At 33.9% G+C, this 288,358-nt stretch overlaps 12 protein-coding genes and 1 non-coding gene across 18 annotated transcripts in view; 8 read left to right on the plus strand and 5 right to left on the minus strand.

The window, feature by feature from the left end:
• Positions 1–530: 530 nt before the first annotated feature.
• LOC111054373 (BTB/POZ domain-containing protein 7) lies at positions 531–75,348 on the minus strand. The gene is made up of 14 exons (XM_039432853.1): positions 75,094–75,348; positions 62,660–62,883; positions 61,704–61,833; positions 59,704–59,939; positions 58,781–58,963; positions 39,648–39,938; positions 24,759–24,894; positions 23,467–23,669; positions 20,186–20,373; positions 15,418–15,758; positions 12,277–12,567; positions 10,527–10,794; positions 7,034–7,294; positions 531–5,331 (listed from the first exon to the last, which is right to left on the minus strand). Exons 2-13 carry the CDS (start codon positions 62,857–62,859, stop codon positions 7,053–7,055), a joined length of 2,709 nt encoding a protein of 902 aa, XP_039288787.1. The 5' UTR covers positions 62,860–62,883; positions 75,094–75,348; the 3' UTR covers positions 531–5,331; positions 7,034–7,052.
• Positions 30,521–30,604, plus strand: Trnal-cag. Its single transcript has one exon. It is a non-coding gene; the product is annotated as a tRNA-Leu (tRNA).
• LOC120352211 lies at positions 64,358–69,613 on the plus strand. Its single transcript, XM_039431949.1, has 2 exons — positions 64,358–64,864; positions 68,235–69,613. Exons 1-2 carry the CDS (start codon positions 64,750–64,752, stop codon positions 69,611–69,613), a joined length of 1,494 nt encoding a protein of 497 aa, XP_039287883.1. The 5' UTR covers positions 64,358–64,749.
• A 7,900-nt stretch (positions 75,349–83,248) lies between the features above and the next one.
• On the plus strand, positions 83,249–85,647 carry LOC120352427 (kinesin-like protein KIF3A). The gene has a single exon (XM_039432854.1). The coding sequence runs from the start codon at positions 83,355–83,357 to the stop codon at positions 85,290–85,292; it is 1,938 nt and encodes a 645-aa protein (XP_039288788.1). The 5' UTR covers positions 83,249–83,354; the 3' UTR covers positions 85,293–85,647.
• Positions 85,648–85,922: 275 nt separating this feature from the next.
• Positions 85,923–100,133, minus strand: LOC120352428 (target of rapamycin complex 2 subunit MAPKAP1-like). Its single transcript, XM_039432855.1, has 8 exons — positions 100,016–100,133; positions 98,903–99,045; positions 92,948–93,111; positions 92,008–92,172; positions 91,343–91,395; positions 90,727–90,873; positions 87,836–87,989; positions 85,923–86,732 (listed from the first exon to the last, which is right to left on the minus strand). Exons 1-8 carry the CDS (start codon positions 100,086–100,088, stop codon positions 86,522–86,524), a joined length of 1,110 nt encoding a protein of 369 aa, XP_039288789.1. The 5' UTR covers positions 100,089–100,133; the 3' UTR covers positions 85,923–86,521.
• A 6,413-nt stretch (positions 100,134–106,546) lies between these two features.
• LOC111051205 (TRMT1-like protein) lies at positions 106,547–116,028 on the plus strand. Its single transcript, XM_022337660.2, has 6 exons — positions 106,547–107,008; positions 110,123–110,392; positions 112,427–112,639; positions 113,439–113,626; positions 114,097–114,286; positions 115,596–116,028. The coding sequence occupies exons 1-6, from the start codon at positions 106,875–106,877 to the stop codon at positions 115,954–115,956; spliced, it is 1,356 nt and encodes a 451-aa protein (XP_022193352.2). The 5' UTR covers positions 106,547–106,874; the 3' UTR covers positions 115,957–116,028.
• Positions 116,029–116,890: 862 nt separating this feature from the next.
• LOC111051203 (heat shock factor 2-binding protein) lies at positions 116,891–126,891 on the minus strand. 2 transcript variants are annotated; one of them, XM_039432857.1, is made up of 6 exons: positions 126,641–126,891; positions 124,713–124,896; positions 123,221–123,489; positions 120,818–121,074; positions 119,477–119,681; positions 116,891–118,734 (listed from the first exon to the last, which is right to left on the minus strand). In XM_039432857.1, the coding sequence occupies exons 1-6, from the start codon at positions 126,698–126,700 to the stop codon at positions 118,291–118,293; spliced, it is 1,419 nt and encodes a 472-aa protein (XP_039288791.1). In that variant the 5' UTR covers positions 126,701–126,891; the 3' UTR covers positions 116,891–118,290. The 2 variants fall into 2 exon arrangements, with proteins under 2 accessions (XP_039288791.1, XP_039288792.1); XM_039432858.1 differs by lacking the exon at positions 126,641–126,891 and adding an exon at positions 126,030–126,205.
• A 1,690-nt stretch (positions 126,892–128,581) lies between these two features.
• Positions 128,582–164,964, plus strand: LOC111051204 (gelsolin). Of its 3 annotated transcripts, none has more exons than XM_039432859.1 (11): positions 128,582–129,150; positions 153,533–153,718; positions 156,735–156,809; positions 157,459–157,533; positions 158,968–159,091; positions 160,358–160,473; positions 161,047–161,224; positions 162,202–162,323; positions 163,019–163,117; positions 163,602–163,739; positions 164,588–164,964. In XM_039432859.1, the coding sequence occupies exons 2-11, from the start codon at positions 153,533–153,535 to the stop codon at positions 164,696–164,698; spliced, it is 1,224 nt and encodes a 407-aa protein (XP_039288793.1). In that variant the 5' UTR covers positions 128,582–129,150; the 3' UTR covers positions 164,699–164,964. The 3 variants fall into 3 exon arrangements, with proteins under 3 accessions (XP_039288793.1, XP_039288794.1, XP_039288795.1); XM_039432860.1 differs by lacking the exon at positions 128,582–129,150 and adding an exon at positions 134,574–134,780; XM_039432861.1 differs by lacking the exon at positions 128,582–129,150 and adding an exon at positions 134,690–135,040.
• Positions 164,965–165,409: 445 nt separating this feature from the next.
• On the plus strand, positions 165,410–175,804 carry LOC111051213 (gelsolin, cytoplasmic). The gene is made up of 9 exons (XM_022337668.2): positions 165,410–165,866; positions 168,241–168,485; positions 169,354–169,492; positions 170,109–170,197; positions 170,658–170,780; positions 171,705–171,953; positions 172,514–172,624; positions 173,592–173,711; positions 175,044–175,804. The coding sequence occupies exons 1-9, from the start codon at positions 165,836–165,838 to the stop codon at positions 175,557–175,559; spliced, it is 1,623 nt and encodes a 540-aa protein (XP_022193360.2). The 5' UTR covers positions 165,410–165,835; the 3' UTR covers positions 175,560–175,804.
• Positions 175,805–177,988: 2,184 nt separating this feature from the next.
• Positions 177,989–228,414, plus strand: LOC111051212 (putative transcription factor capicua). Of its 3 annotated transcripts, XM_039432863.1 has the most exons (26): positions 178,049–178,129; positions 178,373–178,423; positions 182,661–184,183; positions 187,385–187,560; positions 189,520–189,634; positions 190,691–190,897; positions 191,645–191,769; positions 193,119–193,356; positions 195,180–195,543; positions 196,947–197,141; positions 198,041–198,563; positions 199,330–199,634; positions 200,397–200,576; positions 202,204–202,443; positions 203,939–204,028; positions 206,075–206,488; positions 208,442–209,150; positions 211,054–211,183; positions 211,817–211,917; positions 212,486–212,580; positions 213,156–213,303; positions 214,180–214,435; positions 214,950–215,233; positions 219,971–220,278; positions 221,570–221,699; positions 224,123–228,414. In XM_039432863.1, the coding sequence occupies exons 3-26, from the start codon at positions 183,105–183,107 to the stop codon at positions 224,179–224,181; spliced, it is 6,471 nt and encodes a 2,156-aa protein (XP_039288797.1). In that variant the 5' UTR covers positions 178,049–178,129; positions 178,373–178,423; positions 182,661–183,104; the 3' UTR covers positions 224,182–228,414. The 3 variants fall into 3 exon arrangements, with proteins under 3 accessions (XP_039288798.1, XP_039288796.1, XP_039288797.1); XM_039432864.1 differs by lacking the exon at positions 178,373–178,423 and having other exon boundaries at positions 177,989–178,129; XM_039432862.1 differs by lacking the exon at positions 178,373–178,423 and having other exon boundaries at positions 178,037–178,335.
• Positions 228,415–237,162: 8,748 nt separating this feature from the next.
• LOC111051202 (ATP synthase subunit b, mitochondrial) lies at positions 237,163–244,425 on the minus strand. Its single transcript, XM_022337653.2, has 5 exons — positions 244,254–244,425; positions 242,799–243,083; positions 241,222–241,385; positions 239,264–239,452; positions 237,163–237,581 (listed from the first exon to the last, which is right to left on the minus strand). The coding sequence occupies exons 1-5, from the start codon at positions 244,279–244,281 to the stop codon at positions 237,405–237,407; spliced, it is 843 nt and encodes a 280-aa protein (XP_022193345.1). The 5' UTR covers positions 244,282–244,425; the 3' UTR covers positions 237,163–237,404.
• A 2,079-nt stretch (positions 244,426–246,504) lies between these two features.
• LOC111051201 (mitochondrial carnitine/acylcarnitine carrier protein) lies at positions 246,505–271,782 on the minus strand. The gene is made up of 5 exons (XM_039432866.1): positions 271,265–271,782; positions 262,840–262,954; positions 254,612–254,814; positions 252,184–252,484; positions 246,505–248,361 (listed from the first exon to the last, which is right to left on the minus strand). The coding sequence occupies exons 1-5, from the start codon at positions 271,361–271,363 to the stop codon at positions 248,174–248,176; spliced, it is 906 nt and encodes a 301-aa protein (XP_039288800.1). The 5' UTR covers positions 271,364–271,782; the 3' UTR covers positions 246,505–248,173.
• Positions 271,783–274,627: 2,845 nt separating this feature from the next.
• LOC111051961 (zinc finger protein 846) overlaps positions 274,628–288,358 on the plus strand; it is a 15,486-nt gene continuing 1,755 nt past the window's right edge. The window contains exons 1-4 of the mRNA XM_039431950.1: positions 274,628–275,605; positions 277,595–277,663; positions 280,221–280,370; positions 286,869–288,358. The exon at positions 286,869–288,358 is cut by the window's right edge and continues 1,755 nt beyond it. Coding sequence (XP_039287884.1) covers positions 274,628–275,605; positions 277,595–277,663; positions 280,221–280,370; positions 286,869–288,128 — 2,457 coding nt within the window. The 3' untranslated portion in view covers positions 288,129–288,358. The remainder of the gene's footprint in view (positions 275,606–277,594; positions 277,664–280,220; positions 280,371–286,868) is intronic.

Below are 288,358 nucleotides of genomic sequence, written 5' to 3' on the forward strand. Positions count from 1 at the left end.
TTATAGTGTAAGGACCTTGAGTTCCAAATTTCAAGTCATTCTGTTATTTGGTAGATGAGATATCGTGTACACAGACATACATACACTCTTACACACACACACACACAGACCAATTCTCAAAAACCACTTTTTTGGACTCAGGGGAACTTGAAATGTATAGAAATTTAGAAATTGGGGTACCTTAATTTTTTTAGAAATCAATACTTTCCTTACATATAGTAATAGGGCAAGGAAAGTAAAAAGTGAGTAAAGGAGTAAAGTACTCAAAATAAGGCTGCTGGTCAAGACTACAGAAGTAAAAAAGTAATATTATCTTGCCCCTGCTTCTCTCACAGGAAAGATACACTCATGTCAGTTTATAGAGCTCACTATTTGATAGAGATAACTATCCAGGGTGGATTTGGAAGAATCCAAAACAACTTATTACAACAAAACAACACATTGATCACTGGTAGATACTGGCACAGTATACATATAACCTATTCTATGATACTGGCAATTACGTACACAAAATAAGTTAAACACCATCATAGCAAAAAACTATAACTTTTAATAATATTTATACAGTAGTTGTTTCAACTTTGAGTACATACAATTTCCCCATTTTTTATTTTATAATTATAAGTACAGTACTTCAAAAACCTGATACTATGGTGATAATTTACATCATGAACACACAGCCCAGAACACATAACACTCATTTACTCCTGTTAATTTATATTTGTACAATAATAGTTAACACTGCGGACCTGAAAGAAAACTACCCTTTGCTCGACCGTCATGCGAAAACAAAATTATCAACTCTACAAGTAAATCTAGGTCTATGAATATTAGTAGATATTGGCTAAAGATTCTCATGCAATCTCTGGCTGTTTACTATAGTTTCATACAGATTCGTTTATTCGCATAGCCGTCAATGGAAAATAGAAATTTATTCAATATCTGATAATACTTTGTACTGTTTACAACGTAGTAATATATGTTCAAAACGATAAACACGAGCCAGTTACATAGGATTCAATTTGGAAAGATATGTACTTCTGATTAATCCTACCTATAGTCACCTTCCCTTTCCTATACACGCTAATTTTATTGCATTCTATAACATCGGAATAGTTATGCTAATAGATTGGCAAACATTATCTAAACAAGTTGATTGGCAAGTGTACAACTAATAAAGAATGTAATAAGGCATTTGAGAAGGAATAGGAAAATAATACAAGGATATTTTCATATTGGGATCAATGAAACGGAATAGATAAATTGAATTTACAGAAATTGATGAATTATTTGGAAAGCGAAATGATATTCAGTAAAGTCGGCCACTAACGATATTGCAGTCATGTCCTGCAGCATTGTACAAGTTTCTACGATTCTTTGTTAATCATTTTTTCGTTGCTGCTCTATTTAAGGTTGAATTATTTTGGCTCAATGTCATGAATGACAATCATATGGTTTTTTAATGTTAGAAACTGTTGAAGTCGTTTCGACGGATGTAAACATCGTATCGATAGTGTGTTCTTTCAGGTCTGGTTTGCCTGTACAAGCCTGCTTGACATGCCTGCAGTATTCATAGTCACCGGACTAAAAAAATATTGAATTTTGAATTCAATTATTATTAAATTCAACTGAATCTTAAATTCATCTTTGTGTAGATTCTAAGCTTTTTTGAAAATATGCTGTATTTAAAAACTAATATTATTATGAAAGACAAAAATATTACGCATTATGAGTATTCATCCATTATAGTACCAAACTTTATTTCCAAACAGTACTCACAGACTATGTCAAAAATTCTCAAATTTTCAAGAAAAAATTAAGAATCTGAGTCGTATAAGAAAATATATGCTGTGTTCAGCACGTGGGGAGTGAATTATTACTTTAATCAGCCGAGAGTTGAACTCTCGTGTTTGGAGTTGTGAATATTGTTGTAAAAGAGCGAAAAATTTGATACTTTATTGAAACTTATTGTGCAAAATTACAAGGATGAGCAATTTAAAGAGACTAAAGTAATCATATGAGTAGGGAGGCCTAATTAATCAAAGGCAAGGAAGATAAAATCATGGAAGACATAATATTCTTGTAAAATGTGAATGTTTTTTTAGGGAAAATTTTATCAAAAGAGGGATGATGATTGATGACTGAGTATATTGAATACTACTAAACAAAATAATTGTGTACTTTTTGAAAATAAAATCTAATATGTTATGACATGAAAAGAAAAGAGCATTAAAAGAATTTCATGAGTTGGTCATAGACAAACTGATTTAAGCCTTTTATAAATAAATAATAGTAAATAAGGGAAAAAGCATTATGAAAATATAGATTTTAACAATTTACATTTTTAATTTAACAATATAGAATACAAAAATAATATCAATTTTACGAGTATTATAATATGATTAGGAGGTACAAACAGATTTCTATTTGCTATAGTTTGAGTTATTTAAAATAAAACCTATTTGCAATCAATTTAAAATCATTAAGCATTTCAATAAAAAATATATCTAAAAAGAATAGCTATTAACAAGAAATGGTTCATAATACTGAAATACCAGAATAAATTCGAGAATGTCATTTACAATAAAAGAACTGTTCCAATATTCTGCAAAATTCAGATTAATATTTTTATAATTCTCTTCAGATTTTCAATTCTCTTCATTTTTAATAAATTCAGACCTCAATCAACTAATCGAGCGAAAAATCCTTGAGAAGAGGTTGAATTCAAAAAATGGAGGAGATTAACCCATGTGAATGCGACGGATAATTGTCGTACAATAGTAATATTATTACAGTAATTCAAAACAGTACATATTGTACTCTAAAACTGTACAGTTGATGATATGAAATTATTATAAAAACAGATAGCCTACTGCAAATATATAACTGTTTACTATTATATTATTTTGTTTACTGGTTACTATTTACCAAGAGTTTTATGACATAAATCAAGGTACAGAATATGAAATCCAACTCAATGACTGGCGGATAACAGAGAATAATAATTAATCGAGTTAGAGTACGCTGCAGTGACATTCTTTTTTAACAGTCAGCATTCCTTATGAATAAAAACACTTCCCATCTTACAAATGCTAAAGCTGCGTTTACATCAAAGTTATTAACAAAATGGTAATAACTTAATCCTTATAGATTCTATTAGATTAAACGGAACTTGAATCTATAAAAATTGAGTTATTAACATTTTGTTAATAATTTTGGTGTAAACTCAGCTTTACAGTTTGAAGTGAATTTCAATACATCACAAAGTTCAGTTTAGTAGTACTTGAATTGTTATCAACAAACTCATCATTTTTCTACCCTTTACAAAATAATTGCAGAATATTGATACAGTGCATTGTTTGAGATATAAAACTGAAAAACAATGTAAATAAATGAATCTGAATGGCGTATTTTCCCAAGTGTAAAACAATAAACTCTAAAAAATATTTCACAACAAACAAATAACTTGAAACAATCAAAGCAACAGTTACTCGACACAACACCGAAAGCATTCATAAATAAAAAATCTTTTAAAAACTCACATTTTCAAATACACACAGACATTGATAGTAGAATCAAAATAATATATTGCAAGGTAGTAACAAAAAAATATAATTGTGATGTTTGTTAGAAAAAATGTTAATATCATCTGGAGCTAATATTGTACATTATATAAAATAATAGAGTATATAAATAGTAACAAAGTGATAAGTTTTAATCACAGGATTTTTTTGAGATAGACAATTACCAGAATCTATCGCAGATAATCATAGATGTAGACTATATAAATTGCAGGGAATGGAGTTTTTTTACTTTACTTATTAATAATCATCAATTTGAGAATTTGATTTTAGATTGAGAAAAATTGATGTGAATTTGTGACATTTTATTTATTTTTAATAATAATTGTGAGGAATGATATCATTCTTCTTTGGAGCATATTAGAATGAGATGTAAAAATATGATGTAATGTTTGTACAACGCTAATATTTACAAATTATACTGTATAATATTAGCCTCATGAATGACAACCGTAGCGTAGAGGATTTTTTAAAGTCAATTGCATTTCATAACTAATGATCAGAAACTGCTATTCAATTTAGTTTATCTAATGAATTATTTAAATAAAGTAACGATATCACTATAAAATCGAATTGAAGTTTCAAGTATTTTAGCAGCAGTAAGATTGAGATGTAGTGCACTGCACTCCCGATCCTCCACATGCTGCCAACTCAATCAATACAACTATTGCAACATGTAACTTGAATTTCTTTCAATATTGCTCGAGATGCAGAATTTAATTCTTCATATTACCGAGTTTTTATAGGATAGAACAACAGTTTAAATTTTTGAGGTACCATAGCGATAGCTCAACTAAATCTATTTATTTCTCAACAGAACAGTAAACAATATTAGAGCTCTATAGTTTAGATATATAATCAGTTATGAAAAAAATGAGAAGTAATGCATCAGGCAAAGTATAATAAATACGGTGTAAATAATGGGTAGTTTATTAAATTATTATTCAAAATATACGAAATTTGATAGAATAGTTATAAAAAAAGTTCTATCTAAAATGTAGGAAATCACTTCAAACTTGAAAGTTGAGATTTCACGTGACAGCACCAGAGGGGTACAAGCTTATCACACACTCGCATCATCAATAAATACAGAAGCACATATTCACACACTCTATTTCCTCCATATTATAGTAGCCTGGTCAGAATGAAAAACGTTTCAAAATATTTTAATGATAAATTTAAAAATTCTGGACAAACATTGGAATTTGAATAAAAATTTGAAAATGAAACTCGTGCAATAATAATTTAAAAATCAACAAATCTTTCAACCACCAAACTAACAATTCAGCTTCCTTTCAGAGTAACAAATGTGCATTTCCGCGTTAATTCAAAAGCCCAGGCTCAAATGACACATGACATATTCTAACGTTCTCTGAATACCGGTACAATCACAGCATAATCTAGTATAACATATATTTCCATTTTTTATTACCTACTTACATTTAGGTATAATTTCCTTTAATTTAAATTATATCAATAGTCGTGATGACAATGATGATAATGACATTGATGATAATAATTATAATAACATTACATAATGATCAACTTTGTTTTTTATACATTGTTATTTATTACACACATTTATGTTTATTTACAATACCGTTGTAATATAGTAATAGATTTGTCACGATCAATAATATTAAGTACAAACATGACGAGTTCCTTTCAAGTTCAACGAATTTAATAATGGTCCTCAACAGATTAAAACACTCACGCGAAATGGCAGTTGATAATGCAGCTTTACAGCAACCTGCAACAAGCAAATATTTTGTTTCTGGACAAATAGATCAATTATTAACAAATATCTATAGCATCTTGAATATATATTAATCTTATAAATTCATTTCATTTCAACATGAACTATGTGAGACTATTAATCCAGTAAACGACAAATCAACATTATAGAACTTGCCGCTTTACAAGCGAAATAATACTACTGTATATTTATACTACAATCCAAGGTAATTGGAATATTGTATTTCAAGTACCTTACTTAATTGAAATGTTGTATTCTATGTGCCTTGCTTTGTAACACTCAGCAGCTTCCCATGTGCCCAGCTGATAATAATCACCTTTCATAATATCAAGATTGATGATTGTCTTTACCAGAGTATGAATCACAGTTTGGAGAAGTAATCCAAATGGACAATAAAATTTATACTGTATTGGTATTTTACTGTATAACAGGTAATATGAAATGACATCAGAAAACCCTAAAATCTAGTTCAAGCATAGTTCCACGAGAACACGCCCATCATACCTTCCTTCATCCTACTCTATCATACCTTCATACCAACCTTCCCTTCACTTTTTCTTATACCTTTCTTACCCTCTCAAGGAGAGCGGTTTCCCGGTCGTGTGTTGATGGGAAGGATATTTTTTATCCTTTCCAGTGTCGACAATTATTTGTTGAAAAACCACCGAATCATGTAGTTACATTACAATATTATATTATCGTTATTCAAATTGCATTCAATCTTCATCCTGATTAATAATTTCTCATACTTTGTAAAATTATTTGAATAAACAACTATACTGCCAATTAATGTAAATAAGTGTATAATAAGTGTATACGCCAGTGTATATTGTAACATACATGAATAAACAACTCTAATCTAATCAAAGGATTGAAGACATAAACAACCATAGCTCGAAAAAATTTCAAACCTCCTCTATTTTTGCACCAAAGATCCGAAATTAGTACTGTACCTATATTATAATTTGATTATATCAAATTACACATTAAATGTATTTTTCTTTCTTATTTATATTATGTTTACTTCTATTTCAATTCATTTGAATATTCATTCTTATTTTATTAATTTATTTCTGTATTGGTTTTATATTGAAAATTATATCAATATTCGCTGTCAGCACTCAAACTTCGGTTTTGCAGGCAGCGCATAATGTGTTATTTTGATTGACAAAGTTACTTTTCGTGTTTCTTTTATGAAATTTGATATAATCAAATGTAATTTGATATAATCAAATGTAATTTGATATAATCAAATTATAATATAGGTACAGTACTAATTTCGGATCTTTGGTGCAAAAATAGAGGAGGTTTGAAATTTTTTCGAGCTATGGTTGTTTATGTCTTCAATCCTTTGATTAGATTAGAGTTGTTTATTCATGTATGTAACAATATACACTGGCGTATACACTTATTTACATTAATTGGCAGTATAGTTGTTTAATCAAATAATTTTACAAAGTATGAGAAATTATTAATCAGGAAAATTAACTTCTTATTTCTGTATTGGTTTTATATTGAAAATTATATCGATATTCGCTGTCAGCACTCAAACTTCGGTTTTGCAGGCAGCGCATAATGTGTTATTTTGATTAACAAAGTTACTTTTCGTGTATAGTTCAGGATTGGTTATTATTTTGCTTAACTTTGTATTAAGGAATATTATTTGTATTATTATGACATAATATGATTTATGTACCTCAGCAGGTGTTGGACTGCTATATGAATCGTTGAGGCGGCTGCAGCGGGTGCGGGTGGTGGGGCCGATGGTAGGGGTGCGTGGTGCGGTGGTGGTAGTGGTGTGCTGGTCCGTCTCCCAGGTCCAACTCCAGTTGGTCCAACTGCTCCTGCAGGCCCCCCACTCCGCCACCGCCCCCCACTCCTCCCCCCTGCCCCACTGCCGCTGTTGCCATGGCAACGTCCGGCATTATGTCCGACAGACCTACGCCGCCTTCGCCTCCTTCAACACCAACACAAAAACAAACATCACTCACCAGTCACCACCTACTACCATACACAAAATATAGCTCAAGTCACTAACTTCCTTCTACTTTATGCTAGTACTATCTAAAAAGTGTTTTCCGGATTGGAAACATGGGTGCTTTCTGCTGGAGATATGCAAAAACTGAGAGTTTTTGAAATAAAAGTGGTGAGACGAATCTTGGGCCCTGTTTTTGAGAATGGTCTCTGAAGAGGAAGAAAAAATTTTGAAATAGAGGAGTTCTTAAACAATGACGACATTGTGCGGTCAATAAAATCTGACAGAATAAGATGGATGGGGCATATGTTGAGAATGGGAGATGGAAGAATGGTGAAATGTATATGGAAGGAGAAAATATATAACAGAAGAAGAAAAGGTCGACCAAGAAATAGGTGGATGTGGAACGTGATCTTAGGACGCTTGGAGTTCGTAACTGGAGGAGGCAGGCCGAGGATCGAGACGGATGGAGATCCTGTGTGAGGGAGGCCAAGGGTTGTAAAGACCTGTAGAGCTGAGGAGTGAGTAAGGACTTGAAGCAGATTTGAAGTAGCCTCATTTGGTGCCGGTTGTACAAAAGCCGGTTAAATTTTAACCGTGATTAATTCCATGAAAAATTCCAAAAAAGCCTTCTCTGATTGGTTCTCGTAAAACTCGTAATCACGTTTAAAATTTAACCGGCTTTTGTGCAACCGGGCCTTAGATAACAAGAGTGGTATCTCTATAAGTGAATGAATCTGAGGTACAGTATGATAGGCCTTAAATTTCATTTATTTATTCATTACAGTACCTTATTTTTTCAATAAGTACCTACTATCACTTGCGGAAAGGACAAACAGGCTCAAGCCCAAAACTGTCAAAAATAAATTCAAAAATACAGGTTATGAGTCACATTCTTGCATGAACAATGTACACCAAAAAACCAAGAAAACAAACGAATTTTGAATTTATAAATAGTCATATTCATTGTAAATAGCGAGCCTGGTTACAGTCTATGATTCAATACTCTATTTAAGGCTGTGCAACAGGCTAAAAAACGTGTGAATGATCACCAGTATAAAGGTTTTCTAGCCTGTTGTACAGCCTTAAAGCAAATGATCGTTATGAAGGAATAGTAAGATAGATATTGTTATAAATAATGTTGGTAAAGGGTGTTGAAATGACTGTGTAACAGTTTGGGAATCCTTCGTTTTTGAACCTTATATGTCCCCCTCCACTAGGAAATACCAAAAGATGGAGTAACGCAAACGGGTGATTCTAGTGGAATATGATACCATGAACCCTTATACCTAAGCGAAACAATGAAGTTGGTGAAAAATTACTTTTTTGAAGTCAAGGAAATTTGTTTACAGATGTACCTAAAAGCGTAAAGCGAGAGCGTATGATTCAGTGGATAGGCAAGGTTTGTGGCAGGAAATGGAAAATTTTGGGATTGAGAAAGAACATATTGGCATAATAAAGGAGATGTATAGGGGATATAAGTGCAGAGTAAGAACACAAAATGGTTATACAGACGAGTTTGAAGTAAGGAATGGGCTAAAACAGGGAAGTATTCTATCACCAGCCTTGTTCAATGTAGTTATGGAAGGAATGAATAGACAAGTGAGAGAGGAAGTAGGAGAACGGGATAAGAAAATGATATTTGCGGATGATATGATGATTTGGGGAGAAACAGTTGAGGATGTACAGATGCAGTTGGATGCTTGGAGCAGGGTTATGGAGAAATATGGTCTGAAAATAAGCAGGGAAAAGAGTGAGGTAATGGTTTTTGGAAGGGATGACAATTTTGCCGGAGATATCAGATTGAATGGAGAACCCCTGAAAAATGTTGGAAGTTTCAGGTACTTGGGCAGTGAAATTGCAGATGATGGGAGAATAAACCACGAGATAACTAGAAGATTACAAAAGGGGGGAATTTCTACCAAACAGTGAAACATTTGATTTGGGATGGAAAAGTACCAGAAAAGGCAAAGATTATGATGTACAAGATGTATTACGTACCCATCATATTATACGGAGCCGAGACATGGACGATGACGGAATGAGGATTGAAGGGAGGAGACCAAGAGGACGACCGCGACGACGATGGACAGACTCAGTGGCCAACGAAGTGGAGAAGAGAGGACACCGATGGCGGCAGGTGGAGGACGAGCGATGGTGGGAGGACCGAACAAGATGGAGAGGCATTGTAAACACCCAGACCCGGCACTAGCTGGAACGGGACCCGGATATGTATGTATGTATGTATGTATGTATGTATGTACCTAAAACCTATTCAAGATGGAAAAGACTACTTAGGGCCAGACCACATTAAGCGTTTTCTCAGTTTTTTTCAGTCAGCAGGGCAGGAAGCTCTCCAATTGGCTGATTGGGTTGGCGCTTGGAAAACGCTTATTATGGACTGGCCCTTAATCTTGGAATAGAAAAAAGATAGCATAAGCCATAAGAAGATGTCTTATGTTATCTTTTCTTTATGGTCTCGGTTAGTAGAGGATTGAACAACCCACAGTGTGATTCTAGTGATATGAACATTTGAAAGACATTGTCGATCAAAAACTAAAAACCATTAACATTTTTTCCGAATAATTTTACTGGTTTTGGAAACAAATGCAGTAGGCTACTCATATGACATGGAGTTGAATTAGGTTTCTTTACTCATTCTATTTAAAATTTAACTCATCTAACATTTGATAATGATTTATTCATTTTACTGTCTCTACACAGAACCTCGCTAAAGTCTGCTGTTCAGGCTGTAAATGGGAATTACACGGAATAATCAATAGAATCAACACTTGTACTTCACTTGTCCTATAGTGTATGGTAACCCATCTTCAAAGAACCCATATAAATCTGAATATAGTCCAACACCTTCTGCTTCAAAAGAACATAAAAGGCTACAGAAATTAAAAGTAAAACTAAGAAATTTTAAATAAACATAAACTAACTGTATATTTTACATTATTAAATTCTAATTTAATAATGCATAGTTTCATCAAGCACATACACATGTTCATCATCAGCGAGAGGCTTTCAACATAAATAAACAACCGATAACAAGAAATAAACCACTGGAAAATTATAATGATAGACATTTTTTCTAATTTAAAAGTTCTTTCGTACGAATCAACTATAAATTAAAATAGATGAGGTGACTGTGCTGGTGTACTACACTTGAAAAGGGGTGACTATATTTAATTGTTGTAGTGTAACTTACCTGGATCGGAGACCATTGCGACTCCGCAACAGTCGTTGCCGGTGCGAGTGTGTGCGTGTGAGTGCGAGTGATAGAGGTCGCCGCCCTCGGTGATGATGGCGGGCAGAGGGTGGGAGGTGGGGACAGGAAGGCGGCCACCGCCCCCCGTGGGCCCGGGCGAGGGGCGGCGCGAGTAGCCGCCTCTCATCAGAGTGCCGCCTCCACCACCCCCAACCGCCTCGTCTTCCTCTGAGCAATAGCAGGCAGTGTTCTCCAGCAGATCCGCCACCTTCAAAACACCAATCATCAGTTGGAGCAACCAATCACTTACAAGAATAATAAATTATTACTAATATTAAACACTCAACGGAACAGGCACATCACATCAATCTAACAATTCAAAATTCTAGTTGATTTTGAAATTATTTTTTTGGACTTGAAATTGTGTGTGAATCAAAGTATATAAAATCTTCATAACATTTAGACTGTTCATCTAAAATTACGGTTTAGAGCAGTCTTGAGCGAATGCCTGTTGTTTTTACTTGGATTGTACCTATTGTCTAAGGATAGAAAAACTATTAACCTATATAAATTTTTATAGCTACTTACATAGAATCGGAGACAACTGATACAACTAATACTTACGCTATCTTTTCTCTATGGTAGTATCTTCAACTATGATAAAATACTTTGTTCATCAAATTCCATGTATGTTGAACCACTTTCTAAAATAATTGAAAGAAATTAATTTTTTTAAATATTGGTATTTTGCAATAATGATATGATTTGAAGTACCTATATCATATGATTTCATATATAGAGTAAATTATTTTTTTATAAATTGCATTGATATAATGCATTTGAATGCAGCATGTAAAGCTGCATACAGACTTGAGCTCCACGAACACGCGCATTTCACTTTTCCTCAGCTGATTATATTTGTATTTGTACAGAAAAACAGTACGTACAGATATAATAAGCGTAGCACCAGCTGATGAAAAGTGAAATGCGCGTGTTTGTGGCGCTCAAGTCTGTATGCATCTTTAGATTCAACTTTGTGACGCCAAAACTATTGAACTATAGAATTGAATTAAATTTATTGTTTCACAAATGAAATTACAGATTTATAAAACATAATTAAATAATGTTCAAATTTCAAGTAGATAAAATCTATGATAATAAGATGAAACTAATAATGAAAGGTTGAAGTACCTTTAAACTACCTAATAAGGAAAAGGTTGAGTGTACTCGCATATGTAAGCTTTTCCCTTTATTATTTGAGTACAGTAGCTTATTATTAATTCATAAACCTAGCATCAGTTCAAGTTTTTTACTATCAAGTTTAGGTTCACTATCAAATTAAGTTTAGGGTTTGTACTATTCAAATCAAATCATTTATTTCGCCATTTAAAAAAACAATCACAAATAAAGAGCAAATCAAATATGATGAACAATAAATTTAAACAAAATACAAGTGTTAACTTAAAAATAAGAAAATAATAATACAAAATCATAAATATATCTTTACGTATGTAAATATAATTTACGTATTATATATGGCATCACCAGCAAAAGAATAAACTTTGCCCGCTGGTGACCGTTGCAAATCGGTCATTCTCATATATTCTCATATCATTAAATGAATTTAAGTTTGAAATTGATAATGTAGAATTTTTAAATGCTGATATTTTTGTTGTATTTTTTGAGGAATTAAATTTGATTTGATCTGACCTTTAAACTACCTAATAAGGAAGGAAACAGTTGAGTGTACCTGATCGGGTAGATTGAACTCGCGCACGACCCTGAGCCGAATCTGCCGGTTGATCTCGTGGCGCGAGGAGAGCGGCAGCGCCAGGGCGCGCTGGCAGCCGGGCGCGCGGCGTAGCTTGTGTTCGCGCCGGAGCAGCGCCGCCATTGTTGCCGAGTCGGGCGCCGCAATGGCCGACGCTACCACATCCACCCCCGCACCCACGCCTCCGCCACACTTCTCCTCCACCATGTACAGTGTGTCCGGGATGTCAGCCATGTAGCGCGCTCGCCGCAAACGCAGGCGCAGTTCCACCTTACAAAGCAATTCATATTTCTAATTAGTTTAGTTTATTCTTCGCCACAGTCTATTGACTTTTTGACTACTATTGACTGTATGCTAACGTCATCTGTCTGTTAGCATATTTCTGCTCTAGTCTGAATACGGGGGTTTAATTTTTTCTCAGTCTGTGTGCATACGACAGCCTATTTAGTTTAGTTTTCGTTAAAAAAACACTACAAAATCAAACAATGCTTGGTAGTATTTGACACGTCAGTATATATCCAAAGATAAAATTGAAATTCTAAGTGCACACTCAGAAATAAGAACACAACTTATGCTGCTGTGAGCGTTCGCCTTTAAAGTAGAATTTTTTATAATGGGTCGACTGAATAGACTAGAATCTATAGTGAGGTCCACGTTATAATGGCAGTGGAGAAAGATGGGATAACAGGGTTGCTGATTCTCTATATTTGACTCCATTTTGCCACAGACTGTACTAAAACACAGCCATCCATATTGGATAGCTGTAACTCAAATCATCCAATTACATTTGATCTAATATAAGTTTTTTTATGAAAAAAGTCGAATATATTTAAATTTATCAATAAAACATCACTTTGCATAATTTGAATCAAAACTTTCATAAATGAGATCAGAATTTTATTCTCACACACACCTGAAATCTTGGCGGCTAATTTTAAAAACTCTGATACAATAATTCTGAATGATTGAATAAATAAATAAATACAACAATCTAAACTTCAAATCGACAGAAATTAAGTATTCTTTTTCAATTTATCTTTAAAATAATAGCAAAATAGAAATCCTATTTATAATAAAATAACTCTGAAATAACCTTACACCGGTAGGCTAACTGGAGCATGCTTGTGTGGATGATCAAAGTTATCTACTTAAAAATGTCATTTCAGATATAATTCGTGTTTCTCAAACGGTAGTATCTGAAACATTATTTTATTTATTCAAAAATATTTTTTAAACCAATTGTACGACTTGTTTACTCAAGTATTTTGTTGGAATGAAAAAAATATATGGCGGCTGAAGATTGTTTGTTTACATCTGCACAGTCACTATCAAAAGTAAAAATAAAATATTTCTGGCAAACTGAAAATATTGCAAAGCTAGAAACGGATAGTGCTATCTGTTTTGTCGAATGATAGAAAAGGATAGCAACACTATTGTCAATCAAATACTGCCATTATAACGTGGACTAGCACTCAGTCCACGCTGTACAATTCTTACTATACAAATAAGATTACACAGCTTACTCAAATACAAGCACTTGATTAAAAATTACTTAGAACCAATGTACCTACAATGTATTCTAGGTACCTTACTTGGAACTAGCAATAATTGCTATAGTGAGGTCCACGTTATAATGGTAGTGGAGAAAGATAAAAAAACAACGTTGCCGATCCTTTGTCTTGTCAATGACTTCTACAGACGGTAGCTGATACAGGTTTATTGATATAATATTAACAGTTCATTCTCGTTTAAAATAATCAATTATATTTTATTAAACAATAAATTATATTTTTCAATAATTTCATAATCAAGATTAAAATTTAATATGTATCTCTTTTTTTAGTCAAATTTTCAATAATTTCATAATCAAGATTAAAATTTAATATGTATCTCTTTTTTTAGTCAAATTTCAAGTCTTAAATTTTTGTCAACAAATTCTAAAGGTTTGAGAACAAAATTTTTATTTTGAAAGTGATTTTTCGATGAAGAAATTTCAGAATGATGATCACGAATATATTCCAACCTGAAAGTGTTTATTGTGCATTGGGTGAATGGATTTTGGATTTTCAATTTGAAGCTCAGATATTGCAGGCCGGACACAGCAATGTCTCCCGGCTACATAGGCCAAAAGTTATTGACTCTGAATGTTTCTAATTTTTTTATTGACCTATGATTGCATATGCATATATATATAAATATATATATATATATATATATATATATATATATTATATATATATATATATATATATATATATATATATATATATATATAAATATATAATCAAGATGAAATATTTTGCTGATTAATTATTAATTCTACATTGTTAAAAGACGATCTGGCAACAGAGCAAAGCGAGAAAAGATAGCGCTATCTCCTTTTTTGAATGATAGACAAGGATAGCAATACCATTGCCAATCAAACATTTCCATTATAACGTGGGCCTCACTATAGCTTTTATTCAATCGTCCTAATGTGTTTCATTCGGGGATTGAACAAAAGCTTATAATTATATCTCTGTTTAAACTGAAATGGTAGGCCTACATATGAGCCCATAATTATTATTCATTCAATAATTGGTTGATTAAATAAAAGTTAGCAATTATTGTTGATTCCAAGCAATTTTGAAGCAAATAACTCATCTTCCAGAAAAGTACCAAAGGCTTACTCCCAAAACGGTTCCAATTATAATTTATACGACAGTCCAAATGTAGCCAGGTTATGTGTCACTTTGACAATTCAATTCAATTTATTTATTTATTTCACACACATACAAGTTTGATACATATTAACAAAGAGAATACATGCAACCATCATATATGTTTAAGGAGGAGGTCCATCTATGTTTAAGAAGTAGCATACAAGGTAAAACCTGTGCCTAGACCTAAATTGCAGAAAATATTTATTCAATATAAACTAAGAGCTTACAACCAAATTAAGAACAAGGATTCATGGAATTTACACACAAAATATAAATTTGTAGATTAGTAAATGATAAAATTAGATAGAAGTTAGTAGCACACAATAATTATACTATGATAAAAACATAAAACAAGAAACAGTAGGTGACTAGGAGATTTTTTCTCCAAATTTATTTGACATGAATGAATGCCACAAACCTCCTGCACGAGTCGATCTTCGAGCAGCGTCTTGATCTCCTCGTAGTAGGGCATGAAGAGGCGCGGGCGCACAAAGAGGCCGCCACTGTTGGGCTGGGCGGGGCGCACCCAGGCGGGGCGCTGGTCGGCGCCACCACCAATCATGTGCGACGGTGGCGTCGACACTAGGCCGCGCCGGATGGCCTGCGCCAGCGTGTCCGAATGCGCCGGCGCCACGTGGTCCATGCGCACCAGAGGCAGCAGCTCTGACAGGATTTCACGCAGCTCCACGTCACTCAGGTCACGCTTCTTCACGCCTTTGCGTGCCACAGAGTGCGCCGTGTGGTTCAACAGGTTCGGCTCTGCACACACACACACACACACACAACATAATATTACATAATAGTGACACATTTTATGGATAGAATATCATCGACAAAAATGCTTCAAGTATTTTGAAAAATGTCAAGTTATTGAGGATTTAATTGGTGATCATTGAGCTGTAACATTGACAATATTCGCGCTAACCTAGATAATAATAATAGAAACTCTTGTCAAGATTAATATAAAATTGATTTGGACAAACTTAATAATTTCCTCTTGTCTCACGATTGAGGTGATGTTTTATTTAGTAATAATGTTGACTTGAAAATTAGAAATTAATTATTAATAATAATTTATTATTAGTTAAAATTTGATACGTTTTTCAAAGTATTTGCATATTATATTGAATGTTCAAAAGTGAGAGTCGATTCCAAAATAAAATCAATGAATGTAAAGAGACTTAGACCATGGATAAGTGATTGTCCATGTGAAGCAATCCACTAATCCACTCGCGTGATAAATTATTTAAAATAATGAAAACAAACCCTGAAAACTCAAGGATAAAAAATGACTTCAAAACTTTTTCTATACAATAATAAAAAATTGGATTGAAATTGTAAATATTTAATGCCTCCACGACAAAATTGGCTTGTTTTGAATAAACTGTGTGGAAATCCGAAAAAATCTAGACCCTAGAAGAATTAAAAATAGAACACAGGGATGAAATTGTAATTGATGCAAAAACATTATCAAATCTTTTTTCTGTAAGCATTGGCAGAGACGTTGCTAACAATTCTAATGGTGGAGATGATAACAACAAGTACTATCATAATACCTCCAAGGAAACAAACCAGCAAAACTCTATATTTCTTGAACCTGTTACCTATGATGAACTCTTAGTTTACATTAGAGGATCAGGAAATGGTATTGGAAATGAGGGGATGACTGTATATCTTCTGGATTATTGAAGAATTGGCCCATTCTAGTTGATATTTTCAATATATTGTAGTCTCTCTATTCAGGGATATTTCTTTCTAATCCAGCCAAAAGATCATTTTTCAGAAAACAGCCATGAAAGAATTTTTCTCGTCGGTTTAATATGTATTTTCGGGCGCTGAATTCGAATCTGATATTTGCTGACACGCCATTAGCGAATAGTGAATAATTTGGGTAGGACTCTGGATCTTGTATTAAGTAACATCCACGTTGAAGTTGTCAGGAGTGATGATTCCCTCCTCCCTGAAGACGGCTATCATCCTGCATTATTTTTTGAGGCCTCATATTCAGATTCTGGGACTGATAACAGCTGATACCCAGGAATTTCGTTATAATTATCCTAAGGGAGACTATCTCAAACTCTACTGTGGATTGAGAGACCGCTGTTGGGACTCTTTATTCGGTTGTGTTGATGTCGACTCGGCTGTGGATGAATTTTACAAAATACTGTACTCACACTTGGATGATTGTATTCCGAAGATTAAAGTGAAAGAGCGCAATCCTAAATATCCTCCTTGGTTCTCTGCAGATATAGTATCTGATCTAAAGATGAAGAATAAATGTTCAAGGAAGAGGAAAGTTTCACCTCACCACGACAATCTTTTTAAAACTTTGAGAGCATCCTTGAAGACTAGAATTTCTTCAGCATATAATAACTATATACATTCCATTCAATCTGGTCTGTGTGGTAACGTGAGAAATGTTTGGAGATACGTAAATTGCAAGAGAAAGACATCCTTTGTGGAGTCGACTATGACGCTGAATGAGGAGTCCTACATTGGTTCTCATATTGTGGATGGATTTGCACGTTACTTCGAGTCTGTTCATGAGGCTGATACACCTGTTGCACCTGGAGCATGCGGGAGTGGTCCGGGGACCTCTGGCGGCCTGGGATTGAGTGTGGGCATTGGTGATGTTTCTTCTGATGAGTTCCTATCTGCTATAGCGGGATTAAAATCTGGTTGCTCTGAGGCCCCGACTACTTGATTCCCACATTTATTGTTAAGGGTTGTGCAGCAGTTCTTCTTGAACCTTTCAAGTTTATTTTCAATCTAGCTATAAAAACTTCTAAATTCCCTGAAAAATGGAAGATTGCTCGAATAACCCCGGTTTTCAAGTCGGGGAAAAGAACAGACAAGGAATTACAGACCTATATCTATTTTGAACTGTTTTTCCAAAATTTTTGAAAAAATACTACATGCAATTATATTTGGACAGGTCAAGAGAGTTATTGCGGAGGAGCAACATGGTTTCTTACCAGGGCGTTCCACTGTAACTAATCTAATGGTATTCAGCAATGAAGTGGCCACAGTGTTGGACGGTGGGGGAAGGGCTGATGCCATATACAGATCTTTCTAAGGCATTTGATACAATAAATTACAGATTGTTAGTTAATAAACTCAGAGTAATGGGTTTCTGTAATAACTTAGTCAAACTTCTGGAGAGTTACTTGCATTTGAGATTGCAATATGTTATGATACATAATCATAAATCTGATTCCTTCTATTGTTCATCTGGCGTGCCACAGGGCTCTAGTTTTGGGCCACTACTTTTTCTATTATTTATCAACGATCTTCCTTCATTTATTAAAAATTCGTCATGCCTCATGTACGCTGACGATGTTAAACTATTCAGAGAAATAAAGAATGTCAATAATTGCATTAGACTTCAGAGGGATGTTGATAGTTTATTAATCTGGTGTGAAACTAATAAACTGAGAATAAATGTGGCCAGGTGCAAAATTATTAGTTTCACTCGACAGTTGGCTCTTTTTGGAAATATATATATAATATTGGTGGCACCCCTTTGGAAGAGATGAAAACTTTTAAGGATCTCGGTATAGTGTTTACCTGTGATTTTACTTTTAATTGTAATGTGGACTTATGCAGATGAGCTAATCAGCAGATGGGTTTCATCTTAAAGACATGCTCACCATTTATTGATGTTGCCCCTCTCTTATTCTTATACAAGTCACTATTTAGAAATCTCCTAGAATATGCCTCTGAGATCTGGAGTCCATATTGCATTGGCCAAATTCTCATTCTGGAGCGTTTACAAGCAAATTTCTGAGATATATGAACAAGAAGATTACAAGAAGTTTACTGTCTACTGTCCATTTGATTTCCCAACTGATACACTGAGGTGTGTATTTGGAATTGTAACATTAAAATCAAGGATGGGTGTCAGATCCCTTATTTTCCTTTACAATTTACTAAACAATGAAATAGATTCTGCTTATTTACGTTCTAAACTTAATATCTACATTTCATCCATAGCTCGTCGTTCTTCATTTTCTTTTCTTGTAACACGCTCCAGACAGATTCATTATAACTCTCCAATTAATAGAATCCAGAGACTTTTCAATCTCTTTTCTGGGCGCCTAGACGTCTTTGGGTGCTCTCGTGGCAGATTCCGCAACACTCTGAAAGGCTTAATTTAGGATAGATATTTATGGCCAGGTTTCCGTATGACATTTTTCTTTTTTTTATGACATTTTTTCTCCTCAGTGCCCACATGATTCTTTGTTCTGTATTGCATGGTTTGTGCTCATGTAAGATATTGTAAGTGCATATTTTTACACCTCTCATATTTTCTCTTGGAAAGTAGTTTCAGCAATAAATATAAGATAGGATTTTTTTATAAAAAAAACATATTTCTATTGTTAAGAGGCTTTTTTGTTATTTAATTTATTTTGTTCTTATTTTATTTTACTCTTGTTTTATTCTTAGCTTGTTATTTATTTTAAATCTAATTTTTGAATGAAGAATGTTGTAATGTTTCAAGGAGACATATAAGGGTTTAACCTGTTGTCACCATATATGTATTTATGCAAATAAATAAATAAATTAGTGGTGGTATTTTCACCACTAAAACTCCCCAAAACCCCTGAATTTTGGGACTTTTATTTCAAAAACCTCGGGGTTTTCGAGAAAAAGCATTCTCTACAAAATTGAAGAAAGAAAATAAAATGTTCAATAAATTTAGTGGTCGCGCAGGACTCTACGATTACCGGTTTTGGAACTACGGATTTTCAAAACAAGGGCATTTTTCAAGGTTTTTTAAAAATTCTGGAAACTCACTACTTACTATACTTACTCACTCTTCAACTCATTTAATCGTCCTCTTCATCGTGTGATTTGTGCACTACAAAGTGAATTATTCTTTCACAAACTGCAATTTTACTCAATTGAAATTATTTAACTCCTTCACTAGTGTTTAGAAACGAATCAATAGATGAATTCAAGTAACGACTCAAGTCAAATTCAAAACTGTAGGCCTACCTCTGTCCTCCATTCTTCTAATGAGATGGTATTCGCCTCATTTATTAATGAATTCAACAAACAACATAATTCTAATTGAATACTGTAGGCCTACCTTTGTCCTCCATTCTTCTAATGAGGTGGTATTCGCCCCATTTATGAATGAATTCAACAAACAACATAATTCTGATTGAATACTGTAGGCCTACCTCTGTCCTCCATTCTTCTGATGAGGTGGTATTCGCCCCACTTGAGCACAGCCTGCAGTATCTCGAGTTCGCTGGCCTGTAGGAAGTGCGATTGCAGGGCGTCGATCAGATGCGTCTTGTCCAACTGGTACAGCACATTCAACTGCACCACTGACGAGAATTCTTCGCGGAGGTAGTGTCTCGCTTGCCTGCAAACACAACCAATAATAATTGAATATTAATAGTTAGATTGAGAGGTGAATTTGAACGAAAAAAAATATTGTCCACGAATGCAAAAACTTGAAAACTGAACAATTTACTAAAAAAATAACTCTGCATTCACTGCATCACAATAATTTTAATTTGATAGGCTAGACTTTGATACACTTTCAATGAACAGCAATAATAATGCATTTTATTATTGTAATAATATTATATAAATAGAAATATAAATCTCAGTATCCTTTTGAAATTATTTTGTCACAACATGTGCCCGACATGTTGTGATAAAATAATTTAAAAGGGTACTGAGATTTATATTTTTATTTACATTAAAGCCCTAAAGTAGCCCTAAAGAAAAAAATAATATTATATTATTTGTTAGTGAACCATTTTCATTTTCGAAATTAAAATTAAAATATGAAAGTTTATTGCTAATCTTTCATTGTTTCAATGTATACTCAAGTGCAATATTCCATTGAAATCTTTATCTAATCTCTAAATTCGACAGGTTCATTATGAAAATTTGGATTCTTAGAGTTAAGAGTGGAGACAATCTTATTTCGGGCTCAGTTATTCATTTTTGAACATGACCTTACTTTAGCAAATCTAATCAAATAAATGCCTGAAACGAAGATGTTCAAGACTGAAGATTTTTTTCTCTTTTCCATACCATAAAAGGTGTGAGTTTCAATCAATAAACGAGTACGTAAGTTGTAGCTTGTTAAGCTCTCTCATGATAGGTGCATCTTTCAATGAGTATAAGCATAGAGAAGAGATATCATAGAAATATATCCCATGGTACGGGGCAGTTAGGTTAGGTTATGTTTAAAATGACACTGTTAACTCAAGCCGATAGTCCACTTGGTTATTTTTCGTGAATCCATGTGAAAGTGGTAGTCTCTCATACTGTTCCGTTCTTACACTCTCATCCGGCCTACAGGATTCAAGATTCTTTATTGCCAGAACAACTTTACATTGTATAAGCACGTCAAAATAATAAACAATAATATATAAAACTTATGAAATAAAATAGAAATGAATAATCATATAAAATATTATATAAAATAAGAACATAATAGAAATCATACAAAATATGAAAATATTTAAACCTTTTTAAACAACAATAACATTTTGTCTTAGTCTTTGAAACAAACTACAATTCATATTAATAATTAATAAGTTATTAAAGTTATTTATTTAGTTTAGTGTTACCAAAAATTAAATGGTACATGTTGCATCATGGCATTTAATATATTGAATACAGAAGATACTCATCTACCGAATAGAACACCTCTGTCAATTTATTTTTTACAATGTTTTTGAATTCATATATCGGCAGCTCTCTAATTTCTAAAGAAAGATTGTTATAAATTTTGGCTTGTTGAAAAATATGGCTATCTCTTGTCTTGGAGAGTCATATTTGTGGCAGTGATAGATCATTACCACGTCGGGTAGAGTAAGAATGATTGGCTCCCAGACGCGGAAAAGACTCTATATTCATTTCAACATATAGCAAGGTATGAAGAAGGAAACGTTAGAATTTTCAGACTTCGGAAACTTTCTTTACAAGACTTCTGTTTTTCAAGTTAAAGACACTCTCACTGCCTTTTTTTGCCAAATAGAAACTTTTGTTGCATGACAAGAGTTGCCCCAGAGACGAATTCCATAGGAGATGAGGGATTGGAAAAGTCCATAATACACAAGTAACAAAGATTCAGTATTCAAAGATAACTAGTCTTCTAAGAAGAAAAACAACTCTGGAGAGTATCCTGCACAAACTCAGGATATGAGGCTCCCAACCCAATCTTCTCTCCAATGTAAATCCCAACAGTTTGACATTCTTGACACTAGTATCCTCAGGGGGGCCCCTAAGGGAGAAAAAAGCCTTACTCTCATTAATGACTAGATAAATTGATTCAAACCACTATTTTGTAGAGTTAAGGGCTCCCAACACCTTAGATTTTTTCATAATTTTGGTAAGAGGATATCAATGTCGTGTCATCAGCATATAAAACAGACTTTATCACCTTACAAATGTTGGAATGTTACAATACAGAAACAAAAATAAGAAAAAGGCCCAAAACAGAACCTTGTGGGACACCTGCCACAAGATCTCTAAAGCCAGAACATTTACTATCAATAACAACCCTTTGCTTCCGATCAGATAGGTATGATTTTATCAGCTTCAGCTCATTCTCTCGCACTCCATAGAAGTAGAGCTTATCATAAAGGATATCAAAGGGTGAACAATCGAAAGCTTTGGTGAGATAAATTAAGGCCGCTGCTACTATGTTTTTATTTTCAAAGTTTTGGAGGACAAAATCAACAATTTTTCCAATTGCCATGACAGTACTGTGGTTGGGACGAAAGCGATGTTGATGTTCATACAATAAGTCATTATTTACAAAGTATTCGTATAATTGCAAGACTAGACAAGATTCAATAACTTTCCCAAGAATAGGGACAATAGCAATGGGTCTGAAATTTTCTGGTTTACTCGAGTCACCCTTCTTAGAAATTGGAGTGATATTTGTGTATTTGGAGCATTTAGGAAAAACACTGACATTAAGCACTTTGTTTATTATGAAAGTCATTGGATCTATCAGACTGTCACTAAATGCTTTTACTGTGAAATTAGAGAGACCAAAAACATCTTCACTCTTCGAGAGGCTTAGATTAGCCATAACCTGCTTTACTTGTTTACAATTGACTGATTTCCATTTGAAACCTGAGGTAGGAATAGGATTATGAAAGTTCACCAATAGGTCAGAATGTTGCACTTCTTAATTTTCCAAGCCGATTTTACATTGAGAAGATTTTACTGTCAGAGACACATTGACAAAATAATCATTGAGATCTTCGGGAGTAATTAAAATTTCATTACTAGGTTAGCTGGTTCCAGACTCTTTCTTGACAATTTTCCATGCCATTTTACATCTATTTTTTGCCAATCTGATCAAATTATCATAATTATAACACAGTAATAATAGACTTTAGTCTAAATTAATCGGCTTGAGTTGACAAAATTTGGAACATAAACTACCTATACCATGGGATATCTACTCTATGGTATAAGTTACCTGTGAACCCAGGCAGATCCATGAGGTTGACTGCCCCACCGGAGCACACCAGGCAGCGACTCAAGGTTGAGCCATTCTAGGATGACATCCTCGCAGCCCTGAGACACGATGTCAAGCTCCAGGAATCGACCGATCTGATACAGCTCCATCGCCTCCTCCAGGGGACTCGGTCGCGCTCTCCCTGTATTCGTGAGGGCTTCCACCTGAAAGTTCACCATTTCACCCAAATTAAAAAACAATCTTCCAAATAAAAAACAAATAAAATTAGGGTAAATTTATGGTTTTGTGAAAGCAATACTTTCCTTACCTACGGTAGGAAGGAAAGGGAACTAAAACAATCTTGGAATGATATTTCTTCTTAAATACTTCACACATAACAATGTATTACATAAAATGTTTTACAACTATTGTGCCAGTCTATCTATCGACTTCTAGTTAACGTAATACTGCATATACTATCAAAATATTATCCGATTGAATTTAATACATAATATATGTTCTAGAATTGTTGCATTATGAAATAAAAACCAATAGGTTTTCCACAATAAAATTATATTAAATAGGTTTATTGACAAATATTCAAGTAGAAAAGACAACATATTGTGTTTTATTTTATATAAATTAGAAATAAAAGTTGAAACAGTATATAATAATACTTCAATAGGTTTATTTGATACAATGTTTGTAATAATCAAGTAGAAAAGAACCGTAATTGTAATGCTTTCAATAACAGTTATAATATATTGAAACTATTAATAATTACTATACCCGTCAGATTTTTATCGATCAAGGTGAAATGATCTCTTGATTAGTTCATAAGACAAGAAGATTACAAATTTATGTTTTGGAGAAAGTGTTTAGAAGTTATCAAATAAGTACATCTACAAATAATTATAATTATACTGTATATTGAAGAGTATAATTGCTCAATAAAGCAAAAATCTGCTATTGAGCTGATTGAGGTGTTTATTCATTTATTTAATTATGGAGACAACAGGTAACCCCATTTTTTGAGCCAGAAAAAGTTACAAAATGGGTTCAACAATTTTACATTGAATTAATTTCAATTAATTAATTAGTGAAACCTCTCCAATTAATTCAACTCTTGATTATAGTATTTTACGTCACATGGACCGGAAGGGCCCGTTTGCAGGGCAAGAATGATGTTTCTAGTCGAGGTGTTAGCCGAGTTATGTGACGTAAAATACTATGACTTATTTATTAACTTTTTACCCAGTAGTTCACTCGATAACAATTTATTCACTTTGAATATTGTAAAAAGACTGAATTACCTCGCCAAGACTTCCAGCACTACTTCCGCAGCCGCTTCCTCGCAGAATGAGTGAGAGGTCGACTGTGTCCAGGTATATGGCATGCAGCAGGACTCTGGCATACCGTTTCGGTATCACGCTTTCATCTAATACGATTCTGAAACACACAACTCAAACATTACAATCTAAATGATTCAATTCAACCAATCCAATTGATAAAGGAAGGAATTGGCTTTTACATGTACGGGATACGAGATACGCATTTGACGCATCATAAAGTCTGAACTACTTAACTGTTTAACATGAAATTTGCATAAAGATTCTGAATTTTCCGAGAAAGGTTATAGGTCTATTTTAATTTTTATTAATCAATAAATTCTAATCTTAATATATAGAACAATTTTATTGAATTTATAACACAAGATTTACGTAAATTATAAAAGCTCAATCAAATAGATTCTTCACTGAGTGGACTCGTTGAGCAGATGATAATGCGCGGGACTTGCAAGTGAAATATTTACATCCAAGTCAATTTTTCGCTGCGATTTTTGACTTAAATGAAGATTGTCCACGTAATTTTGACAAAATAATAAATCATTTTTGTATTAATTATTATTAAAAGAAAATCCAAATTAAATGCTGTAAATCTGGAATTATTTGTTCCCGGGCTGACAAATAATTTTGAATAGTAGCACTCATCGAATTTCCATCTAGCTATAGCTGTTTACCCTGTTGTCAATATTTACAGTAGCAGAAGTCTTCGGGGTGATTTACAGCATTTAATTTGGATTTTCGTTTGATAATAATAATAATTAATTCATTAGCATTTGAATAAATGCAATATCTCAGTAATTTCCATCTGTAATTTTTGTTTTTTTTCAATACATTTTTCTATTGTAAATTTTTAGATGTCAAGTACATTTGATAGGATAATAATCTGAATTTTCATGGTGAAAAAAAACTATAATTCAATCTATGAGTTCTTCACAGACGCTTGCGGAACGCGGGTTACACCTGCTTGTAGAATAATATATTTCTTCAATTTCTTGATTGACACATTCGACACTATTTATAGCATTAAGAACAATGTAAAATATTATTAAATCAGTAGAAATTTGCACTACCATGCATAACAGTTTTTATGGAGGGAAGGGCCTTAAATGTATATAAATGGTTACTCATCAAGTATTAAGGCTTCCACTCAATAGAAGTTTAAAAAATAATTTTTCACTATTTATAACTATTAGCTATGTTATTGATTAGTATACAAAATCAGTGATATGTACTTGATTGAAATACGGTAATTATAAAAAGGTTTTTATGTGTCTGAAAATTATGTATCATATTTTATAATTTATTGAATTTCTCATCAATAGTTGAATTGATAAATTTTCAACGTTTCAAGTTTCAGGAACATTTTAATTAAAATTTAATCACAGTAATATTTTGAAGATTTGAGAGAAGTTCTTCACTGCTTATAGGCGATTCAAGTGTGAGTTACCCGTTGTCAAAGAGATAGTTTGGACTCTTAAACAAACCGTTGCTAAGGAAAAAGACTGTGAAATTCTTATAGATCTAAAACATCATCTTACATTTACGAGTATATCAATGAAATAATTGATTTCTTTGAGAATATTTTTTTCAAGTTCTGCACACTCAAATCATCATATTTTAGTATTTATTTAGATCAAATATTTTTTTTGGACAGCCAAAGCGGAAAGTCTCACAAAGTATGCATAGTACCATGTCTGTAGCCTACTTAAATAGACAAACTTGAAGTGCAATTTGAATTATTACCTAGAGTTACATTAGATTTTTATAAAGTTGTAATTTAAAAATTCATATATATATATATATTATATATATATTTAAATTCTTGTAATCAACATCATAGTTTAGTTAGAATGTAGTAGGCTATACAACATGATTGGTCACAGCATCTTCACCTTTTTTATTGTGTTAAGCTCATTCAATATTTTATTATTTCACGCAAATTGAAAACAATTTCAGTAAACCTAAACACCAAACTTATAAGTAACTAATCCTAAACACCCAAGTTTTCCAAGTTATAGGCTACGTACTATAAATAACGTAGTAGTCTACTATCTAACAGACACTAAACAACCATATATGTATATATATATATGGTTGTTTAGTGTTACTTATAAGTAACTAATCCTAAACACCCAAGTTTTCCAAGTTATAGGCTTGTTATAAGTAGTAGACTTCTACGTTATTTATAGTACGTAGCCTATAACTTGGAAAACTTGGGTGTTTAGGATTAGTTACTTATAAGTTTGGTGTTTAGGTTTACTGAAATTGTTTTCAATTTGCGTGAAATAATAAAATATTGAATGAGCTTAACACAATAAAAAAGGTTAAGATGCTGTGACCAATCATGTTGTATAGCCTACTACATTCTAACTAAACTATGATGTTGATTACAAGAATTTAAAAGGGGTAAGTGAACATGTAAAGTAAAGCACATAATCAAGTATTTTATGTGCTTCATTCACTGTAAACATTGTATTTAAATAATTGTATTAATGATTTGACTAATGTAATAATTCTAAATAAATTTGATTAGTTTTATTGTTATAAACAATAACATAACCTAAAAATGTGGCACAACTTATAAAGGCCAACCAGCTAGGCCTTGGGATTTTTAGGGAATCTAAAAATATGGCAAGCAGCCTGCCTATTCACTGTAATGTTCACAGTCAGGAGCAAACCATGTGTGTTCCAAACCATTTTCATTTGTGATCGAAATCAGACTATACACATTTTCATATAAACATTTTTAATGTGAAATCGCAGACTGTAAAACTTCCAGCATATGCTGTGAAAGTAGACTTATATTGAAAAAATATAATTGAAAATTTTAGGTAAGAATTCAAGAAGCACTTAAACTTTCTCTTCAACTAGGCTTACTGTAGCAGCTCACAGACATGGTACTATTGCACTACTTCGTCAGATTTTCCGCTTTGGCTGTCAAAAAAATTCATTGATCTAAATAAATACTGAAAATTGATGATTTGAGTGTGTAGAGCTTGAAAAAAATATTCTCAACTCTTAGAGATCAATTATTTCATTGATATAGTCGTTGACCGAGCGAAGTGAGGTTTTGCATTTCTCTTTATGTTTATATGTTTATATTAATTTATGTTCCGCATTTACAGCGAAACGCAGCAATAGATTTTCATGAAATTTGACAGGTATGTTCCTTTTTGAATTTCGCGTCGACGTATACATAAGGTTTTTTTTTAATTTTGCATTCTAAGGATAATACAAAAGGAAAAGGAGTCTCCTTTGAACGCCAATATTACCGTGAAAATCAGACTTTGGAATTATTCATCATGAATCAGCTGTCGAGTGGATTATAAATTGCATGCAATGTATATCTCAATGTAACTTGGTGAAAATCAGCTATCGTGAGGACCATTAACTCGATAACTCGAAGTAGCATATTATTTTCTCCCGACTTTTCTCTGCTTTCAACTCGGTAAGCTTTTGTTGATACAACATGTTGTTTACAGCAAATTATTGTCGATACAACAACCCAAACAGCCACTAGTTGTTTACACACCGATATGCCGTCAAGCACTGCCGTTAATGATTTGGAGATTATTCAAAATAAGTTATTGAGGTATCTTTATTTCTAGAAGTATAATACATTTTGTCCAATAGCTTTTTCCACTGAAACTTCGAGGTCAACATTTAAAGTCCAAAAAGTAAAAACCAGAAGATCCATTAGAGCATTAATGTTATTATAATATGAAATTCTAAATAATATTATATGTATGCCAGATTTCATCAATTTAAATAGCCTACCGTTTGTCAGAACCGCTCACCATTTCAATTCCTACCTAAATAGAACAATATACTAAACCCATTCATTGACCCCCCCCATGCTATGACCGCTACAATACATTCAAATATCTTGTGAAAAATGATGCTGCTCAATTGATGATTGGATTATTATTTTTGAGCTCTACTAACTCTTCATTTTTCAATTGTTTCTTCTTTCTTTGTATATACATATTTTTCATACCCCTTCACTAACTTTCCTGAATCTAACTCAAATATCGTTCTCTTCTAATCTTATTAGTTATACTGAATCGATGTGAATATTTAATGAAGTACGATATTATTTTCTTTTGTTTTCCTTTTTAATTGTAAGTTATTATTACTTTACACCGATACGTTAGGACAGGACATAATTCACTCTGATGGACACTATTAGAGGAGGCTGTGGTTTTTAACTGCGCGAGGTCTACTGTTCACAGAACTACTAGTAAATGTAAGGTGATGTTTCAGACCCATTTGAATAACACAGTCTATTTCCTTAGCAACAGTTTGTTCAGAGTCCAAACAGTCTCGTTGCAAACGGGTGACGTCATCACTTACATCGCCTATTGTCAAAGACACCATGTAGTCCAGTCACTATATACATTGGTGCATGCAATTTATATTGTAGTTCTGATTTTTCAATATATTATTTGGGTACATAAGAGAAGTCCAGAACCAATTTCTTCATGCAAAATTTCCTTGTGCTAGATACAGAGTGGCCCAAAAACCTCGTATTTTCGGCTCATTTTCCAGTTTTCAGCTATTTCTGCCAAATCTCGTAATCGGAAAGAAAAATTTGCTCTTGCCTTTTTTTCTAGAATATGAAATTTTTAATGAAATGAGATCATTCGGAACTCTTCTCCAATGAGTACTGAGTTATCATTTTTCAAAAATTAGTGAAATTTGAAGAAAAAAATCAATTTTGATGAATTTTAGTTTTTGATTAACAATATCTTCCGATTGTTACCATCTAGATGTATAATTCAAAATCCCTCTAGGCGTAATACTATAGAATATAGAAATTGGTCATTTTTTGTGTATTGAAATATGGGCTATAGTACACTCAAGAATAAATTTTCCACTTTTCGACCGAATTTGACTTATGATGCATGATTTTAGACCGCCTTGACGAGCTGAGAAGAATTAAGTGTAGCACGATGAAATCTGAGCATTGTGTCAGAAGTGTTTGAAATTTTGATCCTTGTGGTGTCCTTAAGCGCGCCTCTCCACAAGGAAATACTGAAATGAAGTGCATCTAACGGGTGATTCTAATAGAACATAATCTTATGAACCTATGTCATTGTGCGAAATATCAACGTGAAGACTATGTAGTTGGTGATGATGGTTGAAGCTGAAAATTAGGTGCTTTTCACAATACAAGGAGCATTGTTGTCAGGTGTACCTAGAAATCTGTATGAGATAGAGCGCTCTACCTGATCACATGATCTCAGATTGTAGAGCACAAAAATACGCCTAGAGGGATTTTGAATTATACATCTAGATGGTAACAATCGGAAGATATTGTTGATCAAAAATTAAAATTCATCAAAATTGATTTTTTCTTCAAATTTCACTAATTTTTGAAAAATGATAACTCAGTACTCATTGGAGAAGAGTTCCGAATGATCTCATTTCATTAAAAATTTCATATTCTAGAAAAAAAGGCAAGAGCAAATTTTTCTTTCCGATTACGAGATTTGGCAGAAATAGCTGAAAACTGGAGAATGAGCCGAAAATACGAGGTTTTTGGGCCACTCTGTATCTATCACAAGGAAATTTTGCATGAAGATATTGGTTCTCGACTTCTCTTATGTACCCAAATAATATTATTGAAAAATCAGAACTACAATATAAATTGCAAGCACACCCCTTTTTTATGTCTATATTGACTGCACTAATGTCATGAATCTAAATTTGAGAACTACTTGCCAAGTGTCAGGATGGCCGAGCGGTCTAAGGCGCTGCGTTCAGGTCGCAGTCCACTTCTGTGGGCGTGGGTTCGAATCCCACTTCTGACAATATTTTTTTGCCAAGCAAGAATGATATTATTAATAGTATTTTATATTTTCTATATTTTTTAGTGGTATCTTGCTTCTGATAGATATATTTTTGGTAATTGTGGATTATTTTTTTAATTGAATTTTTTCTAGTCAAATAATAGAAAATTGATATAAAGATAATTATGGTAATTAGAGATCAAACGTTTTTAGAATATACTTACTATTCGGTGATTTAATATGGGCGATATATACATTTTTTAATAACAAATATTATTTGTTGGAGAAAAAAAAATACAGGAACATGAACTGTGTTCTAGCTGTTTGATATGCAGTACAGTTTGGCCAAAGCCAACAGTTTGTATAGTTACTTGGAAACATATATCCCGGGGTGATTGATAGGTCCATCAATACCTAAAAAATATACAGGGTGATTCACATAAGGTGTAACAATAGGTAACTTGTTGACCGTTCATTTTACAGAGAACTTTAAATGTGCAACTTCCCTTCTTTTTTGACATTTTACGACATGCCATTTTGAATTGAAAATTTGGCCAGCATCTTCCAAAATGGAGGACAAGTTTATTTTTTTAAATGGCAACCTCCATTTTTATGATATTTTTGGATTTTACATAGAATTTCAAGACATTTTTACTCTTCTAAGCAAATAAGAAATAATAAATAGGAACCAATTTGGTTTTCAGACACAGAAAAGTACTGAAGATGCATTGATTGATTTCACCAATACTATTTCCCATAACCTAAATTCCAATTATAAGACCATTGCTGTTTTCTTAGATATTAAAAAAGCTTTTGATACCGTTCCTCATAGCTCTCTTTTCAATAAACTTGAAAAATATGGTTTCAGGGGAATATTTTTAGAGCTAATGAAAAGCTACTTAAGAGACAGAACTCAGACCTTAACTATTGATGGATGCACTGATACCTCTGGAATGACATCCTATGGCTTGCCACAGGGCACAGTGTTGTCTCCAATATTGTTTATTATATATGTGAATGATCTACTGAGCCTGAAGCTGAAAAATTCCAAAACTATATCGTTTGCAGATGACACTGCCGCTATTTTCTATGGAAAATCATGGACTGGGGTACATCAAATTGCTGAACGAAAATGTTTGCTTATAAAAAAGTGGCTGGACAGAAATACATTGAGCTTGAATGTTGCTAAAACCAATTACATCACTTTTGCATTAAACAGATCTGGTAAACCTGAAGAAAATTTAAATTTGAAACTCCACATAAACTGCAATCAAAACTCAATCAACTGTAATTGTCCGGATATAAAAGAAGTCAATAGCACTAAATACCTAGGTGTTCTCATCGATGACCATTTGAAATTGGACATCCACATAAAATTCATCTGCAATATAATAAGATACCTTTACTTCAAATTCTATGATGCGAAAAAAATTCTGAGTCAAAGTCAGCTGAAAATGGTATACTATGCTCTGGTTCAATCTATATGGGATAACCGTGTGGAGGGGCTGTTATAACTCAAGGAAGTGGAAGAACTTTTCTTATGTCAAGAATTGATCATCAAAACTATTCTAAATAAACCTAGACTTTTCCCAACCAGTTTGACTTTTCAAGAATTCGATGTTCTCACAATTAGGCAATTATGTATTTTGAATGTAGTAAAATTTATTATTAAGCATAAAACTGATTTCCCTCTTACAAATAACTCTGCCAACAGCCTATACAACTTAAGACCTACAGCAAATAAATATTTAATTTACAATACAAACATAGAAACCATCAGAAGACTTATACACCTAAGCAGTAAAATCATTCAATACAATCCCCGAACAGTATATTGAATGTGCGAAAATAACTAAAAACTAAAACAGGATATTAACACCTGGATCAAATGCAATTCTTCTCTCTATGAATTGTTTCTCTTCTAAGTTTACTCTTCTGACTTGTGTGCTTGTTTATTCTGCAATCCTTTGTAATTCATCTAGTATTACAATTTTTTTTAACACCTGGTCCTATCGGTTTCTTTTTTCCATCCTTCCCTTATTATTCTTCCCCCATCCCATCCTTTCATATCTACAGTCTATTTACTTTTCCTGATACCTTATTCACCTTCTCAAGGATTGAAGGTTTTCCTAGTACATGGATATCTATAGTTGGAAAACCCCTTCAATATTTCATCCTTTTTTGCACCACTTTCTTTTTATTTTGTTTTAATGTGAATTGTTGTTGTTGTTGTTGTTTGCATGTATTCATTTTGTTATTCTCTGTATTTAATATGTATGTGTTTAAAAATAAATTGAATCGAATTGAATTGAAATGTCATTTTTTGATAAACCCAACGGTTTACGAGCTGGAGGACATTTTTTTATTCTTATCATGAAGCCAATAAAATAGTGTTTTTCAATGATTAACCACCGGTATATCAAAAACCATTAATCCGACAGCCAACTTTAAATGGGGAACTTCCCTTCTTTTTTGTGACTATTCACGACATGCCATTTTACATTGAAAATTTGGTCGCAATCTTCCAAAATGGAGGACAAGTTTATTTATTTGAATGGCAACCCTCATTTTTATGATTTTTTGGATTCTACGTAAAATTCAAAGGCATTTTTACTCTTGTCATTTTTTTTATAAACCTAACCGTTTAGGATGTACAGCCATAATAAGCCACACATAATCATATGGATATTGCATTACTGGCTTATTATTGCTGTACATCCTAAACGGTTAGGTTTATCAAAAATTACATAAAATTCAATGTAGAATCCAAAAATATAATAAAAAATGGGGTTTGCCATTAAAAAAATAAAGTTGTCCTCCATTTGGAAGATTGCGACCAAATTTTCAATGTAAAATGGCATGTCGTGAATAGTCACAAAAAAGAAGGGAAGTTCCCCATTTAAAGTTGGCTGTCGGATTAATGGTTTTTGATATACCGGTGGTTAATCATTGAAAAACACTATTTTATTGGCTTCATGATAAGAATACAAAAATGCCCTCCAGCTCGTAAACCGTTGGGTTTATCAAAAAATGACAAGAGTAAAATATGTCTTAAAATTCTATGTAGAATCCAAAAATATCATAAAAATGGGGGTTATGGGAACTGCCGTAAATAGGTCAGAAGATAAGGCCGGTCATTCAACTATTCATAGTGCCTCTCATTCTACTACAGCGTCAGGCGCTCTCTCTCCTGCCGACCTTCAAGCTATCGCACTTATTGTGAAACAGATGATACACTCAGAGATTTCTCCCTCTTTCAAAGAAGACTTCAATTCAATAAAAGACTCTATGGAATTTATATCAAACGAATTTGACAACTTTAAAAAAGAAATCATTTTGTATAAAAAGGAAATACAAAATCTTAAGAGTGAAATTAGTGTATTGAAGGCTGAAAATGAAACATTGAAAACTGAAGTTTGTAATATGCAAGAGTATTCTCGTAGAGATAATTTGGTCGTAACAGGGATCACCGAGACGCCTAATGAGTCTGTCTTCCAGATTTTCAATAGCATTTCTTCGGTAATCAATAGTGATATAACGGCCCAAAGCCTGAGTACTGCACATAGACTGCCGTCGAGAGTCAAGGGCAGTATTAGGCCTATTGTGTTTCGTTTTCTGCGTCGACAAGACAAGGAAGCTTGGCATTCCAGTTTCAGATCATCTGCTATTAAAGATAATAGAGGCCCGGGAATATCATCGAAATGCATTTCGCAGGCTCTTCCTGAGAGCAGGGTGCTCGCTTTCCAACATCATTCGCCATCGGTCATGCAACTTTTCCGAGAAGTTAAAAAATGCGCAATGGAAAAGAAATATGATTTTGTATGGATTCGGGACAGCAACGTTCTAGTGAAAAAGGATGAAGCGAGCAAGAGTGTGGTGGTGATAAAAAATGAAAGCGATATTTCAAAGCTGTAAGGTAATCATAATCACTGGTAACTCAACCTTTTATTTCTATAAGTTTGTAATGGATATTTGTGATTTACTTGATGACTTAGAAAATATGAATAGTAATGAATCAATTAATCTATGTGATTTGAACGAAGTGAAAGCTTTTTTTTGCAATGATTCGAATTTAAAACTTTTTCATTTAAATATTAGGAGTATAAGGAAAAATTTTGATGAATTGTGTATTTTGTTGTCTGGTCTTGATGTCGCGTTTGATATTATAGTATTAACTGAGTCTTGGCTCACACACGATATAACTGGATTTGATATCTCTGGCTATAACAAAATCATAAAGCCAACAAAATTTAATAAATGTGATGGCATTGTAGTATACATAAAGAATGAACTTAATTATAATATTTTGGAAGTAGATATAGATTATGCCAATGTTTTGAATTTCAAATTAGTGTATGATGAATTGGAGTTTTATTGCACAGCTTTATATAGGTCACCAGAAACTGATGTAGCGTGTTTTGTGGATGCTCTAGAGATTTTTCTGAATGAGACAGCACATTTCGAAAATAGGTTAATTGTTGGTGACTCTAATATTGATATTCTTGATAAAAATTTGTCTCTTGTGGGTAATAGATTTTGGATAATCTTCTTGAATATGGCTTTATAAATTATCTCTATGGCAGTACTAGATGTACTGTTTTAAGTGAATCGTGTATCGATCAGATCTTTTTGAAAAGTAAGCATTGTCTATTCAAATCAGCTATATATAATTGTGCAATCACAGATCACAATGCAGTGATGTGTTGTGTAGAACGTAAGAGCCGGTTGTCATATGGCAGAGATGTTGAATCTGATTCCCAGGATGTTCAGGCTTTATTATTTAATGAAGATGTTTTTCAATCAAAAATTAAAACAGAAACATGGAACGATGTTCTTCAGGAGAACGATCCCAGACTAGCTTTCTCTTTGTTTTATGATAGACTTCGTTCATTATTTGACTCTGCAAAAACTGTTAGGAGAAGGATTAGTAATAATACAAAGAAAATCAACCTTGGGTGACTAATGGTATTCTTCGATGTATGAGGCGAAGAGACAAAATGTCTCTTAAGGTTCGTAAACAACCATTTAATGTACAGCTGATGGATTGTTTTAAATCATATAATCGAACACTGAAGTCGGCATTGCGAACTCTAAAGGAACAGTATTTCAAGAATAAATTAGTTGAATGTGGAAATAATCTAAGGGCTGTATGGAAGGTTGTGAATGAAGCCACAGATACCCCTTGTAAAACTAATTGTTCTATTAAAGAGTTGGTTACCAAGGATAATCGCATTTTGAGATCTTATCAAGTAAATGAAATAGCAGAGGAGCTTAATGAACATTTTGTGAGTGTTGGTAGAAGAATTTCTGAAAAAATTACTAAGGTAAAGGACAAGATTTTTAGGGAAAAAACTAATAGATTGTTTTGTAATTCGTTTTTCTTTTTTCCTGTCATAGCAGAGGAAATTGATATGTGTATTAAAAACTTGAAGAAAGGGGTAGCACCAGGATTTGATGGAATTTTTTCTAAATGTCTGAGTTCAAATTCTCGCATAATTTCAGTTCCTCTGGCTCATGTAATAAATTTATGCTTTTTGAATGGTGTTTTCCCCGACGAGTTGAAAAAGGCCACTGTTATTCCTTTGCATAAGAATGGTAACAAAAGTGATCCAGGGAACTATCGCCCAATTTCTCTGCTTTCATGTTTGTCAAAGGTGATTGAGAAATGTGTTAAGACTCGTTTGGTCGAATTCTTGGAAAAATATGAAATTTTATCTAATTGCCAATTTGGTTTTCGTAAGGGTGTAAGTACTTCTGATGCAGTATATAATGTTACTAAGAGAATTATTGAAACACTGGACAGGGAAGAAAAATGTATAGCTGTGTTTTTAGATCTCCAGAAGGCTTTTGATACAGTGGACCACAATATTTTATTTAGAAAGTTAGAAGGTATTGGAATTAGAGGTGTTGCATTGGGTTTCTTCAAAAGCTATCTCAGTTGTAGATCACAGGTGGTTAGTGTTGATGGTATAATGAGCTCAGAATTAGAAATTACGATGGGTGTGCCACAGGGAACAGTTCTGGGTCCAATATTATTTTTGATTTACATTAATGACTTACTCAAGATAGAGCTTGAGAGCTGTTCTTTGTTTTCTTTTGCTGACGACACTGTTGCTATTTTCTGTGCATCAAAATGGGAAGATGTTTTTTGTAGAGCTAATGAGGGTTTGAAAGTTATAAAAAACTGGTTAGATTTCAACTTAGTTAGTTTGAATATAGCAAAAACTACTGCAGTGTCATTTTCTTTGACCTCAGCAGGTCAGCCAGATAACCAGGGGAGTTTGGCTTTTCATGAAACTGGATGCGATGATAATAGTTGTCTATGTCCTATAATAATATTTAAGAACAGCACCAAATACTTGGGAATAATCATTGATAAGCATTTGAAATGGAGAGACCATATTTCATATTTATGTTCTAGGTTGAGGAAGACGCTGTATAAGTTTGTTCAACTGAGAAATATTTTTACAGTTGAGCAAATTAAAATGGTTTTCTTTGCGCTTGTGCAGTCAGTTGTGCGATATGGTATAATTGGCTGGGGTGGTTGTGGTGTTACCGTTCTTAAGCCTCTTATAGTATTGTATAAGAAAATTATTAAAATATGCTTGAAAAAACCGGTTAGATATCCAACAAATTTGCTCTATAAAGAATTTAATGTTCTCAGTATTGAGCACTTGTATGATCTTGACCTAGCTAGTTTTGTCTATTCGTGGCCCAATAGATTCCCTATAGCCCCTCATGGCGGCTATGTTACTCGTAGACAATCTGAGAGATTTTTGCTAGAACCACCTTGTAGAACAGCGGCTGCCAGTGCTCATGCAGCGTATTATGGTCCTAGACTTTTAAACCGTCTGTTGCTTGAAGTTTCTGGAGCATCCCAATGTATACCAATTTGTTATTATTCTTTCACTTTCAAAACTTTTAGGCAGTATCTTCGACACTACTTATTAGGGAGACAAAATGAAGACTAATTTTGATTTATTTCTCAAATCTGTTTGTAAATCTCAATTCTATTCTTAAAATACATATCTTACTTAGTATAACAGAGCAGAAGAGAATTTGTTGTTTTATTTTTAAATATTGGTGATCTTTATCTTTGATGTAGAACATATAGTTGAATCTCAATTAGGCCTATACTGATTACAAGAGCAACATTTGTATGAAAATAGCATAAGAGAATGGAATTTTCTTTTTTTCTTGATATTGTAATGTAAAATTATAAAATCTAATTATGTTATTAATATTACGATGTATATTAGTATCTTATGCTATCCAACATTCTAGAGATACACCATCCCTCATCACAAGCTTTGCTTAAAGAGGGATGCAACAATATTATTTAGAATATGATATTTTATATTCATTATTTTATAAAGAATTTGTATTTTATGTTTGTAAGTATGAATTGTATATTAATTTTTTGTTGACATTAATAAATTGAATTGAAATTGAATTGAATATTGGCTTCATGATAAGAATACAAAAATGCCCTCCAGCTCGTAAACCGTTGGGTTCATCAAAAAAATGACAAGAGTAAAATATGTCTTAAAATTCTATGTAGAATCCAAAAATATCATAAAAATGGCGGTTGACATTTAAAAAAATAAAGTTGTTCTCCATTTCGGAAGATGGCGGCCAAATTTTCAATTTAAAATGGCATGTCGTAAAATGTCATAAAAAATAAGGGAAGTTACACATTTAAAGTTCTCTGTGAAATGAACGGTTAACAAGTTAGCTATTATTACACCTTATGTGAATCACCCTGTATAAATGAGGTATTTTATTGGTCTACAATTCCTTACGCGAAGATATATCCTGATAAATATATTTCTGCCGTCTATACGTTGACGAAAAAATATATATACGTCGACGCGCAATTCAAAAAAGATTATACCTGTCAAATTTCATGAAAATGTACTGCCGCGTTTTGCCGTGAATGCAGAACATATAAACATACAAACACATGAATATAAATAAATAAATTCATAAAGAGAACTAAAACCGTCGACTTGAATCTTAGACCTCACTTCGCTCGGTCAACTAAGCATTTTAAGGGCCGGTTTCCGAGCTCGGGATCTATAAGTTCTGGACTTACAGAGTCAAGGACTAAAATAAGATCTCGGGTCTAAATTGACTTTCTGAGTCACGATTTTATCTTCTTAACTCCGGAGTCTATTGAGTTCTCAACTTATTTGAGTCCAGGACTTTAACGCGGTAAACATGAGGGAAATTCACAATATTTTGCAGTTGTATTGTTGTCATGATAGCAAAACGGAAACAGCTGATTGCAGCAGGATAATTCAAATGAGCATGTTCTCCAAACTATTTTGTAAAATTCGTTTCGATTTCTTTGTAGGCCTATTCAAAGCAAAACTTAACCTTTTGAAAAATGAATGAAGAAACACATTTTCATTTTACGTTAATATGCTATTATTGATCATTGATCCTAACCAGTGATTTTGGAATAAAAATTTCATTAGGCTATTGAGTTTGAAAACGTATTTGTTTTGAAAAATACTGGAGTAATAATTTATTATTGTTATTATTATTATTAATATGTTGAATATGACGTTGATTAATAACATTCAGATTGGAATATAAATTCCAAGGCAATTCTTGTATTATTTTGCTTGAAAAGTTTTTAGGTTATGTCACAGTCGTAAAATGAGGTTAGTTTTTTAATACAATTTTATTCCAAAGTGAACTTGCAAACTATAATGAATTTAGATGGACTAATCCAAATAATTTGGGTATTCCATGACATCTATTTGGCTTTTTATCTACTCCAAAACAATAACTTATTTGTGTTTGCTCAGTTAAGTCTAGAATTTGAATTTAAACCCTACCCCAGTCAAGGGTTTAAAATCACGCTGTTTTAAGTACTGGACTTAACGATTTTTGATAAATCCTTGACTCGGAAAGAGGTGAGAATCTAATTCAAGTCCTGGACTTATAAGCCCTTCACTCAGAAAGCGAAATTATAAACTCCAGGGTCTAAGATGATCTCTAAACCCGAGCTCGGAAACCGGGCCTAAATGTTGATTGGTGAATAGGTCTAGTTTACCTGGTAGGAATGTGTAGAGCACGTTCGGTGTGCTCCTCGCCAGAGCGCGTGCGCCGCTGTATGAGGTTGCGGAAGAAGGGTGACCTTGCGCTGAGGATGGCCTTGTGGCAGGGTAGCTCCAGCTTCGGCCGGAAGCCGTACTCGGAGCTGCCCGAGTCAGGCCTATGGCTGCTACTGCTGCTGCTGCTGTGGTGGGGGTAATCACCCCCGCCCCCGCCGCCGCTCACTGCCCCCGCGTCCGACGTGAACACCAGCGCTGCGTCCGCGTAGTCACCCGTGTCCAGGAGGTACCTGCAGCAAACATTACAATTATAACTATTCCATATTCACTTTTCCTTTTTAGGGCCACGGATTATTGAAACACAACATATATTAGGTATCCAGTAGGTACCGGAAGCAAATAATTCACATCAATTACAACAATGACATAATATACACTTTTATTTCTAGGGATACTAATATACTAGAGACACAATATACTAGAGACCCCCGGGGTTGAAGAACTCGCTCACGAACTGTTGAATTGATCTCCGAGATATTTTACAAGTATGATATTACAGTTGTAGGTTCCATGGAGATCCTATTCCAATATTGAAAAATACTTTCTATCGCTTCAAAACTTTTGTCTGCCATCTTGGATCCGTCATATGAATCCAACTTCATTTTTTCAAATGGGAAGATGGTCATGTGATACATGATTTCTACAAAGAATTTCAAAGGAAAATTAATCGATATCTCAAACCGCTTCAATGATCTCAATATTTGAAGATACTAATAAATGATGCAAACATGAAATGAATGAGTACCTATACATTCAATAATCAACTGTTAGTGAACACTAGTAGCTTCTACTCACAAATTTAACACTTTGAACAGAAAAAAAATTGTCATAACAACTGCTATCACAAGTAGTATTAATTACGTGTATGCTACAGACAGGCAGACAGAAGTTAACGGAAGCGAGTTAATATAGAACTTATAAATTAATGTTGTGTATTATTCAGCTGAAATTATGTGTCGGCGCATAAAGTCTGTCTATATATATATATATATATATATATATATATATATATAATTTATATATATATTAAAACAGGAGACACGATATAAATAGATTGAAAACCAGATCTCTGTTGAGCATAGTTTCCAATACCTCAAATGAGGAATCTTGTGCCACCAAGCCAATATCATCTGCATACACAAATTTCTGTGCTCCTGTGATAGGGAGATCGGCGGTATACACATTAAAGAGCATCGGGGATAGCACGGAGCCCTGAGGTAGTCCATTCTGTATTCTCCTCACAGAGCTTTCCATACCACCATGTACCACCCTCAGCGTTCTATTCGATAGCAGGGATCGTATGAGGTTGACAGTTGCTCTACATTTCAATATCCGTGTAAGTTTTAGCAGCAGTGCACTGTGCCAGACTGTGTCATAGGCCGAGCTAAGGTCAAGAAATACTGCCCCTGACTTCAGCTTCCTCTCAAAACCATGCTCTATGTAGGTTGTGATGGACAGCACTTGTTCTTCACAGCCTCGGCCTTCCCTAAATCCTGCCTGTTCCTGTGGAAGACACTCTTCTACTCTTCCGATAATCCTGGACAGCAGGACATGCTCAAAAAGCTTATAGATGACAGATAGGAGTGATAATGGTCTGTAGCTCTTTGGGTCACTAGGCTCCTTTCCTGGCTTCAGAATGGCAACAACTTTTGCTCTCTTCCATACCACTGGTGTTTTGGATTGCTCCATAACAATTGTGAAGAGGTTAGTTAGCCAGTGTATGGCCTTGGATCCCAGGTTCCTTATGAATTCAGGAAGGATGCCATCAACTCCAGCAGCTCTGCCCAGCTTGATGTTTTTGATTGCAGCTAACACCTCACTATGGTTCACTGGACTCACAAAGCCAGATCTTTCAGTACATCTACGCAATTCTCTTCTCAGATGTCGCTTCATATGCAGTGAGTCTCTGTGTGGTACATTGATATTGCTAACCTCACATATGGTGTCAGCTAATACATCCGGTGAGACTGTTGCATGGGTTGTGGTCACTTTCGCTGCTCCCAGTCTTCTAAGAAGATTCCATGATACTACTAGAATGAGTAAAATTCATGCTCTCCATTGCAGCCACCCATCTGCTGCGACTCTCCTCATCCAGTTTTCGCATTAACTGGTTGGCAGTCTCATCACTGTGTGAATTCCTGTATTCTTTGAGGAGGTCACTACATTCCTTACTCCAGCAGGGAATGTAACTCTTCCTATGACCTCTTGGCATTGATCTTTTAGCCGCCAAATAAATCAGTTTGGTGAATCTATCATAATTCTCAATAGACACTGGGATTCTGCTAACAGTCTTTTCTATCACTTCTGTAAAGTGGGCCCGTCCGCTCTACGTAGATTCCATCTTGGCATTTCTCGATTTTGGATAGATGGCAGCACCAATCCAAGTTCAATGACTGCGACACTATGCTGGGTTCTTGGAAAGCGGGATTCTATTGTTCTCTCAGTCATCAGTGGCCTACCATTCTCAGAGCATGTCACAAAACAGAGTTCTGGTGATGATGTTATTCTCCAGCGTGCAGAATGGAAAGTAGGGCTCTGTTTTGCATCAAAGACCAGGAAGCAGCCAGCTCCCTCCATCCACTGCTCCAACTCTGCTCCATCAGCATTGGCATGACTATACCCCCACAGTGGACTGTGTGAATTGAAATCTCCTGCATATATACATGGGTGTTCTGCAGCCGGTAATAGAGGAGTGCTCCACCTTTCTGAGGGAGGCTTGTAGACATTAAAAATTGTTGTGTGTCCATATTTTATCCCAATGGAAAGGCAGTTTCCATCCACATCTGTAAATAGCATGGCCTTGTCCTGGGTGATATAAAATGTAGCAAGACCATGCTTGTCATGAAGAAGAAAATTAATCAAAGAATACCCTGGGATTTTTAGCCTGCTCTCGGCATTTGTAGCAACATGTGTCTCTTGAAGGAGTATTACATCTATTTTGAGGTCCCTCATCATCTCTCCACATATTTCAGCCTTTGATCTAGAAATTCCTTCAATGTTGAGCTGAGCAACTCTTAGATTATTATGCCTGATTTCAAGCAGAGTATTGTCATTATAATTTTGGGATAGCTGTGTTGACAACGATAGCTGTGTCAACACAACGGAAACATTAAAGAAATAGCATGGAATTAATTCCATAATAAAATCAAAACAATTTTTCTCTTATGCACTTTCAATTTCATTTTTATTTCGCTAACGCTCGTTCAATTATCAAGTACTCCTCATTTTATTACAACACAACTAGTTTGAACTCTTCATGAGCCATTTTCAAGTGTAATAAAATAAAGAGTACTTGATAATATTTATTGTGTTTCTATAACAATTGAAAATGAAAATGAAATTCATTCTCATTTTGCATAACAAAATTTTTACAAATACTCTCTATCTTAGAATTAAACTGGCAGCAATTGTGTATAGGCGCTGCCAGTGTCATGAATCTTAGTTACATAAATTAAATACTATTTAGTTGCTATTTTAAAAACTTAAGCAAAGTATTATAGGGCCATTGCGTGTATATTCATGTGTAAACAATAATAAAACATAATTTAGAAAAACAAAACAAAAGCGCAGTGCTATTAAGTTTGATAATAATGAAATAATACTCCTATATTGATTAAGTATGAACTAAGGTGAAAAATGTAAATAACTAATTAAAAGAAAAATCAATAAATTTAGAAATTGACCGAAACATACATGAATTTTATTAGCTGAGTTGTGTAATGGGTTCTCAGGAGAGAATTGAAAAAAAATCTATTTCTTGGTTCTGAAATAGCCAGTCATTCACTATGGGTGAAAATTCTTTCAAAGTTCTACTTCTTCTACCAGCATGTGGGATGGTGTTGAAAAGTTTTGGACCTAGGTATAAGAAAGATTTTGAAGTAAAAAACTAAAATTTATTCTAGGTAGTCTTGATACTAGGTCCAATCTTCTTTTGGAAAAGCTGGGCCTGAAAACCCCATCGTTTCCACTTCGCTAAAAGAAAATTCTCAAGACTTTGAAAACAAAAAAGTGGCGAAGAGGGAGAATACGTAGTCTCTTGTACAAATGAAACGAAGGCTCTCTTCGAGTTTTGAATAATATTAGTCTGATAAAATGTTTTTGTAGTTTGTGCAGTGGACTAAAGTGCACTTTTGCTGCTCCTCCCCAACATACAATACCGTATTCTAGTTTTGAATTTATTAAACCATAATATACTGTACGTAGTGTATTTGTATCACAAAAATCCCTCAAGTGATACAAAGATATTTATAAGAGGCAAAACGCTGAAAAATGCAACTTTTAAACCACCCTCATCCCCTTAGCACATGAGTTAGGAATGGGGACTTTTGATATGTTCTCCTCCTAACTAGTCTCAACAAAGCAACAAAGCCAAACATTTTGTTTAAAATATTCCCTCCAAATTCCTATGTCAATTGGTCTATTGTTGCAAAATTGGAGATTTCATACTCAACACTAAAGCTGCTGCAAAAGGTATAGGGAAATCCGTAAAAGTATGAAATTATACATCAAATTGAAGAGAATTTGATGCTCTATAAGTTCATAATCAGCATTGATTTTTCTCATCGATTTTTAAAAAGTTATGAGAGCAAAAATAAAAAAAAATTGGTGTCAAACATGTTTTTTTTCAAGAATGTCATACCTAAGAGCGGATATCTCGAAAACTAGAGGAGATATGAAAAAAGTTGTAGATGAATATTGTAGGTAATTATGTAAGCTTTAATTAGTTATATGACAGTCAAGTCCTTAAGATACATAGTTTCTGAGTTTTAAGCGAGAAACTAGAAAATGGTACCTTTAAACCACCCCCACCCCCTTAGCACAGGGGGTAGGGGTGGGGACTTTTGATATGTTTACCTCCTTACTACCCTAAACAGAACTGCGGGTTCAAAAATTGTCTTCCTAACTTTTCCCTCTATAACCTTTCCCTGACTGGACTAAGAGTAGATTTCATAAAAATAGTCCATTTGAGGATGAAACAGCAGAGTGCCTCCTCAACAAATTTTACTGGCTCATAATGAATGAAAAGTGAGATAGTTATTTTAGTTATTTGTTGACTTTATATGAAGTGAAATGGAAAAAACATGCATTTAGCGATTTTTCGCAAAGTTGAAAAAAATTACCAATTTTCGACGAGCTATAACTCGCTTCCTATTGGAGATAGAAAAACGTTTAGGGGATGAAAATTGTAGAGAATTTAATGCTCATCAAAAAAGGATTGAGCGAAAATATTGATTGAACAATTGGTTTTGGAGATATAGTGGAAAAAAACTGAAAAATAACGAAAATCTCGTGGTTTTCAGGCTGCTAAAAGTTATGCCTTCAGAAATTTTGGTGGGAAACCATTGATTACCCTTACTGGTACACAAATGGACCGATTAAAACAATAAAATCAATTACCTTACCTAATTTGTTTTTTGGTCGGGGAGCATTATAATGAATATTTGACTGGGCTTATCTCATTGAATAACTTGGCGCTTTAAAAGCTTCACTTTGAATTAATTTTACTGAGAATCTGAATTTCAAGATAAATCTTTGTAAAAACCACACCGGTGAAATTCCTGTACAACTCGGTAATAAACATTATAGACTCATTTTGAATCTTTATCATTATTTGTTTTTTTTTTTCATTATTTTGGTGAAAGGAATTCGCCCGATAATTTGGGAGATTCCTATTGAACAATCACTCACTATATTCACTCATTTTTCCTGATATCCTTAGCTATTGAAAAATATCTTCTAATGAAACTCTATTTCTCTAATGAACTCTATTGAATGTGAAGGTTATATTGAGCCGATTCAATTGTATTTTTTATCACAGCATGGGTTAGCAATCCTACACGTGGGGATTTTACTACAAATCATCTCGTTAATCAGGCAAAAGTGGAAAATAAACAAAGCAGATAGCGCTATCCTTTTCCTGCTCCGCAACGTTGCCGGATCGTTTTTTAATAATGCAGGAATATAATTAATTAACAAAATATTCAATCTCAATTATGATAATTAGGGAGCAATTTCTGTATTTTTATATCTGGTTATTTAAATATTTATATATAACTGGATATTTATGTTCAATGGATCTCGAAAACGGCTCTAATGATTTTCACGAAATTTGGAACATAGTAGGTTTATGATATAAAAATTCAATAGCACTAGGTAAAAAACTTGCTGAACGACACTAAAAGGATAATTCATCCTTGTGTGAAACAGCTGTGGATAGTAAAAAAGTGAGTGAGCGAGTGAGTATGTGAAAAATCAAAATATCGCATCCCCGAAATTCATAAGATGACATAATAGCCAGCTGTGAAATATAAACACGATCATTTTAGAGAACTGTTTAGTTCTAATCGGGCAGCCGATGGGTTCAGATCATTTGCTATCGCTCCGTAGAAAGAAAGTTTGCTAACAATTTAACGCCAGCCGCCTGCCGTAAACTATCAATAACCTGGCTTAACCTAAAATAATTCTAATTTATCTAGTTTTCGGAAGTATTCTATTAGTGTTTCACAGTAAAAGTGGTCAAATTACACTCTTGAGCAATGGCAGACATGTGTTTCAAATGTAATAAGCCCGGTTTAATCGCGAAAGATTGTGTTAAGTGCCCGGATTGTGCCACGACTTTTCATAGGAGCTGCCTCGGAAACAAAGTTTCCAAAAATGGGAAATGGGATTGCAATAAATGCTCGTCGAAAGATAACCCATCAACACCGTCATCGGACTGTAACAAGGTAGACGACAACAAATCCATTCTTTGTGCAATCGCCGAGTTCAGAGAAGAAAATAAAACTAACTGGGAATCAAACAATTCAAGGTGGGACACGAATGAAAAGAAACTTGAACAAGTGCAGGATGACATTAAGAAAACCAACCAAGAAATCAATCTAATTAAAGAACAGTTTGCGGCCGTTACAAGCAAGTGTGAAAGCGCGTGTCAATCGGTTGAACAAATGCTCCAAGAGAACACTCAACTTAAATTGGAGCTAGCACACGTGAAAGACGACTTGAAAGACTTGCAGCAACATACACGTAAAAATAATATCCTTGTGTCAGGTGTACCCTTATCGAAGGGGGAGGATATGTTTGCTGTGTTAGATTCTGTCGCTAGAGAAATTGACGTCAACTTCAACGTTAGTGACATATCAGCAGCCACCTCCAATAGTTGTCAATTTCACTTCACGCATCACGAAATCGTACTGGTTGACCGCCAGGGGATTAAAAGGTTCGCTTACAGCTAACAAACTCAACACAAATTTCCCAAATACTCCAGTGTACTTAAGCGAGCATCTTACTCCAAAGACACGTTCACTATTCAATGCAGCGAGACAGCTAATCAAGGAGAGGAAACTTCTTTCAGTTTGGACCAAGGACTGTAAAGTTATGGCGAAGGCAGCCACAGGTGAACGACCAATTCGAATCCTAAATTTGGAACAAATTTCTAAAATTTGTAAAAAAAATGCAGACACAACCACCCACACTCCAGCGGATCCGATAAACGAGACTTCCCAATAAACGAAACATTCTATTAGTCAATTGATCTTATGAAATTGTGTTAATAGAACATTCTGTCTACACGTTATATTAGATATAAATTCATTCTTCCCTCTTTTGAAATGTTTATTATGGCCAAATTGACACGAGAGACAAGGCATGCAATCAACCAAAATAGGTAAGGCCATGTGATAACATATTATTATTTTTTTTTTCTTATCTTAACGAAGCTACATTATTTACAAGCATATAATAGTAGGCAAGAACTATATAATAACTAACATAAAATGTTGATATTAGGAGAAAAGGATAATCATATTTTATTGTTCAATATCTTAAAATTGAAAATTCTCGTTATACTAACTCCGTACTGTTCGAATTCTAGCAGCCATTCAGTGTCGATTTTGCACTACTTGTATCTTATCCTAAAGTATATCTGACTTCCTAGAGATTTGAAACTGTTTTCGTTCAGCAACTTATCAATAACTAATAGATACCGATAACCAACACATTGTGTCAAATTGGTTTTCAGATCTTTAAAGAATAATAACTGAATAAAAGCAATAAAGATAAGCTCCTAGCTTGAAGGGTACGAAACAGCTAAGATGAAAGATTAGGAGAATTAATATTTAGATCAACATTACGCTACCTACGTTTCCAAAACTGGAAAACGACAAATTTGAAAATATCATGAAGATATTGAAGCAAGCCTAACTTTTCGAATTAACAGTAGTAACTGATTTAATATATAGGGTATTGTATTAATCTATCTGATAAATAAGGGTGCTCTAATCTAGAAGCTTGAAAACACCTCCGTAATTTGATCGCATAATCAGAAAGAAAGGTACACTATTGTATTATCATTATCATCCACTAGAGATGTGTAGTTCGCGAACGAACTAGTTCAAATGAACTACTCCAGAGTGTGAACTATTCACATCAGTCGGTCGTTCAGGCGAACTACAGTTCAGTTTGGCTTGGCTTGGTACTGGGTAAAATCAAAATGTCGTAGCTATGATACGTACTACGCAGAGTCGCAGACTATAACACACAGTTCATAGTTCACCTAGTTCACCACAGTTCATAGTTCAATAGCTCCTTTGGTCATAATTGGTTTTATTATATGTCTGAACTATTAGCTCAGCTGACATTCCGATAGTTCAATAGTTCCTTTGGTACTAATTGATTTGTATGTCTGAACTATTCTGAACTAGCTGGCGTTCGTCACCACTTGCCATTGCAGTTGCCTGCTGTAAGATAATATTATTAGAGAGAGATAATATCTATAGGACATTTATAGAAATCCAACAAGAAGAAGACGACAGACAATCAGAAACATCTTCAGGTAAGTCTTATTTAAATCCTATTAATAGTTTATTAAAATTACATAGCAACAAGTTTGGTAAGAGGGAGTTTGCCATAGGAAAACTATTTAATGGCCTATTTTATAGCCGAATCAACTTAACTGGTAAATATCATTGTGTCATGATAGGGATGATGATGATAATGACATCAGCTGATCAAGGCTTCCGTAATGTTTTATAAAAGCAAAAAAGACATACATAAAATGCAAAGTAGGTACCTACTGTACTGTTAATGCATATGGAATAAGGTTAGGTTTAAATTATCATTTCAGCAAGTTATTTTGGAGATCTGCAAAAAGTAGAAACCAATACGAATCTGGAAAAACAAACAATTCAAAGATATTGTTTCAAATGGACTGTTGAATAGAATAAAAGATAAATTAGAACTATAGATAATTGGACCTCTGGAACTAGGTTAAGTTTGTATTATCATTCAAACATGATTATTTTCATGTTATCTAGTTTCAAATTGATATTTTAATAGAATAAAATATAAATTCATTCAATCTGTATAGAAAGTAACTATTTTATATGATAGGCCCACTATTTTGTATGTAATTGCATTTCTCACCAAACTAATTTATAAAATTGATTGGTAGTAGTGTTATTAGAATGGTAAGTTACGGTAAGAATGGTAGTTTATCTTTAGACTTACTAATTTTGTACTAGATTATTGTATCCTGTCTTCTAAATAAGATCCACAAAATATTTATACTTTATAAAAAATTTAATGGCATTCTATTGGTTTATTTTTCAGATTATGTCTTCTAGGCGCTCTAGTGATATATGGTACCACTTTATTGATAAGGCGGCCAACCGTGCAGAATGCAAATACTGCAAGAGTGTCCTCAGTATAGCAGCAGGGTCTCTTGGAAATTTACGGAGGCACTTGAAAACAAAGCATCCAACAATACCAATTGAGAGGACTCCTAGCAGCACTCCATCCCAGGTTAGGGCTGGGACATCTACATCATGTGAACGCTCCCGTTCACCTTCTACATCATCCACTGATATTACGGTATCTGATTCACATGTAGAGTCTACAGCTTCTACATCCATGGACAATCTACATCCTTCTAGACCACAACACTTACAACAGCATGGTAATCAATCCTCACTCACAGATTTTATTACTATTGCAAAGCCAATGTCTGTGAAGAGAAGTCAAGCAATTGATATTCAATTGCTAAAAATGATATGCAAAGAGTATCATCCATTTAGTTTAGTTGAAGATCGTGAGTTTAAAGAATTTGTCACAATGCTAAATCCGAGTTATAAACTCCCAAGCCGAAAAACATTATCGGAAAGTCTGCTGCCACAACTCTATTCAAATTTGGTGGCAGATGTGAAAAAGAAACTGGCAGATTCACTAGCTGTAGCTCTGACAACTGATGGTTGGACTTCAATCAATAATGAAAGTTTCATTGCGATAACAGCACATTATATTAATAGTGATTCCAAGCTATGCAGTAGTTTGTTAGGTGTCTTTGAATTCCATGCAAGGCACACGGCTGAAAACCTAGCAGAAATCATTAAGGATAAATGCCAGGAATGGGAAATTTCAGAAAAAGTGGTTGTCATTGTAACTGACAATGCTGCAAATATAGTTGCAGCAGTAAATACAAACTGGAAGCACATACCTTGCTATGCGCATACACTTAATTTAGTGGTGAAATCAAGTATTTCACCAATTTTTTCAATTGTTGAAAAATGCAAAACACTAGTCCAATTATTTAAAAAAAGTAGCCATGCTTTGTCAAAACTCCATGAAACCCAAAAGCAGATGGGTTTACCAGAGCTGAAACTCATTCAAGATGTGCCAACAAGGTGGAATTCCACCTATGACATGCTCAAAAGAATTGTGAGTAACAAAGAGCCAATGTTATCCACACTAGCAGTTCTAGGGTATGATGGGGTTAAGCTTTCTGCTGAAGAGTGGAATATTGTACAACATGCAATTGATATTTTGGAAGTTTTTGATGAAGTAACAAAAGAACTCAGCTCAGAGCAAAGTGTTACTTTGTCAAAAACTATGGTCCTATCACGTAATTTATACAATTTGGTAAGTAGAATGTTACAAAGTCAGAATTTGCCATCCCTTGTAAAGGAAATGTGCAATAAGCTTATAAAGGAGGTAAATGACAGGCTTATTGCCAAGGAACAGGTTTTTATCCCTGAAAGCACATTGCTAGACCCCCGATTCAAAAAGTCTGCTTTTAAAAACTCGAGTAAATTTGATGCTGTGTATCAGGCATTGGTGGGAAAAATTCAGGCACAAATGAATACTCCCCATTAGTGTGATCCCCTGCCACAAATGCCCAAGCCTAGCAGTTCAAAAATATGGGCTGAGTTTGATAAGGAGACTGATATTTTGAGGGCCAGACAAAACCCAAGAGCTGCCAGCATAGTAGAAATAGACAAATATTTGGCAGAACCACTGTTGGATAGAAATGCTGATCCCCTCATTTGGTGGCAGCAAAGAAAATTGATATATCCAAATATCTATAAGTTAATGGTGGAAAGGTTGTGCATACCTGCAAGCTCAGTTCCTTGTGAACGGATTTTCTCAAAGGCAGGTCAAGTATTAGTAGAAAGAAGAAGCCGTTTGAAAGGGACCAAAGTATCAAAAATGCTCTTCATTCAATACAATTCTTGAATAAGATATAATTTTGATTCGATTTCAATGCTAGTAGGCCTACCATAATTTTATATTTTGAAAGTTTAGATATAAAGTTTAGTTTATTGTATGTGAAAATCAATATTCTGTTTGTTCCATATTTTGTATTAACATTTGACATTTGAAAGTATAAATGATATAAAATTCATATAGCATTAATACAATTTTTCATAATAGTAAGGAATCATGATAATTTTTTGTAAGTTTGGATTATATTAGAAATAGAGTTGAGTTTATTGTATGTAAAAATTAATATTATGTTTGTTTGCTTATATTGCTGGTTTTTGTGAAAGTATAAATAATTAATTTAACAATAAATAATTTTCTGTTAGTGAGGAATCATGATTGTTATTCTTTCAATTCCTAACCAACAGTCCCAGTTTCGATGACATGTCTGTTTCTTATAAACTTATATCTATTTTAACTTGTTAAAATGTTTCATTATCAACTTATCTTTAGTTTAATAATAATAAGTGGAAGCTATTTCGACTTGTTAACTTGATCTAGTCTAGAGTTGCAACAATGCAGTGCAATGCAGCTAAACTGCTAAATGTAGTCCAATCACACATTAATTTAAAAATGTGAACTAGATAGTTCAATTGAACTAGTTCCTTAAACTAGTTCACTTTAGTGAACGAACTAAGGAGAGATAGTTATGTTCAATGAACTACTTTGCCCATCTCTATCATCCACCCAACGCTTCTATGATCAGAACTCACAGTTATTATAGCGTCTTTCACTTGCTATCAACGTAGCTTACCTCTCAAGTCAACTGAAGCAGGAGCAATAAATTATTGACGATGCTATAACACAATATAACATTCTACTAATCTGTCTGTTATCTTCATTGATAATCAACAGAAGCATCAACTCCTCGTACTACAAAAATCATCTATCTCTACTACCCCTTAGGAATGCATAGATTATAAGAGACTACTATATTGTTATAATGTTAGCTTATATTTATATTCATAGTTAATGTTTTTCCTTGCATTTCACAGTGTCTCACCAGCAATTCAACATTAATATTTCAAAAGTTAGGTACTTATATTCATTATGATTGGTATTACTCGCTAGTTGCTGGTTATTATCAATAATTAATAATAATTTATAGTTAGTTAACTCAGTCCAAAATATGACCTAATTTTCTTTTCTTTTCTTTTTTTTCCTTTTTCAAACATACCTCAGAATCGGTCTCTTTTGTTTATTCTCCTTTTACTATAGTAAAATATTATTTGTTTACATTCTATAATAATATAAATTATAATGTAAATAATTGAGTAATATAAAGGGCCATAATTAATGCTGTGATCGGTTATATGGTATAGTATATAAATATAGTACATACATGCTAGATTTAATAGTATTTGATAATCACAAGTACATTTCCTTCCAATATGACAAAGAGGTTCATCGTTGTTCTTGTTTTCCTTTGTAGTCTTGGATAGATTTTGTTTTTTTTTTTGTGATCTTAACAAGTAGTTTTTTTTCTTTTTTTTATAGGGCATGCCTTGTCTCTTGTATGGGATAAAAATGAAGTTAGCAGGCGGTATGGCTTGACACTACATAGAAGTAGAATTACATAATGTGTGATTTTATGGAGCCAATTGATGTTGCTCCTATTAACTGTACAGTTTGTGCAGATATCAGTGATTTTTCTCTGAATTTTCCCTCTTCTCAATCTATAGGGAACAGTGACCGTGCGGATTTCTCTGTTATCCATATGAACATAAGAAGCTATAAAAAAATATTGACGAATTTATAATTATTTTACAGTCTTAAGCATTAGTTTAGCTGTATTATATTGACTGAGGCTTGGCTGTCTGATGAGAGTGACCTTTTAGAATTACCAGGGTATAAGCTCCACAGATCCTATAATAGTATTAACCATTGTGACGGGGTGGTTGTATACATAGACAGTGAGCTCACGTCAACTTGCAGGGAACTCCGGCTGGGTGGTGTGGCCACTTGCCTGTCCATTTGCTTTGACTGGGAAGGAACTTCTTGTGAACTTCTTGCTGTGTATCGAAGCCCTAACTCTAACTTACCTCTATTCATGAACGCGCTAGATAACCATTTTAAAGAAACAGAAACCAATAGAGGAGTGCAAATCCTAGTCGGGGACATAAACTGTGACACCCTGAACATTACTCCAGGCTCGCTAGAAGAAAAATACATTGACATTTTGAATGAATCAGGATTGACAGCCTGTATAGATAAGGTTACCAGACCAGCCAGTGGAACGTGTATCGACCACTGTTTTATTAAAATACCCCATTCCTTCGATGCTTCCACAACAATTGTTCAAACTGCTGTGACAGATCACTACGCCATTTGTCTAAAAATAATATCAAATAGAAAAACGTTACCTACTAAAAAGCAAGAGTATTTTTTTAAAGACAATTGACAGGGGATCAATAATGCTATTTCATTGCAGAATTGGGACCTAATCACTGAAGAGAATGATGTGAATGTGGCTACTCGCCATTTCTCCGAAACTATTCAAAAAACAATAGATGATAATACTAAAAAAATATTGGTCACTGCAAAAAATAGCAAATTAAAGCCATGGATTAGTATGGGACTAATACAATCTATCAGATATCGAGATAAACTAAAAAGAAATTAAATAGACAACCTTTCAACATAAACTTGAAAAATGAATTCCTCCAATATAGAAATACACTTCATTCTCTGATAAAACAAGCAAAATTCATTTATTATAAAAACAAAATCGATGATGTTTCAAACAATCCTAAAAAATTCTGGTCAACTGTTAACGAAATATCCGGTAGATCTACACAAAAACTTACCTTCCCTGTCAATGAATTCATCAAAGATGGAGAGTCTACTGAGCAAAAGAGTGCTTCTGAAGTTAGCAACAATTTCAATAAGTACTTTGCCTCTGTTGGAAAGCACCTGGCTGACTCCATTACAGCTTTGGGTGATCCAGAGGTACTTGACTCCAATCATGCTGTCGAGTCTTTGTTTGAGCTCCGATCTGTTACACAAGAGGAGATCAGACGGGTGGTTGGTAGCATGAGAGGAAATAGCGCCCCTGGTCACGATCGCATACCAGCTAGACTTATTAAAGATAACATCCACTCACTAATACGTCCTATTCAGCATTTAATAAATTTGAGTTTACTAACAGGGTAATTCCCAGACACTCTCAAAATATCGAAGGTAATCCCAATTTATAAATCCGGTGCAAAAAATGACTACTCCAATTACCGTCCTATTTCGCTACTCCCCATAACTTCAAAAATTCTGGAAAAATGTGTTAAGATACAGCTAATGCAGTATTTGAGTCAATACAATATTCTAACTACCTCTCAATATGGTTTCCAAAAATCAAAAAATTCATCTGATGTGTTCTTTGATTTATCAAAACATATTGCAGATAAAACAAAGGAGAAAAATAAATTAATAATAACTTATCTAGACTTAGCAAAAGCCTTTGACTCAGTTGACAGGGAAAAATTAGTCATAAAACTAGACATGTTGGGTATTAAACAAACTGCTTTGAAGTGGTTCAAGAGCTACCTGCTCGACAGAGAACAATATGTTCAAATCAACGATGTCAGGAGTGAGTTGGAGAAAGTAAATTATGGTGTTGTGCAGGGGAGTACTCTTGGACCAATTCTTTTCCTTATCCACATTAACAATCTTTCTCAGTTGAACATTAATAGTAAACTTTTCTTATTTGCGGACGACACAGCAGTTGTTTCTACCGGAAAAAATTGGGAAGAGGCTTATAATAATGCAACAACTGATGTAGCTAGAATTAAAAAATGGTTTGATCACAACTGCTTAACAGTGAATACAAGAAAGACCAAATACATGCCTATTGTCACCCGAAACCAGCAAGATCCAGGGCCTAGAGTATTTGAACTTCACTCATGTCAAGATTCAACTTCCATTGGCTGTAGTTGTGAAGTTCTAGAGCAAGTTGACCAGTACAAGTATCTGGGCATAACATTTGATCGCGCCTTCAGCTGGGGTCCCCATGTACAACTTGTCAAAAAGCGACTTAGAAGGCTACTATATGCTTTCTCTCAGCTAAGCCAAGTTTTAAGTAAAAAGCATTGCAAGTCAGTGTACTTTGCTTATATTAAGTCCATCATTCAATATGGCATTCTTATTTGGGGGGGACTGCCTGCTACCCTTTTGGAGCCACTTGCGGTGTCGCAGCGGCAAATAATCAAAACTATTCTTAAGAAAGAGTACCGCTATCCAACCATTCAGTTATTCACTGGATTTCCGGTGCTGAACATAAGACAACTCTACGTAAAATCTTTATTAATTTATCTCAGAAACAATAATTTTAACATTTTAACAGAAATAATTCATACTTATCCAACAAGATACAGAGTAAACTATGGCTTTGCGACGCCCCAAGTGGTCCACGGGCTTGAGTTGAGAACACCTTTCTACCTAGCCCAAATGGTACACAGGAACTTACCTTTTGAGATAAGGAATATGCAGGAATGCAGTGTTACTGTATACAAACGAAGGATTGAGAGGTGGCTATACTGTATGGGCTGGGAAATGACAGAAAGTCTGCTTCGGTCAGTATACTTGCATTGAATTAATTTGTTTATTTCCCGGAATTCTTCTTTTTCTTGGCTCTATCAGTGAGAATCTTAATACTCCTTCTTCTTCTTCTTCTTATGTAATAAATTGGCACCTTTGTACTGATATCTTTTGAGGATCCGCCGATCACTGTTCCTACATAATATATCTTCAATTTCTTTATTTTTCTTTCCCCATTTTTTTAAGATTTAGAAGTATTATTAACATGTTGTTGCTAAGAAAAATTCAATATGTTTTGTTTGATATTATTACTTATATTTCATTCAAATTTACTTTTTTATTGATCTTTTACTCTTATCTTTGTTATGGATTTAAAACTATAATTTACAGTACCATATGTTTTGGTATTATGATATGTTATTAATGTGTTTTATTCAGCTATCAAGTTTGTGAAATGTTGCTATTTCTGTACTAGACAATCATGCAGGCCATTTAAGGCCATAAATTGATAAAACGCAATAGATCTAGAACCAGTAGGTAACCTGGAACTCACCCCTACACACAGACGTATAGTCTTGTAGGGGTATTCTAGTAATAATAATACTATCAATTTTATTGTATAGTGCATTTTAAAGAATAAAGAATTTTGAATTGAATTGTGTTCTGTTTATTAATAAATGAAAATAACGAGCGAATCTCGGTGTCCCGATATTTTATTATTAAATCGATAAAATATATTTTTTCTTGACGAACAAAATATAATTGATCATTTTAAACAAGAATTGCAGTTTATATTTCATCAAATTCACTAGCATTAGATATCCTATACTATTAAACGAGCAATTTCTGTTTATATGTTTAGATAGATGTTTATATGTTTTTATTTCACCGGATATCGAAAACGGCTCTAGCGATTCTCACGAAATTCAGAACAATGTTTATAATATAAAAATTCGATTGCACTAGGTCTCATCCCTGAGAAAACTCGCTGAAGGACATTAAAGGGATTTATTCATCCTTGGAAAAACAGCTGTGAGCGAGTGCATGTGTGTGGAACTGAGACAACATTATGACTCAGCTGTTGAACTTTCGTAATCATCCAATCAGGAACTTAGTGCCGGTTGTACAAAAGCCGGTTAAATTTAAATCCTGATTAATTTCAGTAGAACCAATCAGATAAGCTATCTTTTTGGAATGGTCTTTGATTTGGTTCACGTGAAATTAATCAGGATTAAATTTTAACAAACTATTGTGAGAGAAATGTTTGCTTTGGGAATTGGATAGAACCTTTCTGTATGAACTAAATATATATTATAATTTCTTCGTTCGTAATACGTGCCCCGATATTTTTGTATAGAGAGCGGTTGTAAGGCAACGCTGTCTGTTCTCATATCTTCCTCCTATCTACCATTATAACTCATATCTTCTTCCTATCTACCATTATAACTCATATTCTTCCTCCTATCTACCATTATATCTCATATCTTCCTCCTATCTACCATTATAAGAGAGAGTAAGGTTGTGTTTGTTCGTGTGTTCATTTGTTCGCATCAAAACATGTCAACTTGTGGATTGCATACCGGAAAAACGGGAATGATTTAGATCTCCAAATTTTGCACAAGATTCTAAAAATATCAATCTCGTGCACCTGGAAGCCCAAATTTCAATTTTCCTTCTGGATTTTAATGCTCAAACTTCATTCATGCTACCGTACATGAAGTTCCATTTACGTCATAGGCTACATTGTCATTGTTGTAGCCAGAAGTGTGTTTTTTTTATGAGGAGGTTTTATAATGCTGTTACAAGACTATTATTTTCGAACGGAGGCGTGTAGCGTAACGGTAAAACGCTCGCTTTCGGAGCGACGGTTCCTCGGTTCGAATCCAGATTCTTCCCATTTTTTTTTTGTTATTAATTTCTTCCCTCGAAACGTATTATTAACAATTACTTTTTGAAGGAATTTGTTTTCATTACAATTGAACTGCGATTTTATCAAATAACTATTTTTAATGTAAAAGTTTGCCACCAGTACAAATGAAATGGACATAGTCTTTTCATGCTGTAGACCTATCATTGAATTTAATATGAAAAACATGAATTGATCACAATAAAATAAGTAATAATTCATATGTTTCAATTATAATGTACTATCAGACACAAATTCGCAGTGAAACGAATATTTTAGGTATTTTGTTTGGAATTGGGAAAACAAAAGGCTGCCTGATTCAAATTGAGGAGGATCTAATCGATACTAAAATTTATTGATGTATTGAAAAAAATCAATATGATTCTGTGAGGTTTTCAAGTATTATGTCTTCTACAGTTATCTATACTATAATAAAGGAAAGAACTGGCTTATACACGTAAGGAATAGGGAATTATGTTTGACGCATCATCACGTCTGAACTACTCAACTGATTAATTTGAAATTTTCATTTGAGATTCTTAATTAACCGAGGATGGTTATATGCCTATTTTCAGTTCTTCAAGATTTCATTACGTCAAGTTTTCGATTTGTCATGCTTCCAGTTGTTGTATAGAAGCAGCTGAACATTTCTTTTAAAAGGGACATTAGATGATAGGTATGATTGGGGATCCTATTCGAATAAAGTTAACTGATTTTCTGTCGCATCGAAATTTTGTTCCGCCATTTTGAATTCAACTTCATTTTTTTAAATTGGAAGGTAATATGGTCATATGACAAAGTTAGAAGACAGAAAACTTACGTTGGTCATATGATACAGCATTTAGAGAGAAAATGAATGGTGAAAACCGCACCGATTTCTCAAACCGTTCAAAAGTTATTCTCATTCAAAGATACTTATAACTCATATTTTCCTCCTATCTACCATTAAAACGTGGTCCTCACTATTGTGAGCAACTTGATCCTGTCTGTCACTTTAGGAGTACGTCCTACATCATGATTACCATATTGAGATGCTTCGATATTTTTGGTTCAATTACATCAAGGGAATCCAAATATTCTTATAGAATAATGTAGCTTTCTCACCTTAGATCGGTTTCTAATGGATTAGGTGTCCCGAACTCTTCGCCGAGCCGCCTCAGCAGGTTCAAGTCAATGTTTCCATCGCGAGGGCTGATGTCACCGGTGTACAAGTACCTCAGCAGAGCAGAAAACATTTCCACATCTACTCCTGGTGTTCTCAGCTCCAAACATATTCGTGCCCCGTACCTAAAAAACGAATCAAGTCGTCAGTATAAATTGAATTTACAGCGCTCTTAGGCTATTTTAGCATAACGGTTTAACCGAACGATTGGTCATCCAACATGTCTCTCCCTTTATCACGGTCAAGCGAGTTCTACTGTACTTCAACATTCAAATTAACCTTACCAAGGTCTATAGAAAGAGGTGCGGGTCTCTCTTGGCACGCGGCCATTTCGTTGCCTGTTGAAAAGTTTGTTTACTTGTTGTTAGCCTGAGCTGATAAACAGCTAACGTGTTATTAGTATAAAAAATATAGCCTAGTATTATATTTCAGTTCTGCAAGGGAACTAAGAAATTGCTGTTTGAAACAAAGAACACTTTACTTTTAAGAAATATATTAAGATCGAATAATGACAATTGATATATGTGTTTTTGTTCTTATTTCAAATTATTGTGTTGCGCTGCAGACAGTATCGATGTTATGAACAGTAATGCGGACTAGACTCAAACAATTTTGTCTTTATCTAAATTACAATACTTTAATTACTTACTTGATGTAGAGGGCAGTTTATTTTTAAAAAGTTTGTAAAATTTATTTGTTTTTTATGGTGGGAATATAAAATTCATTAGTAATGTAGTATATTTTAATATAATAACATATTATGGGATAGATATATTGAGTCTCGCTTCAAAATTTACATTGGTGTCATGACCTCTATCTATAGAACTTGAACTTGACCTCATTCAGATAATGTTGTATGACTGACCCGGGGCATCCGGCGAGCAGATCGCGAAAGTAGGGACAGCGCGCGGAGAGCAGCGCCCGGTGCACGGGAAAGCAGGCGCCGCGGAAGATGAGGTCGACATCGGTGCAGTACTTGAAGTCGTACAGAGTGGACAGGTCCTGCTTGAAGGTGGCGGCCGGCGGGCGGGCCAGCTCTGCCTGCATTGACAGGTCCTTCAGTGCTGCCAGCGCCTCGTACTCTTCCAGCAGCGCTGCGATCTAATCGCCAACAACAACACATCACATTCAACCATAACAATACAATAACATTATATACAACCTAATAACAGATTGTTAGGTTAATAATCCTATAATATTAATCTAGCAATTCATGTTTAAATGTTTAGATGTTTATATGTTTGTATTTCACCGGATCTCGAGAACGGCTCTAACGATTCTCACGAATTTTGGAACATAGTAGGTTTATGATATAAAAATTTGATTGGGCTACGTCTCATCCCTAGGAAACAGCTGAGACTTTCGTCGTCTGTGGATAATGGAAGTTAGTGAGCGAGTGCATCTGTGGAAAATCAAAATATCTCATCCCCAAAATTCAAAAGCTGACGTATAGCACGCTGTAAAATATAAACACGACCTAAACGATGAACAAACCTCAAGGGTTTGAAAAATCAAATTATTCATAAATTAATGAAAAATAATAACATATTCTCGCGATGTTTTCAAATTCATCATAATTTTCAAAGTTAATCATTATTTTACAGTTTAAAGTGATGAGTGTTATTTTTTAATTCAATTTGGTCTGTAAACAATCTAAATTAGAACTTTTCTGTTTTCAAATGTTTAAGACTGAAAATTGGACCTGAATTCAAGTGTGTGGAACATAACCTACTATTTGGACTATTTATAGTGTATAAATCAAAATTCGGGGAAGAAACAGTTTTGGGCTGTGCCTGTTAGTCCTTCCCCAACCATTTTAAAGAATTGTGTTTTGTTTAACAATAAATAAATAACGAGCGAAGCTCGGTGCCGCGATATTTAGCTTAATAACAGGTTAGGTTAGTATGTTATTGTAAAACAATAAAGTAAGTAAAAGTTAAGTAAGACACAGCCTTAGCGAACTAGGCCTAGTATAATAAAATAATTATTATTATAGAAATCACTGATACACTTTTTATATATAAACACACCTAGTGACATTTTCAAGTGTCATGGCATGGAGTGCTCGAAACTAGTTGTGTTATAAAATTATAATTCAAGTAGCCCTATAAAAATACTTAATAATATATAATAACATTTCAAGGAATCAGTTGATGAAACAATGCTCTCTATAAATTTGTAAGGATTATACGTCATTTATGACAATAAAGAAACTTAAGATGTATTCTTATTAATTGAGAACATACACTTCAACATAGATATAACATGCTTGACACTTGAAACAGATTGATGGATGTATTTGAATATTCATTTATTTTATGATGTACCATTGCTATAATCAAGCCAATTCACAAAAGGTTTGTGTCTCTCTTCCAATTTATAATACAGTCATAATGTAGGTTGTACATTAGTACAACTATTTGTCGTAGGCTTATAACACTCTTCAAATGGAAATTAAAATAATCTGTGATAGGAAATGCTAGAAGAAAATATTTTTTAAAGAATAAAATATCGGTTAGGGTGAAGACAATGGAGAGCATTACATAAAATGAACTGAGTAAACAAAGTCAGTATGCAATGAAGATTGAGATATTGAACAACTTATTCTTCCATGGAACAGCATTTCTACTAGAAGTTTTTCTACTTTTATTCCTCACTTTGAATTTCAATCTTCCAGCCGTAATATTGGAGGTTGATTTATTCAATTTATATGCAGTGCTTGATTTATCATATTATTGAAAATCCTGTAATAGCTTTCAAGGGGTCCATCCAAGCGTTTATAATATGAATTATTGTACTCCACATCATAACTTATGAAATGTTGAAGCAAAATCACTTGTGTCTGAAACAGATTTGAATACTGACCTCCAAGGCACTCCAATCAGACACAACATCGCGAATGACTCGACCATGGTCACACGCTTTCGATGAACGTCTTCTACGGATAAATTTCTTTCGGAGCGTAGCAAACCCAGTTTTAATTTTCTTGCGATCCCTAAAAACCACAATAATATTACACATTATTTTAGATAGATTTGTCATTAACAGAGTGGATCTCAAGGTCTATAGAAAGAGGTCTAATGTTACTTATGAAGCGACCATACCGAAGCTATTTCGACGACAAATTTCAAAATCATATTTAAACTCTGTAAACAAGTTAGCTTCAATATGGCAGTTCTGCAATGCATGTAGGATCATGTCTTAACGTCTTTCTATAGACCTTGGTTGATCTGAACCGTAATACACAATCAAAGGATTTCTTCAAGTTTTCTACACTCAAAACTCACCTATTTACTTAATTATTGGATGAAGCAAACAAATACAATACATTCATAGAAGAAGAAGCAGGAATCTCTTCAAAGCTTCTTCTAGTTGCTAATTCTATCTCATGAATAGTTCAAATACCTTTGTAGTCTATGACATTATGTCCAATTTCTAATCACACCAAATCATAAATATTGAAAATTGTATTTAGAGCTATCAATTTCATTTTTTGGAAAGGTTGATAATATACTCGAAAAACAAACATAAAATTCACAGAATAAAGGATAGAAAATATAAACATTTTGAAAAAAAATGTGACATTTACTCAAATTTAGCAGCTAGGCCTTTACTTTTACTTTCACTTAATCACTAAATTGTTTGTAGGTACTATACATTGCTCATCATGGTCTTAATTTCCATCTAAATTTGTGATTTTTGATTTATTGGTGTATTTTTAAAAGACTGAAATATTAAGAATTGAACCAAGCAAAACCACAAACAGTGGAAAATACTAAATTGATAAATAGTAAGTCATCTATTGCAGTTCCTGCACCAACCTGACAACAACAGCCAACTGGTCAGACGTGTTGGAGGGCAGAATGGGTGACTGCGCATGCGCATGATGGTGATGGTGGTGGGGAGAGAGATCTCCGGGGGGTGTGGAAGCCGCCGCTCCCATCCTGTCTGTCATACGCTCATCGCCCGGCCAGCAGCTCCTCTGAAGTGCGCATGGAATCAACGCACCTAATATGTTCATAACCTCATCTTAACCATCTTGAAGCTGCAACACACAACAACATCATTAGATATAAACAATACATTTAACAAACTGATATTAGTTGAAATTTCTTTTAGATAAGAGCCTTATAATAAAGCGTTTCAGCTGTCGCACCAATTTGCAACTTTCGGTGAAGCACGGAGATGGGTAATGACCCCAAAATTTATTAGGCTATTGCTACTAACAACTGCTCTAGTACCTGGGTTTCCCATGATAGTTGAGCAGGTTTATTTCCGAAAAAGTAAATTTTCTTTATATCTGCAATAAATTTTATATTGTATATTGAGCATTAGCCAGATTGGAGAGTGAGAAAACAGTTATTATGGAGTGTCATGCTTATTATCAGTCAGTCATGACTCATGAGATCATATTTTATGGGGAGACTATTTAGAATAATGGAATCTTTATCATACAATGTCTGGCAGGTTATTTGACAAACAACGAGGAAACATCAATTACATTCTTTTAAATATTTATTATTTTCTATCACTATTGTATAGTATATCTTCATCTTTCTTATCCTCTTCTCCTCCTTCATGATCCACTAATTCTTATTTCTCTCATATGCTACTCCTTCTTCTTCTTTTTCTCTTCCTCCTCGTAGAAGAAGAAGAAGAAGAAGAAGATTTCTCCCTTCTTCTTCCACTGTCTAATCTTCTTCATGTTCTACCACTTCTTATTTCTATCTTGCTACTCCTTCCCATTCTTCTCTTTCTTCAATGAGAAGAAGAAAAAATAAAAAGAAGAAGGAGAAGAAGAGGAAGAATAGAATGATGGAGAAGAGGAGAAGAAAAAGAAGAAGATGAGTAGATGATAAGAATAAAATGACGATTTTGAGTAGAAGAAGAAGAATAAATAATAGAACATGATGACAAAAAGATAATAGTAAGAAGCAGAAGAAGGAGAAAAAGAAGAAGAGCTACAACATGATGATGAAGAAAAATAAGTAGGAGATGAAGAGAATAAGATAACATGAGAAAAGAAGAAGAAGCTGATGTATTACTATTATTACATTCATTTAAACTACATAAGTCACCCAATCCATAATATTTGGTGAAGCTGAATTTTTGCAGGATGTTAGTATACATAATTAATAGCCTGGAATCACAATATACTCATTTTTCTCTCACTTGCTCTATAAGGTCAACTTTTGTAAAGATATCCAATACTCCAGAATCATTACCCGAAAAATGTTGCGTTTTCGGAACTAATTATCAAAACTGCCCTTTTTCACTATCTCGTAACTGGACTATTATTAACTAATGAGCTGTTTAACATGCATTTGAACATGAAGATTCTGAATTTATCACTTTTATACCCTGGCCACCATGGGCGCCGACTTATCAAAATCTTTGGGTGGGCTCATTGGTTAGGGGTCTGGGGAGGGGTTTTTTCCATATAATTGATCAGAATTTTTTGTGGACTCAGCCCCCCCAAAATATTTTTTGGGTGGGCTCCACAGCCTACCTACCTACCCAGACCTTATGGAATCGGCATCAGTGCTGGTCACTTTTTTGAAAACTGAGTATCCTACCATTATAATATAATGGAGAACTTCGTTTCTCTGATACCTTTTTGGCTATTGCATTTTGTGTTTCACACAGAAAGGACTTGTCACGGTTGATTATAAGAATCGTTCAATGGTGGGTGTTGAGCTTTGAAAATGCTGCTTTTGTTTATTGAAGCCCCGCTTATGCTGGGGGTGCTACAGGCTGGTTGTTGTCTTGTTGAAGACAGTCTGCTGTTTGTCCTCTTTCTGGATGGTTGATTGTGTTGTGATAGTTTCGTGTTTGCCGTCTTGGTCTCGAGCAATTGACTAAAAGTGAAGAGACTAAGTTACTCGCCAATGTGAATAATCGAGCTTCCGCGATGTCATTTACAGTGTGCTCTTACAAAGGCTGCACAAACAGTGCAGCAAAAATCAAAGGACTGAAGATGTTCCGTTTTTCCAAATCTTTATCAGAAATTTGGATACGTCATACAGGTAAGAAAATTTCATAATTCTCATAATAATATACCGGATGTTTCATGAGTGAGTTTACCAAGTAAGTGTATATTTTAGGAGCAAGTGACCAAGGGAGCAAGAATCTATTCATATCGCTATATTTGATTGAAACTAATACACTGCACATAGGTTGTAAACTTGAAAGAATTTTGAAAATGCTCTCCACTCACTTCAATTAATTTTTTACATCATTTTACAATGTTGAGAGATTTATAAGTAGACCTTTACACTTAGAACAATCTGCATGTATTCTAATTCTCTAGTAATGATTAGCCTTCAATTCTAGCATTTATATTTAGTTGTTAGCCTCTAATTATTCTTAAACTTCAAGGAGCTGCTAGAAAAAACTCAATGTAAAATAATTTGACAAATTTATGACTGAACTTAAGTTTGTGGCCTAAGCCCGACTTAAATAAAACACTGATGTCTCTCTTGAATGCTTGCTACCATCGGACTCCCCAATGCTTAATGCCCCCAAACAGAAAACTCTAACGGTGTAACATCCGGGTTGTGGGCATATTGTTCCATTCAATTAACCTTGGTAAACTCACACAGAAAACTCACGCAATTCATTAGATGTCAATTAAAGGAAGAAACTTTGTAATCAGAAATCAGACCCATGTTTTCCATTTCGCCAATCAACATTCAATATCATTATTTTATAACAATAATAAACATCATCAACATAATGCAATGCTAATTTTAAGATCTGTTTACCAAGATTAATAATAAATTTGGAGACACATTAGAGCTCGTTTCACTTTCATTGCACTTAATAAAATTATTATTTATTTTATTGTTATAACATATTAATATTTATTATCACGTAATATCATGAAACTTGAGTAGTTTTTTTTTAGTTTATGAATTTCCTACTGGACTGACTGCTAAAAAAAGTATCAGAAAAGAAGAGAAATGAACATCATAACTTGATATTTGACCGAGCGAAGTGAGGTCTAAGATTCATGTCGACGGTTAGGCATTTCTCTTAATGTTTACATGTTAGAATGTTTACATGTTTAAATGTTCAAATGTTTATAAGTTGCGCATTTACGGCGAAACGCGGTAATAGATTTTCATGAAATTTGACAGGTATGTTCCTTTTTAATTGCGCGTCGATGTATATACAAGGTTTTTGAAATTTTGCATTTCAAGGATAATATGAAAGGTAAAAGGAGCCTCCTTCATAAGTCGATATTACAGTAAAAGTCAGATTAAAGAATTATTCATCATAAATCAGCTGACAAGTGATTACACAGATGTGTGGAGAAGCCAGTCTATTGCTGTATTTCCATAAGGTCTATAGTTTCAATCAGGTGGATGAGAATACTGCGTGAGGTCTACTGTTCACAAAACTGCTAGTAGTTCTGTGAACAGTAGACCTCGCACAGTTATACACCAACTATTCATTTGATCAGATCATGCTTACACAAGATTTAATTATCATATAACGCTCTCCGGAATTTAGCGCGAGAAAACCAGAAGACATCTAGGCGCCCAGACGAGCTGTTATAAGTTCTTTGCATCCTATTTATTAGGATACAATTTATAGTCATGCAATTTATAGTCTTCACAGCTGTTAATTTTTTACCAAGTTACATTGAGATATTGAATTGCATGCTTCATGGCATGCAATTTATAGTCAACTCGACAGCTGATTTATGATGAATAATTCTATAGTCTGATTTTTACTCAAATATTGACGTATGAAGAAGGCTCCTTTTTCCTTTATATTATCCTTGAAATGCAAAATTTCCAAAAACCTTGTATATATGTCGACGCGCAATTTAAAAGGAACATACCTGTCAAATTTCATGAAAATCTTTAACCGCATTTCGCCGTAAATGCGCAACATAAAAACATTTAAACATTGAGAGAAATTCCAAAACCGTCGACTTGAATCTTAGACCTCACTTCGCTCGGTCAACTAGTCCGTTAGTCAATTACAATCATAATATCGGGGACCGAGCTTCGCTCTGGAGTACTGAAGCATAAAAAATGCATTATGAAAGAATAAATTATAATAACATTCATACAGAAATGTTCTATCTAATAAAATTTATCTTTATTTTTCTCGAGCAACTTTGTAAGTCTTCTTCTACAAAAGTACATAGCTTTCAAGTACCACCAACAACTACAATATTTATCTTAATTTTTTTTTATAAATTCACTTTTGAACTCTTAGATCTTCCAGAATGCTCGATAATGTGAGGGCATACCGATTTGGAGATAGAGAACTATCATTAATTTGATACTACGAGAAGAGATACTCTATAAGGAATTAATAGATTTAATCACAGAATTAATATAGCAAATTATTATAGAAGATTTCTCTGATTTAATTTGGCAACATTTGAAAAGATGAATGGCTTCAAAGGTTTTCTACTGCAGTTTTTTATTCAAATTTTTAATTTTTAAGGTTGTCATCCTTTCGTAGTCTTTCAAACAGGCATTCAACCAATCCACTTGTCTTAGAGAATTATCATTTTTTTAGAAGGAATATAAATATTGTAGGGTACTTATAGTATGAATTCATAATCATACGTAGCCTATACTTTTCAATTAATGATTCATTTTTATTAAAAACATTATTATCGGATCATGAAGAGTTTGTTTTCCTTTTCACAAATAAAAAATAAAGAATGAGAGTTTAACAATAAGAGAACAAGTATCATTTGAGAATTCCTCTCACAAATTATAAATGAGAAATATGTGTTTCACAATACGAGAGCAAGTATTCAATACAATTCTCAATTATTGAATTTCTAGAAAAATTGAAGATAAAAATTGTATGAATTGTATGAGATGTTGATGGGACTTGAAAGTTATTTACTTTTTGAGAAAAATACTTACAAAGTTGCTCAATTTAACATTAAAAAGATAGGAAGAATAGATATTTAGAGCACCAATGACGTCACACCGATCATCTGACTCTGATCATTAAAATATTGAGATGCGCGTGGCCAGTACCTTCTATTCTAGGTACCTGGGTACCTAAATAATTTAGATCAAATATGTTAAAGTGACAGAGTTATATTTCATTTCAAATAGGATCCTTAATGAAACCTACTGTCAAATTATTCTTGTAAGAGAAATATTTATGTTTTTATAATTTTCATACACTCTGTAGCCTATAATTAAAAGTTGCCGGTTTCAAAGATTACAATATAATAGTTCTTCAGTGAGTTCTCCAACCCAGGGGGTCACTAGTATTTATCACTACTTTAATGTTATAAGAAATTCCTCACGTCGTGGCAGAGAGAATATAGTGTTATGGAGCCTACATGTGTAAATTGTAAATCATCAATATGTTGATGTCCTTTCATCCAATATGTATCTTTTTTTCCAGGAAATTCTGATTTGATTGGACTATCTCCAACAAAATTGAACAAGCTAAAGAGAGTCTGTGAGCAGCATTTTCGAGAATCGGATATTCTGCCAAGTGGCCGATTGATGAATGGCGCTGTTCCATTGTGCTACGTTGCACCAGAAGTAATACCTGGCCCTTCACACCCACCACTTGTTCCAGAATCCCCTACACCGACTCTTAATAGATCATCATCCACTCCCCGAAAATATAGAAATATTAGTGCATTGGGTAATCCTCCCGTCTCGCCATCACCAACTTCTCCATCACTCAGCACCCCATCTGGCAAGTTTTGGGTGAATAATGTATCACCATCGCCAAAGCTGAAGTCGGTGAATAGAGCTTTATTTGGTTCATCGAATAAGAGTTTGGAAGAGAAAGTGAAAGTGTTGTCAACGAAGGTTGCAGTCTTGAGAAATAAGTTAGCTAGTAAGAGAGCAACTATTTACAGGTTGAAGAAGCAATTGAAACAAAAAAGGGTTTCTGACTCTCAAAAATTTGCTTTGTTGAATTTCCCCCTCCGAAGTGAAGAAGCTGCTATCGTGTGGAGAATGCAGAAGCATAAAAAAAATCAACCATGGTCGAAAAAGGAGAAGATGATCAGCACAACTCTCTATTTGGTTTCTCCTGCAGCCTATAAGTTTCTCAAACAAATTATGATTTTTCCAGGCATCAGCACTATAAAAGCTTGGATTTCTGAGAAAAACTCCTATAGAACTGGTTTCAACAAAGATCTAATGGAGAGGATCAGAGCGAAGGCTCGGTGCATGTCATCAAAAGAAAAGTCATGTGTTCTTATGTTTGATGATATGGCTATCAAACAGGCCTTGGAGTACTCGACAAACTTGGATATCATAGAAGGATATCAAGATATAGGAAATTATGGCCGTGATTGTCATTTAGGCAAGCAAGCAACAGTTTTTATGATTCGGGGCCTCTATTATCAATGGAAGTTACCAGTTGGTTATTTCATAACTGAGAAAGGACTGTCAGGCGATAAAACTAAAACTCTGTTGCTTGATTGTGTAACGTTTCTCGAAAATGCAGGTCTTGATGTTAGAGCTGTTGTTTGCGACCAGTGTACCACTAATCGTAGTGCATACAAGCAGCTTGGAGTAAGTCCTGCACGGCCATATTTTGAAATGAGTGGAGGACGAGTTGTCCATGCACTTTTCGATGTTCCTCATCTTGTGAAATCAGTTCGAAACAACCTCCTCACACATGATTTTATAATGGATAACAGAGTTATATCATTCAGAGACATCGAGGAGATGTATGCAATTGATTCCAGCAGTGGGTCAACGAGAGCTGCTCACCAGTTGACACCAAGTCATATCTGGCCGAATAGTTTCCAAAAATGAAGGTTTCGCTTGCAACACAAATTTTCAGTCATACAACAGCAGCTGCTTTGAAAACTGTGGTAGCAACTGGTCAATTGAGAAGTGAGACAGCATTGGATACAGCTGAATTTATTGTGCACATGAATTCCCTCTTTGATGCCCTTAACAGTAAGAAGAAATTATCGAGAAATCCAGACAATTCTGCTCTAAGCAAAGACAATGTTCATGTAAACAGTATTTTGAAGACATCATTAGGGATATTCCAAAAACTCGAAAAAATCAATGCAAAAAAAAGAGGCCACCGTGCTTTGAAGGATTTTTGTTAACAATAAACTCAGTGTTGTCTCTAATCGATGCTGAGGGAGTGGAATACCTACTCACTTCTCGATTGAATCAGGACCCAATCGAGAACTTATTCTCGTCAATTAGACAAAGGGGTGGATGGAATAGGAATCCAACAGTTCGGGTTTTCAGAGGATCTCTGAGACTATTCAATTTGAAGTATTTGATGGAGCCACCTAGGACATCAAGTTATACTTTGGATGAAGATGAGATACTTATCATTGACCAAAATGAAAAGATGGAAGGAATAGTTCCGGAAACTCTAGAAGATGTTCAGTCAGTGGAAACCATGTCAATTGGATCTTCCAATGAATCTTCTTCATGCTCGGAAACTGATGAGACATCCAGGAGCCTCCCAGGAATAGACAACTTCGAAGCAACCACGTTAGAGAGCTGTTCACAAACGTATTTTGCTGGGTACTTGGCTTACAGATGCTATCGGAAATACGTTTGTGAAAAATGTCTCAACTCACAATGTGATATGAACTCCAATCTATCTAGCGCTGAAGAACTTCTAATTATGAATAGGACGTTTTCTAGTATGAGACTGCAAGAAGGAGGTGGGTTGAAAGCACCATCGAAAGCTTTCAATGAAATAGTCAGCCACTCATTGAAAATGTACAAGGCTTTTTTCAAAAAAATCTCATTCAAGAATAATGTAGTTGCACGACTAATGAAAATCACCATCAAGAAAATCGATTTTTCAGATATTGATGATGAGTGTCGAAAACACTACATGTTCACCTTGAAATTGCTCTTCAGAGTATTGATTTTCAAGCAGTGTCGGTGGGTAACATCATCCTGTAAGAAGTCATCCATTGAAAAAATGAAAGTTTTGCAAAATATTTGAGGCTTTGGCATCTATGATTAGAACATTTTCATTATTTGGTTACAACCTTGGTAACCAAGCCCAGGTTGTAAAGTTTCGACCCTCAGGAGAGGGCGGGGTAATTGGGTGTCATCCAGCTTTAGCCTAACTCTACCCTGTTAGATTGACAGCTCATCCCTGGGTAGGGCCAACACAATTTGAAAATGTTCTCATCTGCAATCATAATGTCTATTGCTGCAACATTAGAAATCTAGGTCTCCAGCATGTAAAAATTGTATAAATAGTGAAATAAATAAATAGACGTTTATTGTAATATATGTATATACATAACTTGAGTTATATCATAAGAAAGTAATATTATATCAAAGAAAGGGAAGTTTGTCATGATAAGTTAGGAATTGGAAAAATTGTAATATAAGTAGAAGTAGAACAAGTAGGACTAAAAATGCACCTGCCAAAATTTGTTAATTTGAATTACTCAAGTTCCTGTATAAATTGTAGTATATGTATATACATAAAACAAGTAGCATTAGAAATGAACATATGAGAGTTTTATAAATTTGAACTAATAAGTTATCATGTGTAAATTGTAATATATTATGCATGTATGTAAACAAGTAGCACTAAAGATGTACATATCAAATTTTGAATGAATTGGAATTATCGATTGATTATTATGTAAATTATTGTAATATTGTTATATTTGTATATTCATATAAAGAGTAGCACTAGAAATGAACATATGAGAATAAATTACATAAATTTGAATTAATAAGTTGTCATATAAATTGTAATACAGTATATGCATTATACTTAAAAAATGTATGTAGCACTAAAAATGTACATATCAAATTTATATGGATGGAAAATGATTAATTATTATATGAATTGTAATATATGTATATACGTAACACAGCCGCAAGCCGGTCCCTAGCCCGGGCCCAATCTTTGCGGTTGGGGAATGTGGAGGGGTTGTACTTAAATTTATGGAATTCAACTTTCAATATTTTGATGTGATTCAGTTCATGTACAGATTTAGAATATAATTTGAAATTACTAGACTGCATAAACCTGTGGCACTAAGAGATGATTACCATGATTTTATTTTATAACTTCAAATCTCACATCAAAAAATCTATTAATCTAATATTTTGATGAGAATTTTTTTCACTGGGGATGATGCCCACGTCATGGTTTGTATAAGGGTGATGAGACTGATGATGATGATAATGATGAGAGCCGTGACCTGATATGTGTGAACATTCTTATGTTCTCCTGGGTCCCCAAAAACAAATAGAGACTTTTTCAGAGATTCGACCGTATTTCATAACAAAGCTTACCAGACCTTTTTTTGAACAAAGACAATTTTTGGATAGAACATGTTTTTTTCAAAAGAGGACTGGTTGTCTGTCCAGTCTGAAACCTGGAAGAAATTGTTAGTTTAACTTCAACAATAAGAATATAACAATAGTTAACACTCACACTTCCTCCTACTCCATCACCTCCTTCTTCCCCTTCATCTTCTTCTCCTTCTTCTTCTTCTTCTTCTTATTCTTCTTTTTCTTCCTCTTCTTCTCCTTCCTCTTCTTCTTCTTCTACTACTACTACTTCTTCTCCTTCTCCTCCTCTTCCTTCAGCTCCTCCTCCTCCATTTTTATCTTCATTTTATTCATCTCCATCTTATTCTTCTTCTGCTATTTCTTCGTGTCTTCTTATTCTTCTTTTTCTTCTAGGAGGAGGAAGAAGAGGAGGAGAAAAAGAAGAAACAAAGAAATAGCAGAAGAAGAATAAGGAGAAGAAGAAGAAAATGAAGATGAGAATGGAGGAGGAAGAGAACGAGAAGAAGATGAAGAGCTGAGAATAATAGTGGAAGAAGAAGTGAGAAGAAGGATAATAATTATGAGAGGGAAAGAAAATGATCAGAAGTTCTTCTTTTTCTTCTCTTTCTTCTCCTTATCTGTCATATCCCATCAACTCCTCCTTCTCTTATTATTATTATCATTATTATCATCATCTCATCCTACTCTTTTCTACTCATGATCATCAAATAATATTTTCTTCTTATTTTTCTCATTATTCTTATCATCCTCCTTTTCTTCTCCTATCATATTAAAGAACTTATCATATCAACAGATTATAGAAAAATAGAAATTATATATACTCATAATTCAGCTCTAGAGTTGTCAGAGCAGAAAGCTACATATCACAAAGGAATGAAATTGTTTGTCTTTTATAATAGGCCACTAATTGGCCTTTGGTTGTGCTTGCAATATTATTCTTGAGGCTTCCTCAGAAATGAGTTGAAAGCCTGGCAGGCTGCCAGATGCAGCTATAAAAAACCGGATCAAAAGATTGACACTCTCCTTCCATATTCCCATGCCAGCCCACTTTTCTCCTTCCACTCATTACAAGCCGTTACAAGCGACTGTTGACATGCTTATGCAATCTGGTGGGACAATGCAGAACTAACTTATGCTAACTTATGCGTGATATTATAAATGCACTACGTTGTTATTCTCAATATAGGAGTTTTCTCTGATTTAACATACTGATATTAGTTGAAATTTCTTTTAGATGAGAGCCTTATAATAAAGCGTTTCAGCTGTCGCACCAATTTGCAACTTTCGGTGAAGCACGGAGATGGGTAATGACCCCAAAATTTATTAGGCTATTGCTACTAACAACTGCTCTAGTACCTGGGTTTCCCATGATAACTTAGTTGAGCAGGTTTATTTCCGAAAAAGTAAATTTTCTTTATATCTGCAATAAATTTTATATTGTATATTGAGCATTAGCCAGATTGGAGAGTGAGAAAACAGTTATTATGGAGTGTCATGCTTATTATCAGTCAGTCATGACTCATGAGATCATATTTTATGGGGAGACTATTTAGAATAATGGAATCTTTATCATACAATGTCTGGCAGGTTATTTGACAAACAACGAGGAAACATCAATTACATTCTTTTAAATAGATGTTTAGCTATCAGTTTTAGCTTGAGGTCGATGTTTAGCTTTCAGTTAAGTTGCGCTCGCGACGGCAGGCAAACTGTTAGGGGTTGGCGTTAGGGAATCAGCTGATAATCGGAGAGCTTCCTGTAAGTACTACTAGTATAAAAAAAGCGTCTCATATCCCTTAGATCGATATTCAGTACGACGACATCTAATGTTTTTTATCATTGCCAGCTGGCCGCACCGATCACAGGGCATTTGGTGGGGATGACAAGCTGTTCAGTTATATAAAAGTGGCCCCCAACCCTTTTCAGGGTCTTATGATAATTATAAGATCGGTGGTTTAAAAAATCAACATCGTATTTACATGCTGACAGACAATAATATTACAATACGACTACTTTTAAAGATACTATAAAAACTAGAAACAATAATAGAACCTATACAGAAAATTTAAATACCGGTATTATATGAAATGGATTAAAAATAAAGTACCGTAAAATTTGGGGCTTTACCAAACAACAGCAGCAAGCCCGATAGCATCAGCAAAAGCCTATGCATATCTTCAACAAGTATGTATCAAAAATCGTTATATGTTATAATCCATAATAAATGTTCCCGTTAATAGGAACGTAGGAAATGATGGAAATAATAGGAATGATGGAAAGTAGGCCTATAATGTTATCGCTTTATAATGAATTAAATAGATTGGATTAAATATTTAATATGAACTAACGAATAATTGTAATTTAAACAATTTTTTAATTCAAAGATAGATTTATTTGTAATAATTTAGATGAGCAGTCATAACCATCATTGACAATGCTGGAATTGCAAATAAGGATTATTATATTAAAATATGCTGGATGACAAAAATAACAAAAATATGGAAAAATGATAAACCTTTTCAACATTTTATAAATTGATGAAAAGTGTAATATTATAGTATATATTATAGATATGAGAAAATGATTTGAAACTTTTTATCATGTGAACATACAGAAACGATAATTAGAAATGTAGACTTGGGGGTCAATAAGGAATCATTATTTACAAGTTTTATAAAATGAGTTAGGCTATACTTTAACCGTGTTACAAGTGTCAAAATATATTTTTAAAATAACCTAATGATTGTATTTTGATAAGAAAAAAATGTTAATTCTAAAACCTACATACAAAGTAAAACCATTTCTAAGTTAGCCTAAATATAAATCAATAGGCTCATTCCATTACATCTTAGATCTTTATTGCAAACTATTAACATTTCAATATATTGCACAGAAGAATATTGGATTTTTCTACGTTTAAAGACATAAAAACGACAATGATCACTATTCACATAAACAAAGTTATCACAAAATAAATTGAATCTACCAACCATGTAAACCGTGATGTAAACACCCAGTACAGAAGACCGCCATGTTTACATTACTACACTTTGAATATTATTCAAAAACATCATTACAGATGAACTAAACTGTGAGGAAGAATCACATATTATTAAACCTTCTACTACAAAATGTCTACGTAAAACAACAGCACGAAAAAACTGTCAACAATAATCGTAATTTATCAGTTTCTCTACATTTCTACAAGACAGACATTACAGCACAGCTGTCTGAATATTTGTCGTTTTCATTTTATTGAAGATGACTGTACTTTCATATGGAACTAAGTGGTGATGAAAAATTGTCAAAATATAAAAAACTATGATTAATTATCCATTAAAAAAGTATTTTAAGTCTTTGAAAATCATTTTTAAATCAACTTTATGATATTTTCACTTTTACATAGAATGGCGAATTAACAGCGGGAAATACAAAAATTCACGCAAGTTACTGTACATAAAACCTCAACAAGATATAGGTATGTCATTTTTTCATCTATATATAATGATAATAATTTACTGATGAATAATTCAAAATTGAAAAATTAGAATGTATTCTTTGTTAAAAAAATTAAACAAAAGTATTTATTTGTTTTCAAAATACAGTAATTCAAAAGTAAGCCTAAGTTTTTATTGAGATTTTTGGATTGATAAACTGACATACATTAGCTCAAATCTATCCTAAAGTTTTAATCATATTATAGCTCATTCACTCAACAATTAATTTTTTTCATTTGAACTATTTAAATATTTTACAAATAAATTTATACGGTAGGTATGTACTGTACGGCATAAGATACTGCCTATTTATATAGGTAGGTACCGTACCTAATAAAATAGGCTACGGTACCTATATTATTGCAGTAGACTATAATTAGCCTATTGTGCCGGTACGGTTTTTACTTTCCTTGCCCTATTACCATAGGTAAGGAAAGTATTGCTTTCCGAAAAAAATTAAGGTACCCCAATTTCTAAATTTCTATATGTTTCAAGGTCCCCTGATTCCAAAAAACTGGTTTTTGGGTATGGTCTGTATGTGTGTGTGTGTGTGTGTGGTGTGTGTGTGTGTGTGTGTGTGTGTTGTGTGTGTGTGTGTGTGGTGTGTGTGTGTGTATATGTATGTGCGTCTGTGTACACGATATCTCATCTCCCAATTAACGGAATGACTTGAAATTTGGAACTTATAAGGTCCTTACCCTATAATGATCCGACACGAACAATTTCGATCAAATGCAATTCAAGATGGCGAAAATGTTGTCCAAAACAGGGTTTTTCGTTATTTTCTCGGAAACGGCTCCAACGATTTTGATCAAATTCATACCTAAAATAGTCATCGATAAGCTCTATCAACTGCCACAAGTCCCATATCTGTAAAAATTTCAGGAGCTCCGCCCCATTAATGCAGATAGATTCCCAATTAACAGGCTTCAGATACAATTGAAACAAAAAAAATCAAGTGGAGTAGATTGAGCATGAAAAACGCTACAATTAATGTTCAGTAACATTTTCACCTAAAATTGAAAATAAGCTTTAAATTCGAGAAAATGTGATTATTCAATTGCAAATTATTGTTGATTCTATTAAATCATTCACTATGAAGAGATAGCAGACCTCATGTGTGTCTCCAGCGTTATTGCCCTGTCACCAGCTGGCTCAAATCTTTGAATAGTAGCATGATTGTTACAATAATAATCCATCCACATGTTACTGTACCTACTGCATTTTTGTGGACTTTGAAAATATCAGATGTGCATTGATTAGTTGATACCATCATATTACAGTCTCTGCCTAAAAATAAAGCCTGTTTATAGTTTGATAGAGCAATTAGATCTACTATTTTCCGGAACAAAAATGAATAGTCTTTTCAAGAGCTTATCTACAATTAAAATTGTGAATCGAGATATTCTTACTATTCAAACAAGGTCCAGATATGAAGGAGTAATTTATACTCCACCAACAAAATCACGACCATTCAAGGTGAGAATCAAATGTGCCAATATCCTTCTATTTATCACTTACGGTACCGTACCTACTTACTTCACTATTGTATTTTTTTATAATTTGATTAGGTACTGTATAACTTACTATTTATCAACCGTATTCATCTTATTTTTACAAGCTCAATGGTACTTCAATTGCATGTAATATAAAATATAAAGCCTACCTAAAAGAAAATTCAATCTTGAATAGCTATAATAACACAGATAAAATCACAAGGTAGCCATTTGATAACAAAAAACTTGATGAGTAACGTATTTCCTTTAAAGTACTAAATTATTAAAATTAATTCGTTGTTGATTATCCATCTTGTTATCACTATTATTTATTAGGCTACTATTAAATTTTGTAAAACTTTAAAGCGAAAAAACACTCACATTCTTTGATGTGGCAACGTTCATTTTGTGCTGGTATTGCACATTTTCAAGCCAAAGTCAGAGTGGGCGTGAAGGTGAGTCTCAATACATTAGGAGGTTCCTAATGTAATGAGGAGCCTTTGCCCCTCCACCCCCACTCTGACCAAATTTCACCCTCATAACTTTAAACACTTCAGTTTCTGTTTGGCTTGAAAATGTGCAATACCAGCACGAAACGGACGTCGCCACATCAAAGAATGCGTGAGTGTTTTTTAACTTTAAAGTTTTACAAAATTTAATAGTAATATTAAAATTAGCTAAAAATTGTAGTATTAAAGTAAATAAGAGACATCAAGTTGTAATTAAAAGGATTTAAATCTATCTGGAATTTTAATATACTTGAAGAATATAATAATGAATGAAATAATAAACTTTACAGGAAAAGGTTGCAATCTTTACAGCAATGACTGTTATAGCAATGGCTTATCCAGCATGGTTTCTCAGCAATGTAAAGAATATGACAACCGACTACAGAGTTGACGAAATAGAAGAGGATTAATTCAAAACCAACTATAACTAACCTATTTCAACTCTTTTTTCTGTCAGTTGGTAATAATTGTAAATCCCTACATATTGTTCATTTATTGCAAATAAACTTGTAATTTTTCACTTAGTTTTCTATTGCTAATGTAAAATGTAATGCTGCAGCCATATGTTGGCCCTGTCTGGTAATTCCGTGGTGATAAACCACCCATCCACACACTGGCGTTGTTCGATATACGCCTTCAAAGGACCAACATGTAGATGCAGCATAAAGATGCGATTCTGTGTCGAAACGCGTCTCTATAAACAGGTGTGTCGAGATGCGTGCGGTTATAATAAAGCAGGCAGCTCAAGACGCGTAGTTGGAGACGCCGCGGTTATTATAGCATATTAGTCCAGTCACTATATAGATTGGTGCATGCAATTTATATTGTATTTCTGATTTTTTAATATATTATTTGGGTACCGTACATAAGGCTGCCGATAGAGACGAATGGAGAGCCTTTTGGAAGGTGGTCAAGGCTCTGAATGAGCTGTAGCGCCAAGGAGTAAGTAGTAAGTAGGTATTTGGGTAGATAAGAGAAGTCCAGAACCAATTTCTTCATCAAAATTTCCTTGTGCTAGCTAGATACAGAGTGGCCCAAAAAACTCGTATTTTCAGCTATTTCTACTAAATCTCGTAATCGGATAGAAAGATTTGCTGACGCCTTTTTTTGGATCATGAAATTCTAAATAAAATGAGATCATTCGGAACTCTCTATCTCCAATGAGTACTGATTTATGATTTTTCAAAAATGAGTGAAATTTGAAGGAAAAATCAATTTTGATGAGTTTTAGTTTTTGATCAACAATATCTTCCGATTGTCACCATTTAGATGTATGATTGAAAATCCCTCTGGGCGTATTTTTGTGCTCTACAATCTGAGATTAGGTAGAGTGCTCTATCTCATATAGATTTCCAGGTACACCTGACAACAATGCTCCTTGTATTGTGAAAAACACCTAATTTTCAGCTTCAACCATCATCACCAACTACATTGTCCTCACATTGATATTTTTCACAATGACATAAGTTCATGAGATTATGTTCTAGAGAATCACCCGTTACATGCACTTTATTTCAGTATTTCCTAGTGGAGAGGCGAGCTTAAGGACATCTCAAGGATCAAAATTTCAAACACATAACTTTTGACACAATGCTCAGAATTCATCGCAATACACTTCATTCTTTTCCGCTTTTCAAGGCGGTTCCGAATGATCTCATTTTATTCAGAATTTTATAATCTAAAAAAGGCAATAGCAAATTTTTCGTCCGATTACGAGATTTGGCTGAAATAGCTGAAAACTGGAAAATGAACCTGAAATACGAGTTTTTTGGGCCACTCTGTATCCAGCACAAGAAAATTTTGCATGAAGAAATTGGTTCTGGACTTCTCTTATGTACCCAAATAGTATATTAAAAAATCATAACTACAGTATAAATTGCAAGCACACCCCCTTTTTTATGTTTTATTGACTTTATATAACCTATGAATTCATTAGATTTCCATGTTGTATGAATATTATGGCGGCAGATTAATAAGAAGTGTTGACTACTAAATTCCTTTTACGATTCATATTCAATGAATTATAGGTTATGTGTTTAAACCGCGGCGGCTCTAGCCACGCGTCTCGAGACGCCGCTAAGGAATTGCACCTTTAGAATGTAGGGGTTTGGGTAATATCCTGTTGACGGGTAATTTTTTTTATCTGCCATTTCATCGATACAATAAATGTAGGTGTATATATTTTCTAGACATCGATTTTCTTTGTAAAATATTAACAAATCTTTCATTTGCCTTAATTCGATTAAATATTCCTGGTATAACAAAAACGTTATATTATTAAATTATATTACAGGGTTGATGGTATTAGACAATAATATTATTAACAATTATTAATTTGCTGATTTTCTAAAAATCAAGAAAAGAAATAGAGAATTAGGACTCGTACAATTACTAATTCATAAATTTAGTAAACCATACTTTACTTATTATCATTCATATCCTAATAAATTATCAAGGATTTACATCCTACAAATTAGGAAGGAACATCTGGTGCAATTGGAAGCTCAAAAAGTAACACAATTCTTTATTTTTTCAAATGTTTTACTGGAAAACAAATTGGCAATAACAATCATTATTATTAAAATAGTACAGATTAAGGAAAGTAATAATTATTCACATACAAAACAATATAATCATAATTTTTTCTTGATTCACAAAAAAATACAATCATATTATTATTCATGATTGATAAAATAAGTTTACTAGATTACTAACTAGGAGTCCACTTTTGAAAACAACTTTCAAGGTGAAAAACTCTGACCCTTTTTCAAAGGAACATACCGTAAGTCGTCAACTGAAAGTAGGCCTACCTGCTAAAATATACGATTCATTTTGAAAAAGGAACTATTCAATTTTAAAAGTTGAAACAGTTTACTAGAATACATTATTACACAAGGTATATGCACACAATGGCAGTGACATTTAACGCTATAATAGCACTTCAAAAAGAATAAAGTCAACCGATTTGATACTTTGATATTTTAGTACCGTATACAAAAGCTACAATGATTAAATCAAAGAAATAAATGAGATGATGAGAAAGTCTGAGTTAAATTGATTTACTAAGCATATATTTCAAATATATTAATCTTTTTGGAGGATTCCTACAACTTTAAACTTAATGACAACTATTGGACAAAACTACTTAGCTATTTGGATTTTTTATTAAAAATGAACGAGACAAAGTTGTTTACAAATTCCATAGCTAATAAAATATTTCCTGATTTTAAATAAAAAGTGTTGTTCAAAATGGAATATTGATGCCAGATTGTTTATTAAATGATATAAAAAAACTTTCAGCATTTATAATATTTCTTATAATCATGATTGAAACTCAACAAATCTAGTTTCGCACTATTGAAGACATTTCTGTACAGTATTAAAAATTTGGTAGAGGAGCCTAAAACACACATGCATGTGCTCGAAGTGATCTTGATATAGAATTCGGCCATTATCTAGATGATAGGTAGTTTGTTAGCACAAATAAACTATTATGAACATTATTTAAATAAGTATTGTTAGTACACCACTAGCCAATGTGAGGTAGCCTATTCCTTTCATAAGAAATATTTTCTTAGCGTGGATAAGAGTGAAGTCAAAATTTAGATGAAACAGTTTCTTAGATTGTGTATAAATCAAGGTTTCTTGCTGAATTGAAAGTAGATTATTTTATGCGAATATCTCACAAGCAATTAATATCAAGTACAGGAACAGTATTAGGTAAAACTATAATAATATTAGCCTATCAAATGGTTGAGTCTGAAATTTTGAAAATTTAAACTGTATCATTACACCGTCAAAACCTGAGGTTTTATTCTATAACTCGGAATAATTGAAAGTTACATCCGATTGCAACTTCAAATTTTTAAAATTTTGTAACTTTTCAGACTGTAAGCAGAATAAATTAAGTTTAAGGCTGTGCAAAGGCTAAAAATAAACTTTCTATTGGTGATATTTTTCAAAGTTTTTCGTTTTGTATATCATTCAGCTATCAAAGTGAAAAAGTTTTCACAGAAAACATTTTTTTACGATCATTACTTTTCGAGATATGAGCGCCCGAAGTTTAAATTTTTGGGACAGAACATTTCAAATTCGGTAAAAGATAAATCCATGAGATTTAGAGGCTAAATTCTTCATGATATTGTTGATGTAGTAAAATAAAAACTTTCTGAAAATATAGATTTTTAAGGAAGTTATTCAATTTACCAAAAATAAATCAACTAAAAGTTATTTTTGGTAATTTTTAGTAAATTGAATAACTTTCTATAAATTGATATTTTCAGAAGATTTTTGCTTTACTACATCAACAAAACCATGAAGAACCTACCCTCTAGATGTCATGGATTTATCTCTTATCGAATTTGAAATTTTCTGCCCCGAAAATTTAAACTTTAGGCGCTCATATCTCAAAAAGTAATGATCGGAAAAAAATATTTTCCTGAGAAAACTTTTTCATTTTGACAGCTTGGTGATATACAAATCGAAAAACTTTGAAAAATATCACCAGTAGAAAGTGTATTTTTAGCCTTTGCACAGCCTTAAAATGAATTCGACTATTTTTAAAATATAGACCACACAATTATAATAATCTAATCTATTTTCACAAAATGTTCACTATTTTCTATATTTTGAATAATGAATTAAAAAATTCAAGAAGCTAATAAAATTGGCTCAACGCCTATTGACATTTTCTTTTGAAAATTGAATATTTGAATTAGTAGTCAATAATCGATGTCGTATATTCTCAGGAGATACCACATGGCGCAAAATTATTAATTATAGGGTCTAGCAAAGTACCCAAATTTTTCAAACGTCAGAATGGTTTAGTACCTCGAAAACCAGAGTACTTATATTCCAGACAAATCTTATATTCTATTCAATTTTGATTTAATAAATACGAGAAAAAGGGCCAATAAAGTTTTATGAAATTAATTTCATATTTCGACTTAATCTTCTAATCAATACAATTTATTAAAAATTGCTGTCATTTGAGAATGACAGCGCTATGTACAAGGGGAATTAATAATTGGATTAAATTATTCACAAAGGCATGTCATCATAATATTACAATTTTTGATAGAAATAAAGGTGATATGATAGGAGATTTTATCTTGAGCACTTGCTTATGAAACTATTTGAATGTAATTACGTTGATAGTAGGCTATATGTATTTTTGAGTGAATATTCATGTTCAAAAATCAACTTTGCCAAAGTGGTATCTCTCTGACACAGAAACGTTTATAAGAGCACGGGTGATATTGGAACTCTAACCAAATGAAAAATACTAGTACTGTGATATAAAAAGATTACAATTATTTGAAATAAAAACAATCACATTCGATCAAATTTAAAACTGCTTCAAAATGTTTCAATAAAATCAAACAGAAATAAGATAGATAAATGATGATTGTGTTGTGTTGAAGGGTTCTCAACACCATACCACATGGCGCAAAATTATTAATTATAGGGTCTAGCAAAGTACCCAAATTTTTCAAACGTCAGAATGGTTTAGTACCTCGAAAACCAGAGTACTTATATTCCAGACAAATCTTATATTCTATTCAATTTTGATTTAATAAATACGAGAAAAAGGGCCAATAAAGTTTTATGAAATTAACAAAAAAATTAATCACAACACGATTGTGTTGTGAGCTGTGATTTGTAATGAATAATTCTCTGTGATAAAAAACCTCAACTGTTTTTTAGCTCAAATTTAAAAGAGTAAACACAAGGATTCCGGGCTGATAACATGTCTAACAAATTCTCATTAGCTGAGCTGAAAAACGAGGAAATAGAAAATGTGAGGGTTGTCATAAGAGTTCGACCATTGAGTTTTAAAGAGCAAGAATGTGGATATGCTAATATCACAACTGTCAACAGTTACAGTGGTCAAATTTTTGTAAGAAACCCACAGGCTGGTCCAAGTGACACACCCAGGACATTCGTATTCGATACAGTCTTCGATATTGATTCAAAGCAGCTAGATGTGTACAACGTGACAGCGCGCCCTATTGTGGAGAAAGTGCTTGCTGGCTATAATGGAACCATATTCGCCTACGGACAGACGGGCACCGGAAAGACGTACACCATGGAGGGTAACAGGAGTGAGCCTGAGGAGAAGGGCATCATACCCAACTCGTTCGCCCACATTTTCGGCCATATCGCTAAATCTAACGAAGGCACCAGATTTCTAGTTAGAGTATCTTATTTTGAAATTTACAATGAGGAAATCAGAGATCTGCTGTCAAAAAATCCGACGGCACGATTGGACGTTAAAGAGAGACCGGATGTGGGTGTTTATATAAAAGACCTGTCAACTTTCGTAGTGAACAATGCTGATGATATGGACCGCATCATGACACTTGGCAATAAAAATCGCGTTGTTGGTGCCACGGCCATGAACACCCATAGCTCAAGATCTCATGCTATATTCAATATAACTATTGAAACTATTCAAAAAGATACAGATGGGAAGGAACATGTCAAGATGGGACGACTGCATCTTGTTGATCTAGCTGGCTGTGAAAGGCAGAGTAAAACTGAGGCCACCGGACAGAGGCTGAAAGAAGGCACCAAAATCAATTTGTCGCTGTCCACTCTTGGCAATGTCATCTCAGCCTTGGTCGATGGTAAATGCACGCATATACCTTACAGGAACTCTAAGTTGACGCGAATTCTACAAGATTCGCTTGGTGGAAATTCAAAAACAGTTATGTGTGCAACAGTGGGCCCAGCTGCCTATAACTACGACGAGACAATCAGCACGTTGCGCTATGCCAGTAGAGCCAAGAAAATATGCAATAAGGCGCGCATCAACGAAGATCCAAAAGATGCGTTGCTTCGTCAGTTTCAAGCTGAAATTGAACATTTACGTAAGCAGCTCGAAGAAGGTGTATTTGATGCTGAATTGGACGATGATGTAAATATTGAGGAGAAACTTAAATTGAAGAACGCTCTACAGATTAACCAAGCTGAAGATGTCAGTGAAAAAGAAGAGGAAGAATTGGCTTTGGCTATGACCGAGCATAAACAACTGCAAGAAAAGTTGGAAAGTTTGGAGAAGAAAATACTGGTCGGTGGGGAAAATCTCTTGGACAAAGCTGAAGAACAAGAGAAACTTTTGGAAGAATCAGCCAAAGAATTGGAAAAACGCAAAACTGAAGAGGAAATGTTGAAACAGAGACTGGAACAGAAATCGGCAGAGCATATCGACATCGAGGAGAAGTATTCGAGTCTGCAGGAGGAAGCGGTGGGCATTTCGCGGAAGCTGAAGCGGCTGCAGGGTTTGATCCGGGACGCTCAGGTTGAGCAGAAGGACGTCTGCGCCGAGAACCAGAGAGAGATGGAAGGTCTGCTGGACAACGTGCGACAGCTCAACAAGGAGTTGGGTCTGCAGGAGGCCCTCCTCAAAATGTACATTCCCGAAAAGTATAAGGAACTTATCCAGAGACATTCACATTGGAATGAGGACATTGGAGAGTGGCAACTGAAGTGTGTGGCCTACACTGGAAACAACATGCGCAAGTCAGCCAATGAGAGAACTTCGGCTCAGAGTCAAGAGGTTTTCCAGCCAGATCTATCCTCTGTGTATCTAACTTACGACGACTACGCAACTAGTCATTCCAAAAATAAGATGCGAGCAAAATCTAGCAATTCCAATCGATCTGTTAATGCGATTCTTCAGTAGTTCTGCTCTGCACTTCGAGATATTCAACAAATATGCAATATTCTAGTCAACAAAAATGCATGAATGATCATTCTTATCTGATGTACATAGATAATATCTATTTTGTGCCTTAGAATTATGACGAATTCGAAAACACTGAATTACAGTAGAATTTGCATAATTCTTAGGGTGGAAAAATAAAAGTGGTTCCAGACAGAATGATCAACAACTCTCATATGGAAATAAAGAATCAAATTTAGTTAGGTTGTACCTACAATCTATTCAGTATTACGTTTTGTAATACTGTATCGTTAGTGTTTTGTAGGATTAGCACACGATTAACTTGAATAATGATATCAAAAGAATTGAAGGCTTTGAAAATGATAACGGTTATCAAACTGCAATGGAAATGATCGGTCGGTGTTGCCAGAAGATGACTTTGTTGATTACTGTATATTTAATTCCTTTCAATCAACCCACAATAAAAAATGGAGAATTATCAAAACTAATAGCGACAATGTGATTGTTTCAAATTAATGCCAATGCTTATGAATAAATTCCTAATAGCAACAAATGTTTATGACTATAAAAAAGTTGGAAAGAGAATGAATGAATAAAGTGAGTGGTTTGGAGAGGTGTCAGTAGTCTTTATACCATTAATTATACCGTATTTCTATAGTATTTGGAGAATAAACTGTTTTCAACGCATAGTAATCAATAATTGAGTAGCGATATTACAACATAGAAACAAAGAAGGGACGTTTTAGTAATTCTGGCAGTTCCTGATGACTGATGTACGATCATTTATTTCATTGATGACAGAAATTCTTTATCAAAGATATCAATGAATTAAAGCAAATGTGATTATTCCAATAAATAATAATACGTGTTGAAAGAAAAATGCTCGATTGAAGATATGAAAAATGAGAATCTGCTGTACGATAAGTGGTTTTAACAATTACTTTTTACTGAAGTTATCGATGAATAGTAGCAAATATGAATGATTCAATGATGATAACGATTTGCTATGATTATCATAATGGTTTCAATAAATAAATAATGAATAAAATAAAATGAAAAAAAACTGAGTATCTGCTGTACAATGCGTTTTTCCAAGGTGCGATAGTGGGAAGTTTGATAGTTTGAAAAACTAACCGATAAAATCGTTACAGCAATGCTAGTAAGTTGAAATGAAGAAGATATGACAATGTGTAGGATAGTTGAGAGTAATAGCTAATGACTAGCTCTAATCATCTGGGAACTAGACTGTGCGGAAAGCTCTTCTTGCGATGCGACTTGTGCTCCCTGAGAGCGAGGTACTCTTTTCTGCGGGCTGACGAGGGCCTCAGGTCGAGGATGTGATTGACCTTCTGCACGATCTCCTTGGCCGTGCGTTGCTCCACCTCGAAGTCGTGGTGCTTAAACACGGGTCCCTCCCCCGTCATCTGATCGTACACTAGCCTGTCCAATTACAATTGCAGCTGTTTTAGGAGCGCCAACAGTAAATATGTTTTTCTAACCAACGATATGAAAATAACACCATGCATCATATTATTAAAAACGTATATGGATTCCACCAATCAACACAACTTTTTCAACTGCACGGCATTTATACTTATGAAAATATAATTGGACTCAAATTTTTAGCAGTGAAAATATAACCTATTTTTTGGAAATTTAACTACTGTATTTATAAAATTTGGGAGTTGGGCAGTTTTGGACAAGGCCTGTTGCTCTTGCTCATTCATCTTCTTCTGTCATTACAGCTCGATGTGAGCTTTAGCCTCTCTTACTAGAGCCCTCCACACATCAAGGCCACATGCCTTTTGTCCCCATCCTCCACTTCATCTCTCCATCGGTTGCGTGGCCTCCCTTGCCGTCTTCTACCCTCCATCCTGGACTTATAAATTGATTTTGACATTCGATGGTCAGCCATTCTCTCTACATGACCAGCCCAGCGCAATCTTTGTGATTTTCACAAAGCTCAGTCATACTATAGATTATGATTTGTGATTGTATTGATGAATAAATGAATAATTAACTTAATCTAATTTTTGTTTCAAAGATGAGCTTTGAACAATAAAATATGCGGAAAGTCACTGCACGGCAGAGCAACAGGTAAGAGGTACTGAGGTCGCTACAGAAATAGGAATTAGTCTCATGTTGCTGCTTGTTATTGGCATGATACTAACTATATCAAGATAAAAATAAAAATGCTAAGTCAACCTACTTTAAAATATAATTTGTGAGATATATCTTTGTTCAATAGGTACCTACAGATTTTAAGCGAGTAGAACGACTTTTCTAGTGAAAATAGTTCAAAACGTCATAAGAATACGCATATTGCACACCATATATCTGGATTCTCAAATATCAGTATCAGAGACCGTGTCCGTTACAGTGAAAATATTCCATCCATTGTTTCTTATGAGACTATTCCCACTCAGCCGGCCGAGCGAGTCATGGAAAGAATATTTTCATTAAACCGAACTCGAACAGGACACTGATACTGATATGTGCGAATAAATCTTTAAAATAAAAGCGTTGTTGAATTACTTTCTCACCTAAAGTTTGATTTATTTGACTTGGTCTCAGTAAGATCACACGCCACTATTGAGTCCATATGATATCGGGCCGCTTTTTGTTGCGCCCATTTAAACCTGGCACTTGAACGCTGATTTACAGCCGGATAAAATTCCACTTTCTCTCCAGATATACCTTAAACAATTCCAAAATAGATTATTAATCAAAATAGTACAATAATCCAATTATTGTTCGGTTCTCTCAGCCAATGGTGTGAAGTCCATTAATTCTATCTGAACTATCCAGTTTTAGTTTATGAGATTCTTGGAAGTGAAAATATAACAACTTTTAGAAAATTCACTATACAAAACTTGAATTGCAGCATAGCTATAATGGAGTAGAGTGATACCAGATTCAAGAAAAAGCATATGAAGTAATTTTGTGAAGGAGTGAAAAAAGAGTAGATCATTCTGATAGAATCATCATAAAAACGGCAACAGTGAGCTCCTATTCTAGTAAGAAATTACATTGTTTATAAAGCCCCGTACTGTAAACTAAGGTTTGCACGGACTTTATTGTGGCATGAGAAGTAAAACCTCATTTTTGAAATAAATGTGTAAGTGACAACATTAAAAATACATTACATTAATACATTAGAGTATCAACATCACTTGTTCTATAGCAATATATTTGTCAAAAAATGAATAAACAATATACGATAATGATCTGGAAAAACAAACATTAATCATAGAGTATTATCATAGAAAAACAATAGCGTAAGTAGATATCCCATGGTATAGGACATTTATGTCGTAACTTTTACTGTTATCTCAAGCCGATTACTGTTGATTATTATCGAATTTTACTGTTTTGTTGGGGGTGAGAGTGTATGAACGGCACAATATGAGAGACTACCAGTGTCACACAGCTTCACGGGAAAGAACTACATGAACTATCGGCTTGAGATAATAGTAAAAGTTGCGACATAAACGCCCTATACCATGGGATATCTACTTATGCTATTGTTTCTCTATAGTATTATTGACTAATAAATAATTTTTTTTCAAGTAGTGTATCAAAAAGTAATAGCAGGTCTATTCCAAACATAAACAATAAACAATAGTATATTTCGCACCTAGGGCCGAAAATATATTTACTAGTAGTTCTGTGAACAGTAAGTTACATTGACCTGTTGTTATATTTTCTCATAAATTAATAAATAATTTATCAATTTAAAATGTCTCAAAATATCCTAAATAAACAAAGTGCTTTCTGTCCTATCGTACCGTGGCGTGTCGTCCCGGAATGTGAGTGTGAGCGCTGTTATCAGTTCTGGCTGCCGTCGATACGCCAATCCAATTAACCCATCAGAGAACACTCTGTGTTGTTGTGTTGGCGAGAAATCGGTGTGTTGAAATTAACAAAATAAACTACCATAATGCTGATTTCCTACAAACTTCATTTCTCACTTTTCATAATTTTAGAAATCAATTTCTTTTCAATAATATTTGTTGCAATTTTAATCATCAGATTAAAAAAGAAAAATGTAAAAAATCTAGTGTGGCGCACTCACACAACTTTCCTTGCCGTTATGAAAACTGATCAACTGACGCTAGTGTTCACGCGCATCTAAAGTCTAATCTAAGATCGAAGATCTAAGCCAGCTGGTGACAGGACAATAACGCTGCAGACACATGAAGTCTGCTATCTCTTCATAGAGAATGATTTAATAGAATCAACCCTTGCCAACAGTTTGCCAATTGAATAATCTTATTTTCTCGAACTTCGAGTTTATTTTCAATTTTAAGTGAAAATGTTACTGAACATTAATTGTAGAGATTTTTATATTCAATCTTTTTCACTTGAAATTTTTTGTTTAAATTGTAACTGAAGCCTGATAATTGGGAATCTAAAATCAAACTTTGCATAGATGGGGCGGAGCTCCTGAAATTTTTACAGATATATGACTTGTGGCAGTTGATAGAGCTTATCAATGACTTTTAGGTATAAATTTGATCAAAATCGTTGGAGCCGTTTTCGAGAAAATCGCGAAAATCCCTGTTTTTGACAACATATTCGGCATTTTAGCCGCCATCTTGAATTGCATTTGATCGAAATTGTTCGTGTCGGATCCTTATACTATAAGGACCTTGAGTTCCAAATTTCAAGTCATTCCGTTAATTGGGAGATGAGATATCGTGTACACAGACGCACATACACTCATACATACACACACACACACACAGACCAATACCCAAAAACCACTTTTTTGGACTCATGGGACCTTGAAACGTTTAGAAATTTGGAAATTGGGGTACCTTAATTTGTTTCGGAAAGCAATACTTTCCTTACCTATCAATAACTCCAAACTAGAATCATGGCCTCAGCTTATGGAAAGACAAAGTTAGTAGACAATACTGTCTACTATCGTTGATGGAAAGATACATTTTCAAGATGTTCGATGTTTTTGAACGGGTAGTATTATACTCCACAAGATGTTCGATGTTTTTGAACGGGTAGTATTATAGCATAGAGAAACAATAGCGTAAGTTTAAACAATAGTGCTATCGTTTTTCTATGATTATAGTCCACTGGACAGCTGATTTATGATGAATAATTCTATAGTCTGATTTTTACGGTAATATTGGTGTTCGAAGGAAACTCCTTTTTCTGTTGTATTATCCTTCAAATGCAAAATTTTAAAAAAACCTTATGTATACGTCGACGCAAAATTCAAAAAGGAACATACCTGTCAAATTTCATGAAAATATATTGCTGCGTTCCGCTGTTAATGCGCAACATATAAACATATAAACATTCAAACATAAAGAGAAATGCAAAACCGTCGACTTGAATCTTAGACCTCACTTCTCTCGGTCAATAAATCATGCAATGCACTATAATTAAACTATAGTAAGTGGATTATTCTCACCTAAATGCACTAAGTTTCTCCTAACAGTACCTAATATATACACTTGAAACGATTGGAACAGAGTAGCGTCAATAGCATTCATGTCCCCCTGCACACGCTCCATATACCCTCCATCAGTTTGTTGGTTATTTTCGTTGAACGCTTTACCTAAAACACATTCAAAACATTTATTAGTAATAATCAAAATTAATCGAAGTCAGATAAAACAAATAGTTTAAAAAACCAACACATTGACAAATATAAATTAAATTTCATGAGATCTAACAAAATTAGATCAAACGTAGAACAACAACACGTTGAAAAATATAAATTGCTCTGACTAAAATTATAAATAATCGTAATAGTGATTTTGACAAATGTCTTTCATGGACATCAGAACATCACTCAAGAGTTTGTCAAGCGATTGAAAGCCAAAACTTTAGCACAAAACTCATGGCTTCTGTCTACTCTTGCTAAGACTGAATTGAATAAATGTATTCCTATTAAATTATTATTTTGTGTCCTCCAACTATTCCCACGTGATACTGTAGTACGGTACGGAACTAAATACATTTCCATTTTGCATCATTGGAGTTTTTAATCAAGAATGACAAATGAGTGTTGAATAAACTATTACCTTTGGCTAGAGATGAACTACTGGCATCATCACACTTATCTACCAGTATGTGTCTGTAAAAAACAAAACATCAACTCAAATTCTTTCATTTCAATTTTGAAAAAAGCTTGATAATTTTTTAGAATGAGAATTGTAAAATGTTTTCAAAGATCTCACACAATATAAATTACATGATTTTTATTTAAATTTTATATTAGACTGGTAAAATTTGCAAAGCAAACTACTGTAATGGAAAAAATCATAAGCTAAAACAGATTGCTTGCACAGTTCTCAATACAATTTTTACAATATTGTCTATTCTGTAAAATTTCCTGAAATGATTTTAAAGATAATATTTTGATTATGGAAACTTATATAATTGTATTAATTTTTCATGGAAACTCAAGCGGCCCATAGACCTGCAATATTATTGTAGAATATAGTACCTTCTTACACAGATGAATAGAAAAGTAGGCTACACAACTGTAGTAAATACGTGATAGGTACTGCGATCAGCAGTGGCCGCACATTTTTACTCCGGGTTGACTGTTGTTATAAGTACGTACTATATTGTAGAAAATATTGCAAGTATATTTCGTGCTTTATGATATTGAAAGTATGTTACTGTATTATGAAAATCATTGGAGAATTTATATAATAGAAGTTTGTATAACAGATATACTTACGTGGTAGATAGTCTTTCATGCCTAGCATGACTTTGGTCATTTTCTACAAGAGCTAAAATCTTAAATCCAAATTTAGCGACAGTCTCTTTGGGCTCCAAACAAGGAAAGGCGAAATCGACCTCTCCGTCGTCCTCTGCCATGTACAGACTGTAATTCTCAACGCTCCTGTAACACAACAGCAATGACATACATCAACATGCAACTCCAATTCACTCAAAATTAGAATTTATTCCACCCTCCGCACGGACAAAGCGTTCAAGGAGGAAATACATTCATTTAGTCGTAGTTTAGGTCCATAGATTCTTGCCTGAGATTCTTGTGCCTTCATTATAATTATTAAAAGAAAGTATAGCAGTTATTTAATTCTGAATGCATTAATATGGCATACAATATTTCAGTTGATGTATAAAGTATTGAAGCTTATCTAATATTGTGGTAGATTCATAAATAAAATGAAAAATATACAAGCTTGGCACAACCATTAATTACAAGATTTTAAGATTTTTTTAATTGAGGATGATGCCCAGATAAGATCGATGCTTGTGAATGGGTGATAGAATCGGAGTATAACGGAATAGTTATTGATTATTCTCCTTTCTATTGTTATTAATAATAGAAGTTAATGATAATAGAAACGAGTACGGAAGAATAAAGAGCGTTTATTGAAACTATCAAACTACATGTTTACGGTACAAGCGGCTGGAGGAGACTGAGCGGCTCAAAGAGCGCTGAATGCATAACAACAAGGAAGCTTTGGAAAAATAGCAGGCAGCAGTTCAATTGTTTTTTTTTTTACATAATTGGTATATTAACTATTACATTTAAAACTCAAGTTCAAGTGTAAAAGTTATATTTTAACACCTTTTTCTAGCAAATTATTTTTTATGAAAACTGTTGCTGTTCAATAATAAATATTCTGTTTGAATCTGGATATACTCACTTAAAGACAACATCTGGATACTCTGATGAACACTGCCAGGATATAAGTCCAATGAGGTCTTGTATTTTAGCATAGCTGACAACTTGCACCACCAGAGGATAGTTGTTATCTTCTAGCATTGGTAGGTAGATTAGGAACTTCTTAGTAGCAATGCCAACCTGTGTCTGCAAAGAAATTCGACAATAATTCGAAATCATAACATACCATTAAAAGCTTGAAACCAATGTACCTAGAATACATTCTATTCTAGGTAGGCTACATCGTTGGAAATTTTACTACACCACTGAGCTTAATTTGAACGAATGAATTTAAATTTTCTAATGGATCAATTTTATAATCAATAATTAATATTAAACGAAAGTCTAATGTATCAAAGTAATTATTAAACGAAAACTTTTATAGTTATTTTAAAACATTGAAATTATGTAAGAACACATAATATATACACTACAATAATACTAACACAACTCATATACAATAAAAACATTTCCATAAAACTGACATAAGTAAGAGTAAATAGTTGTGGAAACAAGCTATTGAAATATTGGTAAGAAGGTATTGAGTATTTGAGTATTTCAAATACTTGAAATAGGAAGTCAGATGAAAGATTAGATTTGGCTGTTTGTAGATTCCAAAGAAACTGAAATTATTTTAAACAGGTATCTAGAATTAGATTATTTCAACAAATATGAAATATTATGTCCTTGGGGTCCTGCAGTTCACATTACTGATATGAATGGGCAATATGAATAAAGTTGAGCATTTGCTCATACTTCTAAAATATGGAGCATTTGCTTCATTTTCTATGAATAAACGTGAGCAAAACCTTCTGCTCATGCTCATCAAAAAAATAGTTTGAGCATTTGCTCAAAAGTAAAAGCTTATACTCAAAATTGTATGAATAAACTAGAGAATTTGCTCAACTTTTGAAGCAAATGCTTCGAAAAAAGTGGGTCTAGTCTAGAGCAGCTTATCATCTTTTGCTCATAGTGAAATGGCTCAACTAATTCGTATGAGGAAGAGGAAACTATACCAGATACGATCACAACCAATAGTTGAGAACTATAAAACTCTTTTTAGATTCAACCATGATATACATGGTGATTCTTAATTATGGTAAAATAATTTAATACGTAATAGTAGAGGTAAAAATAAGAAAAAAGTTCTTATAAACACATATCCATGAACGCTTCATTAGCGAGCTATACAGAGTGAAAGATTTCGCCCGGAATTCAGTTCCTCTGGTGAAATACACCGATGCTGAATTGTTTGGGGACTAGTTTTTAAAAAACTTATGCTGGATTCATATGGAAAAATATCTGAAAAATTGAATAAAACTAGTCTGGAAGCTGTAGTGTGAGTAGTTTTTGTGGAAAAAGTTGAAATACGCAAAAAATCTAACTAGAAAAACACAGACTTCTACGTTTGATGCTCAATAACTTTCTTTAATGACCAGTAAACAAATAAATTTTCGTGATAAAAATTGTAGAGAATTTTATTCTGAAAAGAATTATGTAAGCTGTATAAACTAAATTTGAATAAAATATGTAGTAAATTACATAAAAAAAGCTGTTTTATGAGGAGAGAACTTTTTGTGTAGTTGAGAAGTTGATATTGTGGTAATTAAATGAAAAAGACTAAGAAATTGTCAAAAAACCACTGATTTATTGATAATTAGAAAGACCGGTTTCGGTTATTACACCATTGTCAATCTCTGATAAGAGTTTATCACGTAAGAGTTTATCAAGTATATAAACTCTTATCAGAGATTGACAATGGTGTAATAACCGAAACCGGTCTTTCTAATTATCAATAAATCAGTGGTTTTTTGACAATTTCTTAGTCTTTTTCATTCAAGAGGAGAGAACTAATAACTCATAGGTTTGATTGCAAATAAAACATGGATTTAAATAACAGCTGTTCCAAAACAGCTGATTTATTTAGTTCTAAATAAGAAAATATTCAAAAGAAATTATCAGCTGAAAATTATTTTAAGAAATATTTTAGCTCACTGTTGAACAAAACAACAAACTGTAAGTTAGGACTACTGTAACCGCGCTGTTTCTTATTTAATCTATTGAACAGTTATTTGTAACCATTTCACTTTGCTTTTGTGTTAAGTGTTAACTTTTTTAAAAATGACAGGTAATTTTAGACATTATTCAAACTCCGAATTAGCTGACATGCATTTAATGTATGGAATAGGACACTGTAATAGTACTGAAGCAAGACGTTTGTATCACGAGAACTTTCCTAACCGAGTATGTCCAAGTTCAAGGTTTTTTGCCACTATTCATAAACGTCTGTCTGAAACAGGTTCTTTGATATCCAAAGAGCACATTTATGCAGGCAGACCCCGATCTATGACTTTTGAGTTAGAAGAACAAGTTCTCAATGAAATTTATGAACATCCAGAGAAGAGCACGAGAGAATTGTCAGTGCAGTTTAATGTCAATCAATCTATTATTTGGAGGATACTAAAAGAGCAACAATTACATCCATACCACCTCCAGAAAGTTCATACTCTATTGCCACGAGACTGTATTCCTCGTGCTGGTATTTGCCAATGGTTTTTAGAAAAACTTGTTAACCAAACTTTTTAACAACCGTTTTATTTATCGACGAGGCACACTTTACAAGAACACCTATCGTTAACGTCCACAACCAACATATTTGGGCATATGAGAATCCTCATGCCATCAATCCTAATCATCCACAACATCAGTTTTCATTAAACATTTGGGCAGGAATCATAGGAGAATATCTACTTCTGTTCGAGCTTCCTCCCAGGCTTAATGGCATAATCTACTTAAACTTTTTGAGAGAGGAGCTATTGAAGAGAGAGGATCTTACTTGAAGATGTACCTCTTCAGTTGCGCCAAAACATTTGGTTTATGCATGATGGAGCTCCAGCACACTTCAGTGTTGCTGTTCGTGAACACCTGAATCACAGCTTTCCAAATCAATGGATAGGCCGAGGTGAGCCAGTACCATGGCCAGCTAGTTCACCAGACTTAAATCCTTTGGATTTTTATGTTTGAGGACACTTGAAAACCTTAGTATACAATACTCCGATTGATACCATTGAAGAACTCCTATTAAGGATTTTGAACGGAATAGAAATGATAAAGCAGACTCTTGGAATATTTGAACGGGTCCGACAATCGATGGGAAGACGTCTGAACATATGCATTAAGAACAACGGAGGTCACTTTGAACATCATCTTTAGTCTTTTGGTATAAGTTCAATGTCAATTAGATATGTTACTTTCATATAAAAATAAAACTTTTCATAAAAAACCGAATATTTTATTTGCAATCAGCTACAACCTATGAGTTATTAGTTCTCTCCTCATAAAACAGCAAATTTTTGTGGTGTAATGCACTACATAAGAATACATTTTATTCAACTTTTATTCAAATTTAGTTTACACAGCTTACATAATTATTTTCAGAATAGAATTCTCTACAATTTTTTTTGCGAAAAAATATTTGTTTACTGGTCATTAAAGAAAGTTATTGGGCATCAAACGTAGAAGTCTGTGTTTTTCTAGTTAGATTTTTTGCATATTTCAACTTTTTTTCTCAAATACTACTCACACTACAGCTTCCAGACTAGTTTTATTCAATTTTTCAGATATTTTTCCATATGAATCCAGCATAAGTTTTTTAAAAACTAGTCCCCAAAAAATTCAGCATCGGTATATTTCACCAGAGGAACTGAATTCCGGGCGAAATCTTTCACTCTGTATAGCTCGCTAATGAAGCGTTTATGGATATATGTTTATAAGAACTTATTTTCACCTCTACTATTACGTATTAAATTATTTTACCATAATTAATAATCACCATGTATATCACCATTATCCCTACAAAACAATAAATACAAAAGATAGAACTATATAAAGATAGCCATCACAAAATAGGAAATAGGCATTTAAAAAGATGAGAGTGTAGACGATTATAAGAAGGCTATTGATATTACAAGAATATGCTGATGATTATTATTGAGATGACATTTTTTCACGCTATTATTTCAAAATTCTAAACTCAACTAACCTAAAACTCTATTCATAAATAGGAAACAGAGCATACGAAACACAAGCGGTGCCCCCTACTTGCATATTTAGCGCTTCCGTGAGCTATAAAAACAAAGTAAGGCTACAAAAGCGAATCAGCTGATGAAAAATCTTTAAAATACGTGAGCATTTGCTCCAGAGTTCAGGAGCATAAGGTAAAGCTTATTCATAAAAAAATGAGCAAATGCTTTTGCTTCTACCTTTTGTTCATGAGCAAAACCTTATGCTCCATGCTCTGGTTTTATTCATATGGGCCAATGTCTCAGTAGCTTCCTATTTCAGTGTCTATTTGGAATACATATAGTTAGAACTCTAGACTAAACAATGTAACGTTTTTATGATAAATCATTTTTCAGGCTGTGGAAATATTTTCTATACTCTAATAGATATTGGAATTGAATTGATATGAGTGTTATCCTTATTTGTTTTTCTAACTTGATTTATATGAGACTTCTAAACAATTTAAAAATATAAAAGATCACACAATAATATTAGTTTTATTCATAAAATTTCACGATCCAGTAAATATAATTGTGATAACTATATTCTGGTTTAGAATAATCTTATTTAAAATAGTATCAGTGTAGTTCTTCATTGTGTTATCTAAGTGTTACTAGTAGTTCTGCGAACAGTAGACCTCGCTCATGAATACAACTTTCAATCTAATGAGAAGGGCCAGTACAGTAAGTACAGTATATATATTATGAAGATTTAGCAATGTCATCTATTATTTTCTCCATTGAAAGTGCTAGAGACACTGTTTCCAGGGACACCGGATTTATCAAGGAGGTACCCTTACATCAAATACATACCTTTTAAATGAAAAAAGAATGAGAAATTGTCAAAAAACCAGATTTATTGATACTTAGAAAGACCGGTTTCGGTACTTAACACAAAAAACAGATTTATTGATACTTAGAAAGACCGGTTTCGGTAATTACACCGAAATCGGTCTTTCTAAGTATCAATAAATCTGGTTTTTTGACAATTTCTCAGTCTTGTTTCATTTAAAAGGTATGTATTTGATATAAGGGTACCTCCTTGATAAGTCCGGTGTAACCACGGTCTAACCGACTCGGTCACCATGTGCTCGTAACAATATATGCGAAAAAGTATGAAAATGAATTGCTGTATCTTCAAAGACACATCCTTTCTGGATGGAGGTTAGTTTGCCGTTTTTTAAATATTACAAGAAAACAGAGGTCTTATCAAAAATCGTTACACATACGTTTCTACGCCTTGTTTCAAAGAACTTGCATACCAAATTTCATCCAAATCGGACAATAACTGCGACTGTAACTGCGGTACAAACAAACAAACAGACAAAAGCCGATCGAGTCGAAACTAAGACCTCAGCTTCGCTTCGGTCAATAAATGCATTCAATTTACGGATTTGCAAAGAAAATTGTTTCAGGAATGCTAAATAGTGCATCAAGTTTTCGGATCAAAATTTTCCTGATTTATCTGAAATTTAGATTTTTGGATAGGCCTAATTGTTTATAATTTTGTGAGATTTAGTTATTCATGATATCTATCTATGATTGAAGATTTGTTTGCTTTTTGAAGTGTAAATTGTTATTTTTATAAGTGATAGTAGCTTAACCTACATTTTGATTTGGACTGTAGTATAAATTTGAAAAGGGACCGTTTTGGGCATAAGCATGTTGTGCCTTGTCACGTAAGTGTAATAATATTGTACATGACTGAATGAATAAATTAAATATAATTAAATTAAATGGAGAAAAATTGACACTGCAAAAGTAATAATGAAACTAAAATTGCGCGAATAATGCAGGGTTAAGAGCGCAGATTATTTAATTTTATAATGCAAAAAAGAGTTAAGATGACTAAATTTTGATTGAATTTGATTACTCACTCTTCCATCAAACTTGGCATAGATTTGAAGTGGATGCACAAAGGGGTTCTTTGCCAACTGCTCACTCAACAGACTTTTCAGTTGACAGTTTTTTCTCTTTTCCCGGAAATCTTTCCTTTTGAACAATTCAGCTTTCTCTTCATCTGAAAAGTTTAAATGGATTTGATAGGCAATTGAAAAACAAACAAAAAAAAAAAAAAACTACAGGATATTCAGGTTTAGGAACATTTATTTTATATTTTTATTCAATTTTAAACCTCCTACATTTCTAGGACAAGGGACACGACATACTCTAAAGATCTAAGTATATAGTCGATAATTATAAAAATTCAATAAGTAACTGATTGTTTTTCAATGTATAAAAAGGATTTAAACAAATGAAAAGAGAAATAAGCAGAAAGAAATAACAAGTGAGGAGTATTATTTTTTCAAATACTGTCTTAAGAGTTTTCTAAAGTCTGTGCTTTATAGGTTATACCTATATAAAATATTTATATATTGAGTAGCAGTTTAATATTTGCACCATCGAAGAAATATATATATTTTTTTACACTAGATTCGGATCTTTAAATATAGTTTGTCTTTTCATCCAATAAGTGAATGCACAAACTAAAGTCCGTTATAAGTTTAAAGGAATAATTATTTATGCAAAATCTTATTTAAAATATCTATTTTATAATGACAATTTTTGTATTAGAAAATCAAGTTTTAAAAGAGTGTACTGAAAAGGCGACTTTACTCAGAACACTTTTACGAAGACATGGCAGACTATTTAGACTACCATGGCCCGGTTGCACAAATGCCGGTTAAATTTTAATCGTGGCTAATTTCACGAGAACCACTTAGAAAGGCTTTTCTGAAAAGACGGCATCTCTGATTGGTTCACGATTAAAATTTAAACGGATTTTGTGCAACCGGCACTATGTCGGTGTCAAAGTGACTAAATAAAATGAATGTCGACAGCCTAACCTGGCTGGTTCAGGTCTGGATTAACTAGTAGTTCTTTATGGTTAGTAAAATTGAAGAATTTATAATTCAGTTGGACATGAGCATTTTAGTGGCTTTTATATATGAAAAACTATTTTATTTTGATCCAAATTCAGTTTTATTCACCTGTTATACAGACATGAGGCTTTTCCCATTTGACATGGCGAACACTCGAAGCCTTTTTCCTTTCCTCATCCATCTTTTTAAGCCTGACTGCAGTATTTGACCGGAACCGACCATACTCCATATCTGTAAGTAGAAAATAGTGTAAAAATAATATACAGTCAGTTAAAAATATGGTAAACATGTTTTAATAGCATACCATTCATTAATAATTTACAATTAGAACATTTTATACATGCACATTTTAACCATGATGCTCTGTAAATGTTTCTGATTATTTTAAGAATATGTGCCAGAGTTCCTCAATTTATTCAGAATCATAATCAAGAATTAATAACCTTAGTTGCTTGAAGCAGCCTTGCAGACAATGAAATTAAACTCATAATGAAGGTTCTAACCTTATTCATAAGCTCAGTAGCATAAAGTCTCATACTACCTAATAAAATTAACTCATGATCAAAATTCTACTTATAATATTAATTAAGGTTGAGAGACATTGCCTAATGAACTCACAATAAAATTCCACATTCCATTTTAAGAATATGTGCCAGAGTTCCTTAATTTATTCAGAATCATAATCAAGAATTAATAACCTTAGTTGCTTGAAGCAGCCTTGCAGACAATGAAATTAAACTCATAATGAAGGTTCTAACCTTATTCATAAGCTCAGTAGCATAAAGTCTCATACTACCTAATAAAATTAACTCATGATCAAAATTCTACTTATAATATTAATTAAGGTTGAGAGACATTGCCTAATGAACTCACAATAAAATCTCTAAAAAACAATCAAAATTATAACCAATCTTCATTAACTCATCCTACCTTCTGTGACAGAAACAATAAACTTTGAAATGAATCTTGTACAGTACATGTAAATTTGAGTTTGATTTATGCCAATCACAGTAGAGATAGGGAAGAAACAGAGAGAGTGAGTAAGAAGGGGGACTGCTACACTCATAAAAATTACTACCACATTAGAATAGAATATAAACTCAAGAAATTATAATAGATAACACTCACCTCCATGTTTTCCAACTTGGAAGGTAGAAGAATATGCACAGATGTTTTCTGTATAAGTAGGCTACACCTCCAACTGCTTCCTTGAATACAGAGTGTATAACTCCAGACTAGAAATCAGCTTTTATAGTCTGGAACTGGAAGCTGTTTACTTCACTCACACCGGAGAAACTGAAAGCTGTTTGAGCCACTTTCACTTTACTCTAACCGAAGAAACTGTTGTGGAGGCCAAACAACTTTCTGTCTCAACACAAAAATGTCTAGCCTACAGCAAAGAGTGAAATTATCCTTATTTTTTGTTCAATCTTGACAAATGAGGTGTCAATGGATTCGTTATTAGATTTACTGGGAAAAGTTATTCTTGTAATTTTTTTGTAAAATTAACGGTTTCCTAGTTATTCAAGAAATAAAAAAACTGGATCTAGTTTTCCCATGAGATCCTTATTTTCTGTTCAATCTTGACAAATGGGGTGTCAATGGATTTGTTATTAGATTTACTGGAAAAAGTTACTCTTGTAGATTTTTTGTAAAATTAACGGTTTCTTAGTTATTCAAGAAATAAAAAAACTGGATCTAGTTTTTCCATGAGATCCTTATTTTCTGTTCAATCTTGACAAATGGGGTGTCAATGGATTTGTTATTAGATTTACTGGAAAAAGTTACTCTTGTAGATTTTTTGTAAAATTAACGGTTCCTAGTTATTCAAGAAATAAAAAAACTGGATCTAGTTTTCCCATGAGATCCTTATTTTCTGTTCAATCTTGACAAATGGGGTGTCAATGGATTTGTTATTAGATTTACTGGAAAAAGTTACTCTTGTAGATTTTTTGTAAAATTAACGGTTTCTTAGTTATTCAAGAAATAAAAAAACTGGATCTAGTTTTTCCATGAGATCCTTATTTTCTGTTCAATCTTGACAAATGGGGTGTCAATGGATTTGTTATTAGATTTACTGGAAAAAGTTACTCTTGTAGATTTTTTGTAAAATTAACGGTTCCTAGTTATTCAAGAAATAAAAAAACTGGATCTAGTTTTTCCATGAGATCCTTATTTTCTGTTCAATCTTGACAAATGGGGTGTCAATGGATTTGTTATTAGATTTACTGGAAAAAGTTACTCTTGTAGATTTTTTGTAAAATTAACGGTTTCTTAGTTATTCAAGAAATAAAAAAACTGGATCTAGTTTTCCCATGAGATCCTTATTTTCTGTTCAATCTTGACAAATGGGGTGTCAATGGATTTGTTATTAGATTTACTGGAAAAAGTTACTCTTGTAAATTTTTTGTAAAATTAATGGTTTCTTAGTTATTCAAGAAATTGAAAAAAGCTGGATCTAGTTTTCCCATGAGATCCTTATTTTCTGTTCAATCTTGACAAATGGGGTGTCAATGGATTTGTTATTAGATTTACTGGAAAAAGTTACTCTTGTAGATTTTTTGTAAAATTAACGGTTTCTTAGTTATTCAAGAAATAAAAAAAAGCTGGATCCAGTTTTCCCATGAGATCCTTATTTTCTGTTCAATCTTGACAAATGGGGTGTCAATGGATTCATTATTAGATTTACTGGAAAAAGTTACTCTTGTAGATTTTTTGTAAAATTAACGGTTTCCTAGTTATTCAAGAAATAAAAAAAAGCTGGATCTAGTTTTTTTCCAAAAAAGTGGGAAATCTTCATTTGAGGTTTATTGTGAGATTAGGGGTATGGCTAGGTTAAGTTAGTTCAGATTACATTGGGTTGGGCAAGGTTAGAACCAAGAATCAGCTTTGGGGCAGATTTGGGGGCAGCTTTGGGGCAGGTTTGAGCCAGCTTTTCTCCAGAACTCTCACTTTACCCCTACTTCGGAATTTGGCCGATATACTAAACCATTAAATTAAACACCATGATGTGTTTTTTATGCTATTGTTTCTCTATGATGTTACAAATTACTTTAGTCTGAGTACCGTGTATAATTATCTTCAAACAACCAATCCAATCAGCTCTAGGGCTTCAGTGAGTCTGGTTGAATTTCATTCAGTTTATAATTTGGTTAGTGGAAAACTTTTTAAAAAACACTGAAAAACTTTATTTTATAAAACAATCCACATTTGGCTAAACCACTCTAAGCTTAATCTTGAATTCTTTCTCTAAATGGATTTTCCAACAAGTAGCCAGACTGCAGTAGGCCTACATGTAAATCACTTATGTTAGCCAATCCTTTTTTTTTAATTTATTGAATAAATGATGCAGTAACCTAACTACAGTATTTTAAAAGAAAAGATGAAATTCATAAATATCTCACAATAGGGAATAAGGTCTAAATATATGTAGCCTATTCAGTACCCATACTTCTAATATTATTCAAGTATTCTAATGATAGAACAAAGAAATTAATAAAAGTTACTAGCCTATTATTAATAAATTAAATTTTCTATTTTAAAATAATATTTTCAACTTTAGTAACTTAGTCCACATTAAACTTACCTCACGATGAGAATCATTGAGAAACAAAATTCTGTCACAATATAATAGATATCACTAACCAAAAAGTATATTTTGCATTATCCCAATCGCAATTATAATTACATTTTAATACATTACATGAAAAAATAGTAGCCTGTGAAATAATACTCCATAAGAAGCTGTTTCTGTTGCAAAATGCAAAAAATGTAGTATGTACTTTACACTTACATTATTATTATTCATAACATAACCTATAAACGTAATGCTATTATATTGATAACATATTATTAAATTTTCTAAAGAAATAATAAATATGTACGTATTATATTTTATTAGAAAATATTATATTATCTGGAAAATATTATATTACTTCCATTTTTATTTTTGGTGCAATCGCAAATCATATATGAATATAATTGAAAAAGAACGACAGACCAGGTCCAAAAGTATTCTATTCCCAAATTTTGATAATGAGAAACAAGTCCAAAAAGATCAGCCAAGTTGTTTCTAATGTTTAAGGTTCAAGTCCAAAATTTCCATCCAAAATTAATATATAATGAGCTATGAATAACCCTAAGTGGGCTAATTAGTCCATATCATTCCAGAAAATAAGTCAGACTTGAACCATTTCTCAATCACAAACCCATTACCAGTACTCCCACTTTGGCGCTGATATTTTGAGTTCCAGATATTTCCAATTCCGCCATCTGACAAACAAATAATTTGAGTTCCAGATCCAGATACTCCCAATTCCGCCTAGCAACATATTTCGAGTTCCGGATATTTCCAATTCCGCTGTCTGACAAATATTCGGAGTTCCACCCAACAACAGTTTTCAAGCATAGGACATTTTAACATTGATATTTTGAGTTCCAGATATTTCCAATTCCGCGGCCCCCCGTTTTCTGTGATTATGAACAAAAATTTTATCAATAGAATAATAACATTTATAACTGAACGACATCCCAAACCATAATTATGCACATCCACACTGATACACCAACTATTTATTTGATCAGATCATGTTTACACAAGATTTAATTATCATTTATAACACTTTCCGGAATTTAGAGCGAGAAAACCAGAAGACATCTAGGCGCCCAGACAAGCTGTTATAAGTTCTTTGCATCCTATTATTTATAGTGCATAAAAATTGCATTCAATGAGGCATGCAATTTATAGTCTACACAGCTGCTGATTTTTTACCAAGTTACATTGAGATATTGAATTGCATGCATCAATGCATGCGATTTATAATCCACTCGACAGCTGATTCATGATGAATAATTCTATAGTCTGACTTTTACTCTAATATTGGCGTATGGAGGAGGCTCCTTTTTCCTTTTATATTATCTTTGAAATGCAAAATTTCAAAGAACCTTTTATATACGTCGATGCACATTTTAAAAAGGAACATACCTGTCAAATTTCATGAAAATCTATTACTGTGTTTCGCCATAAATGCGCAACATATGAACATTTAAACATCAAGAGAAATGCCAAACCCTCGACTTGAATCTTAGACCTCACTTTGCTCGGCCAAAAAGGTAGGGTTTCAATTTTTTTTATGCTTACCCATCAGTATCAATATTTTCACATTTGAAAGACAAATTTAATAGGTGATTGAAATTAAAATAAAAAATCTGGTGTTGCGCACTCACACACATTGCCGTTATGAAAATTGATCACCTGACGCTAGTGTTCACGCGCATTTCAAGTCTACTATTCTAAGATCTGAGCCAGCTGGTGACAGGACTATAACGCTGGAGACACACAAAGTCTGCTATCTCTTCATAGTGAATGATTTAATAGAATCAACAGTTGCCAACAGTTTGCAATTGAATAATCACATTTTCTCGAATTTCGAGCTTATTTCCATTTTTAGGTGAAAATGTTACTGAACATTGATTGCAGTGATTTTCATGCTCAATCTTTACCACTCAATTTTTTTTCAAAATTATATATCTGAAAACTGATAATTGGGAATCTAAAATCAAACTTTGCATAGATGGGGTGAAGCTCCTGAAATTTTCACAGGTATAGGACTTGTGGCAGTTGATAGAGCTTATTAACTACTATTATGGGTATAAATTTAATCAAAATCGTTGGAACCTTTTTCGGGAAAAACCCTGTCACGAAAACATTTTTGTCATTTTAGCCGCCATCTTGAATTGCATTTTATTGAAATTGTTTGTGTCGGATAATTATAGTGTAAGGACCTCAAGTTACAAATTTCAAGTCATTTCGTTGATTGGGAGACGAGATATCGTGTACATACACACACTCACACACACACATACGGACCAATACCCAAAAACCACTTTTTTGGACTCGGGAGACCTTAAAACATATAGAAATCGGGGTACCTTAATTTTTTTCGGAAAGCAATATTTTCCTTACCTATGGTAATAGGGCAAGGAAAGTAAAAATGATTAAATGAACTGAATAATGCCGAAGAAATTATAATATTCTTAATTGAAGAAAAATAATTTAAGAATAGTTGAGAAATATTTATATCAGATGGAAAGATTATCACGAAACTGGATAAATCATCAAATGGGATACAAATTCAAACGTGAACTGAGTTCATTAACTTAAGTGAGTTTTTGATCTAGGAGAAAACAAATAACAGTTTTTAAGTGTAAATTATGATTCAACTGTGAATTGTGAATCAACTAGAACAGGTGACATCAGATATTTGTGGATGAGAAAACTGCGTGAGGTCTACTGTTCACAGAACTACTAGATAATCAACAAAACATTTCATCTTAATTATATAAATTCATTATGTAATAAGTTAATTGAAAAATATAATTTCTTGCTTAAAAAAATATAATTGATTATTTTAAACAAGAATGAACAGTAACTTAATATTACATCAATTAACCTGTATCAGCTACCAACTTTAGAAGGCATTGACAACACAGAGCAAGGACGTTCCTCCTTGAGACAGATGTTTAGCAACGTTGTTATCCTATCTTTCTCCAATGCCATTAAAACGTGGGTCTCACTATAGGTTATGTTACCGTTTCAAAGTATTCTTAGGTAACGGTGACGTCGGTGACCGTTGCCGACTAGTACTCGGTATGTTAAGTTGCGATGATCTATTGGTAATGTCGGCTGGCTCGCGTGGTATGTGGCGTGTTTACTGTGTTACCGGGTTTGTAGTTTTGATTGGGTTTGGGTTGTGTGATAATTTTTTTACTGATAATATCCAAAAGCTCTGAATGCCATACTTAATATTGCAAGTGTAATATTGGATGAACAAGATTTTTAAATGTTGAATATTAGTGGACTAAGTTGTTGTGTTTTTTATTCCATTTGAGGTATCTCTATGGTTATGTGTGAGTTACTCATAGCCTATTAAACCTGAACTACTAATCCATTGTATATTATTCTGAAATGGCAAAAACGGCTTTCAATTCAAAATTTTTTGATGAAGTTCAAGAAGCAGGTGTAAAACTTTGCGTTTCCTTAAGTGTCAACTCTCCTCGCAAAGCTGAACTTTTCTACGATAAGAATCTTACTCTTGCAAGGTGGGCTACTTTTCTTATGTAATTGTTGGTAAATGTATTGTTGGGCTTTTTGCTAAGGTTTATGGAAACTATTTAATTTTAACAAATTTTCTTTTTTTACTTATTTACATTATGCTCAATGGGAATGGCCATTTTCAAACGTGGGTACCGATTGACGTCCAACATTGAGGCTTTCATTACATTCAGCCACTAGTATCATCCGCCATTGGATCGTCAGAGAGCAACCATTGGCGCCCGACGTTGAAGCAGTCTGGAACTAGTGAGACACCAGAATAGGCTGCCGGGTTCACCCACTACCTCCGTAAACAAAGCCATAGTGCATTATCTGGTCACGTCAGCACAGGTACCGTAGGGCTCCTAAACCAATAACAATTTGTTGATTTCAGCTGATCTTTATCAGCTAGTGTTTTTATTGGTGTAGAAGCCCTACCTCTGCTGACGCTACCATCAACCACCTGACATGCACTATGGCTTTGTTGACGGAGGTAGTGGCTTACGCCCCAAGTATCACTCAGCAGGGTCTCCATAATCTGGTTGTCGGCTGCCGGATATTTCACCATATGGTGAAATGAGCATATTAAGACCTAATGCCCCCCGACTTACTTGGAGACTTGGTGACCCACTGGTTGCCAAGAGCGGTGACCAAAAGTAATTGGCTAACTTGGAATTTGCTGACTCCATGTTAAACTGCCGTATGAATCAAAACTGCTCTGATCATATGGTATTGATTCATATGGCAAGTCAGCGAATTCCGAGTTAGCCAATAATTCTATCAACCCCATTCAACCACTGGTCTCAGCAATGAGATTTTAGCGAACAGGCTGGTGTCTCAATGATTCAATGATCTTTATTTGAGCCAGAGTATATCAGTACATAAGCCAGGTCATATACAAAATTCATTATAAAGATTCAATGATATTTATTTGAGCCAGAGTACATCATTACATGAGCCAGGTCATATACAAAATACATTATAAATAAAATACAATGTAACAGTAGTCAAACACAATATCCAAACAACTTGGGTTGCAAGCCCGACAGCCTACTCTCGTGTTTTCCACTTGGCCATCAAAGCTTGCTTTCTGATGACCCACTGGTGACCGAATGTTGCCTTAGTGGCGGCAGACCAGTGTAAAAACGCTTCATGTGGCTTGGCCCATATTGTCTCGACTCCCTGAATGTTCTCCGATTGGCTACTTCTCACTGTCAACTGATTCTCAGCCAATCAGAGGTCAATTCTGAGTGACGATAGTGTTGGCCGACAATCGGTAAGTATTAGAATGACCATTTATTATCAGGGTTATTCTAATAAGTTATAATAGACCAGTTTTTAAATAGTTAATTAAGTACCAATTCATAATAAACAATCATACCAATGGTTCTAGAAAGTATTACATCAAGAATCAAGAAACCAGTGGGTCGCAAGAGGGCAACCATTGGAGGACGAATGTAAAGGAACTTCCAACACCTGTGAAACATCAGAATTAGTGGCCGGGCTGTAATCCGAGTGAGACACCAGTTAGTCGCCAAAATCTGGTCAAAATTATTTTGAATAACTTGGGCAACCAGACCAGACAGTCGGTGGTTCTCTCTGTCTCTTGGGTTAATTGAAGAGGGGGCTCTTTTTGCCTCAACTTCGCCCACAACACTAGTAATATTTTTGAGTGTTTTAAATAAAGGAAATTCTGTCTATCTATCACCAGTAATTATTTTAAAAACAGGGCAGCCGTCGCAGAGCTAGACATACAAAATAAGGCTGCCAACTGGCTGAAACAACAATGCGCGGTGGCGGAGTTAGCAACCACTCTTACTGCTCGACCACATTGTCATATCTAAATCCCCTAGTACATTAGGACCCCAGGCTGAATCATCAGTGAGACACAAAATGTCCAAACTAGCAGCTACGTGGCATTATTTATTATTGTGTTTATTTGACTGTTTTGTGGGTGAGGCAGCGTTCTTCCTCATTCCTAGTGTCTCACTGGTGTTACCAATTAAACACTTGGATATAAATGGTGTCTGACTAGTAACCCAGTATGGTATCCTAATTTAATAGGGGCTTCAGGCTGAGGGACAGGTTTTGGGAAATTTTTGTTATTGACATTTTTTATGCTATCAAATCAAAAAATAAACAGAATTTATAAAAAATATTATTAATTATTGAGACATGAGCGCCCAAGTTGATTTTTTTGATAACTTGATAGTATTCAAATCCAAAAACTTTGAAGTTATACAACCTCAAATTGTTGGCAATAAATATACTGCTTGAATGAGTGAAGTGAAGTCCCAGTAACTGGTCTGTGGACACTTTGTAGCCTTGCTGACTCTGCTCATCCAACGGAGGTTAAACTCATGGGATTTGTCATTGCCACATTGATGAAGTTTGTACAGTACAAGCTGGTATGAGTTATTTATTTGCTGCGTAGACTAAGAGCCCTTCTTGGCTGGAAAGACCTGGTAATCGTGTACTTTGGCCTCTTCGATTCCCATCCTTGGTAGTTTTCTGCTTTGGAACATGAAGAGCGGGCCGCAACAGTGAGTTCATGCTTCAGAAGATAGCCTTGAGAAGATAGAGAGTGATCACCTCAGTGAGGCTTCGTGTCAACCTTCGTTCACTATTCACTAACACGTCCTATGATTCTTTACCCTACACTGAAGCCATATATCCAGTTGGTCATGGATAAAAAAGATGAATTTGATTTTTTTTAAATTTTCTTTGACTATTGATTGTCTATTCTGGATTGATATGAATAAGCCTATTTAATAATGTGGTCATGATATAGAATATTCTGTTTGTTATAATAATTGGTTGCAAGTGTGTATAAACAACAATAATAATTTGATTCTAATAACTTATATCAAGTGACTTTGTAAAACTTACCATCAGGTGATAAATATTGATGTTTAAGTTAAATTATTTCATGGTCTTAAAAACTGGCCCAATTTCTTAAAAGCAATTCATTGCTGAAGGTAGTTACAGGCCTAACATCGTAGGAATAATAATGATTATTTATTGCTGAGGTTTTAAATACAATAAAGATGATACAGCATAATGATTATGTTGATGTCAATTGGTTTCCTTTTTCTATATAATTTATACTCTTCATTTTGCAGGTTACTCATAGCAAACACGTTATTTGAATATGTGAAAAGTGGAGATTCCGTGCTGAAGCCTGTCAAGTGCTTGGAAGCTATAGGTAGCATTGGAGCAGCTAGTCTAATATGGAAAAAATACGTGGCTGGCATACATGTCACTGTGAATGCTACAAATACGACGTCTTTGGAAGTGATCAACCAGAATGCAATAAAAAATGACATCGTGCTCGACAAGATAACTAATGAAGATCCATGTGCACTGATGTACAATGAAGATTTCAATTTTGTGTAAGTAGATATCGGCAATTGATTTTAAATTTAGAGTTTCTTCTTCTTTTTTATGTTTGCCCCGTTATGCCTCACCGCGTCGGGGTAGCCTCAGACCACTGCCTCCAGTTGTCCCGATCCACAGCCAGCCTGCGCATTTTCCCTACTTTCTTTCCTCTCTCCTCTCCCAATCTTCTTATATGCTCATCATATGAGTGCATGAGACGCTCTCATGTTTGCATATTGTTTTACTTTTCTTTCATCATCCATCCTCTGTAGATAACCCCAATCATCCTTATTGTTTCTTATCTATAACTTTATATCTTTCATTCCAATTATCCTTTCCAATTTTCCTTATATCTTATATCTTTCATTCCAATTTCCTCCCTGATCCGTTCGTTTCTTATCCTAACTCTCAATGCTCTTCCAGCCGTCCTTCTATGGCATTTCATTGCAACTGCCCTAACTCTACTCATATGTTGATTAAGAGTTTAACAACTCAAATGTTAGCTTCTCTGTTTTTGTTATAATTAAAAGAAGCTCTTGCTCCAATAAAATCTGTATCAATTCAGCTTCTTTGGTTTCTAATAAGCCAAACAGTTCTGAGTTCCGAATAATCACATTCTCATCATGGACAATAAATTATCCAGGGTTGGACAGGGAGGTATGAATGATTTGAAATAGCAGTTACTCACTTATTTTTAAATGAAACTCAATTTTTATTTTTTAGGGTGTACCTTGGATGAAAAATAACCTTGGGAAAAATTAAAACATTGATTATGTATGTAAAATAACATCTGTTAAATGTTGTCCAGTTTTGTCCATACACTCCTGTAGACGTTGTGAGAAATTGTCTGTACTCCTCTGAAGCATTGCACGTGGTACCGCTCGAATTTATTGTGTTATTGTTTTACCCAAGGCTTCAAGGGTTTGTGGTTTGTTTATGTATACACGTGCTTTTAGGTAGCCCCAACAAACTAATTATTGGCCCTTATTTCTTTCAAGAAAACGGTCAAACCGTCACTGTTAATATGGATCGTTACCTAATGATGCTGCATTAATTTTTTCTGCCACAATTGAGAAGACGACGTATCAACGTCAATACTGTATGGTTTCAACAATATGGGGCAACATGCCATACATCGAGAGCAGCTATGGAATTTCTACGACATACCTTCCCTGGACGCTTCATTTCGTTGCATGGATGAGTGGAGTAGCCTTCTCGGTCTCCGGACCTATCACCTTGTGACTATTTTTTATTGGGCTACCTAAAAGCACGTGTATACATAAACCACGAACCCTTGAAGCCCTGAGTGAAACAATAATACAAGAAATTGGAGCGGTACCACGTGCAATGCTTCAGAGGACTATGGACAACTTCTCACAACGTCTCCAGGAGTGTATGGACAAAAATGGATAGCATTCAACAGATGTTATTTTTCGTACATAATCAATGTTTTAATCTTTTACCCTTTAATTTTTATAATGGCAACATCCAAGGTACACACTAAAAAAATAAATTTTGAGTTTCCTGCCCAACCCTGTAATACTGAAGCTGAAACAGTATTTTTACAGTTATTGAAAAGTTTTGAATAATTTCTGATTCACTTCAAATCATGCATAATTAAGAACGTATCTCTGTGGGGATATCTTAGAGGCAAGGTGCACCGTACAAGTCCTGCAACAACCAAATAACTAAGGAAAAACTTTAAAACTTGATCACTCTTATTCAACAAGATTTGCAACACTCTCATGTCTCACTCCAGAATTCCCTTAACAGGCTGGGCATTTTGATTATAGGAATATGAATCACACGATTAATACATGCAATCTCTTTTTCTATAAGAAATGTACTCTGGTTCTATTCGTAAAAATGACATTTCTCTGTTTTATGCGCTACTCTGTACTATCAGTGCAAATATTTAACATTCAAGCAATTTATATTTAAAAAAAAATTATGAATGCATCTTAAGAGTGTTGATTTGCAGTTACAGTTAATTCACTTTGATGTTAATTTCAGTTAATTTTATAATAAATTTCTTAATTTAACTGCAGGTACTTGGACTGCCACACGTCTGCTTCTCATTACTTTGATGCAGTGTTCAAGAATGTGCCCAGAGATGGCATTGTTGCAATCACCACAAAAGACGATCCGTCGCTGCAAACTCTGAATCCAGATGGAGCATTGCGAAATTACCATGGTCTTATTGGACGTACATCTTATATCAACGAGCTAGGCGTTAGACTCGTTATAGCAGCAATGGCGAGGTTGGTAAGTTGGTTGTGTTTTAGTAGAAAAGTATTAACAGTTCAGTTTTTTTTCTGCAGATTTTATACACACACAAGTTACTCCTTTATATACAACACACCGTGATACATCGTATATGTTTAGGAGGAGCACATACAATGATGTGACAAAGTCCAAATTAGTTGCGAGTGGATAATAAGACAATTAAGCGGCAAGAAATTCCAAACGTCTAATAATACACAAATCATATGAATGATTTGATTTATGACGTATTCGTGGATGATGAGTTGGGTAATAATACAAAAAATGCGAGACGGATTGGGAATTGAACCAATAACCAGTGTAGCGATGATAGACCACTAGACTTTGCCGACTTACCTCATTGGTAATGGTTTTATGTCATTAATAGTCCAAACTTTAAAATATTTGTTAATATGATTTTTCTGAAGTGTACGTCTGTTATTTTGAAACTGTGTTTATATATAAGGTTGGTAAATAATTACGTAATTTGCATTGTTTTACTGTTTTATTGGTCAAGTTTTGTACTGTTTTATTGGTCTAGTTGAGATTTAACGTGCCAACAGAATAAGGCTACAATATAAATTGAAAATACTGTACCCAAATTTCACACCATCTTGATCGCACATCTCTGTTATCTAGGTATTCTTCATTACTTAATGTGAATGCTCTGTTCTTAAGTGATGTGATACACAAGCTAGCAGAAGATTTTGATCATTAAAGGAAGCGAAACCCGTCATTAATAATATTCTATTTCTACTCACTTGTCTGTGATTTTACTTGGTAATTTTTTTTCTGCAGATCAGCTTCGAAATATCGTAAAGGAATCGATGTCCAGTTGTGTGGATTCTTCAAAAATACCTTCCTGATAATTGTGAAAGCAATTAAAGGGGCTCAAAATGCAGACAACTCGCTGAGAAAGATATGCAAATTGGCGCATTGTAACATGTGCGAAGAAAGAGCTTTTTATCCCTCAACAAACGAATTTGGTAAGCAATATTAATTAACTACTTCAACTTTTTTAAATATCACTGGTTTGCCTTACGATTCAATTCTGTGATCTTATGTGCTTCTCCAGCACTCGTCTTCTTATTGTATCCAGAACGCTCAAGTTCTGTTTTAGTTTCTATCATATTTGTCCCACATTTTCTTCTCTTCTGCTACCTCCCATCATTCTGGTAATTGTTTATCGATAATCTTTATCATCGATGTATCCTTCTTGATATTGTTTTCACAATAAAGTTAACGATTCCAATTTTTATATCATCATTCAGTTTTGGAGGCCCATTCACGGCTTAAAAAATGATATATTCAGGCAAAGTGGAACTTTCCCGTAAGTGACTCACAACAAGCCATACGAATTTCCTTTTTTTACTTGATTACATCATATTCCTATCATTATTGAACGTTCTAAATTAATTACCATTCAACTTTGTTATGAACTATGGTCTTTTTTTAGGCGATCCAAGAACATTACTAAGTTGCGATTGCTCATCGAAGCATAACAGCAATCTTGCCGTAGTTTTGGGACCAGTATGGAGTGGTGAAATATTCAAAGCGTCTCTTATAAAAATGATGATCAAGAGTGAAGCGTTTAGTAGCAACAAAGCTGTGATTGAGTTTCTTCTTACGCTGTTGGAGGAATCTATGTAAGTACCGTACGGTAGTATATTATCTCTTTCCATCCCATTCACAATATACTATAGAAAAGTGTTTATAATGCGACTTTCATTCATAATGACAACTGACTAATGCTCTTTTTTTGTAAATTCATCTGTGAGAAATTTATTGTCTTTTCAACAGACCCTTGCAAATGTCATTTGCAAGAAATTTTGCTCTGTCAATAAATTTGATAAGAGAACTAACTGTTCTTGAAATCATTGAATATTAATTAAGAAATATTAAACAATAACTGAATATTAATGTGCAAAGGAATAATTCAATGAATATTTCTGTTACATCATATAAGGTTGTTAATTATGCATTTAACTTATAAACTGTTTGGCGTGGCTCACACCGGATGATATTTCCCAGACAATATCACCCACGCGATACGCCTAGGAAAATACTTGAAATGAAAAGGGAGGCGATGAAAATGATTCCCACCGGCGCAATTTGCAGTTTCTCAGAACATGATAAATCGTGCTGCTTGCTGTCGATCCTAGTAAATATTGCTTATGATTACTTCTAAGTTCATCATAAACTGACAGCATTCTCTTTAAATAACATACATGCTCCTCATTCAACGAATGCTGACTTGAACTCATCATACTTGTGACAGAAGTCACAAATCTGTTCAGGATTCAGAAATTATGGCTCATCGGTCCCCTCTACCTACATTCCTACCGTGTCGATTTATCGCTTGCTGTACGAACCCACGTGCGATTTATCTTGTCGATATTTCCTCGGCAATTTCACGCCTGGGAAATATTGCACTGGTATGAACCCCGCTTAACATTCTCCTTTTTGAGATTCCAAACTTCGGCATAATTTCAGCTGATTTATGGAGTATTGTATGGTGTTATTATCATTCAATCATGATCAATCACTCGATAAAATGTTTTCTAAAATATTTTAGAAACTAACAATTTTGTTTAATGTATTAGTATTATATTAGGGCCCCATTACACTGTCATAATTATGTAGTATCATTCATAAGTGGTCCCTGTCTAGTTTTGGAGCTTGATACAAGTCGTTCGATGAGCTAGATACTACATGTGATAATACTCATTAATGTGTAATTATTGACAAACAGCCAATTAAAATTTTTCCAATTTTGTATTTATAAAACGTCGAACGGCACTAGAATAAATAATATACAGTACGTTAAAAACATTGTGACAAAGGCTAGATTCTACATTATAAATTCATCAAGTGAAAGATAAAGTGCAACATTTTCAATGTAATAATACTTTACATTATTTTGTTAGAAAAAGTGATTATTTTTGGTAATTTTAGGTTCATTGAAGCACCTACATCAAAACCTTCTGCAAAAATAGAAGAAAATTCCAATACCGAAGACGAACCACCGACGAAAATGAAGAAAAGCAATAGTGGGGGTGATAGAGCAGTGTTGTGTGGTGAAAATGGTCCCTCAAATAAAAGTGAAACTGAAAGTGAAGGCGATGTCACACCGCCATTCTACTATAATCTGGTCAGGCTGTCAGCACATAGTTCATTGAATTTGAAAAATATGAAGAAAATAGTTCTCGCATTAAGAAATGCTGGCTTCAAGGCAAGTAGAACTCATTTTTGCAAGGAATCAGTGCGTACTAATGCCATCAAGGAACAAATAGTTAAAGTAATTGAAAATTGTTGAAATTAGTGTGTAATTTTTATAATGAATTGTGTTGCTTTATCTTATAAAAGTTTTTCTAATTTTTGACAGTTATTTTGTGTTTATTTATTTTTACCCTTCGAAGTATTAGTATATTCTGCTTATTTCGTTTATCAGAATAAACCAGTGTATATTCTGTTTTTCAGTAGTGTGACTATTCAGCCTTAATGCATTAATAAGTGAACTATGATACAAATATCTAATAACTTTGTGAGATAGATAATAATTATTGGATTAGTTCTCTTTTTGAAACCTTTTAAATACATTTCCTCGCTAAGCTATAGCTTGGTCATTACACGAAGTCAATTGCTAATAATCAATATTGCAGCGCCACTGTAAATTTTCAAAAGGCATGAGTGTTGGAGTAAATATTATGTCTAATTACTTTGCTATTTCTTATCCAAGATATTTTTTGACGGAGATGGTTGGTAATTAAGAAGTAACACTGAAACCGAGTAGTTTGAATGTTCAGGATTAGATCATCTATAAATAATTTAATAAAGGAAAGAGTTGTCTTAAATACGTACAGGATAGGAAATACACGAATGGCGCATCATCACGTCTGAACTACTCAACTGATTAAATTTTGCATATAGATTTTTAATTTACTGTGGATGGTTATAGGCCTATTTTAAATTCTTCAAGATTTCAGTAGGTAAAGTTTTCAGTTTGTCAAGTTTTTGATTAGACCCTGGCGGAGCACGGGTTAGCTGCTAGTTATAAATAAAATCCATTGATAGGCCTGACTCGTTTTTTGCCAATGACATCTGATGTCACAAGTTTACGATTTGTACGGGAGTATCGATGTGAAGTGTGTTTGAATTTGTGTGTTAAATTTCTTTAAAAAAGCATACATTTTGGTTTTCAATAACAATTGAAGGAATAGGCTATTGAATAAAAAATAGAAGCTACGAGCTCAAGTTAAGTTATTTAATAACCTCCAGTTGAAAAAACATACAACAAAATTGCACACTAATACCATATTGGTATTTAAAATAAGCATTATATTTCTATCTTATAATAATTTGAAAATACACAATATTATCACTCATAGATCCTTACTGTAAAACATATATATTGGATTTTAAATCGAAGCTGATGCATTTAAGGATAACATATTTCCGAAGCTAGATGAAGTAATTATTATTGACTTTGGACTGGTTTCCTTTTCTCTAGCATTCTCCTTGAGAAGATTCTATGACATTAGTATATAGAATTATTTATAAGAAAAAGGATATCAGTTTGTCTAGCTGACTACTTTCCAGATGTTATTAGCATTTTGTTCTAAATCCAATTCCAAACCTGTGTTGCCATCAATTTATATGTTCATTGTTTTTTATCTACGATTTTTGTAATTTGTAATCAGTTTATGGCTATGGAAAGGAAACCATCTTTCTATGGTATTTGTTTTCAAACTTCATTGTTAAGCAATATACATGGAGATTGATTATACTTATACAAAGATTGAAAGGACTAAAGTCCTATCTATTCATTATTTGTCAATTAATCGATTTATCTTCAAAAAAATATTATACTTAATCACTACTTACAAAAAATAATAAAAAAAACTGAAAAAATCACAATATACATAATACTTCTCGTTCGAAATACGTTTTTGAAATTTCCACCTTGAAACCTGGAAAGTTTTTGAACTCGTCAACAAACATAAGACGAAATAATGTTATGGAAATGGTAACAAGGGATTTTTAATTTAATTAAAAATGTGACGCCCATCTCATTTTGAAATCTACTTCATTATTTTAAGTTTTTTTTCTAGAAAAGCTAGTTAGATTCAAACATTCAGAACATTACCTCAGGAAATTCCAACAAGTCGTAGGTACTGCTGTTAGGATTTAATTACATTAATAATAATGTATTGTATACTTTTTAATTTAATTTTATCATTTTAGAATGTCAGTAATTTATGAGATAATAATAATTAGAGTTTCCAACTTTCCAGTGTTGCTTCTTTAAAGATCATTCAGTTGGTACCAACCTTTTTACTTTGGAAGTAATTCTTCGATTGGCCAACTCAAATTTTTCTATCTAAAAACGAATTATCATGCAAAAAAAAATCACATCCATAAACTGACTAGAGTTAAAATAATTAACACGGTTCTTCAAGATTGATAGAATTATTGTAAAGTTGACACTGAATATTAAACAGATAGCATAGTAAGTACTTTAATAACATTTAACTAGTGTGACTAGTGTTGAGATATTGTGAAAGGTTAATGTGGATTAACTAAATTCTTTATGATGATGGCTGAGTGGAGATGAATTTTTATTCATATTCAGATGGGAGAAACGAAATGTTTAAAAGGTGTTTGTGATAGGAGAATGTGATTTCTGCTGTTGCTCGTGCTGACCAAGATTGTGTTGTTGATGGGGATTTTGTTGTTGTTGAGTATTTTGTTGCTGTTGCAGAATATTCTGTTGTTGCTGCTGCTGTTGTTGATTCTGTTGCTGTTGCTGCAACTGCTGTTGTTGACTCTGCTGCTGTTGTTGTTGTTGACTGGTTTGTTGACGATTGAGAGCGCTGTCAACACTGGACTGTTGTGACTGCTGCGACTGTTGCTGCTGTTGTTGCGAGTAGTTTTGCACCATGAAGCAGTCGTCGTAAGATATTTTTTCTTGACTGGTTGTTTTTTCGGTGAGCTTCTGCAGGGCTGATTCCAGATTGGTGACAACGTCTTGGGCCACCACCCGTATTTCAGCATCGCCTGTAATTGTCAGCTCACGAATCGTTTCCAGCGGAATCTGAAACATATATATTTTTTATTGTTTATAGAAAAATAAAATTATGTTTTTCATTACTAAAAATTAGTTTCTATATCATGAGAAATCAAGCCGTTTCAGATGCACTATCATTAATTTAAATATTTCCATCTCAGAATAACTTTTTCTTTCTTTTCAATTTGCTCTGAAAAAATCATCTCCACAATTTATTTGTCGTAGTCTTCTTGAATATTACTTGTTTTAGGATATACTTGATAAAGTAGGATTTTCAAGTTATCCTCATGTTTACAATTTTAACTAAGCTCAGGAAGCTGACAAAACCACTGGTTTATTAAAAATTTTGAGATTCTAGTTTCAATCCAACTTGCTCTTAGCTTAACCTACTCTCAATTTAACTTGCTTTCATTCTTCTACTGTATTGCCTAATAATCCCCAAACTTCGTTCATTTTATACTAAAAAAATCTTTAATGAAATTCGATCGATCGTCACTCAAACCAGTACAGTGATATTAATTTTCCAACAGTATCAGATTTAAATACTTTTTTTAAATTAAAGTCAGGTTTCAAGGCAGTGGACAATCTTCAGCGTACAGGAAATTGCTCTCTTTCTGAGAAAATGAGGTTCGATAAATTGAAATAGGTCCTCAAAATGAATCATTTACGAAGCATTCAAGTGTTGTAAAAGTGAAAATGTAATACAGTACAGTATTAGGTTATTGAGGAACAGTTCAAGTAGTATACAAATTTGAGAATTAGTTTTTACCTGCTGCAATATGTTTTGCAGTACTTTGAGAGAGGTGATTTCATAGCTGATGGACTGGAGCAGCCGGAGAGACATGAGTTTGAGCTCCGGGGTGCGGTCCGAATGGATGTGTCTGTGCATAGTCACCAGCAGCGACTGTTGGTCTTGCAGCATCAGCAATCCGTTCTGATTGATGCTCAGATTGTAGAGGGTCATCAGCAGTATCCTGAATTTACAATACATTTATCATTGTTAGAACAACAACAAAAATATTGTTCGTTTTCCTCTTCTTCATCAATCAAATTGCCACATTCTTGCATAAATTAGCTTTTAAAACCTACCAATCTGCAACTTTAAAAAAGTAATTCTATGCAATCTGTCAAATCTTTCAACTAGAAAAAACTTAGCTCCACAGCTTGTGAAACGGGCTGCAGTCCTTCTCAGTCTGAAAAGAGGAGGTTTTTTTTATGGCTGGCTATTTTTGTAACTATAGAAATCAAAGATACAGTGTTCTCTCTCAGCCACATGCCACTTTTATCACTAGAAACTTGACACTGTTGTAGTGCTAACTAGATGGACCATCCATTTTAATTTAATTTTCAGTATGTGTAGAGCAACTCACGGTACAATGATGCAGCTTTTTTTGAATCAACTCAATATTTATACCAATTCAAATTGAAACTCATTGTCTTACCTAATTCAATTATTGAGGATGCTCATTGCTTATCAAAGAGTTATTTGTCAATGATTGATGATTCATTTACTTCTATAACAAAAGGTCTGTTTTCCTATCGCTTTATTCGTATTGACATATTGTTGAAGCTGTTGTGTCTATGAACCCACTACCATCGTCAATGGTAACAGTGTAACAGTTCACATTTTGCAACTCAATTATTGTTATAACGGTTCAGCTACATTCGTGTTGGATCGTTTAATTTGGATACATTTAACTTGAATCGAGTTGGATATTTGAACTTGAGAAACTACTACTATTGCTTAGAACAAGGTAGGTCGTTTTCACACTTACCGATTGTCGACCGACATTCAAAATTGTACTACGATTGGCTAGTAATTAGCTTAGGTAGGTCGTTTTCATCACCAAGGTAGGTAGTTTTCACTCTTACCGTTTGTCGACCGATATTCAAAATTTTACTCCGATTAGCTAAGAATTAGCCAATCAGAAGACAGTTCTGAGTGTCGGCTGATAAATGTATGCCGACAATAGGTTAGTATGATATATAGTACTGCCGTAAGCGGTTACTATCCAAGCGGTTATTTGTGAGATAGTCAGAGTATACAGAAATTTTAATAATTTCTGTCAAATAATTTTTAAACCAATTGTTGGCGAAAATCGATGCGTACCTCTTCAAAGTGTCGCCGGAGACAGGCGGGATGTGCGGTAGGATGTTGAGCACCTGATCGAGCAGCTCCCTGCCGTACTTGTTGCCGGTGAGGAATTGGCGTCCATCGGTGGAGGCAGCGATGTTGGCCACTGTGCCGCCCAGCGACAGAATGAACTGCATCTCGTCCGTCTTCTGGTCGGGGAACTCGCGGTTGTACGTCTCAAGAAACGACACCAGAGTGCCACTCACAATCGAGCAGAAGTCCGGCAATTTATTCTGTCAAAATTATTCTTCTCTGAATATTGTCTCAATTTTTTCTTGCACTAACTTACAATACTATTATTTTATATTTTTGTTAGAGTGGTAGTGTAATATGAAATTAGTAACTGTTCTGAAAAATTGCAGTACGGGAAGCTATTTTTCACAGTATTTATGTATTTATGGAGATAACAGGTTACTTCTTATGTGTCTCCTTCACAAATACAGCAATACAAGATCATTATACAATAATAAGCAGTGGAAACTATTATCGACAAGTCCTTAATTTATGAAGAAAATTATGTGACATTTTGTCAGTCTCTATTCATGAACTAAGACAAAGTCGCATGAGTGCTCTCACATTTAGAAATATGAAGACTGAAGAAAATCATACGTATGAAAAATAAGTAACAATTTTCAGTTTTTTATATTAAAAAGAAACTTGATTCCACTAGTAATTGATGTCTTGATAGGCTGCCAGAAACCATGATGACACTGTATAACCATCTGAAAATGATTGGTATTATACAGAGTGAGTCATATGTATGGGAATCCTTCAATAAATTGGAGACTGTTGTTGATATAATACTGTAACTTTCAGGATAAGTTATTGGTCAAATATTCTACCTTTTGACGAACAACTGAATTTCAACCTCTCATAAGGGGGTTAAACTTAGGGGTTGTAACCCGAATATTTCAAACGTAAACACACATTGTGTGTTACATAATTTTAAAGTCCTTTTTAAAAAAAGAAAGCTGGCATCGATAAAAATGGTCTATGATACTTGTATCCAAAATGGCGGCTGATTGAAGTACTAGTTTTTAAGGAAATGAGGGGTTGTAACTCAAATATGTTGAATGTAAACACCCATTGTATGATACATCATTTTAAAAGCCTTTTCAAAACGAGAAAGATGACATCAATAAAAATGTTCTATGATACTTTTATCCAAAATGGCGGCTGATTGAACTTTATCAATTTTTTATTTAAAAACTAAAACTTCAATCAGCCGCCATTTTGGATAAAAGTATTATAGAGTATTTTTATCGATGCCATCTTTCTTTTTTTAAAAATGCCTTAAAAATGAAGTACCACACAATGGGTGTTAACATTTAAAATATTTGAGTTACAACCCCTCATTTTCCTTAAAAACTAATACATCAATCAAGCGACATTTTGAATACAAGTATCATAGAACATTTTAATTGATGTCATCTTTATTGGTTTAAAAAGGCCTTTAAAATAATGTACCACACAATGGGTGTTTACATCTAAAATATTCGAGTTACAACCCCTAAGTAACACCCTTATGAGTGGTTGAAATTCAGTTGTACTTCGAAAGGTAGAGTATATGACCAATAACTCATCCTGAAAGTTACAGTATTATATCTACAACAGTCTCCTATTTATTGAAGGGTTCCCATACATATGACTCACTCTGTATAATATAAAAAAACTAAACCGTTTGAGTTTAAAAGGGGTCGTACTGTAAAAATTTACGCCTAATTAGTAGTTGGTTTCTCGATAGACTTTATTGGATAGTTTTTCGATTTCTAAAATATTTCACTAATAGACACCAGTTTGTAAGTTGTTGGCAGACAGAATACCATTTACAGATGCAGGACTACTATTTACTACCTATTGAGACATGAGAGTGTTTACACCAGAGTTCAAAAGGGGTCTCACTGTAGAAAATGTACGTCTAATTAGAAGTTGATTTCTCGATAGACTCTATTGGATAGTTTTTCGATCTCTAAAATAGTTCACTATTAGACAGACGTTTCTTTTATAAGTTATCCACAGAAAAATGATATTTTCTATTGAGACAGAAGAGAGCTTACACTTTTTAGACAGATACATTTATAATTAGACAGAATACTATTTACACAGACAAAACTACTATTTAGACAGAGGAAAATGTACATCTAATTAGAAATTGATTTCTAGGTAGACTCTATTGGATGACAGAACTAATATTTAATATTTAGACAGAGGGAAATGTACATCTAATTAGAAATTGATTTCTAGGTAGTCTCTATTGGAATGATTTGTCGATCTCCATAATAGTTCACTATTAGACAAGCTGTTCACATACAGAATAAGCTACTATCTACATCTGCACAGACAGAACTACTATTAACTTAGAGAGAGAAGAGTGCTTACACCAGCCAAAAGCAGTTCGACGACCGGCGGAATGCGGGACGCCTTCCAGACGAGCGTGCCCATGATGGAGCCGAGAGTGGTGCAGTAGGAGGTCTGGTGCTGCAGCTGGTTGCGCAACTTGAAGATCTCGCTCTGCAGCTTGCCAATATGCTCCTGCTGGCTCTCCCACTCGCGCTGCAGGTTCGCGTACTTGGTCTTCAACGCTTCCAACTCTGACACGCCTTCAGTCATTGTCGAGTCGTACCATCTAAGGCCGGGCAGATCTACAGCTGCAGTAATAATAACGTGTCAGAATCGTTATTCAAAAATAAAATTACATATAAAAAGCAATTTGTAGTACAGTATTTGAAGAATGCATGGGCAGTGCTCACTCAAGGCTGTGCAAAGGCTAAAAATAAACTTTCTACTAGTGATATTTTTCAAAGTTTTTCGATTTGTATACTATCAAGCTATCAAAATAGAAAAGTTTTCTCAGGAAAACATCTTTTTCCGATCATTACTTTTAGAGATATGAGTGCCTAAAGTTTAAATTTTTGGGACAGAACATTTCAAATTCGGTAAGAGATGAATCCATGAGATTTAGCGGATAGATTCTTCATGGTATGTTGATGTAGTAAAACAATTTTTTTCGAAAATATCAATTTTTGAGAAAGTTATTAAAAAATAAGTTATTTTTGGTAATTTTTAGTAAATTGAATAACTTTCTCAAAAATTGATATTTTCGGAAAAATCTTGTTTTATTAGATCAACAATATAATGACAAATCTATCCTCTAAATCTCATGGATTCATCTCTTACCGAATGTGAAATGTTCTGTCACAAAAATTTAAACTTTAGGCACTCATATATCTAAAGGTAATGATCGGAAAAAAATGTTTTCCTGAGAAAACGTTTTAATTTTGATAGCTTGATAGTATACAAATCGAAAAACTTTGAAAAATATCACCAGTAGAATGTTTATTTTTAGCCTTTGCACAGCCTTAAGCTGGGTTTAGACCAAAAGATTCTATTAGATTGAACTGAACTTGACACATATATGTTCATCATGTGTATAAGATATATTCAATCTAATAGAATCTATAAGGATTGAGTTATTAACATTTTGTTATTAACTTTGGTGTACACGCAGCTTTAGAGCTCTCAAGGAGTGATACACCCCTTTAGTGTAAAACGTAAGCTAGGAATGACACCAGAGTGCCACTCACAATCGAGCAGAAGTCCGTTAATTCAAATCTTAGTTTTTTAACGATATGAATTGCTAAAAATTGATATTGTTGAATGGCAGTATTCATCAATCAAATTTCACACGGTTCGACCCAAAAATCAAAACTTCAATAATATATTTTTCAATTTATAATCATATTCATCCAAGATGCAACTTGTTGCATAGTTTTCATCTTAGTCAACTGTTCATTGATTTGGCAACAAAAACAGTATGATTGTATTTTGTAATTTTGTTGCATTCTTATCCTAATACTATAAATGCGAATACCTTTCTTTGCTCCATTCAAGAACGGCGCTATGAGAAACTCTAAATTTTCTCGAATGGTTTGCGTCTCGTGTTGGAGTCTCGCCAAGTCGGGAGCGATGCCCACATTTGTGGGTGGCGTGTTCAAGTCAGTTATCAGTCCTCTTAGGTTTTCGGCCACGTTATTCAGAGTCCCATTCACTTCGTTCTGTTGAGCCAGAGACAAATGATTACTACAATAATTACATGATTAGAAGGTATCCATGGTACCAATTAATTATAAATATTTCTGAACAATTAAAATAAAAATTTCAATTACCTATCTAATAAATATGATGTATGTATATTATTTTGACTTTTAATACAATATTTAAAAACCTAAAAGTAATATCTTACTCGAAGAAACGAATGATCGCTCAATCTATGCGTTTTTTCTATAGCTTACTTTACATTTTTCAAACTCTAGTTGTAGTTTAAGGCTAATCGACTTTGAATTGATGTTATATATAATTTAAAATAGAACACCATTATTGGTATCCTATAAATGGACATCACCAGCGGTGTCCTATACATGGACGCCATCAGTGGTATCATTCTTTCAAGTGATACGTCAGTGAGCGGACTGGCATTCCGAGTGAAACACCAGCTGGCCCACAAAACCAGGTGTCCTGGCTGTGTCTCAGTCTAATGAACGCAATAAGAAATCCTACCCAACGTCTCCTCACTCGGACACTTCTCAAATGAAGGAAATGAGTACACATATTTGAATGAAGCCGGAATTAGTGTTCTAATGTATATGGGTCTTAGAAGTCCTTAATCCTAGAAAACTATAAATTAAAATTAAATGTTTAATATCAATAACAATAAACTTAATTTGTGTATTGTAAATTAAATTTTAAAATGATAGGCTACAGCCTTTTAATGTTAAAAAAATAAATGAGTAAAATGACTGTAGGCCTACTTTAAAGCTAAAACATAACCTTTAGTGCATTCACAACTAAAATATTTATTCAAAAATCAAAATAAAATTAATTTATCAATTTTGAAATATTGTCGTTCTTGGCTTAGTTGCGGACTACAATTCCCTTAAGGGAAGAATATTTTACTTTCCTTACTAAAATCTCACATATGAATATTCACAATTCAGAATAACCAAAAAGGTTATATTTTTGTTATTAATTTAATTATTAGCTTGTTTGAAATATTAAAATTTCTCCTTATACAAAATTCTAAAATATTTTAACAATTTTCTTTTTTTTAATTACTTGATAAAATTAAATAAACAATTATTGATGGCTTTATCTCTTAATTAATAGATAATAATAAATGCATTTATCTCACATTAATATTTTGATCTTGATATTTTCACTTGGAATTTAGTTTCGTTAACCGATAAGATTTTAAACTGTAAATATCAAAATATACATATGATTAAAATATGAATTATAACTATAAAAATAATATGTTCATCAAGCAAAACAGTCAATCATAACTAGTACAGTATGATAACAAGAAATGAGCTACAGCATGTATCAAAACCAGCAACATCTCAGAGTCTCTTCGGCTTTGTCAACACTGCTATATAATACACCTAGACATCTTGCATTCACAGTATTGATTTCTTGGTAGCGAGAATGTTAACTACAATATACAATTCACAATTCATAAATAAAATATTAATGATTATAAACATGAATACATTACACATATCAAACTCTCGCGTAACTTGTTTACATTTCGAAAAACATAACCACACTTTTTTCTTCTTTTTAAAAAACGAAACAGATTCTTTTGTTACGATTAATAGCGTTTAAGAGCTTGTTTTTCATCCAAAACCTTTCAAAACGCATTCTTTAATAATATATTTTTCAATGTTGATGGTTTTTCATCAATTATAGCAAAAACGTGTATAGATAACAAAACAGACAACTTTCAAATAGAAATGTACTTACCAAGAATTCATCCGATCTTTCCTGTATTTCGTTGTTCGTCTCCATATTGTTTTCCTGCATCTGAGTGCTACCAGATAACTTTGTAAAACTGTAAACTTTCAATTCGTTCGTTTTAGCACAAAGCTTAATATTCAAGAAATTCAGAAATTAAAAATAATGCAATATAAAATTCGCGCCAATCCTCTGCGATATTGACCCGTTGCTCTGATTGCTGGCCCCTTCAGTTTTTCATGAGCAAGTGATGCAGGGCTGCCACTACACCAACGCCAAATATCTCCTTCGGCATTATTGGTCTTAATAGAATAAAGTAATATTTTTTCATGAGTGTGTTTCCTATTTTTGAAGTTTACGCAGCTTTATATTACAATTTTGAAAGTTAAAAACTCAAATCTTATTTTATGTGATGATAAGCTTCCAGATTTTGGGTCTAAAGCAGCGTTTATATGTTATAGTTATATTTTCTACTGAGTCAGGCATGCCAGAGGCCTTCAAGAAGGCTCCCTGTTTTTAAAAAGTAAAAGTATTGCAAGGTTCAAACGGTCGCAAAAAAATATTTCCTTGAATCATTACTATATTAACTAATTTAAAGCGTTAAATGAAGCCATTTGAAAAATTTAACTCAATTTTAAACATTCTGTGATATAGAAATGAGTTGAAGGGATCAGAGCAATCATTTTGATAAGTAATCATTAGAAAATTGTTACAGAATACATAGTTGTTGCATGTTACAGAATGTTGAAAAAATAGCCCTCTTTTAAAACTTATCTTTAGAAAATTATCTTAACTGTATATCTATCAATCAAATTTAAAATAGATTGGATAACAAATATCATCCTATTAAAAAGTGATTGTACTGATAAATAAAATTAATCTCCAAACTTATTTTCTTTCTGAAAAACAGAACTACCTACAGCATCAATCAAAGCTTGGTCTTGGTAGTATTTTATGCACATCAGATATTGAAATAGTAAGTATATTGTTGAAATAGATTATAATTCAAATTGGCTATAAACTGTTCTAATAACCCATTCTTCATAATTACATTTTAGCCCATAAAGTTCTTAAAATGCTCTTTTCAAACACACTCAAATATGTTTTATTACCTAGTTAGCTAGGAATATCTTTTTTTAAATTCAAATCTACCTCATATTATTCTAATCTAAGACTAATCAAAATTAATCATATTAATCAGAAGAACTGAAAAAATTATAGTAGTAATGATATTATCTACTGTAAAAACAAATCAGGCAAAAAATGTACAACTACAAAATAAAATATAACTATTTTGCTTCTATTCACTATAGAATACACTTCTCTTTTATTGGTTCACGTTATAATGGCAGTGGCGAAGAACAGCGTTGCCGATACTCTGCCTTGGCACTGCCTTCTATAGAGGATAGCAGATATCGGTATATCTGAAATATGTAATATTAACTGTTAATTCTTGTTCGAAAATATCAATTATACTTCATTCGTCAAGAAAATATATCTTTCAATGATTATATAACACATTATCATAATTGAAAATGATTATTTTGTTGATTAATTATATTACTACATTGTTTGAAAACGATCTGGCAACGTTGCGGAACTAGAGAAGGATAGCGCTATCTGCTTTGTTGGATGATAGACAAAGATAGCAACACCAATGTTAATAAAATACTGTCATTATAACATGAACCTCACTATAGGATTGAATATTTTAATTAGATACCTATTCCATATTAACTGAGCTTGTTGATTTTATTTTCTGTCCCTTTGGTTCATTCCATTAGGTTCCTTACGCTCATGCTCATTCTTCCTCCCTCAATGAACCTTTTCATCAATATAAACATCAATATGTTGTGATATTAATTTTTACAGTAAACGGTACATTATTTGAACAATTATTTCATCGTATTTTGTGTCGAAGCATTAACTATCTTTTGCCTACTTCAGTTCTCTATTTGTCTTTTCCTCAATTCGCTTTACTTTTATCACAATAGCATTCTTGTCTACTTGTATACTCATGTTTACACTATTATTATTATTGCTTTTTTACTTATCTTTTCAAACATCCATTTCAGATTCTAATAATTCATTCTTACTTTTATCATTATTACGTCACACTCTTTTCGTACATTCTATCTCTCCTGGGAACTGCATTCATCTTCCTCCTCATTTATATTTTCTTTCTTCAAGCGACAAGGGCGAGTCAAAGGTCTTCCATTATTATCAACTATTTATCAACGCTGCTTCTCTGAAATTCACAGTAAACTGTTGTATTCTTGACGTATCGTTACCATAAAAAGCAAGACCAGTTTCTGAGATCAGCCTAAACCGCACTCTGGACATCATTGCTTTATGCCAAACTGCTAGTTGTTATCGCGTCTTTCTTTTTTATTAATCCTTGAGCATCATTCTCAGTCAGTTACATTCGTGCTACATTAGTTGGCTAGAGAACATCACCAAGTCAAGTAAGCAGCCATTTCCGTCGTGATTCCAACTTTGGATACATTTACATCAACACAGTGAGTTAGTTCTCCATTCCATGTCGGATTCAAGTTTTTATTTATGTAGCAATTTTCATCAATTAATTCATTTGAACCATTTATGGCTACCATGTTTTTTCTTGCACGAACATTGTCTCTTAAATCCTTTTGAAAACTATTGCCAAGTATTGCTAAGTATCCAACTCGAACATTCAAAATTAAATGTAGGATTCCACATTCCACATTATGGCCCGGTTGCACAAAAACCGGTTAAATTTTAATTATGATTAATGTCACGAGAACCAATCAGATAAGATGGCTTCTCTGATTGGTTCTCGTGGAATTAATCACGGTTAAAATTTAACCGGCTTTTGTACAACCGAGCCTATAGGTGGTAAAAATACATATGAGAGATGAAATCATTTCTTGCGGTTCATGTTATGAAAAGTACTGATTATCACCATCAATAGACAACATTTTGTAGGAGAATTATTTACCAAGGCTTTACCGTATGCAATACGACTCTATTATTATAGAAAAATCTTTGGAATTTTCTCATCCTATTGGTATAAATATTTTTAATTTTGAATTAATTTAATCAAGAATTAGTAATTATTATGGCATTTTAGAATCCGATGAATCTGTTGTGTGGTAGCTCTGTATTAGGCGCTATTCGTAACACTACTTAGTTATGAAAATCTCTATAAAGATTCGGATTAAAACCCTGATAACTCAAATTAAGTGATCTTTGACAAGGTCCATAGAAACTGAATACATTCAATAATATAGTTTTATCAAAATACAAGACTGACTCTTCAACACTACCTCTAAAAGGCGTAATTATTCCCATATTCGTTCCACCTTTCCGTAGCACGTACTTTTCAAGACAAACTGATGGCTTTCCTGTTCATGATATTACGTATAAAATAATTAACTCGTTTCGATAAACTGTTAACTGTTTCTGTTTATACTATTTCTTTTCAACAGTTAACTTGTTTATACATTACTGAATTACAGAACCAATAATTGTATTTGTTCTATCTGGTTTACTCATTGTAAAATGAAATTGAGAATTAGAAGTAGTTTGTATTAGAGAGTTAAATAGTATTAGAGGTTCGTTTTGTACAGGTTAAACTGAAAATTAATATGAAAACTTCACAAGAATAGCGGCTGTAGAAACTCGATAAGACAAAACCTTCTCACCTTAAATACCACTATAAGTCACATGTTTACCAATTGCTGCTTAAGATTTGTTTTATTGAGGTTCGACTGTATTTGTCATAGAATATTGTAGAATAGCTGCTCTGATCGCAACATTATTTTTTATTTCAATTTATTATTATTGAACACGTTACAATATTTTTTCATTGGTGCACCTTTTGTATATAAGATGGAGGTTGATTGTGATTAAGCTCACACATAATTTTACTCTCATGCACATATGCTTATAATACATCAAGATAATCGAGAGCCGAAGGATACTGCTATTACATAACATGTATACTCATCAGATGCATTGCTATGATAAAAATGATATAGACGCCTATTTGCTTGCAGTAGCTGATAGATTGGGCATCGGGTTGAGGAAGTAACGATAGATCTTATCTCTCATCAACGATCTCCATGCAATCAATAGGAAAAGCAGTTGAGAAATTGTACGCTATATGTGCTTCACCATTAGGATAGACTTTATTCCGTAGGGTTTTGAAATCGTATAGGCTTTCTATAGCTATGCATATCTACTATACAATTAAAATTAGTAGCCTGATGATATTAGTTCATTCTAATTTTTCTAAAAGACCTTCTCTGATTGGTTCTCGTAGAATTAATCACGAATAGAAATTTAAAATCAGTCGAATAAAAATGAGGGATACGAACAGTCTTATCGGACCGTCCAATCCTCAAAACGTGATAAATTTGATGAACGAAACAGTTTTTTGAGTAGGATCATATTTGAATTCGCGCTTAGTTTTCCTCCCTCTCCAACTTTTCATGAATGATGATAGATCTATTTTCCATTATTAAATCTGTATATAAAATATTTTTTCACATGGTATTTTTTTCATAGAATCCAATGATATAGTATGAAGTATAATATTAATGAGACATCTTGAAACTAATACTCATGCTCCAGAAGTGCACTAAATCAACTTCAAACCAACCAAGGGCTATGCAGCCAGTTATATTTTTGTGTCAAGCTGATAGATTAATGTTCATTTCTTTATTGACTTTAGGTTATACAAACAGCTCTATCTGCTTTAGGTCACTTATTGTGAGGAAATGACTTCTTAAATGTGGACAATGAGCGATTCTGGAAAGTATCTTGCAAATATTACAATAAGAATTATATGGCTAAGTTCAGGAGTTGAATCAATCTGATCGATCCATGTCAGAAAACACTAAGAGTTGAAGGAAATTTGAAAAATAGAAATGTGATCTATGTCAGAGAGCACTGAGGACAGTCTATGATTTTTAGAAAATTTCCTGGAAATTTTCTCGGAAGCAGAATGACGACTTTTCCCTTGACTATTGAAATTGGAATGGATGTGCAGTCAAATCGGGGGATAACCAATCGATTCCAAGGATGGAGAGGCAAATTGCTCGTTTCCTTTTCGTTTCTATTTCCGTTAATTGCCTCTTCTTCTTCTTGATTTCCGATCTGCTCATAGATTACTTGTTTAATTTTTTGAACAGTTCAGAGGAGACGGATGGTGACAATAACTTCACTGATATCTCTCGTTTATCGTATCTGCGGTTCGTTCTATTCGTTGCTTTAGCCTTGTCTGTTCAAACATCTGTCAAACCTCCTCTTTCAGTTTATTTCTGCTATCACTGTTTCTTAGAAACACTGCAACTTTATCTCGTCATAGAAACTGAAAACAACTATTAAGATGAGGCCTATATTATATACTTCAAGAATTTGTAAACAATAATACATTATCGGAGTTACTTCAATATCTATTTAAAACGAATTTCATGGATAAAGAGAGTTGATGGCTATAAAATGTAACGGATCATAAAATTGTTGTGAAATAGGCTACTTCCTCGATTTGAGCTATAGAATCCGTATCCCTGAGCCATTTACATTTATTCGAATTCTAGTAAAGTGGGCTATTATGCAATCGCTAAATTGGTGATAAGAATTAAAAAATACTTGATTCCCCTTTGCAAGAATTACTCAAAAGATGCACCCCTTGATAAAGTAGCGCTATATGAGCGAAGGGTTGGTCTCCAGCATCTGCGTTAAGTTTAATTTATTACAAAGCATAAGTCCTACAGAATTTAAATTTTTTGTTACAGAGAGGGGAGTTCTATTAGATTTCTAAATTAGACTCTTCTTGCTTCAGGGATGCTCTTTTATATCACAGAGAAAGCTTACCTTCGCTTATACTTTCTACTTTCTATGCTTACTTCTAGAGCTGAATTAGAAACGAAAGAAGTTGGAACCATGTTCCAGGGAGAGATGAGTGAGAGAAATTATTGTTGAATAGAGGTCTTAGTGCAAATCCAAGAACTCGGAAACTGCCAAGAATATCCACTAATATTATTATAGAATGATTATAATATATAATGATAATAATGATAATAATAATAAAAATAATAAAAATAATAATGATAATAATATGATTCCAAGACTTGATCAGAGTTTTTAACATTATACATACTACTATCATTTTATCTCTTTTTTTTACTATCATTTTGCATGTTGCTGGTAGAGTGCAATTCACTTGAAACTGTCAGCTGTGCTTGAAAATGAATAATAACAACAATGCTGACAGTATGTAGTGAACCTCACTGTAGAGTATTGTTGTTGATTGATGCGAGTGTAAACGTGATTCTCCAATTTGGCTTTCCTATTCACATGCATATTCAAAGTGCTAACAGAATGCTAGATGCTTGCTTGTCTTGTCTTGAAACTGTGTTGTGACGAAATAGCGAAATCGTATTTCGTTCATGTTCTTCTCTGTCCTCTTCACTCCTCTTCAGCACTGTTCTGCCTATCCATTTTATTATTTTTTGTTCTCCCGATTTATTTGGCATTTACTCTTTCTTCCCCATGTTCTTCTACTAAGGTAATTTTCTGCACCTCCTCTCAATCCTTTTTGATTTTATTTTATGTATGTCTATCCTCCGTTTGCGTTAGGTACTATTTCCTTTTGTTTCTACTACTTGCTACTTCTTCTCTCATCTTCGTTTTCTTCTCTCACTTCTTTTTTCTCCGCCCCTCATTTATCTGATCTCGTCATTTCTAGTTCTACTTCACCCCTGCTGTTTCTACTTATTTTCATTAAAATCATCTTTTCATTCTCAATTTTCTTCAGTCATTTCACCTCTTCTTCCTTTTCTGGAATTTTTTATCTAATTATTGTTCCTTTATTTTTGTTCTTCTCCTCATTACTTCTAGTTTTTCTCTAGTCCTCTTTCATTTTATTCTCCTACTTTTTTATTAAATTTATTCTTATTATCATTCATTTCCCTTCATCTTTCTTCAATCCTATCCTTCTCTTCCTCCTCGGAAATTTTTCATTTAATTGTTCATTTTCTTTTTATTTTCATTTTTTTTGTAGTTAACAGTTCTCCTTGCTGCCTTCACTAAGTTTCTCCTTTTTATTCCTTCCTATTGTTATCATTCTTTTCCTATTCTATTCTTTCTCCTCTCTCAGGTTCTCCATAATCATTTTTATGTTTCTCATAATCTTCCTCCTTCTCTTTTTCACTCTTTTTCATCACTTCTCTTTCTTCCCTCCTCCATCTCACATCACCTCTCCTTCCCTGAATTATATTATGCACTTTTTCTGATTATTTAAAAAGTTAACACTTTTTCCTGCTGCCTCCACATTACTTTACCTTCTATTTCTCCCTCATGCTCTCATTCTCTCCTTCTTTATTCTTTCTCTTCTCTAAGGTTCTCCGAAATCATTTTCATTTTACTCTTCAATTTCCCTTTCCATTATAAACTGGTTGTCCATTTTCCTCCTAATAACCTTTCTCCTTCTGCTCTTTTTTATTACATCTCATTATTTCCTCCTTCCTCTCCCATCACCTCCTCTCCTCATCCGTCACTTATTCTTTTTTAAATGTTATTCATCTTTTTTCTTTCATATTATTTTCTCCTGTATCATAATGTCCTCCATACTATCTCCTTCATCACACCATTCTATCGCTGCTTCAATCCTGCCATACTATTTCCTCTATCCTATCTCCTTTATTCTATCCCCTCTATCCTCTCTCCTTTATTCTATCTCCTTCATTCAATCTCCTCTATTCTATCTTCTCCATTATAATCTCCTACATTCAATCTCTTTCTATCCCTGCAGTATTCTTAGCCTCATCATCATCTTCTTCTTCCGCTGTTGTCAGCTAGGCTAGACTGCACCTTGACACGGAAACCCCGGCAGGCTATCAGTCAACCCAATTCAAATCAGCGCCACTCCACCACAGCTGGTTGTTAGGCCTAGTGATAATAATGATCCCACCATAGCATAGTCATTGGCCCTTCCATCGAACGCATGACTGATCCAATGTCATCATCTGCAATCGCGACGTCTTTAATGCCTCTTCTTGCAACGTCTTGGCTCAGTATTGTGTCTGGTGTCACTCGAGTTGGACCGCAGCTATTCGTCAGACTATTAGTACCTATTGATCTTCTGCGAGTAATAGATTAACAGGTTAGTTATTTATTTATTGTATTGCTTTTGTCTGTGGAAAGACTCTTAAGTTGGAGTTTATTAGTTTTTCAAAGTAAATTACTGGTTCATAGGTCCATTGATAAAAAGTAGCCTATTCTCCCAGTATTGATAACAGTTTTGTAGTATTGGTGGATAGTATATCTTCTAGTATTGCAAAATCTGGTGTCACTCGAGTTGGATCACAGCTATTCGTCACACTACCTACTAATATTGTTCTTCTGCGAGTAATAGAATAACAGGTTAGTTATTTATTTATTGTATGGCTTTTGTTCGTGGAGAGACTCGGGCGTTGGCGTCTATACTCTGTACAAAACTACTTTTTACTTGGATGAACATGCGCAGCAGAGAAAGCATACAGCGGGAGGGATATAGAGGCGAGATGTTGCCGTTTTGAAGCGGCCAGAGATCTCCATCTTCTAGTGTTCATGACTGTTCATGTGCTCATGCTACACATGCGAAGTTTCCTGTCTGAAAGCAGTCTGACGACTGACAAATTGGCAACTGCGCTTCTCCCTATGACTCTATTAATCACTGTAATTGGCTGATCTCCCTCCATTTCACTGCACTGCATATTCCTCTAAGTTTGAAGTAATTTTGTAGTTTTTCAAAGTGCATTACTGGTTAGTAGATCCAATGATAAGAAGTATCCACCCAGTATTGATGACGGTTTTATAGTATTGGCGAATAGTATCTTCTATTATTGCGAAAACATTTCCACAGGTTTCTTCTACTTTCCGGCAGTCGCTTTGTTGTAAAAAGTACAACAGTTGATCAATTTTCAGTAATAAAAGCGTAATTTCACTTCAAGGGATTTGGGGTTATCACATTATACTTCAACTATATTTCCACCTACCACAACATCTCTTGTGCATCTCAGGCAAAAGTTGGAAAAAATGTCTGTAACAGTAAAGCCTGCCATGCTGACTGCTGAGGCGTTTTCCTTTCAAACATTGCAAACTTCACGTACCGGTATTCTGTTTATGAAAGAAATTGTGTGTGGTTTATAAACTTAGTAAATTTCAATAGGAGAAATAGTTCGCAATTGAGATTAATTGACCGAGCGAAGTGAGGTCTAAGATTCAAGTCGATGGTTTGGCATTTCTTTTAATGTTTATATATTGTTTATATGTTGCGCATTTACGGCGAAACACGGTAATAGATTTTCATGAAATTTGACAGGTATGTTCCTTTTTAAATTACGCGTCGACGTATATACAAGGTTTTTGGAAATTTTGCATTTCAAGGATAATATAAAAGGAAAAAGGAGCCTCCTTCATACGCCAATATTAGAGTGAAAATCAGACTATAGAATTATTCATCATAAATCAGCTGTTTAGTGAACTATAATACTACCCGTTCAAAAATATTGAACATCTTGAAAATGTATCTTTCCATCAACGTTGTAGCCAGTTGCAGCCAGACCTGATAACAGCGCTCACACTCACATTCCGGGACGACACCTCACGGTACGATAGGACAGAAAGCTCTATGTTTATTTAGGATTCTTTCTAGACATTTCAAATTCATAAATTATTTATTAATTTTTGAGAAAACATAACAACAAGTCAATGTAACTTACTGAGCGCGAGGTCTACTGTTTACAGAGCTACTAGTTAGAAGTAATTTACATATATATTTCATTAAAATAACTAAATATTGTAAAAAGTACAAGACTCAACCAAACGTGCTATTCTAATTAACTTGACTATACCGGAAGGTTAATAAGATAATTTGGTGGTTGAAGGAATGGGACAGAGAAATTGAAGTATATCCAAAACAGAATATTGAAATTGATTGTTTCTCAAATGTTAATACTTTTGTTTTCTGTAAAGCCGTGTCCTCACTGAACCAATGTTCGACATTTGTTTGACACATGTTCGGCAAACATGTTTGTCGAACATTTGTTCAGTGTGGACACGTACGGCTTAAGATACTACAACACACTTCCAACAAAATTTGAACTTGTTATTAAGATCAAACCAACTTGAGACAATGATGCTTTCATAAGCCTTGCGCATACCGACTTGGAGCGAGAGCGGGAAACGGGAGCCTGACGATTTCAAATCCATAAATTTGTACAATATTCAAATTTCAACATACGGTATTCGTATTTGTTACCATAAACTTAAGGGCCCCATACACTAGGGAGCTTGGATCGGCGAACTTGGTTCTTGCGAACCAAGTTTCCCAGTGTATGTGGAAAAGTGGCGAACCGCGAACCAAATTCGGAACGAATTTGGTCTTCAATTTGGATTAAAAACTTTGTTCGGTTCGTCGGCCAGGGCGATATATTCTAACTATATATATTCAATATATTTTCTTCCCACAGCAGCTGCAAACGTTGAAACACTCATCTCTAGACCCCGAAAGACACTGAAGTTAAGTAACGAACGGTTGTTCGCTCTCTCCACTACAGTGTGTGGACAAATCCTACACGAACTTGGTTTCCCGAACCAAGTTCGCCGATCCAAGTTCCCTAGTGTATGGAGCCCTTTAAACATAAACTAGCTTTGATTTACATAAGACATGTTGCATTTTACTAACCTATATAAATAAGAATAAGTTACAACAATAATAAGTTCAATAAACAGTTAATGCTATTTAGGTTGAACAAACTATTCAATTTAGTTAATTACATTTCAATTGCAAGTCAGCTTCTGAACTCTATAAAATACATCAATATTATCGCAATACACAAACATTTCTAAATATAGTATATTTTGACAATTTTTTATATGAAAACCAAAAATCCATTAATTTATTATATTCAGTGCTATAAAGAATAGAAACTTGACCATCACTATACTTTAATTTGGGATTATATAATGGCATGCTTTCGATTGGAAACTGAACTCGAATTATTCAAGTAATGAAAATCATTTTATCTCATATTTATGTCTAGAATATTTCTAATTGAATTTGTCCATTCTTCGAAGTTGATAAACTCATAACTATGCATTTTATTAGTTGACCCTACTGTGCTAAGGTCATATTTTGTTATTCCAATTCTATTGAGTACAATAATTATCTAGGAATTGCTGAAATTTTATTACTGGACCATGAAAATTATCTGTAAGTTCATCAAAGAATGATTAAACCTATTTAAACTACAATTTTATCGGTTTAAATACATTGTGACGTCATTATACATTGATTTGCCGCTAATCAAAGTAATTTCAATCACAATTCAGGGAAATGTAATAGAATTTTGTTTTCCTTGTAGTGATTCCTCGAGTATACGATAAATTCAGCACAATCTTTTACTTGACTAAAGGTCATCAGAAATTAATAATTTTCGGATTAATGAGTAGAATAGCTTGAAATAGATCAAAACGAGACAATTGATGAATGTATGAGGAAAATTGTAAAATAGTGGAATCATTTCGTAAAGTTTAGAAATTAGTTTGATTGGAAATAAACAATAAATTTGAGACTTACATAAGGTGACAACCAATCTGTGCTGCTACTGTAGATTATTTTAGATTAGTTCAAAGTTGGTTTGCGAAAAGGGAAATTTCCATTAGGTCTCGGAAATCCTAGAACACCCTTTCGAATTGCAATGGGGTGACCGAATTTTTTCGTAGTGGCACCCTCTCTTGCCAATAGCATTGCAGGGGTGGAGATAATAGATCCAGTGACCCCACTAGCAAATCTATTGACTAGTAATGCATAGACAATGCGTTGCAGATAGAAGAACAAAACAGCTGATTGCTGCAAGTGGACAGAGAGAGTATGAGCGGAAGGGGAGGAAAGAGAGAATCGGACGGAAATACTGTAATAATATAAAGTGAGAGTCAGTGAGAGGAAGTGCGAAATATAACGCAATTCTCTTTAATTTCATCTGTATTCATTAGTAGGCAGCCAAAGTGCCAAAGATTATCAGAGGCAAACTGATCGTAAACGAACTAATAGTGTTATGATAGAATCAATTAAAAATTTATTTGATTAATTCGGACCGGTTGTTTGTCTAGTACTGCTGAAATTCGTAATCAATTTATATAATGAATAACTGATTAAATGAGTGAGTTTTTCAAGTTTCCTAGGAATTATCGCACAGAATTGATTGAGGAAATGATGTTGAATATTTGAAGATACATCGAATAAATTAAATACGGTACCTAGTATTATTCCTGGCTATCAATAAATCAATTAAAAATATATTATTATATTTTATTATATAGAGAGATTGATTATATATATTTTATCGTTTGATTTTCCAGCTCATTCTACGGAAGTAACTAATAATTATTTATTTATTCTTGGAGAAGCATGAGACAAAAATTGAGATCGATAAACAATGAGCTACTCTGGCAAGTAGACTAAACAGAGTTGAAATCTGTTCAATTTAAACACTTAACTCTGAGAAACACTCGAACAATTTGTTGAAATCCGGCAAATGGAATGAGAATACAGACTATCATCACTTTATCTTGCCAAGTTGGTTATTTGCAGGTGCATAGTTTTACAAATTGAGATTCTCAATATAATTGATCAATAGTATTACACAACTAAGAGATTTAACATTTTTATTGTAGTACCGTAAAACCATTCAATTTGAACAAAAGAAAATTGAAAAATACGCAGGAAAGAACCAATCAACCGTTTGACGAAGGACTCAAGTGTTATAGAAGCTCCAGTTTTGATTATTTTTAGAACTACAGGAAGCAGCTGCAATAATGTTTGTTCCAGCTATAAATATGTGGAACTGGGGTAATAATAGTTTCAAATATTTATGACTGAGTGACATCAGATATCAGAGTGTCGAGACACTGTCAAATGTGATCATGTCAAATTCAAATCGATATCATTCATATTATGTTCAATATTATATCATAGCTTTACAAGCACTTGCAAAATTGTAAATGGTAAATGCCGCCTAGTGTTATTATTATAATCATTATCCTTTATACTATTTATTTCATCACGTATCCTATACTATTAAACGAGCAACTTCTATTTATATGTTTAGATGTTTTGATGTTTAAATGTTTATATGTTTGTATTTCACCGGATCTCGAAAACGGCTCTAACGATTCTCACGAAATTCAGAACATATTAGGTTTATAATTGCACTAGGTCACATCCCTGGGAAAACTCTCTGAAGGAAATTAAAAGGATAATTATTATTCATCCTTGGAAAAACAGCTGATAATAATTATTTTGTAGTCTGTTAGTGATGGAAGTGAGTGAGCGAGTTCATGTTTGTGGGACTGTGTCAAAATTATGACTCAGCTGTTGAACTTTTGTAATCATTCAATTAGGTACTTAGTGCCGTTTGCAAAAAAGCCGGGTTATTTTCAATCCTGATTAATTCCAGTAGATCCATCTTTTTGAAATGGTCTTCTCTGATTAGGTTCACGTGAAGTTAATCAGGATTAAAATTTAACCGGCTTTTGTGCAACTGGGCCTTTGTGAGGGAAATTTTTGCATTCCTCTGGCAATTAATCTCAATTTACTGTGATTAGATAGAACATTTCTGTATGAATGTTATTTTGATTTCTTCTTTCGTAATAAATTGTTATGCTTTTGTACTCCAGAGCGAAGCTCGGTCCCCGATATTTTTATTTTAAGTGTAACTTATGATCACGTTTTCATTTTATTATTGTAAGTCCAATCCACAATTTTTTTCTGTGCTGAAACTCAGGATAAATCAATCTGTTTAAAATAAACAATCAACTATACAGTATGCCTATTTTAAGTTTGATATTTTCCCTTAATCTATTCCACTTTGATCCCGTATTCTTATCTGTCCATGTTCTTATCTTGTATAAAATTCTTAGTAGAAGCAGAATGGTTCGAATCTGTGGTGAGAGATTGACAACAGTAGTCAGAGCTTATGTTGCTAATGCTGTCGGCTCTCCCGTTGGAAGGGTGGCTGCTCAATGCCAGCTCCACTATCATTTCTAAATGTACTGTAAGGTACATCTTATAAATTCAAACTAATCCTGTATCTTCTTCCTACCGAAAATACTATCGCTGATGTCCATCCTTATTTTAGCTTAGGTACTGTCTAATCTTATTCATATTATGTTACTGATATTCCTTAGATCCTAGTATCTCTAGGTATAGTATCTCTATGTCTGAATAGGTAGAGCACAGAGTTCTGTTATCTTGAAACTAACTAGAAGTAGGTACCCAACTCTCATCATCTTCCTTGTAATCACTCGACGCACTGGTTTCTCATAGATCAGGAGACTTCCCCTCGCTTCCCCCTGCAAACAACCCCTCGAGGGATCGTCACGTCACAGCGACGCAATACCTCTACTTACAATTATTATTATTACGCCGATGATGCTGTCAGCTGGTTGCCATGGCAACTAAGTACATGCAACACATCAGCACATCACTGACACAAGCACGCGTATTCACTCTCATCCCCTCATCTATTTGTGTTGCCTAGACTGCTAGCGTTGACGGCTCAACTATCAACGAACAGAACTCTAGAAATTAACTGGTTGACAACCAGTTGAAACGTGCTAATTTTCTCAAGAGTTTGTTCTAGTCAATTTATGTTGTATTTGTCTAGTTCTTGCATTAAAATGTGCGAGCAAACATCTCTGTAGAGCAATGATAATTGAGTTTTAAAAATAGCAAGTAGGTATAATAAGAGGATTCTGGCTCCACCAGCAATGAGCAGCCTAATTTAACCTAACCTAACCTAACCTAACCTCCCCCAAACCTAGTCTCAGTCATTTTGTCTGGGCCCACCAGCAATGAGCAGCCCAATTTAACCTAACCTAACCTAACCTAACCTCCCCCAAACCTAGTCTCAGTCATTTTGTCTGGGCCCACCAGCAATGAGCAGCCCAATTTAACCTAACCTAACCTAACCTAACCTCCCCCAAACCTAGTCTCAGTCATTTTGTCTGGCCCCACCAGTGATGAGCAACCTAACCTAACCTAACCTAACCTAACCTCCCCCAAACCTAGTCTCAGTCATTTTGTCTCTCACCATGACTCCTTCCCCAACCAATAGGAGAGCAGGAAGCCTCCCACCATGATTTTCTCCCCAAAAACAGGCGATGACAGGTGTGCTAAGAACAGGTGCAGCTGCTCTTACCAAAACCATGAAAAAATTTCCTATTTAAAATTCCCCTATTAAAAATTTTTTTATTCCCCATACTAAATTCTGGTATTTGATATTCTTAAGGTGGGTACTTTAAGTTTTATTGAGATTCTTAGAATATATTTTTTTTTAACTTTAATTCTTGTATCCAATTGGTAATGTGGATATTCCATCCTCTAATACTATTCTCTTATCATCTTTGGAACAAAGAGCTTTTTTATTTATATATCCACTGTATAGACATGATGCTCTTTAGATCTGATGCAGGTATTATAGAAATAAAATAATTTCTTATGTTATTTCTGCATTCAGTTTCAATTTACTACCTATCAATTATGTAGAAATTTTTGAGGATCCATCAAACAAAAAATAATATTAGTTTCTCACAAAAGTGCTATATTAAGAGTGGTGAGACATATTTCTGCAAGTCAACCACAGTTTTCTCTACCATATCCAAAGTTGTTGACCTAGATGAGTTGGGCCTTATAGCAACAGGTAACTTGATACCACAAGTCTTAAGAAAACGAGCAAACATAACCTGTAAGCTTCTCCCATACCCTGTTAAAGAGATACAGCCCTTGTCTCCTATCACAGTGCTATCAGCCAAGAAGCATAAGCTAGAACTGGATGAAATTGATCTAAAACGGAGGAAAATTGAGTTTTTCTTGAAGCCACACAGTCATTTAGGGAACAGCATGAGCAGCTAGCAGAATTTGAGAAAGAAATAGAAAATTTGAGAGAGAAACTTGAGCCATATTTCCATTCACATTGTCTAAATTTTGATCTAAGTGGAGTGTACAATGTGACTGCATTTACTGTGAATAATACTGGGAAATTCCCATATGTAGGTGTACTGGGGGAGAAAGATGATTTGAAAAATGTTTACTTTGTAAAGGGGTGTCATAAAATGTTTTTATTAATGCATACAAAGCTATCGAAACTCTCAAAAAATGGGTTATTTTGTAATCCCTTACAGTGACAAAAAGAAATAATTTGTCTACCAAGGGAAGAAAAAATTTGTGTAATTACAGTCAATGGTATGACAAGCTATAATGGTCATACATTTCCTAGAATAGAATCACTTAAGTTTCTGTCAGATGTTTGAAAAAAAAAACTTGGAAGACACTCCCTTCACACAAAAAGAAGTGGAGCAGTATAATAACATCACATGCTATGCTTTCAACGAAGGCTGTTTCAACGACCCCACTCCACCACCTCATGTCACATGACCAGTCTTTGACAGCATCCAAATCTTCTCTCAATAAGTCTGTATGACGTCATTTCTCAACTTTCTTACTATAAATACCACTGCATTGATCTGCATTCGTTCAGTTTGATAGTGTCAACGGTGCAGTAAACATGGATACTTCTAAGGTGTTTAATGTGCCTATGCTCTGTGGTAATAAAATCAAGCCTACCAATGAGCGGTTTGGTTTGTGGCTTCTATCAGAAAACTTGTGCGATGACAACCTTGTGACAGACATTGGAAATATTGATTACACTGCTGGGGAAGAACTGTTTGTGCAGGATGACTCAAATCTTGTGCCTATTACAGAACCTTTTTGTGACAATATAATGCTTGTGAAAATCTGTGCTTTAGATGATTGTGAGGCAATGGATAAGAGACGCTTCGTTCTAAAAAAGGATATATGTGGTGCATTCAACTTATATTTGAGAGGTGAATTCTCTAATATGGTGTCAGCTAAACATGGAGTCAAAGCAAAGCTGCCTTACCTATTGGACAGTGGAAGTGTTATGTCTCAAAAGATTCTACAAGTGCTTGGCAAAGATAATTACAACGAGGTGAAACAAAAATACCAGGAACCAGTAGGGATACCTTACAAAGTGGAGCTTGCAGACGTCCCAATTGCTACATTGATGGAAGAGCTACCGAGATTATTGGAGCAGCTGAGGAAGGAGCACTTCTATCTACTAGACTTGGACATAACACAGGACTTTGCTGGAATATTCAACAAGAATGGGATGTGTGACTTTCTAACTACAAATCATCGTTTCTGCTTTCAAGGAGAATATAAAGAAGACTATAATGTGATAGTAGATAACAATAAAACTGTTGGGATTGATTGCTTGACTTGGGTTAATAGTAATGTGAGGGTGAAAATTTATAATAAGTTTGTATGTCAAATAACAAGCCCTGGTATAAATAAGCAGTTAGGTAACCATATTGTAGACTTTATTGCCTGTCCAGATACAAGATTACGGGAAACTTTCACTTCTCCTGCAGCCAAAATGCATGGTATTACACGTTTGGAAGCTACAATCTATAACTACAGTTTAACAAATAGAGACAATAGCAAAACCTTTAACCCTATTCAGGATAGCTTGTCACTTTTGAAAGATAGTAGAAATTATTTCCAAAATGCTCCAATTTATTCTGTATCCTTGGCTAAAATGTGGAGAAAACTGACAGATAATTTGAAAAATAGTTGTTGTTTGGTCTATAATGATCTTCTACAGTATGTTTACTGGGGTAATAGCAATACCAAGAAATTGACTGGAGTACAAGTGAAGCTCCCCACTGACCCACAGCATAGAAATAAAATAATTTCTTATGTTATTTCTGCATTCAGTTTCAATTTACTACCTATCAATTATGTAGAAATTTTTGAGGATCCATCAAACAAAAATAATATCAGTTTCTCACAAAAGTGCTATATTAAGAGTGGTGAGACATATTTCTGCAAGTCAACCACAGTTTTCTCTACCATATCCAAAGTTGTTGACCTAGATGAGTTGGGCCTTATAGCAACAGGTAACTTGATACCACAAGTCTTAAGAAAACGAGCAAACATAACCTGTAAGCTTCTCCCATACCCTGTTAAAGAGATACAGCCCTTGTCTCCTATCACAGTGCTATCAGCCAAGAAGCGTAAGCTAGAACTGGATGAAATTGATCTAAAACGAAGGAAAATTGAGTTTTTTGAAGCCACACAGTCATTTAGGGAACAGCATAAGCAGCTAGCAGAATTTGAGAAAGAAATAGAAAATTTGAGAGAGGAACTTGAGCCATATTTCCATTCACATTGGCTAAATTTTGATCTAAGTGGAGTGTACAATGTAACTGCATTTACTGTGAATAATACTGGGAAATTCCCATATGTAGGTGTACTGGGGGAGAAAGATGATTTGAAAAATGTTTACTTTGTAAAGGGGTGCCATAAAAATGTTTTTATTAATGCATACAAAGCTATCGAAACTCTCAAAAAAATGGGTTATTTTGTAATCCCTTACAGTGACAAAAAAGAAATAATTTGTCTACCAAGGGAAGAGAAAATTTGTGTAATTACAGTCAATGGTATGACAAGCTATAATGGTCATACATTTCCTAGAATAGAATCACTTAAGTTTCTGTCAGATGTTTGGAAAAACTTAGAAGACACTCCCTTCACACGAAAAGAAGTGGAGCAGTATAATAACATCACAATGCTGGAAATTAAAGGTAAAGTGAAAGTAGGGGATTGCAGAAGATTAGAGAATCTACAAGAAGGAACAGAATTGGTCATTATTGCAATCAAACAGGTATGCTGTAGAAACAAGACGAGATATATTCTACAGTTTGAAAACCTGGAAGCATTGTATGTGTCAAACTATTGGTTAGAGGAAGAATTTGGAAAGCCAAACATAGATTTGAATTATAAAATTAGAATCAAGCTAGATGTTTTCAAATATACACCCAGTAGGAATAAGGAAAGAGTTACTTTCTGTATTTGATTGGGCCATAGATATGCTTTGATGTATGTATAATAATTTAAAAAATGAAGAAAATTATTGTGACATTGAGTGTTGACATTGACCTCTCCCCCCATCTCCGCATTCCTCTCTCATTTTTTTTTCTTTCCTGCTAAATGAGTGGAGGAGGAGGAGGAGGAGGAGGTGAAGGAGGAGGAGGAGGAGGAGGAGGAGGAGGAGGAGGACATAATAATTTTCTTCATTTTTTAAAATTATTATACATACATCAAAGCATATCTATGGCCCAATCAAATACAGAAAGTAACTCTTTCCTTATTCCTACTGGGTGTATATTTGAAAACATCTAGCTTGATTCTAATTTTATAATTCAAATCTATGTTTGGCTTTCCAAATTCTTCCTCTAACCAATAGTTTGACACATACAATGCTTCCAGGTTTTCAAACTGTAGAATATATCTCGTCTTGTTTCTACAGCATACCTGTTTGATTGCAATAATGACCAATTCTGTTCCTTCTTGTAGATTCTCTAATCTTCTGCAATCCCCTACTTTCACTTTACCTTTAATTTCCAGCATTGTGATGTTATTATACTGCTCCACTTCTTTTCGTGTGAAGGGAGTGTCTTCTAAGTTTTTCCAAACATCTGACAGAAACTTAAGTGATTCTATTCTAGGAAATGTATGACCATTATAGCTTGTCATACCATTGACTGTAATTACACAAATTTTCTCTTCCCTTGGTAGACAAATTATTTCTTTTTTGTCACTGTAAGGGATTACAAAATAACCCATTTTTTTGAGAGTTTCGATAGCTTTGTATGCATTAATAAAAACATTTTTATGGCACCCCTTTACAAAGTAAACATTTTTCAAATCATCTTTCTCCCCCAGTACACCTACATATGGGAATTTCCCAGTATTATTCACAGTAAATGCAGTTACATTGTACACTCCACTTAGATCAAAATTTAGCCAATGTGAATGGAAATATGGCTCAAGTTCCTCTCTCAAATTTTCTATTTCTTTCTCAAATTCTGCTAGCTGCTTATGCTGTTCCCTAAATGACTGTGTGGCTTCAAAAAACTCAATTTTCCTTCGTTTTAGATCAATTTCATCCAGTTCTAGCTTACGCTTCTTGGCTGATAGCACTGTGATAGGAGACAAGGGCTGTATCTCTTTAACAGGGTATGGGAGAAGCTTACAGGTTATGTTTGCTCGTTTTCTTAAGACTTGTGGTATCAAGTTACCTGTTGCTATAAGGCCCAACTCATCTAGGTCAACAACTTTGGATATGGTAGAGAAAACTGTGGTTGACTTGCAGAAATATGTCTCACCACTCTTAATATAGCACTTTTGTGAGAAACTGATATTATTTTTGTTTGATGGATCCTCAAAAATTTCTACATAATTGATAGGTAGTAAATTGAAACTGAATGCAGAAATAACATAAGAAATTATTTTATTTCTATGCTGTGGGTCAGTGGGGAGCTTCACTTGTACTCCAGTCAATTTCTTGGTATTGCTATTACCCCAGTAAACATACTGTAGAAGATCATTATAGACCAAACAACAACTATTTTTCAAATTATCTGTCAGTTTTCTCCACATTTTAGCCAAGGATACAGAATAAATTGGAGCATTTTGGAAATAATTTCTACTATCTTTCAAAAGTGACAAGCTATCCTGAATAGGGTTAAAGGTTTTGCTATTGTCTCTATTTGTTAAACTGTAGTTATAGATTGTAGCTTCCAAACGTGTAATACCATGCATTTTGGCTGCAGGAGAAGTGAAAGTTTCCCGTAATCTTGTATCTGGACAGGCAATAAAGTCTACAATATGGTTACCTAACTGCTTATTTATACCAGGGCTTGTTATTTGACATACAAACTTATTATAAATTTTCACCCTCACATTACTATTAACCCAAGTCAAGCAATCAATCCCAACAGTTTTATTGTTATCTACTATCACATTATAGTCTTCTTTATATTCTCCTTGAAAGCAGAAACGATGATTTGTAGTTAGAAAGTCACACATCCCATTCTTGTTGAATATTCCAGCAAAGTCCTGTGTTATGTCCAAGTCTAGTAGATAGAAGTGCTCCTTCCTCAGCTGCTCCAATAATCTCGGTAGCTCTTCCATCAATGTAGCAATTGGGACGTCTGCAAGCTCCACTTTGTAAGGTATCCCTACTGGTTCCTGGTATTTTTGTTTCACCTCGTTGTAATTATCTTTGCCAAGCACTTGTAGAATCTTTTGAGACATAACACTTCCACTGTCCAATAGGTAAGGCAGCTTTGCTTTGACTCCATGTTTAGCTGACACCATATTAGAGAATTCACCTCTCAAATATAAGTTGAATGCACCACATATATCCTTTTTTAGAACGAAGCGTCTCTTATCCATTGCTTCACAATCATCTAAAGCACAGATTTTCACAAGCATTATATTGTCACAAAAAGGTTCTGTAATAGGCACAAGATTTGAGTCATCCTGCACAAACAGTTCTTCCCCAGCAGTGTAATCAATATTTCCAATGTCTGTCACAAGGTTGTCATCGCACAAGTTTTCTGATAGAAGCCACAAACCAAACCGCTCATTGGTAGGCTTGATTTTATTACCACAGAGCATAGGCACATTAAACACCTTAGAAGTATCCATGTTTACTGCACCGTTGACACTATCAAACTGAATGAATGCAGATCAATGCAGTGGTATTTATAGTAAGAAAGTTGAGAAATGACGTCATACAGACTTATTGAGAGAAGATTTGGATGCTGTCAAAGACTGGTCATGTGACATGAGGTGGTGGAGTGGGGGTCGTTGAAACAGCCTTCGTTGAAAGCATAGCATGTGATGTTATTATACTGCTCCACTTCTTTTTGTGTGAAGGGAGTGTCTTCCAAGTTTTTTTTTTCAAACATCTGACAGAAACTTAAGTGATTCTATTCTAGGAAATGTATGACCATTATAGCTTGTCATACCATTGACTGTAATTACACAAATTTTTTCTTCCCTTGGTAGACAAATTATTTCTTTTTGTCACTGTAAGGGATTACAAAATAACCCATTTTTTGAGAGTTTCGATAGCTTTGTATGCATTAATAAAAACATTTTATGGCACCCCTTTACAAAGTAAACATTTTTCAAATCATCTTTCTCCCCCAGTACACCTACATATGGGAATTTCCCAGTATTATTCACAGTAAATGCAGTCACATTGTACACTCCACTTAGATCAAAATTTAGACAATGTGAATGGAAATATGGCTCAAGTTTCTCTCTCAAAATGTTCTATTTCTTTCTCAAATTCTGCTAGCTGCTCATGCTGTTCCCTAAATGACTGTGTGGCTTCAAGAAAAACTCAATTTTCCTCCGTTTTAGATCAATTTCATTCAGTTCTAGCTTATGCTTCTTGGCTGATAGCACTGTGATAGGAGACAAGGGCTGTATCTCTTTAACAGGGTATGGGAGAAGCTTACAGGTTATGTTTGCTCGTTTTCTTAAGACTTGTGGTATCAAGTTACCTGTTGCTATAAGGCCCAACTCATCTAGGTCAACAACTTTGGATATGGTAGAGAAAACTGTGGTTGACTTGCAGAAATATGTCTCACCACTCTTAATATAGCACTTTTGTGAGAAACTAATGTTATTTTTTGTTTGATGGATCCTCAAAAATTTCTACATAATTGATAGGTAGTAAATTGAAAATGAATGCTGAAATAACATAAGAAATTATTTTATTTCTATAATACCTGCATCAGATCTAAAGAGCATCATGTCTATACAGTGGATATATAAATAAAAAAGCTCTTTGTTCCAAAGATGATAAGAGAATAGTATTAGAGGATGGAATATCCACATTACCAATTGGATACAAGAATTAAAGTTAAAAAAAAAAAATATTCTAAGAATCTCAATAAAACTTAAAGTACCCACCTTAAGAATATCAAATACCAGAATTTAGTATGGGGAATAAAAAAATTTTTAATAGGGGAATTTTAAATAGGAAATTTTTTTATGGTTTTGGTAAGAGCAGCTGCATCTGTTCTTAGCACACCTGTCATCGCCTGTTTTTGGGGAGAAAATCATGGTGGGAGGCTTCCTGCTCTCCTATTGGTTGGGGAAGGAGTCATGGTGAGAGACAAAATGACTGAGACTGGGTTTGGGGGAGGTTAGGTTACGTTAGGTTAGGTTAGGTTGCTCATCACTGGTGGAGCCAGACAAAATGACTGAGACTAGGTTTGGGGGAGGTTAGGTTAGGTTAGGTTAGGTTAAATTGGGCTGCTCATTGCTGGTGGGCCCAGACAAAATGACTGAGACTAGGTTTGGGGGAGGTTAGGTTAGGTTAGGTTAAATTGGGCTGCTCATTGCTGGTGGGACCAGACAAAATGACTGTGACTAGGTTTGGGGGAGGTTAGGTTAGGTTAGGTTAGGTTAGGTTGCTCATTGCTGGTGGGCCCAGTGAATTGTCTCAGCTTGAATAATGACCATAGACTGATAAATACCTGCATCAGATCTAAAGAGCATCATGTCTATACAGTGGATATAAATAAAAAAGCTCTTTGTTCCAAAGATGATAAGAGAATAGTATTAGAGGATGGACTCTCATCATCTTCCTTGTAATCACTCGACGCACTGGTTTCTCATAGATCAGGAGACTTCCCCTCGCTTCCCCCTGCAAACAACCCCTCGAGGGATCGTCACGTCACAGCGACGCAATACCTCTACTTACAATTATTATTATTACGCCGATGATGCTGTCAGCTGGTTGCCATGGCAACTAAGTACATGCAACACATCAGCACATCACTGACACAAGCACGCGTATTCACTCTCATCCCCTCATCTATTTGTGTTGCCTAGACTGCTAGCGATAGGCTGTTGACGGCTCAACTATCAACGAACAGAACTCTAGAAATTAACTGGTTGACAACCAGTTGAAACGTGCTAATTTTCTCAAGAGTTTGTTCTAGTCAATTTATGTTGTATTTGTCTAGTTCTTGCATAAAAATGTGCGAGCAAACATCTCTGTAGAGCAATGATGATTGAGTTTTAAAAATAGCATAATTTGAAATAGTTCATTCTACTCAAATATTACAGTATAATAAATCTTAATCTTTAAAGTTACAAGCATTTGTGAAATGGTAAATCGGGAACAGCGATCAGACCACTCGTGGACTATGCACATCACGGTAATTTTTAATTTCCAAGAATGAAAACCTCTTTCAAGAACCTCTTTTCCAAAGCCTACCACAATATTCCACTCTTTATAGCGATACTTTCCCAAAAAATGCGACGAGGGTGAAACAAGATTTGAATCTTGTAGTTTTCACACGATTCAGCTCTCATCCTAAACGCTACCTGAGATTGCTAAGTAGCCATAGTAGACTAGATCTTTCTCAATTACTCATTCTAAAAATGTATTTGACTCAGCCTCTGACTACAAAAAATGAATCGAGAAATATTTACTTTTGAATATAACAATTTGATGAACAAACAAGATAACATGTGAAGGATGCGAGGGAGAAAATGAGAAGTTTTATCAATATATGTTTATCATTTGATAAATTTGTTACATTTTTTTTCATTAAATCAATTTTCTGACTAGACTAATTTCTCGAACTGAGAGCTTGATCAACTGATGAAACGTTTCCATTGATTTTAATTTGCCAAATTAATAATGAATTTTTCAAATTTCACTTATTTGTGTTTGATCGATAGCTGTCAATTGGATTTTCTGAGAAATGGTGACAGTTGAACCGTTAATTAAACTAGTTTGTTGTTTCAACGACTACCCCTTCTCTAGCCGCTTCGTCATCATAGTAAAGGCTGACTAGGACTGGACTGGAATAGCTACGAACGGTGACTGATATTGGAGTGGGGTGGGGTGATTGCTAGAGAGGGAAAGGGGTGACGGTTGATAATTAAGAGGAGAGGGGGTTGGTGAGGGAGGGTATTTGCAATAATGATTGAAGGGTGAATTCGCTAGTAACGTACCGTATCTATGTATTATTCTCGGTCCAAACTAGTGACATACTGTATTACTCTGGTTACTTGGACTGTAGTTTGTACTACAGTATCAGTAGTATTAGCTGTTATTCGTATCATAGAATAGATTTATTCACACTTTTTACCTATTTCGAATTGATATCAATTACTGAAAGTGGAAAGTATTACAGTATAACATATACTATTATTCTACCTTTCTTATTAATATCAAGTTCAATTTGAGTTCAAGTTGTCATTGCTGATAATCAATTGATTCGCATATTCAGTTATAATCATACTCAATAGAAGGTGGAAGATAAATTATCCTCAATATCATAATATGATTGCAGCCTATGAGTAGTAGGCCTAACAAAATGACAGGACATAAGCTTGGAGCTTGTAGCACAATAAGCCAATAAATTACGATGAAGATATTATAGGAAAATTGGTAACTTAAATTGTATTCCAAAATATTGGTTGATGACCACATCTCTATGAGGTTACCAAACTGATAGCTCGTAATTGTTTCATGAATTGAATAACAAAAAACTCAAAATTAAATCAGTAGAACTCAGAAATGGAGACTGTCACCCATTGAAGATGGAGATTGTTCATTGGATTTGGAATGGTACTTCGTTGAAATTGCCATTATCTCATTGATCGCCGATAAATTGTTGAAAACTCAGTTCTGTCTTAGTATTTGTCTATCTAATATTGATTTTTCTTCATCAACAAGTAAATGAAAAGCCTATTTCTTTACAAATCTAGAGAAATATATTATTATGAAGTATTTTTAAGGTTCTATTTTTAGGGATGATTCGGGATTCGGCCTTTAAACTGACTTTCCCAAAAGGAATTACAGAGTGAGTTCTTATATGAATATTATTACCATTACCACTGCTGCGAATCCCATGACACCGATGGGAGCTGGAGAATTTCCATGCGTTTCACAGTGGCTTGAATATCTAAACAGCATTATTTCTCTACTGCTGCGTTGTACCCTAACTTATTTCACCAGTTGGATGCATGATTCACGTAACTTACTCTGTATTCTGTACGGTAAGTTAGTTACTCGTCAACGAAACTTTTATTTTTGCTGAGGGTGCTGCCCACATGAGCTCTAGGCTTGAGCGTGGGTAATGAGGCGGATGATAATGAGAAATGAATGGACCTACAGTCTTAGGTGGTTTCCGAAGCGATTTTACAACTCATGAATCATATTCAGAGAAATTGGCTCAAGCAGTCACCCTTCCAACGGGAGTATCAGGCGCATGATTCTTCAAGTTTCTAAACGATAGTAGCTTATCAGCTCGACCACTGAGTCAAACCACTCCCATTTTCCGAATCTCAAACCATTTTTAAAAACTTTGTGGAAATTCTCCATAATGTGATGACTGAGATCGTGAGATGAAGTTATAATTTATCAATTTAGACTTGACTATTACATGCACTGTTTAGCATGAGCATTGAAAAACATTGAAACTTGAGCTGGCTTTTAGATCGTCATCCGACACTATTTTAGATTAAACTCCAGGTACGATCATGAGTGAACTTCAAGTAAATTTTATTATCAATGCTTATCTCTCCTCTTATCTTATAGTGTTCTCTTTCTCTTCAAATGACTCCTCTATATGATAGATGAGACTCAATATCAACAAAAACTCCTGTCCAATTTTCCTGTTTTTCATTTACTTATTTAGGTTACTCTGTTCACAGTAATATTGTTACTTAATATGCCGTATTTATTGAGTGTGTCTCTTTCTGAGTCACCAGTCACAAGCTACAATGTTTATCACTTCAGCAAGGAAGTGGTCTCCAATTATTTGCGATGAGTGCTCAGTACTGTACTGTGAAATGCCATTCATTTTTATCAGCATCATACTCTACCTGTACAACAACCTTATCATTGAACTTCACCTGCCGCAATAACAGGAAAACACACTGCAATAATTTCTGTTGAACAGATGATGCGTTCGTTGCCAACCGGCGCATGCGCACTGCTGGTTGTGGTGGTTGTTGCGCTATCAGCTGGAATCGAGGCGGCAGTCACGAAATCCTCGTCGGCTGCTGCGGTACCGTCTGTCAAAGTCATGCATCCCGCCTTCAAAAATGCCGGCACCAAGGAGGGTCTCGAGATCTGGAGAATCGAGGTGGGTGCTCTTTTTGCTCTTCTCTCTTCTTTGAAAAATGTTCTAAAAATAACTCAGACCACTCAAACTGTTGCCCTCTGCTTTTTCATTTAAATCGGCAAAGAATGAGGAAACTTCTACTGAAATAGTTTTTCATGAATTATGATAACTGTATGTTCTCAGAAGAAGTACCTATTTATGATGAAAATATAATCCACTTATTCCTGTATTGTATTATTTTTGACATCTGCAGTTTAATCTAAACTGGCAACAAATGAGGATAAACTACTCCTGAATCCTGAATTCATTGCGTAATGTTTGAGGAAATACAGTAAGTTTATATTATGATAAATGCATTTACACCTTATGGCGGCTTACTCGTGGCTAGCACACCATGGTTTTGCTGGCAATCGTATATAGATACGATTTTTATGTACGGTACACAAAACTGTAGGCCTACTTATTTTCATTTAGGCTGTATATGAGAAAATTGAGCTCTTTTTTCTCTAGGTACTTTTTTGCTTGATACCTAATAGTATACTACATTTTTATTATGTACTGTATGTATAGCAAATTAATGTCATTTGATTCTTTTCTGATATATGAGACGATGGGAATTCACCTAGGATTAATTCCTTCAATTAGGTCTATCATTACTATTTGTTCCTTTTTCAATGTACCACCTACTCAATTATTGTATTTTGTTTCATATAAATTTTCTTAGGCGAATTGTATTGTAGGCTATTTGATTTCAAGGATATGTTTAGTATTGCAAATTAGGATAGATACATATTTCATTCTTCTTATGTTTACAAATAAATACACGTTAATCAATACGGTACCGTATCTTGTTATATTTATGTTAAGCTCTGATATTTCTTCTTGGGAAACACCCCCTAATTTTATTAACATTAAGATGAATTCTCTTTCAATTGTCATGATACTAGGCCTATTGTTATCAGGTATTGAGATTCTTGTCTTTCTAATGTACCGTATTCATATTGAGACCAAGTAAAAACACACTTCCTTTATTTTTAAATTGTCAAATCAATTCGACTTTTTATATAGGGTATAGTAGAGTATGATATTTTCAAACAATATAGGTAAAGATACTAATCAAAAACCCTGACATACAGATACATATCAACATAATATAGCTGAGCCTATACAGTATATTAAATACAGCATAATAATTCTATTCTCAACATTGAAATATACAGAATTCTATAGAAACATCGGAATAAAAATACCTTCATTATCATAGAAAAAATCAATGCCAAATGTTCAAAGTCATAATGAGCAAAGCTACTTCGCTTTCCATTTAAGCAATAAGAAGTGGTGTTAGGAGTAGAAGAGTCAAAAAATTTTAATGAAGATATTCATGACTTCATTGTCATGACTTATAATCATCATGACAAGTACGATAAATAGTTGATTTCATGACATAATTTTATTATCAGTAATGTCACTGGGGGAGATAAAGCTTAGATCACCATTTACAGTACTTCCTTTAAATAAAAACTCTGTGGGTTTCTTCGTTTCTATCTAGGACGACTAAACTTGACTATTATTTGAGTCAAGTCATTACGGAATGTATATATATCATACGGAATATAATATCATACAAATAGAGTTTGAATAGTATCTACAAGTATATCTACTATAGTAACTATCTCGTACTTGATGCAACTCGACAATTCCCTAATTTAATTAAGATTAAAGATAACTTCTCTTTTCAAAAGTAGAAACAATTATATGTCAAACAACAATGAGTCGTATCTCTAGAAACCATAATATCATGTTTTGCTTAACTTGACACTATTTTATTCATAAGAGATGTTGATAAGCACAGGAGTTTAATTCAGTGAAGTGCTTATCGATCTGAAGCTCACTCTATTTTTTCTGTCAGTGCTGTCTGAAATTGCTGTAGGGACCTTGAAACGGACACAGTTCATGAGCACTATTAAATCGATCTCCACACAAATGTGGCTTACTGCACTATTTTTGTACAAACACCCAATATGGTAGTAGGGTGGACTACATTATTTTATGTTTATCCAAGAGATATCTGGAATAGTGTTTGTATTAGAACACTGGAGTAAAATCTTGAAAGCTGTTACAGAAAAATAATATTAAAGACGTTATCTGAATCAAAGAAGAGTTCGAGATATCTTATCATAGAATAATACAGCATGTTTATCTTTTTGAAAACTAATATTTAACAAATTAATGTAATCAGTACCGTGTATTTGTTATTTGAAGACTAATTCTATATCCAACAACATCATCTACATTCTCCGCTCCAAAATCAAGTTCCAAATATTTGTTTCCGTTAAAATATCATTTTTAATAGGATTTAATGATAATTAGAAAGCTCAACTACCAATCATTAATAAATTATAATAATGTGTGTTTAGAAAAATTCATGAAAATACTCGACTAGCTAAAGATAAATAACAAGGAAATAATCAATTTTACTACACGGTATTGAGAAAGATAGAAAGGGAACACAATGTTGTGTTGTAAAAATGCATGGCTGAGTGAGTAGGCCTAAATGAATAATGTATCAGTAGGCATTACTATAACTACTCATGTTGCAATCGTAGTAATTACTCTCTGCATTCTATACTCCCTGAGTAATTGTGATGATACAGTTCTATAATTTATTCTTGACAGATCATCACTCATTTTTTCAAACCGTCGGCTTTTTTTGCTTGAAGAGTGAATCACCCAATTCCATTATAAGCTAGCAAGGTCAACCTACTTATTCAACTTGCTTTCCTTGTTCTCTGCTGCTTATCCATTTCCTCCATAATTTATTCAGGTGTTTTTATTTTTGTCACATAGGTTACCAATTGAAACGCAAATAGCTCCATAGTGAGCTTATAATAGTTCAATTAAATAACAATGTCCATAACATTACCTATTATTGTTACACTGTCATTCATCAATTATACAGATTCGTTGGATCGATACGGTAAGTACACTTTATCAACTGGTGAAACAAGTCCAAATAATATTGTATTATTTCTTTCAGAACTTTGAACCTGTGAAATGGCCCCAGAAGGATTTCGGAAAATTCTTCAGAGGTGACTCCTATATTGTTCTCAAGGTAATTTGTTCTTGATTTCTTATCTAATCGTTATCAATACCTAATTAATCTTGATTGTGTTCCAATATGAAATTCATTTGTTTTACAAATGTTTATTGTGTTGTATAGTTTTCCTCTAAAAATATTAGTCTACTATTCAGATTGACAAAAATGAAAAAACTTATTCGATTTCCTTAAAATTCAAATCATTATCATACTGTATTTTTCTATTCAAACCACTTCCTTATCCTCTACTAAAATTTTCCAACGATTAACAATAAGTTATCATTTTTGACCTACTTCCTACACCTCTATGTATGATTTCACACCAGATATTTCCACACCTTTAAGGATATCAACTTCCTCCTATTTCATTGATTTTTGTTATTTATTATACAAATTTGAGAATAGAATAGTTTTGGGCCAAGCCCGTTGTTTTTTCCCAATCATATCTATATGATTTGTAATTGTATCCACAAATAAATAGAGTTTTTTTAAATAATCAAATACCTTACAGTCTATGCTATATTGATTTAAAATTGATAATATGAAAGTAAAGAAAAATTTTCAAAATTTACATAGGTTATAACTTTTTAGATATATGTTTATGGAGTTTTATTCTATAAATGAATTTTAGCGAGATATCTAATGCTCTTATTTGCATTTTCAGACTGTTGCAAATGACAAGAAGAAAGGAACATTCTCATGGGACATTCATTACTGGCTTGGAGACCGTTCATCACAGGTGAATTGATTTTTTCCAAGAGCTACCATAATTTATTGCTTATAAGCGATTTATTGAGCTCAATGAGTTTATAATAATGAATATTTTTGAAAAAACGCACATTTTCAAAGTTATGAATAGAAGCGATTACACCAGGCAGATGACTTGAAGAATTCAGATTTCATATCATACTTATAACGGAAGAATATCATAACGCAAGAAGGAAATTGATCTGCAATACCGGTACATAAATATTGGAAAAATTCGAGAGAGATTTCGTTACATAAAAATTAGAGTTTGTCTTTGAAACATGAAAAATTCATCATTACCGTAGCTCAAGTAGAAAGTATGAATTTAATCGTTATCCATTTTATTGAATTCAAAAGAATGATGGGGCCAGGCTCAAACAATTTTTGGGTTTAATTTTAAAATAGCGACTCATGATTTTTTGTGAGGGTGTCTTATTTGTGTGGAGGGGGACTAGTAATAGATTTGGAATATTCAGGGTGTTGCGTCATTGGGGCTTTTCTAAGGGTGGGGAGGGCTTTTCGGATAGTTAAAAATGATAAATTCATAATTTTGAAGACTTAATCAATAACTTATAATATTTATAAAATAGAATTATAGTCCCTTTAAAATTGATAAAATATAAAAATCAAGAATACAAATTCTAACGTACCGTAACTCAGATCGAAGGGCTTTGTTCTCTTCAACCTCCTTGTGAGTTCAGTGTTGTCTAGTAGTTGAATGACTTCGGTGTTGTCGTGTTGAGAATGATATTGTATGAATCAATGTATAAATAAATAAATTATGTATTTTGGATGATAGAAATCTATTTGAAAAGTTTGTTTGGATTCGAGCTGAAGGATGGGATTAATGAATTGAGTTACGTTACAATTTGTATTCTTGTTTTTTAATATTTTATCAATTTTAAAAGGTACTATAATTCTATTTTATAAATACAAGAAAGTAGCCCTGAATTCATACAATTTAAAAAACTTATAATATATTTATATTCCGTTCAAACATGTTAAGCAAGATATCATATTCAACTGTTACTCTTACTACCAATCACTTTATTTTTATCATCAGAAAACTCTAATCAATTTTCTCAATGAACAGAAAAGTTCTTAGAAATTCATTATAGCGGTATGTACCAGAAATGAAAAGATGTAGTTTTCCACCACATAATGCTTTGTGTATTTCGAGGGTACCTATTTTTCCGGGTCAAAAATCAGTATTTTTGATCTAATTTTTCCTGACAATGTCAATGACCTTGCATTTTTTTATACTCAAATCTCGGATTAACTTACTCTCGGTAATTTCTACGACCCCATGTCACACACTTAGTAGTGTTGTGTTCTAATTTCTCACACAGTTCTGATTTCTCTAAAAACAAATCTAGTGAATATACTTCATAGATTTAATTTCTTTTCTCGAAATTGTAATTTTCAGGATGAACAAGGATCTGCAGCAATTCTAGCCGTTGAACTTGATGATGGTCTCGGTGGAGGTCCAGTCCAACACAGAGAAATTGAAAATCATGAATCACAACAGTTCCTCTCCTACTTCCCCTCAGGTATTTAACTTGTCAAGCTGTCATCATTGCAATTAACTATCATTACCCTCAATTTAAATGTGTTTTGACTGCTGCACTTCAAATTACGTTGACTGTACAAAAGCCGAGTGCAAGCCTACATTCTTCTATGAAATTACACATATTTCGGAGATCATGAAAGAATCAAACATTCGTATACTATGATCAATTAATTTCTCCAATTAATCTCTTTGTTGTTAACCATATTTACCATAACTCATTTCAAAACCCATTTCATTTTGCAATAACTTGTTATAACAAGTTATTGCAAAATGCTATTACTGGTACCTACCCACACCTACCTATAAATTATCAAATGTGATATTTTGCATTGATCATATTTTCTTTTATTGAAAGAATTGTCCACTGTGTAAAATATTTAATTGGCCTCTTATAGTAATAAATCAATTTTCTCTTCATCATCATCATCATCATCATCATCATCATCCACGGCTCTACAATCCAAAACGGATCTTGGCCTCCTCCAGCAATCGCCTCCATTCTACTCTGTCCATGGCAGCTCGTCTCCAATTTCTTACACCAAGCCTCCTTGCATCTTCAGTGACTGAGTCCATCCATCTCAGTCTTGGTCGACCAGGGCGTCTTCTTCCTTCCATTTTTTTTTTCATATCAAATTATTTTCTCAAATTAACTTTATTTTCTCTTCATATCAATATTATTATTATTATTACTATTCAATTGAAAGTAATATGTCATTCTGCGATTTTGTTTGAAAATACAAGAATTTTTTTCACATTTTTAATCAATAATTATTATCCCAAATATCCAATAAAAGAACTAAGAGTGTCTGGTGGATAAAGGGTTAAAACGTCGACTCCACCGACAACGGTGTGGTACCGGGTTCGATTCTCAGTCTGAGCACAGTTTTTGGACAGTTTCATTCTTAAAACTTCCCTATGCTGTCAGTTCTTTGGTCAATATTTGCAATATTAGAAGTCCTTAGTTCTATTTATATAGCTTATTCATCGGATATTTAGCATAATTATTATACAGTAATAATATTCCATCAGTCTTGGTTAACTGCAATTTCTAATAAAATCTTCCATTTTTAATTAATTTGCATATTACGTGCACTTTTTTTTCATTATCAATAAAAACACTGATTTTCACCACACTGAAAATCTGTTCATTTGTCGAAGACCTTTTTCCATGAATGTTTTTATTCCATCATGTGAGAGTAAATTTATCGCAATGTAATAGATGATGATGTATTAACTTTGTTTGCAGGAGTGAGGTATGAAGCTGGCGGTGTTGCTAGTGGCTTCAACCATGTCGACACTAATGCTGCTGGAGAGAAGAAATTGTTCCAAGTCAAGGGAAAACGAAACGTCAGAGTCAGACAGGTAATTAAATCACAGACTTAAGTAGAATTGTGCAGGTGAAATATATATAAAACTAGGTAATTATCATGCACGAATATATCAAGCGGTTGATATGAAGTTGAATATACTACCTACCACTGTAAATCAGTAAAATACTGCATATAGCCTATTCGATTGAGAAATGGTGTATTGATTTTTGATTCCTATAACGATAAGGTATTTTCAATATCGTATATTGATATTGATTGATTGATCGTGAAACTTTGATCATGATTTTGCGAGAAAGAAAATCTTGTCTGAAATGATTAATGAACTGATGATGTTTATACATGAGTAAAAGCCCTATATACTACCTACAAAGTAGTAAAGTATATTTCCATTTATTCATATTCAATATTAACATTGCTTTAGATTGTAGCCTGTTCAACAGTAAACGAGATGAATCTTGAACATACCAACATTATTTTCACCATTGTTATAACTCAATCTTCACCTGAAATAACATCTTGATCATTAACATTACCTTTAGTAATACCGTACGTATATTTTTAATTTTACTCCCAGTTATTGATTGATTTTTGTGTGTTTGTGAAGGTGCATCTTGATGTGAAATCCATGAACAAGGGTGATTGCTTCATTCTGGACAGTGGCCATGAGATTTATGTTTATGTTGGACCGAATTCTGCTGGATCAGAAAAGGTGAAAGCCATCAACGCTGCAAACATGATTAGAGACCAGGATCATAATGGCCGAGCTCATGTCACTGTTCTAGGTCAGTTCCATAACATTTATTAATAATGGAACGTAAATATATTTGGCCTATAATGTTTAATGAAATGTCGTATAATGAAGATATGAAATAATAATTTTTGCTACCTATTGTGCTTCATAATTTAAAATTCAACATACAACGAATAATGTATCCTATCATAATCTTGAATAAATAATTGATCTTAGATGCCGTAATAATATAACTTAATCATCAATTCTCAGGCCTACTGCTATTCAACTGCCACAAGTCCCATATCTGAAAAAATCCAGGAGCTCCGCCCCATCTATGCAAAGTTCGATTTTGGATTCTCAATTATAAGGCTTCAGATACAATTTAAACAAAAAATTATTCAAAATAAGAATTTCCATTAAAAGCATTGAAGCGATTATTCGAAGAAAAATTGAGAGCGGGCCACATTCCAATAATCAGATAACTTACCGTACCGTTTGATTTAAGTTTTGAAAAAATATATTTAGAATTATTTTAGATAGGAATTTTTTGATATCGAGGTATATAACCCGTTTTTAGTGTGCAAGTCGTCATTTTAATCTAATATATTATATAACCTTTAGTGTATGAAGTGTATGAAAAGAAAATGTAGCATATTTTATGTCACCAATCATGATGACAGTACTGTATATCCATATTATTACTGTTTTTGAAATTATTGTCAATAACTGAAATGCTCTAGATTTTCTGGCGCATTGTATTTTTCACTCTCTTGGAAGGTAGGAGGTGGTTTGAATGGGTGACTATTTAGATTATTATGATTGTTTCGGATGAAATAGTTTGAGTTCTACTGGATAGGCAAGTTTTATAACCTTTTGGTCGATAGAAGATAAAATATTAGTAGCAAGTGATGTTCATTGTAGTACCTAGATTGTATTTTTTAATCTTGCATCACATTTTCTTCATACAGATTATGAAGTAATACTATTTTCAAATCTTAATACTAATAAAATTGTTGTTTTTATCAGATGGTTCAAGTACTGCTGATGAATTGGCCAAATTCTTCGAAGTTTTGGGATCTGGATCAGCCAACGCCGTGCCTGAACAATCTGCTGGTGGAGACGATCAAGAATTCGAGAAGAAACAAGATGTGAGTTTTTAAGACGAATCTCAAATAAAATTGATAAAAATGCTCTAAACAATGATAATTATAATAATATTGAGTGACCTGGCTGGCTCAGGTCTGACGTCTGAGTTTTCTATTCATCTAAATAACAAGCTATATTCGAAAGACTCATTTTGCAGTACCGGTAGCTTATTTTATCTTATTAGATGGGTGGTTTCAATATTTGACGTACCGGTATTATAATAATGTATTATTGAGCATGAAATGTAACTATGCTCACATATTTTAATTCTGAATTTTACAAGTTTCTTTGCCAATATCAATAAAGAATAAAGATTTAACTAGAGAGAAAGAATAGTAGACTGTAAATAGTTTTTAATACGGTATTTCAAGTATAGTAGTAGTAGGCCTAATCTACCGGTAATGCAAGTTATTACTATCACAAGATTCTCCAACTACAAGAGAAAAATTGGTGTGTTGACAAATTTGTTGAGAGATAATATTTTCTTATTCTATACGAAAGACTATTTATCTTCCCATCATATTCTCTGGAGAAGCATTATATTTGTAGATAAAATATATTATCATCTCCTAACAGGAATAATAAGCTTGTGAAATTCTGCTCTGTTTTTTGGATGAGTTTTCATTCAAAAATCTGGATTCATTTTTTTCATCTGTTGGAGTTGGAGATTATTTTTAATTTTTCTATATTTTTTCAGGCCACAGTTGCTCTCTACAAGGTTACCGATGAAGGTGGCTCTCTGAAATCGGAGAAAATTGCTGAAAAGCCTCTCAAACAAGATATGCTGAAAACTGATGTAAGTTAGATAATAAATTCCATATTTTCAAAGTGCACCCATTGGGAAATAATCCTATTGCAGTCAATAATGATTCAAGATCATATTGTGATAATAGACAATATACTGACCATATTCACTAGTGGCTATAAACAATAGTCGCCTGTTGTCTCCAGTAATAAAAATTATTATTATTATATTCAAGATGTATAAGATTTGATATAAATTACATACTTGGAGGAGTTTCCGACCAATCAGAAAGTGTTCTAAATGAGAACTAAAATCGACGACGTTTACCTATATGTAATTATTATTGATTTCATAACTTTGGTACAACAAACTTATACCTCATGTAGGCCTACAGTATATTTTGAATGTGAATGAATGAATTTTATTCGGCAAAGACGAAATACAATACATTTTTCAAATTATTCAGATAAAAATTCAGTAAGTATTGTTAATTGCAAAAATATTTCCAAGTACTATTCATCATGTTTTTGTCTAGGACTGCTTCATTTTGGATACAGTAACATCTGGTATTTACGTTTGGATTGGAAAGAAAGGAACAACTCAGGAGAAGGTTGAAGCCCTAAAGAAAGCTCAACTATTTTTAGCTGACAACAAATACCCTTCATGGACCAAGGTTAGTCAAAATAATCATCTAGAAAGTATTATAATTATTTAATTATTTTTAAATATATATTAATAAGAACTGTATACAGGTAATATTTCCAATACCGTCTGCACATTTGGAATAACCCGCACTATACACTCCTGCGATGCGATGCAGACCTCTTCAGCCAACACTTCTTACCCTTTATAGACCTCTCCTTTCTTTCGCACTACGAAGGAAGTTGGCGGAATCTGCATTGCATTGCGGGAGTGTATAACGCGGTTATTTCAAATGTGCGGACGGTATTGGAAATATTATACAGTTTTTACCACTTACCAGTTTTATGCTACAGTCAATTCATTGGCAATCAGAAAATCATCAGAAATATGAAAGAAAATTATTATTATTAATTACATATATAGATGTAATTATTGTATATAGCTTATCATTGATATGTGATATCTTCAGGTACTGATTTTTTTTTGTTTTATGGACAGATATGCATCATTGATTTATCTCTGATTTATTTATTAATTTGTGAATACATTTTCTTTTTCAGAAAATGCCAATTAATAGTTCTAATAAACAATATTCTTTCAACTCCTCTTGTCAAACTTCAAAATAAACAAACAAGGACTCACAAGAGCACTTTCAACAGGACTTTTTAAATTTTTGAAATACGAAACTCAAACGTAATATATTTTTTACCCACAGATTTATAATGATCTTCAAAAACCATTCATGAGCTCCTCATCTCCTGTAGTCCATGTCCATACATAGACTTATTCTTTTCTTCGTAGATACAATGACATTTAGGCTACAGATTTACATTTTTTTATTTTATGAAATACGGTTAAATTTTTCAATGAATTTTGCAGGTAACGAGGGTAGTAGAAGGAGCCGAACCCTCTGCTTTCAGACAGTACTTCAGTACTTGGCAGGAGCGCTCCCCAAGCCCCACCAGGAGGGGAAGCCCTGGTAAAAACTGAACCCAAACTGAACTTCCAAAGTCACTTATCATGCTTCAGCACAAACTATGTGAAATGGGAGCACTAATTATAGAATAAAAAAAATCATTATGAGTAACCAAAATCAAATCAACGCTTTATCACAATTGTGATAAAAACTATCGAAATACTTATTTTTGCACAACTTCACTATGCTGTATTTTATTTGCTTCCAGACTATATTGAATGCCTTATATTCGATAGCTCTATTGAATGAATTATATTCATATACAAATTTTTATCACTGATTGGTTCTGGGAATTTATTTATTCTTCCTCCGATACTACATGCCATCCTATCCTGATAATGTATCCTAAAATCTGTAATCGGGTTCAGAAATGTGAATTTATTATAAATTAACATTTTTACTGACAAGCAAGTTTGTATATCAAGTTTAAGATTGAAAAACTTTCAATACGCTTTTGTGTTGAACAACACAGTACCGGTAATTTGTTTTGAAAGAACAGTAGTACAGTACGGTACTTTGAGTATACCAGTATAGTATTAGATAATACCAAATAGTATTTTGGTGCCTGAACCTGATCAGTTGAATTAAAAATGCATTCTTAAAAATTTAAATTGACTTTTTAATAAATATATATTTGAAAATTGAAAAACAGAAATCAAAATTAAATTCTGTAGTTTGGATTTTCTTTTAATAATTGCAAAAATGACTGATTTTTGGAAAGTATAAGCAACAAGTCTCAAAATCGTTTTATCAATGTTGACTTTGATGTGAGGACTTCTCTCTATCGCGGACGTTTCATCCACTGGAGTTTGCATCTGAGACTTGAGACGATAAATTGGATATGAATGATTCTGACTGATAGAGTCTACAAAAATAAGTGAGATAATTGTTCTATAAACATCGTTTGAAAATAAAACGTCTAATTATTACTGCATTACTACAGTGAGTTCTCTATAGTAGACCCATAGAGACAGTCAGAAGTCTCTCGGTCTTTCACACTGCTGAGGCTTTACAAGGAAGTATTTATTGAGACTGCTTTTTCAGTCGTTTTTCGAATATTTTATGAAATAATAACTTTTAGTGTGAACTCATGAGGAGAATGCTGTCGATGCAAATATTTCAAAAATCATTTTCTCAGCTACAGTTTCCGGATGGAACACACACACGGATTCAAAACTGAAGGTATGTAAAAGTTACATTTTGTGATTTTTCCTCATTCCATTTCAAGTTAAGTTTGAAGTTCGGAAAACCCTCATGTGGATAAATTATACCAAGTCAGCTAGCCAAATATGTTTTGTCACTTGAAAATAAAATTATAGTTCAGAACAACAAAATAGGCTACAGAAAGTGAGTCTGTTGAATGTGAATTAGAATTGATGACTAAAAGCCGGGAATTGTAGCAGAAAAATGCAATCAATAAGTTTCAGTGACTTTATTTCTAATATGAATGATAACTTTAATATAAATAGTTTAATGTTCCTTATATGGGTAGGTTTTGTATTGTACCTTTATTTCAAATCGATTACAATATAATGCCGAACCATTACTGTACCCTGGAATAAATTCTTCTCTGGAAGTAATTCATATTTTCCCAATGATTATGTGATTATATCACCACATAGGAATACCACCGCACTCTCCTTGTACATGATTTATCACGCTTTATAAGATCCCAAATATTTCATATTAGGATGTGGAAATATCTTAGTCTACCAAGTTGAGATTATGATGAAGAATTTTTGCTTTTAAACACTCCATTAGTTAGTTGCATGTGCACACACTGCAAATGATAGAACAGATGAAACAATAGGTGGTTATGTTTAATATTTTTTTAATTGATTGGTTAGATTGGAGGTGGAATTGTTCTAATGTAAATATGAATTCGTCAAAAAGACCTCGTTTTTATCATGCCACAATTACTTTTATAGTAGGCTATTTATAAATATGTTTGAGGCTTTCTTTTCTTCAAATAAATTCTACTAAATCTGCTATACCACTCGAAATCGATTTTGTATAAATCTGCTATACCACTGCAAACTGCAAATTGCATATTTGGTGATGGTATATGTTTATTTTACAAAATTATGAATTTTAAAAAAACGTGATGAAATTGCTTGAAATCGATGTTGTTTTCCATGACGAAACACTTTTATATAATAACTCTGTTGAAGCTCATTATATAGCAGAGTCAGTGTGTCTAAACATGAACAGAGTAATGCTTGGCTGCGCTCAGGCTCTTATGCCTCTGCAGGGCATTTTTCCTGTATATCGTATTTGTATAAATTTTGTTTTATGCATAAAGTGCTCTTTGTAATAATTTATTGTTACAAAAGGAAATTAATTTGATTTAATTCGAATGATTATAAAAATAATATCTTCTAGTTAAAAATAATTACTATTTTATGTCAAAGAACTAAAAATAATGTTTGCTGACTATATACATTTTCCCCCCATTTCATATATTTATATTAAACGTTTTAATATCCTCGAAACTATTTTACAGTGAACTGCCTTTTTTAGCAGGAATGCCCACAGGTGGGGGGCGAGAGGCAAAGACGCAGACTACGATATTAAAAGTCTTCCGGGGGGGGGGGGTGGATGTCCGACTGTTTTATTACTAAATTTTATATTTTCAGGGGGAACACGTCGATGGGCTTGAGGGGTGTGGTCATCCCCGCTTTTACTATATAGTAATCTAATCTTTCATAGATTAAGAGCTATGAGAGCTAATTTCAAGTTTGGTAAATATCGGTAAGAATATCGGATACTTCTTTTTTTTTGTAAAATTTCCTAAAATCAGATACTGCTGTAGCCCTATTGTAGCCTTTCATTTCTAAATGAAAGAACACAAATTAATTATTCTTGAAATAAATAGGTTTTTTATTCAACCAGTGATTGTTTTGATCATAATAATTAATGAATGCTGTAAGTTGCATACTTTGACTATGAGTTTTGGAATGATAAAAAATAAATAACATAAAAACAGTACCGGTACCTATAAGTTACTACGGTAGTACCGTACTAAAACTTTGAAATTGCCTACATATTAGTTGATTGAAATAAAATGAGAAACATCCAGTACGGTACACCCTTTTATATTTAATGCTACTATTTTATATTCTTTAGTTTGAAAGGGTTCCTACTGGATGATTTTTATGTTATAACAAATAACAATAATAGTATAGTAGCCCTATAAAGAAGAGTGAATAGATTGTCTGATTATTGCTTGAAAATAATATCAGGTTCAATGATTTTTCCAGCAATATTTTGATCTAATACAGAATACACAGTTCCTTTATTTTTTAATTTCTTCTCTTACCGGTATCTGAATATATAAATGCAATAATTTTCATAAGATTTATTTCAACTTTAATTTTTTTAGGGGTAAATATTTTTCTTCAACTTTTTACTTAGAGTAGTAGTTATATTAATGAATTTTATTTCAACTTTAATTTTTTAAGGGTAAATTATTTTTCTTCAACTTTTTCCCTCAAAGTAGTAGTATTAATAGATTTTAGTTTCATTTGAAACCGTGGCTGCTGTGTTTGTCTCCCAGAATCAGACAATGCGAAGGCGAGCAACCGCACAGTTCGCTCGCCGGAGCCTCGCTGTGGTAGTGTGGAGGACTTCATGCCGGATGAGGGCGTTGGTGAGGTCGATGTCTACAGAGTCCTCGACACGGATGATCTCGACCTCCTCGACGCTGACTCCAACTACTTCTTCTCAAGCGATGACTGCTACATTGTCAAGTACAGATATCCGCTCGCACAGAGACAGAATTATGTTCTCTACCTCTGGCAGGTAAGGTCAAAGTGCATATTAACTTTTCAAAAATATATATAGCTCTGCCCAATGTACCTAGAATAATCATTGTATTTTGCCCATATGATACTAGTTTGTTTTTTTTAAATTAGGCAGGTACCTACTATTTTTTGTAATATTTGATTTGAGGAAAAATGTAATATTTGCTCGTCAAATACCGGTATAGTTGATAGTTGTTGGTTTAACAGTTATGATGCTGTTTCTTGATTTTTTGAATTCAGAGGGAATAACATTTATCTATTTATTTATTTATACGGTACATTGAATCTCAATTACATTAGCGAAATGAAAAAATAACGTTTCTGTTGTCTCAGATCTCTTGTTTTTTTTAATAAAATCAACTTAGGTACCAAATCAACATATAAGAGAACACAGTGTTTTATTGGTGCTCTATCATCATCTTAGCCTATACTATACGGTAAAGCTACTGAATTCGATTTTTTAAGAGATTTCACAAATTGAGTCAAATCAGATACCCTAATATTTTTCTATATTTTCCAGCAATATAGTAAAATTCTGGTTTTAAAATAGTCTCTTTCATAATTTTATGTTATTTCCCAGGAAAAATTCTCTTTTTTCTTAAGAATCCGTTATTATTGATACTCTATTATGTTCTGGTATTTTCTTCTAGCACTACACTACCGTACATTGGATGTTTCATTTCCATATAATTTTCTAATAAATTTTCTTCCAGCAGACGTCTCTATATATCTTTACTCCTCCTCACTTGACTATTGAATCATATTATCATGTTTCACATCCATATGATTTCTACTGTATATTGATTTTTGCTGTAATTTGATATAACATTTTTAATAAGGATAATACATACGGTATTGTTTTTCAGGGCAGGGACAGTGTACTCCCACTGAGGACTAGAACTTCTTTGCTTGCTAGAAAACTGAACAGAGAGTTGTCTGGCTATGCTACCCAAGTGAGAGTCTTACAAGGACATGAGCCTTCACATCTCCGTCGGATTCTCAGAGGTGAACAGCATTAAAAACTAATAATTTTTATATGAAAACGTTTTAAAATATCTCATGGTAGACAGCAAGAAAAAACAATAAATAATTAATAAACTTAAAAATAAACTTATTGTTATTAAATATAAATAAATGATACATTCATACTATACAACATGTTCAAAATATGAATATACCGGTGCGCAAAATTATGGCACAACCACAATAATTGTGACTGTATTCATGGAAGGTAGAACTTTATTAGATAAACCATTCCAGGGAGGGTTCAGGTATCCCAATAAACTCTTATTGAGACAACAGCCCCACCGATAGGTTTAATAATCGTTCCCACCCGAGGCAAAGATCTGTTCCCAACAGAGATTATTGAAAGAATAACGTGTACCGTACAAAACTAAAAAATACCTCTAGACACCCTACGGATAGTTTTAAAAAATTACAATTAAAAAGACTCCTATATTTTTATTTAAATATGAAGGTATTCAATATTTCAATTTGTAAGAGAATTCATATTTCTCTAGATAACTAAACACTTGAAATATTAGAATTCTGTTAGGATAAGTCATTTTGTTTTAGTTATTCATAAAAAGTTTATATTTCTATTTATCCTTATCTATTCCAGGTAACATGATTGTCTATCTGGGTAATAGAGCTAGCCTTCTCAGTGGACCAGATTATCCCTGCAGACTCAGAGGAACAAGGCTATTTCAGGTATATATTCAAGAGCACATCAAAATATTAATTTTATTCCCTCAATAGAAAATATTTAAAATTGATAACTACCATTTTCAAAAATATGTTTGAAATAATATTCATAATTTTGTAGTTCGGATTAAGAAATTGACCTACTTGGCTTCAGAAAACAGACTCTCACTTGGTCTATGAACGCAATAATAAATTATTGTATTCAATAAAATTTATGTGTCGAATTGTAATACCGTATAGTGACCGGATATGACCTACTCTCCCTTCTTCAATCTCAAAGACAACGTGAATCTTGATGATAATCTTGCAAATTACAATAATTCAATAATTCTTTGCTCAATTCGATTTTTCTGGTAAAAGATTTAGATTTAGTCACATACAGGATTTATTGCTCTAAGAAATGCCTCATTATCATTTTTCAATAAAATAACAGTTAAAAGAGCAACGAATTTTTATATTTGCACAGATAAGAGGATCATGTTTTAGCGACGGTGAAGCAATTGAGGTTCCAGCTGTTGCTTCATCACTCAACTCTGAAGACGCTTTCATTCTGGACGCAAATCCCAACACTTATATTTGGCGTGGTCAAGTAAGTGCCGTTACCGTATTATTATTCATTCATTATTATCATGATAAATCCATCTTACTATCGCTGTTTATTGCTGAAATAATTTACTTTGGCTCTTAATTTCCAAATCGCCAACTAATATAAATTAATATCATATTCAAATCGAAATTGTGTATCTATCAATGTATAAATAAATAATAAATAAATTGGTAAATTGAATATCATATCCAAAAACATTTTAAAATTCGAATAAAATACTTAAAATTATTATAAATGAAAATATTTAGTCCAATATTCACAGAACCATGACTTTTCAATGTAAGATCCGAACTTATCCTTTATTTTTCTAAAATGCTAAATATTTTCATTTTCTATTATTTTTGACAGGATCAAGTTATTTTTTCAATGTTGTTGAATTTTCTACGCTCAAAAGTTGAATCCTTTATTCTATATCATTTCAATTTATCTTTCAATAGTTCAATGTATGTGATCTATCATTACTTTACTTATTTAGTGTAGGCCTATATACAGTACTGTTTTTTGTTTATTCAAGTGATAACATTTATGTGTGAGAATGGTTGTCACGTACTAACTTCAAGTGCAGTTGTAGGCCTACCATTGTTTTATTGTTTTAAATATTCAATTATATTTTATTCGTTAAGAAAATGTATTTTTCAATTATTAAAAAATAAATTTTCATGATTGAGTTTAAATATTATTCTTTAAATTAATAATATTTTTACACATTGTTAAGGAACGATCTGGCAACGTTTCGGAGCTAATAAAGGATAGCGCTCTCTGCTTTGTCGAATGATATGCTAGGATAGCAATACCAATGCTAATCAAATATTGCCATTATAACGTGTACTTCACTATAATCACTCATTGTAGCTATTATTTTCGAGTTAATAATTTCTCAGCCCAGATCATTTCTACTCTCCCCAGGGCTGTACAACGTTGGAAAGACAAATCGCAGATACTGTTTCGAAAGTAATTTCACCTCGTGGCCACATATTCATCTTGGAAGAAGGACAAGAGTACCCAGATTTCTGGACAATTCTCGGCGGAAAGTTGACGTATCCTCACTCTTACGTCACTCAACAGGTTGTCAGTAGGTTGACACCCAAGATATACCACTGCGTTGTGGTTCAACAAAGCCTTCGCTTAGATGAGTATGATCACTTCGATCAACATGTAAGTATTTTGCAATTTCAAATCAACAAATCACAAAAAACAAGCACAATTATAACATTATTTCCTTAAATAATGTCATCGAAAGAATGAGTGAGCTTTCTAAGCAATAAAAATCTCATAGTATTTTCTTATGTCATCTTGAATCATTGAATAATTTTTAAATATGATATTTTTATTTTCCTTAATTCATGGAGCTTCAACTGAATCACAATCTCAAAAACTTACAAAAACGTATGAATCAAAACTAGTAGACATTTGCTAGTCACGAGTTCTAGAAACCTTTTCTGCTCCATCATTTTAAAACGGATGACAAATCATACTTACTAAAATTAAATAATCTTTCAGATTTATGGTCATATAATTAATTTTATCTTGAAATAATTATTGAACTAACTTGAGTTATCATATTTTTACATAATCTAAATCATTTTTTTGACACTTGAAAAATGATCTGATTCAGTCGAGACATGTCGTGTTTATACAAAAAAAAAAACAAAAAAAACAATTTGCTTGAGTACTGTATAATATGATGTTTTATATAATATAAAATATTTTTTCAGTTTCTTCTGGATGATGATGTCAGTATTATTGACACTGGAGATGACATCTATGTCTGGGTTGGACTACATGCATCCGAACTTGAAGAAGAACTAGCTGTTGAGAAAGCCCAAGTCAGTTTTCCATATTTTTACTCTTTCTTCATTGTTCTTTGCACATTCAAAAAAAAAAAAAAAACTACAGTCTGAACAATATTTGTTTTGACTTAATTTTTAACAACTATAAATTAATTCGAATAGGCTACCTTTAATTCTTATTACAACTATAAAAATGTCCATTATACCCCCACCACAAGTTAAGTACCTGTTAATCACAAAATATCAATTTTGGCTGAGGGTGATGCTCCCACAAACTGTAAGCTTGTTGAGGTAATGAGATTGATGATGATGAAAGATGAGAGACAGGCAGACAGAATTATATATTTCCAAAAAATGCAAATATTAAAAAATAAAATTCTTACCGTATCGACTCAACACAGCTTCGATACAAACAATATAATAAATACACTAAGCTAAATAACTTCTAAGGAGATGGTCTGCATAGGCAAACAAGAGTTGCTTACTCCGATTTTTACAGAGAGGAAGGAAACAATTTTTATGCATTCAGTAGCTTATTGACTATTATTATGAACTACATCCAGTGAATTATTGGGCAGCACAAAAATAAGATTAATTGGTGTAACGGTGTATACAGATCAGAAAACAGTAGGCGGGATACCACAAACCAGCGAATTCATCGATCAGGTGGCTTTACAGCTGGAGGTTGGTTCCGAACCACCGATGAGTTTCTTCAACTCATAAATGATAACTAGTGGAGCCGGCTCCTCAAGTGGCCACCCATCCACCCGGAGTTACAGGCAAATGCTTCTTTAACTCATTTGAACAGCCCACCCACAGGTCCAACCACATATTCAATTTTATTGAATGTTGACTTATATAGTTTTCAATATCATATGTTGTTAATAATATTGATTACTTTATTGATAAATGATTATTAACAATTCCAATTTATTAATTAATATTATTAGGTACTTAATTATTTAATTTATTTTGATTTCTCACAAAGTTCTGTACTTTTCAGGCACTTATCGACTTGAGACTTGGCCAACTGACTGACAGTGTGGTGATTGTAGTGAGGAGAGGCTACGAGCCATCTCCACTCATAAGTTTGTTCCCTTCTTGGAACATTGAATACTGGTCGGTAAGTATCTAACAGAGCAGTGAGTGTCACATCACATAGATATGATTATAGTAAGCTCATCAATCGAAATCCTTCAAAATGTGGAAAATGTTTTATTGGCAAAAAAAATTACATCTAATTAAATACATAATAAAAGCACTTCACTTATGGGCTAATTTATTCAAATTAATAAAAACAATATAAAAACTTGTAGTACCCTTTATTAAAAATGACCAATGGTCGAAACTAGTCGTTAAAAAATTGTAAAGTTTTTAATAAAGAGTAATACAAGTTTCTATATTGTTTTTATAATAAAAGTAAAACAATTTTGACAACATGGATAAATACTATTACAAATGAGTGTAATACCCAAAACAAATGGATATTTGAATTTATTTTACATAATTATTAGGCATATCTAATTATTTTCATGAATAAAAATGCTCAAATGATCCTTATATTATAGAAAATCAGAAACTATTCGTTGTAAAATTCTAACGATTAAACGCATTATATAAGACTTTTAATAGATTCATGTTTGAAAGATTCCAATATTCTAAAAGTATTCATCATTCAATGCTGATAATGTCTAATACTCTATAGAGAAGATAATCAATATGATTTCAATAGAAAATTAGATCTAATAGAAGAAAATCTAAACCTATATTTTTCATTCGTACTTCCCATAAAAATGATTTGCTTTACCCTCATGAAACCCCCCAAAACGGTCCTTCTTATAAGATGTATTTACTTGAAAAATGATTTCACAATATAAACAGTACTATTATCCTCTTGATATCTGCATTTCCACAAAAACCTGAAATATTACGAATTCACCCCTAGCATAGCCAACCGGTGGGTAGACTTCTTACATTTATTTTCTCGACTAATGATTGCATATTTTGTAGTAAATATAGGCTAATTTCAACTCAATAGGAAGAATTCAATACTATTAGAACATTAGGTGCAAATAAAAAAGCGATAACATTTTCATTTTCAATTGTAAAATATATCAAGTTGAATAAGGAATATATATAATATTATATGCAGAATGCAGTAGGTATAGTTACATAACAACATCATTCAATTGCATTTTTTCAATTGATTTCTAATAAAAAATTAATATTCATCAGCCACTATTCAATAAAATAACGATCCATTGACTATTTCAGAGTCTAATATGTTCATTGATTAATAAATCAATAGTTTTATTTATTCTATCTTCCTTCAAGAAATGTTCCATTAAAATAGAATTCTTTCTAATAAATCAAAAACACTTGACATGAACCACCTTACAAAATTACAAATCACAATGATATTGAATATAAAAAAATTATTCTCCTAATTTTTCAGAGTGAATCGTCATTTGAAAGTAGCAGCAGCTTCATTGATCACGGTTCGTCCTCAGGAGAGTTCATTTCGTCAGGAAGCCTGGACTTGATTGACTCCCCAGAAATCGACGACATCAGTCATCTGGAAGCTGAGTCCAAGCACCCTCATCATAACGTCAGTGCTCCTGGTGCAAAAATCAAAGACGACAAAAAGACCAAAGACAAGGATCTTCTGAAGAATCTCAACTATGACAAAGAGAACATAGAGGTGTTCGACATGGAAAGCATTCAGAAGAATGGAGACAAAAGTAATCATACTTACGATTTCGGAGCAGAGCTGGAGAAAAAGAATGGAAATAATGATGACAATACAGACTTCAAATTTGAAAACGATAAGTTCAATTATGATAGCAGCCCCAAGATTCATTCGAATAATAGCTTTGCAAACCGGAGAATTGACAACTTTTATGGCGCAACTGGAGAGGAAGACTACAAAGATGTTAGTTACAAGGACAATTCGGCCGAAGAAATAAATTAGTCTCCAAAAATTGCCATTTCTCAATTGTATCATGCACTCATGTAAATTATTGTTGATTAACTGATCTCCAGTTTTTATATCATTGTCTTTCATAATTATAAGGTATTTTATAATACAATAAAGTCTCTTTATAAGATCCATTACAAATTATGCTAAACTTTTTCGTTTAAGACTAGACTTTTGTAATCAATTATTTATTGTATGAAATATAAACCATGTATTTTCAATAAATAATCAATAATGTATTTCATTTACTTTTATTTTCCATAAGAAGAATATGCGCTAATACGGTTCAAATATTATGGTTCTATAAATTTTATAGAGCATTAGTAAGATTTTATACAAAATTCAAATAATAATACAATCTATCAGAGACACCTTTTTGTATTATATTTCTTTTGACAAGTCCTAATAAAATAACATTTGTTTTGAAGTATGCTGCGAAAATAAGTTTTTTTAAATGCTAATAATATTAAATTTATTACCATCATAGACGAATATTCATCGAACATCTTTTCTCTACTGTACAGTACAGAATAAGCAAATTAATGGATGCAAGACCCATAAAAGCTGAGCCTTTGGAATTTTTCGATTATTGAAATTATTTAATTTAAAACTGACTTATTAAATTAGAATATTTGTTTTTTCAAGTTGATAATGAATATGGAATAAAATATATTCAAATTCCAATTCTTTATTCAAAAAAATAATTAAACAATCAAATGCATTCCAAAAATCAAATACAATATTGTTTCCTAATTTCTAATATGTGTTCCCTATGTGTGGGGACACTTGAATATATATAATAAAATATCTATATACAAATTTAAATATTATATCATGAAGAACATAATAATTGAATATGGTATTATATATTGAAATAAATCAATATGTCAATATTTATAATCATTCTATATTAAGAAAAGAGTTGAAGAGTTGCATAAAGGAACTTTGAAGTAAGCATCGAATTTTGATGATTATAATAATATTAATGATTATTATTAATATTAATTTTGAGATATAATAATATTAACATTGACTTATTTTCTAAAAGACAAATAAAAAATATTAGTACCGTATTACCTAGTTCATGCTCTGCTATTCTAATGCACGAGTATAATACGGTAGGCCTACAATATGATAAAATTCCTGTTGAATTATTATTTCGTAGATAAATAATTATTAATTAATTTGGTTGAATAGCATGAGCTTTTGGGTTATCATGCAGTTTTCTATGATTGTTTAATTTGGATTATGTAAAATGAGGATGAGGGTTACCGTATTGAGGTCCAATTGCACAGTAAAAGCTCAAACCAAAAACTTAATGTTCCTATATATAGAATACAATGTTTCTATATAACTTAAGTTAGTAGTCCAGTCACAAGGTACGTTAGTGATAAAGGGCTGTTTGGGGAATTAACAGCTTATGAAAGTTGACCTTCTAGCCCTGGAGCTTTTTAACTTACAGGTGTCCCAAAAACCTCGAATTTTCGGTTCCTTTTCCAGTTTAATGCGATTTTCTTTTCAAATCGAGCCATTGGGCAGAAAAAATCACTAACTTCTGCCTTATTTAGATACCTACCGGTAACGTAATAAAATTAAATAATTGTCATAGTGAATCTGTATTATTATTTGTTTGAATAATAAAGTGAACAGTCACAATATTCAAGTGAACAGATTTAGTTTAGAATTTAAAATAGACCTACCGGTATTAACTTTTTGATGCCCACTGCAATGTGGTGTAGGACGCGTTACACACTGATTAGTATTCTCTTCATTCTTCATTCTCCATGGAAAATATGAGTTTAGTATTAAAAGTAGCAGTAGGCTATAATAAGTAATATATATAATAAGTAGCAGTAGACTTTATTTAATAAGTAAATATTATATTTATCATTTAATAAGTAGCTACATTATTTTCACAGTGGTGGACCGAATTTGAAATTGAATTTCCCGCCAAATCAACGAGTGCCTACTCTGTCAACTTGACCTACATTATTATGAACTCGTCCGCTCGTCAATAAGTTTTGAGTTTTGAATTTTCTTGAATGACCTTTTAGATTCAAGTATATTTCGAAGAAGTTCAATGAATTTAATGTAATTATTCGGATGTCTCAAGTAAAATGTATGTGGATTTTAAAATGTCAAAACAGTTCCGCGTACCTATATCATATATATAAAGTGATACATTTCCAGAGATGAAAGCATATACACAGTTCAATAGGGTAATATTAGTAAATAAGGGCTATTTCATCAAATTATTTTCGATTAATTCTAGTTTGTGTTTGTATTTTGAAAAGATTTATTTCATTAACCGATAAAGACGGCAGTGACTAGTTGAGTTCCCCTTCATCAGAGCAGAATAGTAGTAACCTGGTCCATAGCTCTGACCAATAGAAAAATGCGATACAAATGAAAGTCACACACGATTGCAAACAGACCAATGAGATAACGTGTTCCACATCCATTCAACATCTTCTTTGTGAGATCAGTTGCAGGGGGTGGAGGAGATGTTATGGTTGTGGGTGTCTGAGAGATGTCAATATTTTGTATTTGACAAAAAGGCTTTGGTATGTGTTCTATCTGTCTCAGTGTGAATAGAGTTTTTGATAAATCAGATATTCAATTCGTATATTATATACAAATATTATAGTGTTGTGATGTAAATAAAATATATTTTAAAAGTGAAGTGTGTAGGCTTATTATAGCCTAAAGAGCAGCTACTACAATAATAGTAATCGGCCTGTGTCATACCTGTTCTAAGTGATTTTATTTGGTTCGTATAATTTAGTGTAGTTTGTGTTTAATTTCAGAAAAATTACCAAAATTCATCGCTTCAAAACCTGATTTTTAGCTTTCATGAGGTAAATATATTATTACTAAATTGCAGTTTTATTTTCTTCACATCTTTTCATGCCTCATCAAAATCGAAGCAATTCTCTGATTTATTTTTTATTAACTACATTGGCACAGTGAATTTATTCTCTTTTCACGTTCTTTTTATGTTGGGGTATTACGTTTTTTAATCTTTATTATTAAACATTTGTTTCTTTTTAACGTACTGCCAGTTTGATGTTTTTGTTGAGCTCAGATTTTTTCACAACAAATTTGAAAGTTAGTAAATCCGTCAGTAAATTATAAACAAAATAAATTATACTAAGAATTTTTCTTAAAAATTAACATATTTTATTCTTGATTAACGTTTTGCATTTAGAATTATCACTGTTGAAATTGTAACCTAACAAGCTTGGTTACCGTACTTATATTTTATTGATTAAATCATTGAATTCAATCATAACTTTATCAGTTTTATTCTTCTATCTTCTTACTTCAGCTTGTATCCTGCATTACTTATTGATTAGCCTACGTAAATTATGATTTTGTATGTATAATTTGTTTTTGTCTTATCTTGGATAGGATTGAAACTTAGGTTAGGTTCAAGACTTGCCAAAACTGAACTTTACACACATTCGGGGTTTGCTTAATTTCTTGAACACAAATAATATACTTTTATTTAGTTACATAATTTGGTAGCCTATCATTTAAAAACCGATGAACACCTGGATTACTAACATTTTTGATGCTCAATTAATTAGGCTATTTAAATCTTTAATAAATTTCAGATTCATAAATTATTTTCAAGTTTGTTACATAGCATTTCTATGCAGTTTTAACAATTTTTTATTCAATTTAAAATAAGATGTTCTTTCATAGATTTTCATGAATATGATCATCACATTAAAAGTTTGATATAATGATATACATTTTTTTATTCGTAGGTACTATAAACTGTAACAATGATATCTATAATAATTATAAATTATTACAATTATTTTTGTATTAATTTAGAAAGCAATTTCTCATCAAATTATGTCTTAATTATTTCCTATAAACTGAAAAATCGAAACTAGAACTAAGATGCGATCAAAATCTGCTTAGTGGAAGCTATAATGCATTCTTATATTATTATACAAATTGCTTAGTGTATTTAAAAGTAATTCAACTGATAAATGATGTTGGCTGTAAGATTTCAATTGCACGTTTATTAGAATAAAGCAATGACAAGAGTATGACACATAATTGAATTGATATAGGTGAACATCTGTGAGTTTTGCTACAATGAGTTCAATTGAAATAACTACTGAGTATGCTAATACATTACAATACCATGCGTAGGCTGAACAGTAGCCTATAGCCAGTGTAGTCGGAATTCTTCCCCTCAAGAAAGTAATATATTTTCATGCTACTCAAGATTCGGACCGCAGCTGGAGAGGTTATAGGGATTTATTTTCTCAACATCAAAATTAATAAAAGTTTGAAATTACTTTGTAAAAAAATGTATGCAGCTTAATAATACCGAATTCGCAAGTACAATTATTTTGCAAAAAATAATTTGCAAGAGGGTTCTCGCACCCGTCTTGACACCCTTTCTCTCTCGAAACCCTAACCGGGTTACCGACCCTCCACCAAATTTCTCATAATAATCGATGTAAATGAAAAACTTTTATACTATAAATTACTTCAAAATAAATTGTAGTCTATGCCGCTTGAAAAAAAACATGAATGCACTTTTTTGCATTGATATAGTTTATCAACAGTAATTGTTATTAAGTTACCTATTGTAAATACGATTTGGCAATCAATTCTATAAGTTATTGTGATTCCAATTTGCACTTGAAGACAGTAATTTGGAGAAATGTAGTGACTCATCATTTCATCATTATGCCACTGTATATAACGTTATCAAAATTTTAATTAACTCTAATCCTAATGATAATTGGACATAATATTATTTATTGATAATTATATATGATTTTTAATAACAATACAATCAATCAAGAATCTTATTCAGACTTCTTTTTTTAATATAGTTATTTATCAATAGGATACATAAAATTAATTAAAAATCAGCTCGTTCTACAATGTTATTAATTTACGGTACTATGTTAAAATCTGCCAGTTTTAGCCTGATTGGAATTTGACACCAATATTAGTCGTTGTTACTTAACAGCAAATTATAAATTGTCGTTGAAAAATGTTTCTATTAAAGTTTTCATGTTTGAATCAAAGAAATATATAATTTTGGATAGTTTTTCAAAACGAAAGCATGGCTATTCTTCTTGAAAAATAACAGTGAAAAAATGAACATCAAGCTACCATCAACCCTACAATCATTGATGCTAAAGTTGCATTATGATGAAAAGTAAATAATTCTACTAAAGTTGATTATCATTGCTGAAAGCGAATAATCTGTTTACTGTACAATAGGCTGTGCCCCTGCTGTCCATTTTAAAAGTAATTTACATACAGTTTGAAAAGTCTTATACTCCCTCATCTGTGCATAAGGTTTATTAATTTATCCTCCAAGTGCAGTATGAAATATACTGCAGACACGATTCATAAAATGTAATTTAAAATAATGAGTTTTAACTATCAATAGATATACTGTAACTATACATTGAAAGTGGAGCACATTAATGCCCATAAACATTACAAAATAATATATATTTTTAATAAATAAATATTGTACACCCCTTATATTTAGGAATTGGGGCGTTGGGTTTTATTGGAGTTTATTAATTGCTTTTTTTCATATCCTATATTTTTAATAATTAAATGACGAATAACAGGTAAAAAGTTAAAAGTTGAGCACTGTCTACTGTATTATGTTTTCATTATTACTAATCATCTAGGAAAGGCAATGTTGAAACTTGAATAAATTCAAACAAATGCACAAACCACTAAAAAACAAAATTGTTCTAATGCATGTAGATTTAAATGATTTCTTAGTTGTGGAAATCCTAGAATTTATACACTTAACAAGTTATCTATATAAAGTTGTTAATTAACACTTGAATTGACTCAAGTCCGGATGTATCTAAACTTTTTTCCTATTTATTTGAACAATCAATTAGTTATTCATCAATCAGTATGCATTTCTATGCCTGCACGATGCTCTACTATTCTTCTGTAATCGCATGCCTTGTCGAGGTAATAATTATTCCAAGTGTTATTTCACGGCTGAGAAGATTTCATGGAAACTGTGTTGTGGATGGGACGGACAACAGGAAGCATGGAGAGGCCGTAGTAACACAGGCACAGGTGGCCCACTCTTCTATACAATATAGTTGTACAGCTATTCTATAAAATAGTGCGGTTTTTCCATGTCTGTCTAGCAGCTGAAGAATTAAAATTCGCATGCAGTAAGCTTTTAATTAGACAATACTATTCCACCTGCTTACTCATGAAAATTTTCTTTGTTTGTCCATTACTATCGGCTGTAATATTATGCAGTTTTCATGCGTGTAGAATCTGTTTCTCGCTATAAAATACTCGCTGATCATATCGGAATTGTATTGACACTGAAATATGATCGGAAAAAATGAACTGTCTAGAAGATATTTATCTCATTTGTCTCCAATTGGTTAATATATTAGAGAATACTTTTATCGTTTTGATTGGCTTCTACTCTTCGCGATATTCCTATTCTCAATTCTCATGAATCTAAACATCATTTATCATACCAATATTAATAATTATGCAGTTATTCTAAATTGATGAACTGTGATCTAGAATCACTAAGTAGACTCTTCCGATTTATCCAAATTGTTATTTATTACATAATTTTGCATCTCATTTGATTCAGATTGTTATGTTTGAATGAATGTTTCTCAAATTACCTAACGAAAATGAATTTCTCTATTCTCATCAATTCATCCTACTCCAAATATTCTTTTTTCAATCAGCTATTTGATGAGCTTCTCAGACAGACTAGTTTAGAAGATTCCAGAATTGATAATCGTACTTTCCGTCATTGAATCAATGTGACGTTGTAAGTCTTCATCAACGAACCATTACGGATCGCTAAAATTACTGATTTAAAGCTGTGTCCAATGGTACCTAGTGAGTTAACTTTCCAATCAAATATTGAGTAAGGCGTCAATTTTAACGGTTTCCGTTAAATTTCGAATGAGTTTTATGAATTCAATATAATATTCAAGTTGCATTTAGACTTGTAATTCAATATAATATTCAAGTTGCATTTAGACTTGTAATAGATTAGTTCTTTTAAAAAATAATAATGATTTCTTTCTTTTCCAGATTGATGTCATACCTCCTCAAAGACTTTCTGCTTGCTGAAATCAAATCTCTGAAGCATCTTTCCCAGCTTGGTACTGCTCATCTAAATCTCGTCAGGATGGAAAAATATCAGAAATCCAAAAGTTATATTAAATTTGTAATCTAACACCTAAACGAGTCCATGATGGTTTTGATAAGCTTTATCCTATCAGACATAAAAAAATTGTTGAAATGCCCGAAATCGACCACTGTTTGTTTTCGAAATTTATTATAGATTCCATCAATTATGAGTTGTTGAATATGAAAATGAAGACTTGTAAAACGTGTTGTGACATTCAGACATTTGACTGTTGTCGCGTAGAAGTCAGTGGTGTTGGACATTTAGTGTTAAAAAATTATGAAAAACATTCGAGGTATTAAAATTGGAAAATGTTGTGGTGGAAGGGAAGGGGGTAATTAGATAGGATGAAGGATTGCAGTGCACTCTCCTATCAGGGGATAAATGTGGTGGGTGGGGGTGGAGAAGTGGGGGGTATGCACAGCAGCAATATGGTGGAAAGACATCACCATCACCCCCAACAACAGCCGATCATTGTGCAAAACAACATCAACAACAACAACCACATAATCGAGCAGAAAGAGACATCGTCCATAATGAGCATCCGGAAACTGCCGAAAAAGCGGAAGTTTGATTTGTCTGAGTTGGAGGAGAGTGACAGACCTGCCGAGGGTCCGCCTGCTGCTGCGCCGAGTGTGGTGATGCCCCCTCAGGCGGCGGCCGTCGACTACTCGGCGGTGGGGGTCAGACGACAGCTGTACGACCTGCACAACATTCCGCCGGTCATCATCGAGGACAGGAGTGACGACGACAGGGTCATTGTGCAAATCAGGGATACTGAGTGTCAAGAGCAGATGATCCCTGTTAGTGTACCTGAAATGGGTGGCGGAGGGGTGGGTGGAGGGGGTGGCATTTTGCGCAGTACAAGCAGTCGTGCCAACGGTCGCAGTGATATTGAACTACACGAGTGGTTGTTCCATAGGGTGTTGGCGAAACGCGACCGCTACTACATGCCCGGTGTCATAAAGAAGACGGGCTCGTGCAACGATGTGTGGGTCGAGTTGGATAGGTTCGAAGGGGATCTGGTGTTGTACAAGGACGTGTTGAATCTGGACAACTGTGACGTGATCAGTGACGCGAGCCCGGCGCTGAGTCAGGTGAAGATCGGGTCGCGATGTTGCGTACGAGTGGTGCAGGACGAGGCGCAGGCGAGTGTGTTTGTCGAGGCGAGTGTCGTCAACATCCTCTCGTACCCGCTGCGCTTCGTGGTGGACAGCCAGGGAGGGCGGGTGGTGGTGAAGAGGGCCGACCTGCGCCTGCTGCTGCCTCCCTGGTGGGATGAGCTGGTCTCCGCCTCCGAGGATGCCTCTGTGCCCCCGCCCCCGCCTTCCGTCAGCAACGGCCATTTGCAGCCCCTCCACACACTGCAAGTGCACCAGGTCGTGCCTACGCTCCAGCCCGTCGATACCGGAGGAGGATATTACAGGTAATCATTCATTTTTACTCAATAGAATATTTTTTACCAATAGTAACAATTCATTTTTACCTACTCATCCTACACTGATTGTTACTCATGCTCTACATAGCTTTCAGTGGAAAATAATTTTTTATGTCTTTGTTTGGGAGTCCCTCACGAGATTCGCCGTCGCATGATTATGATGATGTATACATTTAGGTTGTCAATGGGTCTCACGACTGTTATATTTTAGCCGGGACTACCTATTGACGGGAATAGCCTGGCTAATAATATTTTACAGTGATACTAATAAATGCACTTTGTAATTAGCCTATCAATAAATAAGTATATCAATAAAGTAAGTTATTTGTAATTCAACCTGAAAAATGGTCCATTCTATTGTTGAAAAAACTAGTCTATTCTATTATTGAATCCTCGGTCGGAAAATTCGGTCAATTCAATTATAGAAAAAGAGATTAGTTACCAGTTTCTTTTTTTATTTCCTCTATTTTCTGTATTTGCCCAATCTAATAAGTAAATGAATTATGCAAATATCATTACAGAATTAATCGATTGTAAAAAAGGTATATAAATATTAACATTCAAGTATAAACTTTTAAAATTATTGAGATAAAATCACTGTTAAAAGAAACTGTTTTTACAAAATATATTTTAGAAGTATGCTAAAATAATTAGAGTATAGAATCCACTGAACATACACTGAAAGTCTAAAATTTATTATCATTTTTAATGATGTCATGTAAGAGAGGGAGAGAGTGAGAGAGATTGAGTGTGAGTGATGGTTGATCGAAGATTTACTGTATTCTACTATTGAACACTAATTTTAAATTGAACACAATATCACAGCTAAGGGGGTAAACCGCTATTATTGCTCTCACTGGCTCACTCACAAAACATATTTGTGATTGCCGTTAACTAAACTGGTAATCTATACAAATATCTAAAAGACTGGTAATTGAATAATGGATCAAAACCAAGTGAAAATTGCCACAACATTCGCGAGCTGGTGTTGGTGTAGTCTATTGGAATAGAACAGTGCAAGCTCTAATTTCTGCATCAGACATGGCATGTATAACAGTTTTTATACAGCTAAATTATCTTTTGTGCTCAACTTCCAATATTAAAGGTAAAAATAAGAATAGAGTTTTTCCAAGGTAAGATTAAATCTTGATGAGATTTCTCATTTTTTACAATGTCATTCCTTCTAGACTAGTCTGATCAGCGTCTAGTAATATAAATGTTAAAATGATTTCCATTCTACTAGTTTTGATTTATTCGAAATCAATTTTCTAGATTTTTGCATGGATTGCAAGATTCGTACAAATATTCGATTGAAATGTCGGGAAATTGAAGATTTATTAGGCATTTGATCTTAATTTATCGTAAATTTTCTCAACTTGGCAAAAAATTGCAATTGACAGTTATAACAAGAATGGAAATACCATAAAACAGATAATTGATAATAGACAGATGAGATAATAAACTCATTCTTGTTTTCACAATAGTAATAGTAGATCACTCAAGCCAATAAATGCATTAGGAGAATTAAAATTGATATAATATAAAAGATTAATTCAAGATCAAATGGTTTTAAGATTCCCAACTGAATTCAGTATTGACTGAATTGTTTCTATTTGACTTGAAATTGCAATGTGAGTGAAACTCAATCAAAATATCTACTCTATCTCTTTCTCTCTCATTTATTAACGTATTTCCTTCTCTCTTCAGCTTGTCGGATGCTAAAATACTGGTTTCGAATGACTAAGACGATTTGATGAGTTATGATTGTTTATATAATGATGTGTAACGTACTACGGTATACTTTTTAATGGCTCTGAAAAATTCATTGTCCTTCGGAGAGTCTTGAAAACAATTGAATTATTGTAATTAAACTCTCTATTCTTCGTATATCTCATTCCGATTGTATCTGTTTCTCAGAATGTTGTACTCTACATATTTATTAAATGTTGTTCATTTACAAATAATTCAATCCTTTAAATAGAAAAACATGCCAATTAAAATTTGAATACCATGTTTCATAAAGTACTCTTAATTCTCTTGCTACTACGCGTGAAATTCCTTTAATTATTTTTTCATGGATATGGTTATAAAATTCTACCAATTCTCATGAATTTTATCAAAATACAAAGTTTGCGTAAGAATAATGCTTTCTTTTTTCCTGTAGGTCTATTCCATTTTACCGAAGTTTTCCTTTTTGCATTATTGTCTCATCTGTTCCCTTTATATTTATCCTCTTTTCTCAATCCTATCTGTTAATGTAAACTGTGTGGTCGTTGGTTAAATTAAAAAATATTCTCGGCCAAAACTTCTTCTTCTTCTCTATCGAACCCTTCTGCCTCTCAGCGTCGGGTGTTGCTCTGAATCCGGGTTTAACCAGCGTGTGGGGGATTAGCCCAACAGCCGGGTTTGGAGTACTCCTTCGTCTGGCTCCTACCCTTCGACCTGTCCGGCTAGGGAGGCCCTACCGGTAGTTAGACTACCGCCGGCATAGCGGCCAAAACTCATTGTCTATTCTTATTCAATTGAATTTTCCATTTCTCATTTGAATCTTCATCTAAGAAACAAACGATTATTCTGTTTTTCTCAGGCAAGATTTATTGATTCTTGTCTCCAATATTATTCAGATTACCATAAACAATATTCATTATTTAGTTAGTACAATTTATTTAGAATAGTCTCTTATGTTTCTATCTAAAACAATTGAGTGCAGTGTGAATCCCCTTTCTTATTCAACTTCCAGACAATAACATTTTATATTTAATATAATTATTACTATAATAATCTTTATTACAACCTAATATTGTTTCTTGAATTTTCATGTAAATAGGCCTAATACTCATACGCTCAAGCTTTATAATATCCAACGCTCAAGATTTAGGTTACAGTAAAAATTTTACTATTTACTCAGTTCTACCCAGAATATTTCTATAATTCGAAAAGTTCTTTTTGGAGTACTTTACACTAACTCTTGTTTTAACTTTGTTTATAAGGCAATTTTTTTCTTAGATATTGAATAAATAAACATGTATCTTTTCCAAAGCTTACCACACTTGTTTTCTTTGAGCCATTTAAACTAGATTCTGTCATCAATTTTTAAAGCGTTCCTTGATTTTTCCAGTTATTTGCACGGGTGTTTCTCAATTCCAATTTTATTATTAACACTTGGATGCAATATTTGTTATTGTTCAGATCAACAACCACTTCACCTCTTCAGAACATGGCGACTCCGATCAGTCATCAGACAGCCAGCAGCTCGGTGCTTTCGAACGCGAGCGGAGACGACCTGAGGCGGCGCCACTATGACGACTTCTGCGAGAGTGATGACGAACTACGTCAAGAGGACATCCAGTTCCCTTCTGATGCTGGTAAGCACATTTCAAATTCAAATTGTCTCGATTCCGTTTCTAAATTTGCGAGCCAACTTGGCTTGGTCAGGGATAGCGTCGCAAATTTCAGTATGCTATCGCTGTCATGGGGACAATTCTCATTTTCCTGACATTTTTGTTAATCAATAACTAGTAGTTCTGTGAACAGTAGACCTCGCGCAGTTATAAACCGCAGCCTCCTCTAATACTGTCCATCAGAGTAAATTCTGTCTGTATATGGTGTCGGCGAGCTATCGGTGTGAAAACGGCTAATGGCTGATGGGGTTGGTGTATCAAAAATGCTAACAACACAAGCTACTCTTCTTCAAGACATACTGGCAACAGGACAGCCCCGAGTTCAAAGCAGAGAAAGTTCGAGAGACAATACTATGTTATATTAGTTATTAATTGCATGCGTTATTGCACGCAATCAATAGTTCATTTAATAGTGCATGAGAATTGCATTCAATGAGGCATGCAATTAATAGTCTACACAGCTGCTTATTTTTTACCAAGTTACATTGAGATTGAATGCGTCATGACAATTTATAATCCACTCGACAGCTCATTTATGATGAAAAATCCTGTAGTCTGATTTTTACTCTAATATTGGTGTATGAAGGAGGCTCCTTTTTCCTTTTATATTATCCTTGAAATGCAAAATTTCCATAAACCTTGTATATACGTCGACGCGTAATTTGAAAAGGAACATACCTGTCAAATTTCATGAAAATCTATTACCGCGTTTCGCCGTAAATGCACAACATATAAACATTTAAACATTCAAACATTTAAACATAAAGAGAAATGCCAAACCGTCGACTTGGATCTTAGACCTCACTTCGCTCGGTCAATGAATAATTTGAAGTATTTATTTTTATATACTAGAGTATATATTCAAGGTATATATAAGAGTTGATGTTCCTCACTGAATGGAATGTTTCATTTCTTATGCACCTGATTAGAATTTAAGAAAACTAAATTCGATCAATTAATGATATTTATCATTGCTGAACGATATCTAGGAGTATATTGTTTGTGATTGAGATTGATCAATTCCAGAAATTGTATAAAACTGAAAATATCGTTGTTGTACATAACTCGGCCAATTCAGGTATTTTCAGGTATTGGATTTCAGAAAAATGAAAACAAAGCTTCATTTTGAATGGAAATCACGTTGCTGTATTCAAAATGCATATTTTTTCTCAGATATTCCACTTTCAATGAAGTAATGACTTGAAGTTGAAGCTATACATTTTACTGGTTGTTATACAGTAATAATTTTTGTTGTATATAGTATTGTATATAAGATAGTTGTTGAATAAATAATAGTCCATGTTCTAGTGAAGTCCTCAAGTAACATGAATTAAAAAAAATGACGTAATCATGATATCATCAAACCTGTTTTACTATATAATTCCAGATTTTGATTTAAATAATAATCTCTGATAAAGCATTGTTAACATCTTTGTCAACTAGTAATCAGGATGTTCATCAGGATGTAAACAAACCACAAAATAATTAATCTTAGTAAAACTGTGCATGTAATTATCTTCCTGTTATTTTTTATCTATTCAAATTTTAAGTTATAATGTTATCCACATAGAATTTCTTAGTAATGGAAGTTTGGAATAGTATTGTTTACAAAATAATGAATAAGTAATCTGGTATTATAACGCAACGCTTTAAAAGTTTGATTATACTTATGTGATTCTTTTTTCATTCAGTATTTTGCCAGTGGGACAATGTTGTGACACTAGCATCATGAAATCTATTCTGCTTGTTCTGATCTCTTCCATGGCTTTGATATTATGACATCAAATTCGTTCATTTTTCATAAATGATAATCAAACAAGAAAGCGTTCTAACCCTACAAAGTTGATTGATCGCTCCTATACATCTTCATTGCAGTATTTTATTTGAGAAGAGTAACTGATTTAAAATGTGTTTTCTTGCCAGATGGTTGCCGTGTATCAACTAGCAGCAAAAGAAGTAGTATGCAGAGTCGGGGCAGTACGTCGAGTCTGATGGATCACGGCAGTATCACTCCACGTTCCACGCCAGCCACTCCAAGGTCAGAGCTACTATCAACTTTGCTACAAGTCTACTACTATGTTTATTTTGATTGAAGGAAAAAATCATTTTCATACTTTTGCTTAGCACTTTTTATTTCAGTTAGTTTTAAAAAGCATTGAAACCTTTCGTCAGGCAGCTCTACTGAAAACTACAATTGTCCGTTATTTGAAGATATTAAAAATATTTCGGCGAGGCAGAACATCTCACTGCCAATTGAAGCCACAACCATAAATAAATAATTGAAATGTTCTGGTAATGAGAATGTCTACTTTACTTCAAAAACTTTGAAAAATTAGACATTTTGTTATCCTCGGGTGTCCGTAGTAGAAAGGTTTTATTGGAATTTCCATTAATTTTCCCCCCACAATTATACTTATCAGGCAGAATGTTGTGACTATTCCAACGATGGAAGTCATGAATTAAAGAATAAAGTTGCCCACTCAGAAATTAAACATACTCTGTCCTAAACCCATTTAATTCAATTTCTACCCAAACATAGAATTTTTCTGCAGCTTTCAGCTTGAGATTAATTTTGCGCATTATTCCCATTACTTTGAAATGGCCGATCCGAGGACTTTTTCAGTATTGTACCATATTGCATGGGAGTGCTTCAGAACAGCGAGATTGAATTATTTGTCTAGTCCTAGTGTAGTATGAACATAACCTAAAAGGTTGTGATAAATTAGGTTTTAAAGGTGAAAGGAAAGGTCAGGGAGGTTAGGTTTTGGCCTAATATGTTACTATTATTTGGAATGTGTTGATAATTTTATATAAAATATCATTTGAAATGTGTTTATAATTTTATGTAATGAACTCAAATAACGAAAAGTTGAAATACTCGCACTTACGAATGACACCCGTTTGCATAATTAAAGTGAGTGGATTAAGTTAGGAACTCCTGTATTAGGTCATGATTAAGACCTTGGTTTGAACGGAGATAGATCAGCTGTTCGTTTAAGCCCGGAATGTAACACATTATGATAGATGTAACCATATATCTAAATGTAACTTTAGATCAGCTGTCAGACTGATGTGGTGTTGTGGTGTGTGACAGGTCGCAGGCGGCGACGCCTCACAAGTACAAGAAGGGTGACGTGGTGTCGACCCCTAGCGGCATCCGCAAGAAGTTCAACGGCAAGCAATGGCGCCGCCTGTGCTCCAAGGACGGATGCCCTAAGGAGTCGCAGCGTCGCGGCTACTGCTCGCGTCACCTCAGTCTCAAGGGCAGCAGTTTGCGCGCCGCGCCTGCCGCCTTTCCTAGGTAATCAACCTGTTGCAATGCCCAGTGGCATGCGCAGTACTCAATTCCCTGTCACACCGCTGCAATTTCAACCCTTTTCTCCTGACTATGTAAATCAATCTGAAATCAGATTATCCTTTTCAACAAGACACTGGATCGCACAAACAATATGTGAAAAAATACTCAGTCGATGTTATTGTTGATAAGTACTTGAAAATAACATTTCACAAAATAGCTTTCTAATTTTCGATGGATACTTTACGGTTTAAGTAATCTTTCTCATTGGTGAAGAATACTGACAACGATTATTAAACGATTGGAGGAACTTGTAAGTTGCATAAGTAACGAAGGAAAGATGTGGGTTTACTTCAAAAGTCTCAATAAAGATTTTTATATATTTCCAGTGATGAGGACTTTGAAGAGTTAAAACAGATGAAAAATAGCATATACAAATCCTGTTCTGACTCCTGTGTCTTGAAATTAATAAAAAATGCCAGGTTCTCTGGTATGATAATGAATAAGTTGATAAACAGTTTTTCAGCAACAGCACATTTTCAAAACCTTTATTGTGATCGGAAGGTTTTTGAGAAACAATCATAACAATTTAAATAAGTTAAATACAATCATAACAAGTTTAATCAAATAATCATAATAAGTTAGAAAATTGAAATCTCACATCTTTTAGTTTAGTACAGTAAGAAAAGTATTGGAATACTAACCATACTTGGTATTTTTCATTACATATCATTGAATTTGTTACTGTTACAGGGGTAAAGGTAGTGTTTTGGATGGCGAAGAAACGTCCAGAGACTCAGAAACTTCACCGAATTACAGTGACAGACGCATCACTGATCGGTTCGACCCTGACGAGAAGGAAGCTGCCAATATGCTCGGTAAAAACAGCATTAACTCATTGACAAAGAGTACATTGTATAATACAGAATATTCTTATTTTTACATATGAAAAAATTTCTTATCTAAAGAAGTATTTGAATCTGTTTAAAAAAATACAAGGTTATGATGTCACCTGGAAGTTTCCGAGGTTACATTGCTTGGAAGTAACAAAAATCACAATACAATAAAAATGTATTGAGGTGTATTCACAATTTGAGTATATAGTTTTGAAGTGTATAGTTGGTACTCACAATACAATTAGAAAAGTTAATGAGAACTCAAGAGACGAAGGACTATTAAAAACAAAAAGCTAGTCAACTAAAAAAAATGATACTTGAATATCAATTTAATGTTGAAACGTTTGATAATAAACAAAGAATCACACTTTAAAACTGAAAAAAATATAAGAATGTTGACATTTTATACCTCTTCTTATTCGTACATTTTTTCATGATTAGCACCTAGTTAGTCACTAATAAACTATTTTCTTTTGACTTGAATTGATTAGAATGATGTTGGTGAAGGTATGACCTATTGGTTTAGCCTTCTATATTGGTCGACTAAATTAAAAGTTATCAAATTTCTACATGATAGGATAGATGATATAACATCACATCCACAACAACTTCCACTGTAAAAAACAAATTAGCAGATTTCATTCGATAATATTTCATTAGGGAACAAATATTTTCAAATGTATTTGATATTTGTACTTTGTTTATATTTTGTTGTTGTTTTTTATTTTTTCAATCTCATTTAGACTATATCCAACTATCAAAATCAGAGAGAGAAGCAGTTCTAGGCTTATTTTGTTGATTTTCTCTCAATTATTTATTTATTCATTCACAATGGAGACAACGGGTTTCCCCAAATCCTTTTACAATATCAATCTTACAAATTCGAATGAAAAAAAATGATACAAATGAAAGATATAATACTTATGCAAAAAGAAATAATACAGATAACAAAAATAGTACCCAACTCAAGAAATACAAAGATTTCAAATACTCATGGTAAAATGTAAAAAAATAAAGAATTCAAAAATTTCAAAACTTATTTTGCTAAAATAAAAATTGAAGAATATATTAACAAATAATAAACAAAAATTCAAAGAATACACTATCAATAGAATAAATTACTTTCATATCTGAACGACATCCCAAACCATATCCACACTAATACACCTGAAATTTAGTTGATCAGCTCAATGTTTACACAAAATTATGATATAACGCTTTCGGGAATTGAGCGCGAGAAGACCAGAAGACATCCAGGTGCCCAGACAAACTGTTATGATGTGATTTTGTGCTTATTTAGATAATTAAAGAATTGTTTTGCTGGTGTTTAGTGTCGCTGGGCAGTTCGCGGTCAGCGACGCCGGCGTTCTCGTCGCCAACAGGGGGCGGAGGGGGGTGTTCGTCGTCGGCCGTGTCGCCGGGTGTGACGATGCAGTCGCCGGTGCCCCCTGTCGGCTCCCGCCACAACCTCTTCCTGCCCATCAACAGCCGCGTCAGAGGGGGCCCCGTCACGCCCAATCACGCCCATCCTCACTACTCTCTACCTGCCTTCCAACAGAATGTCATCAGGTGAGAACTATCACTGAAAACAAATTATTTAATGAATTCAGTTTTTCATGACAACTCAGCTACGTAGAGGCTGGCTGAATTTACCTATTGCTTTAACATAATGAAAAATCTATTTATTTATACATTGATACATAGGTTACAATATCATTCTCAACTATGAATGATTGGGAAAGGAACAACAGGTTTAAAGCCCAAAACTGTTTCTTTCCCAAATTTAAGTAGAATTAAATTAGAATACTTCATTAAATCACCACTGATAACTAAAAAACACCTTATTAATAATTGACAATTTTAAAGCTTGATGAGAAACTCAAACTTATTTGATTTGAGTAGATATCATTTCATAGAATGATATCAGATACGTAGAGGCTGGCTGAATCCATCTATTGTTTCAATATCAGAAAAATCTATTTAAATAGAGATCAGCTCATAGAATGGTATGAGCCACGTAGAGGCACATTTATGTATTGTTTCAAAATCAGGAAAATCAGAGTGCTGGAGACGAGTAACTTGATAGAGAACCATAATATTATTTCTACACTATATGTAAAGGTAGGAATTGGCTTAAACATGTAGGGGATACGAAATACATGTTCATCAATTAATTATAATTTCAATAATTTAAACAAATTTATTCAATTTGTGATTCAAATTTACGTTAGATAAAATTCATTCAAATCGATTCTTAATTATTACATTTGTTAATACTTTAATAAATTCGATCTTTTTGTGTATAGTTACTGATGTTTTTTGATGATCGATTCATTGATTACATGATGATTTGTAGAATCTTTTGTTGATTGATTGTAAGAATGTCGTCGAATGCAAAATTTCTTATTAATTTTATTTCCAATGTTTTTTTTCTCCATTTTAATCAAGGTAATACGAATCCTCCCCATATTTGGTTGTATTTTGTAATGTTAGCACTTTTTTCCAAATAAGGTGGCTTAATTTCAATCATCAATTGTCTTGAACGTGAGTTGATGTCTCCCAAATAAAATCATCAATCTACTATTGCTGAAATGAAATCAATTAATTTTATATATATTTTTTTGAATATATGGCAATTTAATTCTAAGTAAATGATTGAATATTATCAAATTGGCTGGGACTACTGAATTAATTACTGGTAGCTCGTTGGTTTGGTTTTTCAAACTATTCAAGGTATAAAATTTATACTAATGTATTGCAATAATTAGCCTACACCCACTAGTGTGAAAAAACTTGGAAAATCATGCAGAAATTTATATTTTTTGGAATTTTTCATATTGCAGGGTAAGGTTTTCCTTGTTTTCTGACGGTACAATTTTTGTTTTCATTATTAATTCATTGAATATTCCACAACTCAAGGCGACAATGATTGAGTCAGAAGAACTGGTTAAACTCAATACTGTTCCTTCCGAATTTTGAATATGTAAGTTGATACTACCCACAATAAGATTACATTTTCCTATTACTGTAATTCATAGAACTTTCAAACATTCAAAAAATGCTTATAATGTACTGAAGACTAACTCTGTAGCATTCAGTGAGTTTAATAGAACTACAACAATGAACAAAAAAAAATCATTTTAAAACTTATAGTAACTTAAATTAACTTTGAAAAACAACTCTAACTTTAATTGAACTTGTATTAATCTGTTTTGCTTTTACCAAAACATAACAATAATTGTTATTACTTTTGATTCCAACTTGGAAAAACACTTTTATCCACTTATTTCGAGGATGATGGTTCTATATAGTTTCTTACCATCTGATTGGTATTTATTTTTGTGAATTGGAATAAATGAATTAGAATTGATATTGTTTGGGTTTGTTGTTAGGCCGGAACTGGTGCGTCCAGGGGCTCTGATGGGCTCGCCGAGCACAAGCATGAGTGTAGCCAATCAGAACAGCGGCAGCAGCACATCGATGGCAACCAGTGTAATCAGGATCTCACCGAACCCGGCTGCGGCGGCGGCTGCGGCAAGTGGTGGCGGAGGTGCGGCGGCCGCCGTGGCGCAAATGATCTCATCGTGGCGACAGGAGAGTGGTCCCTCGCCGCAACCGCAGCCCGCCTCCAGCTATGAGCAGCAGCATCATCCTCAGCAGCCGTCGGTTGTCGTCTCCACTGCCTCCTCCAACCACCACCACCACCACCAACACCACCAGAGCCTCATTCTGCAGCAGGCGCTCACCAATGCCGATGTAAGTGTCAACATTTTAATGATGTATTTCAATATTTTTATCATGTAGAGAGTCTACCAACGCGATGGCATCGGTTAAATGTGAAGAACTTGTAGGTTGTGACAATTCCAATTTTTATTCATTGCAGATGAATCCGCCTATATCCATTGAACATTATTAATTTATATATAATTTTTTTCTGATACTACAGAAATCTAGGGTTAACAATATTAAGTGCTCTCAACATCCTTTAAAGATAAATATTCAAATTCAAATAACCTTTATTCGCAAAAAAAGTAAATAAGGAAGCAGAGACAATATAATAATACATAGTGAATATTCCCCACAAAGACATCAAGTCTGGGTGTGGGGAATTAGTTCCGTGAACTGCATTATAGTAACAATAACAGTTGAAGATTCACAATAAATAATAAAACAAAAGAATAAGTATAAGGTACTGTAGAATAAATAAAATGAAAAAGCGTCTTTAAAGGATGTGGAGAGCACTTAATGCTGTTGACCCTAAATGTCTGTATTATTAGAAAAATATATACATGGTATTGAAAAAAATGTAGTATTGATATAATATTATCATCACCTCATCTTCAACACAGAAAAAAATGTTTGCACTTGAAAAATAATTTTTGGACTTGAATGTTTCATAGAATACTCTTAGATCTTAGAATTACTTTGAAAAGTGACATGGGAAATTCAAGTTTGGTTTTTTTGGCTGTTTGTACTAGAAATTAACCGTGATTTGGTAATAAAAAAATTGCGATTAAAAGTTACAATCTTTCCAGTTACATCTACATCGTGTTTTATCTCTCGTCAATAAATTTACATAATTTACAAATGCTGACAATCTGACATGTTAGATGAAGAGATTTTAGAGATCGTGAACCTACCATACATAGGTTTCTTAGTTTATCCTGTTCCTGTTTCATCTTCAGCTGTGCTGTTCATTATTGTAATGATTTGATCATCAAACCTTGTTTTCAAATTGCTCAATATGTTGTAGTTGAACATTTTCTTTTGCCATTTTACAAGTTCTTGAATTGGAGAATGAATTATAGAAAGTAAGAACTTATTCTTAGAAAGTAAGATCTTAGCTTGAATGTGTCACAACCACCAAGAAAGAAGATTAAAAAATAGTTTCATAATGTAGAGGTTTTAAAAGCGGTTAGTAAAGGTGTAAATTGAGACCACTCGTAGTTTTTTATAAGTTATTATTACAATAATTGTCATAATTATTATAACTTGTTCTATTCAATAAAAAAATCATCACCTTAATTAAAACACAGAAAAACTATTTTGATCTTGATGAATAATTTTGTTAACATTACTGTTTTGTAGGCTATCTGGAAAAAGAATAAAGTATGTGATTGATTGTTAAAACTTGATGCAATACTAAATTGTGATTTCAGATGCACATAAAAGGCATAGAGTCGCCGGCTGACAGCCACGGCTCTCGGCTGGTGAGCTTTGCTGTGGTGAGGGAGCCGCTGCAGGAGAACAATGGACGACTGCAGCAGGAATCTGTCATCAAGAAGGAGAACTCCACTTCATTATCCCATCCGTCCATTTTCCTCGATAACAACTCCACGTCTGTTTTGCAACAGGTACTAAGCTTATTTCAAACATATATTGCCCTCTTTGTTGCAATCTAACTTTCCTGAAACGTTCCATTCAGCTCTTATTCTGCGTCAATTCATTCAGAAACAATGTTTTTCTCTGTTAAAATGATTTATTGATTTTTCTTTTACATTGTAAAATGATGTTGTTATAGTAAATTTTTGGATTATTTACAGGTTTTTTTTAATTTCACTACTTTATTAAAAGTTTAGTATATTCGGGAAATTCTTCTATTATATTTTCAATAATTTACATTTCTACATTATTTTGATAAATAAAAGCTTGTATGTTCTTTGGGGAATTCACTCCAAATTAATTTTACACTTTGTACATAAGCTAAAAATGTTTCATTTTTGCTAATGTCAAAAATGAAACATTTCTATTCATTTATAGTAGTACTTTGTTTTGTTGTGCTATCATTAATATTTTTAATAACCATCTGTTATTTAATCACCCCTGATAATATATTACTGTCTTATCTTTGTTATTGTAGTTTATGAAAATATTTACAGTTTCTGTATGAATATTAATAAATCCCATTCTCTACATCCACTTACATAGTTATTATTTCCGACGTAATTTTTTGCCTTCCTTTTCGGCAAAATGTTATCATTGAAATTATCTATTTATCTCAATTATCTTTAACCTTCTATTCGCTCTTGGTCATCCATTTTTGACGCAATTGTCTCTTGTGTATGTTTTGTTCAATTTCATCATAAAATTGATAATTCATAACTTTCTATTGTATGTTTCCTTATTTATTTGTGAAACAATCTTTTCTTGATCAACATTTCATTTTTACTCAATTCTTGACCTGGAAGTTTATAAACTCTCACTTGCTTCTACTTGTAATTTGCTTTTACTAATGTGGTTATTTGCTTCTCAGGCAAGCAAGATTGGCTTACACGTTTCGACTGGCGCCATCACACCGACCTCGTCACACCAACAGGCCACCATTTCCCAGCAACAGCAGTCAATAGCTGCGACAGTTCAGCAACAACAGCAGTCGATAGCTGCAGCAGTTCAACTGCAGCAGCAACAACAGTCGATATCTGCAGCAGTTCAGCTGCAGCAACAACAGCAGTCGATATCTGCGGCAGTTCAGCAGCAGTCGTTAGCTGCGGCAGTTCAGCAACAGTCGTTAGCTGCGGCAGTTCAGCAACAGTCGTTTGCTGCGGCAGTTCAGCAGCAGCAGCAGCAGTCGATAGCTGCGGCAGTTCAGCTGCAGCAGCAGCAGACAAAGACAGCAGCCGCAGTACCCGTGAACAACACGATGACAGTGACCAGTAGCAGTGGTAGCAGCAACCAGAAGTTCCAGCAGGTGATAGTGCATCCCACCGAGCTGCTGCCTGTGCTGCCGCTGCAACACAAACGGTCCGACCAGCCCGAGAACAATGCGCCCGATATCAGTGAGTCACAACAATTAGTATCAGTAAAGGTGTGAACACTCCCATAAGAATCAACGGTTTTTAGGCTTTCTATCTCTACCCAGCAAAGCTGAAATGCTATTCGAAATCACAGTTCAAGTAAAATAGATGGAAAAGAAAAGTCTGTTGTAGTACAATTCTGAAGCCTGTTACTCAGTCGCTCGATAATAATTCAAGTCAAAAGTCAAAATATTTTACTGCGAACATTAATTGCATTGCAAATGTCAATAATAGATTGAATCATAATTACAAACAAGAAGTCATTACAATAAATTATAATTCTTTTCTTATAATTCAATTCTTTCAATAGTCAATTCAATTACTAAGTACCCTTGTATATTGTATTCTTTCGAACATGTCTAGTTTCGGCCAGTCACGTAATTAAAAAAAATATATCAGAAAAAAGTGTCAGAAAGAATAATACAAGGGTACACTAGTAATCTATTTGATTATTAGAATGTTATTTTTTATTAGGTAGCCCCATTGAAATGAATGACTGTCTGATCTGTTTAAGTCTATCGAATCGATATACTACCAGATTGCGTACTCAGTCACCTTTCATAAAAAACTGTGGAAGAAGCACTTAAAATTTTATCGGACAGGTAAATGTAATGAATTATTAGCTACAGACTGATTTTACAAACGACTGATAAACCGGGCTTCTGTTTCGGAAATGAATGTAGAATATGTTTATTTTATTTTTATTAGTCCAAATTCTCATTACTGTTATTCACAATATTTGTTGCAGACATGACGTCGAACAACGCATTGACGGTCTACCCGTGGGAAGTGCTGGTGCCTCTATTGAACGCGGCAACCAGTGGCTCATCGCCGCCTCCACCGCCCCCGTCACCGCCCCTGTCCGCCCCACCGGTGCCCCTCGACGTGAGCGCCGCCCCCGAGGATGACGACGACGTGTTCGAGCCGGAAGTGAGCATTTCATCGTCGACGGGGGCGGGTGCGGAGGCGGCAGAGGCGTTAGCGGCCGGAAAGCGGCGCACCCAGTCGCTCAGTGCGCTCACCAACTCCAAGGAACCCCACAGTCCGCTCAAGGTACCGACACACCACATCAAAATAGTTTCATTTTAATAATTAATTAAAATTTTCAACAATTGATAATTTCAAATCAAATGTTTAATTCAATAATTGAATCATTTTAAAAATATATTTTTTTTCTCATTGCAAAACTATCCAGTCTATAACTTTGAATGATTTGATACACTGTGCTCTCCGAACGTTGGGTTACTTGTAGTAATATAGTACTATAGCCATAGCATTGGGATACTATCTACTATCTATAGGATACTAAATCGGCGATTTGGTGAGATGTGCTACATAACCTAGATTTTGACAATTTCTTATAGAATTGTATGATGGACAGACTTACTCTTTAGCCTGATATATTTCTTTCATTTAGCATTTTTTGTACATGATTGAATAAATATAAGGATGAATGTTATTTATGTATACACGCACAATTGAATAGCTATGAATAGAAGAATAAATTTTATTTATGTACTCACAAATCTTTCAAGCAATACATGGTTAAGAAAAATACGATAAACAAGATCAGAACATACTATGAAAAGTCAGCATAAACAATAACCGGCCATATTATAAACGATTCTTTTTTGCTGAGGTTGATGCCCACATGTGCTCTAGAGGCGGCTTACGCGTGGGTAATGTGAGGCGGATGATGATGAGAGATGGATGGACCGGGAAGCGATTTTACAACTCATGAATTATATTCAGATTCTTGCTACTTTCTATGCAATATGATTTGTTGTTTATTGATTGTGTTTGTTTGGTGGTTAGGCGAAAGACAGGATCAGACGGCCGATGAATGCGTTCATGATATTCAGCAAGCGACACCGCGGGAAGGTGCACCAGCTGCACCCCAACCAGGACAACCGCACCGTCTCCAAGATCCTCGGCGAGTGGTGGTACGCCCTCGGTCCAGACGAGAAGCAACAGTATCACGAGCTCGCTTCTGAGGTATCTACTTACCCCTTTTCCACACATCTAATTCTATTGATGGTTTTTTAACAAGGGAGTTCCAGGAGAATTAAGAGAATAGATTAGAAATTAATTCAAGCTTACACAATACAATATGAAGGGCACAGGGGGAAAAACGATCAAAGTAACAAAATCTTTTTCCTTCTTCTTTTTCACCTTCTCCTTCTAAGCTGAGAATATTGTTCGTTTTTCCCCTGTGCCCTTCATATATTAAAGCAGAAGTTTACGGCATGATTAAACAATCGCCAAGCAATTGTTTCAGAAGGAACCCAACAATTTTCTTAGGCTAGTCCTTTCACAATGAAACAATTTATTATAAACATGGGTCTTCTAAAAAGGCCTTGCTACCGGATTATACAGTATAAAGATTTCAGCTCCCCCAGTGAAATATAACAAAATTGGGGTAAACTCGGTGAATCACAAAAGTTTTTATCAAAAACCACACTATCATGTTTGGACTAACTATATCTTCTATTAATAATTAGTTATCGTCTCATTCGCTTTAGAAAAATATCAACACTTTATCATTATATTTGAAAGGCTAACTAGTTTATTTGGAGATAAACAATAACTATTGTAACACTACTTTGAATTTATGTGATGAACTGTAGCATTCAAAATACTACTACAAATACACTACTAATAAAGGTGCATTTTCGTTTGTGCGTAAACTTCGGCAGTTGACGACGACAAGCATTGGTGACATTCATATTGTCCAAATTTCAAGTGTGCTAAAACAGCTGATCAAATAACTTTTAATTAGTCAAGAATCAAAACATTTCTAATAATATCAACATATTGCCATTAAAAGTATAAACTCAACCTCCCCCATTACAACATAATTGAACATAATCTTTTAGGTTTTTTAGACAAATTGAAATCTACCCAATCTGACATCCTCACCCTGTCGTGGTCGACGCCGGCATTTACGCACAAACGAAAACCCAGCTTAACAAATGTAAAATCAATTACAATAAGTAAACCACAGCTACCATAATAATATTCCTATGGAAAATGGCTTTCATTGGTGGGGGGGGGGAGTACCTGAGGGAACAACTTTATTGTGAAGACTATTCAAATATTGTTGGTAATATGAAGGGAATTGTATTGTGCATTTATTGTAACTGAAGTAGGCTGGCTGCAGATAGTGCCTCCGAGTAATCCTTCTTCTAGTGCCTCCTTCTTCAATAGGAATTGCAACTGTCTCTAAAATTTCTGGAGTTTGATTCCAGACGCAGATTTGACTCTCCAATTTGTTCCATCTTCATGTCATAAAAATATTCAATCATTTTATTCAGTAAAATGCATTACAAAATTGGAATTCTTGTTTATATTTCTTGTTACATGTTACATTAATTTATTTTGTTGAAAGCTTTCTAAGATTAATTGCAGCACACAAACCTTTGGTTTTGCTATCAACGACTGGAATCTTATTTTGGGGAAAATTTATTTAAATAGTGTATTTGTTTTGTAAATTGTATTATGACAAATGAAGGATGTGCTTTTTTCAATTCAATAATTCTTTATTGTCAAATACACTGCACAAGAATACATAGATAGATGCTTTTAGGCTATAGGATTTGACTGATGTGTTGATGTGTTGTAGGTGAAAGAGGCGCACTTCAAGGCGCACCCGGAGTGGAAGTGGTGCAGCAAAGACAGACGCAAGTCGTCGAGTGGCTCGGCAGGCGGCCGCGGCAAGCTGGGCTCGGTCGATGAGGGCCCCCTCTCACCCCCCACGCCCACCATGCCCATCACACCCAATCTGCCGCTGGTCTCCTCCACTCCCCTCGCCACCCCCACCACCACCACCACTACCACAACCATCTCCGACAAACCACTCGAAGTAAGCCACCTGTTCAATATTATGCATTTCTAGTTTAAAATGTACTGACTCAGCTCTTTTGTTAATAAATAGAATCGCCTAGAATTGTTCGAAAATTCAAAATGTGTTTATTGCCGTGAACAAATAAATGCATGTTATTGACAAAGTCATCAGGTGATCATAATACAGTGATTACATAATACATCATTTATCAGGTCATAATTTATAAATATAGACCTTATGCCCGGTTGCAGAGTCGTCACATAAAGTTAAAAACAGGCAGTTAACTCATTTACGAAGCCATAACTTCACTTTTCGTTGCACAGACGTCAAAGTAAACTATAGCACACATAAAACTAAAAACGCCCGATTAGACACATGTTTCTGTTGCACTGTCGTCAGTGGGAGCTTATTTATGTCTTCAATCGCTAAAAACGGTCAGTTAAGCTATGGGCTCGAAGTCGTGCTGTTAAATCCACTATCTACTCTCGCCAAATACATTTTATAGCTTATGATTGTTTTGAAAGTTGTTTACGAAAAACTATCTTTATATAAGTAAATAATATGAGTTATAGCTATTATTTACCGAGTATAGCTTACTAGTATAATAAGTATATTTTTACTAACAAGTAAATATTTATAAGAATTTATTTTCTAACGAGTATTTTGGCTACTCACAACTCATATTATTGTAGCCTCATTACTTGCAGGTGCTCAACCAATATAATAGAATTGTTATATTATTCTAATTAAATTATAATAATCATGAAGGAAGATTTTTGTTTGGATTTGTATTTTGAAATTAATTAATCTGATAAATTCAAAATTGTAGTAGATACATTTTTTTGGACTCAAAATAGTGTGTGAATTAAGCTATCATTTTTACATAACCTCTAGACTGTGTAATCCAAATTAAGGTTTAAAGCAGTTTTGGGCGAATGCCTGTTGTTTTTACCTGGATTGTATTTGTATATGAATGAATAATAAATAATGTTCTACCTAATTATTGAAAACCAATGATTATAATAATATTATCAACTTATGTTGTATGAAATTTCTGTCGAATGCAGTGTGACTTATGTGTAATGCTAATTCAAGATATAGCTAAATGGGATTGAGCAAACGACTGTGCAATGACCAACTATTCATGTCAGTGACATTAATCTATGTCTCACACAGCTATGTTTGAATTTATGTAACGACTCTACAACCGAGCCTTAGTTTTTTTCTTTAGTCTTACATTAATGTAAACTGTTTCTCCTATGTGCTTCAACTACCCTCGCACTACTTTTTTGTTGTTTTTCCTCCTAGGTTTTATTTTCTGTTTTCTTCTTTACCTTTGTTTTTGTTAGATTTTGTTTTTTCTTCGATATATCAATTTCAATTGTTCTCTCTTATTACTCATTTCATCATCATTATCAATAGATGATTTATGTAAGTTATCTGAGTTTAATCCGTCTCCCAGTAAGGTTTAAATGTTCTACCACCATTCATAGTAACTTTATTAAATTTGCAGAATAAAGTGAATCAGCCGAAACCAGACGGAGCAGCAGCTGCGAGGAATAGAATTCGTAATGATGAAGATTTCTCTGATGAAGATCAAATGGTGAGCAATACGTTGTTGACTCATTCGTTGACATTTAGTGTATCTCTCCTTCCCTGAAATCATCCCCTCCCACTCCGGTTATTGCATGTAGGCCTACGTAATTTCCCCATTACTCATGCTCATGCTGTTTAGACAACCAAATTTCCATTTTTTAAAATGGACACATTGAGTCAGTGATATTAAAAAAATGTCCTCTGTGTTTCCAAATAAATTGTCTATTTTTACTCTGTCTAAAGCACGCAAACTAGCTGATTTATGTTTCATGAACAATATTTCATTTCTCATTGAATTACTCATGAATTATAATTACTCTATAGCATCGTTTACTACAAATTGGTAGTCATTAGGTTGAGATAGAGTCGGTAAACATGCAAGTATTATCTATTAGGGATGGGGTAGTTGGTGGAAGCACGTAATGTAGTAACAATCTGCGTCATCAATAATCCCATATGAGCTTCACTTTTCATCATGATTAACCTATGGTTTATTTCCTATACTCTCTGTAGAACTTTCTCATTTCTAAAAATTTCAACGACTACTATTCAGAATAATATATTTAAGAAGTTTTAATGGTCTTCAGAGTAGTTGATTGTCTTCTCAACTTGGAATATTATTTTAGTTTATTTTAGGAGATGATGGAACTGTATTCATTTTGAGAAAAAAATAATTAACGTCATTTATTGATACGAACAAGGAAAAATAAATAACTGTTCGATTCAACCTTTGAAGTATGAAAATACTTCCTTATTGTGGTTTTGAACAATATATTACCATTTGTTCCCTGAATGAATAGAAACACCTACTATAGAAGATAATCTGAATACTCTAGTGCGTTAATGTGCTATAATAACTTCAACTAATGAATAAATTATTAATTTGATGACGTTTTTCCATGTAATATTTATTTGCATCGAAACATTAACGCAATGTGGTTATTGCACAACAAATAGTTTCAATTTCATTATTCATGTTCCAAACGTTATGCTATTCTATTATATAGTGCGATTAAAATTCATGCTTGACAGTCGGTGTTGTGAAGCTATTTCAATCGAATGAAAACAGCGAGTGCCAAAAGAGTGTCCCCCTTCAAGTCACAAAGATTTCTATCCGATGTTCTGTATTATCAAGGTAATTAATTCATTTTATAGTAACGATGCAACCAAATAGTAACGTTACATCAAATGCAGCAAAACGTGTTTTGACATGATTCAACGTAGGCTATATCGCTAAATATCTTGAGAATTTTGCTACCAACCTTTTTAATTAGGATATTCATTTGACTTGTAACTGAATGTTATCAATAAAGAACAGTATTTTGTTTTGAAAAACATGTTATTAATTGTTTATGTAATTCACACAGAAATCAAATCCATACAGATCGTGAGGACAAATTACACATCCTTGTTAGTGTGACAATGACATTATTAATGATTACACAGAATTCAATCTCCGATCTTACAGTCAATGCACTTCAATCAGAAACCAAATTACTGTAGTATGAAATAATAACATAATCATTTTATCATTGAATAATATTGTAAAATCTTTGAAGAATTGAGAATGGTTAAGTAACCCCCATTTAGAATATTTTAATGGATTCAGGAGGAAGAAGAAGTGTACCTCTTTTTATCTGGAATAAAAATGAGATTGTGTGAAAGTATCAACGATTAACATAATAATTCGAAACCTGAATTTTCTGGAAGGCTGGAATTAAAACTGAGAAAAACCTATTATCTATTCACACAAACAAAATGAAATACTAGTGATACAGTAAAAGTAGTTCAACAGAATGACATCTATGATATGAACTTCTTATTACTGTAGGGTTTAATACATATGATACTTAGTTCATAGTACATTCCATTTAAAATAAAAATTACAAATCAAGTAAACAAGATGCAATTATGATAAATATATGAGTAGATTCAAGTAGATAGTCAAGATGTAATTAAGATGAGTCGATAAGAAGATGAGATGAAATTTTTTGCAAAAATGAACTTTGCAAATAATTTTCAATTATACATAACGCGATGTATTCTGTTGCAGGTGATCTGCGAAGACACGGAGCTGGACCTGAAGTGCAAGGAGAAGGTGACCGACTCGGACTCTGAGTCGCAGGACGAGGCGGAGCCGCTGATCGAGAACAAGGCGTTTCCACAGCAGAGGTTCAGCCCGGTGTCGGGTCTGCCGGCGGCCGGTGACGTCACCTGTCGGCCGAAGCCCATCAAAGTGGCCAACACCACGTCCACCACCACCACTGCAAGTGCATCAGCTGCTGCTGCTACTAGCATCAAGTCGTACATGTCTCAGGTGCAGCCACAGGTGCAGGTGCAGGTGCAGGAGAACCCCCTCCCATCGCCGCTGCCCACCTTCGCCTACCACTCGCCCATCAACCCGAGTGGCGTGTCCGCATTTCAGCCAACCGGCGGCGCCTTCAAAACTATGCCTGCTTCGCCCAAGGTCACCAAAATCCTAGTCTTGAGAGTTATTCTTTTATTTTAAATGCTAATCCATTGCTTGAAAATACTAAACGATTGCATAAATGGTAAATTAATATTATCCATTTCTTAGCAATTCAATAATTTTTCTATCTACAATAGACCTATTCAATTTTTTCGAATTTCATCAATTCAGCAGTCAGCCTTTAATTTCAATTGGATAGTGTAGAAGCTGTTACAAGTGTAGATGCTGTATAGTGAATAGTGAAGTTGAAAATAGCTGTTAGTAGTGTAGAAACTGTATAGTTAGAGATAATAGCAGCAGATCAGCTGAAAAATAACTTTGTTGGATGGTGGGAGCATAAGCCCCGCACACACACACATCGATTTTTTTTTCGTACGATATTGTGCCGTCCTTATGAATTATATCAGATTAAACGAAAATTGACCAACATCATCTGTTTTATTCAATAGAATTAATTTATAAGGACGGCAAAAATTAATATCGTACGAACAAAAATCTGGTGTGGCGCACTCACACAACTTTCCTTGCCGTTATTCAAAGATTTGAGCCAGCTGGTGACAGGGCAATAACGCTGGAGACACACATGAGGTCTGCTATCTCTTCATAGTGAATGATTTAATAGAATCAACAATAATTTGCAATTGAATAATCACATTTTCTCGAATTTAAAGCTTATTTTCAATTTTAGGTGAAAATGCTACTGAACATTAATTGTAGAGATTTTCATGCTCAATCTAATCCACTTTGATTTTTTTTGTTTAAATTGTATTTGAAGCCTGATAATTGGGAATCTAAAATCGAACTTCGCATTGATGGGACGGAGCTCCTGAAATTTCTAAAGATATGGGACTTGTGGCAGTTGATAGAGCTTATCGATTACTATTTTAGAATTGATCAAAATCAATGAATTTCATCAAAATCGTTGGAGCCATTTTCGAGAAAATCGCGAAAAACCCTGTTTTTGACAACATTTTTGCCGCCATCTTGGATTGCATTTGATCGAAATTGTTCGTGTCGGATCCTTATAGTGTAAGGACCTTACGTTTCAAATTTCAAGACATTCCGTTAATTGGGAGATGAGATATCGTGTACACAGACGCACATACACTCATACACACACACACACACACACCACACACACACACACAACACACACACACACACACACACACACACACACACACCACACACACACACACACACACACACAACACACACACACACACACACACACCACACACACACACACACACACACACACACACACACACACACACACACACACACAGACCAATACCCAAAAACCACTTTTTTGGACTCAGGGGACCTTGAAACGTATAGAAATTTAGAAATTGGGGTACCTTAATTTTTATCGGAAAGCAATACTTTTCTTACCTATGGTAATAGGGCAAGGAAAGTAAAAATCGATGTGTGCAAGACATACGGTTCATAAAATAAATTTTACATTTATCTAGAAGTCCTGTTGTTGGAGTTTCAGTTTGACCTTGATTCAAACTGTAAGATTTTTCACTTAGCAAAGGGACCGGATAATATCATGGGAACGGATCTAAATGTGATATGCAAATCCAATTCAATTTGTGTACTCAGGATATAATTCCAAATGATGGAAGAAAATAAGAAAACCGTATTTGAATTAGTCATGTATAAAAAGTGTGAAATAAATTTAATGCAGCACATATAGTACCATCTTAAAATAGCCTCAGAAAAATCTTGGAAAAAGCAACGGCTGCGGAAAATTGCTGTTAGGATAAAATCTACCATATTCAAAAAGAGAAAATTGTTTTTTGTACTCTCTTTAAGGCACCATAAAACTTATGTTTTATGTAAGATACTAGTTGGTATTTTAGTTTCCGAAAGAATTTCGGATCATAGTGTAGGTTGTGTGTAATAAATATTTGAAAGCAACTAATTCAAATTGTTTTATTGCAGGTGTTCAAACCAGAGCCGATGAACACCGACGAACACCTGAAGAACAAGAACGGAATGATGGTGGTCAACCAGCAGCAGCAGCAGCAGACGACCACCTCTTCAGTGGGCACGACCCTGTTCCGCGCGCAGCCACTCACCACTGTGAAGCTGACCGCCACCAAAGCAACCGTTCTCAACACAATGCCCAAGCAGTCGAGTCACAACGTGAAGATAGCCGCCGCACCCGAAGTGGCCGCCGCAAGCATCATTCAGACAAAGCCCGTGATGCAAGTGACGGCCGCCATGCAGAACCTCGGCCATGACAGGAACGTGAGAACGGTGCTGACGTCAGCTGCCTACAGCACGGCCAACGTGAAGGCGCCGATCATCACCAACGCAACCATTCTGCAGCCGAAGACGGTCACCAGTTCGCAGTCGATACTCGTTCCTAGTCAGAACACCATGAAGACGGTTCCCGTTCTGCAGCGAACGCAGACATCGGGCCACCCGCTGACGCTGACCTTTCTGAATCCGGCGTCGCTGAGCATCGCCGAGTCGGGTCCACTGCTCACCAACCTGGTCATCAAGCCGCGGCTGCTGGACGGCGGCGAACAGGTGGCCGCTAGCGGCACCACTGACCAGAACACTGTCCAGTACTTTGTGCACCAGGGCCGGCTGCCCAACGTCACCTATCTGCCTGCGCAGGCTGGATTCCAGATACCGATCTCAGGTACACTAATCAATAGATAGTTTGTCCAAAATAAAATTGCAACTATTGAAACAAATATATGGGGGAAAATGTATTTGGAATGTACGAGGAAATGTATGGGAGGTCTACATGGGAGAACTCACTATAAAAATACTAATACTAGTAGTTCTGCGAACAGTAGACCTCGCTCATGAATACAACTTTCAATCTAATGAGAAGGGCCAGTACAATAAGTACAGTATATTGTGAAGATTTAGCCATGTCATCTATTATTTTCTCCATTGAAAGTGCTAGAGACACTGTTTGCAGGGACACCGTACTTATCAAGGAGGTACCTTTATATCGCCTCCATATTTACAATATAAACATATTTACAACTTTCCTAATAATTAATTATAAGAAATCGGTCAACTGACGGAAAAATGGAATATGCAGTAGGCAATTTAGATGTCTCACAGACGATGGTGAGACGGAAAATGATTCTAAATAAGATTGCTAATGATGTTTTTCATGAAAAGTGGATTCAATGTTATTATGGCTTGTTATGCCAATGCAGAATGTTGATGCTCACAAATCGGTTTCCGATCTCATACCAAAAGGAAAACAAAAGACTTGACACTGTAGAGCGACACAAAAATACACAAAAAATGCATACAATACAATAATTATTGTACCTGATGAACTGAAAATTCAGTTAAAAAATAAGTGAAATAATAACTGATAGTTATGGATAAAAGAAGTTGGAGATTAAATAAATGTTTATGATGTTAAATATTGTTTACAACTAAAATAGTTGTTGATTTATTAGTTGATTAATTTTTTTGATGATAAAAATTGTCCACAACTAAAATAGTTGAGTTATCTGTAACATAGACAATAATAGTTATTTATGTGTTGATATTAAAGATTTTTTTTAATTTTTCCAATTAATTTCATAAATTAATTTAATAATAATAAGATGATTCAATTTAATTATTCTATATAATCATAATAATAATAATAATTTTATAATGATATATTATTAGAATAAGATAAAACAATTATTATCGTCTCTGAAGAGATTTGAACCTGGGTCCCACAGTGTGACAAACAACGCTCTAACCAATTCGGTCACCTTTGCCTGGTGACAATAGATGCGAAAAAGTAGGAACATGAATTGCTGTATCTTCAAAGATACGAAAAAGTCACTTTTGAGGTTAGTCTATGATTTTTTAAATATTACAAAAAAACCGGAGGTCTTATCAAAAATCGTTACACATACGTTTCTGCGCCTTGTTTCAAAGAACTTGCATACCAAATTTCATCCAAATCGGACAATAACTGCGACTGTAACTGCGGTACAAACAAACAGAGAAAAGCTGATCGAGTCGAAACTAAGACCTCAGCTTCGCTTCGGTCAACAAAAATGGCACCAGCGAATAGTTACATAATATAAAATTGTTCTAGACAGGCCGTTACAATTCATAGAATACTAGGGTAGCCTACTAGTTAATTCATAAAAACTTTTGAGTAGCCCTAGAACAGCACAGATAGGTAGATATGTTTTATAGCAATTCAAATCTTTAATTTCAATGAAATCAACTAGGTTACTTATTTTCTCCAACTCCATAGTACAATATTTGCAACAAATATAAAAAAGAAAGATATCAAGTGCATTAGGATGAGCCTACGTGGAGGAATAAGAGGTAGGATTCTCAATCATCATTATTTGTTGTTTTCATCCAAATTATGGGTATCATGGTTTTTTCTATCTTGATTGCGTATTACCGTCCCGACATTGAATTTCTCATATTTAATGTATTTATTAGGAAGCCTTTTCTGAAAATCAATGAACGCAATTCAATGGTCATTGTTCGATAATAATAAGGAGATAATCGATAGTTTTCTAACTATTATCTAAAATTTGTATGATTTTGATTTTCAGACTCAAGTGGGCGCCAGATCTCAGTTCACCAGGCGACGCCCATCAAAATAGTGTCATCATCATCATCATCTCAACCACAACAACCCCCCACCACTCCAACTGTGATAGTGCCCACATCTCTTAGTCAAAAGTAAGTAGTCATCACCTGCAACTCTTCTATTCGATTCGTTATCACATAATTACTGGTAGGCAATCTCTGAAATACTTATATTTTCCATTTGGTTCCAGTAAAATTACAATTTGATATAATCAGATTATAAATTGACAAGTGTGGCAATGTCGTTGCTTAGTGATTTCACTCGTAGAACACGTCTCTTACCAAAGCCTCGTGTTCAAAATGGAAATTTACATGCCAAAGAAGTCTAAGGCCCGGTTGCACAAAAGCCGGTTTAATTTTAACCGTGATTAATTTCACGGGAACCAATCAGATAAGGCCTTTTTGATAAGATGGCTTCTCTGATTGGTTCTCGTGGAATGAATCACGATTAAAATTTTACCGGCTTTTGTGCAACCTGCGCTAAATGCTATTTAGAATGGAGTTGTTACTGTATTTGATGATTGAGTTCAGAGTTCATTAAAAAATATAGTTTTTCTTGTCGGTCCCGGCTGAGGTTTATATTTTATATATTATATTCATGCTAAGTGGGATCTTACCGTAAGGGACTATCTACAAACAGAAAAGCCATACGAATCAACTTACAGTTTTGTACTATGATATTATCCTTTTGAATTTCTTAATTGTGATGTTTCTTGTTTTTCACAGTATAATTAAAGAAGAAAAGAAGACTGTTCACTACAAAGATTTGGATGTCTCGAATAGCGACCAACAAGGCGGCCCAGGGGCAGCTGCTCAGTATTATCAAGGTAATGGCATTAATACTCACAATAATATAATAATTCTTGATCGATATTTAAATTAATAATATAATTATTCAGTTTGAAATAGAACACTAGCTCATACAAATTAGTTGAATATCTTTCTACAAAAAATAAAATAACAACATTATAACAAACGCGTATTATCATCAAAAGGCATTAAGTAATAACTATAAAAATAGTTTATGTTCATGTTTCCCCTAATATGAATTAGATATCGCAAACTTGAACCTATGTTTCTAATTCTTGAAAAATTGTAAAATAAGCATGCTTGGGCGATAAATTGTTGTGATCTACCATAAGTGTAATGAAAGTGAAATAATATTGCTTTAAAAATTGAAAGTATTCTCGGAGTGCTTCTAATATGCTCCTAAAATGTAATTATGTAAGCTGAAAGTGTTTACCATAAACACTCACTTTTCCTGTGATTCCTTTGGTAATTGGATGAGTTAATATTTGTGATCGTTTCTTCATCACTCATTGAAATATCTTTCCATTTCGATTCTATCTCAATATTTCAAGTGAACATTTCATTAAATTTAAATTCAATTTACAGAACTAGGTAAGAAGACAGAGGAAGATGAACAAGCTGAGAAAGGAAACTGTGAATCAACCAGTTTCTCAACTTCCTATAATCATAGTCAATCACAGGTATGTCTATCTTGATTATGTATTTTCTATCTTTATCTGGTTTTCACTTTCAAATAACCTGTTCAAATAGTCAAATTATTCTCTTTTTGAGGCACGTGAGAAATTATAGTATATTTTTAAGATTGAGAAAAATTCGAAAAATTCTTTAATTAGTTGATAATGCTTTAATTATTTGATAATTTGCTGCTGGTTTGATGTGTTTCTGTGTTGAAATCGGTTCATAAAATTTGTTTTGATAAGTGTCTTATATATTTTATCAATTTTCACTGTACTATGATAGATACACATTATACTTTTTGTTCTACTTTCTCTAGAATACTCACTGAATGCTCGTTGCTAGCACACAAACTTAATTCTGCTGAAGACGCCAAATATTAATTAATATTATTTAGTGGAAGCTTTTATAATTTCGATTGTGAATTTTTCCAAGTATGAAATTTAATTTTGTTTTCAAGTTTGTAAATGTTTATTGATCGGCGATTAATTCAATTTGATCGGTGTTGCTTCTATTCGGTGTTTTTATCTATTTTCGTTCATGTTGTAGGCTTGAACATGTTGTTCTATTGTTGTTTCAGATGAAAATGGAGGAAGATGGGAGTGAAGATGTGAAGGAGGAGCAGATGCTGTTGAAGGAGGAGGAGGAGGAAGAACGGAAGACGTTTATCCTGGCGCCGACCCCTGCTCAGCTGGGCAAGGCGCCTTTGCAGCGGCGGCAGTCTCAATGTAACTATTATTACTCACCCAATTATTCAAATCAATTCATTCACCAAAATACATTATTTTAAATTACATGTCCACTAAGATGTTGAACACATCTGCTTGTTGTTGATATAATAGATAGATATTAGATATTGTATTAATCAATATTGATTATTCATACATTATCCTAAAATTGGAGTTTTATTAGGTGATTCAGCTTAACAATATGTGATTCTTTATCAGCCCAAGCTAACAACTCATTTATTGAATTAAATTGTGTCCATATTTAGCGTTTTTCAGACTTTGTATTTAAAGTCGGCAGGGCAGGAAGCTCTCCTATTGGTTGATTGCCATGGATGGTGCCTGAAAAAACGCTTATGGTCTGGCCCTTATTCTCTGTCCTCCCATTCCGCCTTCAAATAAATTATCAATTTATCAAGCGTACAATTAAGTGGGCTGTCAATGCATAAAGATGTAGGAATGGAAACAATAATGACTCTCTTGAAATTTGGCCCATTCTTTTTATCAGCCAGATTTACATTTTTCCTTATTTTCACTATTTCCATTTTTATGCTTCCAATGTATGCAAACTAGTGCAGTGAGAGTTTTCAATTGCTCGAAGTAGGGTCTTCAGCTTGTGCTTATTATTGTGGATTGTTTATTCATTCATTGAACAACCATTACAAATGCCAATCGAAAATTACTTGCGCTCTTGGGTATAAACATAATCATTTCAACTACCAGATTATCACCTTCACAACTACTCAGATTGTGAAATAATTTATTATTTACTTTCATTTTAAAGCATCCACCGACTTCCTGAATAGGGTATCATATTTTGCAATTCACAGAGTCGATTTATTTCATTAAAATACTTGATGCATAATGTTGTGTTTACAGCTGTGCAGTTGGCGACATCCGTGAACTCGTCCATCAACTGCCAGCCGCTGTCTGCGAATAGTGGTGGGGCTGTGGTGGGGGTGGCGCCAGGCAGTGCCAACAGCTGCAGCAGTGGAGGCAGCAGTGGAGGCGGCAGCGTGGACACCAAGAGTGGCATTTTGGCGACGGTCGAAGACATGGTCGGCGGCGATGTGCCAGAGTCACCCTCCGTCAAGAAGAACTTCTTCAAGAAGAATGTCGAGGATGGCATGGATCGGTAAGTGTTGTCCTTCATTCATATCAATTATCATAATTCCTGTGATTGTCAATGAATTGCAATTAGAGGAGTCAATTTCAAGTACATGATAATTATAATACACATACAAAAGGTTGCCAGAGGTTGCCAATAATAAACTTAGTCATCATCATCATCATCATCAAATTGAATTTCAGCTTCGTATTGTTGAATAATTCTCCTGTACATTCTTTTGCAGAAATGTATTAGTTCTCAAGTATATAGTAAATACGTTTTTCAGTTCATCGCATATTTAACCACAGTTTCAATTGTTTAATTCAAAATTTAATCCTAGCCAGCATATATTGTAATCTTTATAATTGAAGTAGACTAACCTTTTCCTTCTGAGATTTGTTTCTTTTATTGTTACTGTTTACTCTCACAGGCGACTCCCAATAAGGCAATACAAGCTAATCCATCCAAGGCAGTTAGCTCTGAACTAAAAAAATTAATTCAATGCTATGTTGTTGTCTTATAATGTTGCAATTTGTTTCAGGGTATTGGAGCAGGTGAACTTTGAGAAGAAGTTCTCGTCGCTGCCGGAGTTCAAGCCGGAGGAATGCCAGTCGCCCAGTGCCATCTCAGTGCCGTCTAGTCCGCACGTCTTCAATGTACAAAACTTCAGGAAAAAGCAGCAACAACAGCAGCAGCAACAGCATCAGCAACTACAACAACAGCTCCAACAACAGCTTCAACAACAACAGCTGCAGCAACAGCAACAACAGCAGGCACAACAACAGCAGCAGCAGCAGCAGCAACAGCAGCAACAGATGTCTAGAGGTAGAACAACAGTTCAATGCATAGTGCTCCCTTCTTGCAACCAGTAAAACCAAAACAATTTTCTGAAACTGAAGCATTATTAATGAATCTTAAAATTGAGTGCTCCTTTCTTGCAACCAGTAATACAAAAAAAAATCTGAAACTGAAGCATTAGTAATGAATTTTAAAATTGATTCTAAAAATAGTTTAACCCTTAACTTGAGCAACACTTATTGCTAGAACTCAATTTTTTCAATGCTATTTTGTAAATAAGTATTATAATATTAATAAAACAATATAAAAATCTTAAAGCACCCTTTATTTTTAAAAAACTTTGAAATATTTCAACAACTAGGTTCGGTGGGTCACACCATCGGCAGGTTATAAAATAAAATAAAATTCAATAAATGTTTACTAATTGATACAAATTTATTTCTGGTTAAAGTTATTAAATTTAAATTAAAAAAAAATAATTTTAATTTTATCAAAAATAAGATTATTTAAGTCAAATTGAATTATATTTATTAAATTATTCCTATTCAATTTATTACTTTCATTACCAATGCTTAATATTTTTCATATTAGAATTTATATTGATATAATTATGATTAGTTTCAATTAAATGCTCAGCAAACGCTGATTTTCGAGTAGTATTTTTTGATTTTAAAGCCTGAATATGTTCATTGAACCTTTTTTGAAAACATCTACGTGTATGACCAATGTAAAATTTTTCACAATTACTACATTCCAGTTTATAAACGCCTTATTTTTTAAATTGTTCTTGTATTTTTTATTAGAAATCTTCTTTATTAAATCTAAAGCATTATTTTTAATTTTTTTATATTATAATATTTTTATTTTTGAAATTATTGAATAGATTCATTAATTATTACAGTATTATAAAATTGATAATCTTTGCTAGCATGCAAACTTAGATGAATCATTTACTAATTCGGACTATGTGTAACCTTGAGTAAATTTGGGAGAGGAATAGCACAAGGTTACCTTATTTTTCCTCTCCCTATCATTTTGATGATGTACTTATTTTAAAAACGAATAAATGTAAATAAATAGATTTATAAAATTTAAAAAAAGGACAGAACTGAGATGAAGTCCAAAATCCGTTAATATCATGATATCTATCTTGAAGTGAAGACTGATTTTATTCATTTATTTTGAGTATAGTAAACTATTCATATCTCATATGAAATGTAAAGTATAAAATCAAAGAATTTGATTCTTTAATACTATTTTTGCAATGATTGTTCAATGAACAATTCTGGGAGTTATATTAGATTTTGTCTTGATTAAACAACGCAGGTTGCAAATTTGTGCAGTCCACTTTTCTATTTGAAGCAATGGATCGATCTCCTGCCTCACCATGACATTTTTGTACATTTTCTGCTTAAAATCACTGAGATCAACATCAGCAATAACTAAAATTAATAAATAAATATCGAATGAACTGGCTGGGATAAATCTGGAGTCAGAGTTTTCATGGTCGTATCTCATCAATTTCATGGCCTCTGATATGACTTACAACTGTTTTTAGGCTTTTGGGACCGACGGCTTTTCGTGTTCATCTGAAACATGAAAGTGGTGTGAGAAAAATATCTCAAGATGTAACTGAAGAGAAGTCATCAGCTTAGCACACCACCTTGGATCCAATACTGAACTAAATGTTGTTCACCATCTTGAGAAAAAGTAGAGGCCTAAGGGCCTAGGGACTCCTGAGGAAGTCCATGTGGTACAGCAAGTGGCTTAGTAGAGCTTAAAAGTAGTAGTTGTATGTAATGGAGAGGCAATTTCAAAGATATTGTTGAAGATAGGTGGAACAGATATCAGATAACAGATAGCCTCTACTGTCGAAAAGTCTCTGAAGAGTTTTTGCTGCTTCTGATAGACAGACACTGTTGTAGAGTCTTTCATTGAAGATGTATTCTCTCATTCTTCAGGCATTTAAGCAAGTTGTTAACGGCAGTAAAATAGATTCAATGACTAGCTTTTAAAATCTAAGCCTGACTACTAAAATAATTAATGAAGTGTGCTGGTAGACTTACCAATATGAGTAGGCTGGCTACTCAGAGAGATGAATGGAGGCGAATTGTTGAGGAGGTCAAGGTCCACGCAGGGCTGTAGCGCTTCGTAAGTAAGTTGGCTAACCTTTACTTGTCGGCTAGTAGGCTAACCTTTACTTGTCGGCTAGTAGGCTAACCTTTACTTGTCAGCTAGTAGGATAACCAATGTTCTAGAAGACCAACCAATATTTTAGTAGGTTACCAATACTATAGTCAACTGCACGAGGAAAGTCCGATGAAAATTGGAACGGCTAAGTACCTCCTCACCCCCTACGCACCAATAGACGTTGCCAATTCGTCAGGTTTATCATGAAAGTATAAATTAATTCTCATTTATAATCAGCTGCGGACAACGTTGATCAACTTTTGTTAGACAACGTTGAACTCATCTATTCCAATTTCCATAGGACTATTTTTGTGTGGTTGACTATAGTGGGCTAGTGGGCTAACCAATAATGTTCTAGTAGGCTAACCAATTCTAATGAGTAACCAGTAAATAAGTATGTATCTATGAATACATATGTCATCAGATACTGTTGGTGAGATGTAGATGTTGTTGCCCTGAAGATGACACCATAGTAGTGAAGATGACAACTTATAGGTGTTGAAACACGTATTTAATTTCTCAGTAAATTCTTGATATTTCTAGACAACATTCCTGTTGGGGTTTGAGGGTGGTTGAGGAATAATATAGGAGTAGAATAAGACTGTATTAAACGGAGGACCAGAGGAGGGGGTTGGGATAGCATGAAACGAGGTGTTAGGAGAAATAATTATGAAATTGATAAATAACTTGAAATTGTTCCTTATCACTATTACGTAGTTGAAGCTGAAGTGTTGGTGTGGCCACACGACGCGTTGATGATGAATTTTGCATAGCACTTTAATGTATTTCACTAGTTAGATTTAAAGAAAGGGAACGAGGTGGAACAATATTTGATAATATATCACAAGAAGAGAAATTAAATTATGAGGTTTCAAATACTAGAATAATAAAATTATAGAATATTGTGGAGAAGTTTTAATAAGAGCAGTTTATACGACAGAGGTTAATAGTCCAATTAGATGCTTCTATTGCGGTGACTCTAGTACGAATGAAAAAGAGGTCGGGGTTGCGCTTCACGAGCATGCGCCAGATTACAAAGTAAAGTTACTGCGCACTCAACAATATCCAATCAAAACAGTTGAGGGCTTTCGGCAAAATTACATTTTATGAATTAGCTTCTCTTAGAGCCGGTTTCCGAGCTCTGGATTCAACTAATTTCTAGACTTTAAAACAGCTGGAGTCAAAAATTGGCTTCCCGAAACGGGGTGAAATGCACTCTTAACGAAAAGAAACATTCCTAAATAATTCAAAATAGCTGAAACTTTACACTATTTTATCTCTTTATTTTAATTTGTGTTCAATTTTCTAGTTTTTCGAATTTTAATTTAAACATAGACTGGGACTACACCCACTACCTCCGTAAACTACCACGTTTACGGTGGTAGTGGGTGTAGTCCCAGTCTACGTTTAAATTAAAATTCGAAAAACTAAAAAATTGAACACAAATTAAAATAAAGAGATAAAATAGGGTAAAGTTTCAACTATTTTGAATTATTTAGGAATGTTTCTTTTCGTTAAGAAAAAACGTTTCCAATTTATTATAGAAATGAGAAAATAAAGACTATCATAAAAACTGCGACCACGCCCCATTTCGGAAAGCCAATTTTGTGACTGCAGCTGCTGTTTAAAGTGCTAGAACTTGAGTAAATGCCGAGCTCGGAAACCGGCCAACCGGCCCTTAATGTTTACAATAAATAATAATACTAAATACGAAACTAATTATTATTATTAGTATTTCCATCTAAATACGAAACAATTCCAGTGTCTCATTAACCTATATGTATATTTATTAATATAGTCTCATTTTTTCGAACTGTATTTTTTATATAGTAGAGCTCCACAACAACTCTTAGTAATGTACAATTAATGAAAATGAAATTTATTCTCCTTTCACTGGATGATAATGAAAAAAATACTAAATTGATTAAGTATGAGCTAAGGTAAAAAATGTAAATAACCAATTACAGAAAATTTGGACATAACTGACCGAAACATACTTAAATTTTATTGTAGCTGAGTTATGTGATAGGTTCTCAGGAGAGAATTAAAAAACTTAGCTGTTTCTTGGTTCTGAAATAACCAGTCTTTCACTATGGATGTAAATTCTTTCAAAGTTCTACTTCTTCTACCTGCATGTGAGATAGTGTTGAAAAGTTTTGGACCTAGGTATAAGAAAGATTTTGAAAAAAACTGAAATTTATTGATACTAGGTCCAATCTTCTTCTTTCGGGAAAGCTGGGCCTGAAAAACCCATCGTTTCCACTTCACAAAAAGAAAAATTTTAAGACTTAGAACACAAAAGGAGGCGAAGTGGGAGAATACGTAGTTCTCTCTTCTTTTTTTAAATAATATTAGTCTGATAATATGATTATGTAGTTTGTGCAGTGGACTAAAGTGCACTTTTGCAGCTCCTCCTCAACATACAATACGGTACTCTAGTTTTGAATTTATTAAAGCATAGTATACTGTACGTAGTGTATTTGTATCACACAAATCTCACAAGTGATAGAATTGATTTGAATAGTATTTGATTTTATAATATACAAATGAATAAAATTATTTTAATATTTATAGATGAGGAATCAGGCTCGGACGTACCTATCTCGGCGACGCCTAAGTCGGCCAAGCTGACCGGAACGACGTTTTTTGGCCCCGACTTTAACCTGGAGGCGTTCAAGGGCAGCGGCGGCAGCAGCACAGACGAGGGGGGTGGCGGGGGCGGATTCGACGGGGGCGCCTCACCGCGCACGCCCAAGACGCCGGGTGGCCGTGACGCCGAGAAGGGCCATCGCAAGGTGCTCGAGCAACGTCGCCAGCTCGTCATGCAACTGTTTCAGGAGCAAGGCTTCTTCCCCTCCACTCAGGCCACCACCGCTTTCCAGGTATGTTCACCTCCCACCATTCTTGGATAGCTTTAGCAGACACATATCACAAGTCTTGTAATGATGGTGGAAGAACAAGAGACCCATTTCCGTGAATCATTCTTCGATAATAATAATAAATATCGGGGACCGAGCTTCGCTCTGGAGTACAAAAGCATAGAAAAATTATTACCAAAGAATAAATTATAATAATATTTATAGTTCATACAGAAATGTTCTATCTAATTACAGTGAATTGATATTAACTCCCAGAGGAATGCAAAAATTTCTCTCACAAAGGCCCGGTTGCACAAAAGCCGGTTAAATTCTAATCCTAATTTTAGGTCAACCAAATCAGAGAAGACCATTTCAAAAAGATGGTTCTACTGGAATTAATCAGGATTAAAAATAACCCGGCTTTTTTGCAACCGGCACTGAGTACCTGATTGAATGATTTCAAAAGTTCAACAGCTGAGTCATAATTTTGATACAGTCCCACACACATGAACTCACTCAATCACTTCCATCATCAACAGACGACGAAATAATTACTATCAGCTGTTTTTCCAAGGATGAATAATAATTATCCTTTTAATGTCATTCAGCGAGTTTTCCCAGGGATGAGACCTAGTGCAATCGAATTTTTATTTTATAAACCTACTATGTTCTGAATTTCGTGAGAATCCTTGGAGCCGTTTTCGAGATCCGGTGAAATACAAACATGTAAACAGAAATTGCTCGTTTAATAGTATAGGATAATGCTGAGTAACCTGGCTGGCTCAGATTGTATAATTGATTGTGAAGCGCATTTTGATGAATAAAAGAGAATAATAAGTTAGTGATTTTGATTTGAAGTGATATTCATGATCTCTTTCATAGCCTTGTACTTAGGAGAACAATTTTGGTTTTATTAGATCATTATCAACGTAATTATTTTTTTAGACACAACTACTACTTATTCATTCAGACACAAATCATGAATCATGCAAGATTGTGATACAGACTAAAAGGTTTTATTTTTTAGATGTCTATTCTCCATCATCTCCCAAGTAATATTTAATACTCTTCTATCTTTTTGTGGAAGAACAAGTTATACATTTTCATGGTTTTGTTTTTAGTTGGTTTCTCCATTTTTATCATCTCCTAAGCAGGATAGGAGAATATTCGAGTGGATATATCAATCAATTTATTTATTTCAAATAATTTCATACAAAATTACGTTGTTATTATTATTAGTTTGAGACCATCAAAAATGTTTATCCCTGTTCATCTTAGTTTGTAGATTGTAGCAGTAATATTGTTTGTGTTTCAGTCTGATCATGCTGACATATTCCCGAGCAAATCTTCTCTACAGTTGAAGATCAGAGAAGTGCGACAGAAACTGATGGCTCAGTCGAACACCACTCCGCATGCACTAGTCAGCCCTGTCGAACCCAATCAAGGTATCAATTTATTTATTTATTTTTATTATTTATTCACAATATCACATCGGAAGCAACAGGTAATGACCCAAATATGTTTCCTTAACACAGCAATAAGTACATTATACAGTTTAATAAAAAAAATTGAAACTAACGTTTGAAAAGAAAAAAAATACTTAGAAAACTACTTCTAAAACATTCCTTAATAGAGTTGATGGTGAAAGTGATAGTGAAAATGAATATAATTATGAAGTGATGAAGGAGAGGTGCTATCAATAAAGATGATGAGAGAGCATAAAGTCTTATATGAATGATAAATGATAGGATGAGGGTGATAATGATAACTGCCAGCAAAGAACTTTGAAAATAAGGGGTAAGTAAGAATAAAATGAGTTTGAATGTGCAAATAAAGGAAAATTAAAGTATAAAGATGTGCAATCCATCTATCCAAATCAAATTATTATCAATTACTCTATTCAGAGTACTTACTTATTTGAATCCTAAGGGCCGGTTTTCGAGCTCGTCATTTAGCTAAGTTCTAGACTTGAACTGGTTTTAAACTCTGGAGTCAGAAAATTGGATTTCCGAGTCAGAGCGTTAACGTCGTTGAGGACTTGAATCGACTCTAGAGTTTAGAGATCATGTTAGACCCTGGAGTTTATAATTTCGCTTTCTGAGTGAAGGGCTTATAAGTCCAGGACTTGAATTAGATTCTCGCCTCTTTCCGAGTCAAGGATTTATCAAAAATCGTTAAGTCCAGGACTTAAAACTGCGTGATTTTAAACCCTCGACTGGGGTAGGGTTTCATTCAAGTTCTAGACTTAACTGAGCAAACACAATTCAGTTATTGTTTTGGAGTAGATAAAAAGCCAAATAGAAGTCATGGAATGCCTAAATTATTTGGATTAGTCCATCTAAATTCATAATTTATAGTTTGCAAGTTCATTTTGGAATATATAATTGTATCAGAATTATGTGTAAAAAACTAACCTCATTTTACGACTCTGACATAACCTAAAAATGTTCAAGCGAAATAATACAAGCCTTGCCTTGGAATTTATATTCCAATCTGAATGTTATTAATCAATGTCATATTCAACATATTAATAATAATAAATTATTTCTCCAGTTTTTTTTTCAAAACAAATACGTTTTCAAACTCAATAGCCTAATGAAATTTTTATTCCAAAATCACTGGTTAGGATCAATGATCAATAATAACATAACGTAAATAATGAAATGTTTATTCATTCACCTTTCAAAGGTTTTGCTTTGAATAGGCCTACAAAGAAATCGAAACGTATTTTTACAAAATAGTTTGGAGAGCATGCTCATTTGAATTGTCCAGCTGTTATCAGCTGTTTCCGTTTTGCTATGATGCCAACAATACAACAGTAAAATATTGTGAATTTCCCTCATGTTTACTGCGTTAAAGTCCTGGACTCAAATTAATAAGTCGAGAACTTGATAGACTCCGGAGATTAGAAGATAAAATCGTGACTCAGAAATTCAATTTAGACCCGAGAGCATATTTCAGTCCTGGACTCTGTAACTTATAGATCCCGAGCTCGGAAACTGGCCCTAAATATAATATTTCAGTATATGTTATTATTTATCTCTCAACTTGGGCTTAAGCCGGTGGTAATTTTCTGGGAAATTGTGTTATGTTGAATGATTAAACTTAGTATTATGTTGAATGAAGTAAATAAACTTGATACATATATCCCTATTATGAATCATTGATTATCCTTGAAATATCCTCCTTCTTCTTAGTGGAATGCATTCCAACAGAGCTTCACAAAAATCTTAGTGGATTGCAGGTCAGTTTTGACTACTAGATAAGCTTGTTAACCTGGCATTGATGGACTGGATGGGGCTAGCAAGTTATTTGAAAGGTGTCTCCAATATCTTATCGTTTTTTCAAAGTTGAAGATTTTCAAATTGATAATAATCTCCAATAAAATTGACAAGCCGGAGTCAGTTTATTCGATTGTTGAGATCCCATTACACCTGCATAATGAGAATCAGATATTTGTTTATTTATTCAAGTTATCTCGTGAAATAAAACTCATTCGATTGTTAAACAAATATTAAGCTGGTTATTGACGATCGTTCCAAGGCTCTACACTACCCAAAATGTCCTACGATTTGCTGAAGATCAGCTGTTGGTGTGAATTATCAATCGCGAACATTTTGAGTGGCGTGTTGTTGGAATTGGAACTATCGTCAGTGGCCGGCCGGCTTTAAAGATGGTCTTATTGTACAGTATGCACATTAATTGTGTTCATCTGGAGTCCTCAGTGTATTGCAAAAAAAATATTTTATTCATTCTCATGGGTAGAAACAAACCGAACGTCGATTATTCCTCAATTTATTGAAAAAACATGATTTTTGTTGATGAGATTTATTGCTTTTTTTGTTGAGTTTCTATTGTATTTTTACAGGAACATCTTCGATGTCAGCCACAATAACAGCTGTGATCCCAGCCTCTTCTGGTAGTTAGCTTTTGACCAGCACTCGTTTCAAGAAAGACATATTCATATTTAAACCCAGATAGTCTCCAACGCTCACACACTAAACTCATGATCTCCCTAATTGATATTATGTTCTCTTTTTTGAGAAACATTCTTGCTCCCAACACATTTGAAGGGTCTTTCACGAACTATTTAGCGTTTATAGATATCATTGTATTTAATTTAGTTATAACCTGTGTGTAGCTTAGCTATTATTTGATAACGAATCGACTCTTTATATTAACAGTGAATTACATTTTTATATTTATAGATGTAATCAAATTTATATTAATAAATTTCTAAGTTAGCATTATTATTAGTTCGACTATATTATGTGTACGGTATAGTTAGTTGTTTTTAAGGCATACCTACATTTTTATTAGACATCGTAATTCAATTGGTTCAAAATTGACTTTAATTACACATATTTGAAGATTTTTTTTTCAATGTGGAAGGCAAGTTTTAGAAAATAGTTATTTTATATTTTCTTGGATCATGCAACTTTAGTGCAATAGTTTGAACCGTTAATGTCGTCAACTTGAAACAAGGGACTCATTTACACAGCATCAATTGGATCTGAGGTTTTTTGTATGGTTAGCTACGTTAATCTTTGATCAAGTGTCGGGGTATCAAAATCAATGTTCAACAGAATTCTGGTCATCCACTATTTCACAATAACTACTTGAGCTTATGTGGTATTTGTTGCTTAACAACTAATGTTGAAATTTGAAATGAAATAATGAGAGATATTTTATTAATGTATTTAGAAATGAACTGCTTACTGCTTTAAATGTGGGACTGATTAGAAGTATCTCAGTTTATTACTGACGACTTCACTGCCTTCAAAGGCCTATCTTACTATATGTACTCAGATCGTTTTATCTGTTGAAAGATTACAACTCTTTCCAATAATATTACTTTATGTTGGAATGTTATACAATCCATTATTGGGTTTGTTTGGAATAGAATATCAAGGTTGAAGAATTCGAATTAAATCTGTGATTTGATCATGACAAAAAGTTTGTAGGATGCGTTTTCTTAGAATCTATGACATTTCGAAGAAACAATGTTGTTTATTTTTTGTTATATTTTAACATTGCAAGGATAAAATACTGTAAGAGTACATTTAATAATTTTGTATTGATAGAAATACAAATACGAACTTCAATCGTTGTTTTAGGTAGATTATTTTGTCTATCTATGAAAATTTTGATTGCTAGTGAACCCCCAACAACAATATCATTATTTTATCACATTATTGAACAAGATGAAACCATATTTTCCTGTTTTTAATTTCATTTGTTTATTGATTATAAGCCTAAGCACAATAGGGTTATTGATTATATTTACGGTAGTCTACTCTCATACAATTGAAATAATGTTTTCAATCTGTTCAATAATAGACGAGCTTCTAATTTCACTGTTATCCTATACACATTCACATGTATTAGTAACATTTTACAATTTCTGGATAAATTGAGTCGTATGCAATAAAAGCTGTCAACATGTAGTTTAATAATTTTTTCTAATAACCAACTGAATATTTTTAGATGTCATCTCGTTTAATTGTTCTGTTAGTAATTAACTTTCTTTCTACTATATAATAATAAGAAAACCAGTACTACTGTTATGCTGTTTTTCAAAAATCAAATCTATTTAGACAAACTAAGACGTTCTTCCTTACTGTAATAGAGTTTCAAATTTTTGTATAATTGTAATTTATGTTTAATATCTCACTATATGATAACATTCGTGTATAAAATGTAAATACTAGATTATATTAAGTATTCTATTTGTGCTGGACATTGTTCGTAATTTAATGTTCTTAATTAACTTAGTTATCATCAAAAATGTAGTCATTCTTCAAATCGATTATTTCCTTGATAGTTTATTTATTTATGTTTGCCATGTGTACGAATTTAGGGTGGTTTAAATATTGATTTGCAATAGATGCATGCTTAACCCAATCTTACTAGAATGGCTAGTTTCATTGACAGTGCATAGCCTATTATTGTCCCTTACCCATAATAGTATTTGTAGATTCAAATGTGAATAATTGAGACATCTGTCTTTCATTATAGGCTACATAAGTGAGGAAATAGATTGTGAATAGTTAATTGTTTTTAGCTAAGTAGGTTTTTATGTGAATTATTAACTAAATGATCTGCAGTCAACAAATTTCCAAAAAGCTCATAACATTGCATTTCAAATAGTTATTTTAATGTAAGATGACATTTTTACTGTCATATTTCCACGTTATCATCCTTCACATATATATTTAATGATTCATGCAATAGAGTTACAAATTTCAATATAAATTATTCACTGAACATTTAATAATAACCAATTTGACCGAAATCATATTACAGGTTAAATACCTTGTTTTGAAAAAATAAGATAGTTGTAAGTACGTTAGATAAATAATATTGCTCTTAAGACAAACAAATAATATTGCTCTTATAAGAATGTAATGTTGTTGGCTCAATTGAATGAAACCATTCTCTCAATTACATTTCTGATCGATTGTTTTCATTTTAATTTTTTCAATCTATTATTCTTGTCTTCGGGTTTCTCCTTTGACTTTTCTTCAATTCTCAGTGTTGTGGAATAGATTTATTAAAGTATTGAAAAATATTATATCAAATTTTATTATTTCTTGTTTTCAATTAATTCGTTATTTTTATTGGTGCTATACCTGTTCTTCTTTCTTCTTGCTTTCAAAGTGTAAATAACTGTACATTATCGTTTAGCATTATTCTTATGCGTTTTTATTCTATTTTTTATCTTATTGTTATAATACCAATTACCTTGATCGTTTTTATTCTCTTACTTGCTAGCACTATTGCGCTTTTAAATGCATGTGATTGCACAATCTTTACGTATTGTTATTAGATTATCATTAATATTATTATAATAATTGTTGAAGTAGTGAATTTAAAATATATATTTATAGTATGATTTTATTCTATTTTTTGACTTCAGTAGAAATCCATGCCACACTTTTCGAAATAGTTATAGCTCTAAACAATTTAAACTGTACAATGAACATCTTTTACTTATGATTAGAGTTATTTTATTGAATTTTGTATAATATGGTCATTATTCTTCAACTCATTAAGTGCTTTTAATTTGTTGTGGGGGATGAGTAACATTATAACCTAGCTACATTTGGACTGTCTTTGTATAAATAAATTAGAATTGGAACCGTTTTGGATCATATAATTCGGAATACTTGATAGTTTCAAAATATTCAATGTAGGCCTATTCTTGCTAATCAGTAAACCCTACCACTATCATATCTGAAATAAAACTCATTTTATATATTTTTTATTGCGACCTTAAAAAATCTTAATTCAGTACTTTTTAAAGCTTAAATCAGGTTTTCTGTATATTGTCGCACTGTAGGCCTACTGCTTTTCATTGTCCTATATATGTAAGTATGAAGCTCGCCGAAACTTCATAGTTTGTTACTACTGGAACAAGATTCTATTATCATTTCTAGTTCTGAGACCATCATTTCTTCACATTTTGAATCATTGATGATATTAATTATCTTTATTCTACTAGATAATTCGCTTTCTATTCTACGAGAAATATTGTATTCAAGATCATTATTTATCTGTGAGTTCATTTAGAAGTTTCATTTCTAGTTTTGATCTAACTGAATTGTGTTGCTATGGATTTCTATTGTAATGTCAATGTTATAATTTATTGTAACAAATTAATTTGCTCTAATAATTTTAGACTGATCAGTCATATTCTTGTGCCACTCTTGAAAATGAATTGTTCATATTAATATAAAATTATATAAATATATATGAATTTGTAAAAATGTCAAATTTGAAGGTATAGGTGTTCGTGGATGTTTAAATAGAAAGGAAAAATATTTTTAGAAAATCGCTACCACACACTTTGTGCTACAGGCCTTAACAAAAATAATGTTTGAAAAATTGTTAACAAAATTTGTTATTGGTAATATATAATTATGAATGTCAGTAAGATATAACGTGTAATTCTAATGTGTATTTGGTACAATTACTGGTTAAAAATTATAAATACCTAAATGTGTAATAATATGTGAGATCATAATATGTAGAGGAAATCGATTTTTGGCTATTTGGCTAAGTACTTTTGTTGAGGCCTGCGCCTCACACAAAGATTTGAATCGTTGATATTAAAAATGAATAAAATAAAAATAATTATTATAAAGTGCCTGGTCATGAGGTTTTGTCTTATTATTTTCCATTTTCCTATCTTCATAATATTTTACTTGATTTTTCTGCTCAAGTTTGAGAAAAGGGATCGAAATTGTTAACGAATTTTAGTTGCAAGTGTTTTTTACAGTGCTGTCAGTTTTCTTCCTTCAAAACTTTTTTTAATCATTCAGTATCTTCTAAATCTTTTTGTAAAAATTAGCTTATCAACAGAGATTCATACAAAATAATGTTAATAATTACCGTATAGAAATAATTTAGTGATAGGTGGGCATTAGTAGTATTCTCGATTATGGATAATTGCTGTCCGCGATATGCTTAGTTTTATAGTGGAAGCCTATAGCACAAAATTGTTGTTTAATGTAAATACAGCAAATTATATTCAATGTGTCAATATACATATTGTTTGTGTTGGTGAGTTCCCTTCATGTCTCATATTCACTCATAATTATTATTATGATACTGATATTTTCAATAACCGAATTATTTAGGTGTGTAGAGACTTCACTTGAAATACCATATTTCACTGAATTGAAAATTGTAAATGCATTTATTCTTGTAATTTCTGAAATGTAGTATAACGATTCCTTCTAATACCCTACCTGTATATTATATAACTTGTCTGGTACGACAGCATTACTGTTGAATATATTTTTTTCAATAAACAACAAATTATGGACTATTACTTACCATGGTAGAATTGGCTAAAAATATGAATAAAATGATTTATCTATTTCTTTTTTGTTATTCCTTTCTCTACAAAATGGGTGTTTAAAGTACCTATTATTATTCATGACTGATCTCGGTTTAGACCCCGACCGGATTGGTCTAGTGGTCTGGAGGGCTAAAAACCAGGACCTCCTATTTAGAAGGTCCTGTACAAACTTGAGTTTGCTAGCACCACCTGTTTCGTAGTTTCGAACCCCGTCGGTGCGTCAGCCCAATGTGGGCATCATCCGCAATAATAAAACAATTAGAAATATTATCCTGACTAGAAGTAGAGTTTCTACTCCACACTTTGAAACACAGAATTTATTACAAATACATAACATTTTGCATCCTTTCCATGATATTTCAGGAAATTCTATACTCGGTTCTGTAACCTATATTATTTGATAATTTTGTGATACGAAAATATAACTGATTTTCTTTTTTACAACTTATCAAACTGATGTATATTTTTGCCTTCCTTGCCTCGATTAGGCTACTCATTAGCTAATTCGAATAAACAAAATATTAACATAAACAAATACAAATTATCATACTGAATCATGTACGGTATGTTATTGCTATAAATACTTAGGACCAACTAATATATTTTGGCCATTTTATAATTTGTAATGTCTGATAAATTCTATTGCACGCCGGCCTTGAGAGCTTCTAATCAAACCTTTAACTGCGTATTCTATTATTTATTTAAAATTTGATTTGCATTGAACTCTGTAATTTGATCTGGCATTTGTCAAGCATGTCTTTTTACTGAACATCGTTTTTTAATATTATTCTATTCCACCTTGATTTACTGTTTTTTATCTGATGTATCGTAGTAGGGTGCCTACCCTCGACGTACTAATAGTAGGCTACTGTAATGCAAGTGTATGCAATTTATCACATTTTAGTGTCTTTTAGCGAATAACTATTTTTTACTTTACATATAAATTCCCATCGTGCTTCTGCACATTTGATATTTGTACTGAGGTAAAAATAAACAACTAATTGTTAAGTGATTATAATATTGTTAGAACCAAAATGGAATGTAATGCTACATACTCTTTGATTATTTGCAATGATGTAAAAATCGATTATATTGTTGTACTACCGCCAAAAAATTGTTTGTTTATTGAAAGGATAAAAGTTTTGAAAAAATGAATCTTTCATTTCTAAAACCGTTTAAGATTCTAATTATAGTGAATTATTTTGATTATGGAGGGAAATTTATTTGGAGATACTGGAATTTGTTATCAGAAGTGTAATATTTGAAAAAAAAGGTGGTGACCTAAATACCGGTAAACCTCTTGATTCCATCAAATATAATGATGATACTGGTGACATTTTTGAAGGTTTTTCGATTTGTATACGATCAAGCTATCAAAATGAAAAATGTTTCTCAGGAAAATTTTTTCTCTCCGATCAATACTTTTTGAAATATGAGCACATAAAGCTTAAATTTTTGGGGCAGATCATTTCAAATTCGGTAAGAAATAAATCCATGAAATTTTGAGGATAAATTCTCCATTGTATTATTAATCGAATAAAACAGAAATTTTCTGAATTGACCAAAAATGAATCAACTATTAAAACTATTTTAAACTAACTTTTCAACTATTTAACTTTTCAAACTAAGAATCAACTATTTAAACTAACTTTTAGTTGTTATTTTTGGTTAATTGAATAACTTTCTCAAAAATTGATATTAAAAAAAATTTTTTTCGATCAACAACACAATGAAGAATTTATTTATCCTTAAAACTTCATGGATATTTATCACTTACCGAATTTGAAATGACCAGTCACAAATATTTAAATGTTGTTTTAAGTAATGATCGGAGAAATTTTTTTCATTTTGATAGCTTGATAGAATACAAATAGGAAAACTTTGAAAAATGTCACCAGTAGAAAGTTTTTTTTAGCCTTTGCGCAGCCCTAATGAGTTGAGAACATTTTCGAAACAATAGGGATTTTGCAATAATAGCAATTCAATAGTTGATTCTGTATGTACAATGTACTCAAAAACAATAATATTCAGTAATTGTTGGCTCAGCGGCCGGCTGCACTGTCACCAAATCAAAATGAGATAAGTTACGAGCTCGTCATATAATTTTTTTTATGCAGGCCTGCCTACCTACGATAATACAGGATTGCTTGTCTGCTAGTATACGGAATTCTAGTAATGATATAATCTTTCAGAACTTTACAAGCCTTTGGAACTCCATTAATTATTATTATACTACTTGCATAGTTCTAATTTGAAATAATTCGGATTATTGTACAGATATAACTTACAAACTGTTAACCTAAAAGCAGGGGTGTCCACCCCTCCCCCAAAAGTCCCAAGGACGCACTCTCCCTGAAAACTCAGCTGCTACCACCACCCCTTGGATTGGAAACCCAGAAAATGACGTCAGGAGTTAATCTAAGACACTGCTGACCCCATCAAGTTTTGATTTTTAGCAACGTCAGGGAAAAGATTTTCCACGCCACGTGCTGTGTGGAAAGGCCTTTAGGATCCGAAATAGTTATTTGTGCAACTAGTGCGCAAAGTGACAGTTTGCTGCACCGAAAGAAACGTTTACGCCCGAGCCGTAGGCGAGGGCGGAATGGTTTCTTGAGTGCAGCAGAGGAACTTTGCGCACGTATTTCACATTAAATTTTTCCTACAGTTACCATTGAATGTAAAAAATACGTAATTGAAGGTAAAAATTTCTCATAATTCATCAATTTTTTTGAGCGTTATATTGTGGCACTTGAATTGCTTATTATGAAGTATTGCAATCATTACACACATAAATGTTCAGAAGTTAATAGAAATTACAATAGACGTGATATTTCAGAGTTATCCAGGAGTCAATTATTTTTATCCCATCTACAAAAAATCATAAATTAGTACTATAATGAAGATTATAATAACAAAATAATATGATTGATGTTGAAAAATAATTCCTTTCTACATAGGTATGAAATGATATCGTTTTACTCATTTTGCTTTAGATCTAGTATTCACAGGGTTTTCTAACTATGGCTTATGGAATGGCTTCTTGAGTGCAGCAGAGGAACTTTGCGCACGTATTTCACATTTAATTTTTCCTACAGTTACCATTGAATATGAAAAGTGGGGAATTATTATAGTAATTATGGGGAAAATTCCCTGAAATGCATCAAATGTTTTTCTGTGTAATTTTATTATTAATAAATAAAATAGAATAATGTAGTAGTGTTTGAATGAAGGGGCGGCTGTCACTGATGTGGTGGCTGACCTCGGTGTCCATGTCCTTGTCCATCGTTATTATTATAATATCAGTCATTGTTACCAACTTAATTTTGATTTTGCTGCACTGGTGCTCCATATAACCTACTAACTATTTTGTGTTGCCATGTTGCAAATCTGGAGTGCGGAAAAAATTTTTCCCGCACTAGAGCGGAAAAGTGATTCTTTGCGTTCTGTAATCAGTGCAGCAATGGCCACTTTCCAAGGTAACTGTAGGAAAAAGTATTTTCGCCACATTGCACAGAAAGCAGGTGTTTACCAGTCCCTACGTAGATCTGAAAGACATTGTTTGCAGACGACTCTCGTCTGACGTCAGAACAGGTTTCTTTCCGGCTAAGAGTACCCTTTCCGGCCGTTAACATGGAACTAAGAAAGGTGAAAGAGAAATGGTCTTTAGAATTGGGAGCTAATTTATTGGATTTTCGGATGGATATTCTATTTATTTTCTCTTTTGATTTAAAAATCATCACCTAAGCCAAGCTAGATGACAACTCTACTTGACAACATCAGCTGTTGGAACGTACAAGAGACCCACGAAACCGCCCAACTTCTTGGTGTCAGCTATACCTGTAGTGTGGCGAAAAATATCGTAAGCGACTGTCTCAGAAAGGTGTTTTCGCCACACTGCACAGAAAGCAGCTGTTTTCCAGTCCCTACGTAGATCTGAAAGACATTGTTTGTAGACAACTCTCGTCTGACATCAGAACAGGTTTCTTTCCGGCCGCTAAATTTCAAGTGTGCTAAAACAGCTGATCAAAAAACTTTTCATTATTTGAGTTTATTATTCAATAATTAAAACATTTATAATAATATCATCTTATTGTCATTTGAAAGAATAAAAAAGTATAAACTCTTCCTCCCTCATAATTGAACATAATATTTTAGGTTATTTAGACAAATCAGAATAAAAAATAAAAATACTTGGACAATTTCCTGATATTCAGATTACCTCAGATTTGCTATGACCTTCCACTTTTGCTTTCGGAAGTGCTTAATAAACAATTATTCTTATATATATTGTTTATTTTTCTGTGTGGCGAAAAATAGCGTTCGCACCATGGGCAAAAATGTTTTTCCAGCTCTCAATCTTTTCTAGTCCTCGCCCTACGGCCTCGGACTTGAAAACCGATTTCGAGCCGGAAAAGTCTCATTTTCTGCCCTAGGTGCGAAATATACTATTATGGTATTCGGATAACATATTCCCGGGCGAGGCTTCCTCATACCGTAAACACTAACTTTCTGTGCTTGTAGCGTAATATACTATCTAGTGAAAGATTATGGAAGTGCCGGAATGGCCACTTTTCAAGATATCTGTAGGAAATAGTTATTTTCCTACAGATACCCTGAAAAGTGACCATTTGTGCACTGATTGCAGGCTGCAAAGAATCACTTTTCCGCACTAGTGCGCAAAGTGAGTACTTTGCGTACTCCAGATTTGCAGCATGACAACGCAAAATAGTTAGTAGGTTATATGGAGCACCAGTGCAGCAAAATCAAAATTAAGTTGGTAACAGTGACTGCTGTGGCTGCTATAGTGAGCAGAGGTGCAACGAAGCACAACGCGCTAATTATTATTCATTATATATTATAACCAAGGACAACGACAGCACAGTGCCACCACAGCACACACCACACAGCTGCCCCCCGCCATTCAAACACACATACATTATTCAGGCAATTTTACCCATAATTACCCACTTTTCATATTCAATGGTAACTGTAGGAAAAATTTAATGTGAAATACGTGCGCAAAGTTCGTTTGCTGCACTCAAGAAACCATTCCGCCCTCGCCTACGGCTCGGGCGTAAACGTTTCTTTCGGTGCAGCAAACTGTCACTTTGCGCACTAGTTGCACAAATAACTATTGTGCAACTAGTGCGCAAAGTGTCAGTTTGCTGCACTGAAAGAAACGAAATGGTTTCTTGAGTGCAGCAGAGGAACTTTGCGCACATATTTCACATTAAGTTTTTCCTACAGTTACCATTGAATATGAAAAGTGGGTAATTATGGGTAAAATTGCCTGAAATGCATCAAATGTTTTTCTGTGTGATTTTATTATTGATAAAAAACCTTAATTTATTGTCAAATTGAATAAAAATGTTGTCCTTGGTTATAATATCTAATACTAATAATTAGCGCATTGTGCTTGGTTGCACCTCTGCTCACTATAGCAGCCACAGTTACCAACTTCATTTTGATTTTGCTGCACTGTTGCTCCATATAACCTACTAAGTATTTTGTGTTGCCATGTTGCAAATCTGGAGTGCAGAAAATTTTTTTCGCCCCACTTGGATGTAATGAGCTGGTTTACGTGCGTCATATGGAGGCCGAAAGTGATTGTTTTCTGACCAGGCCGGTAAAATTTTTACGGCCCTAGGGCTGTAAAATAACCTTGAAGTCAGCTGATTCTGATTTGATGTGAACGTGTTTACAAAATAGTTTATGAAACGGAATCAGTTTATGCTTCTAGAATTGAATAAAGTTTTTGCAATAAGATACTATCATTTTATTTGGATGAATGAAATACAAATGAGATATTATAAACTATTCAAATTCAATTTTCAGAGTATAATAGAATCTAACCTCAAACCTCCTAGTAAAGCGTTTATCACGGAACATGGTGGATAAACGGAATCATTTTATGCTTCTAGAATTCAATAAAGTATTCTGTAATAATATACTATCATTTTATTTAAATGAATAAAATACAGATAAGATATATATTATAAACTATTCAAATAATTCGATTTTCATAGAAGGATAGAACTTCTAACTTCTAACCTAAACTTCCATTGACATTCAGATCATATCAGATTGGCCGAATTTCAAGTGTGCTAAAACAGCTGATCAAAAACTTTTTCAAGTGTGATAAACCAGCTGATCAAAAACTTTTTCAAGTGTGATAAACCAGCTGATCAAAAACTTTTCATTATTTGTGTTTATCATTCAATAATTAAAACATTTATAATAATATCATCTTATTGTCATAACCTCTTACATAATTGAACATAATCTTTTAGGTTATTTAGATAAATCAGAATAAAAAATAAAAATACTTGGACAATTTCTTGATATTCAGATTTGCTAGAGCTATGACCTTCCACTTTTGCTTTCGGAAGTGCTTATAATAGACAATGAGAATAATTATTATTCTCATATATATATATTGTTTATTTTTCTGTGTGGCGAAAAATTACGTTCTCACCATGGGCAAAAATGTTTTTCCGGCTCTCAATCTTTTCTAGTCCTCGGCCTACGGCCTCGGACTTGAAAACCGATTTCGAGCCAGAAAAGTCTCATTTTCGGCCCTAGGTGCGAAATATACTATTCCGCACTAGAGCGGAAAAGTGATTCTTTGCGTTCTTTAATCAGTGCAGCAATGGCCACTTTTCAACGTAACTGTAGGAAAAAGTATTTTTGCCACACTGCACAGAAAGCAGGTATTTACCAGTCCCTACGTAGATCTGAAAGACATTGTTTGCAGACGACTCTCATCTGACATCAGAACAGGTTTCTTTCCGGCTAAGGCCGGAAAGATTACCCTTTCCGGCCGTTAACATGGAATAAGAAAGGTGAAAGAGAAATGGTCTTTAGAATTGGGAGCTAATGTATTGGATTTTCGGATAGATATTCTATTTATTGTCTCTTTTGATTTAAAAATCATCACCTAAGCCAAGCTAGATGACAACTCTACTTGACAACATCAGCTGTTGGAACGTACAAGAGACCCACGAAACCGCCCAACTTTTTGGTGTCAGCTATACCTGTAGTGTGGCGAAAAATATTGTAAGCGACTGTCTCAGAAAGGTGTTTTCGCCACACTGCACAGAAAGCAGCTGTTTTCCAGTCCCTACGTAGATCTGAAAGACATTGTTTGTAGACAACTCTCGTCTGACATCAGAACAGGTTTCTTTCCGCCGCTAAATTTCAAGTGTGCTAAAACAGCTGATCAAAAACCTTTTCATTATTTGAGTTTATTATTCAATAATTGAAACATTTATAATAATATCATCTTATTGTCATTTGAAAGAATAAAAAAGTATAAACTCTTCCTCCCTCATAATTGAACATAATATTTTAGGTTATTTAGACAAATCGGAATAAAAAATAAAAATACTTGGACAATTTCCTGATATTCAGATTACCTCAGATTTGCTATGACCTTCCACTTTTGCTTTCGGAAGTGCTTAATAAACAATTATTCTTATATATATTGTTTATTTTTCTGTGTGGTGAAAAATAGCGTTCGCACCATGGGCAAAAATGTTTTTCCAGCTCTCAATCTTTTCTAGTCCTCGCCCTACGGCCTCGGACTTGAAAACCGATTTCGAGCCGGAAAAGTCTCATTTTCGGCCCTAGGTGCGAAATATACTATTATGGTATTCGGATAACATATTCCCGGGCTCGGCAAGCCTCGCCCGGGAAACTATCCTCATACCGTAAACACTAACTTTCTGTGCTTGTAGCGTAATATACTATCTTGTGAAAGATTATGGAAGGGCTGGAAGAAGCATTTTCAAGGACGGTTGTTCAGCCATAATTTGTGAAACACTAATATTTGTCGGTCAGGTAAGCTGAGATGACTAAGGCATTGCACCCTTCAGTCGGCTACCTGATCGTGGGTTCGAATTCCGCCGGTAGTCATGGACGTTAGATCATCTCATCAATCATCTATGTACAAGCAAAAAGCTCATGTAGGCATCATCCGCAATAAAAAGTTATACTTTTCAGAAGGTTCACAGTGAGAAAAAATAAGGAAGGACATAAAAAAGGATTTCAATAAATGTGTATCTTTAATAGATATAAACTATAACAATTTATTAGCAGTTCGCAAGGACATTAGCTTTCAACAATAATTGGAATTTATGACATTTATTCATGGCGGTAAGTTCACCACACATCATGCATCTCTTCTACTGTTGACAGGTTGCATGATTGAGTTCACCACACATTTCTACCGATGACTTATTGTTGTTGATGAATATAATTTACTAAAAGTGGATGGGGGGAGGGTTTAGGCCTTGGCTGACATGGCCTGCAGATCGACGATGCACTTCTTGAGTGTGTCGGCCTCCTGTTGCGGGGTGATGGCCTTCAGCACGTTGGCCACGATCCATTCGACCATGTGCTTCTGCGCAATGCGTCGCTCCATCAGCTGCTTCTGCGACTGGTAATCCAACCGCCTCTTGATCTGTAACACAAAACACGCCACTCATTAGAAGAAGAAAGAATTATGAAAAGATAAGTGGTAAGAAGAAGAAGAAGAAAATAAAAGACGATGAAGAAGAAAAAAGAAGAACACAAAAGCAGATGAAGAAGAAGCAATTGCATTTTGTTTGCTAGTTAGTTTGTTTGATAAGTGAGTATTTGTCAAATCTGGTGTGATCATGCAAGGCTAATGATAAGTTTGTAAATTTCGACCGGGCTTCAAATTCAATTTATTTATCTTCAAATTTAACAAAACTTATCATGAATCAAGTTAAATCTTTATAGTTTTGAAACCAAACCAATAAGACCATATCAACGGCGTTAGGCACTCCCGAAAAGAATACTTTATGAGAGTTATCAGCTACTCAAAACAAATTGAGTAGATTTGAAATTGAAACGTGTAGAATAACACTATATTCTGAATAAAACGAGTATTTGTGATTTGGGCTTTCAGATGAACAAATATAGGCGTTGCCAGATAGTGCGAAATCGCCAACTTCTCATGCAAGCCCTTATGGTTTGTAGTGTTACATTAATTATCATAAATGAATTAATAAAATAAAATAATCATAATTAAATATTTTTATAATAAATAGTATAAAATGAGATAGATGAATGTTGGTAATATTGTTTAGGTTGTAATCGTGGAATGGAGACAGCTGGTTTTTAGAGGGAAAATGAAGGTGAGAGGAAATTAAAAAAAATATATATATGGCGGTAGGCTAGCAGAATAATGTGTTATTGTGTTTTGTATTGGAAGTTTTTATCAAATTGACTTCTTTATTCAATAATAAATAAAAAATTGTGCTTCAATTGGGAAAAGGCCGTGCTTTAATTTGAATAATGATACAGGTTGTATACATTTAATATACCAACATAACTTAGTCAATGTAGGGTTGTCGCCTGCAAAAAAAAAAGATCGCTAATAGGCTGGTCACTAACGGTAGAACATTCATGCCATGCACAGTCTTACATTGTACATTGTTGTGTCATCACGGCGAAACGCTTCGAGCAAATTATATTTAAGGTTAGGTTTATGTACCGATATCTCCATTTTTTGTATATTTTTTTCTTCGCTGCACTATTTGAGGTTAAATTATTTTTCTTATCATTAAAATTTGTAATTTTGCAGTGGTTTATTTATTGTTATTGGTTGTTTATTTTATGTTAGAAGCCTCTCGCTGATGATGAACATGTGAATGTGTTTATGTATTTATTTATTAGGTTAGCAAAAAAATACAAGAATCGGAAAAGAAAAAACAGGCTATTGCCTGAATCATGTAAACATGACATGCAGGTCTATCATGCATGTTCTACCAGTTAGTGGCCAGCCTAAGTCACAACTCAGCAACGATTATATTCAGTGATCAGGAGACCAAAGTCTCAACCTTTTTTCATCAGGTATTATTTACTACTATAATAGATTCATATAAAATAATGCATCCTACTGCATCTTATAAAAAACACAATTCAAATATGAATTATTTGAAACAAGAAAGTATTTCAAATCCTTAAAAATCCACATGCTGGGCTGTATCAATCGAGATCGAGGATGAAATGAATGTATGATAAAATAATTCAATCAATCGACTCAACTGATTCAAGATAGTTGATTCTAATTTGTGTAACACTGGATTAATTTGTATTGGTTTGCAATTGACTTACTTCTTGGTAGGCGAACATGGCACGTTCTCTGAAAATGGCCTCCTGCTGCAGAGCGACGTTCTCGCGTTTGGCTTCGATGATCAGCTTGTCGGCCTCTTTCTGCCACTGCAGTGTCTTCTCCTCCTCAATGCTCTTGTTGAAGTTGGCTATCTTGTCTAGCCTATCCTTTTCGAAGAAATGTGTATCGGCCTGAAATCAATCAACTCTTCATCAGTATCAAACTTCCAACAATTAAATTACTTTCCAAATAAACTTTTAGCAGTCAAAATAGACAAGCTGCTCTTTATCCTATAGTGAGGTCAACGTTATAATGGCAGTATTCGATTGGTGTTGCTAGCCTAGTCTACCATTCGGAAAAGAAAATAGCGCTATCCTTTTCTAGCTCTGCAACGTGGCCAGTTTTTTCAACAATGTAGAAATAATTTACAAAATATTCAATCTCAATTATGGAAATTTATTATTAAATCATTGAAAAATATATTTTATTGGCGAATAAAATATAATTGATCATTTTTAACAATAATGAAGTTTGTATTACATCAAATGAACCGGTATGAGATATATCTACGATAGAGGGCAGTGGCAGGCAGACAATCGGCAACGCTGTTTCCTATCTCTTCTTAACTACCATTCTAACGTGGACTTGTCTTCATATGAGGCCCACATACATGAATCTCACTATAAATTCATGCATCAGAGAGAAATTGTTTGGATACGTAAAATATTATAAATTTAATATTATTGCAAACTTCATCAATAAAATTCCATGAATAGGCCTACTCACTCACTAGAATTGACTGGTAATTAAATTCTTGGGGTTTTATTTGATGGTCCTAGACGAGGTTACCACTGGCTGTGGGAAGTTAATGTGAGGTAATTTTATGGTACCCGACAATGAAAAGGTAATAACATTTTTCTCTAAAATATAAGATGAAGGGTGGAAAATTGGAAAAAAATATAGTTAAATAGATTGATAGTCCAGTCAAAGAAAGGTTATAAAGGGAAATGTTTGGAAGACAATTTTTGAAGCTTACATAATTTCCTATAATATTTATCTCTCAACTTTTTCTATATCTTCTCTAGTTTTCGAGATATCCGCTTTTGAAGGTGTGACATTTTTGAAAATCACGTTTGTCTCCAATTTTTTTTTCAATTTTTGCTCATATAACTTTTTAAAAATCGATGGAAGAAATCCATGATTGCATTCTGATTGCATCTAGAGGACTACGGTAGTGACAATATCTTTAAATATGGAGATGAGACTGGACTTTTTCATAGACTTGCTCCCCAAAACACTTTGAAATTCAGAGGAGAGAGTGTATTGACGGGAAGTCGTCAAAAGAGTTCACCACTGTATTTGTTTGTGCCAATATGACAGGAACTGAGAAACGAGAACTTCGAGTGATTGAGAAATAATGAAATCCACGATGTTTCAAATCTGTCAAAAAATTGCCGCTCAAGTATACAGCAAACAAGACAGCCTGGATTTGTATGATATTTCAAGTAACATAGTATAGGCAGAACATTTCTAAATTCTAGAAAAATTAAAACTAGGTACCAATGATTTATTTTAGAAAGTAAAATATAAATATTTATAAAAAATGTATTCAAAGCGTTCAGTATCTTAGAACCAATTTCCACTGTTGATAATAATGGCAACTCTTGTTATAGCGCTACTCCGGCTATAACGCTCAGAAACGGATGGTCCATTCAACCACGTTGTAACCGGAGTCTACTGTAGTAAGATCACTTGAAACTTTTTTCCCAAAATATAACAATAAATGAAGAGAGCAATGGAAGAGCCATATGAATCCGATCACTTTTGATGAATATAATATGTAAGATCAGTTGCACATCTTTCCAATTAACAAAAGAATTATCGACGCTTGCTTTTAAATCAATCTGAGATTAACATGTACCAGACTTTGACTGTGATCGATTTGAAAGGTATAACTCACTTCAATCTCTTTGTCCAAATAATCGCCAATTTGCTTTCCAAATTTCTTGTCGCCAAAATAGAAGATGGCAGCCAGCGCATAAACATAGTAGTACTCGTGTTCAATTATCCACACTTCTTTGCTCATTACATAGTTGAAAATACCGAAAGCCAATACGTAAGGACCTGAAAACAAAACAATAGAATAAATAAACTTACTAAAATTATAGCACATAATAGGAATCGTACATAAAATTTGATAAAATAAGAGTATTTCTAAATATTCTATAATATTCTCTGATTTTGTTAGAGAGCAAACAAAACAGCTCATTATAAATAAAATTTGTTGAATTGGAATTGATATTGTGGAATTTCTCCATAATTGAAAAAACACATTTCTATTCTTGTCACTTCCACATATTTATTGAAGCCAACACATATTTTGCTATGCATTGGTTCACCACTACAGCTGAAGATGTGTTGGTTTCAACATGAAACTGTAGTCCTTTGTACAAATCCAATAAATGTGGAAGTGACAAAAATTAAACTGTGTTTTTTCAATTACAAATAAATAGTTGTACATATGATTCTTCAGTTTATCCTTAAAAATGTATTATTTTGTATGATTAGCTGTATTAGCAATAATTATAAATTAGAACCAAAGCCAGAATAAACATGAATATGCACATTGCATAAGCCAGCATATATACATCTACATGAATGAATGAATCTAATCTAACTCAACCGTTCTCTTTCTTTTAGCCGATAGGCTATAACAGTGATAAAATGTTTTTATGGCTTCATTTTTTAACTTTGTGATATTATTAAATAATATGCAGTATTCTATCATAATTCAGATTTTTATCCTACTGCATTCAATATTTCTAGTTTATTAATTTTTGTACTTGAACTTTGACTTAGAAACAAGCGATTTTTTTAAATCTAAGATTTTTTTCTTCCTGCTTCCAATTAATATTGTACAATTTATCATTGTAAGTTATAAATAAATTCATGAGAAATGACCAGTAGCCATTTACGCACAAATAGTTGAACTTTAAAACTCTTATTACTGTTCAAATTAATAAAAGCTGCTTGAATTCTTCTCTCTAGTGTTTCACCTTTTAAAAGAGAGTTTTAGGATTTTTAAAGAGCTGTAGGTCGTGTCTAGGTTTTTTCTAATATATTAAGGGCCAGACCGTAATAAGCGGGTATTCAAGCGTTTTTAAAGTCGGCAGGGGAAGAAGCTCTGAGATAGGCTGATTGAGTTGGCACCTGAAAAAACGCATGTGGTCTAGTCCTTATGCTACATATAAGAGACTTGAATAATAAATAAATTTGAAATAGTCAAGTATTTTTATGAGAAACTGATTTCATAATATTGATGAATATTTTAGGTCTAATATTGATAATCCAACCCGTTGAAGTGATGATACCTTGTGAGTTTGTATTTATTTTTGTGTGTTTAATTTTTATTGTGTAGTTTGTGTGTCGTGACCTGCAAAGTTTGTTGATTTTGTCTTTGATAATAAATAAAATTAATAATGATTAGAATAATTTGATTCGAAGATCCTTAACATTTTTGTGAATCGAAAAAATTACCAGTAACACCAGTCTTCTTGTAAAAGAACTCGAACCACTCTTCAGGCACGAAGAGGTAGCGGACCTTGCCGGGCTCCTCGGGCATGACGGGGCGGGGGAAGTTGACGAGGTCACGCTCGGGTCCCTCCCATGGCGGGCGGTCACCGGTGGCGGTGGCCGAGAGCTGTCGGCTGGCTGCCGGTGCCATCACGGCAACCTTGCTCATCAGCTGTTGCGATTGCGACGTTGCCGCTTCGGTGCCGCTGCATCGCACTGCACCTATCAGGGCTGGCCGCACCTGTTTGGCTGATAAACAATCAACTAAATCAGCAAGTATTAAGATACAACTAATAATGTAGAATAAATTCATGTAACAAAATTTGATACAGCTGTATTTTCCTATTTTACCTGACCAAAATTGTGTTCTCTTTCTAATCATCCTGATTGAAATTGAGATGTTTATTTTTACATAACATTAAGAACAAAAAATTATTAAAATACACTGTAAAAATTTGTGAATCAACTTATGAAAATACAAAACATAACGAGCTATGGTAGGTACTTTCACAATATCTCAATTCCTACTTCATATCTTCAAAAAATATGACGCATCATGTAGGGTACAGTTCTGTATTTGGTGTACGTATTATTGATAGTACCCTACATCAAAATATCAAACTATACATCTCTTCAGAAACTAAAATTTTTAAATGTTAAAAAGGTAAAAGGGTAAATTAGGTTTATTCTTTAAATGGCAATATTTTGATATTATTATTATTCGAAATACAGTGTACATTTATAATCTTATGATGGTGCTATATTCAATATTTTAAATATCGATAATACGTACATCAGATAAAAAACATTTCCCTTAAAAAATATAGTACAAATAAACTTTTTAAATACATAGAGCACTATTTACGTGCCACTTAAAGAACAAATTCCCAATCTAGGCTACCGTAATTTGAATCTGTGGCAATGACAAATCACACACATATCTACCATACATAAAATTAATAACAATTTGAGCATAATTTTTAAAATTTAGTGACTAATAAGATGGAATTAAAATGTCTAACTTAATTGGGAGAATGTTTTGGGATGAGTCCTTAGATGTAAAATTAATCCAAAAATAAGCAGACTAATATTCAAGGTAGGCTAATGTACTGAGGTTGAAATATCACGAGCAATTCAGATGACATCAATCAGTTCAAATTATATAAATGATTAGGTTTTTGTAATCCAATTTTGTGAATCTATGATAAATATTAAAAGAAGGCACATCGACTTTAAATTGAAACCTTTAATGTAAGTCAATCAAAAATGCAGAGGAATGGTAGGCTTAGGTTAAATGGCTAAGGAATCAGAATAGAATGACTTTTAAGTATCTCCAAGTGCAAAGGAAACATAACTGACCATGAATAAATATTACAGAATTGATAATATAATTATTATGAAATTAGAAGAGATATTTACCGCAATTGAAAGCTAATCTGGAAAACATTTTCTTGTTGCCCTTCACGATCCAGACCCAATATCACAGGACACAGGCAAAGCAGAATGCAAATTCAATGAGCAAAGATTACATAGAGTGGTGTGGGCCAATGAAGAGTAGCCAAAACGAACCAGCACTGTGAAAAACACTTTAAAAGTGGCTAGACGATTCCCTGAAGAGGAAATTATTAAGAAATACATGTACTGGAACAACTTAACTACTACATACAGAGCTGTAGGTGGGGAATTTATCAACTAGGATAGTTAGATAGGGTCGTATTCAGTTCTGAATCAGCACACGATTGCACGGTTTAAGCTGGATGATGGGCTAAATGCAGTTCAAACTGAGCACCTGCATACGGACTTGAAATAGCTGTATCATATCAGTGGTTACAAACTTCAAACTCGGTATTTCTCACTTTTTTATATGATACAATTTACATCCATTTTATCTTTAACAACTAACTAACCTTTATAACTAAAATTACCAACCCCGACACATATTATTACAGTGGGGTATTTATATTAGACGAAGTTCATTATTAGCAACTTTTGAATGTATATTTAAACTAGCCGTCAGAATCGCTTCGCTCGCCATATCCGTTTAGCCAGATGCCCAATAAATTTTTCCGCGATAAATGAATTTCAATCTTCAACTTGGTGCCAACCTAACAAAGTCAACTCAACTTAATGCCAACCTGACAAAATTATTAATAATTAAATTTCCAGTTTTCCAGTTAACAACTGTTTCGATGAGGTACTCTCTCTCTAGATTATAGTTCTATATTAACATTTGGTATGGACATTTTTCAATTATAATTAAGAGATTGGAATAAGAAGAATATACGCATGCTAAAAGACGAACTTTAAACCCTTAAAAACCACCCTTAGAGTTGAAATATTGCCAAAAAATTTCTTAGTGCGCCTCTAAAGGGCCAACTGAGCATACCCACCAAATTTGAACGTTTTTGGTCCGGTAGATTTTTAGTTCTGCAAGTGAGTGAGTGAGTGAATCAGTCAGTCAGTCAGTCAGTGAGTGCCATTTCGCTTTTATATATAATATAGATATAGATAGATAGATAACTAGCTTGGTCGGCGAACTTTGTACCGCCAATAAATAACTTTAGCTGGATGCACACATGAGGCGCGATGCAGAATTTTGCATCCAGGTGCTTCTTGCTATGAATGGAAGAACTCACACACACTGAGTCGGGCATGGCGTGGAACTGTGTGATAAGGCAATCTCCATAAGATCACTTTGTATCACCAAGCCGCGCCTCCTCAGGTGTGCTTAACCTTAGCTTAATCTGATGCACTATATTTTTATGAAAATCATCCAACAATCAGTATTTATATTAATATCTCAATATGGACTTCCTATTTGCTTAGTTAGTTGTGCATCAGTTTGTATTTTTAGTTATAGTTGAATGCAGCTTGCTGGGAAATTGAATGTTTTAACTCCTTGCTGCTAAGTTTTCCCGTGCATATTCTAAATTATTTACAACATCTCGAGATCTACCGACGGCTGTTGGATGACGCAATGATTATAACAACTGATTTTCATTTCTGTATGTGGCCAGTTCACAAATCTTCTCTCATAAGGATTAAATGTAAACTTTGAAGGACCGTAGGAAAGAGTCCTGAAGTCGGATTATGAATTTGATAGGCCATAAACCTGGTCCTAAACATAACGAACACAACTAAAAAAAAATCATAAAATTTGGTGCACTCATAAAAACGTTATTGAATGTCAAAATTTGAGGCTCGATTTTATTTATATAAATTATATATATATATTTGTCAATAAATACTTCTGGTTGCAATTCATTGGCAATCAGAGAATTATAAAATATTAGATACCAAATTACTTTATCCGAGAAAGTTACCAAAATGAACCAATTTGAAAGTTTTTTTTAAAAGCCTAATTACAATAATAATTCATAGCAAATAAATCATGAAGATGTATTTTTCAAGTTATTTTTCATAAAATGATTCATAATATTATCAATATAATAATTTTATTCATTCTCAGGATATCAATTTAATCAACTTTCAAAGAATACCTCAAATTGAGTTTTTTCTTTCAAGAATGGAATGAATTAGATTGCTAAACTGAAAAAAACAGTCTAGGTTTAATTACTTATGATAATAATTTTATTGATAATAAGAATAAAGTAGTAGCTACTGTCTGAGAAATAAGGTAAGTTCACAATTTATGAGGTGAAACGACAGGTTAAATAAATAGAATATTTATTTGCCAAAATAATTCAACAATTTAAATTCAAAACAATATAAACAATTAGTACCATACCTTATAATTTTTATCATAGATAATTGAATGATGTTTTCTGTTACAGAAGAAAAATAATTTTCAAAATACTTGGAAACATGGATTTGGGAATTTTAATGAAACTAACATGAAAAAATAACGTAGAAGCATCAAAGTAAATGAATTCTTCAATTATGAAATGCAATATTTATTGGCCAGTTAATTTTGGGTACCCAGATGAAGATAAAAAAATTAATGTTTTCCAAGGTTTGGATTCTTGTATACACAAACAATCCAAATTCAATTGTAGGCTAGTTACTTGTATGCATTGTAGAGTAGTTATACTAATACTAGCTTTTAATAATTCATCAATATAATCCAATTGCAAGCAAAGCTTAACATGGGAAAACCCTATAAAAGGAATTCCGGGGTCAACGGTATCTTGATGATTAGAACTGCTAAATACTGAAGAACTACCTATCTTTCCTGAGCATCAAAAATACTGATTAAAAAGAATTAATCATCGACGTTAACTTACTTAAGAAGCTAGTTAGTTAAGAAGCAAGTATTCATTATGTATGAAATTTTATTCAATCTGTTATACAAAAAAATGAATAAATTGCATTGAGATTATAATCGCCTATAAAAACTAAATGAGCAAAACATATTGATATTATAAATTGCATTGTAATCGTTCTTTCGTTCATAAATCGATCTCGAATTTAAAAAGTATCGCTTGAAATCGATTTCGTTCACCATTCGAATGTGATAGCTTTGCTTATAATCTAGTAATTTATTCTAATTACCATCTACCTAATAATTATTAATACAATATATATCATTTAAAAATCCATAAGCAATAAAATTCACCGGTGTGCATTTTCATTTCTCCTAGCTCCTCTGATTCAAACACTTGATTACTAATAAATTTCAATAGTTTTCAAATTACAAAAAACGGCGTTGCTATATAACAAGCAATATACAAATACAAAATTTCATATTTATACTAAGATTATTACAGTCTAGTTGCGCTATCATTTGAAATATCAAATAAAAGGTGGCTCTAGCTTTTCACCAGCAGTGAATTTAGTTTACCTAAAAATATACCGTACAAGAGTTCGTAGTTTTTGTAAAATATTAAAGCTCAATTCATAGTAGTGTCTATTGCAGTTCAATTCGGTATTCCACAAATGTGATTAATTTATAAATACACTTACCAATCATAAATTGATAGTTTTATGATGTATTTTTATAAATTTGTGATGGATATAGAACAAATAAGAGTGATACCCTGTGAAATCATAGTTACAACACAAAATACTGTTATATTTGATTTGTACATCGAGTTTCATGAACATTGAAAAAATAGTTTCTATTAAAATTCTTGCTATTAAGTTACATGGTATTTTGATGATTCGCTTTCCAATGCAATATATCATTAAAACTCGTGGACCACCAATATGGTGAAGAAAAATAGCATGAATTGAGAATCTCATCTACTCAGATACAGTTTGGGAAGAATTCAGTTGGTTCGTCACACCGAAGCACCAGATTCGGTGCTAGATCGTACAAGTTTGGGACACCATTCACCAGATCCGTAACCTTCACCGCAACAATGTGTGATCGCGAAGAACTAGAGATTGGGCGCGACAAAATTGAGGAACTTGATGGCCGCCTCGAAGCCGAGGAAGCAGGCGGCGTTGGCGGGGAAGGCTCGCAGCATGACGGGGGTGCAGCCGCGGTAGAGTGCGCTGAGTCCCTCCTCGCGGCGCAGTTTCGCTAACACGTCCCGCAGTCCGTTTGGGTAAGTGCCTTCCGGAGCTGCAACACAACAACAATTCACTCACATTCTTCCAAATACAAATTACACCCACTTAAGCCATTACCAAGCAAAAGTATGTTCTTCTGATTGCATTTAGCAATTGGGAAAATATTTTCATCTATTAAGGGCTGTTTGCACAGTGACAGTTTAAACTAAATTTCATCTAAAACTGGATTAAACCCGTATCAAGTCTCGTTCGTTATAATGTGTTTTATTTTGAGTTTAAGCCACCAGCTGATTAAATCGAGTTTAAGCTTTGACTGTGCAAACGGCCCTCAGTGGAAACGCACCGGTCTAACAATCAAACAATCAAGAGAACCCGGGTTCGAATCTCGACCGGGGGCAAGAGTTTTTGACCACAGCACAATCACATACATACGGCCACCCCGTCTTTCGGAGGAGACGAAAAAACGTCGGTCCTGATTACCTAAAAAGTAATCGTCATCTCTCATCATCACCCCTCTCACTCATTACCCACGCACAAGCCCACCCACCCACGCATTGCCCGAGCTTATGTGAGCATGACCCTCAGTAAGTGTTGTGTCCATTTATAAAAAAGGTGACACGAACTGCCCAAGTAGCTATAGACCTATTTCTATTGTTCCGATCTTGGCCAAAATATTGGAAACGATTATGTACATACAGTTATCTGAGCATTTCGAGGAGTTCCAACTGATGAATGAGTGTCAATTTGGCGAAGGAAAGGTCCACAGTGGATGCTCTTCAAAAAGTGGCGAGAGGGGTACTGCAGTCATTCGAGCAGAGTAGCTTCACTCAAGCCACCTTCTGTGACTTGAGTCGAGCTTTCGAGTGTGTAGATTCGGGGATTATGCTTGACAAGTTGAGTTATTATGGAGCTGGGCACACTGCCCTTAAGCTTTTGAGGTCGTACCTAACGAACCGCACACAATTTGTAACTGTAGGCAGTGATAATAATAAGTATTCATTGTTAAATATAGAGTCAGGCGTGCCACAAGGCTCGATACTTGGCCTTTTTCTTTTTCTTGTCATGATAAATGACAAGACATGACAGCCTGCCTACATAGGGTCTGATACGGTGTTCTACGCAGATAACACTACATTCTTGCACACCAATAAAATGATTTTATCCAAGAGACGGAGAGTACGATGGAACGAGCATCTCTCAGGTTTAGGGCGAATGGCTTTGTATTGAATACAGATAAGACAGATAGAATCTATTTCAATTTGAAATGCTCCGTATTCTCAACGCATCTAGTATAAAATTTCTAGGTGTTCATTTAGATCCAAAACTCACGTGGGAGCCTCATGTCAAATATGTAAGCACTAAACTGTGTGGATTGATCTATCTGCTGAGAAGCCTTGCTGATACGGTACCAAAAATATATTTAAGGACACCATACATTTCTTTCTTTTACAGTCTCATGTCTTATGGTATTCTTCTATGGGGAAATTCAGCGCACATTAACTATATTCTCCTGCTACAAAAAAAGCCTTGCGAATAATCACGGAATCACCTTATTTAGAACACTGTAGGTATTTATTCATAAATAATAAAATTCTGACAGTAATAAATCAGTACATATATTCTGTTTTGTTATACACTAAGGAGAATCTGCATCGTTATCAATTAAGAAATACTGTTCACTCTGTTAATACCAGAAAGAATAGACAGATCTATATTCAACACCAAAGATTGTCTAAATCTTTAAACAGTTGGGCAAAAGGTGTATAATAAGTTACCGCTACACCTCCAACAAACACCCCTAAAACTGTTCAAATTAAAGGTGTACGATTAGCTGGCAAACAATCCTTTTTATAAATTAAGTTTTTATATATATTCTGTTTCTTATTTGTTAGCACGTATGTGCTAGCTGCTCAATTTTGTAGTGTTGTCTTTGTTATTTGGAGGTGTAATTTAAATAGCAATGTAATAGTAACAATGTGTCTCTTAATGTATGACTGACTATTTCATGTCCTATTTGTGTGACTTTGTCTTGTGATTTTTGGCTGGCTGACAATAAAATTGTATTTATTCATTTAGTATTATTTTTATTTCTGAGCACCTGTCTCGCTTTGACCACCCACTTATCTCTTAAAACAAAAACGTTTCTAGCATGTCAAAAATTAATTGTTTTCTGTTTGGAATATCTTGACATTGACGAACATATTCAATTAAAAATAACTATAGATCTGATGGGTGTCATTCGTAAGTGCGATATCTCAAATGTGCGAGTATTTCAACTTTTCGTTATTTGTGTTTCTAAATTATATAAAATTATCAACACATTTCAAATAATATTAATATACTGTCATTTGAAAGCCAACACCTAACCTCCCTTACCTGTCCTTTTACCTGTAAACCCTAATTGAACAGAACCTTTAAGGATATGATTATTCACTGGACAAATTGAAACTCGCCGTTCTGAGTAGCTCCCGATAAAAATGATGAAGATAATATCCGTTATTTTGATATAAAAATCCTACTTATTGACACACCCAATAATTCTGAGAAATAATATTTAAAAGAAAACATATTTTTGCGATTATTTCAATGTTTTAAAAAATAAAAATAATGTTTTCATCATAGTTGACAAAGCACACATGTGGAGCGTTGATGTATGGAGCTGCTTCAAGATTTGAGTCGCGTAATGCCGGGTCTACACGACAACGATATTTGCGCAAACTTGGCTCAAAGCCAGGTTTACGCAAATCTGGCTATGAGCCAAGTTTGTTCAAACCTCTGTTCACACGACACCAACTTTAACACAAACCTGTATTATAAACTAAACCATATATAAATTCAATACGAAGTCTTTGAAGTGTTTATAAACTTGAGATGAATAGTAACTCAAGCCTCCTCCTCCTCCTCCATCCCCACCTCGACCACCTCCTCCACCCCCTCCTCGACCTCATCCTCCACCTCCTCAACCCTCCACCCCACCAACTACTACTCCTTCTCCTCCCCCAACTCCTCCTCCTCATCCAACTACTCCTCCTCCTCCTCACCCTACTCTTCCTCCTCCTCCTCCTCCTCAACTACTCCACCTTCTCCTCTTCCTCCTCCTCCTCCTCATCCTCTACCTACTCCTCCTTCTCCCACTCCTCCACCACCTACTCCTCCTTCACCTCCTCATCCTCTTCTCCTCCTCCACCTACTCCTCCAACTCCTCCTCCTCCTCCTCCTACTTCTCCTCCCTCTTCTCAATAATAATAATAATAATAATAATATAATAATAATAATAATAATAATAATAATAATGACAATAATAATAATCAGGAATACTGCTTATCAAGTGAAGAGCGAATAACTATATCTATTACATTACTATAGAGTAAATTAAATAATTATTATCCATTAAAAAATCTTCCTTGTTTTTGAGTATTTTTGAGAATAATTGACCTCGCACATATTTAATTCGAGGGTGCTGAATCCGAATCTGAAATCGCGAATTCTCTATCTTCATTTTGAAGCGATTCAGGTCTTGATGGATAGATGAGACATAATCGTTTCCTAGAAAAATTGACGCAAACCTGGCTGAGATTGATTGAAGAAAGCACAAACCTTCAAACCTCATTAATTCACAACGATCTCCCGTCTACACGACGCAAACCTGGCAGGTTTGCACTAATATCGTTGTCGTGTAGACCGGGCATAAGTGTGAGTAGAGCCTATGGACTCAACAAGTAACGTTGGGAGCACATGTCCCCAATAATGACACTATCAACTTCTTTACAGTAATATTTATGTTACTCATGATACTTATATTGTGTGATAATTGCTCTCACATGTCCATGTATTTGTATAAATGCTGACGACAATAAAGAATGAATTGAATTACCAGTTTGCAGGCGACTCTTGAGCACATCGGCGGGAATGGCGACGAGCCAGTTGCAGATGCCCGCCATGCCGCCGGCGAAGATGGTGCGCAGGAGGCCGAGATTGTCCTGCTGGCCGGGCTCGGGGGCCAACGTCTTCTGCAGCCACTCGTAGGTCATGAAGTACATGCCACTGGCCGGCACGTCTCGCAGCAGCGTGGCGCAAGTGCCCTTGTAGATGCTGCGCATGCCCCCCTCACGGTACAGCTGCTTCACCACGTCCACCGGCCCGCTGTACTTCGCTTCCGTCACTCCGCCTTGGATCTAAAAAATAATTACACAAAACTTCACTCTAAAGCTGCATACAGACTTGAGCGACACGAACGCATTTCACTTTTCACCAGCTGATTATATGTGTATTTGTACAGAACCAATAAGGTATATACATAATAATAGTAGTATCATTTGATGGAAAGTAAAATGGCTCTCAAGTCTGCATGCACCTTAAGAGAACTCTTCTAATTTGTGTGCTTACTTGCTGATACTTCTGTAATCCTCTTAGTAAATCCTTCTTAATTTTCTATCATCTACCGTAGTCTTATTATCTTTTCCCATCCCATCCTATCATACCTACCTTCTCTTCACTTTTCCTCATGCCTTTCTCACACTCTCAAGTATTAAAGGATTTCCTGATACATGGATAACCATATCCATTAGTTGGAAAGCCTTCCTTAATTTTGCACCATGTTCCTACTTAGTATATTATGATTGTTGTTCTTTTATTAGCATGTATTCTATTGTTAGCACATATTTATATTGTAATTTGGTATCTTGGGTGTGTGAATGAAAAGAAAGTTGAATTACTAGGCAGTTAAACTAAAACTAGATCCCCACAGACTAAAGTTGATTCATCAAAAGGATAGCCAACAATAACATATAGTTTGCGTTTGAGTGGGTATAAAAGTGATGCCTCATATCCGCTTTTAATTGCTCGACTCCTGAATACCAACTCACAATGCTACTCTGGACAGGGCATACATTCTCACAAAATCATGTATACGGTGATTATTTGAAAGCCTATGACAAAAATGTTAGGCTGCTACTGTGAATCGATCTAGCTGCTTCATTATCCACTCTCGCACGCGCATGTTTGTCTAAATTGTCTCTCGGACCTCTGAACAGATTATAGAAGTGAAGTAGTTGGGAAAAAATAAGTTACTGTATTTTTAACTTATTTCTATTCAACTATTTCATAGTTTTATTATACAGAAACACTAGTACCCTTTTTATATTTTCCTACAGGTACCTTGGAAAGTGACCATTTCTGCACTGATTGCAGGCCGCAAAGAATCACTTTTCCGCTCTAGTGCGCAAAATATTACTTTGCGTACTCTTAATACTTTGCGTATCAACTTGCAGCCATCCCAATCAGCTGTTGACATGTTGGCGTGTATTTTGAATGCGACTTTGTTCTATCTATATTTTTTTCTGATTTTCAAATAAATAAAAATGAGAACTCATTAAATTATACATTTTTAATATTATTGATTATTCATTATTTCAAATAATATTTTTTTCATTCATAAATTGATTGGTTGAAAAATTATTTAGAAATTAAGATTTACTCAAAATTATTCAAATTTTCAAATTAATTGGATTAATTTAATTTTTAATTTGAATAAACTATCGATTATTAATTTTCAATTGGATTATCAAGTTTAAAATAAATTAATGTTGTTATTAATAACAAAATTATAGAGACAAAATTTTATGGATTTCAGCCAACATTTTACCCATAATCAACCACTTTTCATATTCAATGGTAACTGTAGGAAAAATTTAATGTGAAATACGTGCGCGATGTTCCTCTGCTGCAATCAAGAAACCATTCCGCCCTCGCCTACGGCTCGTGCGTAAACGTTTCTTTCGGTGCAGCAAACTGTCACTTTGCGCACTAGTTGCACAAATAACTATTTTGATGATACGAGCACAACACCGGTTTTTATAAATAATATTTCATTTTGACACTTGATGGATACCCCATGAAACCGGTCGTGTCATAAAAAAGGTACTTATCCCTTCTTTTTGTAAATAATAAAAGTTCTTTTATTGTAACTTGTATAAAATAAGAGTTATTTTATTGTAACTTTTTTATAATAAAAGTACTGTAGTTTTCTGTTGCAGAAAATAAACATGTATGTGAAATAAAGAGTAAATGGATTTGAATATAGATGGAGGAAAAATTCCTTTTTCATATAATTGGTATATATAATAGTATATGGGAAACACACAAATAACTATTTGATAGATATATCATAGATATTTTACAGGTAGAATCCTATTACCTTTTTATTTTTTTTTTCTCTTCCAGAAAAGACTTTGCCTACTCCAATATGTCCGACTTTCTTAATATTTTCTTATTTACTAATGAAAATAAAAGAGATAGATGACCTGTAGAAGGCACTTGATGCGTTCGCCAGGGGCCATGATTGTGGTGGTGAATATGCCTGAAAAGGCACCCGCGTAGAAAAGCTCGAGCGGAGTGAGTGAGACATCCTCTCCTCTGCCGTACTGCAGAATCCTTTTACCCACTCCGAAGCCAAAGAAGCTCATCGCAAATATAGGCGCCACTCCCGCTATCGGAGCCCCCATTCCTGCAACAAAACAAATCACTAATGCAATCAATTACATTAATTACATTCTAACAACTATTTTGGTGAGGGCTGCTCTTACTTATCTGGATATTATATGTAAAGTTTTATAAAATGGTACCTACTTTGATTTTTTAATTTCCAGATAAATAACATTCTAGCTTCATCATATGAATAATATTTTATTAATTTCACTAACATAATCAATAATACAAGTAACAAATGATCTTTATTATAATATGAATGATATTTTTTATATATTCCTTCATTTTGAGGCTTCTGTTGATCGAGACCCAAAAATTGTTCCAACTCACAGTATAACCAGATACTTGAAGAGCATTTCTCAACCCAACCAAAGTAACCTACTTGCTGTTGCTTCGCCTTCATTTTTCAAGGTTGACAAGGTTGTCGCTATTCGAGGTTGACGAAGAGTTTGCCTCCTCGCTTATCTTTAAAGTGGGGGGTCGGTCTCGCTGATTTGGTTAGCTTGTCTCCTCGTCTCTCTTCACATGGAACATGGTGAGTACATAGCTTGCCTCCTCGTTTCTCTTCACATGGAACATGGTGAGTACATAGCTTGTCTCCTCGTCTCTCTTCCTCTCTTCATGTTACATGTGAACATGAACATGGAACATGAAGAGAGTACTCGGAACATGCTGCTCACTCTAATGATTTTATTTTGCTGTTTCTTTATTATAATTCTAATAAATTGCTACTTCTATTAGTACCTATATTTTAATTCTTTTCATTTTATTTTCTCCTCTTGATTAATTTAATACTCAAGATTTAAATACCTCCCATTCATTTATTGTTTCTCCACTAATATTTATTAATTTTAACACTATTCGAGCTTTAGCAGAAGCAATTTTGCTAATTATTCAATATTAATGCTTGAGCAATTAACTTTACTTCTAAAATACCAATGGTATTATCTATTTATATTTAAAGAAAACGGCATTTGATTTGAAATGGTGTAGCGAAACATAAACGTTTAGGATGATAGCACACTATTAGGAATCATAGTAGCAAACCAGGATCAAACCAAGTTAAAGGTTAAGCATTTCAAGAATAAAATTTCCACTATTCACATAAAAGAATGTAGTATTAAAAACATGCTTTTTTAATAAAATATATTCATTCAAATTAAAAAATGATTTTAAAAAATCTAAATTTACTAGATTAGTTGTGTTACGGTTTTATGTATATATTCTTGAGCTTGATGTATTCAATTTTTTCAATTTCAATTTATTTATTAAGAACACACATAACAAGACAAAACAAAATTACAAAGAATTTGAAACAAATAAAACACAATAAAATGTTACAAATATAAAAAACCATGGGCTTTGTGGTTGGGTGTGTTGGAGAAGAGAAAAAAAAGAGAGGAAGATACCTAGCCAACTATGGTTTCCCATGTAATAGGCAGGCAAAGAAGAGAAGAGAAGTAATGAGGTAAAAAGGTAAGGGAGAAATGGGGGGAAGGAAGAAAACAGAGGAATAGGTACTCAAAATAAAGGTAAGCGAGTCCACTGAAAAATGAAAAAACAATGCTGGAGCAGAAATCTCGAGTCATATATCTAAATGAAAGAAGAAATTACTGTATGTCCAGTTTTTTATATCCAGTTTAATTTTTCCGCTGATCTTATTGTCCATGAGAAAGTGATTTGGAATGAGGTTTATTATTTTAGTACCTATGTAAATTAACTGCCTCCTTATACATTCAATATTAGTGTTATAGGTTACATATTTGTTAGCAGTGGCCCTTAGAATATAATAATTAAGTGTAGAGTTTATTGTGAGAGGAAAATCGGATCTATATTTTATTAAGTACTCAATTACGGTTTTTATGTATAATTGACGTATAGTCATGACCTCAAAATCACTAAAAACCATATCCGTTGGATAGAGCCTGGGTTTGCTTAATATAGTTTTCATTATCAGTTTTTGTGCTACAAATAATTCAGCAATATGACAGTTGAAACAGCCTCCCCAAACAACTATGCCATACTGCAGAATTGACTTGACTAGAGCATGATACATCATTTTCAGGTGGTTCTTATTAAGAATTCTGTTAACTTGGTAAAATTAAAAAGATAGATATCTAATTTTTCTACATATGTATTTAATATGAACATCCCATTTAAGGTTTTCATCAATTATGATTCCCAAGTACTTAGTATTATTGACTTTTTTAATGGTGGGACAATCACAATTACCCAAGTTTAAATTGCACTGAGAATGGAGTCTCAAATCTTGATTCTCGTTGGGCTGTCCTACTCTATTTGCAGAGAAAGTTAAGTAATTCGTTTTTTCAATATTTAAACTCAAGGTATTCTTATCTAACCACTTCTTGATTAAAAGCATATTATTTTCAGCTATGGTATGAACTTCATTCCATGAATTACCGTGGAAAATAGCTGCAGTATCATCTGCAAAGGATATCACAGTTGAGTTTAGAAGTCTTAAATTTAAAAAGTCATTTACATAGAGTATGAAAAGGATGGGAGAAAGTACAGTACCTTGAGGAAGACCATAAGAAGTTAAGTTAGTTACACTAGATTGATCATTTATGGTTAGGGACTGGGTTCTATTACTCAGATAGCTTTTGAACAATTTAAGCGAGACTCCTCTGAAACCATAGGACTCCAGTTTATTGAACAAAGTATTATGAGGTATTGTATCAAAAGCTTTGCGTATATCCAGGAAGACTGCAATAGTTTTCTTATTGGAGTTTATTTTATCAGATAAAGTATTGACGAATTTTATTAGAGCGTCAGATGTACTTTTACCATTTTGGAAACCGAATTGGTTCTTGTTGATTATTTTGTTAAGATTCAAGAAAGAAACAACTCTTGACTTTATTAGTTTCTCCATTATTTTAGCAAGGTTGCTGATAAGACTAATCGGTCTATAATTATACAGGGATTAGTCGGGTCACCCTGTTTGAATAGAGGTTTTATTTTGGCTGACTTGAGGTGCTCAGGAAAATATCCCTCCTCAAAGCATCTATTAAAAATGAAAGAGAGAGGTTGAGATATAAAATTGGCTATTTTCTTCAGCGTAATATTACCTAGACTATCAATACCAGGACTGCAGTTGTTCTTTAGATTTTCAATAGTTGCCTCAACCTCAACTGGGCACGTTGGTCTGATAAAAAACGTGTTATCGATCTGTATTTCAGGAAATCGATCTCCAGTATTATCAGGGATATTGATAGTTTGAGCTTGTAATTTACCCACATTTGTGAAATAATATTGTTGAGGGATTGAGCATCAAGTTCAGTACTCTTGTCGTTGATACTGTCCTCACCTATAACTTCGTTTATGCACTTCCACAACTTCATGCTGTTGTTATTACAATTTTCAATTTTCCCTTTATAGTAGACTTCCTTTGCATGATTTATGATCTTATTCAAACCATTACGATAAACTTTATATTCATTCTTTAATATATTGTTATTAGAATCTCTTCTGAGTCTAGAATGCATTTTGTCCCGCGTGATTATTGATCTTATGATGCCTTCAGATATCCAGGGCTTCAGGGGACGAAGTCTGTTAGGTATCTCTTTTACCTTTCTGCATTGGTTGATGAGACTGGTCAAACGATCGACAAATTTATCCATAATAGTGTCAATGCTTCCATTCACGGTATAGATTTCTTCCCAATCTTCATTCCTTATGCGTTCCAATAGTGCATGATAGTTGGTTCTAGTTAATGTGTTTATCAATACTTTTCTATTATTCTTATTGATAGGAACCTTCACCAAGTTCAGTACAACCGCGTAGTGGTCAGTTATGGTTGTCCTAAATATAGCTCCTCTAATGGACATAGAATGGTTGCCTGAATTTTTATAAAAAATGTGGTCAATGCAAGAATTTGTTGTGGTTGTTACTCTGGTATAATATCAAAGTGTCGGGTTGTATCAGATGGTATTCCCCATTTCTGTAAGTAGGCAGAATTGAGATAGCTCTTTCATTAATCGTCGTAATATTTTCATAGACAGTGGAAAGGACAAAACAAACATCGATAGGACATCTACGAGTTACCGTTTGCTTTGTAAAAGGTTCGCAGAATTCTGAAATTTTATGCCATCTTGTGGCATAATTACTTCTCTCAATATAGGGTATTTGGTTTGCGTCACCAACAACAATCATTTCTGAGGCCTTACTCAAGTTAGCAATAAACCCGATGTAACCCGCATGCATAAGTGGAGCTTCATCAATAAAAACTCTATCGTATGTTTTATTCTGATTATGATTTATTATATATGAGCCAACTGTCCTGTAATCAAGCTTAAGACGATTACAATGTTTTCGACCATACCTTTCAATGACAGTTTCACGGATTGCTTTAATACCTGCCCGTGTTTGAGTGAGTACTAGATCCTTGCCAGGCTCATGATGCGAGACTATAAAGCAAGATTTACCACAGCCGGGAACACCGTCATACCACTTTATTTTAGGAATTTTACACTCATGAAGAGTTATTCTATTTATAGTTTTTATTAATTCGCTATTCAGCATAAGTGTAGTATTACGTGTGACTAAAACATATCGTTCTTTAGTAGAGAATTTTAAAGTATCCTCTTGAAATTCTACGTAACTTCCACCCTGCTCCAAGCAATATCCCATTCGGTATTTAGAGTTTGTTCTGAATAGGAATCTTTTCAAATTATTATCATAGATGTTCATATTGTTATTCAGGACGCTTATTAGTTCATCACCTGATATTGACATGTTTCTATGCGTGATCCTAAGAAGAATATTTTTATATATTTTAGCATTTTCGTTATCAGTGTTTTGAAGTAGGGTCCGTAATTCAATCATAGAGTTTATGAATGCTTCACGGTTATTATTACCTTCAAAGAATCCTACAGGGTACTCAACTCCCGGACTATCAGATAGCTTAGGTATATTAAGAAAATTAATTTCACAATAACCTCGATAATAAAAAATAAACTTCAAATCTCTATGACAGTACTCAAGAGTTCAGTGGCAGGAATATCAAAATAAGTTTCACCAAGATTGTTAAAAGAATCAATTCCTATAATCAAAGGGTAATTGAATTTACTCCAATCATTTATTCTATTCAAAAGATCAATAAGTACCCCATTTTCACCATCATTTAATATTTATTTATTTATTTATTTATTGATATACATATACATATAAAGGCTCAATACCATGGAGAGCCTTTTTTACACAATTAATAGATAACCATACTACATAATAATAAAAACTTAAAAGATGAAAAATATTATGGAAAAAGATAAAGAAGAGAATAAGATAAAAAGTAAATCAAAAATTGAAATAATAATAAAAATTAATAATAAAGATAAAGAAAACAAAAAGAGTTTCAGCCAGAGCTCATAACATTTCATGACTCAAACGAGCTACAAGATAAATTCATTTCACAATTTTTCTTAAAGACATTAAATGAGTTCGAAAACGGATCTATATGTTCATTCAAAGTATTATATAATCTTAGACTTTTAATAAGAAATGAATTATAGTGATGAGTAGTTCTCACAAAAGGGATGTTGAACAATATATTTTTTCTAGGCCTAGCATAAGGTACATTGAAATTCAATAAATTTATGAATGATGGAATATGAACTTTATGATTTAAAATGTTGAATAATAGCAATAGAGCATTTACAGATCTGCGTAATTCTAGAGAGTGCACTTTAAATATCGATCTTAACTCACTAGTTGGAAAATTAAAGGGACAAAAGCAATTAAATTTTTTTATGTATAAATGTCTCAGAATTCTATTTTGAATTTTTTCAATTTCATGAATGTCTGTCACATTATAAGGCCCCCAAACTACTGCAGCATATTCAAGTTTACTGCGAACTAGTGCATTGAATATTCTCAAACTAACATCACAATTAGTGAATGGTTTGGTATTGCGAAATATAAAACCCAGTAATTTATTAGCACTATTTAGGGTATAGTTAATGTGGTTCTTGAAATCAAGCCTTGGGTCCATGATAACTCCAAGATCTCGGATGTTATTAACACACTCAAGATTGTCACCTCCCAATGTATATAAATGGTGCTGAAAATTTATCTGCCTTGTATACACCATGAATTTAGTTTTGGATACATTCAACTTGAGTCTGTTCTGACAACACCAAAGGTTAACTCGATCAAGATCGTCCTGCAATCTGACACAATCATCAATGCTTTTTATTGACCTGTAAAGTTTTACATCATCTGCAAATATCAGGATTTCAGATTCTTTAATGCAATCAGGGAGATCATTAATTAAAAGAAGAAACAAAAGAGGTCCAAGATTAGATCCTTGTGGGACTCCGGTGGGGTTATCATAGTTTTCAGATGTGTGATTATTGTACTTCACTTGGGAAACTCTATCAACCAAATAGCTACGAAATAATTCAATTAAGTCAGGTGAAAACTCGTACGTAATTAATTTATCTAATAATACATTAAAATTAACTGAATCAAATGCTTTCTTGAAATCTAAATATATTACATCTACACGACCTTGCGTGTCAAGGTGAGAGGAAACAAACTGTGTGAAAGTCAGCAAATTACTCACAGTTGATCTACTGGGCATGAAGCCCAGAACTAATATGAAAATAGGAATGTTTTTATCAGAAAACAAAACTCTTATACAATTAGAATCTCGTAACACATTCAGGCGATTCCATTCTTCAAGAGAGAAATATTTTTCATTTCTAAGCAGAGAGAGTCCTTTGGATGTTTTAATACTATTTCCTATTTTTGTAAAAGATATCATAACATCAACCCTCTCACCAAAATTATAAACCAGACTTATCTTACTTTTATCAGTATTAGTTGTTACGTAGAAACTAACAATTTTGTTAAGGATGGAATTTAAAGTAATCATTTTGTGTTGGGTTGATTGCTTGATTTTACTATCACTATTATTTTTATCTATCCTCAGTATATTGAATATTTTTCTTTCAGATTCCATAATCAGTTCTATCAATTATTTGTTGTAACGCTTTTTGATAGGAATTTTGATTCAAAATTAAAAATAGAATTTAGCGAATAAATGAATTAATTTCAGTCCTAAATATAGAATTCCATAAGTAGGATCAATATTTGATAACTGATTCATTCAACTCCAAGGCCAAGTTAGATACTGATTTCTTTGCTCATTGTTACAATGAAAAAATAAATCAGTTGAAGAAAGTATTACTCTCGATGAACAGCTTTATTCAGCGTGATTCAGTCTGTTGAACTGTTGTGAGCAGTCTGCTCTGCAGTTTGTTGATCAAATCACAACCCATCTATTTGCCAAACACAGAGAATGAACTTATACAAAAAAGAAACAGCATAGCTCCATCTCAGTGTTTAGCAGCATCTAAACGAAGACTCACCTTTAAATGTTTGTTTATTGAAACTAAGTTACTTGACATTTTCACAAATACTTATTTACAAAAAGCAAAAGCTGAGAAGCTAGTTCCGGTTCTTATAACATAATAAATAAATAAATAAGTAATTTCTACTCACACTGACCATTATCATCTGACAGGTACCTCCTATCACACTATTACCTTCACTCCAGTACAGGAAAAGTACTGCAATTTTTGCGACTCATACAGTGGATGAACATAATTTTTATTACATTTAATAATAATTATGATACACCTGATCATTTCTAAGAATCGTCATCATGAAAAATAAAACTTGCTCGTGCATTAATGTTCTCCACCATTATTCCTCAAGCTTCGCTCAGCAAATAAGAATTGATAAAACTATTAATTTGAAATGATTTTTTCAATTTGTTTACATATCACGAATTGATTCATAATAATATTAATTCTAAAATGTTGTACTTTTCAGACATTAGAATTTCAAAACAAATGTTATTACCTAATAATTTTTCAACTATTAAAAAAACGGGTTTGGCATTGAAGCCAAGAATTATCAATATCAATAAATCAATAAATAACACCGAAAAACTACTCCGATTCTTAATAAGTTGCATAGATCAAACTCCAACTAATAAGACAATCAAAGCGCCTCATCCTACCTTTGTACAATCCAGTGACTCCTTCCTTGGAAATAGTCTTCTTCGCACAGTCCAAAGTGCCAGTGAACAGAGGAGGCATACCCGGCGCAGGTTTCGGCATCGTTTGTAACCTCACCTGCGAAAGCAACATTTCAAAACTAATCAAGCTTAGTTTAACCTGATTGAATTCTCCCTCAAGGAGTTCCAAGTTATTGTATTAAAATAGTAGAGCCCTAGCCTACAGCAAAGCTAACACATAGTCGTCAACATAGTTTTCAGCTTTGAAGCTGAATTGGAACTGTTATAATAGACCAACTTGGCTCAATACAAAATTTATTGCGCGTTTGGAAGTAGCATACATTTCTTCGATTTTTTGTACTGAGCTGGAATAAGCATAGTGAGTAAATGCCAAGAGTATGATAATAGTTTTGTGGCACCGAGAACGGAAAGGAGAGGAAAACAATTGAATAAGTATTAAATTCTTCAAATTGATGAAACATTTCTATGAACTTCGAGTTGTAATAAGAAATCGATTGTACAGAAACATTTTTGAGAATAATGACAATGATACACTAATTCTGAAAAAAAAATGAAATTTCTAAGCAGAAGTAATGTTGCCTAATAAACAATAGGCCTTCTGTAAGGTATGTGTGTCTTTTTAACTGGTGTATTAAATAGTGTAAGGAGTCTACAAATATTGGAAATAATATGTTTCAAACAGTAAGGCACTTACAAAAATCAGTCTTTAATAATTCATTCATTTCTGATCTGTACATACCTAATTGATAGATATTGAATTGAATCATTTTTATTTGCAAAAAAAAAAACAAAATACAAAAAACTTTACAAAAAAATAAATGAGTATATGCTACTGCACTCAACTAAAATGTTAATTTATTTAATTTTCAATTATATATTTTTAATGGCATTGCTAGCATAGACAATTAGTCTGTTCGCTAGCAATGAGTTGAGATTAAAAAATAATAAATAATAATACAGTAATATATTCAGAAAAATAAATAATGATGTTCTCACATTTTGCAACATTTAATATGGAGCTTTCATATTTATTTTCAAAACCCTGGACCACAGATGAGAAATTAAAAAAAATTACGGATTTCATCTTTATTATATTAGTTTTCTATGAACAATTTCATTTGAATTGCTAATTTTTTTGTGTACATTACTTAATCACAAAATTAAAAAAATGTTAGATTTAACCCAGTCATCAATTAGAGTAGTAAAGTTTTTATTTATTTTATGTGTTAACAAATTTCTAGGAATTTTATTTATGAGAATATTGCAGTTGTGATCAAATTGCCTTCTGCTTACTGAGAGTCTGGAAAATCGTATTATGAATTGATTTGTAATTAGTGGTCGAGTATTGTAGCTGAGTGCACGGGGTTGTGGAGAGTGTTTGGCTTTATTAATATATAGGATCAAGTTTTTAATATATTGTTGTCTGATCGTTAGGACGTCCATTTCTTGAAAAATGGCTCTACTGGGATAAATCCGAGGTTTACCCAAAGCTGCTCGGATCAAAAGAGTAGAGTGAAAACTTTCTTCAAATGAGTATCATATGCACCACCCCACACCTCCAAACAGTAGGTGAAAAGGACATGTGCATATGCTAAATAAATATTTCTAATAATGGCACGGTTTGATAACTGGTTTATTCTATAAAAAGTGTGAATCAGATACTTCAATTTATTACAGAGATATAGTGTATGTGCAGTCAATTTTAAATTATCGTTCAACATAACACCAAGGTATTTTATTTTTTTACTTTTTATATTTCTGGACATGTGCAATTGAAATTTTCATGACTTTCAGTACTGTGCAATTTCAGTTTTAGATTTGAGTTTGTTTGTCCATTTTCATTGGGAGAGAAGATGATAAACTTGTTTTTTTTGTAATTTAAAGTCAAAATATGGCTTTTTAACCAAGAATGAATTTGAACATGAATTGAATTTAGTCCCGTGTTGGCTGATTTAAAAACGTCATCCCAATTTCTATCATGGAACAGCAAGGATGTGTCGTCAGCAAATGAAATAATGTTACAGTTTGGGATATTTTGGTTGAGCAGGTCGTTAACATAGATGAAAAATAAAAGAGGAGATAATGCTAGAGGTAAACAAAAATTTCCAAATTTTTGTATATTTGTTTTACCATTTACAGAAAGAATTTGGCTTCTATCAACAAGGTAGCTGGCAAACAATTTCAGAGCATCACCTCAAATACCACATGCCATCAGCTTTTCCAGCATAAGCTCATGGGGCACAGTGTCAAATGCTTTAGCCAGATCTAGGAATACTACAAGGTTTTTTTTATTATTGATAATAGAATCATCAACCATTTTTGTAAGTTCTACAATTGCATCTGTTGTGGATTTATTTCTTTGGAAACCATATTGTCTTTTGTTTATAAAACTATTTTTGTCTAAAAAATTTGTGAGCCTGGCTTTTATTAATTTCTCTAAAATTTTGGGAATGTTTGAAAGAAGACTTATTGGACAATAATTATAGGGATTATTTGGGTCTCCACCTTTATGTAATGCCTTTAACACTGCCAACTTAAATTCTTTTGGGAAATAGCTTTCCGAGAAGCATCTATTTATTAAATTGGTTAAAGGTTTAGCGATGTTGAGTGCTACTTTTTTCAGACATGTAGATGATATATCATCATGGCCGGGAGATGAACTGCTTTTTAATTAGTAAATTGTTGCTATGATTTCCTGTTCATTTGTTGGTATAATATCAATATTGGTTTTTTATTCAATATAGCCATTATTCCCATGATATAATATCAATATTATATTATAACATAATTAAATTTAACATGATAAAATCGCCGGTCAGAAAAGCCGAGACGACTGAGGCGTAGCACCGAGGCGTATGCTAGCGCTACCTGGTCATGTGTTCGAATCCTGCCGATAGGCATGGACGTTTGATCATCTCATGAAATCACTAAAGCATTTTTCATTAAAAGCTCATGTGGGCATCATCCGTATTAGAAAGAAATATTATAACTTACAGTAGTATAATATAAGTATAGGCTAGTGGAAGAGTTTTTTATCAAAATAAAAATCATTAATTGAACCAGTAACTTTTGGTGATTACAGTACTCTTCACAAAATTGGCTGAAAGTTTGAAATTTGATGATCCCTTCAAATTAATTGCAAAGCATCATGATGATATTCGTTTAACATAATATATATTAATCATTTAGCTTATTGATAGTGATTTTAAAAGTTTTGATTTTTCTTATAAATAATAATTATTAATTCAACTATTGACAGTTGGCAATAACATTAAAAACTAAAACCATTTTTTTTAATAATATTTATCAGGGGAGCGGCTGTCCTAGGACAGAAACCTCTTATCACACAGGTTACGATAAGTGCTTGTCCCGTAAGAAGGGTGTCTGCTCTGTTCTGTGACTAGTCATTGATGAACAACAAAATAATTTTCCGGTGGTTCTGAATCCACCTAAAGCTGGGTATTCGTTTTTGCGTAAATGCCGTCGTCGTCCACGACAGGATGAGGATCTCAGATTGGGTAGATTTCAATTTGTCTAAATAACCTAAAAGATTATGTTCAATTATGTTTTAATGAGGGAGGTTGAGTTTATACTTTTAAATAGCACTATGTTGATATTATTAGAAATGTTTTGATTAAATAATAAAAACAAATCATGAAGAATTATTTGATCAGCTGTTTTAGCTCACTTGATATTTCGACAATATGAATGTCAACAATGCTTGTCGCCGTCAACTGAGGAAGTTTACGCACAAACGGAAATGCACCTCAAAATTAAGGTAGACATTACCCCAATCAAAAATTCATTCAATCCAACTGAATTACTTTTAGTAAAGATGACTGAGCTTGTGATTCAGAGCCAGTAATTGATAATTGATTTTATTGTTGTCCCAACAGTCGAAGGTCATGAGATCAATGTGCTGTGCTTTTTGAGAGATCGCTTAATTGCTCTACACAGAGCTGATATTTCCTTTCAAGTTTCTGTTCAACATGCCTCTTAGTCTTCAGCCAACTTATTATATGCAACAATTGCGAGTAGAGGTATAGATGACAACCATAGCACGCAGCATACCATGAAACATGCACCTTGGGCATGTATCTGTTCTATGAAGATCAACTTAGCTGAATATATGAAGGCAATATAGATGCCAAATAGATTCTTGGCAATGGAATAGTTGTACATTGTCAATTAAATTCATCTTGGCTTGATTACAATGACAATAGAATAAAGTTTAGCCTCATATTATAGTATGGGCCAGGTTGTAACGTCAGCACCTGATTAACATAGATGTTGCTATTGTTGTCTTTCCTTTTTTTATTGCGACTGATGCATACATGAGCTTTTAGCTTGTGCGTGAATAATGAAAAGTGCGACGGTGATTTTGATGAGATGATCAAACGTCCATGCCTACCGGCGGGATTCAAACATACAACCAGGTAGCGCTGGGAGACTGGAGGGTGCAACCCCTTGAGGTCGTAAGACATCCAGCTATGTGTAGCTAGGAATAAGTCTTCGGAAGACGCAGCCATCCTATCGCCCAATGTGGAAAGCTACGCTACGCTGGTATGAACGGGACAGATTGCGTAGTATAGATTTAACATTGGGAGATGTCATTTATTCATTTAACCAGGACATTCCCGTCAACGTGTTATCGGATGGACGTGTTAAATTGGCAGTCTCGGCTGATGTATGACAGTCGCAAGGCACATTGCCGGCTTAAATTATATTTTCAGGTGAAGTGGAACCTTCCCGCAAGGTATTCCCCACTGTAAGATATTATTCTTTAAATCAATATCCTGATACAAATCAATAAAACTTTTATTAATTCTACACATTCACATTTTACATTTTCTTAATTTATTTATTGAGTTTTTCTCCTAAAAACTAACTTGTTTATTTATTTTATTAACGATGTTGCTTTTTGAATTAATCACATTACCACTTTCATATGATGATATTATATCATAATATCAAATGTCATAATGTCAAAATAGAATTACCATCGCTAAAATTTCATATCCTACACTCGGCCATTCTGACAAATTGGCTTGCCCTCAAGCCTTCACTAAATAAAACAAACATAAACAAAACATGCAAAATAAAACAAACATAACGAACAAAACTTAAGACTACACATTACACGCAACACTGCCTGATAAGACTGACTTCCTTTGGCTGTTGAGGTACTTTGAATTGCTTTTTCATCAATTTTCTTCTCTTTTTCATCCGAGCTGAATGCTTTCGATTTGACTGATTGCTATTTTTCAAAGATTGCTGCTCGCCTTTTGTTTGTCTAATGACAAAACCTTTCCAAGATTTCCCAGATTTTACTTTGGGTATATCCTGAATTTGTTTATATCTCTTTTTTCTTTTCCTACGCTTTTCATCATCACTAGCTCCATCAAATTCTGATGATTCTCTCCAATCTTGCTGGTTTATATCTATTTTCTCATTCATACGTTTTTTCTTCATACGTTCATTCCGCTCATCTTCACTGTTATCAGAGTTGGCTAAATCATTTCTATTTCCTCGTTTCTCTTTTCTATCATTTCTTCTTCCACTATCATTATTTATTACAGAATTTGATTTTTTCAAACCGTCTCCAAAACAGTTTTGACAATTCCATTCAAACCATTACAATTATCAGGATTTGCCTCAACTACACCATTTTCATTCATCACATTTCCCTCGTCAACATTCAACTTTACTTCCTCTCTTTCTACTAAATCTTCCCGCTTATCAATTATACAATTTTCATCAATGTCTCATTCGAATGCCTTTCAGGCCATTCCTCTGAATTTCGAGTATTCATCAATTCATACATATTCCTCATTCTATAATATTATTCTTATCAATTTCACTTTTTTCAATACTAGCCAATATTTCTTCTTAATTTCTTTCTAAAATCATACCTACCTTTGACTTTCTTCCATTTCCACATTTTTCTCATCTCTCCTCATTTTTTGTACATTCTCATTCCGTTCTCCAAGTTTTTCCCTAATTTCATAATTTGATTCAATTCCATTTTCCTCTCCACTATTCCTTCTAAGTTCCCTTTCCACCACATCATCACCTTCTTCCTTCCTCTTTTCACCATTTCCAATGTGCAGATAATTGTGGGCTACAGATTTTAAACTGACATAACCATTAATACTTTCAAGTTTATGATAATCAATTTTCAATAATTCTCCACTGCAAGGATTTGACAAGTTATCATTACAAGGAATCAGATCAAATGCTTGTAAATTTTTAGATTGATTTCGGTATTCAAATCTAGGTTTTAAAAAATGTTCCAACTTACCATGGTTAGAAATCAACTCCGCGTCAAGACTAACTTATTGATTGTGATTATATTCACCACAAACTCTGTTTCGAAGTTCAAGTTTTCTCAATTCAAATTGCTGCTTAAGTTGCAAAATAAATATTTTATCACGTTCTCGTCTCTCTTCACGTTCCTTTTTCTCACGTTCTCGTTCTCGTTTCTTTATCTCACCATTATCTCTATCTAACTTTACTCTCTCCAACAAATTCTTGGTAAACTCTTCGTCAAAGTCTTCTGATTCAGTAATAAATTTACTTATTTGTACTATTCTCAGATTAATTGGCAGATCAATATTCAACTCTTCTGATGTTTTCAGCAAGTCACACTTCTTTGACCTTACTAAATATGACATTTTTCACACAAAACTTCAGATATCCCGTTCAATTCAATCCAATCCAATCCCGGACGAGCCCCCAAAATGTAGGATATTATTCTTTAAATCAATATTCTGATACAAATCAATAAAACTTTTATTAATTCCACACATTTACATTTTCTTAATCTATTCATTGAGCTTTTCTCCTAAAAACTAAAGCTGGGTTTACATCCAAGTTTTTAACAAAATGTTAATAACTTAATACTTAAGTATAGATTCTATTAGGTTGAACGGAACTTGACAAACACATATGTTCATCATGTGTATGATAAGTTATGTTCAATCTAATAAAATCTATAAGGATTAAGTTATTAACATTTTGTTAATAGCTTTGATGTAAACGCGGCTTAACTTGTTTATTTATTTTATTAACGATGTTGCTTTTTGAATTAATCACATGACTACTTTCATATATAATGATATTATACGTCAAAATAGAATTACCATCGCTAAAATTTCATATCCTACACCACCAACAAAAGTCATACGAGTTTACTTCACTTAGGCCTACTTTACTTTAAGATTGAGGGAGATATAGTGAGGTCCACGTTATAATGACAGTATTTGATAAACTTTGATGTTGCTATCCTTGTCTATCAATTGACAAAGCAGGTAGTGCTATCTTTTACTAGCTCCGCAACAATGCCAAATATGTTTTTGACAATGCATAGATATAATTAATTAAGGCAGAGAACAGACAACGCTGTTCTTCTATCTGTATCCACTGACATTATAACGTGGACCTCACCATAGGACGGCTACGTCTTCCAAAGACGCATTTCTAGCTACAACTAGATGGGTGTGTTAATAGTGGAATTCAACTGGGATATGCGGAGCAGAGAAAATTATAGATACAGCGGCCGCGATTTTGCCATGCTAGAGCAGACCACGATTTGTAGTCTTTGGTGAATATTCAACACCTCATGATACGCATACCTAATTTAACTCTCTCTATAATTTACCTAATTACCTCTCTGATAGCACTGCATCAATGGAGCCTATTACTTCAACTTGGCAACTGCGCTTGTTTCTAGTACTTAGTACTTATTCATCACTCTAATCGGCTGAACTGGTCTTTATCTCCCTGCTCCGCAAATTCCTTCGAGTTGAAAAAGATGTTTTAATTCCACAATAGCTTTCTCGGCTTACTTGGCCAGCAAGCACAAAATAAGTAGCTCTACCCTTTCCTAGCTCTGCATTGAAAATGTTTTATTGATTTCCATTTTTTATAATTTTTGAAATCATCAATAAGCTACAAAATTTTCAATTTTAATTTTTATGATGTCAATTGGTGTCACTTCCTGCCAGTGAAGATTTCTCACTCTTCTTGACCATCACTACCTAAGTTACAGGATTCTCATCATTTGTAGGTATAGCTGAAACAATCTGTTCAATATTCTGAAGAAGATATTCATTGAACTCATTAGGACTAGTTAGCCTCACATGCAACTTTAGATGAACAGTATCAGCATTTCGTTGAACAATATACGTAAGTATTTTTTGCATTGGAAAAGTACTGACTGCATAATTGTCTCTCATCATCAGAATCAAACTCCTAAACCTGGACAACTCAGGCAAAAACCAAGATCTTACCTTTCTAGTGTTATACTATTAGGCTTATTCTTGAAACTAAAAGTTCTACAAAATATATACTAATTATCCTTGGTTTTTTTCAATCTTTTAAAGCTTTATTATTTAAAAAAACTTACCTTTATTGTATCAAGAGGGTGGCCAGCTATAACAGTACATACTCCACCAAAACCACCCGAAAGAAAATATTTTATTGGACTAGATTTTTCTGAAGACATTTTTAGTCTTCTAACAAGCTAGAAAAATAACTAAAAAAAAGATGAAAAGGCTACACAACAATTTTTTTCAAATTATAAATTGTTTTAGTTTCAACTATTCAGACCACATTGATATAATTACATTTATATTAGCCTTCCGCTCAACAGCTCAGTTCTGTTAACTTTTTTAATGACTACTAGGTATACGTTTGTCCTTGCTATCATTTTCTAACCTCAAAAATTCTTAATCTACAGCTGTTTTCTTTCAAAGATCAAAACTTTTGTCATCATGTTGAGGTTTACACACGACCAGCGGTAAAGTGGCGTTTACGTTAGTCAAGTTTACTTGAGCCCACAAAGTAGTTGAACCCAAGTTCTGTATAAAATCAAACTTGACATGATGTCAAGTTATTTTACAAGAACAGAAACTAATCTATGCCAATTTTGACCTGTTCTTTATTGATTCTTTTTCACTTTGACAACAATTGAAAAAACACAAAATAATTTGTATGTTTTGTAGTTGTTGAACATTTTATCTTGAAGATTCAATTCAACCTACAAATGGGAAAATGAGATAAAAACATTAATTTATCAGTCAATGTATAAATTACCATAAAACATCTATATAGAAAAGTATTTGGACCAAGAAGACTTGAGTTCAAGTTTTCAAAATCACCCATTTAACAAAAAATAAGCACTACTTTTACCACTTTAACTCAAATTGTATGTCTCCATGCAGTACCAGTTTTTTTAAGATCTATTAACTTGACTTATTCAATATTGTGTAATACTTGAAGTCGTTGCCAAGGACTGCGGTCTCCAGATAGGCAGTGTCAAAATACTTCTGTCACATACATTGAAAAAAAAAACTGCATGGATATTCATGTTGTGGAGGTGCTATATCTGCAAAAAAGGGATTCCTCCCTCAACTTCCCCAACGAGTGGAGTGGTCTTCCAATAAGTTTTCCACAATAGCATAGAATCTGGAGTTTGGTTTGCCTTGTATCTCCTTGGGAAGACTGTTGAAGAATTTTATAGCTTGAGTTCGGAAGCTGTTGTAAGTTCCAGCCAGTCTGCTGCGAAGGCAGCATGTCTGGTATTGTATGCATGTATATTGCCTCTTCTGTGAAGCATCCTGTCTTTAGCAGATCCTGGTTTTCCTTTACATACATCAGCGAGCACAGTACATACTGGCTGTACACAGTGAGGATTCCAAGACTGCTGAAGAGAAGCCGGCAATGATCCTGCAAGTCTGGGAAGGTCAATATCCTCATGGCTTTTTTTTCAGCAGGAGCTGAACATATTGACGAATGGTGAATGACCCCACACCAGTAACCCATAGTTTAAATGTGGCTCTGGAAAAGTGAATGGTATGCCATGAATGAGGCTGTTGTGGTCAACCAGGTGTCTCAGATTTCTGAGGAGGTATAATACAAATAAACCAAGGTCAAACAAGCATAGCTCCACAAGTGGTTGGTACACATCTGATTTGCAAAGCTTGAGAGTGCTTGTTGAAATGTTGTACAATGCTTACAAGACTGAGTCAAATGGTGTGCTATCTGATGAGAAACACAGGCATTATATCAGAGCCAAAAACATATATAGACAGGAGGTGGATCGAGCTAAAAAAGATTACAATGCTAGAGTGATTGATGAAACCCACAATCCTGTTAAGGTGGCTTGGAGCATTATCAGCGACTCATACAAAGCCAAGTCAGTGGTTCGATGCAAAAAGAGTCCAGATGAGGTCAACAATGCTTTCATGGATGCTGTTGCTGAGATTGTTGAAGGTCTACCAGAATCTATGGCAGATCCAGCATTGTCTGTCCCTTTGTCTCATCATAGGTTTACCTGTTTCGAACCCATTAGTGAGGGGGACCTGATGAGCATTGTTCAGGGTTTCAAGACAAGTCACATCCAGGACGTCTATGGCCTATCGGTGTTCCTGTTGAAAAAAATTGATATGGGTATTGATGGAACCTCTGCTGTCGCTGGTCAACAGCTGCCTCATGGAAGGTGTTTTTCCTAACTGCCTCAAGATCGCAAAGACAGTCCCGATTTTTAAGAAGGGTGATCCTACTGATGTAGGCAGCTTCAGACTAGGGATGTCAATCCCGAATCTCGGGATCCCGGTCCATTTTTGATACCTACCAATCCCGGGATTTTTCAGTGTCAATCCCGGGATTTTCGGGATTGTAAACCTAAAATTGTGAATCATATTTTCCCAGAAACAATTCAATATGGAATTTATTTATGGTGATGAATATGAGTTTTTATAACTAATTTATTGTTCTAAGTTTTTGACTAGTTCATTCTACAGGCACAGCCTACAGTTGCATATTATACTCATAATATTGATTGTATACTGTACTCTGTACAGGCTTAATAGAATTCGCATTATCAGTTCACATAATTGGTAGAATGGTTGTTGATCGGTTGTTATGTCTCTACACTTGTTTCTGTTTACACAGCATCACAATTACCAGTCTAGACGGCGCAATATTTGCAATAGTGCTGATGGCATTTCCTTGAATTGCATTCCGTATTTTGAAAAGACTTCAGAAATCAGAAATAAAAAAGCACTAACGATTCACTCTCTGTCTAATTATTCCTCTCCTCTTCTCTTTCTCTATTATAAGTAGAATATCTAGTTGGAGTAAATATTATAGTTGGCTCTACAAAATTTCATTTGGTAGTGTAGTGGTTCAGCTTTCGCGTTGTTTGGTTGGTATGGCATTACGGTCTTACAAAAAGTATTCTATTTTATTATTAATATTATTAATTCAAGTGATATTAATTCACTTTACAGTATTTGACATAATTCAAGTGTGAGCTCTATCCCGTCCTGATGTAGGATAGAAATGCTTTTGTTCTACATAAAAAATACTCTGATGAGTTATCTTGCTTTCCTCAGTTCTCACTATCATCTGGGATACAGCAAATTTGAGGTGGGACATGAAATGAAACAGTTACTCCTAATCTTGAAAACATTTATAGAAATAGAATGTTCAATTTCTATATTATTCCCAAGTATTTTTTTTTCATTTTAATAATAGCCTCTCCCTCTTTAATGGGCCCTTTTTCATCTCCACACATTACTGAACATGTAATTGAGGAGGAACAATTGGTTAAAATGCATTAAACTGATTTTTGCCAATCCCGGGATCCCGGGATTGATATTGGATAATCCCGAAATACTGGGTTGGAAATCAGTCCCGGGATTGACATCCCTACTTCAGACCAATATCAATTGTACCGGTGTTGGGTAAAATCATTGAAACGTCCATGTTGAGGCAGCTGACTGTATATCTGGAGAGGAGCAACCTGATGGGGGATATGCAGCATGGTTTCAGGAAAGGCAGATCTACCACCTCTGCAGTGCTTTCATTGGTCGAAAGAATACATGTGGCTTTTGAGGAGCACAAATCGGTTGACCTTGTGTTGTGTGGCCTGACCAAAGCCTTCGACTGTGTGTCACACAACATCCTGCTGGACAAGTTACATAGGTATGGCATCAGGGACAGTGCATGGAGCATGGTGGCAGACTATCTAAGTGACAGGAGGCAGGTTGTGTCGGTGATGGGTGCCACTTCAGAGGAAAGGAGAGTAACACATGGAGTTCCTCAAGGATCTGTGCTTGGGCCACTGTTATTTCTCATACTCATCAACAATCTCCACCTACAGAATTCTAGTCTGCTGTATGCTGATGATACTACCATAGTTGGTAAGGGCAGTGGACCTCTGGAAGCTAGATGCTGTGCACAGGAGCTGTTTTCCGTAGCTAAAGAGTGGTTTGCTGCAAACAAACTCAAGTTGAACGAGGCCAAGACACAGGAGATGCTTTGTACTCTAAGCACCCACACTCCAGGGGATGAAGCAGTCACTTTGCTTGGCTTTGGAATTGATGCCAAATTAAGTTGGGAGCCGCATATTGACCAGGTATGCAGGAGACTGTCTAGAGTAATCTTCCTGTTCAGAAAGCTGAGAAGCCTCCTGAGTCTTAAGAGACTTCTAATGATGTATCATGCGGTGTTTGGCAGTCATGTGCAGTATGGAATTCTTCTCTGGGGCCATTCTCCACATGCCAATGACATCCTGCTTCTTCAAAAGAAGGCACTGCAGATCCTTACCTACAGTGACTTCATTGCCCATTGTCAACCCATCTTCAGACGCCTGAAAGTGCACACCGTCTTTGGGCTGTATATACTGGCCTCTCTTACTGCAGTGAAGATAAACAGGGCTAACATGATGAGTAGGTGTCAGGTGCATTCATACGGTACCCGCGGAAGGCTACAGTTGGAGATTCCACGCTGTAGGTTGTCAAGAGTGAAGGACTCTTCCCAGTATTGGCACTCAAAATGTTCAACCTGCTGCCGGACATGGTGAGGGATCTTCCTATAGGTGTTTTCAAGAAGAGGCTGTCAAGGTGGCTGTTTGAAAGAAGCTATTACAGTGACAATGATTTCCTTGGGGATAGCTTTGAGGGACTGTGATGCCATGCCATCTTGATTATCAAGTTTAAAGTTTTTTATTTTTTTGATGTGATCTATCCAGGAACACCTGGCTCACGATCAAGACTTTGGATATATTGGATATATACTGTTGAAAGTCCCCAGAACACCTGTTAAACATTATGGTTCCAGCTCAACATCCTGTCCATCCACCCAGCAGCTTCACTGGTTCTTCTGGAGCTGCTTGACTCTTCAATGAACAGACTGCTCATTTTATCCTCATTGAGCTTCGATTTGTTTGCAAGAAACCATAGCTTGACCTCCTCAATGAGACTGGCAGACCTTTCTCTCACCTGTTTGATAGTGGTGCCTCTGGATAGCAGAGTGGTGTCGTCTGAAATAAGTACTGCACCCTGCCTGCTCATGAAGCATGAAGTCGTTCATAAGCAATATGAACAGCAGGGGGCCTATAATGAGGTTCACGTTATAATGGCAGTGAAGAAAGATAGCAGAACAATATTGCTGATCCTCTGTCTTGTCTTCTATGACTTCTATAGATGGTAGCTGATACAGGTTTATTGATATAATATTAACTGTTCATTCTCGTTGAAAATAAATTAATTATATTTTATTAGGTAAAAAATTCTATTTTTCAATAATTCCATAATGAATTTTTATAATTAATATGAAATATTTTGTTAAATAATTATAAATTCTACATTGATGATCTGGCAACAGAGCAAAGCGAGAAAGTGATAGTACTATCCGCTTTGTTGAATGATAGACAAAATAGCATTACCATTGCTAATCGAACACTGCCATTATAACGTGGACCTCAAATACAGTCCCCAAACATCAAACAAAACTTTGATTCAAGTTAACTTGACTAATGTTAACACTCCTTAATTAGGTTTTGGTGATTGCATGATGATCCGCTAGGGAGCGCTGCTGTTGCGTTTTGTTTTGCCGTATGCCATCGCCATTTTCAATTCAACTTCAAACTTTGTTTATCTACTTTATTGTCATTGTTTGTATCTGTATAGCTGAGAAAAGTTCGCAATTTTGTGATTGTGATAAAAATTCAATTTAGTTTATTTCATCCGAATACTTATCTAAAATTGACCAATTTTGGATTTAGGCTTATAGAGGTCTAGAAGATGAGTAGTTAGGTTAAGTCGTGTTAGACTTGCAAATCTACCATCATTCTATTGATCTATTAAAAATGTCACAAATTATCTCATTGGATTTGAATATAACATGTAGACTTTGCCTATCTCAAGAAGGTTATCTGCCATTATTTTCAGATACTGAATTACAAGAAGAATCCAATTCTTTAGCAAAGAAAATACTTTCCTATGTGGGGATTGAGGTAGGTAGCTTACAATTTTACTTGATAATAAAATACTATTATATTGTCTAAAAATATTTTGAATTTAATGGAAAGTTTCATACATGTTTCATCACCTATGGTGCCATCTTCATTGTGACTATTCAAGACTAATAAACCATAGGTAACGCATAGCTTCTTCTTCATCCTTTACCCACTTTTGTGGGATCGACGGCCTTGTCACAATATAAGTCTTACAAAAAACATAATTTTTCAAGATTTAAGTGATCAAGATAACCCACACTTAGTTAACATCCAAGGCCTTGCTCTTTAACTTACTGGCAAATTAGCCAAATAGCATTTGAGACAGGTTATCGTTTAAAAATTCCTGTACATTATACTGAGCACTGGCTCTCAAAAAACTTGTCACAACTCTCTCAAACTTGCTAATATACAACTGCTTTACTCCTGCAGGTAGTCTGTAGAAGTAGCGTAAAGCTGTTTTCTCATAGCATAACCGCGTTCTCTGGAGGCGCACTCTGGGTATGTCAAACACCACTCGATGTCTAGTGTTACGGTAATTTACATCAGTCTAGGTTAGTAAATTTTGTTGATTCTTCTTGATATACATGAGGCAATGAAGAAGAAAGTGGCAGACTAAAGGATATCTAGCCTAAAAAAATTGGCTTGCAATTATCAATCCTAACAGCCCAATTTTGCAGCTTCAGTATGTCTACAATCTTGGCTGAATGGCCTCACATGAGTAAACCATTAGTAGATATGGAAGTGGAAAAGTGCATCATACATTGACCAAATATGCCTCCATCACATATCCTCTCTGATTGAGCTACAAAAAACAGATTCGGAGAGTCTCTTAGTCACTTTTGGATGTGGTTAGCACAGCTGAGTTTTGAATCCAAGAAAAAGCCCAGCAGCTTCACAGGTTTCTGATCCTGAGGCAGACTTTGCAACAACGATGGTGTTTTTTGTCTTGTTCTTCATTCAGTTGGAAACGATTTACCTGGAACCATAAATTTGAAGACTGTAGATGCTCTGACCAACATCTCCAATACCCGCTGATGTATCGTCAGCAAAGAGGAGAGTTGGTTCATTGTTGTACAGCTCATTGATCATTATGATAAACAGGATCGGCCCTAGTATTGAACCCTGAGTAAAATTCACAGTGAGTGGACAGACAAGAAGCAACTTCTCCCAATGACAACACCTGTCTTCTTCCAGTCAGGTATGAATCCAACTTGTTTAAAGCAGAGTCCACAACCCTATAGTAACGAAGCTTCTTGATCAGTATATGGTGGTCAAAACAATAAAAAACTCTGCTCAAAATCACTCAAGGTTAGTGCCAGGGACTCACCAACATTGAACACTGAACCAATCCACTCAGCCACTCGATTTACTGTATCAACAGTTGACCTCCCTCTGTGAAAACCTAACTTCCTACTTGAGAAAAGGTTATTCATCTCAAAGAACTTCTCATGGTGAGGCTTGATGACTGGTTTAACCGCCTTTTCAAAGATTGGATTCATGGAAATTGTCCTGAAGTTTTTCAAGCTCTGGTGATCACCCTTCTTGTACAAGGGAACGGTTCTTGAGGACTTCAGGAAGTCAGGAAAATGGCGGATTCCATACAGTCATTAGATGCTGCAGCAATAGCATCCACCACCTCTCTTAGCATGAAAACGGGCAATCTTCCTCAGGGTAGGCGGAGTGATGGGGCGGAAGATAGATAGACGAGCATGCTTTGGTGGAACTCGTGCAGCTAGCAGTTCAACTGGATCACCATCAAATGTAGGCAGATCTCTCACAATATTATTTCCCGAATTAATGAAAAAATGTTGAATGCTTCAGGACTTACAAAATCAAGCTGCCTGCTCAATGTGTTTCTTATAAATGGACTTTGCACGTTGGTATCTCTTCCTGTCACTATCATTGCCACGTTCACACCAATCCTTCAAAGCAGGCATAAGTCTCTTCATCAGTGTACCAATCTTGATGACTTCTCATATTGCACTCTGTCTCTTCTGTGTGGTACATGTATTTAACTTTTAATATATTCATTATATTTTTAGAAAATATTCTAGTGTTTTATTATGGATAAATATCACTATATTAATACTTTGATTCAAAGGAGGTAGAACTCATATAAAAATGTTTGGGGTTTGGTACACCCCATTGTTATATTTAAAGGTTTTTAATTAAAATTTAGGTCATTTCTAAGAGAAGTCCATGTACCGCACGCTATGGGAGTAGGTACAGTATAACATTGGCTTTTGTGTTGAATACTCTTCAGTTTCCAAACCCAGTAACCAAACCAGACCTAACTAACCTAATTGGCAGAAGCTCATATATTGCACTTCAACAGGCGTTTCCACATTTAACGGCAGACTCTCAAATTGTCTCCCGATTGGCTGAGAATCAGCTGTTGGACTTACGGATTCTGGGACGGCACGACACTACAGGACAGGAAACTCTACGATTGGCTGATTAAGTTAAGGAAGGTACACGTACCAATTCCGGGACGGCACAACACAACAATTGGCTTATTAGGTTGACGTATCAAGAATCAGCCAATCGGAGAGCTTCCTGCCCTGCCTTCCCGGAATCGCTAAGTGTGTAAGCGGCTATTTGGAGAGCTTGCAGTCCGATCGTGTCGTGCCGTGCCGACCGTAATCGATAAGTGTGAAACCGACCAATCAAAGGTCAATTTTTAGTGTTGGCCGGCACTCTCACACTGTAAGTGTGAAATCTACTATTAATTGATGTAGCCCAAAAATTAAAGTCTTCCTCTATTTAAAATACATTTTCAACGTTTCCAATATTACTGATGTTTAGTCACGAGTTATTGGTAATTTTCAATTATTGAAGAGTTCTATTTCAAAAATTTGAATAATCCTATAGCCTAACCCTAGAAAATTATTAAAAATATTTTTTACCCATTTCTGAAACTAAGGAGACTAATTTATTATAGATTGTACAATATTTGTTTGATGTGATTATATTTTTTGATGATTAAATATCTGAATGTCGTATTATTCAATGATACATGAATTTAATTCTCCATCTGATGCTATTTTTTCTGCAGGTCTCTCCAGATAGCATCTTGCCGAAGGCCATATGTGAGATTTGCAAGAAAACCGTTGACGATTGGGAGAGATTCAAGGAACAGAGTCTGAGAGTGAACACTTCGCTGCAGCAATTTCTCGATAATCACAAGTCTGCTCAATATATTGAGGTGTGTTTTATCAATCGCTTTTTTATAATTATTTTTTTCTGTAGAATGTGTCGCAAGTCGCTCGGTATTATATATTTATTGAGGCAATTATTGTTTGTACCCATACTGTGGATGTTTTACTGGAACTTTAATTCATTTATTTACAATGCAAATGAAACGAATGTAATAACATTGGTAGATAAAATAATAAGGTAAAATTGTTCAATAAAGTGATAGAGAGCGGTTTCTCTGTTAATTTCCATTAATAATAATAATTATTGATTGTTACTCTTTGACACAGTTTAATGAATAGGCCTATATATATTTATTTTGCCTATTCATTAATTTGCTTATCCTCTACTTCTATATAATCTTGTATGGTTTAACGGTGCAAGTTCACGAGTAAAAAATTTAATGCTCATACTCGACACTTAGGCGAATACCCTGTATTTGCTTTATTTGTTATTAGTGTATGAATGGGTTTTTGCTACTCTCATTTCCTAGTATTGTTTCTGTTAGAATTTTATTAGATAAATCTTTAGAATTCGAAAAATTTTCTTGGTGAAGATTGTTAAAGATGGAAATTTAGTGTACGAAATATGCAGAAGGGCTCATTAATCAAAAGGAGACCTAAAAAGATCTGTATTTGTACACTTGAAATCTGCAAGAATGATTGGCTTCGTTAATGTGTCCTATTCTACAATCAATCAGGATACAGTATAATGTTGAATGTTGATTGATCACATGAATTGGAATGGTTGTCGTATCAAAGTTCCAATATTACAATTTTATATCTTCATAAAACACAATTAAATGGACGGTTATAATGTATTAATATTAAATGATTTCATCCTTCCTCCTTTATTCTTTGATTTTTCTGTTATAAAATCCTCCAAAATAGTTGAGTTAAGAAATGTGTTATATTGATGTTCCGTTAGCGGGCCTTCTGACAGGTGGAATTGGCGTAATTCTTTTTCAGACGTTGAGAAGCAATCTGGGTGGTGCCACAAGTTCGTTACTATTTTCAGACGTTGATGGCAACATTTTAGAAAAAGAATCATTATTTGAGCCGCTCGAAGATGGATTGCAAGTTGACTCTCCAAACATTTCTTTGTCGGATGATCTACTAAGTGAAAATCCTCAGCCAATTTCTGCATCCAATGTTTTGTCGCCTACTCTTTCAGCTAGTAGTGCTATTAATAAGCTGATGCAGTTGAATGAAAACACAGTTGTTGGAAAGCAGAGTTCATCGAAACTGTCAGGTGATGAACCGGAAAGCTCTGTTGTAGTGAACGATCAAAACACATTCAAACCAATAGTACAGGACAAAGATGAAAACTTGCTCGATGGAAATCAAAATACTTTCAAATTAATAGAAGGCCTGTTAGAATGCAAACAGCATGATGACAACAATGAATACTTCTGTGAATTATGCGAAGAAGAGTTCCCAGACTTCGTTAAACTTGTGGAACATGATAATTCTATTCATAATGAAATCCCGAAAAATGTCAGTTGCCCAGTTTGTGGAAAGTGTTTTTTATCTGGAAGTAGAATTACCCTACATGTGCTAGAGGATAATTGTAGTTTACAAGTAGTAGATATCATCCCAAAAAATCGTTTTCCTTGTGAGTTTTGCGGAAAAGATTTCATAAAATTTAGTAGGCTCCTCCATCATGATAGTTCTCATCATTCAGAAATTCTCAAAGATTCCAGATGTGAAGAGTGTGATGAACTTTTTATATCGGAAAATCGTGTTAACATACATAAGAAGCATGTTCATAAATTTAATAAAAATGTTAAAACTTATAAAAAACAGTACGCATGTGGATTATGTGAAAATTCATTTCTTAAATTTGTAGATCTACTCAAACATGATGACACTCATCATGCAAAGCTGCCAAGAAATTTCAGTTGTGAGTTGTGTGGAAAACTGTTCCTATCAGTTGAAAGAATCGATATACATAAGAGAATTCATGGAGAACGGAAGTTCAAGTGCACAGTCTGTGATAAAATGTTTCTCACTCCTAAATCATTGTCAGTTCACGCCCGCGGCCACAAAGATAAGTTCGTTTGTGATTTTTGTGGCTCTAGAAAACAGTCGTTGAGAATGTTGCAAGACCACGTTCGAGTGCATACACAAGAAAAACCATTCGCGTGTCAATTGTGCGGTAAAACGTTTTCCAGTATACAAGGTAAACAAGTGCATGAGAAACTTTATCACCTAAATAACAAAAACTTCAAATGTGATGTTTGTGACTATCGGGCCTACAGTTTCGGTTTAATGGAAATCCATAAACAAACCCACAACGTAGAGAAACAATTCAAGTGTGAACAGTGTGATAAACTATTCCAAACGAGAAGAACCTACTTGAATCACACCAAAATTCATAAAGAATACAATCCGAAGTACAAATGTCTAGTATGTTCAGCTGTATTTCGTGAGAAGTATTTTCTTACAAGGCATGAGGCGTTGCATCTAAACTTGAGACAATTCAGCTGCTATATCTGTGATAAGACATTCAATCGCAAAGACTTACTTCGAGCGCACATTCATCTACACATGACAAAAATGACACACTGCTGCGAGAAATGTAAAAAATCATTCAAGACACAGCGCTATTTGAAAAAACATAAATGCGCTGCTTCACGAGAGAGGCTTGTTAAAACGCAAGAAGCTCCAGCACTCAACAGCTCCAGTAATCCCGACCGACTCAGCCACGAAGCAAATTTTGTTCAACCACAAGAAATTGTCCTAACCAACGTTGATAATAGAGTAGTAGTCACAAATTCTGTAGATAATATCGAAAATGCCACTAATCATTCGAATAATAGTTTATTAATTTTGAATGATGGAAGTCTAATACTAATCAATCCTCCAGTAGTTTGTGAACTAAATGATGTCCAAACAGCTTCCCTTCCTTTTTGTCCCTCCTAGCTTGTGCCTAGTAAGGTAAATTGGAAGAAAATACGCACACTTTTAATTAGAATGATATTTTCGAATTTTAAGTAATGAAACTTGCTGAGACTGAAACAATCGACTTTAAGTCAGCAATACTTTATATTGATAACACATTGCTTTTCATTCAACTAATGCTGCCTGTTAAAATCAAATCTCACTAAATGGAGCAATCAATCTGTTAAGTGGAAATTCTTATAGTCAGCCTTTTTGACTATCAAATGAAACTGATACCAGAATAAAATTAAAAATATAAAGGTGGAAACAAGGCGTCCCACCGACATGACTAACCATACAAAAATGAAACTTCATAAATTTCCGACAATTTTTGTCAAAAACATTTTTGCTTCCATTTTTTTTATTAAAAAAATTGATTCAATTTTTTCGAAAAAATCGATTATTTGATTCTATTAACAATTCTTCATTCATTTATAAATAGAAAACGTCATTAGAAATAGAATTTCTTATTGTATTTTTCATGCTGACGATAATAACATTTTCATGTGATATTAATTTTTATTGTGTGTTTTATATGTCACGAATGTAGATGAACTGTACTCAGATCAGTGATTGTTGTTCAAGTATCTACTTCAATATAATATATTATTCTTCAATGTTGTTTTCCATCACTAACTGCTTATTATTGAATCACTGTTTGCTATTAAAAAGAATGACTAGCAGTCAGAATTTTTCAATAAATGAATTTATTGACTTAGTATGAGAACGAGATCTTTCGGCAGGTCCGCGCCATCTTCGTGGTTATCATAGGAAATCTGACTGCTAGTCGTTCTTTTTAATATATTATATTAAACAATACAATTTATATTAAACAATATATTATATCATTAGTTGAAATTGATGGTTTATTACCATCTATATGCATTAAAGTGTTTATTCAACCTTTTATACTATCCAATTCAATCCAATAAAACGTCAGAACCATACAAGCTCAACTATCAAAAGCGTAAATAAATTTTATTGAGAAGACCATCCATGCATTTATTGATAAGAAAATTGATTCAGTTTTCAATGAGACTATGAGGAAGATTAATGGCTCATTGAGACCAACAGAGACTGAGTGGCTGCCTGTGCTTAGTAATATCATGCCTCCAGATCTCAGTAGGCTTGAGAAGATGAACAGGTTCATATCCAAGTTGTAACTAATTCTTGGGGGTCTCCATCTCTAGAGAATTCTATATTGCAAGTATCTATAAGTGAGTTTCTGGTTTATTTTTTATGCTGGGACTCCCATATAGGCCCTTGCCTCGGGAGTACCTAATTATTTCCTTTCAGATGTTTGTGTGTGTAGAAGTGATATTTTGTTTTTTTCACGACATTAGCTATATACAGACTTTTGTATCACTTAACTATTCATAGGCCTACAGTGTAATTAATATTATTTTATAATATTGTTTTTTGTTCTTTTGTACACATCTTAATGGAAATAAAAATTATTATTATTTTATTCAAACGGCTTCTCACTTGTATACTTCGAAATAATGGTAGTGAAAGTTGGGGCATTTGCATACCAGTGAAGCAACCTACCAGAACTCTGTTTATATTCAATATTGCCGCCAAATAATTTGAAATGGGCTGTGACGTTGTCTTGAAGCTCATTAGTTTGGAAATGCTGTCCTCCAAGTCATACTTTGAGCTTGGGAAAAGATGGAAGTTACTGGGGGCCAAGTTAGGTTAGTATGGCGGGGTTCGAAACTACTGCCTTATTTGATTCACTGAAGAAGCCGTTGGATTGTACCAGCACTGTGAGGCCTGGCGTTGTTATGGTTCCTAAAATTTTCGACAACACCATCACTCATCAAGCTTATTCTTGACTAGATCAACCTTCGGTAGATTTCTGCTGTACGATTGTCGTTTGCTTGCAAAAACGAATATTGCTACGCAATTTGCACTTTTCGGGAGACTCAGTTTAGGTGTTTATAACTCGACAACAATATTGTCGATCACAGAGCATTTTGTGTAAACACAGTGTCTGGTTCTGTGAACATAATACTCTTCTCTGGCTTGTCTCACGTTAGTAATATCAAAGGCGAATGATTGTTACAAGTGTACGGTAACTTTACTCTATGGTTATATGTAATCGGAGGTTTGAAAAAATGACTTTCTCATTAGAGAAAATTCATTTGTGATGTGAAGCAGATGTAAAAGGGAACAGTCCATTTTATTCGAGAAGAAATCACATGTGATTGATTGCACTTCAACTTCAATTTTATTGATGTCATGCATTGTACAATAATACAATATTGACACAAGTCAAATACATAGTCACATTGGTAAATTACATTGTAAAAAATATTAAGATATTAAAGTGGTAAAAAACAACTCAATTCGGTGACAAGATGACAAGAATCACATCATTTTAAAAAGTTCCATTACACTGTAAAAGGATTTTTCGATCAGCCTTCAACTTAATCTTCATCAAAACTTCTGAGTCGATCTCAAATATAACAGGTGGGAGAGAGTTCAATATTTTCCTGCTCATGTGATCAGGACTACCTTGGAAAAAAGACGTTCTATGAGCATCTAGTCTTAGAGCATTCCTAGACCTCATGTTGTACCCGTGTATATCCGATCCTCTAGCCCAGGACGCTCTATGTTTGAGTCCATGTAGTGCAGCCTCGATTATGTGTAGACAGGGAAGCGTCAGAGTTGTTGCACTTTGGAACAGTGGCCTGCAAGGGGGTTCTGGGAGGTTTGCCCAGCATCATCCTGACCACTCGCTTCTGTGCCTTGAATACTCTGACAATTCCAGTTGATGAGCCCCACAAGATCAAGCCGTATGTCAGTAAAGGTTGAAAGTAACCATAATAAGCCGAGAATACTACTTTCCTGTTCAGACTCGTCGTTAATCTTGAGATAGTAAATGTCGCCCTACTAAGTCGCTTCACGACCTCGTCCACATGATAATTCCATCTCAAACCAGTCAACCTCGATTCCTAGAAAACTACAAGCACATGTAGATTTTATTTGTTTTGAATCTAACTTGAAATTTAGTAAATTAGAGAATTCCGGGCGGTTGAAATTACTAATAGAAAAATCCATAAAACAGGTCTTCTCGACATTGACTTTCAGTTTATTTGCCTAACACCAATTCTCGATGCTTTCTGTGATGCGCTCTTCCTGCCTCAGCAATTGCTGCAGACTCACAATGTAATATTATCTTTATCTCAAATTGAAATTATACTTTTTCAAATACAATACAATATTGGAAAAGTGTAGAATTATCACCATGCATAGATTACATTCGCATTGCATTTTATAACGTTCAATTATGCTAGTATTATTAATCTATCTTCTATTAACTCCCGTTTCACTTTCAACTGCCTTCTTTGTTCATTTTATTTAATGAGTATTTTGAAGTAGAGCGTGTTTATTTCAAGAACGAAGCTCATAATCGAATATTTGTAATGCTATTCAGCTATTTGATACGATTTCTATTTTTAAAGTCTGAACAGTAAGCATGACAAAATATATAAAATACGTTTCATTCTGCGATAATGGTAATCCAATAGTGTTCTAATGTATTATCTTTTATCATATTATAGAGTCTCGAGCCTGGAGGTGACAAAGAATCCGATAAGGGGCAACGAGTTGAAGAAGAACAGCTGTCAGACAGGGAAGCACCATTGTCTCCTAGCTCAGACATAGAGCATAACTATTTCATCAGTCTATCGCCCCCAACATCTAGTTCTAAAACTGTCATAAAGGAGGATGCAGATTCTGGTGTTGGCTCTAGAAAAATGGGACGGTCAAGAGGTAAGAAGATTGTCAAAAAGAGAAAGAGAAAGGTAGTGAAAGACGAAGTGAAGGATGATGATATTTCAGATATAGATGAACCAAATGATGATGATGAGAATTTTGAACCCACTTCGTCCAAGTGGAAATTGATGTACGATCGTTATCAGAGAAAGAAGTATGTGTGTGGGGTGAATGGTTGTGATAAAGCTTTCAGTCGTTTCTGTGATCTGACGAAGCATGACCTTTCCGACCACGCTGATGTGGCTCTCGACGTCACGTGCCACGTGTGTGGAAAAATATTCATCTCCGACGACCGACTGCAAATCCATGTCAACATATATCACGGCGAGAAAAAGTTCTTGTGTGAAGGGTGCGGCGATAAGTTTTCGACCAAAGATTCGTTACGAGCCCACAAGCGAAGACATTCTGGTCAATTTGTGTGCCAGTACTGTGGGTTGGCGACCAATTCGAATAGTGGCTTGATTGAGCATATGCGCACACATACTGGCGAAAAGCCATTCGTTTGTGATATCTGCGGACAGAAGCACACAACCAAAAATGGACTGAACGCGCACAAACGAGGCCACACCAAGGAACATCTATTTAAGTGCAATGTGTGCGGCTACTCGGCTGCCAATCAAAGCTCCATATACATGCATAGAGCCACACACAGCACCGACAAGCCTTGTATTTGTGAGACGTGCGGCAAATGCTTCAAAATACCGGCGCGTCTAGCCGAGCACAAGAAAATTCACACAGGAATAAAAAAATTCGTGTGTGAAGATTGCAACATGTCGTTCCTAACTCGCTATCAACTCACTCAACATTCCCGCGTTCATTCCGGTGAGAAACCGTTCAAATGTGAATTGTGCCAGAAGAGTTTTGCGAGGCGTGATAATTTGAAGGAGCACTCACGAACCCACACACGCGAGAAGCGATACACGTGCGAGCGATGCCTGCAGACATTCTCGTTTCGAAAGAGTTTGAACAAGCATGAATGCGGCGAGCAGGTGGCAACCATCAGCGAAACAATGAACAACCAAGTGCTTCTTTATGTTCAGCTATAGTACAGTATTATTCATTATTCCCGTCGCTATTTGCTGCCTAAAACCGGTCGTTGGAGTGACCTGATGGACTTGAGACCTGAGCCAGTTAGGTCAGAACCACCCTTATCTATCATACTTTTTTCAAATACTTGTGTTCTCTCATTTAAAGGATATTTATTCAAAAATGCATCCCTATTTTCAAGATAATTCTAGTTGTAGGATTGTATATTCTTATCTACAACTGGTTTGTG

Source organism: Nilaparvata lugens, chromosome 7 (genome assembly GCF_014356525.2).
Source record: "Nilaparvata lugens isolate BPH chromosome 7, ASM1435652v1, whole genome shotgun sequence".
NCBI lineage: Eukaryota > Metazoa > Arthropoda > Insecta > Hemiptera > Delphacidae > Nilaparvata > Nilaparvata lugens.

Excerpts from the sequence above, each read along its gene's own strand:
- LOC111054373 (XM_039432853.1), bottom strand. The coding sequence starts at position 62,859 with ATGAACATATTAGGTGCGTTGATTCCATGCGCACTTCAGAGGAGCTGC. Across the intron at positions 58,964-59,703 it reads CTGCTCGCCGGATGCCCCGG|GTACGGGGCACGAATATGTT; the intron begins GTCAGTCATACA and ends TTCGTTTTTTAG. Across the intron at positions 10,795-12,276 it reads AGTTCAATCTACCCGATCAG|GTGGCGGATCTGCTGGAGAA; the intron begins GTACACTCAACT and ends GGTGTTTTGAAG.
- LOC120352211 (XM_039431949.1), top strand. The coding sequence starts at position 64,750 with ATGTCATTTACAGTGTGCTCTTACAAAGGCTGCACAAACAGTGCAGCA. Across the intron at positions 64,865-68,234 it reads AATTTGGATACGTCATACAG|GAAATTCTGATTTGATTGGA; the intron begins GTAAGAAAATTT and ends CTTTTTTTCCAG.
- LOC120352427 (XM_039432854.1), top strand. The coding sequence starts at position 83,355 with ATGTCTAACAAATTCTCATTAGCTGAGCTGAAAAACGAGGAAATAGAA.
- LOC120352428 (XM_039432855.1), bottom strand. The coding sequence starts at position 100,088 with ATGGATGAGGAAAGGAAAAAGGCTTCGAGTGTTCGCCATGTCAAATGG. Across the intron at positions 99,046-100,015 it reads GCCTCATGTCTGTATAACAG|ATGAAGAGAAAGCTGAATTG; the intron begins GTGAATAAAACT and ends TAAACTTTTCAG. Across the intron at positions 90,874-91,342 it reads TAGTTCATCTCTAGCCAAAG|GTAAAGCGTTCAACGAAAAT; the intron begins GTAATAGTTTAT and ends AATGTGTTTTAG.
- LOC111051205 (XM_022337660.2), top strand. The coding sequence starts at position 106,875 with ATGGCAAAAACGGCTTTCAATTCAAAATTTTTTGATGAAGTTCAAGAA. Across the intron at positions 110,393-112,426 it reads AATGAAGATTTCAATTTTGT|GTACTTGGACTGCCACACGT; the intron begins GTAAGTAGATAT and ends ATTTAACTGCAG. Across the intron at positions 114,287-115,595 it reads ACGCTGTTGGAGGAATCTAT|GTTCATTGAAGCACCTACAT; the intron begins GTAAGTACCGTA and ends TGGTAATTTTAG.
- LOC111051203 (XM_039432857.1), bottom strand. The coding sequence starts at position 126,700 with ATGCAGGAAAACAATATGGAGACGAACAACGAAATACAGGAAAGATCG. Across the intron at positions 121,075-123,220 it reads TCGAACTGCTTTTGGCTGGT|AATAAATTGCCGGACTTCTG; the intron begins GTAAGCACTCTT and ends TAATTTTGACAG. Across the intron at positions 118,735-119,476 it reads TGCAAAACATATTGCAGCAG|ATTCCGCTGGAAACGATTCG; the intron begins GTAAAAACTAAT and ends TATATGTTTCAG.
- LOC111051204 (XM_039432859.1), top strand. The coding sequence starts at position 153,533 with ATGATGCGTTCGTTGCCAACCGGCGCATGCGCACTGCTGGTTGTGGTG. Across the intron at positions 159,092-160,357 it reads CCTCTCCTACTTCCCCTCAG|GAGTGAGGTATGAAGCTGGC; the intron begins GTATTTAACTTG and ends CTTTGTTTGCAG. Across the intron at positions 163,740-164,587 it reads AATACCCTTCATGGACCAAG|GTAACGAGGGTAGTAGAAGG; the intron begins GTTAGTCAAAAT and ends TGAATTTTGCAG.
- LOC111051213 (XM_022337668.2), top strand. The coding sequence starts at position 165,836 with ATGGAACACACACACGGATTCAAAACTGAAG. Across the intron at positions 169,493-170,108 it reads TCTCCGTCGGATTCTCAGAG|GTAACATGATTGTCTATCTG; the intron begins GTGAACAGCATT and ends TATCTATTCCAG. Across the intron at positions 171,954-172,513 it reads ATGATCACTTCGATCAACAT|TTTCTTCTGGATGATGATGT; the intron begins GTAAGTATTTTG and ends ATATTTTTTCAG.
- LOC111051212 (XM_039432864.1), top strand. The coding sequence starts at position 183,105 with ATGAAGGATTGCAGTGCACTCTCCTATCAGGGGATAAATGTGGTGGGT. Across the intron at positions 195,544-196,946 it reads AGGCGCTCACCAATGCCGAT|ATGCACATAAAAGGCATAGA; the intron begins GTAAGTGTCAAC and ends TTGTGATTTCAG. Across the intron at positions 199,635-200,396 it reads AACCCCACAGTCCGCTCAAG|GCGAAAGACAGGATCAGACG; the intron begins GTACCGACACAC and ends TTTGGTGGTTAG.
- LOC111051202 (XM_022337653.2), bottom strand. The coding sequence starts at position 244,281 with ATGTTTTCCAGATTAGCTTTCAATTGCG. Across the intron at positions 239,453-241,221 it reads ATTTGGACAAAGAGATTGAA|GCCGATACACATTTCTTCGA; the intron begins GTGAGTTATACC and ends GATTGATTTCAG. Across the intron at positions 237,582-239,263 it reads CCATGTTCGCCTACCAAGAA|ATCAAGAGGCGGTTGGATTA; the intron begins GTAAGTCAATTG and ends TTTGTGTTACAG.
- LOC111051201 (XM_039432866.1), bottom strand. The coding sequence starts at position 271,363 with ATGTCTTCAGAAAAATCTAGTCCAATAAAATATTTTCTTTCGGGTGGT. Across the intron at positions 252,485-254,611 it reads GCATCAAGTGCCTTCTACAG|ATCCAAGGCGGAGTGACGGA; the intron begins GTCATCTATCTC and ends ATTATTTTTTAG. Across the intron at positions 248,362-252,183 it reads CAAGAGTCGCCTGCAAACTG|CTCCGGAAGGCACTTACCCA; the intron begins GTAATTCAATTC and ends GTTGTGTTGCAG.